The sequence below is a fragment of the Colletotrichum paranaense genome (assembly GCF_030867605.1).
Source record: "Colletotrichum paranaense strain IMI 384185 chromosome Unknown Scaffold_3.1, whole genome shotgun sequence".
Classification (NCBI taxonomy): Eukaryota; Fungi; Ascomycota; class Sordariomycetes; order Glomerellales; family Glomerellaceae; genus Colletotrichum; species Colletotrichum paranaense.
Genome location: NW_026848961.1, coordinates 1,854,077 through 2,074,688, shown reverse-complemented (window position 1 = coordinate 2,074,688; position 220,612 = coordinate 1,854,077). Strand labels below are relative to the sequence as shown.

The 220,612-nt window shown below is 52.5% G+C and overlaps 79 protein-coding genes across 79 annotated transcripts; 41 read left to right on the top strand and 38 right to left on the bottom strand.

Annotated features, from left to right (window-relative positions):
• Nucleotides 1-5,517: 5,517 nt before the first annotated feature.
• CPAR01_04251 (GMC oxidoreductase) lies at nt 5,518-7,820 on the top strand (the record flags this gene model as incomplete). The annotated part of the gene is made up of 8 exons (XM_060488532.1): nt 5,518-5,710; nt 5,769-5,802; nt 5,859-6,120; nt 6,196-6,322; nt 6,386-6,633; nt 6,691-6,904; nt 6,960-7,714; nt 7,788-7,820. The coding sequence occupies 8 exons, from the start codon at nt 5,518-5,520 to the stop codon at nt 7,818-7,820; spliced, it is 1,866 nt and encodes a 621-aa protein (XP_060352738.1).
• Nucleotides 7,821-8,358: 538 nt separating this feature from the next.
• On the bottom strand, nt 8,359-9,010 carry CPAR01_04250 (uncharacterized protein; the record flags this gene model as incomplete). The annotated part of the gene is made up of 2 exons (XM_060488531.1): nt 8,359-8,610; nt 8,669-9,010. 2 exons carry the CDS (start codon nt 9,008-9,010, stop codon nt 8,359-8,361), a joined length of 594 nt encoding a protein of 197 aa, XP_060352737.1.
• Nucleotides 9,011-10,381: 1,371 nt separating this feature from the next.
• Nucleotides 10,382-11,361, bottom strand: CPAR01_04249 (U-box domain-containing protein; the record flags this gene model as incomplete). The annotated part of the gene is made up of 3 exons (XM_060488530.1): nt 10,382-10,555; nt 10,606-11,155; nt 11,273-11,361. 3 exons carry the CDS (start codon nt 11,359-11,361, stop codon nt 10,382-10,384), a joined length of 813 nt encoding a protein of 270 aa, XP_060352736.1.
• Nucleotides 11,362-11,576: 215 nt separating this feature from the next.
• Nucleotides 11,577-11,990, top strand: CPAR01_04248 (uncharacterized protein; the record flags this gene model as incomplete). The annotated part of the gene is made up of 1 exon (XM_060488529.1): nt 11,577-11,990. A coding segment is annotated over one exon (414 nt), but the record flags the coding sequence as incomplete, so codon positions are not given.
• A 331-nt stretch (nt 11,991-12,321) lies between these two features.
• Nucleotides 12,322-13,638, bottom strand: CPAR01_04247 (uncharacterized protein; the record flags this gene model as incomplete). The annotated part of the gene is made up of 1 exon (XM_060488528.1): nt 12,322-13,638. The coding sequence occupies one exon, from the start codon at nt 13,636-13,638 to the stop codon at nt 12,322-12,324; it is 1,317 nt and encodes a 438-aa protein (XP_060352734.1).
• Nucleotides 13,639-15,974: 2,336 nt separating this feature from the next.
• On the top strand, nt 15,975-16,223 carry CPAR01_04246 (uncharacterized protein; the record flags this gene model as incomplete). The annotated part of the gene is made up of 1 exon (XM_060488527.1): nt 15,975-16,223. One exon carries the CDS (start codon nt 15,975-15,977, stop codon nt 16,221-16,223), a length of 249 nt encoding a protein of 82 aa, XP_060352733.1.
• Nucleotides 16,224-19,171: 2,948 nt separating this feature from the next.
• On the top strand, nt 19,172-20,548 carry CPAR01_04245 (uncharacterized protein; the record flags this gene model as incomplete). The annotated part of the gene is made up of 3 exons (XM_060488526.1): nt 19,172-19,275; nt 19,362-19,762; nt 20,034-20,548. The coding sequence occupies 3 exons, from the start codon at nt 19,172-19,174 to the stop codon at nt 20,546-20,548; spliced, it is 1,020 nt and encodes a 339-aa protein (XP_060352732.1).
• A 418-nt stretch (nt 20,549-20,966) lies between these two features.
• On the bottom strand, nt 20,967-23,377 carry CPAR01_04244 (DIE2/ALG10 family protein; the record flags this gene model as incomplete). The annotated part of the gene is made up of 5 exons (XM_060488525.1): nt 20,967-22,138; nt 22,191-22,328; nt 22,377-22,951; nt 23,006-23,094; nt 23,153-23,377. 5 exons carry the CDS (start codon nt 23,375-23,377, stop codon nt 20,967-20,969), a joined length of 2,199 nt encoding a protein of 732 aa, XP_060352731.1.
• A 581-nt stretch (nt 23,378-23,958) lies between these two features.
• Nucleotides 23,959-24,790, bottom strand: CPAR01_04243 (uncharacterized protein; the record flags this gene model as incomplete). The annotated part of the gene is made up of 6 exons (XM_060488524.1): nt 23,959-23,967; nt 24,026-24,082; nt 24,139-24,232; nt 24,443-24,496; nt 24,636-24,685; nt 24,779-24,790. 6 exons carry the CDS (start codon nt 24,788-24,790, stop codon nt 23,959-23,961), a joined length of 276 nt encoding a protein of 91 aa, XP_060352730.1.
• Nucleotides 24,791-25,095: 305 nt separating this feature from the next.
• On the top strand, nt 25,096-26,156 carry CPAR01_04242 (uncharacterized protein; the record flags this gene model as incomplete). Its single annotated transcript, XM_060488523.1, has 2 exons — nt 25,096-25,243; nt 25,300-26,156. The coding sequence occupies 2 exons, from the start codon at nt 25,096-25,098 to the stop codon at nt 26,154-26,156; spliced, it is 1,005 nt and encodes a 334-aa protein (XP_060352729.1).
• Nucleotides 26,157-26,475: 319 nt separating this feature from the next.
• On the bottom strand, nt 26,476-28,460 carry CPAR01_04241 (endomembrane protein 70; the record flags this gene model as incomplete). The annotated part of the gene is made up of 2 exons (XM_060488522.1): nt 26,476-26,543; nt 26,597-28,460. 2 exons carry the CDS (start codon nt 28,458-28,460, stop codon nt 26,476-26,478), a joined length of 1,932 nt encoding a protein of 643 aa, XP_060352728.1.
• Nucleotides 28,461-29,199: 739 nt separating this feature from the next.
• CPAR01_04240 (Sas10/Utp3/C1D family protein) lies at nt 29,200-30,294 on the top strand (the record flags this gene model as incomplete). Its single annotated transcript, XM_060488521.1, has 1 exon — nt 29,200-30,294. One exon carries the CDS (start codon nt 29,200-29,202, stop codon nt 30,292-30,294), a length of 1,095 nt encoding a protein of 364 aa, XP_060352727.1.
• Nucleotides 30,295-31,336: 1,042 nt separating this feature from the next.
• On the top strand, nt 31,337-33,143 carry CPAR01_04239 (monooxygenase; the record flags this gene model as incomplete). The annotated part of the gene is made up of 4 exons (XM_060488520.1): nt 31,337-31,690; nt 31,747-32,084; nt 32,135-32,719; nt 32,774-33,143. Coding segments are annotated over 4 exons (1,647 nt in total), but the record flags the coding sequence as incomplete, so codon positions are not given.
• Nucleotides 33,144-34,777: 1,634 nt separating this feature from the next.
• On the top strand, nt 34,778-41,178 carry CPAR01_04238 (uncharacterized protein; the record flags this gene model as incomplete). The annotated part of the gene is made up of 4 exons (XM_060488519.1): nt 34,778-35,245; nt 35,308-35,911; nt 35,974-40,460; nt 40,525-41,178. The coding sequence occupies 4 exons, from the start codon at nt 34,778-34,780 to the stop codon at nt 41,176-41,178; spliced, it is 6,213 nt and encodes a 2,070-aa protein (XP_060352725.1).
• A 290-nt stretch (nt 41,179-41,468) lies between these two features.
• Nucleotides 41,469-42,356, bottom strand: CPAR01_04237 (uncharacterized protein; the record flags this gene model as incomplete). Its single annotated transcript, XM_060488518.1, has 1 exon — nt 41,469-42,356. One exon carries the CDS (start codon nt 42,354-42,356, stop codon nt 41,469-41,471), a length of 888 nt encoding a protein of 295 aa, XP_060352724.1.
• A 1,165-nt stretch (nt 42,357-43,521) lies between these two features.
• Nucleotides 43,522-44,223, bottom strand: CPAR01_04236 (uncharacterized protein; the record flags this gene model as incomplete). The annotated part of the gene is made up of 2 exons (XM_060488517.1): nt 43,522-44,146; nt 44,216-44,223. 2 exons carry the CDS (start codon nt 44,221-44,223, stop codon nt 43,522-43,524), a joined length of 633 nt encoding a protein of 210 aa, XP_060352723.1.
• Nucleotides 44,224-45,012: 789 nt separating this feature from the next.
• CPAR01_04235 (uncharacterized protein) lies at nt 45,013-45,816 on the top strand (the record flags this gene model as incomplete). The annotated part of the gene is made up of 1 exon (XM_060488516.1): nt 45,013-45,816. One exon carries the CDS (start codon nt 45,013-45,015, stop codon nt 45,814-45,816), a length of 804 nt encoding a protein of 267 aa, XP_060352722.1.
• Nucleotides 45,817-46,435: 619 nt separating this feature from the next.
• Nucleotides 46,436-48,638, bottom strand: CPAR01_04234 (PhoD-like phosphatase; the record flags this gene model as incomplete). Its single annotated transcript, XM_060488515.1, has 6 exons — nt 46,436-47,325; nt 47,395-47,624; nt 47,686-47,857; nt 47,928-48,053; nt 48,101-48,137; nt 48,195-48,638. 6 exons carry the CDS (start codon nt 48,636-48,638, stop codon nt 46,436-46,438), a joined length of 1,899 nt encoding a protein of 632 aa, XP_060352721.1.
• A 1,228-nt stretch (nt 48,639-49,866) lies between these two features.
• CPAR01_04233 (glucans biosynthesis glucosyltransferase H) lies at nt 49,867-51,630 on the top strand (the record flags this gene model as incomplete). Its single annotated transcript, XM_060488514.1, has 1 exon — nt 49,867-51,630. One exon carries the CDS (start codon nt 49,867-49,869, stop codon nt 51,628-51,630), a length of 1,764 nt encoding a protein of 587 aa, XP_060352720.1.
• A 266-nt stretch (nt 51,631-51,896) lies between these two features.
• CPAR01_04232 (uncharacterized protein) lies at nt 51,897-53,837 on the bottom strand (the record flags this gene model as incomplete). The annotated part of the gene is made up of 5 exons (XM_060488513.1): nt 51,897-53,087; nt 53,143-53,222; nt 53,273-53,559; nt 53,627-53,649; nt 53,715-53,837. 5 exons carry the CDS (start codon nt 53,835-53,837, stop codon nt 51,897-51,899), a joined length of 1,704 nt encoding a protein of 567 aa, XP_060352719.1.
• A 4,294-nt stretch (nt 53,838-58,131) lies between these two features.
• On the top strand, nt 58,132-59,132 carry CPAR01_04231 (uncharacterized protein; the record flags this gene model as incomplete). Its single annotated transcript, XM_060488512.1, has 3 exons — nt 58,132-58,291; nt 58,355-58,395; nt 58,455-59,132. 3 exons carry the CDS (start codon nt 58,132-58,134, stop codon nt 59,130-59,132), a joined length of 879 nt encoding a protein of 292 aa, XP_060352718.1.
• A 1,496-nt stretch (nt 59,133-60,628) lies between these two features.
• On the top strand, nt 60,629-61,219 carry CPAR01_04230 (uncharacterized protein; the record flags this gene model as incomplete). The annotated part of the gene is made up of 1 exon (XM_060488511.1): nt 60,629-61,219. The coding sequence occupies one exon, from the start codon at nt 60,629-60,631 to the stop codon at nt 61,217-61,219; it is 591 nt and encodes a 196-aa protein (XP_060352717.1).
• Nucleotides 61,220-61,989: 770 nt separating this feature from the next.
• On the bottom strand, nt 61,990-63,005 carry CPAR01_04229 (short chain dehydrogenase; the record flags this gene model as incomplete). Its single annotated transcript, XM_060488510.1, has 3 exons — nt 61,990-62,190; nt 62,243-62,356; nt 62,427-63,005. The coding sequence occupies 3 exons, from the start codon at nt 63,003-63,005 to the stop codon at nt 61,990-61,992; spliced, it is 894 nt and encodes a 297-aa protein (XP_060352716.1).
• A 2,074-nt stretch (nt 63,006-65,079) lies between these two features.
• On the top strand, nt 65,080-67,416 carry CPAR01_04228 (transketolase; the record flags this gene model as incomplete). Its single annotated transcript, XM_060488509.1, has 3 exons — nt 65,080-66,378; nt 66,431-66,592; nt 66,679-67,416. 3 exons carry the CDS (start codon nt 65,080-65,082, stop codon nt 67,414-67,416), a joined length of 2,199 nt encoding a protein of 732 aa, XP_060352715.1.
• A 493-nt stretch (nt 67,417-67,909) lies between these two features.
• CPAR01_04227 (uncharacterized protein) lies at nt 67,910-68,149 on the bottom strand (the record flags this gene model as incomplete). The annotated part of the gene is made up of 1 exon (XM_060488508.1): nt 67,910-68,149. The coding sequence occupies one exon, from the start codon at nt 68,147-68,149 to the stop codon at nt 67,910-67,912; it is 240 nt and encodes a 79-aa protein (XP_060352714.1).
• A 1,067-nt stretch (nt 68,150-69,216) lies between these two features.
• CPAR01_04226 (uncharacterized protein) lies at nt 69,217-71,711 on the top strand (the record flags this gene model as incomplete). Its single annotated transcript, XM_060488507.1, has 2 exons — nt 69,217-71,482; nt 71,611-71,711. The coding sequence occupies 2 exons, from the start codon at nt 69,217-69,219 to the stop codon at nt 71,709-71,711; spliced, it is 2,367 nt and encodes a 788-aa protein (XP_060352713.1).
• A 2,254-nt stretch (nt 71,712-73,965) lies between these two features.
• Nucleotides 73,966-75,662, top strand: CPAR01_04225 (uncharacterized protein; the record flags this gene model as incomplete). The annotated part of the gene is made up of 3 exons (XM_060488506.1): nt 73,966-74,362; nt 74,422-74,909; nt 74,994-75,662. The coding sequence occupies 3 exons, from the start codon at nt 73,966-73,968 to the stop codon at nt 75,660-75,662; spliced, it is 1,554 nt and encodes a 517-aa protein (XP_060352712.1).
• A 216-nt stretch (nt 75,663-75,878) lies between these two features.
• Nucleotides 75,879-76,796, bottom strand: CPAR01_04224 (enoyl-CoA hydratase/isomerase; the record flags this gene model as incomplete). Its single annotated transcript, XM_060488505.1, has 1 exon — nt 75,879-76,796. The coding sequence occupies one exon, from the start codon at nt 76,794-76,796 to the stop codon at nt 75,879-75,881; it is 918 nt and encodes a 305-aa protein (XP_060352711.1).
• A 2,525-nt stretch (nt 76,797-79,321) lies between these two features.
• Nucleotides 79,322-80,613, top strand: CPAR01_04223 (uncharacterized protein; the record flags this gene model as incomplete). The annotated part of the gene is made up of 5 exons (XM_060488504.1): nt 79,322-79,715; nt 79,774-79,823; nt 79,879-80,285; nt 80,347-80,392; nt 80,461-80,613. 5 exons carry the CDS (start codon nt 79,322-79,324, stop codon nt 80,611-80,613), a joined length of 1,050 nt encoding a protein of 349 aa, XP_060352710.1.
• A 272-nt stretch (nt 80,614-80,885) lies between these two features.
• CPAR01_04222 (uncharacterized protein) lies at nt 80,886-82,747 on the bottom strand (the record flags this gene model as incomplete). Its single annotated transcript, XM_060488503.1, has 4 exons — nt 80,886-81,328; nt 81,381-81,605; nt 81,665-82,511; nt 82,586-82,747. The coding sequence occupies 4 exons, from the start codon at nt 82,745-82,747 to the stop codon at nt 80,886-80,888; spliced, it is 1,677 nt and encodes a 558-aa protein (XP_060352709.1).
• A 786-nt stretch (nt 82,748-83,533) lies between these two features.
• Nucleotides 83,534-84,658, top strand: CPAR01_04221 (uncharacterized protein; the record flags this gene model as incomplete). Its single annotated transcript, XM_060488502.1, has 1 exon — nt 83,534-84,658. The coding sequence occupies one exon, from the start codon at nt 83,534-83,536 to the stop codon at nt 84,656-84,658; it is 1,125 nt and encodes a 374-aa protein (XP_060352708.1).
• Nucleotides 84,659-84,949: 291 nt separating this feature from the next.
• Nucleotides 84,950-85,770, bottom strand: CPAR01_04220 (uncharacterized protein; the record flags this gene model as incomplete). The annotated part of the gene is made up of 2 exons (XM_060488501.1): nt 84,950-85,456; nt 85,537-85,770. Coding segments are annotated over 2 exons (741 nt in total), but the record flags the coding sequence as incomplete, so codon positions are not given.
• A 1,873-nt stretch (nt 85,771-87,643) lies between these two features.
• Nucleotides 87,644-95,473, top strand: CPAR01_04219 (uncharacterized protein; the record flags this gene model as incomplete). Its single annotated transcript, XM_060488500.1, has 3 exons — nt 87,644-87,911; nt 87,977-94,159; nt 94,215-95,473. The coding sequence occupies 3 exons, from the start codon at nt 87,644-87,646 to the stop codon at nt 95,471-95,473; spliced, it is 7,710 nt and encodes a 2,569-aa protein (XP_060352706.1).
• Nucleotides 95,474-96,723: 1,250 nt separating this feature from the next.
• Nucleotides 96,724-98,231, top strand: CPAR01_04218 (glycosyl hydrolase family 28; the record flags this gene model as incomplete). The annotated part of the gene is made up of 3 exons (XM_060488499.1): nt 96,724-97,220; nt 97,277-97,401; nt 97,456-98,231. The coding sequence occupies 3 exons, from the start codon at nt 96,724-96,726 to the stop codon at nt 98,229-98,231; spliced, it is 1,398 nt and encodes a 465-aa protein (XP_060352705.1).
• A 189-nt stretch (nt 98,232-98,420) lies between these two features.
• Nucleotides 98,421-99,047, bottom strand: CPAR01_04217 (infection structure specific protein; the record flags this gene model as incomplete). Its single annotated transcript, XM_060488498.1, has 1 exon — nt 98,421-99,047. One exon carries the CDS (start codon nt 99,045-99,047, stop codon nt 98,421-98,423), a length of 627 nt encoding a protein of 208 aa, XP_060352704.1.
• Nucleotides 99,048-100,371: 1,324 nt separating this feature from the next.
• Nucleotides 100,372-101,433, bottom strand: CPAR01_04216 (short-chain dehydrogenase; the record flags this gene model as incomplete). The annotated part of the gene is made up of 3 exons (XM_060488497.1): nt 100,372-100,547; nt 100,609-100,831; nt 100,888-101,433. 3 exons carry the CDS (start codon nt 101,431-101,433, stop codon nt 100,372-100,374), a joined length of 945 nt encoding a protein of 314 aa, XP_060352703.1.
• Nucleotides 101,434-102,123: 690 nt separating this feature from the next.
• Nucleotides 102,124-103,755, top strand: CPAR01_04215 (uncharacterized protein; the record flags this gene model as incomplete). Its single annotated transcript, XM_060488496.1, has 1 exon — nt 102,124-103,755. One exon carries the CDS (start codon nt 102,124-102,126, stop codon nt 103,753-103,755), a length of 1,632 nt encoding a protein of 543 aa, XP_060352702.1.
• A 423-nt stretch (nt 103,756-104,178) lies between these two features.
• On the bottom strand, nt 104,179-107,061 carry CPAR01_04214 (coatomer WD associated region; the record flags this gene model as incomplete). Its single annotated transcript, XM_060488495.1, has 5 exons — nt 104,179-105,205; nt 105,256-105,419; nt 105,467-105,882; nt 105,931-106,900; nt 107,044-107,061. The coding sequence occupies 5 exons, from the start codon at nt 107,059-107,061 to the stop codon at nt 104,179-104,181; spliced, it is 2,595 nt and encodes an 864-aa protein (XP_060352701.1).
• A 996-nt stretch (nt 107,062-108,057) lies between these two features.
• CPAR01_04213 (mannitol dehydrogenase domain-containing protein) lies at nt 108,058-109,245 on the bottom strand (the record flags this gene model as incomplete). Its single annotated transcript, XM_060488494.1, has 1 exon — nt 108,058-109,245. One exon carries the CDS (start codon nt 109,243-109,245, stop codon nt 108,058-108,060), a length of 1,188 nt encoding a protein of 395 aa, XP_060352700.1.
• Nucleotides 109,246-111,865: 2,620 nt separating this feature from the next.
• On the bottom strand, nt 111,866-112,192 carry CPAR01_04212 (uncharacterized protein; the record flags this gene model as incomplete). Its single annotated transcript, XM_060488493.1, has 1 exon — nt 111,866-112,192. The coding sequence occupies one exon, from the start codon at nt 112,190-112,192 to the stop codon at nt 111,866-111,868; it is 327 nt and encodes a 108-aa protein (XP_060352699.1).
• An 811-nt stretch (nt 112,193-113,003) lies between these two features.
• CPAR01_04211 (uncharacterized protein) lies at nt 113,004-113,648 on the top strand (the record flags this gene model as incomplete). The annotated part of the gene is made up of 1 exon (XM_060488492.1): nt 113,004-113,648. One exon carries the CDS (start codon nt 113,004-113,006, stop codon nt 113,646-113,648), a length of 645 nt encoding a protein of 214 aa, XP_060352698.1.
• Nucleotides 113,649-118,446: 4,798 nt separating this feature from the next.
• CPAR01_04210 (uncharacterized protein) lies at nt 118,447-119,124 on the bottom strand (the record flags this gene model as incomplete). Its single annotated transcript, XM_060488491.1, has 2 exons — nt 118,447-118,812; nt 118,903-119,124. 2 exons carry the CDS (start codon nt 119,122-119,124, stop codon nt 118,447-118,449), a joined length of 588 nt encoding a protein of 195 aa, XP_060352697.1.
• A 1,121-nt stretch (nt 119,125-120,245) lies between these two features.
• On the bottom strand, nt 120,246-120,410 carry CPAR01_04209 (uncharacterized protein; the record flags this gene model as incomplete). Its single annotated transcript, XM_060488490.1, has 1 exon — nt 120,246-120,410. One exon carries the CDS (start codon nt 120,408-120,410, stop codon nt 120,246-120,248), a length of 165 nt encoding a protein of 54 aa, XP_060352696.1.
• A 779-nt stretch (nt 120,411-121,189) lies between these two features.
• CPAR01_04208 (phosphoglucose isomerase) lies at nt 121,190-123,042 on the bottom strand (the record flags this gene model as incomplete). Its single annotated transcript, XM_060488489.1, has 4 exons — nt 121,190-121,710; nt 121,765-121,871; nt 121,931-122,500; nt 122,543-123,042. 4 exons carry the CDS (start codon nt 123,040-123,042, stop codon nt 121,190-121,192), a joined length of 1,698 nt encoding a protein of 565 aa, XP_060352695.1.
• A 2,174-nt stretch (nt 123,043-125,216) lies between these two features.
• On the bottom strand, nt 125,217-127,326 carry CPAR01_04207 (uncharacterized protein; the record flags this gene model as incomplete). Its single annotated transcript, XM_060488488.1, has 3 exons — nt 125,217-125,423; nt 125,515-127,079; nt 127,167-127,326. The coding sequence occupies 3 exons, from the start codon at nt 127,324-127,326 to the stop codon at nt 125,217-125,219; spliced, it is 1,932 nt and encodes a 643-aa protein (XP_060352694.1).
• A 34-nt stretch (nt 127,327-127,360) lies between these two features.
• Nucleotides 127,361-128,213, bottom strand: CPAR01_04206 (uncharacterized protein; the record flags this gene model as incomplete). The annotated part of the gene is made up of 2 exons (XM_060488487.1): nt 127,361-127,898; nt 127,954-128,213. Coding segments are annotated over 2 exons (798 nt in total), but the record flags the coding sequence as incomplete, so codon positions are not given.
• Nucleotides 128,214-130,789: 2,576 nt separating this feature from the next.
• Nucleotides 130,790-132,987, top strand: CPAR01_04205 (major facilitator superfamily transporter; the record flags this gene model as incomplete). Its single annotated transcript, XM_060488486.1, has 8 exons — nt 130,790-131,049; nt 131,106-131,239; nt 131,303-131,426; nt 131,482-131,688; nt 131,757-132,125; nt 132,182-132,543; nt 132,594-132,657; nt 132,729-132,987. 8 exons carry the CDS (start codon nt 130,790-130,792, stop codon nt 132,985-132,987), a joined length of 1,779 nt encoding a protein of 592 aa, XP_060352692.1.
• A 1,957-nt stretch (nt 132,988-134,944) lies between these two features.
• CPAR01_04204 (GMC oxidoreductase) lies at nt 134,945-137,497 on the top strand (the record flags this gene model as incomplete). Its single annotated transcript, XM_060488485.1, has 10 exons — nt 134,945-135,021; nt 135,093-135,318; nt 135,371-135,489; nt 135,553-135,600; nt 135,667-135,793; nt 135,862-135,998; nt 136,054-136,337; nt 136,391-137,106; nt 137,163-137,299; nt 137,359-137,497. 10 exons carry the CDS (start codon nt 134,945-134,947, stop codon nt 137,495-137,497), a joined length of 2,010 nt encoding a protein of 669 aa, XP_060352691.1.
• A 630-nt stretch (nt 137,498-138,127) lies between these two features.
• Nucleotides 138,128-139,553, top strand: CPAR01_04203 (FMN-dependent dehydrogenase; the record flags this gene model as incomplete). Its single annotated transcript, XM_060488484.1, has 3 exons — nt 138,128-138,242; nt 138,299-138,350; nt 138,401-139,553. 3 exons carry the CDS (start codon nt 138,128-138,130, stop codon nt 139,551-139,553), a joined length of 1,320 nt encoding a protein of 439 aa, XP_060352690.1.
• Nucleotides 139,554-139,708: 155 nt separating this feature from the next.
• On the bottom strand, nt 139,709-146,871 carry CPAR01_04202 (non-ribosomal peptide synthetase; the record flags this gene model as incomplete). Its single annotated transcript, XM_060488483.1, has 3 exons — nt 139,709-139,796; nt 139,880-146,406; nt 146,467-146,871. 3 exons carry the CDS (start codon nt 146,869-146,871, stop codon nt 139,709-139,711), a joined length of 7,020 nt encoding a protein of 2,339 aa, XP_060352689.1.
• Nucleotides 146,872-149,031: 2,160 nt separating this feature from the next.
• Nucleotides 149,032-150,807, top strand: CPAR01_04201 (MFS transporter; the record flags this gene model as incomplete). The annotated part of the gene is made up of 2 exons (XM_060488482.1): nt 149,032-149,415; nt 149,467-150,807. 2 exons carry the CDS (start codon nt 149,032-149,034, stop codon nt 150,805-150,807), a joined length of 1,725 nt encoding a protein of 574 aa, XP_060352688.1.
• Nucleotides 150,808-152,024: 1,217 nt separating this feature from the next.
• On the top strand, nt 152,025-153,221 carry CPAR01_04200 (uncharacterized protein; the record flags this gene model as incomplete). The annotated part of the gene is made up of 1 exon (XM_060488481.1): nt 152,025-153,221. One exon carries the CDS (start codon nt 152,025-152,027, stop codon nt 153,219-153,221), a length of 1,197 nt encoding a protein of 398 aa, XP_060352687.1.
• Nucleotides 153,222-154,440: 1,219 nt separating this feature from the next.
• Nucleotides 154,441-154,978, top strand: CPAR01_04199 (uncharacterized protein; the record flags this gene model as incomplete). The annotated part of the gene is made up of 2 exons (XM_060488480.1): nt 154,441-154,555; nt 154,626-154,978. 2 exons carry the CDS (start codon nt 154,441-154,443, stop codon nt 154,976-154,978), a joined length of 468 nt encoding a protein of 155 aa, XP_060352686.1.
• Nucleotides 154,979-155,768: 790 nt separating this feature from the next.
• On the top strand, nt 155,769-156,275 carry CPAR01_04198 (uncharacterized protein; the record flags this gene model as incomplete). Its single annotated transcript, XM_060488479.1, has 1 exon — nt 155,769-156,275. The coding sequence occupies one exon, from the start codon at nt 155,769-155,771 to the stop codon at nt 156,273-156,275; it is 507 nt and encodes a 168-aa protein (XP_060352685.1).
• A 1,483-nt stretch (nt 156,276-157,758) lies between these two features.
• CPAR01_04197 (polysaccharide lyase family 3) lies at nt 157,759-158,805 on the top strand (the record flags this gene model as incomplete). The annotated part of the gene is made up of 6 exons (XM_060488478.1): nt 157,759-157,770; nt 157,821-158,055; nt 158,147-158,301; nt 158,363-158,461; nt 158,514-158,567; nt 158,629-158,805. 6 exons carry the CDS (start codon nt 157,759-157,761, stop codon nt 158,803-158,805), a joined length of 732 nt encoding a protein of 243 aa, XP_060352684.1.
• Nucleotides 158,806-160,048: 1,243 nt separating this feature from the next.
• On the top strand, nt 160,049-161,434 carry CPAR01_04196 (uncharacterized protein; the record flags this gene model as incomplete). The annotated part of the gene is made up of 3 exons (XM_060488477.1): nt 160,049-160,549; nt 160,598-161,226; nt 161,284-161,434. The coding sequence occupies 3 exons, from the start codon at nt 160,049-160,051 to the stop codon at nt 161,432-161,434; spliced, it is 1,281 nt and encodes a 426-aa protein (XP_060352683.1).
• Nucleotides 161,435-161,921: 487 nt separating this feature from the next.
• On the top strand, nt 161,922-162,434 carry CPAR01_04195 (uncharacterized protein; the record flags this gene model as incomplete). The annotated part of the gene is made up of 1 exon (XM_060488476.1): nt 161,922-162,434. The coding sequence occupies one exon, from the start codon at nt 161,922-161,924 to the stop codon at nt 162,432-162,434; it is 513 nt and encodes a 170-aa protein (XP_060352682.1).
• A 468-nt stretch (nt 162,435-162,902) lies between these two features.
• On the bottom strand, nt 162,903-165,450 carry CPAR01_04194 (multicopper oxidase; the record flags this gene model as incomplete). Its single annotated transcript, XM_060488475.1, has 6 exons — nt 162,903-163,505; nt 163,594-164,353; nt 164,417-164,531; nt 164,666-164,919; nt 164,976-165,097; nt 165,295-165,450. The coding sequence occupies 6 exons, from the start codon at nt 165,448-165,450 to the stop codon at nt 162,903-162,905; spliced, it is 2,010 nt and encodes a 669-aa protein (XP_060352681.1).
• Nucleotides 165,451-166,503: 1,053 nt separating this feature from the next.
• CPAR01_04193 (major facilitator superfamily transporter) lies at nt 166,504-168,012 on the bottom strand (the record flags this gene model as incomplete). The annotated part of the gene is made up of 2 exons (XM_060488474.1): nt 166,504-167,016; nt 167,086-168,012. 2 exons carry the CDS (start codon nt 168,010-168,012, stop codon nt 166,504-166,506), a joined length of 1,440 nt encoding a protein of 479 aa, XP_060352680.1.
• Nucleotides 168,013-169,280: 1,268 nt separating this feature from the next.
• CPAR01_04192 (pyoverdine/dityrosine biosynthesis protein) lies at nt 169,281-171,025 on the top strand (the record flags this gene model as incomplete). The annotated part of the gene is made up of 3 exons (XM_060488473.1): nt 169,281-169,674; nt 169,733-170,113; nt 170,175-171,025. The coding sequence occupies 3 exons, from the start codon at nt 169,281-169,283 to the stop codon at nt 171,023-171,025; spliced, it is 1,626 nt and encodes a 541-aa protein (XP_060352679.1).
• Nucleotides 171,026-171,498: 473 nt separating this feature from the next.
• Nucleotides 171,499-174,278, bottom strand: CPAR01_04191 (dihydroorotate dehydrogenase; the record flags this gene model as incomplete). The annotated part of the gene is made up of 3 exons (XM_060488472.1): nt 171,499-173,063; nt 173,380-173,774; nt 173,884-174,278. The coding sequence occupies 3 exons, from the start codon at nt 174,276-174,278 to the stop codon at nt 171,499-171,501; spliced, it is 2,355 nt and encodes a 784-aa protein (XP_060352678.1).
• A 981-nt stretch (nt 174,279-175,259) lies between these two features.
• CPAR01_04190 (heterokaryon incompatibility protein) lies at nt 175,260-176,660 on the top strand (the record flags this gene model as incomplete). The annotated part of the gene is made up of 1 exon (XM_060488471.1): nt 175,260-176,660. The coding sequence occupies one exon, from the start codon at nt 175,260-175,262 to the stop codon at nt 176,658-176,660; it is 1,401 nt and encodes a 466-aa protein (XP_060352677.1).
• Nucleotides 176,661-178,013: 1,353 nt separating this feature from the next.
• On the bottom strand, nt 178,014-180,557 carry CPAR01_04189 (uncharacterized protein; the record flags this gene model as incomplete). Its single annotated transcript, XM_060488470.1, has 1 exon — nt 178,014-180,557. One exon carries the CDS (start codon nt 180,555-180,557, stop codon nt 178,014-178,016), a length of 2,544 nt encoding a protein of 847 aa, XP_060352676.1.
• A 624-nt stretch (nt 180,558-181,181) lies between these two features.
• CPAR01_04188 (uncharacterized protein) lies at nt 181,182-181,478 on the top strand (the record flags this gene model as incomplete). The annotated part of the gene is made up of 1 exon (XM_060488469.1): nt 181,182-181,478. The coding sequence occupies one exon, from the start codon at nt 181,182-181,184 to the stop codon at nt 181,476-181,478; it is 297 nt and encodes a 98-aa protein (XP_060352675.1).
• Nucleotides 181,479-181,942: 464 nt separating this feature from the next.
• Nucleotides 181,943-182,179, top strand: CPAR01_04187 (uncharacterized protein; the record flags this gene model as incomplete). Its single annotated transcript, XM_060488468.1, has 1 exon — nt 181,943-182,179. One exon carries the CDS (start codon nt 181,943-181,945, stop codon nt 182,177-182,179), a length of 237 nt encoding a protein of 78 aa, XP_060352674.1.
• Nucleotides 182,180-183,898: 1,719 nt separating this feature from the next.
• Nucleotides 183,899-184,231, bottom strand: CPAR01_04186 (uncharacterized protein; the record flags this gene model as incomplete). The annotated part of the gene is made up of 2 exons (XM_060488467.1): nt 183,899-184,003; nt 184,106-184,231. The coding sequence occupies 2 exons, from the start codon at nt 184,229-184,231 to the stop codon at nt 183,899-183,901; spliced, it is 231 nt and encodes a 76-aa protein (XP_060352673.1).
• Nucleotides 184,232-184,406: 175 nt separating this feature from the next.
• CPAR01_04185 (uncharacterized protein) lies at nt 184,407-185,740 on the bottom strand (the record flags this gene model as incomplete). Its single annotated transcript, XM_060488466.1, has 3 exons — nt 184,407-184,848; nt 184,925-185,281; nt 185,637-185,740. The coding sequence occupies 3 exons, from the start codon at nt 185,738-185,740 to the stop codon at nt 184,407-184,409; spliced, it is 903 nt and encodes a 300-aa protein (XP_060352672.1).
• A 2,515-nt stretch (nt 185,741-188,255) lies between these two features.
• On the top strand, nt 188,256-189,700 carry CPAR01_04184 (Nuf2 family protein; the record flags this gene model as incomplete). The annotated part of the gene is made up of 2 exons (XM_060488465.1): nt 188,256-189,530; nt 189,587-189,700. 2 exons carry the CDS (start codon nt 188,256-188,258, stop codon nt 189,698-189,700), a joined length of 1,389 nt encoding a protein of 462 aa, XP_060352671.1.
• Nucleotides 189,701-189,924: 224 nt separating this feature from the next.
• On the bottom strand, nt 189,925-190,593 carry CPAR01_04183 (uncharacterized protein; the record flags this gene model as incomplete). The annotated part of the gene is made up of 1 exon (XM_060488464.1): nt 189,925-190,593. The coding sequence occupies one exon, from the start codon at nt 190,591-190,593 to the stop codon at nt 189,925-189,927; it is 669 nt and encodes a 222-aa protein (XP_060352670.1).
• Nucleotides 190,594-191,946: 1,353 nt separating this feature from the next.
• CPAR01_04182 (uncharacterized protein) lies at nt 191,947-194,403 on the top strand (the record flags this gene model as incomplete). The annotated part of the gene is made up of 3 exons (XM_060488463.1): nt 191,947-191,986; nt 192,042-192,184; nt 192,253-194,403. 3 exons carry the CDS (start codon nt 191,947-191,949, stop codon nt 194,401-194,403), a joined length of 2,334 nt encoding a protein of 777 aa, XP_060352669.1.
• Nucleotides 194,404-195,987: 1,584 nt separating this feature from the next.
• Nucleotides 195,988-197,161, top strand: CPAR01_04181 (RTA1 like protein; the record flags this gene model as incomplete). Its single annotated transcript, XM_060488462.1, has 3 exons — nt 195,988-196,219; nt 196,363-196,861; nt 196,924-197,161. 3 exons carry the CDS (start codon nt 195,988-195,990, stop codon nt 197,159-197,161), a joined length of 969 nt encoding a protein of 322 aa, XP_060352668.1.
• Nucleotides 197,162-197,682: 521 nt separating this feature from the next.
• CPAR01_04180 (uncharacterized protein) lies at nt 197,683-197,889 on the top strand (the record flags this gene model as incomplete). The annotated part of the gene is made up of 1 exon (XM_060488461.1): nt 197,683-197,889. The coding sequence occupies one exon, from the start codon at nt 197,683-197,685 to the stop codon at nt 197,887-197,889; it is 207 nt and encodes a 68-aa protein (XP_060352667.1).
• Nucleotides 197,890-198,187: 298 nt separating this feature from the next.
• On the bottom strand, nt 198,188-199,474 carry CPAR01_04179 (3-hydroxyisobutyrate dehydrogenase; the record flags this gene model as incomplete). Its single annotated transcript, XM_060488460.1, has 3 exons — nt 198,188-198,910; nt 199,126-199,299; nt 199,361-199,474. 3 exons carry the CDS (start codon nt 199,472-199,474, stop codon nt 198,188-198,190), a joined length of 1,011 nt encoding a protein of 336 aa, XP_060352666.1.
• Nucleotides 199,475-200,989: 1,515 nt separating this feature from the next.
• Nucleotides 200,990-202,371, bottom strand: CPAR01_04178 (KilA-N domain-containing protein; the record flags this gene model as incomplete). The annotated part of the gene is made up of 3 exons (XM_060488459.1): nt 200,990-201,020; nt 201,082-202,243; nt 202,296-202,371. The coding sequence occupies 3 exons, from the start codon at nt 202,369-202,371 to the stop codon at nt 200,990-200,992; spliced, it is 1,269 nt and encodes a 422-aa protein (XP_060352665.1).
• Nucleotides 202,372-205,938: 3,567 nt separating this feature from the next.
• Nucleotides 205,939-207,504, top strand: CPAR01_04177 (RHO protein GDP dissociation inhibitor; the record flags this gene model as incomplete). Its single annotated transcript, XM_060488458.1, has 5 exons — nt 205,939-206,035; nt 206,087-206,190; nt 206,518-207,207; nt 207,267-207,315; nt 207,374-207,504. 5 exons carry the CDS (start codon nt 205,939-205,941, stop codon nt 207,502-207,504), a joined length of 1,071 nt encoding a protein of 356 aa, XP_060352664.1.
• Nucleotides 207,505-208,260: 756 nt separating this feature from the next.
• On the bottom strand, nt 208,261-209,345 carry CPAR01_04176 (calcineurin-like phosphoesterase; the record flags this gene model as incomplete). Its single annotated transcript, XM_060488457.1, has 3 exons — nt 208,261-208,721; nt 208,802-209,056; nt 209,114-209,345. Coding segments are annotated over 3 exons (948 nt in total), but the record flags the coding sequence as incomplete, so codon positions are not given.
• Nucleotides 209,346-212,153: 2,808 nt separating this feature from the next.
• On the top strand, nt 212,154-214,626 carry CPAR01_04175 (zinc knuckle; the record flags this gene model as incomplete). Its single annotated transcript, XM_060488456.1, has 2 exons — nt 212,154-212,515; nt 212,646-214,626. Coding segments are annotated over 2 exons (2,343 nt in total), but the record flags the coding sequence as incomplete, so codon positions are not given.
• A 1,049-nt stretch (nt 214,627-215,675) lies between these two features.
• CPAR01_04174 (cell surface protein) lies at nt 215,676-216,640 on the bottom strand (the record flags this gene model as incomplete). Its single annotated transcript, XM_060488455.1, has 2 exons — nt 215,676-216,448; nt 216,532-216,640. 2 exons carry the CDS (start codon nt 216,638-216,640, stop codon nt 215,676-215,678), a joined length of 882 nt encoding a protein of 293 aa, XP_060352661.1.
• Nucleotides 216,641-217,884: 1,244 nt separating this feature from the next.
• CPAR01_04173 (uncharacterized protein) lies at nt 217,885-218,356 on the bottom strand (the record flags this gene model as incomplete). Its single annotated transcript, XM_060488454.1, has 2 exons — nt 217,885-218,129; nt 218,215-218,356. Coding segments are annotated over 2 exons (387 nt in total), but the record flags the coding sequence as incomplete, so codon positions are not given.
• Between the last annotated feature and the right edge of the window lie 2,256 nt (nt 218,357-220,612).

The following is a 220,612-nucleotide window of genomic DNA, read 5'->3' as shown; positions in this document are numbered from 1 at the left end:
GATTTCGGTGTGGGCTGACGTCCTCGAGACAAAAAGACGGAACGAGCGAGTTCCAGATGCAAAAACTGCCAATTCTTCGCTGAAGTGTGATCGTGAACGGATTCAATCAAGAGGGCGGAACACAGTAGACAGTGGCTAGTCAAGTACAAATACCCATGCATGACTTATCATATCCGCCAATACTAAGGTACAGTAGGTTAGCTCGTCGTAATTCACGTACAGGTTCAGACGAGGATTGTCAAAAGTACAACAGAATAAGAATAGAAACCAGGGCTGGTGATCACTTACTTTATAATTCACAACCCTGCCCGGACTTGATTCACTTGACCAGCGCGCCCCTCAGTCAACCAGGACTCTGACTTCATAGGAGTATTTGTTCAATTAACCACTCACCCACCTCGCGTACAGCTTGACCTGACCTCGCCGACCTAGACGGGCGCTGCTGTGTTGGTGACAGGAACGAAGATTAGACCCCTTAAGTACCTAGTACCTGTGTTAAGTCATAGGCTGGTACGTCACGTGGACAGCCGTCTCAGTGGAAGGAGGGACGCAGCTGCGGGAAGGTGCTGGCTGGGCTATGTATACTCCCGGCCAAAAAGAGATCCGGCAGGTATATTTACCTTACTCTCTCTTAATGCACCTGCCCAAGCGTCATATATCTAGCAAGGCAGGTTGAGAATTTTACTAGGGGGATGATCTTGAGATAGCAAACTCTATCAAATTCCAGAACGCTGTGAGGTGAAATCGTGAACATGTAAAAGACCCCTCGATTCATTATTAAACTTTGGTGAATCAGCATTACCTGCTCGCTTTGATGTACACATATGGGTTAAGGTAGTAAGATGGCATATACCGACGAACAGATCAGTTGTAAGAGGACCCTAGTCAACATTTGATTTTGCCGTGCCCTCTAGCCAGATCATCTTTTTATGTTCAAAACTGTAAGTTCTGTCGTTCAATGATCTCTCTGCGCTAGTACAGCGGAAGTAGAACTATCATGATCTAAACTGCCAACTTACGATAGCCTCATACATCTTGCGGCAACCATAAGTCTTCCTCAGTTTCTCTGACATTCAAGATTACTAGACCAAGGTCCCAAGCCTCCCGATCACCGCGCTAGTGCTGTTTGGTGCTAGCGACCAAAAATGATAGAGAGGTGAATATGGCCGCCCGCACGAGCCTTGGTCGGGCATACTCCTATCTCAGTAAAGCCAACTTGAGCAATACACCTCCGCAGGCCGAAATCAGGCTTGGTGACATTCTCAAGTCGGCACTGGTTTTGTACCCTAGAGGCCGGCAGTCGTATCCCGACGATCAAGCTTCCGGGCGTCATAACTATCAGCGTTGCAGTCGCTAGGTGAAATTAAGTTGCGGAGAGCATCATGGCTACCGATTCTGTGACCATTGCGCGGCTCGCCTTCGACATGTTATCGTGATAAGACATACCAGCATCACGCTAGGTCAGAACTCGATATTTCTCTGACTGTAAGAGATGTCTGAGGGATAGTATCTTTGATGTTCCTTCAATTGAGAATTTGAGATTCCGGAAGGAATATGCCAAATGGCTCTGGATGCGTGGAAGGACAACTCAAGCTAGTTCATCCACCCCAAACTGATGGAAGTAACAGGATTCATCTTGAAGGCTGACCGGCAGAAGAAAAAGAACAGCTTCAAGTTTGCTAGCCGATGAAGCCCGAGGCAAGCCTTACCTCATTTTAACCGGCCAGAGTACGCCGCTAGAGTGCGGCGCACCACATCAGTAATCACATGCAGGCTATGCTTTCATGAGGTCCATAGGTTGGGCTGAATGCTGAAAGTCATGCCCCCTCCTTTGCTCTTTTATCTCTTATACATCACTTACACATCACGGCGAGCTCCTTTTTGGGAAAGTCTATGAACCTACGTGTAACCGATGGGCCCCGGCAGCCCCGCGGTTCCGGCAATGCTTCGGGTCCACTTGCGGCATCCGCTCGTAGGCCGAGCTCCGGCGCTTAGGTCCCATAATTCAAACTCTGAGAAAGATACTATTACGAGGGGCTAGAATTTGAGGTCATTCCTTAGGATCATGGAATTACAGTTGTACGGCTTCGTGTGTTCTAAGACTTTCCTAAATCTGACTAGCAGGAAACAGTACTCCCTTGTTCAATCAACATTGGAAACTTGAAGGGGCTTCTAACTGGGCAGAACATGCGGGGGCTGAGCAACTCTCAAACTGCTGCGCAATCCAATGTCCTTGCTGCGCAGGCCAAGTCTGTCGCAGAATACCCCTATTCTTTGTAGAAGGGGCTTTCTTGATGCCTTTGCCTAGAAAGTTGGCCAGTGGCTTCCTGTCTTTTGGGATGACCTGAACAAGATAATTCTCGGCAAAGCATTTTTTGCTACTTACCTAGACTCAAGACTCAAGAGATGCCATTGATTAACGAAGCGGAGACTTTCCTTACGTGGCCCCATTGCGCCTGTTAAATGGAGACAACATTAAATCCCGAACCCACCGGGCCACAGCCTGCAAGCTCCAGTTTCAAATGACATCAAATCCTCTGCCAACATGACAGCAGATTGTGGCAGTACGGAGTGCTCCATATATCAGCCATCAATACTTGACCTTGGCGAACCAGTGGGATTGCGTCCAGAACGGTGTCGGCCGATCCGGCAGTTGCGGCTCCTGCGAGGTCACGCTGCAAAAAGGGGAATGTTGCAGGAGACCCTCAATCAAGGCAACTAATGTCCGCGTCCGCGTCTCTTGGGAGCCTTGGCTTTCGACCGCGACAATAGAAGGTCGAGCTATGATAGTCCCTTGCATGCGATAGATTGAACCAGCTTCTCGGGTTGCCTCATATGTCGCGCTTGTTTTTATAGGCTTGATTTGTGATACTGCCCCAGTTATCGACTCCATTGGCCGCCTGATTTAGGGTTTAGAGGCTTCAGATGAACGAGTCTTGACAGGCATCTTCATGTCATGCATGCCAGAACACTGGATACTGAGTTGCCCGAGTAACCTGTTTGCAGTGATGCTTTGACCACCCTCGTCAGCTTCAGCCAGGTCGGCAGGTCGCCGACTTAGCTTGAGTGAAAGGTGAAACTCGCACCAAGTCGCACGTTTGGAAGTCAGTCATCTTGGTGACTGGAGCTTCGTAAGTTCATCCAAACTGTTTCTAGACTTCTATCGAGAAATCGAATTCTCATCACGAGGTTTTTAGAGACCGAACTAAAGTCTTAGAAAAGTCCATGTGTCAAACAACCTTCATTATAGTTTACCGTCCCGACCTGCAGGTCTAGAATGTATTTGGAAGAGTTGAAGCATCTTCTAACTCTTGTCCTATGATTCATCGCAAAACACTCTTGATATGTCTATGTAATCAAGCCAAATTCGAGTCTCAGCGAGATTGGTTTCCTCAACGAGACGAGCCTGCAAATCACCGTGTAATGTGGGACAGATGGGCCTGAACGGTCGTGGTATGCCGTAAACTTGACAGCAGTAGATGGAAGGTTAGGTCAGGTCGGCTTTGACGGCGCTGAATATTGGTCGACAAGCAAGCCTGGGCCGTTTTAATGCCTCGGCTCAAAACGTGGCAACTAACATAAGCGACAAAGTTTAGTCCCCCATACGTGCCGTTGGAAGCTCAAAGTGCTTTTTGGGGGCGTTGTAGAGTAGGTAGCTTGCGAATGACGCTTAGAACATTCCAAGCCAACGACTCGCTGTATTAGGCCAAGTGGATGTAACCCCTAGCTACGCAAATGACAGGGCTTGAGAGGAAGTTGTATTCGTACGTGCGAGGGGAGGGTGGCATGCAGCAAGACGATCTAGTGAAGGTTGCATAATCCCATCGACCACATCGCGGGGGTGGCCAACTTCACATGTGCTACCCGTTTTGTGGCGTCAATCACCGACTGTCATCTTGCGTCGAGACAGACAAGATGATCAGTAAACCGCGTTGTGAGCTAGTCGTTGTGAATCGCGAGAACACGCGGACCAATGCCCTAGCGCCATCGGTTTAGCGGATCGGTGCTGCGCCATGTCTCAAATGCGTCCATTTCACTAGGTAAGATAGAAGAAGACTAACCAGCCGTTGGACGAACAGACAGTCGTATATCCGCGATGGTGCTCACGTCTCAATGGGACTCGCATGTACCTATTGTCTCCTCGACCTTCTCTACAGATTCGATGTAGCGGGTTTCTTACAGATACTGGCGCGCCAATCGTAGAAGGTAACCTAAGCGAGAAGCCACCCACCTCTTCCAAGCCTCAATAGATGCCATTCATCTACTAAGAATACACACATGACTTGAACAAGGCAAGTTTAACTGCGAATAGTTTGCGATATGTCTTAGGAGCTGTGCTATCGAAACAGACGGCATTTGAGATTCGCTGGTGGCCGTGAGGCAGTGTCAAACACCAAAGAGGCAGGTTAGTAAATACAATGACTTACAAGTTGTGGAGTACAGAGTAGTGGGAAAGAAAAATGTCTCTTGCCGCTCGCGCCGGCACCCTGCCGACTCTGGGGACGTGTGTAAGGGAGGGACGGAATCGAGAGGGATGCTGGGATGCACAAGACTGGGGCTCCTTGCATCTGAATCGCGGAACCAGGGTTGTCTGGGGTGCCGCGCATCCTTTTTAGGGATTGTATTCGGCGATGGGACGAATCTGGATACCGGCGATCATCCCCGATCGCCATGGGCTACTGCAGCGTACATCAAGACCTTACGAGACAACCGAGGGCCACTTTACAGCCTCTTGGCTCAATCAACCCTAAAAGACTGTATCGTCGCCTTTGAGCTCAGCTGAGAATGTTGGTCAGCGTGACTAGACGAGCTACCGCGCGGGGCCAAATCGACGCTTTTGTTCGACGTTTCGACCAGTATGAACCTTAAATGATTCAGTAACCATGCATCGGCACATTTCTCGCAACCGCTTCCTAGCTGCAATCTCCGGATGACCTGTCCCAGAAACCGGTTCTACTCCACTTGGCCTGTCAACCACGTGTGGCAGCTACAGCTGTTGTTGCTGAGCAAGCAATCGCTAACACGCTGCAGATATTGCGCCACCCAAGACAGCTCAGATAGAGCCAGGGATGTTGTGTGCATTTATCCGACCCTGCCCTTGCCCCCCTCCTTTCCCCTGATGCTCTTCCCGTAACCCCTTGTCTTTCTTTTGTCCATTCTACTGGAGCAAGTACGGATCAGTAGGTGTTACTCGGTCTGGGCCAATATGTCGTCGTTTAACGCGAGCAGCGCTTGTCTCTCGGCTGCCTTGTTTCCCCTGACCGTTGTGGGGAAGAGAGTTCACAATCGGCAGGTAAGACCGGCAGCATCAATAGCAGGCAAATTCGAAGTCTTGGAGGGTCGTTATCAGACGAAGTAGTCCCATCTTTAGGGGCAAGTTAAATCATATATCGGGTCGTCCCGAGTCGAGATACAATTCTGCAACATCTTGCGTCTCTACTCACTCGTTATACCTTTGTACATACGCACAAACAATCGTTCCTTTGCTCTTTAAGTCCCACTCAGACACTAGTCACCATGGCGTACGTCGTGAAGATGGCTGTGGCTGTGGCAGCAATGCCGCTCCTCGGAGCGCTTGCTCGTCCGTCCTCTCCTTCAGTCTGTCTCAAGCGACAGAACGACACAAATTTGCTGCCGAGCTACGACTACATCGTTGTTGGCGCCGGTGCCAGTGGACTTACTGTTGCTAACCGCCTTTCGGAAGACCCTGGTAAGTGGCAGAACACTCTCAAGCGTCAATCAACGAATCAATAACTGACTTGGCATAGCCGTAACTGTTCTTGTTATCGAGGCTGGTGATCTGTGAGATTGCCCAAATGGACTAACAAAATTTTCATGTTCTGACGTATGACTTCTAGTGACGCGGGCGAGGATTACGTTAAGATCCCTGGATTAGCTGGCGGCGCCGTTGGAACCAAGTACGACTGGAACACGACCTACGCCGCAAACGACGCCCTTGGAGGCCGGTCTGTCTCGATTCCCCAGGGAAGAGTTGTTGGAGGTTCAACTAAGCTTAACCGCATGGTATTCGACCGGGGCTCAAAGTCTGATTACGATCGTTGGGAAAGCCTCGGAGCCACAGGATGGAACTGGGATTCTTTGCTTCCTTATTTCAAGAAGGTAAGTGCTTGTGTCCCCTAGTGAAAATCGTGAAGGTAAATCGTGTCGGTAATCTAACTCTATTTCACCCTACAGAACGAGAAGTTCACACCCCCGAAGGCCGACATCGTCTCTGAGTGGGGCGTCCAGGTTGATGATGCTGCTCACGGCACCGATGGGTTGATGCAGGTCACCTACTCGCCTTTTTTTTGGCCTACAACTAGTTACGTCTCTCCTACTCAAAACCATCGTAATCTCTAGGGACACGATCTAACCTCCTGAATAGAGTTCATGATCGACGCTGTTAAGGAGCTTGGGATCACCGTTGCGAAGGACCAGGCCAACGGTAGCCCGATTGGAGGTTACTTTTGCCCTCACAACCAGGACCCGACTTCCTCCACTCGTTCCTCCGCCAGAGAGGCTTACTACGATAACTTCACTGGACGCAAGAACCTCCACCTTCTCACCGGGCGCCAGGTTACCAAGGTTGTCACCAGCGGGTCAGGGGATGCCATTAAGGCTACGGGCGTTGAAGTGAGTTAAGGCTGCTCAGCCTTTCAAATGGAATCATCCAGCTAATGTTGTGTTCAGTTTGCCGCCAGCAAGGGAGCTCAGGCGCAGACTGCCACCGCTGCCAAGGAGGTCATCCTGGCTGCTGGAGCTCTGCACTCGCCCCAGATTCTTCAGGTTTCCGGCATTGGCGACCCGGCTCTGCACACCAGCATCAACGTCCCTACTGTTGTCGATCTCCCCGCCGTTGGCCAGAACCTCCACGACCACGTGATGTTGACTGTTGTCAACACCAGTATGAAATATCCAATCTGAGATTGTCCTGACGCCAGCTGACTTGAAAAAACTAGTTAACACCACTCTGCCCGTTGGCTCTCTGCTCCAAAGCAACGCCACCTTCGCCGCCGAAGCTAGAGCCCAGTACGACAGCCAGAAGAACGGCCCTCTCAGCTCTCCCACCGGCGACTTCCTCACTTTCCTCCCGCTGTCGACATACTCCAAGGCTGTCGATACCCTCAGCTCCGAGGCGTCCGCCCAGGATGGAACCACTTTCTTGCCTTCAGGCGCCCCCGCTGAGGTGGTCAAGGGATACCAGGCACAACAGAAGGTCCTCAACGAACGTCTCACCGCCACCGACTCTGCACTCCTCGAGTTGATTTGGGCCGATGGTGTTGTTGTTCTCGGTCTTCAGCACCCCTACTCCCGTGGCTCCCTCAAGGCTGCTTCCTCCAGCACTTTCGATGCTCCCACCGCCGACTCCGCGTTCCTGAAGAACCCCCTCGATGTTTCTTTCTTGGTCGAGGGTGTCAAGTTCGCTCGCACCATCGCCGGCACCGAAGCCGTCAAGCCCCTTCAGCCCTTCGAGGTCGTTCCTGGCGCTAACGTTACCACCGACGCTGCCATCACCGATTTCGTTCGCCAACAGAGTGGTACTTTGTTCCATCCCGTTGGTACCTGCAAGTTGGGCGCAAGAGAGGAGGGTGGTGTCGTTGATGCCAGCCTGAAGGTCTATGGCATCAGCGGACTCCGCGTTGTGGACGCCAGCATCATGCCTCTTGTTCCTGCCACTCACATTATGACTACAGTCTATGCTGTTGCTGAGAAGGTAAGCTCTACTTAACATCAATAAGCACTTCTTAGCCGTACCTGAGGTCGTTCGCTAACAATTCTGATTTTAGGCTGCCGACATCATCAAGGGCAAGACTGCATAGAGGGAATGACGATCATGAAGCACGCTTATTTTCAAGGGGCGGAATTCAGTTTACCCCGGCCCATATACATGCAACTCAAAATAGCATAGCAAGATTTAGCTCTTTTATGTCCGATACAAAACCACGGGTTTTATGAACCAGCCTCGATGTGATTTTCTTGAACGAACTTGTTGTTTCTCCTCTCAAGTCATGAATCTGGCTTGTGTGTTTCACCTCGCACTATCCGATGACGTTGAAACAACATGTAGATCTCGTTTACGATGACATGATTTCATTTCGAGAAGATGAGCTTAAATTCAACAAATATCTACGTAGCTTGATTTGTGGTGCACCTCCTGCGATGATTGCCGACATTAAAGCGCTGTATTCAACAAACTAAATAGGCTATAAGTATAGCTAAAAATCAAGATAACCATGTAGTTCTGAGCAAGCTTAGACGATGGACTTTGGGTCAGGCAAGAACGATGGAAGCATATTCTATACTTTAATCAACCAGAACGATTAAATCCAGTTCATTGACTCCTTGAGCAGGAGCATGTTAGTTGATATCGGCCCGCCTGACTTTCTTTATCGACTTGACAGACAATCGGCATCCCGCTACGAGAAGATCTTCGGCGCAATTAGCCCACCTCAAAGCGCTTATTCCATAACGTTCTTCAACTTTGAGCCAAGACCTGACCTGAAGAGGACAAGTGCCTTCGATCACAAGCTCTTCCGCAGACTCGGGGCGTTCTTCCTCGCTCTCTCTGATTCGCATTTTCTTCTGTTTGGCCTTACAATTTGAGGTGATCTCAGGCCATGGAACTTAGTGTAAGTCCTGTGTCCTCACTTGGCCGGGTTCGACCTACCATGCATATCTTGAGATCTCCAGTGCCTGAAACTTCGCTGATGACGAAAAAATGGCCATAGACTCGATGGGGTAGGCCATCAATGAATCCCTTGGGCAATGCTTCGGGGGCCTTCAAGATGCATCCCACATATTCAGGATTCAAGTCATTTTTTGGTTTGTTCTCGACTTTCACCCACTCCGAATTATGATCACTGCCCTTGTGTACGTTTGTGTTGGTAACCATAGCAGTAACATGTTGGCTCACGGATTGAGACGATGTTGTCGGTTGCGTTGTGCGATGCTCGTTCTTGGATAAAACGCCAAATCGATTAGATATCGGGATTATGTGTAGAGGTAGCATGGCTGACACAAACAAAGACTCTGTTTCAATATGGTGAAGCAAGTTATCGCTAATTGGCTGGCTACAATCTCAAATCGAGGTAGCAGTCGCGGTACGTGTCAATGTTCTAGTCTGGTCTAGATCAATGTGGTTTCGAAAACAGACTTTAAGAATATGTTGGGCGGAAAAAGTACCCGCGCGGCCTGGTGTGATTGTCTCCCAACCTTGGCGGCTTAGGCTACTTCCGTAACCCAGGGAATACGCAGGAAAGGTCTGGTGGCTATTGTCACTTGTGTATCTTATTGGACGGCGACAGGCCGTGGGCGGAAGACTGCATCACCTGATGCCAAACCGAGACGGCCAGTCTTTTGGTGCTCTAATCGGATGAGCGAGGTCAGAAGAAGCCAGAGTCTCGCTCAGTGTGGGTAAAACTTCTGTTTTCAAGATGTTGACTCCATCGAATTCTACTCTGGCACTATAAGAGAAGATAGAGAAAAAGAAAGTCTGAGAAGTCAAGCAAAAGAGAAGGCTGGCTGTGGTCGAGAAGATAGACATCGCATCTGTAGCGCCCCTTTACATGCTTCTCTCCCCCCTCCCCAAGTACATATCCGTGTTCGACCCGGACGCCTCACGATGATTCACACAATTGGCAAAACGGGCGTGCTAATCCAGTGCCATACTCTCACATGCCTACCTCTATATCGGGATATCTTGCTTTTTCGTAATAACGGCCTACGAGCTTGATTGATGTAGAGGAATGCAACTTGACCGCTGCATCACCCGCAGTACAGGCGTTTTACATGACAGAAGTCCAACCTTGAGAGCGGGATTATTGTCTCATCAAACCTAAAGAGTGAGTAACTTTCACAGAGGAGCTTTCAGTTCAAGCCTTGAATGCATGTAGCAGTCAATCAACGCAGCTAAATTGGCATTGACTATTTGTAGCGACGGACGATACTGGGGAGCACTACTCTTAATCTTGACGCGATGATCAAGGCTAGTCCAAAGATTTCATGCTAGTCGTTTCTGTTGAAGCATTCAGGGTTGAGTGGCCCGTAAGACGAATACCATCAACATCCTAGCAGCCAGAGCTCCGTTAGAAACTGCTTTTAGGTGCTGTCATGCGTTAAGACTAGTCTATCTACAAAAAATCACAGCATCTAAGCCAGGTTGCATTTTTGTTCCCTTCTAGACTTTGGGAGCGGGGTTGTGTATGTATTGATGGAGCTCCTGAGAAAAGCTTCCCCGAGGTCTATAGTCGCTGAGTAGCGATTGCGAAGTCGTATTCAACTCGGTATTCTTCGCGCCCAACGAGACCATGAACGCCGTGCTATGCAATTGATTGAAATCAGAGGGTGCCGCCAACATATTTGCAAGCTCAACTCCGTGAGACTACCAGTCCACTGCCCAGCCATTCTCCCCGAGGAACTCTTCACAGGCTTGTCTCAGGCCAAGATTAGGCCTCAACTCGGATGGCAGTAGGGGCTCGCGTGTGAGGGGATCGCTCGGGTGACGACGGAGATGCTCCATGATGGATGCCCTCTCGTAAGACTTTCCAGTCTTCGTCTGTGAGCGCGTTAGTAGGCAGCAAGCAAGCAGTAACTAGACTGACTCACAAGTACAGGATCGACCATAATGCCGAAGCTGATGTCATCGATGGCCCACTCCGGAACCTCACGTCTCTTCTCCTCGGCAGAGCGACTCTTCTCAAAGGTGCTTCTCAGTATCTCGATCTTTTGCTCCCATTCAGCCTCAATCTCTCTCTTTTCCCCGTCGTCCATTGCGTTCGTAAGGGCTTGTTCACGTTCTTTCTCCATCAGCTCAATGACTTCGTTTTCGAGGTGTCGTGCTTCCCGTGTTCGCCGCTTCTCCATCCAATCCCATCTATCCTTCTTCGCGCGCAACACCTGAGCGGTGATGGCCGCCAGTGACTTATCGCCGGTCTGTACGCAAAGCTGGTGGGCCTTTTGTGCATTCGTAAGGGCCGAATCGTAGTCCTTGAGGGCGAGCTGGGCTTGGGAGAGGTAGTAGTGGGCCTTGAGGTTGTCGGTTGTAAGTCCGAGACACGATTCACAGTCGGACACAACCGAATCCCATATCTCGAGCTTGAGGCGTGCCATTGCGCGGTTGGTGTATAGAGCGGGGTTCTTCGGGTCGGCAATGATGCTATAATAGACCAAGAATTAGCTTCTCAGTCGATATGATTGCCATGTCTAGCTGTCTGGAATACATAGCAGGTGGATCAGGCTGGGGCTGGCCCTGGATTCGTTAGGTGAAGCTTACGCCTTGGAATACAGGGCCTCCGCGCCAGCATAGTCGCCCTGCTGGAAGTGGCGATTGCCTTCTTCCTTGAGCTGTATTGACCTCGACATTATGCTGTTGTTCCCTTTGCAATGTGTAGTTGTGGTTCGGAGGGTACAGTCCCAGTCCAATATTGAAGGATTGGAACTAGCAAGCGGAGGAGACGGTTCAGCGGCGGGCTGGAAGAACAGGTATTCAGTCGTATTATAAAGATGCAGAGTAGACGCCGAATGCAACGGTGCAACCTTGGCGAGTCTCGCCGTCCAAGTAGAAATCAGCCCAAGAGATATCTGTCGAGGCTCAGAACACCGAGACAGAAGGCTGCGCAGAAGCCAAGGAGTGTGATCTTCAATGCGTACTGAGGCGTACGGACTGCAGTCGGGGAAATTGGTTCGGTGATGAGGAGACAGGTATTCGGCTCGGTCAATGGTGTGGAGGAGAAGCCGTTGGGCACACCGGCTGCTGCAGCTCAGCCTCGGGGCGTCAATATGGTGTGCCAGTCGAAGATTCACTTCCGACGCTGCTGCTGCTGCTGCAGTACTTGGTGGCTGCTGTCACCACTCCAGTGGACGTTGAACGCGGGACCCCCGCCAACCCGCGCCGATGGGTTGGACGTGGATTCCAAGGGTCGCTTTCTCCGCCGACCCCACCTTCGCCCGGTACTTGCGGCTGTCATTACCTTCTCGAATCTTCCGCTTAGAAATGGGTGGCTGAGCCTCGGCCGATGCTCGTCCGACCACGTGATGTGGCTTAACACTAACTTCGACGGCCGGAAGTGGGTATGCCCCTCCACGGGTGCGGAACGGGCTTCGGGAATCTTCAATCGGGACATGAGTAAACATTCCTTGCTTCTACCTATCGAGACACCAGTGATGTTTCAACCTCTATCAGTCCCAAATCCCCACATACTTTCTATTCAGAGGCGCATCAACCTAATCTCTCCAATGCGCAACGTGATTAAGTGCAAAAAGCCTATGGGCTGGAGGTACGAAGCCCAAGTTTGAGACGCACAACCTCAAGTTCCCTGGCAGTCATTCCTGGTCATCAAACTCAAGGTGAAGTGGCCAACGGAAAGAACCTAGTCCTTCCTTAATGCTCTTGATCTCCCCATCTTTGATGAATAACATGAAGAACAGCCACAGTCCTCTGGCAATTGTCACAGCAGCAACAACAATAGCTATCACTTGGCCGGTAGACACTGTTTGGCCGTCTTTCTGTTCGAATATCTTATTCGGGCCTCCAATCGTGATTTCTGCGGCGGCCATAGAAGCAACCATCAAGACCCCATAGACGATGTACATGAGCGATATGGTCGTGGGGTACGGGTCGAACCTCATGTCCTCTGAGTGTCCTCTAAGCCAACGTCGTATCTTTCCACTCCAATTCCGGCCCTGGGCATCGCGTCTTCCCAATGATGGATGAGTTATACCTTCCAGAGGATCATTACTCTTCTCGGCTTCGTGAAAAATTTGCGTATTAATCAGCGCATGGAAGCTGCTTTGGATGTAGACGACGAGTCGGAAGCTGTAATACAGCCAGAAAGCCGTCGCTTCATATCTGTACGTCGTCTCGCCCGTCTCGTAAGGAAAGTTCCGGAGTCTGCCCCACCAGAAAACCTGAAGGAGTTCGCATTTGTTGGCGTCCAAGGCTAGTTCTTCGTCGCTTTGATGATGGGTGTATTTCTCGACTAGGATTGGTATGAGCACCATGCTCACCGTTTGGCAGAAGATTACAATGACGACTTGCCACCTGGCTGCGAGAGTTTGTTTGGTGATGAGAAGGATCGACAGTGCACTGTTTTGAGAATCGAGAATCATGGCGCCTAGGATCGCACTTGCGGAGGTGAGAATTTTCCGGCCCTTTGCATCTCCTTCATCTCCTTTGAATTGTACCAGTTGAACAATAAGTGCCACAGCCAAGGAAAAGTGTGTGATGATGAGACCAGCACCGATTTCCTTAGCACCTGTGACCTTGGAGTGAAACGTTCCAGCCAAGGCAATGAAGAAGACGACAAACTCTTGCGCCCAAATAGCGATGCGTATGCCGTACCCTCCTATGTCTGCATCAATCTCAGCTAAAGCTTTGCTGTTGCATGAGGTGTTTGCCGTCTCGTTGGCGAACACATCTCCGTGTATATCCTTGTGAATTTGAAAGATGTTCGGGATCAGTATGAGCCCCAAAGTGCCGATGAATACCGGCGCGATCAAATACTGGAAGAGAACAAGCCATTTCTGGGTCATCTTCTTAGGAAAGAAGAGATGTAAAAAGGATTCTGTGACGAAATAGACGGTTTGGAAGGTGAGAAATATAGCCAGAATGGCCACTGTACCTGGCGTTGCGATACGCATCGTGTCGGTAGTGCTTAGAAGCAAGTATGCAGAGTTGTCGTACTTCAGTTTTAAATGTCCACTTTCCCAGAAATCTCGGCCACTGAAGTTCGATAAATATCTGAGGGAATTGCCCCCAAATTGCGGCTTAGAGCCTTACCGCAAAGCGCAAGGGAGGATTTGGAGAGATGCAGCTGACACACCCTCACGGATGGTCAACCCTACTTTTGGCAGTTGTAAAGTGAGACTTGTGTAAGGCAGACCAATTGGACCATTTGCCACAATTCAGAAGGATACACCGGTGAGACAAAAGTGCCACCCTGAGGACAGATTTTGTTGTCTGGGTGTAGCCTCGCAAGACTCATGCCACTGCCTCACTCTCCGTCTGCCTGCATGGCATCGGGAATTGACAAAACTCGGCTGTTTGGTTTTCATTCTTAAAAGGCCCCTGTTGAAAATTTAGAAAACCTAGCTCATGGTAAACACAAGAATAATACAAATAGAGAAGTGATCTCAATAGCTTTGAATGTCCTTAGAAGTTAGACTGTGACAAAGACCGATGACAATCGAGCCCTTCATTAAGTTGGAGAAAGTAGAAGACTGCAAGGCTAAAGTGCGTAGGAGCTCTAGATGATACTTAATCTTAGACTGTCATATCGTCTTTGTCTTTACCAAAGTCTTGCATTGACCGTCCATTCTAGATAAACACTTAGGGAATAGGAGCTTTGATAGTCTGTCTTATGGAACTTTAGCATCTGCTAGCAAAGTAGTCCGATCTTCAGCACTAAAGTTCCATTTTTTATATGACACAACCTAATCACTCAGTCAAAGCCAAAGGTACTCCCACACCATTGGATCCCTTCGAATTTGAATGCATGAGTTGCTTCGAGGCTAGGCTCAAACTCTTAATGAGTTGTGATGACTACTGACCCCCGATTGACTATATCTATTAGTCCTCCTGGTTGGCAACACTGCATAGCACCAATATAGGTTAAGCTCTACACTTGACGACTTATTTTGATCTGACAATTGAGGCTGGCATGGGTGATGTGGACCAACGACCTCACAACTATCATCTGCCACACTGAATACTGGTGCTTGAGTAGGCGATTGTCTTGGAGTAGTATCCCGGGGTCGGGGAGTCAAGCACTTTTGGTAGACTAAACTCTCAGGAAGAGAAGTTATCTGACCAACCTGCGAGTTGAATTCCGTACAAAAGGCAAGAGACCTCGGACCGCTCCAGGTCGAATTATAGAATTATGTTGCAATCGACAGCATTGTCCAGTGGGCAATATCACAACGGCTGAAATTGAAGCCCGTCTGGGCTCCGCCACCCATACTAGCTCAGCAAAGGCTTCAGAGTCACGATAAGTCATTCTCGGAGATTCCTGGTTCAGTTGATGTGATCTGTCATAGCGCTGAGCTGTCACGGCCCAAAAGAACCTGGTCCCCGAGTAAGTCTATGTCTTGACTTTTTAGAGTTGGACCCCTAGATATTACTTACGAGATCGAGTCCCTGCGTCCTGTGGGATAAACGCCTTATGCTAGCCTTCGATGGAATCTTCCACCTGTCAAAATCTCCTTAGTAGCCCACCGGGTCATTGACAGCTGCATGGCCATAGGGCCGTCCCGCCCGGGTCCCACATCCGTGATTATAGCCGATGGGATATCTCGACCCTGCATCGAAAGAGTTGATACATCACTTTGACAACGCGTCTTCTCTCGTTTCCTACTGTTTGATGGCGTGTGTAGACATTCTTCATCTCCACCAAGGGTCAAAGACCTTTTGGTCTTTGTCATTCTCCTAAGGCGATGGTGCATTTCTGACTGTCTGAGATAACACCCTTCACATTGTATCCCATCAATTTGAGCGAGAATTTACTGATCAAGTCGTACGATAGTCTGGATGTGATCATGTTGGCCAGTGGCTGCGTCTTGGCGGCATCTCAAGTTCCATCAGGCAGTTGACGAGGCCGACATTCCGTTCGAGGTGTCAAGGTCGTGAGGGGGCGCTTTCAAACCTCATTATCGGAACGACTGAATCTAGCAAGAACACGAGTCATTGTTGCGGAGGCCTACTCTCTGGTGCTCCATGAAGTGTGTCTGGATACTGATCTCGTACTGTCGTGGAGAGTCAGACTGAGCCTCACGCTGCCTTTGTGAAATCTATAAAGACGGACTCTTTCCATCCTAAGTCGAGAAGTTTCAGACATCAACACATCATCCTCTCATCTCACAATCCAAACAACCTTCAACAACTCAACACCAATTCTCCAATCAAGGAACCCCATCCAAACCATCAGTAAGCGGTTTCCTCTCATCATCCAAAAGCCCCAAAAACTAACTTGAGCACAGAAATGAAGACCTCCGCCATCATCGCCGTCGCCGCCCAGGCCGCCGCCGTCTTTGCCAACTGCAGCGTCCAGGTCCTCGACGCCAACAACTTTCAGATCGGCACCGCCTGCATCCCCAAGGGTGGCCAGGGCTCCATCCGCTACAACGGCGGCAACTACTTCATCACCGCCACCTCCAGCTGCGGCCTTGGCTTCATCAGCACCCAGACTCACCCTGCTGGCTGGCAGCTCAAGCTCCTCGGCAACTGCTAAGTTGCATATACCGAGTTACACAACAGGTAGTGCCGGGCTATGGCTTGGGGACGAATTTGGCACAGCTTTGATGGCTAAGGGATAAGCCAACGATTGGCGAGAAAAAGGGGAGGTTTAACAGAGAGTGGCAACACGAAGGATAGATAGTCCTTACTTGGGTAGACTACGACTCTCAATGCTCATCGAATTACCTGCCAGTATCTGCTTCTTCTTCCTTGAACACAAGTGAACATGTGTGGGTGAATGTGGGTCGAAAACCAACATCATTGGGGGTATTAAAAGTGAAACAGTGTCCTGACCGTTCTACGTGCTATGCATGAAGGACAATGTGACCATATGAGTAGTGAAGTAGGCTCAGTCGGTTTGACATTCACCAGTACGATTATGAGAACTACATGCCATAATTCCTCTTTTGAAGGTATCTTGCTGCTCCTGATATGCCAAGGACTCAACATGTTAACGCTTCTTCTTTGCGTCTCTGGATTTAGTGGAGTTGTCTAACAAATCCCTTCCCAATTTCATATTACCTAGTGTCTTGATAAATCGACTTTGCCTTCAAGCGAGGTAACATGTACCTAGGATTTTGCCGACCCTGGGCGAGAAGTCATATTCAGAAGCTCTGAGATGTTCACTATGTCTGAAACTATTCCTTTGGTTGTGTATCAAATTAAGGTAGGTATCACGAAACGGCAAAAGTTAGTTGATGAGGAACAATTGATTCCATATTCTTTCTCCCATTCGTTTCTATTACACCCTTCATTCCTAGAGAATTTCGAACAAGAGAGAAAAGAAATTGAAAACAGAGCGAATAAATTCAGAGAACAGCTGAGAATGGATGTACTGTCATTGTTCCTCAATTCCTTGATGGGTTATCGTCTTGCGAGGTTGGCATGTAATAGTCATTGGCTGGGGTCAGACCCCCCGAGAGTTGAAACCTCTGACATCTACACCATTCTTCAGGCGCTCTTTCTAGTGTTGACTTGATTCATGGAGAGGAGCCTCAAGCTGTGCGAATGAATCATTTCTCTAGACTAAGTCTTCTTCCGGTATCTTATTTGCCATGCCACTGAGCCGTAGATTTTTGAGGTGTTGTCACGTATTTTTAAAGTGCCGGGAGGTGGCTTAGTGTGTGGCTTGCATCCCGCCTGAACAACCCCGCAAAACCCCGCAAGTTTCCAAAGCATTTGAAGATGGTTATCGCTAGATAAGATGGGATCGGAAGAAACCTGGAGAGACACCGGATGAGACGCTCTAAGAGGGGAAGTCCCGGTAGGCCGGCGCTGACTCGGTCAAGAGAGGGGTTGAACGGAAACCCATCGGGCTTGGTATCACGGGAAGTATGGCAGAGGAAGTGCAAGGCGGGGGACGGTCGTACGATCGTGCTCACAATAAGGATTCTGTTTCCTGACATCGGGACCAACCGCCGTCTGAGATGGAATGGGTCTGAACATGGAGAATAGGCGACGAACGGCTGCAAGCTGAAGCTGAATCGAGGGGTAAAGTCGAGACCGACAAGGTCAGAGTAGGTGGGTGTTACAACAGGTCGGCGACTTCAGATGAGAAGACCAATGAAACCCTCCTCCCAAGGCGACGGGCCTCTTTTGGTTGTAAGGTTACAGTTTTGCTTTTGTTGCTGCGAACAAGAGAGCGTATCTTCACTCTGACGTCGCCTTGATGCTACAGTACCTGATATTCCGTACCAAAACTTGACCCAAGGGGCCAAGCATAGCGAGGGTAGTACACCTCGTGACGCTTGGCGAACGAGGTTACACCAGGCGCTGCGGTAGGAGAAAGGCTTTGCAGGTGTGCCGACTACGAATACGTTATAAGGACCTCAAGGTGAGAGGCAGCGCACCGTCCAAGACTAGGTAGCAGCGTCAAGGATTCCCGGAGCAAACATAGCGCGCCGCAAGCGATCTGTCATTCATGTTGACAAGCTGAGCTATCTCGGGGCGAGCGAACGGGTTCCTAAGGGGCACCCGATTAACCGAGTACCAATGTGTGCCAACCAAGGAGACCAGGTGCAAAGTGCAGAAATGTGGCTGCACGTGGAAATCCTGCGCAGCTGTGCCGCTGCGTAGTCTGCGTCTCTCCTGGCGTTTCGGTTCCAGATCTGCGTGACGCTGATGAGCCTTACCCAGGCCCCAGCGAATAGGACGGGGTCTGAATCAAACGGGCTTTGAATTATCAGATCATGTACAAACAGCAAGGAGCAGGCACCGAAGCATCTAAGTTCATGGTTTGTGATTTGTGTGGGGAAAGCTTTTCGACAAGAAAAACTAACGGTTTTGGAGGGAAAGGAATCAGGCTTTCGAGTGACAGATAGCGCCGGATGCTTTCGAGAAGCAAGCTTCCCATAGGTACCTACTGTGTAGATCCGGGGTGATGCTACCCAAGACGACCAAGACGCCAAGTTTGTCCAGTCAACTAAGTACTTCGTACGGATATGTCACGGCATCTTTCGGATAGAAGAAGATTGGGGATGTAGACAGACCCGAGGACTGAGAGAAATGACTGACGGATGGAAAGAGGTGAAGATTATTGACCTCGGATAAGATAAGATAAGCGGCGGATGTGAGTGGACGAAGGAAACGCCGGCCCTCGAGGAGGTCTTCATTCCTGCCCCGACTTTTCCAAGAAGCCGAGACCCCCCACAAGGTCGGCGTTGGTCGGTACATGTGGATACGTAGCTCTCTTCCCCTCACGCCGGGACAGGACCCGAGGGGAAAAGTCTCGAGACTCTGTACCCAAGTCTCGAAATGGACCTATGGCGCGCCGGTAATTACTCACAAGTGGACCCAAGCCCGTGCACGCCAGTCGGTCGCAAGGTCCAACTTCCGGATTCCGGGATTGGCCGAACGGGGGAAAGGGCAGTCCTGCGGCTCGACCTTACTATGTAGAGACTACAGACTGTAAGACTCGAATGCGTGAGTGTTCCCCCTTCACTCATGTGCCTCTCATCTGCCATCACCATTCCTTTTCCAGCCGACCCTTCCACTCGCCCCCTGGCTCTCCCACCCCTCCCACCCACATCCAGTTTGGCGGGCCACAAGTGAGTCGACGTCAGGATTTATCTCACACAAACCTGCATCTGATGCCTACTCGACCACCCTCCCCCACTGCGACTTGACTCGACAGCCAGAGCCAGAGACCAGGGCACACGCGAAGCACTCCGACGCACGCCGCTTTCTTCCCGACATACAGCACCATCCCGCAGCGAAGACTCAGTCAGCCAACTTCCCCATCCCATCCATCCCGCCCGTATCGCGCCTGTGCTGCAAGCCTGCACCTCTACGCCGATCACTCATCCGAGTCCACCCCAAGGCGCTTCCGCGATCGAAATACCGCGCGCAGGATCGAGACTGCCTCTTCACCCCGCCAAACACCATATATCACCCACGATAACGACCCTTCTGTTACCGTCACCCCTCGTTTCCCTGAGCGACGTTTCCACATACACACTGACGAGCCCACAAACAACGGAATCCCGATTTTGAGTGCCCCTCTCGCCTCGCTGCGGCTCCTCATTTCTCTTCCCCGTGCGAAACCGTGTTGCAGCGCAAGCTTGGACGTCTTGCCCCAGGATCGACCCGGCTCGGGCACGGATGACAGCATAAACCCCAGCAACCTAGAAGAATATCATACCGGAGAATAGGGGTCCCCAACCGAAGCGCTTGCTTCTTACCCTTTCGTCGGCGGAACCTCCCCGTTACGTCTTACGTCAAAACACGGCAATCTCCTCACTCTTCTGCAACGACACACGCACGACCGGGTGCGGCTTCGATCTGCATACTACGAATACAACCACAGTACGGCAAAGGCGACCGATGACATCGCGGTCCGACGCATCCACGATGCCTTCTCAACGACCTTTCTTCCTCTCCACCTTCTTCAACTCCTTTAGACAACAGTCTCCTTCGGCGACGGCGCTATCATCGCAGCAACCGAATAAGCATACCACGCAAACATCATCGTCATCGTATGCCACACAGTCCGCTGCTTCAGCGCCACGAGCCATTTCCTCGAATACGTCAACAAGTAGCGGCGGAAATAACGCCAACGCCAACTCGACGACCCGTTCGACATCGGGAGTCGTGAATCAATACCCACTTCACTCCCCGCGGGGTGGCATCCCCATTCCCGGTAGCGCCAACCGACGGCGCGGAAGCGACAGCAGCAGTGAAGGATTCCGCGATGTATTAGGTGCCGATAAATGGTACATCGGAGGGCGGACCGCTGGCGGCGAGGAAAAGTTCTTCAAGCTGGGCGTTGTCAGGAGGGTGCGCAGTAACGACGGCCTGAGTCTGGATCGACTGAGTTTATAGAAGTGAAGGACGGCGGCGACGGCGACGATGATGACGACGGATGACGGCGAAACGGGTGATCCTAAGAATGATCAGACATGAAGGCTTTTAAACATGAAATGGGTATATAGGCGGAACTTGGGAAATCGGCATCATCAATGAGCCCCCTTTAACGATACATTGATGGGAACATATCGAACAAATCCTCAGAATCATGAGGTCATTGGCGTCTTGGAAGGATTATGATCTTTCTTTTCTGAAACAAATAGCAACCTGAAAAAGGCTTAGAGCACACGTGAGAGTGCAAGAGAAAAGCATCAAGTTGAGCAAAACAAATGGACAGGTCACTTTCTACATTCCTTCTACCTCGGTTCTTGTCCACAAAACTGTATTGACTAGCCTCGAGGAGGTGATTCTTTTACGCAGGGCAGTGATCCATCTACCACATGAACCGCTGCATCCGACCATTTTCCAATACCCTGCCATCCTCTGCCCTCCATAGGTATGGCTTGGCGAGGAATATGTACATGGTGATCAAGTTGACAAGCACGAACCAGAGAGTCTCTAGCACAAGTCGCACGTCAAACTTCTTTCCGAACCTGACCAACGAGCCTAGGATGGGCAACTTCTCGGCCTTTGAGAGGACCGGATGTGTGGCAGCGTGGTCGTGGAGTCTCCACGCCGGGACGAGAATGCGCCAGAAGACCCAGGGGAGGATGAAGTAGCGCGGCTCGACGAGGGGCGCCGTCATTAGCGAGAGGGTCGTCGCGAGGAGGAGGAGGATTGCGGTCGATGAGGCGGTGGGCTCTGTGGTGTAGGATGTCTGGTCTGCGAGGGTGATGATGGCGTAGGGGTTGTGGCAGTCCTTGGGTTCTTTTCCTTCTGCGGCAGTGACGGCCTCGGAGTCGTCCAGAGGCTCTGTTGCAGAGGGCTTTTCTTCGCGGTAGGGGCTTGTGGTGCTAAAGGGGTTATTCTGCCATGGTCCGGGACGGAGCGCGGTGTACCGCCCTGAGCAATCTGCGGTGTGGTCCGAGAGGAAGCCGCCTTGGCCGCAGCCGGCGAGTGCGTCCCAGCATAACCACCGGGCGAGGGTGTAGGGGATGATGAGGTAGTAGCGGAACAGGCCCGGGCGGCGGATGGTGTAGCGGAAGATGTAGAACATGTAGTGTCTGTTATCTGCGAGGGTGAAGGGGTGAATGATGGTGTTGAATCTGACGACGAGCAGGGTCAGAAGGAGGAGGGCGGGCGTTAGGAGGAGGTGGTAGAGTTTGGAACCGATGACTTTCTGGAGGGTGATGAGGATGAGGGAGGTTGAGGGGGTGGTTGCTGAATTGAGTTGCTCGGTAGAGTCTTGAGTTTGGAGTTTCTGTTTCTTTGAAGAGCTGCATTGAGCAGGTCCGCTAAGATCGTGCTTGCGGCCGTGTGTGCTGCTATCGGAGTCTGCGCCCTTGACTGTGCTCGTCTTGAAGGTGGTACGGTAGAGACCGTGAGCGAAACGGAGGACCCCGATAGCGGAAGGTGGGAAGAGGGGGAAAGAAAAGAATGCGAAGAGAGGCCAGATGTAGAGCATTTGGGCGAGGTGGATTGTCGCGACATGGTTGGATTTATCGCCTGGCGACATGTTAGTCCTTGTATTCACTAGAGTTTTATGAAGAAAACACACCGAGCACGACGCCGCCGTTCCAGGCAACGAAGCCGGCGAAGAGGGCCATGATGGTAATGTGCGGATAGACCTTCTTTAGTATGCGAAGAGGATTAGCCAGAGCCGCGATGCCGATGCTCAGCGCGGAGAAGAATAAGTCTGGTCTTGTCAGTAGAATTCCTTCCAGCTGTGTTTCAGTAGACTCACCATCTGGCCACGCAGTGTTGAGAGGCGGATCATGGACATCCCCAACAGAGTATCTCCACCCGTAGAACTTCACAACCTCGCCGAGTGTCGTCATGCTGGGCTTAGCCACCGGATCAGGACGGAGGGCCTTGACAGCGGCGACAGCCTCCAAGCCGCCCATGTACACGACAACCCAAAAGACATTGGTCTGTCTCATGACAAGAGTCAAGACGCCGAGGACGATAGTGATCCAGTCACTCAAGAAAGAACTGCGCTCCTCACGGACGCGGTGGAGGTGGTGATAGTAGGCAATAAGGACTGACAGAGTCGAGACGACGTCGGTGTAGTACAGACCCGAGAAGAAGAAGAGAACAGGAAAGAGGGCAACGTTCCAGCCCAGGTGAATCGAGTGGAAGGAGAGCACTGCTGGGGGTGCTGGGGACTTGGCGTCGGGGCGGCGAGTCTCGAGGAGATGGCGGCAGTGAGTTGCGAGGATGCCGACGCCGAGAATGGCGATGATGTTGACGCCACGGAGATCGAGGACGGAGCAGTCGGGTCTCATCATCGCCTTAAGGTAGTATTTGGATAGAATGTACCTGGAGATTTGTTAGCTGGGTGTGGTGATGGGTCCAATGAGAATGGCGGCTTACAAGCCGGGAGGAGTGGTAATCTTGTCATCCCACTCGTCCCATCTTCCTTGACAGAACTTCTGGGCTTGAGGAATATGAAAGATCTCATCCTATTTTTTGTTAGTATGGTGGAATGTTATCGATCTTATATATGGAAACTGAGCTCACCAGGTATGGCTTGTCGACTTGGGCCATGACATTGCTGCACCAGATCCAGCCGAGGATGAAGATGATGATGTACGACACGCGCATGAGCACATCGTAAATCTTGTTTGTCTTGGGCCCCGAGGGGTCGGGATTGGGCATTTTGGGGGTGATGACCCATAGTAGAGAGTAGAGAACGACGACGGACAGGATGTTGAGTCCGTCAACGAAGGCTTCGACGGCCTTCATCTTCAATGTGAGCTGCCCAGAGGGCAGACGAGATTGAGGTGGCTGGCTGTGGGGTTATGTTGGTTCCGTTGGATGTAATCACTCAAGGTGTGGAAAGAGGCCAAGAAGGAATTGAACTGAAATGAGTGTCAGAAAACAAGGTGAATGTGGCTTCGCCTGGGGATACAATGAGTGTTGGGAGCAGTAGCAAATGATCTCTTACACAGACAAGTGAGGTGGAAGAAAGTGAACAGTTCATCATTTGGCGAAGATGCAGCAATTACGCGTCTTCGCACTGTTTGCGCACGGCCTTTCACTTAAGCTAGTCGCTGAAGAAAGGGGCAGTTCAGCTCCCTGACAAAACTACTTTTACCAATGTTGTGTTTTGAGATGATGCGTAGAAGATACATAGCACAGAATAGTTGGGTTGACTAAGTTCTCGAATCACTGCCTTATTCAAACACATCAACTAAAGTCAAAGAGTCTATTGTATCTTTTATACAAGCCCCGAAGGGTGGACATCCCTCCATCCCAACACCTCATTCAACCATGCTCACCACATTTTCAGCATTAGAAAAGCATAGCCAAGTTATGAAAGGCATTTAGAATGGCTGTTTGTCTAATGTTAGCATGTTGCCTTGGTGGTATTCGATCTTGAGGAAAGCTCACGTTGTCAGACGCAGGGGGAACCTCCTTGAGGAACTTGGGGCCAACAATGGGGATCTTCTATAGAGGGTGTTAGTTCTCAGGTGAGTCCACTTCGGAGACGCAGTCTGCCTTACAACAAGGATGTCGTTCTGAATTCTCGGGATGCCGGAGGTGTAGAAGAGGGCGGCAACACCGGCGGCAGCGCCGAAACCTGCAGCACGGGTTCCGCTAGCATCATAGGTTAGTTAATCCGTTCCGAATTTTCCAATTGTGTACAACTCTGTCTTATGGCGGTATCCGATAACTCCTCGTCGCCTCATGTCATCGTCTGTAACGTTCATGTCGGCGGAACAGTGGCAACGGCAATAAGAGTTTCTTGGGCCGAGAGTCGGAATCGTGATACTGAATGCCGTGCGAAGAGTCTAAGGGGCAACTCACAGCTTAACGACGGAGGCAATGGTCCAGCCACCAACGTTGGGGATTGTGTTGTACCTAGATCCAATCAGTCAGCCCACTGCTCTTTCGGTTCATTGCTCATCGCATGGAGTTTGTCTCGCGGTGTCGGGAATTCGGAGGCGCTTGAGCAGCCGTAGTCGAGAGGGATCGATCGTATGGGTATCGTAAGACGTACTTGGGGCCGAACTTGCTGCGGAAGGCAGGGTACAGAGTACCGACGCGGGCCTGCATTGCGATTTTGTCAATATTTTGTCATGTCTAAGTGGCCTCAGAAGTCTGAAGCAAGAGCGTGGAAGCTCAGGTAGCGGTTTGGCTTACGGGGGAAGGCATCTTGAATGTGGTGGTCGTGCGAACGAACTGTGGGGTGTTCAATTGCAGATGCAAAAGAGTGAGGTCGTGAAAGAATGGTGATGTTGCGCGAGTTTCTTAGCGGGAAAAGCCGGCCGGATTTCCAATGCGCCTCAGGCTACAGGCTGGGAGAGAACATTGAATCCCGGAGCCAATAGGCGTGCTGCCTCTGGTGGGCCCACAGTACGGTCTAGCGGAGCTCAACTCAGCCTTGCACCCAAATCCTCTCCTTCGCACCACCAGCTAGACCAGCGATCTCGGCCGATCGACAACTTTTGACCACAGCCATGGACAAGATTATTGACGTGCGCTTTGAGCGCGTTGAGAAAGCCCTTGCGGTTCTCATTGAGTCGGTATCCAAATATCATCCCCACGCCAAGCAGGCATTGGACCTCCACGAAGCAGACCATGACCTCACAAAAGGCCTCGACGAGGGTAAGCCTACCTCCGACACAAGCTGCCAGGCTCCCATGCTAATTCCACGATCACAGTTCAAATCCATCAAAACAACAATCTTCGCCTGCAGCAACTCCGAGCAACGACTACCTCCCTCGACACACAAATCAGAGAGACGCTCTCCAGTCTAGCAACAACACGGAAGGACATCACCACGACCCAAATCACCGTCCACCCCGAAGGACCCAACTACCCCGTGAAATATGACGAGCTCCTCAACTATGCCCGCCGTATCAGTAAAACCACTCTTCCGCCCGCAGCCCTCACAAACGGCGGCCTCACCGCCGGTGGAGGCTCTCCGGGCCCAGACCCGAACGCAAGCATGACCACCAACCCAAATACCCCCGGCGCAAACGGCCTCCAGAGCCAGCCCGTAAGCGCCGCTCCGACACCCAGCCAGAGCCAGACTCCAGGCCCCTCGGGCGGAGCAAACGGCAGCCCCGTCGGCGGATCGCAGGACCTCCTCTCAGGAACGCAGCAAACGACCGCGACCTCGCTACCCGACGGCCTGCGCAACCACCTCAACCCTCACTTCAACGCGACGTTCGTGCCCTGGCCGAGCGAGGGTATGATCCGCGGCGGCGCCATGGCCATGTATCAAAACCTCGCGGACTCGGGTACCGATCCCCGCGGCTACGATCCGCAGCAGATTGCCGAGGCGAAGCGGAAAGAGGAGGAGGAGCGCAAGGTCCGCGAGGAGCAGGAGAAGGCCGAGATTGAGAGGAAGAACCGGGAGTACGCGGAGAAGATGGAGAAGATTCGCCGCGAGCAGCAGGAGGCGTACCGGCGCGACAGTGTGGCTGCTGGCGCTGGTACCGGCGCCTCCTCGGCTGGCAAGAGCAAGCAGTTCCAGTTTACAAGTCTCATGGACGATGACGACGACGACGAGTAGCTAACGAGCCACTCTTTGGGGAATGTTGTACAACGTAATTCACACAAGACAAATCAAATGAAGAGAACTGTACATGCGCTGTTGTTTTACTCAAAGCTGGAGGCAGCTCGCTCCCGTCTACCAATCCCTGCCGTCTACCATTTAACAAGAACATCATTTTTTTTGAACCTCATGACCAACCACGCTCTGCTTCTAGGCCAAAGCGTGTCATCAGAACTACAATGCAACGCTCGGGGGACGAGAGTGAGTATTCGTACAGAAACGTTGATACAATAGCATGAACCTGTCGCCGCATGTTAACGCCCGAATGCAATGCCATTTAATCAATCTTGATGGAGGCGTAAATCTTCCTGACGAACCACCAACTTGCGAAGTAGCCAATGGACCCTGCGAAGCAACGTTAGTATGAGTCAAAGCTGAGAGGCGGCAGGCAAGCTTACCAGTAAGAATGAAGAACAAGAAGGAGATCAGAGCACTGTAGCCGACGTAGAGGACGGTACCCGCCAGGTTGCTCAAGTTCAGCTTGGTGAACAGGTACAAAAGGCAGTTGAGGAAGATGTAGCCACCACTCATACCCGCAGCAAGGAATGATCGCCACTGCCAGTTGTAGTTCTCGGCGCAGAGCAAGAAGTACACCATGAGAATGGTGACGGCAGCAGTTGTAACGATCATGAGACCGTACGAGAGGAACAGGAAGCCGAACATGTAATAGATACGGCTGAACCAGACGGAGCTCATGATGAAGTAGAGTTCGACAAAGATGGCACCAAAGGGCAGGAGACCGACAATGAGCATGCTGGGAATCGGTCTGAGATAGGAGGTGGCAGGAGGAATCTGGCGAGGAATTTGGTTGGTCTTGACAGGCGCCTCAATGGGAGATGCGCGGAAACCCATCCAGGATCCGGCGAACGACAGAGGCACCGACAGGATGAACCAGATGGCAATGATGACCAGCATGGTAGTGAAGGGCACGGCACCGGAAGACTGTTTCGCCCAGAGGAAGAGATCGAGGAAGAAGAAGGCACCAAATACGATGCTTGGCACCAGAATCGGAGTCAGCGCAATGTTCATCTTCCACTTCTCGCCCTGCAGCGATTTGTATGTTCTCGCCGAGATGTAACCGCCCACAAAGCCCAAGATGGTGTAAAGAAGCAGGATGATTGTTCCGAGGGATCCACGGTTAGAGGGCGACAAGAAGCCGAGAAGGGCGAAGCAGATGGTGAAGCCCGTCATGACAAAAAGCTGAACACCGTTTCCGAGCAGGACCGAGAGCAGAAGAGGGTTCGAAGGGTTGCGGAAGACGTCTCCGTGGACTAACTTCCATCCCGAATCCTCCTGTACGCCATCTTCTAGCGCCGAAGTACCAGAGAGGTCATCCAAGTTGATCTGGTCAAGGCGGTTGTACCTCGCGATATCCTTCTTCAGAGCTCTGACGAGAATAGACATTACGGTAAGGATCAGAATGATGACGATAATTGCGGTGTCAACGAGCCAGAACCAGTGGATCTTGGGATCGAATACGTGCAGGTACTTGTCCCAACGGGTAGCCCAAGCTGTCTTGGACTCGATCCAGAACACCGAGTACGAGAACTTGACCTCCTTCTCAGTGCCGTCTTCCTCGAAGATGATGGGCTCCATCTGGTTATTGCAGTCGAGCAGACCCGGGTAGGCACGCGAGCTCGGCTCGACAACGACACCGACGACGCGCAACTGCGACTGATCGCCGTTGACGGCGTGGTATTCAACGTTGATGTCGTAGTGATTGTTGAAGATGACGTTGCCGTTCTCGTCCTCGCCGCCCATCAAGAACCCAGGGTTGTAGAAAGTTGTGTTCGTAAAGTCATCGTAAATCTGCTGTCCGGCGGGCAGGCCGTCCACAAGCCAGTTCAAGCTGTAGCCCTGCTCGATGCGGCGCTTGACAAAACCGACGGCCGCCGGGGGGTATTTCTGGATGCAAAGCGGCTTGCACTTCTCGTCGTTCTTCATGCGCAGCTCGAATGGCGAGGTCATGATGCGATCTCCGAAGAGAATACTGCCCAGGCTCTCCGATACATACTCAGGACGGGGTTCGGGCTCGCAGAACTTGAAGCCAGGATGGTAGTAGTCGTAGGAAACAATTGAGTGCAATCGAGAATCGGAGGGAGCGGCGACCGGCTTGATGCTGTTCACGTAGAGAGGAACGACGTCGCCCTTCTTGTAGGAGGTAGGCGCAACACCTGGCAAGTAGAAGGCGGAAGCGAGCTGTGGGATAGCCAGCAAAGAGGCCACGAGCGCCGACGAAGGCGCCATGTCTCGTAGTTGCATCGTGTCGAGATGTTAGAGCTCTGCCCAAAAGTTGCGATCAGTCTTGGTACTTTGCGAATGAGAAGAGGGTGGCCAAAGGCAAAGTAGCGTGAAACATGAAACCGATGGGAATAGCTACCCCGATAGATGGATCGCGATTACGTACCCTTGGTTCTCGGTAAGGTCCAGGTAGCGCAAAGCGGCTTATAGCCCGTGGATCATCCGGGTTCCGTCTGCACCTGGATGATGGTGGTAAAAGCGGTTCGTCAAGAACACGACGAGCTCGCGGTGATGTTTGTGCAAGAAGCAGAGTTGCTCTATGGTGGACAGATGGCCAATTGCCTTTGTTGTGTCAGGTCCGGGAGCTTCGTATCTCATTTACAGGAGCTCCTACTGCCTCTCGAACAACTGTCCCAAATGTGGCTTAGTCACCATGCACCCCTGCAGCTCAGCTCCTGAAGTACATACACATAGGTACCTTCAATCACACCCGACTGGACCAGCCGGAACATTGTCTGTCCGGGGTCTTTCGGCTGCCCGGTACCTTGGGCCTGAGGAACCCAGCGTGGAAACATCCATACCTAGGTAAGGTACTTGGCGGAGACCGGTGGTCGGGGTCCACAAGGTCCGATGCACCGGTCCCCGCAATAGCGCAGATCGGTTTAGCAGTTGCAAAAAAAAAAAAATCCTGCACCGCGCTCTTGTTCCGTTGCGGTCTCAAGTTTTTCAACGAACAACATACAGCATCGCCAGATTCAAAATGGCGGCACCAAGCACCCTTCCAGCGCTGCTGGATTCTTTGACGCAGTCATTGACGACATCACTCGACGCGGCACCAAAAGGCTCCATTGCGCCGCCTCAAAATGGAATTTCACTTCTCGATACCAAGAATGAGCTTCTTGCTTCCTACCTGCAAAATCTGGTCTTCTTGATCCTTCTGAAGTTGCGCAACGCCAAGAAGCAATCCAGCGACGACGACAATGCCGGCGGAACTATGGAGACGGTTGTCAAGAAGCTGGTCGAACTCCGACTGTACCTCGAGAAGGGTGTCCGGCCCCTTGAAGACAAGCTGCGTTACCAGATCGAGAAGATTCTTCGCGCCGCGGACGACGCCGAACGGAACACCCAAGCAGTCAAGGCCGCGCAAGGTGCAGGCTCTGACGACTCCGACGACTCTGCTTCTGACGGAGAATCCGGCAGTGACGAAGAGGAGGAGGAGGAGATGAAGGCAGCCCACCTTCAAGCTCGGCCAGATGCCTTTGTCAGACCCGCCGCTGCCTCCTCTGCTGTTGCAACCGCGGCGAAGAATGGAGTCTACCGACCCCCGAGAATTGCGCCTACCATCATGCCCTCTGAGCGCAAAGAGAAGTCTGATCGCCGCCCACTCAAGTCTCACACCATGGACGAGTTCATCGAGCACGAGCTGTCGACTGCTCCCATCGCCGAGCCCAGTATCGGAACGACTATTGTCAATGGTGGTCGCAGGATGAAGACGGCCGCGGACCGCAAGACGGAAGACGAGCGTCGCGAATACGAAGAAGCCAACTTTACTCGCCTCCCCACGTCGAGCAAGAAGGCAAAGAAGGAGGAGGCTATGCGTACCGGCAACGGCAAGCGTATGCAATTCGGCGGAGAGGAGTGGAGAGACCTCGGCGAAGGCGTCGACCGAATCAACAGACTCACGGCCCGCAAGAGCGGTGGCGGCAGCAGCCGCGACATCCTCGACAAGAGCCGGAAGCGTGGCCGGGACACTGCGGACGGACCCAGGGGCAGTGGCCAAGTCGAGATGGGCGAGAGATTCCAGAAGAAGGCCAAGATGTTGGAGGCGGGCAGACGCGACAGAGGCAAGCGATAGACGGAGATACCCACGATATACACGGAGCAGCAGCAGCATTAGCAGCGGCCATCACAAAAAGCTGTGCCGAGGTTCTAGGAGCCAATTCATTCCCGGTTCGTTCAACTTTAAAAAAGGAATGAATCACCTCATTGTGTTCCTGTCTGTGTGTCATGTGTGTGAGATGCGCTTCAAGCGTGTTCCTGGATTTTTCAACTGTTTGGTGGTGCTGAACCAGGCTGGCAGCGCTAAGGCAGGCCGGGAAAAGGCGGAAGGGGATCCGATCGGCCACTGATCTCCAAAATCCCCGACGAGAAAAATGCCTCTTTAGCTCTAGACTGCCGCGACGGCCCAACCAGCTTCACTGACCAAGGCCTTGGTTCTCCCTTGGTTCTCGGACTATGCACCAAGGCCCTGCCATGTTGAGCCAGTCCGACCTTGATTCCCATGTCAATTTCTCTTCATCTTTACCCTTCACACAGACGCTGTATCTGTAAGGTATACTTCGTACACAGAGTTTCTGTCATGGCATTGGGTCGTCCTTTTATCCCGGAAGAAATACTGCGTGGTTTTCCCAACGACTGGACCGGATGACGGCCCAAGCCCCCCCCCCCCCCTGAATTGTCCCCGTATGTGTCCAATTAGGGAGACATCTGGCGAGACTGAGCCAAACCCTCGTCTTCACATGCTTCAATGCGGGCGTTTCAATGGGTTCCCTAGCGTTCTTGGTGACGTCAATTGTCGATAATCGGGTGGGCCTGTTCGCCGGTCGTCTCAGTCTCACCTCACCTTACAGGCTCACCTTGGCAGCAGCTACCTACTCACTGCCTACCAGCAGCAGCGGCAGCGGCAGTACTAGCACCAGGGGAAATGGGAAGGAGAGCTCACATGCCAGCTACCTGCCCAGAGCTCCCGAAGCTCCCTAGGCTCATCACTCATCCACAGATAGGTAGCAAAAGTAAGTAGTTCGGAAAGTACCTACTCCGTTTGACACACATAGGGTTTAATACAGCTTCGTGCCCTCTCCCTTCCTTCGCATCGTAGCTCATCGTGATCAACACCTTTTGCTTCACTCCAAACACACACCCAGCTGTACCAGCTGCTGTACACCTGCTCCCCAACACCACCGATTCCCTCCAAGGCTTGCGGCCTACTTGCCACGATGCCGTCCGAATCTCGTGTAGAGAATCCCTTCTTCCACCCCTTCCTCTTCGTCTTCCAGATATGGCAATGGTTCGCCGATAAAATCTTCTCGCCCACCCCTCCTGAGCCCAGCACTCGCCTCAGTCGACCCAAGGTTGCTGTCATTGGAGCTGGTATCACTGGTGTTACTTCCGCCGCGCACTGCATTGGCCATGGTTTTGATGTGGTCATCTTCGAGGCCGGTGGCCGCGAGAACCTCGGTGGTATCTGGAGTGTACGTTGCCCATTGAAGCCCAACACCCCCATGCTTGGTACTAACGAATCACACAGAAAGTGAACAACTCGTCCAGTCTTCAAATCCACTCCATGATGTTCCGCTTCCACCCCTCGGTCAAGTGGGAACGCGGGTATCCCGACAGACAGCAGATCCTAAGCCAGGTAAAGCAGCTTTGGCAGAAATATGGACTTGAGACACGCACCAAATTCAACACACCCGTGGAAAAGGTCTATCAGGATGAGAAGGGCAGATGGGTCGTCAACAATACTGCGAATGGCCACTTCGAAGGCGTTATCGCCGCTGTTGGTACCTGTGGAGAGCCCAAGATGCCCCAGCTCCCGGGGATGGAGAAGTTCAAGGGCAACATCTACCACTCCAGCCAGCTTACTGGGTATGTATGTTCCCCACCTTTGGCCCCAAGTTTGCTAACCAAATTCACAGCAAGAACGCCAAGGGCAAGAAGCTCGTCGTCATCGGAGGTGGTGCCAGCGCCGTTGAAGCTCTGGAGTTTGCTGTGGATGAGGAAGCTGAGAAGACTTCCATTCTGTCTCGCAGCGATAAGTGGATCATCCCTCGCAATCCCATCGTGAACATGCTTCTTGCTATGAACATCCTCGGTCAAGAGACTCGTCTCTCTTGGATCCCGGAGACGCTGCTTCGCAAATTTTTCTACCGAGACCTGCAAGACATCGCACCGTACGACAAGGGCATCTACATGGATACGCCAATGGTAAATAGCCATGTCATGGAGACCATCCGGTCCGGCCACGCCGAGTGGGTTCGCTGCGATATTGAGGGCTTCACGGCGGAAGGTGTGATTGTCAATAGACGCGCTCAAGGTGTACCCAAGGGCGGCCCTGGCAGAAGACAGGTCATCCCGGCCGATATCATCGTCATGGCCACTGGATTTAAGCGCCCGTCCCTGGAATTCTTGCCTGATGACTGCTTCAACGAGCCGTACTCGCCTCCCAACTGGTATATCCAGACTTTCCCTCCAAACCACCCGTCTATCTCAGCTATCAACTGGTAAGCATCTTGCTAACAGCTCCTGCGAATGAACTTGGCCCTAACAACTTACAGCACGTACGTTGCTGCTATCGGCACGGTCGGAAACTGGCACATCGGCATCTATACCAGAATCCTTCTGATGTTCCTCATTGACCCGTTGACAAGACCCCATCCCTTCTGGATGAAGGCCTGGATCGAAATGACCAAGCTTCTGAAATCCGCGTCGCCTACCGGTGCTTTCGACTTCTTCACTTATCTCGAGCTCATCTGGTGGTTCGCCTTCAGTGTTACCTTCAACCCATTCCGCTGGAAGTGGGCATTCTTCGTCTTTTTCGGATTGGGCTTCATGCTTCCTAAGCGCGTCGTTGAGGTTGAGAGTCGGATTCGCAACGGAATGGGTTTCCATGAGGATGTCGGACGCGATGTAGGACACAGCATTTAGAAAAATGCCAAGCGTGCTCCAATTCGCGACTGAGTAACAGCCGACAAGGAGCTCTTTGAAGTTAGTCCTCACATGGTCACCTGGGCGTTGGTGTTTCACAAAAGCCCTGGAGAGAGTCTGCAAGCAAAATGCATCGTGTACGATAACTGGCATGGATTAACGAGACTTTCGAAATGAGACATCGCTGCTAGCTTAGGTTCCTCATCATTCACTCCATACCAAACCAACCAAAGTTGTCTGCCACGCTGCGCATCCCACCAGTGTCCGTTGTGGAACATGTCTATCAGGACGAGGGCTCGATTGATCCCAAAACCGCGGAGCTCCTAGCACGTTGGGCCCTTGGGGATTCTGCAGCCGAGTCCTCAGCACTATGGGACGTTTTCGTGTCCCTCGGTTCGGGGGTTGAGCCACAAAAGTTAAAGAGAACCAATCGCTGACCACATCCTTAGACCTAGTTTCACGCAACGAAGCTCTTCCGCCCTGCGTGTGGATCATCGGTAGAGACACGCTCCCCGGACTTCCAGCTCGGGCTAGCATCGCATCCGGCAAGTCCGCTTCAGTCGGCCGTGAAAACGCCACATTTCCGTTTTGAGAAGCATCACATATCAGCAACTTTCAGCTCTGGTACAGGCATTCCAACTCTGCGGTGCTGAGTTTCAATAGTCACAACACCTGCAAGCCTCGTAGCTTTCTTTTCTGCCAATGGGTGCGATCTTCACGCGTTTGTGGAGATGATTCTAAACTTCATCCGCTCGCGGGTTAGCTCTGCAAAGGTTACACATCTCTAGCAGCCGGAGGCACCGACGACCCATCAGATAGAAGTGCCGGTTCGAACGGTCGCATCGCCAAACATCGCTCACTTCTGTAAGCGGGGAATGCCATTTTGAGAACCCGTCATCGAGGCCAGCCAGCCACAAAGGTGATAACGTTTTCACAGCACAACTATTTTCACATTAACATGCATTTCTGAAGCTCCTGCTGCATACACCAACCATCTGTTCGGGAAGAGGGGTTGTCCGTTCATCGAGACATGATTCGGATTATCAAACATCTCATTCCCCCTCCTTCAGCGCAGACTTGACTGTCTTAGGACACATCTTTCTTGCGTAACATCCCATTGGCTCTAGGAACGAAGCTCAGTCGGCAGACCGAGGTGAACTTTACCATGCCCTTGGTGCTATTCTGCGATGCGAGCATCTTGAGGGAATTGCGTTAAATTTCTTGGGCCACTCATGGTCAACCTGGGGACGCCCGTGTCTCACACGAGCAATATGATCTTCAGCCCTTGTAAAAACTCGGGATACCCGTTGACCTCATCCATGCTGGTGTACGAGAAGAAGACGCTTTTCGGGATCCCTTGATACTAGCCAAGCTGCTTATAAGTTGAAGCAATATTCCCATAAACTTGGGAAAGCTTCAGGACTGCCCATCTGAGAATGCTTGGATTCCGCAGAAACCCATTGAGTGTGTTTACTTTCCCCTCGTTCCACTGCCAACATTACCCCATGAATAATCCCCGCTGAAGTGTACGTCTTCAAACAGGTCGTAGGAAGCCCTCGAACTCCTCATCTATCTTGTCGGTCAGCTCAGACAGCCAGTCTATCGACGACGTACCAACAGTAGCAGACACAAAGATGTCCGTCTACGCAACTTCCAACCAGGGCTCTTTGGCCCGAAACTCCATCAAGCAGGAGTCCAGCGCCGTACACATTGACGAAGTTAACGTCAGCGACGCTTCAAGGTCGTCGTCTATCAGCTTGGACGCCTTGACCATGGTCGCCTCCAACGACGGCCACATGTCATACCGCGTCGTGCGTGTCATTGACACGGCCAGACGTATCCAGAAGAAGCTCGTCCGCGAGGTCGAGGAAGTCACCCACAATCACTTCCAGACCATCGATCTAGACGCTTACCTGGCATACATCTCCGATGAGCGTCTGACACACATGCCTCCCAAGGGCAGTCAGTGGGATCGCGTCTTGAAGTCGGCCGAGTTCTTCGGTCTTCAGCTGGACGAATACTCGCGCCACATCCAGTCCTTCATCGAGGGCTGCTCGCTTGTGCGCGACACAGCGTTGGCTACTTGCTACCTATTGCTTGAGGTAAATCAAATAGTCTTACAACTCCCCGGCTACGATGCCGACGCTGACACTTCCCCAACCAGCTCGGACACGATCAAGCACAGGCACTGGAGCCCACCTTCAATGCTCTGTATGAGCTTGGCTCAGTGCTCGGTCACGCCATCAGACTCAACGGCATGTTCACCGCAAGCGATGCCATCCGCTACGAGCTGAGTCGCATCTTTGATAGCATGCTCAAGCTCGTCGGTGATGTTACCCTCTACTATCGCTCCCGGATCAACAGCATCTACAGCGGTTCGGTGACGATTAACTTTGACGCCCAGTTCGGCTCACAGATCACCAGGATCTGGACCCAGCGAGAGAACCTCTTCAACCACATGTGGCAGTACAAACTCGGTTCCAAGAACCGCCGACTAGACATCACCACACTTCGTCGTCACTTGCTCCCTACACGGGAATCAGCAAAGTCTCATGTGTATGGGCGTGTTGCCGATCGCAAGTTGCGTGTCGATGGGACATGCGAGTGGCTTTCGCATGACTTGCATGACTTCCTCAGCAGTGATGACAAGATCTTTACTGTTACTGGCGGAGAGGGCTGCGGCAAAAGTATGCTTGCCGCATGGGTACGGGAGAGGCTGGAACGCCCGATCAACCGTGTCCAGTATGAGACTATCTCCTACACATTCTGTAAGTTCTCTCGGTGTTTATACGCTCCGCGAGTGATGCATGAGCTGATGTTTGGGCCCTAGCAACCGATATCCCTTCGGAGACAACCCCCATCGCCTTCCTCAAGAGCCTCTTGTCTCAGCTCCTCGAGATTAACGTTGGTGATGTCGCTCTCTTTGAGAAGCTCGAAGCCATCTTTGATCATGCTTCGCCCTACCACAACAGCGCAAAGCTAGAGAGTGACCTATGGGAGGCCCTCGACTCGAGCTTATCTTCAATTAACAGTAAGAAGGTCAATCTCAGCATCATCATCGACGGTCTCGATGAGGTCTCAGGTGGCGCTACCAAGGCAGGGGAGCTTCACAAGCGCCTCCACGCCAGCATAGGAAAGCTTCCCAGGACCCAAGCAGTGACATTCTCACGGCCCATCTCACACCTTGGCGGCAGCGGTTGCAAGCACGTAGTCGTCACCCCTGATCACGTTCGGGACGATATTGAGCTTTATCTCGCCAACAGACTTGGGCGAAGCTGCTGCTTTGTGGCACAGAGCGAACAGGCAAGAAGGGACTTGCTTTGCCAGCTTGCGGACCAGGCCAAGGGTTCGTTTCTATTTGCCTACCTTGCCAGAAGGCTTTTCTCCGCAGTCTCGGACTTTGGAGTCTTCAGAGGCATCATCGCTGGCTGCAAATCCGACGTCAAAGCCGTCATTGGAGAGTTGATGAAGAAGGTCAACCTCAAGGAGGAGTACGGCGAGAGCAAGACCTACAACCTATTGACGTTCATGGTCACCGCCCAGCGCCCGCTCACACTCGGTGAGATGACAGACCTCCTGGGAGTCTCGTTGTCGACACGCACTGTTTCTTCTGGTGCTGATGTCAAGGGGCCTGTAAGCAACACCCAAGGTCTTGTGGTGATCCGCCACGGTACTCTGCGGTTCAAGCACTCCACCATCAGGAAGTACGTCCAGAGCCTTTGCGGCTCAACCCTCATGTCTCTTCACGACTCCCACCGCCACCTCACCATGGCCCTCCTTCTCTTTGCCAAGACCAAGTTCAGCAATTATACTTGTGAGCCGTCGATGGAACTGGTTGCCGAGGAGACTTTCCATGAGTGCTTCCAAGCGTACCACATCGTCAGCTACATGGTGCGCCACTGGGTTTCCCATTTCCGCTCATCGTCACTTTGCGGCCAAAACGGCACCATCACCTTGACTTCCGAGTTCAAGGATGTTTTCCCCGACTCCATCTTCTTCACAATGCTGGAATGGCACTACTGGCAAACACAGTACGCCATCAAGGAGACCATTGAGATGCATAGCCTGAGTCTCCGGATCCGTTCTACTTGTTTCGGCGAGAAGAACCGATCATACCTCCAAAGTCTCATCATCCTCGGAAGCCTGCACCGGAGTCAGTCTGAGCATGCTTTCGCGGCCGAGTTCTTTTACAAGGCTTCGCATCTTGGGCAGACTATCCTTTACAAGTTCAGCCCTCTCGTGGTTTCATGCACGAACCTGTTCCTCACTTGCACCGAGACTCTCACCTTCACCAAGCGCACTCAAACGGTTACGCACCGTGAAGAGATGATCAAGTTCATGATTGAGATCTCCAAGAGCAAGCAGGGAGCCCGCAGTGATGCCGTCATCAAATGGTATGAGGCGCTCGCTAAACTCTACATCGATATCAAGGAAGAAGAGCTTGCGATGTCTATCTACAGCGAACTTCATATCATAATTACCGCCCGTTTCGGCAAGGGCTCGAAGAAGGAGGGGTCAATTGCCGAAGCCATCTCAGGCATGACCGTCGTTCTGAAGGCTAGCGACAAGAAGATCCACAACCATAGCCAGTGGCACTCGCTCTTGTTCGACACTGCGGACGATTTGTCGTTCACCGACGTCCGTCGCATCAAGATTCTCATCAGCCTAGCTGTGGAGTATGAGTCCAAGGGCCACCTAATTCAAGCTGAGAGGCTATACATCAGCCTCTGGCGGGGCATTCTCGAAGTCTGCCGTACTAGCAAGGTGACAATCGAGCTTCACATTCAGAAGATCAACATTGCCATCGAGTACATCAACTTCCTCAAGCGCGTCAAGCGAACGGAGGAGGCTTGCAACATCATGATTTGCGTCTGGGCCGAGTACGAGAACCAGTCCTTTGAGTCCGAGATTATCATGATTCGCCTTAGGGAACTTGGTATTCTTGCGAAGTCTTTCGGCATCCTCAGCGTATCCATGTCCATCCTCAAGAAAGTCTGGGGCTGGTTCAAGGAGAGGAAGACTGTCGAGAGCGAAGAGGCTCAATCCACTACCACCATCATCACGGAGGTCGTCGAGGAGATCACCGAGACCTATGTCGAGACCAAGACAACCACCACCGTCGTTGAGACCGTCACCAGGGAGATCTGGGAGACCAACTACCAACGGTGCCGTGGTCGCAAGGCCGATAGAAATTTCTTCAAGTCTTGCTTGGCGATGGTCAACCTCTATCTCAAGCTTGAGAATTGGGCCGAAGCCGAGGTTGTGATTCGCCAGTCTCTCGAAATCACTTGGAAGGGCGTCTTGTCAGTCGACTCCAAGTTGACCATCGAGGGCGAGTTCATCTCCGAGCGCATACTTGTCGCACAGCGTCTTGCTCTCTGCTATCATCGCCAAAGACAATTCGAGAAAGCGGATGCGATCTATCTCCGAATCTTTAACGCCTGTTTCTCGACCCTCAAGGCCGACAATGTGTTGATCTTCGAGGCGGCCGAGGCCCTGGTTCAGTTCTATGAAGACTTCCACCGTCACGAGAAGGTCATTGACATCTACGTCAAGCTCCTGCAGCATTACCGTAGACATTTGTCATCTGGTCACAGCCTGCAAGTCAGTATTCTCTACAAGCTCGCTGCCGTCTACCACAAACTTGGCCGCAGAGAAGCTTATGACTGCTACGGCGAAATCGTCACCATCTTCTCCAAGGACGGGTGCTGCCATGGAAGTGCACTAGATGCAGCCATCATCGTCCTGAACCACTACCACGCTGAGAAGCGCTGGGCTGAGCTGCAGAAGATTTGCGTCACGCTCTGGACCACGTTTGTTCATCACAATCGTGAGATCAAGTTCACGCAGGAGATCGTTGAGCTCATTTACGAGCGATACCGATATGTCCTTGAGTTCCACGCCAAGGTCGAGTTCTCGGTTCGCTACAAGCTCACGATTGAGTATCGCGAGACCGCGACCAAGGTCTTTGGCGCCAATGCTGCCATCGTCATCAAGGCTGTGATCGCTCTGGCGGAGTTGTGTGAGACTTCCGAGGAGCACTACCACGAGTCCATTACCATCTACGAGGAGGTTATCAAGAAGACTACGACCACCAACGTTATCTCAGAGACCACCGTCAGGACGATCAAGAAGCGTCTATCGAAGCTCTACGTGACTGTCATCACAACCAACAAGGTGACGACCACCACAACCATCGATCGTGCGATCGGAGTCAGTCTTGAGATATACGCCCAGCTGAAGATTGAGTTCGGCTGGTGGCACGAGAAGACTCTGTCCAAACTCAAGGAAGTCGTCTTGCTGTACAAGAAGATTGGTAACAAGGAGGCTCACTCCTCCATCGCCCAGCTTCTACAGGTCTCTATCATTGAGATCATCACTACTGTCAAGATCTCTATGAACCTCCATGCGTCAGCCAAGACGCTGGCGTCCATTTACCTGTCTGCGGGCATGGTCCACTATGGCCAGGATCTTCTCCGACAGCTGCGATACCTGCTTCTCTTCCCTGGATTCGAAGGCGGAGAGAAGGATGTCAACATCAAGATTTCCGGCCAGTCGAGCAAGGTGTACCTTGTATTCTTGATCTCGTTTGAGCAGGCTCTCAACGGAGATGCCAAGGTACGGTACAGCTTCTCAGAGCTGATGGCAGATGTGCTCCTCGAGACAGTTCTCTACGAGCAGTACATGTCTGTTATGGCTACGTGCACCGATTCGACAAGGATCGAGACGATCATTGAGCCAGCAGCCCGCCTCCGCTTCGTCTGGCAGTCCCGTGGCCGCAACGGTTTCGTGGATGTCCTTGACAAGAAGCTCTTCGCCCTGTTCACCTCGCGTTACTTCAAGTCTTCAAGCTCCCAAGACGACAGGAATGCCACATTCGCCTTCTACGTCGCGCTTCTCAACGAGATCGGCGGTGGCATTGCCGATAGGGGTACTGTCGACTTTGGTCTGGTGTCCTGCAAGGCCGCCTACACTGCTGTCAGAAGACTCATGGTTGAGGAGAAGGACTTTGTCAGAGCTCAGAAAGTCGCGCAATGTGGATTTGACTTTGCGCAATCCCAGCGATTCTATCACCAGCGCAACTGCTACGTTTGGGGCTTTCGTTTCGCCGAGGTCCTGGCTGGCATCCGCGTAGACACGTGGAAGTCTGCCGGCAATCAACAGCAGGATGAGCTGCTGTCTATCAGCCGCAACATCTTGCAACATGTGATGACGGTCTTGAGAGACGATAAGGTCGAGTTTACTAGCCTTCGCTTCGAGGACATTTCCGGACTTGTTCGCCTCCTTGGCGAGCAGAAGAACTGGGCAGAACTCGAGGTAAGTTTCATACAGTCTTCAACGACTCACAGCTTTGTGCTCTATACTAACTGTTCCTTTTCAGAGCCTTCTTACCTCGCTTTGGCGATCCAGAGAGGTCCAGCGCAACTGTGGCGTGTGGTCTCCTGATATCGTGCTGACAATCGGCTCCCTGTTGGTCAACGCGCACGAGCTTGCGGGTCACCTAGACCAAGCCATCACCCTCTGCGAAACTATATACTACAACGTTCGTCAGTCTCGTGGTGGCTTGGATTCTTCCGCATTCTACTTCTCGAACCGCCTAGCCTACCTCCTGCGCCACGCCAAGCGTCTTCGCGATGCTGGACGTGTGCACCTGGATGTTGTGTGCGATCTTGACGAGCACCTTTCCGCAAGTCAAGGCGCGGATAAGGATGAGCGTCTTCGTGCCGCGGCTGACATGCATCTCGACGGCATGCGACGATGTGGCTGGGCCACCCGCGGTGACGTGAGAAACACAAGTGAGATCCTCGAGAGACTGAGAGGATATGGTAAGCTCAACGTGCCGTCCATTGAGAATTGGTCGGCAGCGGATGAGAAGAAGGAGACGAGCCTTGTGTGGCCCGAGACGATCAAGTGGGATCTCGGTAAGCCCGAGACTGAGGTCCAGGCGCCGAAGAAGAGAGATTTGTTGTCTCCGGCCAAGGAGCGATGGAGTCGCTTGGGATTCAGGCGGCTCGGGTCCGAGGTGGCGCACTAAATTTGGAGTTGAGATCTTTTAGTTTGGATTATTCTGCGGGTATGTCGAGAGCATGAAGGAGTTTCTGGGGAAGTTTACACATCGATCAACACTGGATCACGTCACGTTTCTTTGAGTCATGTTTCCTTAGGTCTATTTAAATCAACGCTGTCTAAAACGCTAATACCGCAATTGATTTGATCAATATGTTTACTTATTTATACGCGGACGATGGCTGTAACGATTCTACATATTTCTGGACAACTGGATTCTGGGGCTAGTGTAAGGTAAACCATGGTCCATTCGATGCATCATACCCCAATATCCAGGTTTTGATCCAATATCCTCGTTTGAATGTATCGTTCCAAAGTCTTTCCAATACTCTCGGAGCCCTCGCGTTCGAATTCGAATTCATGAGCATACGAGCCGTCATTCTTCTCTGTTCCGTAACCCACTCCATGAACACCATCTTGTAGAGTCAGCCCCGCAGCCAAAAGCGTGCCCTCAAATTCCCAGAGGTTCAACTCCTTGGCAGTGTCGAATACTGGATTATCGGCGTTCATTTCTATGTGGGCCCTGAAAGCCTCCGTGTATCGATCGACCCAGTCGTCATAGGCCTTGTACCATGTCTTGGGATATCTCTCTAAGAGGTCGTCGTCTTCGACAGGCTCGCCGCAGAATTCGGGATTCGCGGGCCAGTTCCAGACGTACCACAGGAAATTTGTCCCAAAGTCCTCCCAAATGCAGTATTTATATCCTGGTAAAGAAGGCCCATACTCTGGTAGAGCTTCTGATTGGTGGCCTGGCTTCAAGGAATTCTCTTCATGAGCCTGCACCGATGTCGATTCTGTCTGTGACTGCTCGATTGAATTTTGCTCCTCCATTCGAGACAGAGGCTTGTCTCCGACCTGGGTGACTGGGACCTGTGGCTCGACATGCACTGTTTGTGGCTCGTTGACCGACTCCTGATCCTCCGTCTGGGATAGGGGTGCGGACATAGGTTGGATGGCTGATGGTTCCTCTGGCTTTACTTGCGCTGTCGTGTTGGCAAGGAGTAACTTCAGGTCCTCCTTCAGGCGGACTTCGAGAGAGTCGCCTGAGAGCTCAATGATAAGGCCATAGGGGGTAGTGATAGAAAAATGGATTTCAACTTTAGCAAGTGCCAGTAGTGCTTTAATAGATTTGAATGGAGGAGACATCGTAAAATATTAATGACTCGATGGAATTCTGAAGAAATGAGATGTTGATTAGCTTCAGCAAATGACTGATCTGTCGAGAGATAATCCACATTTTATTATCGTGAGAATAGGGGAATGAGGCCGCCCGTTGCTGTGCTAAAAGCGCCTTGCAGCAGTCAGAGCCCACAGGTGACACAGGTAGGTAAAGTAGGCAGCATTGTCATCCATGCTTATTATGACACTTTTTCCACTTGCAGGGGTGACGGCCAGAAGACCTAACCAACAGACCTAAACAACAGACCAAACCAACAGCGATTGAGATATCAAAACAACTGGAGTGGGCGCATCCCATTTTTAGGAATTTCCGAGCGCTTAGGGTAGAATACAGGGGCCATGGGCTTTCGGGTCCGCTCCCAGCGCCTGCGTGCGATGAAATGCCTGAAACCATAAGCACCAACTGACGAGGAACTAGCAGAGCATTGCTCACAACGGGCCCTTCCAGTCGGTCTACAAACCTACCTATACCGAAAGACGCCAGCGCTTACAGTAAATAGGTATCACGCCGTAACTAAAGCTCACCGTGTCTTGCACGCTTGAACATGCAAAGGTAAAGGGACCAATACCTCTTCCATACTTACTTTACTAGGTAGTTCGCGCTGTTTGCAGGTCTTATCCCGCCAACTACTAGATAGCATCAGTGTACCGTCTTCAGCCGTTCTCTAAGTCTATTTGGCATCGGTATTTGCCTCTACCATTATTACAGTAATATAGCTTTACTCCGGAGTTATTCATAGGCGAATCCAAGGAAAACATAGTCGGACTGTATGTTTGCGTACGCCGTCTAGCAGTTGATGGGAAGACCCGGTCTATGGAGCAAAGTCGTCAGTATTGAACGTGATCTTCAACGTAAAGCACTTGAGGCGCCTTCGCAACAGACACTGGTAAAGTTGGGAGAAAGAGAGGTAGTAGATGCCCGGCGACGGCGACAACGCGCGGATGGGACCGGGTTGAAGCTACACAAGGTCTCCTTTAGGTGCTGCTTCTAACCTGAGGTAAATCTAGTAACTACCTATGGTAGGTACTATGGTGTAAGGCACTAGATAATAAAAGCCTGCCGGTAACGCCTTGGCACATCCAGTGTGCCTTCGAGAGTCTTGTTTGCTAAATCGAAATTCCATGAACCGTCTCACTTGTCTCTGTTGAAAAACCTTCCCAGGTGGGAGGTTTTCGCCTTTGGCATAGCTGGCTCCTTGCGCTCCATTTCCTCCCCCTTTTTCGCCTCGTCAGTCCGCCTTCTATCCGGGCAATTCAGCGGATATCGGTACAAGTTTTCCACTGTACGATCGCTGACCTCGCCCGGGTCGCCCGGCTTAACCTTGAACTTCTTCGCGGGGTTAGCCCCTACAATATACCCATTGCTTCCGACTGTAACTGCAGTTTTCAACACACGGCCTTCAATGTATGTTGACATGATGTGACGATCGTCCCTTGAGCCCTGGGTGGTGATGCGTCTACCTGCCGTAGTCGCCGCCTCAACAAACATGGGTATCTTCTCTCGTTGAAGCTCCCTAGGGATGCCCTTGCCTTCCCACGAACCAATCTTGTCGTCGCTTCCAACCATATGTTGCAGGCCGGACTTGGGAGTTCCTTCTTCAATCCATAGGTTGGGCAGGGGTTTGTTTGCTCCTTTGGGCGCAGGAATCTCGCTTGTCATGGGCACGTTCCAGGCGTGAACGACTTGGTCGGGAGTCATCTTGCGATTGTCATCCTTCTGGACATCACGTATTATACGCTTAACGGACTCGGATTGTCTGTTGCCAGATCATGTTAGCAGCTGAGTTAAGTCTCTGGATGAGTCTTCCAATGAGAGCTGAACTCACTTGAACATCGTGAGCGGGTGAACTGAGAAATTGGCACCAACTCAATTGGCAAATCGTGGAAGGTTTAGTGGAAGAATAGAATGTGACTGAAATGATCGTGGTCGTTGTCTGACTAGGCGTCATGAACAAGAATTTAGCCGCGTAGAGACCAAGGTTTAAGTACATTTTCCACTTGGTTGCCATCCGCGTGTTATCTAGCCGGAACGGCTTTTTCATCTCCAGATTTAGAACTTGACGCCGACCTGTTCGTGTTGGTTTTGCAATTGACGCCAGGACCCTGCTGGTGGCCACGATACATGGCCTTGATCACAGTCACTGGCAGCTGGAAAATCGGCATGTTACTGGGCTGACTGAGCATGTTGGTAGAAGAGTAGCTGCGGGTGTCTGATCAAGGGTTTGCATCCCTGCAGGCGCTTGGTGGTCGCTTGCATGGTCTTGACGCATCAGATCACGTGTAAGCGCTTGGAGAATCGGCCGATGGTTGGAATGCCCTGAAGTCTATCTTTAAGCGCTTGGAAATTTCCCAAAGGTGAGGCGGCCTCCGCAGCTGGTTTGGGACCTTTGGAGGTTGTTGGTTGGGTCTCTTGTTCTGGCCTTGAGTCTTTTACCCCCTGTAAATGGAAAAAGTGAAATAATACTACCTCTGACTGTTCGCGATGACACAGCCACGGCCTCAGCCCCAAATTTCTAGATACTAATACGGCCAGTATTCCTCAGCCAGTTTGTTGCTCAGACGATCCACAACCCTTCATATTCAGAACTTCACCAAATCCGCACCTTTCCCTTTTCACCTTTCAATGGCTCCTTCCATCGCATCCATCAAGGCGTTATTAGCACTCGCCGAACACTCCAATTTTGATGTTCACTTTTCCATCACTACCCCCTATGGCCTTGTTCTTGAACTATCAGGCGACTCTCTTCAAGTTCGCTTGGCGGAGGACAAAGACCCGCTGTCTGCCACCCCTACGGCACCGGCCGAGTCCCAACTTCCAGTCACTCAGGCCATCTCCGAGCCCCTATCTAAGATAGAGGAGAAAGATTCCGTCCATGAGCCGCCAGCAGATACGCCTTTACTCCAAATACACAAAGAGGAACCCTTGGAGTCGGAAGATCAACTAGAATCTGAATCTCAATTGAACGAACGGCCAGAACCCCAGGAGAAGCACGGATCTTCCCTGCCAGGATACAAATACTCCATTTGGCCAGACTACGGAACCAATTTCATGTGGTACACCTATGGGTGGCCTGCAAACCCTGAAGGCGGCGATAATATCGACGACGACGACTTGAAAGAGAGATATCCCGAAGCGTGGTTTAACGCTTATACGGATTGGTGGAAGCAGTATACCGAAGCTTTCATAGCCCAGGGGCTTGATCAAGGTCACGATAATCCACTGTTCAAAACTGCCGAGGAAGAAAATGTTTGGAACATGGAAGGCGCGCTGTTGGCTGCATGGCTGGCACTGCAAGACGGTGTGCACGCGGTCAATTATGCGCCTGAGAATGTGGACCGTTACAAGTTCGATTTTGAGCGCGACAGCATCGGGAAGACTTTGGGAAACTTTCTTCAATCCATAAAGTTAGATCAAAGACCATTGTAGGAGGCTGCTGGGCCATGAAACTGCATTAACTTGGTTACCTTATGCAACCGCTCAGTATGTAAGATTATGTCAGTCATCATTGGAATGTGGTACATATACGTTCTGTTGCGAAGAAGAATATAGAAATCATGGATTCAGACGATGACCATAGAGATCATCCCTACCACAGAATGCAATAAATCAGTGAAAATCCTCCGCCGCATCAATACCGATCAACTTAGCCAAAGCCACAGCTGGATCTTAAGCTTTCCATAACACATGGACTATTGATTCAAATATATGAGTAAATGCGACAGTGAGCAGTTTTACATGTATATTCTTTATACCGCGGCAAAAAGATTCCAACACTAGATAGGTGTAGGTAGGGGCTTTCAAATTAGATTCGATATCTCAATGCCACCTTGTTTTTACGTAGGTAAGGCTCGCAGACGTAGTATTATTGGCTGTGACATGAACGCCTGCTCGAAAAGTACTGTCAACGTCGTCTGCAGCATTGCTATTGGGTTCTCTAACCCACATGGAACTACTTCTGTGTCTTTTCGGACTGGCCATGGGTATCTGCGCTGAGCACCACTCCGCTCTTGCGTGAACTAATAGATGTCTATTGAAATTGGTCTTCCTAGCCTAGCTTCGAACTCTCAAACACGGACCATTCTCCAGTGTTAGTGTCATTGGTCAAGTTAGTCTGCTTCGTGACGCCGCCTTTCAGGTTCCCAAACTCCACGCTGCCTCCACCAACGGGGCGCCGTAGCTTGTTCTCCCCAGCGAGGACCGTGAAATTTGCCAGCGCGATCTCGAGTCCGTTCCTCGTGGCGTAAGTGGGCAACCCAAAGAAGGTAGCGTTGACTGCGTCGTAGTCGATGGTCATCTCAAAGTAGCCGCGGTAGTAGTACTCCTGCCACTGCAGCTCTGGGTTCGCAGCGGTCATCCAAGCGCTTCTGTTAAGAGCTTTCTCCTGGGTGATATTTTGACCCGCCGATGAAGGCGAGGTGACGGCTGTGCCGGCGAACTCAACCCCGATGGAACCGGCCCCAGTCTCCGAATTGTAGTCCTTTTCGCCAAGCCAGACAAGGTCACTGACCCACGATGCATGACTATCGCCGGCCAAAAACACTGTGTTGTCGATGCTGTTATCGTAGAGCGTCTTGAGCGTCCGGTTTCGGTTAGCAGCGTAACCGTCCCACTGGTCGTAGTTGAACGGGTTCTTGGGTCCATTGGAGATGCTCTGGTTCATCTTGCTGAAGACTACCTGGTTACCAACGACACGCCATCGTGTTGTCGAGGCTGACTCTATAAGCTGACGGTAGAACCAGTTTTCTTGGCGAGAGCCCATCAGCGAGCGGCTGGTATCATCACTAATGGTATGAACGTAGCCTGTGTTCCAGTATAGGTCGGTGATGGAGCGATCGTAGTTGCGGGTGTCGAGCATGATTAGATTGAAGAGGTCGCCGAAATGGAAGCTACGCCAGATGCGCAGGTTGTCGTCCATATCAACCTGACGGAGGGGCACTTGTGGGAGCAGGCAATGTCAGCGTGGACAGCTGGGAGATTTTGTGTCGTGAGGCAGTTAGGACTCACTCCATTCAAAGTATGCGCGCACAGCATTCATCTTGCGCGCTTCCACAGATATGCCGTCGTCTTTGATAAATGACTGTTCGGTGTTGTTCATTGCTGCGGAGCCGTCTCGGTAGGGGTTGTCCATCACCTCGTGGTCATCCCAGACAGTTATCCAGGGGAACTTTTGATGGCTAGCGCGAAGGTCAGGGTCGCTGCGGTACTGGGCAAGGCGTCGTCGGTAATCGTAGAGCCTAAGGGTGACTTGAATCAGTCATGAATCGTTCAATAGATAGGCGTTAAGATTTAACGCACGTATGACATGAGCGATTGGGCTCGGGGACACGACCTATAGAGTTTCCCCATCCTAAGCCGCCGACGGGATACTCGCCGTTCCCATACTCGTAAATATAATCGCCGAGGTGGACGATATAGTCCACGGAGTCTTTCCGCTCGGGATTCCCGTAGGCATTGAAGAATCCGAATGCTAATGCAAACACATTAGCTTGGATAACATAGCTACATTGTTTTAACATGTAGTTCAGCGAATAGCTCACGGTAGTTGGCACAGCTATAGACAGCTAGCTTGATTGCCCGTCTCACTTTGGTACCTGACTCCGGCAGGGTTCGAGTTCTGCCGACAGGGGACTTGACATCGGAATCGCAGACATTGAACTGGTAATCTGCTTTGCGTTAGATCACGTCCTTCGGCCTAGGTTGCTGAACCAACAGTAAACCGTGAATGGCTTGAGAGCCTTTGCTTCGACCTGTGGTAGAGTAAGTGATTGAAGCTTTGGGCGTCTACGTAATACGCGTCAACTGACCTTGACGGTGAAGTCAACATCCGAACTCGTATAAGCCGTCCCTGACTTAATCGGTTGCCCATCCATGGATGCAGACCTCCCGATCTTCCAGTCAACGCAGATTGGCGACTTGCTTGCCTTGACGAAGACGTCGTTGTCATGAGCGTACATTGGAGCGGTGCCCTCAACAGTCACGTTGCTGCGGTCATTATCCAGGGTTGGTGCAACACGAGTCCAGAGGATAACGCTGTCGTCATACGGGTCGCCGGATGCTACGCCGTGTGTGAAATTCAGCTGCTCCGGTGTCCATGGCGAACTACCCTCAGATCGACTTGCTACTTTGCGAATAGAGATACCGAGGAACGGGTGGTGGAGTGAGGGAGAGCCATAATTAAGGTTACCCGCATATGTAGAGGTAGCTACGGCAGCTAAGCTGGCTGTGCAAAGAGACTTAAGAAAGTGCATCTCAAAAAGAATGAGTGACTAACAGTCGAGCCAAGATTGAAGAGCTCTTCAGAGTAATGGATTCCTGCAGTACGAAAAGGCCAATTGCCACCAGGTCACTTGTTTATTTCCTCTTCATGGCAAGGACTGAAAACAATCTTATAAGTCAATCGTGCACGTATTCAAGCATCGTGTCGGTATCCCACCGGAAGGGTGGGGGGGCATAGCCAGTAGATAACTAGGTAGCCGAAAGTCAATCGTAATTTGGGAACCTTAATACTCAGTGTCCAAGCGGCGAGGTCGGGCTCTTTGTGATGCCGAATGGTGCTCCTCGGGCTATGAAGCGGATCACTAAGTGATAGGCGGACTTGACTTAGTGCGAGATGACAGGTGTCAAAATACCAGGTAGAGGTAATTAGTAGTACACAAGAGATTGCCATCTTCATTCCAAGCTTCAGGTGAGTTACACTGGAAAAGCTTAACTGTATGGCTTGACAGCTCCAGCCCGGCCTTAGTTTTTGAAAGGTGTATACTGTACACTATGCTGGACCACTCCGTCGTGAAGGAAATATGGCCTCGGAGCGTTGATGATTTGTATATTCCCGTGACTGTTGATATGCTCAGAAGACTGCAGGATTCTCCAAGTTGATGTGAGCTTAGACGTTCACCCTTGGATACGCGGCGTTGGGAACTTGTTGATCCCGTTCACCTAGGTATGTTGGATCGTAGTGACTTCTTACAAGCAGCGTCCCGAGATGACCGAGTATCCATTGATGGAAGGTGATTGGTATCCACAAAGCAGATGAGTCTGAGCGTATATGGTACGGGTTGACAATCTATGCTGGATTCCGGTAATCCGAAGTCCCAGGCCTAGATACCGCACTTGGTCAGAAGTCTTGCCGGGAGTGGCTGTTCTCGCTCGCGGCGGCGCCGAACCCCCAGTCGGAAAGAGTCAGACAGCTGTTTTCTGTCTCCCATTTCCTCCTTTGCCATGGAAGCTATCTGGGTGCACAATTTGGCCTTTCCGATTTCAGACTTGTAAGACAAGATAACCGACAGTCGGAGTTCTGAACTTACTTCCATAAATGCCCGTGAATTCATTCTCGAGTCTTACGGGCCTTCGAACTGAAGTATTTGATTTCCTAGTTTCCATATTGGACCCAGCTGAGACTTGCAAAAGTTTTCAATAGCTATTGATACGGCATTAGGTCACGCACATCGGATCGACTCAACATACCTCAAACGCAAGATGTGTGTCGTGGCCTCAAATCGCGATGTTTGGATGTCAGTCTCCCAGCGCCGCTTTTTGGTTATAGCCCTTAACAGCATCACCATCCTCCCGTTCCTTTGGATCAACTTCATCGTATTCGTACGAAGCAAGCACACTCTGCTAGACACAGTCATTGTGCTTTGCGGAACTATCTGCATTCCATGGCCTATCGTCAGCTTCTGGAACTCTGCAATTGGCTTATGTATCATCTTGTTCGGCAACGCAGAGCGATCCGTCTACCCATATTTTCGACCTCGAGGACCTCTGTCGAAGCTTAGGTCTACGACAGCGCTCACGATTTTCATGCGTAACGAAGATCCAGGTCCAGTGCTCGACCGCCTCTACGCCATGTATGAGAGCCTTCAGCAAACCAATTGCCTCAAGCACTTTCGATTTGTGCTACTTAGCGACACCGACCACGTTGACGTAGCGCGATCGGAAGAGGGGGTATTTGCTCAGCATGCCGTATCTCTGAGCGAGGGTATGGCTAAGCCTCTGTTCTATCGACGCCGTGATAGAAACACCGGGTACAAGGCTGGCAACCTCAAAGACTACCTCGACAACCACTCCAAAGGAGACGACTTCTTTGTCACCCTTGACTCCGACAGCGCTATGAGCGGCGACATACTCATCCGACTGGTTTCTAGCATGGAAGAAAACACCCTCATCGGGTTATTGCAGACCATAGTCATTGGTATGCCTGCGGTCAGCGCGTTTACACGGCTCTTCCAGTTCGGCTTGCGTCATGGAGTGCGAACATACAACATGGGCTTCAGCTGGTGGGCTCACGACTGCGCGCTGTATTGGGGTCACAACGCTATAATCCGTACTGATGCCTTCCACAAGCATTGCATGCTGCCGAAACTCCCTGGAGAGCCGCCGCTGGGTGGTTACATCCTCAGTCACGATCTGCTGGAAGCAATGTTCATGCGCCGAGGCGGCTACGAGGTCCGGGTGCTGCCTATCGAGACGGAAAGCTACGAGACCAATCCGCCTACTTTTCTCGACTTCCTTCGTCGCGAATTACGCTGGTGTCAGGGGACTATGCAGTACTGGTTCATGCTGAGCGAACCTGGCATTCATCCAATCAGCCGCTTTCAGGTGTATCAGACCTTGACCACGTACATTGGGCAGGCTTGCTGCGTCTTAATGACCTTGGCATGCATCACGAAGGAAGTCATAGGAGAACCTAGTGTCATTCAAATGAGCCTCGTCTTTGGCTGGACTCCGCATCTTGCTCTCGCTGCTTTCGGCATATTCCCCAAACTTGCGGGTGTCTTCGAGGCGGTGACAACGTCTTCCAGGCGCTATGGTGGTAGTTTTCGCTGCATCCTCTCAACTTTTGTGGAGTTATTTCTGATGACCTTCATTGCACCGATCACAGCTCTGGCTGTTGCGGTATTCTTGTGTGGTCTACTCAAGGGCAAGTCCATCACATGGGATGGGCAGAACCGCGATCGGCTCGGTCTCAGCTGGCGTGACAGCTTCCGTGTTCTGTGGCCGCAGACCGTTCTCGGTTTTGGAGTTCTACTCGCTGTTCGAGAGACTGCTGAGCTGGCGTGGGCTGTTCCATCAGCCGTAGGTCTCTTGTTGGCGATACCCGTTGCTGTAATCACGGCGTCACCCGGTTTCGGGGATGCGATCACTTCTATGCGCCTCTTCGAGATACCGGAAGAGATTGAACTCCCGCTCTTGTTGTCTAAGCTCCTTCCAGCGGGGTTCAAAGCAAAGAAGAGGATTTAGGGAGTGAGGTAGCGGGTTGTTGGGGGACAACTGCTTCGGTGCTTTCTGTGCAAGGAGGCACAGTCTATCGGGTCTAAGGGCGAAAGATTCTCTCATCTCACTCATATCACGAAGTGTTTGCAAGGTATTTAGTTCAGTAGAAACATTTAGTATTCGTTGCTTCAATCATACGCTCAAGAAATCGCAATTTTGCACCCCCTTTTTGCACAACAATGGTATCATCCAAATCCAAACCACCGACCCCTGCTTAAACCCTTTACTCCTTTTCAAACATGCTTAGCTCCATCATCAATGCCCTTGGAGGGGCCAAGAACTCTCTCCTCGTCGTAGTCCTGGCTACTACCAGCGTCGTATGCGACGCGGATGTCATCAATCTCCTCTCCGACCTCCATCCACTTGTCGCTAGTAGCGGGGATAGGAGAGATCTTGCAGAGACCCCAATACACGCCACCAGAAACGATGAACCCAGCGAAGAAGTTGAGATTGTAGATGTATGTCGCGCCGACAGGGACATCGACGCCAATCGCACCGACGAATCCAACCACATTGGGCAAGATTCCGGCAATGTAGGCGGCGTACCCGCGCCAGTGGAAGCCGTAGGTGAAGAAGTACGGGCCGGTCTTGCGCGCATCGTACAACTCTCTGATTTCGAGGTACCCCTTTCTGACGACGTAGTAGTCAGAGCACATGACACCTGCGATGGAGCTCAGGAAGACGCTGTACGCCGAAAGGTAGGTAGTGAATTTGTTGGAATCTGTGAGCAGGGTGTACGGGCACATGGCCAGACCGATTGCGGCGCAAATGTATCCACCGCGACGAATGCTCAAGTACCGGGGCAGCAGAGCTGTCATATCGGTACCTGCGGAAACGGAGTTGGCGGCAATATTGGTTCCGAGTTGGGCAAGAGCAAACGCAAAAGCGATGACGAACACACCGAATCGCTGGGCGGAACCGCCATCGTCGATGAATCTCTCGAGGAGCTTGAGGGGGTCCCAAATCTCCTCACCGTAGATGACTGCCGAGGAAGAAGACACCATAATGCCGATGAATGAGGTGAAGGCAAAGCCGATGGGAATCGTGAAGAGCTGAGACCAGAGAGCATCGTTCGGCTTCTTGGAAAAACGGGAGAAATCGGGATCGTTGACGATGAGGGTTGCGAAGTTGGCGATGGACGACATGACGCCCTTGACGAATTCCCAGGCCAAGTCGCTGCCGTGAAGCTTTGCGGGCTGACGAACGATCGGACCGATGCCGCCGGCGCGGACAATGGCCCAGATCATGAAGGCGATTCCAGCGCATGGGACGATGTACGACTTGACTGTAAACAAGTGTCGGATCTTGTGAACGGGAAACCAGATGGCGGGCAACGACAGCACCCAGAAGAGGAAGAAAGACACCCAGTCAGCGGTGGTAGTGCCGGAAGATGCAGAGAAAGTGTTCGGAATCGTCTCTCGGTCCTGGTTTGCATCAGATTTGAAGCTTCTTAGGCATTCCAGAGGCATTGCTACTCACCCAAGACTTCCAGATGGAACGGATCATCAGGTAAACGCAGTGGCCGCCGATATAGGCCTGGACACCGTACCAAACACAAGCTGGGGTTGATCAGTGACGTTCAACATGAAGAAGAGAGCATCAGGCTTACCCATGGCAGCACGGTTAAAAACAGGCCACAAACTTCCCCAGATCCCGAAAGATGATCTGTTGACGACGGGGAAACCAATATGGTACACTGCACCGATGCGACCAGTCATGCAGATGAAGCATCCAGCAATGGCGTAGCCGATCCAGACACAGAGCCAAGACTGCCACCAAGAAAGACCACCCACAATCATGGAGGACGAAATCATCCATGTGTTGACGTTGAAGGAGTCAGCGACCCAGAAAGCGACGAAGTTCCAAGGTCCCCATTGCCGTCTCTCGGGTTCGACTCTGTCTGGAGGTCAGTCACCATGCTCTTGCAGGTGTCGCGTGCGCTTTTTGTAGTGGCATTACTCACGGTTTGAGATCATGGTTCGTCAGCTGTAAATTGAGAATGTTAGAACGATTCCGGATGGCTCAAGAATTTTTCGTCTGGCAGATCTTACCATCAGCTGAGCGCTGGTCAACCCAGGCTCTGATTTGACAGCGATCTTGTCCGCCAAGTAACCCAGTCTTGAGCCATGGGCCTTTTCCGGGCGAGCGGTAGTAGTTGCAGTATCCATGTCCATTTTGGCGACTCTCTCTGACGGAAATGGACTTTGGCAAGACGTATCGAGGGGTGAAGTCTGGGACAATGTGCTGACTTTCGGATGATTTCGATTCGGCGAGTTGTCGAAACACCAGTACACGGACCGGCACAGGTTGCGATGACGATATGCACGTGAGGACGAGATGGGGAACCGAAAGACTGGGCTGCAGGGTGACACGGGTCGTGATCTGCAGGATGACACCCCAAAAGAAGTGGCGATACCAAGGCAGTCAAGTCTGGTCGTTTGGTTGAGGGTGGGAAAACTCCAGCTGATCTCTCTCAGACAAAGAAGCGAGGTCGAGATGATGGAGGAGATGTTGACTGATATTTATTCACATGCTGGGCCGGTGTCGCTCTGGATATGGAGAGGCTGATAAAAGACCTCGCCAGTTCCACGAAAAGGAGTCGGCGGTACCTTGGTGTCAGTGATTATCGACTGATGGACCCGGAAATCGCTGCGACAAACCCCCACATGGGACAAGCGTGACAAGCTCTTCAAGGTCGTCGCCTCCATCTTTTCCATCCCGCTGGCGCTGGGCAAAGGAGGAGGAGACGATTGGGGAACCGGAATGCAGACGGGGGGGTGACAAGCCCAAGAACGCAAGACAAGACGACGCTACGAACCGCTTTCAGACAAGGGTGCTGCCGGTCTCGCCGTGATTGCAGCAAATTGAAATGCTCCCAAGTCGACAACGACGTCAAATCTGATCGAGTAAGAGGACGAAGCCCTGGCACCGGAAACCATAAAAACTCTGGTCCTTTGGACGCATTCCGCGGCTCTCATTGGTTCCTCCCAGAAGAGAAAATGTTCTTATCAGGGGCGTTGGAGGTGGCACCGCGTTAGTACGGCGACGAGGAACGGCTCCCGCTCATCAACAACGCACCATGATGCCTGTCCGGCATGGGACGGTGCGGCTATGTATGATAACTTAGCTCCTCTGACAGGGGTAGCTTATCATAGATGGCGCCCAAACCCCGCATGTTATCCATTACTCGATCTCATCGAGTCAACCACCAAAATGTGCGACTCGCGGCATGTTATCGATCGCCTCACGCAGCCTCAAGATACCAGACAACCAACATGATGAACTAGAGAAATTGCTTCGCATCGCTTGGCTCGTCTTCTTTCAGGATCTTTCTTCCCTGTCCTCGTCAGCGGTAAATTGACGTGGCAGTCTCACACCAGAGTCGCAAGGCCACAAGGCCAGCACCCTGCGAGAACCTGGAGAGAATATATCTTTCATTGGACCCAAATTGATGTCAAGGTCAATTACATGCTCGTGAACAAAAAAGAAAAAAAAGAAAAAAAAACTTCATCTAATAAATCATGACGTTGCCTCGCAAATGCCATCATTGTCCGCTTGTCTGGGCCTTGAACAGCTCGCGTGCTAATTAGCATTCCATATCTTCGGTATCACCTGGGGCTCGGAATCATTCCCAGACCAAACTTTTGCCCTGCAACCACCGGTACTTCTTGGTCGGCTGGTCCCTGATAAGACGATGGCTGGAATATCCTACCACATCAAGAGCGAGATAAGAACTAGGAGAAGCGAACCCTTGGCCCCACTCGCTTCACACGGCTGGGGGATCTTCACCACGTTCGATCAACACACCAACTCGTTTCCACTTATCTCCAGACGCTCCCAAGCTCACCCAATTTCTCCCAGACGGCAGACGCGACGGTAGAGTGGACAACAACTAGACACTCGAGACATCTCCCTATCTAAAGCCTGGACGAGCCCAAATAGGGTGCTTCTCACTCCCTAGGTGCTGGTCTTGGTTGCTAAATGCGAAATGTTTAGGCGCTGATTCCTGTATGTCGCTAACGAACCATGATAAGATGGTGGCCGCCGGCGCAGAATGCTGAATTTCTCACTCAATTCAGCCGCAGCTGCGACCGCAGGACTGGCATGTCACCAGGCCCTGGATCGCGTAGAGTCGTTACTCTGATGGCATTTTCTGATATTCTCCGATGAAATCCCACTGGACGGAGACAGACACCATCTTACATGTGATGTTGAAAGAGAGATCTATTCACCTTGGGGTCGGGTGGCGCGCTTCGTAACGAGCCGTCGGGAAGATTTGAGCATGGCCACCCTAACAAAAGTACTGAAGGGCGGCCACGCCGCCGGCCACAGCAAGGTTTCGGCTGCGGAGATGGCATTTCTAGCGCCACTATCTTCCTCGTGGCTGACGGCTGTGACAGTGGCTAGTGCACAGCAAGTTGATGTTCTGGATTCGTCTGGCAACCAACACCCCACGTTCTAGTTGTGTTCTGGATGAACCAACCATCTGGTCCTGCCAATTTCAACGACATGATTTCGTGGGAGAGAAGAGCTAGTTTCCGAGTCTCTTGATCACATGCTACGAAAAGCGAAGTTGGGTGTCTACTAGCAGGTCACATACACAGCCAAGCGTGGTCATTTACTTCCAACCTTTGGGTTACAAGCCATCAGTACACCAATAAAATCGTCTCATATTCGACCGACGGCCCTTCCGAAACGAACAAATTTGAAGAACACTGAACACAACTAAGATAGCTGAGAATTTCACCGATAAATCCGTGCATGACACGAGTGTAGTAGCCAAACTACCTTGTTCTGCAATGCCTCATTTTCACATATTGATCTTTCCTTTTTACGATGCACAGCTTGTATCAATTCATGACCCGGTATCTTTTACTTCAGGAGGCTTGCCAAAGAAAGATCGACCCAAACCCCACTCGTCGTATCCCCAACATTGGTTTTTTAGCGTGTTCCTCTACCGTGTCAGTTCCTTCAGCGTTGGTTCTCAAGCCTGATTACCAGTATGATATCACAAATTTCGCAAGCAGTAATGTTCGTGACGAATCGATTCTCCAGATGGTCATCATTGCCAAGATTTGATGCCAAATTCGCAACAGCCTGTACAGTCAACTATGGTTCACTTAAAGCTCAGTCTGTGAGTGCGAACGATAATGGTTCAACGCGCTGCCCAAGAGTCAACAGCAAGAAGTCCGCGATCAAGCTTCTAGAAGATCGAGTTTGACTACTTGTTACCACTTAAAACTAAGTATTTGAGCCTTGATCCAAGAAAGGGGGGAAACATGATTTCAGGTAGGACTAAGAAACCCGCGTCGTAGCGAGATTCAGAGATTCCACTCAGCTAACCTTGAGTACCTTGAATCAAGGAATCGGAACGCAAGCAAGTCGTTGAAAATTTATCAAAATCCTTCCAAGTTAACAACATTCATTGGTGAAACCTACTTCCGTCAAAGAAACGCCTCAAGACAGAAGTGAGTAAGCATTAGCACCGAACTCTTGAACGTCTGGCATAGTGGCCTCGGCATCCATTTCTTTCGGTTCATATTCAAAAGAATCGGGACATGTGAACTCAAGCTCTCGAGTCTCGTAATCTAAATGGTGTTTTTTCAAGTAGATCAAATGGGCGTTTGGGAAGTCGAACTGCCCTCTTTCACACATTGTTGATAGGTTGACACGTATCATGGCAATAATCAGGGTTTAGAAGTTCCCAAAGCAGGGAATGGCGTTACAGAGGGATGTTGAACGATGAAGAGTTGCCAAACCAGAGTCAAGCCCTGCGAGTCATCGGACTTCAAATTTATGTCAGTGGTATTTCTTCATTCGTGGCAAACATCATTAATATGTGGTGGCGGCTGCCTGGAAAGCCACACCCAGCCGTTCTCTAGAGGCCGTTTGCCTGCGCTAATTTCTGACCTGAAGTTTGGTTATCGTTGTCCCTCTTGCATTCCGAGGGGCTGGATTTCTGGAGTGGCTGATATTCTGTCCACTCACAAGGCGATATGAATATGCACAACATAGCGGTATCCCTTTCCAGCCCTCGGTAGGACACAATAAGAAACTTGCAGCGGTCATGGCATAGCTAAAGTAGACTTATCTCAGATTCTATCCAATCGATTTGATTCGAGGTTTGTGTCGCATGTCGCTGTTTTGCAGGGCTGACTTGAAAGAGAAGAGGGGTAGTCTCCCGTCCTCCCGTCATAGGCGACAGAGATACACGCCTGCGTATCCCTTGGTTTCCCCCAGCGGCTTGTTGAATATCAGAGCAGTCCCCACGATTTCCGTCTTCCGGAATTAGTCCATCTGTCTTCCTAGTTACACATATTCTACATACTGCTAGCGTTTAAAGTTGCTTTCTGTTCAACAGCATGGTTGTCGCGTGTCCCGGTGCAAGCCCTTGTCGGCCCATTTTTCGAAATATGCTCAGTGCCTTTCTCGTTGCCATACATGTGGCCTATGCTCAAGAATGCAACTATGCTGGCGGCTGGTCTCTTCGGTTTCCCAGCTCTTCCTGTCCCCAAGATGCCCCCTTTGAATGTGGAAAAGCCGGAGGACTCCAAGTTCGATGCTGTCCCTCGGGGCTGTCGTGTGCGGGCAACGGCAGCTACGATGGGAACTACTGCTGCCCAGGTTCGTGAACACATCTTGATACCTTTCTCACTTCGCATCATCTGCTGACGCTCTTTGTCTTTGTTAGACTCCACCGACTGCTCGTCCTCGGCATATACTCACCCCAAGGTACCTCGCGCCGTTCCCCAGTGCGATACACCGAGACGAGTATCGTACTAACAGCCCAGTGCCCTGATCCATCATGGAGTATGTGGGTAGCAAATGATACTGTCAATGATAAGCCAGATACTGGCGCATGGTGTTGCAAGCCAGACTACAAGGGCGTGTATCGGGACAACGGCACCGCCAACTACTTCTGCACGGCGACATCTATCTCCACCCTTCAGCTTAGCTACTACTGGGCGCATATTCTCACTACTACCACTTCGTGCTCTTTGACTGCAACGCCGGCTGGTCTGTCAACAGCTACGTCTACACTTTTGGCCTCAGTTACACCCAACGCAACATCTGTCGGGACCGGGACAGGCACAGCATCCAGCACAGGCACCCGGTCTGAGTCGACTGGCACAACATCTCCGGCCAGCGAAGAGCAGACCGGAATCCCAGTTGGAGTCAAAGTTGGAGCAGCAGTCGGATGCGTGGCGGGTGCCGCACTGATTGTCGCGGGGATCCTCTTCATTAGAAAAAGGAAGCAAAAGACGATAGAGGGAATTACGCTGACTGGGGACACGGAAGAGGGACGTGGCAAGCCCGAGGCCAAATACTTTCATAAGGGTACCCGCCGCCCTAGTGAGCTGGAGACAGTCGAGCGAACTGTCGAGCTTGATGGCGCTAGACCCAGGTATGAGCTTGACGCGACGAGGAAAGAAGATCAATATGACGTTGTGTCTCCGATGAGCATATGACCAGGCAACTAGAAGGTTTCATGCACAACGGAAAGATGATGAAGAACGAGACGTAATAATTCACATAGCCTTGGGTCAAGGTTATTTCGGATGCGGTATTGATGAGTAGGTATAGGCTTTTCATACAGTAATCAATACCCGCATTGCTGTCTTCTGGTGGAAGGGTTACCGCAGGCTTGGTCACAATTACGGATGAAAAACCGTCCGAGCTAGGTATTTGACAATCGATTTCCACATGCCCATGTAACAACTATGTCCATCCTGTGACTCAACATAATTCCTGGCATGGTAAAGCCGAGTTTCTACAGGTCTCCACAGAAGTTGACAATACGCGTGACTCATTTCATGGCGGCGAAATCGAGTCTGACATACCTTGTGAGCCTAAGTTCTCCCGCATCTATGCAAGTCCTTGTCTCCCAAGACTCCACGATGCGTGTGAGGCGTTTGACAGCAACCCTGATGACCAAAAGCAAAAGATTGATCAGTGGGAGGCTTGAACTCCCGGCCTTGGCATTACTCAACATTTCTGATGAAATATTAGTACCACGCTCTAACCAACTGAGCTAACCGACCAGCTGTTGTTGATATCGATATTGTGGAAGTGAAGCCCTAAACCCCACTGCAGCCAGCCCGCAACGCGGACATCGTGAGATTAGGGGATCCACTGTTGATGGAGTCAACCTTGAGCTTATCCGCTTCACTGGATGGAGACGGATGCTCTGATAGCTTGACTTGTCTCTGGAAATGTAGCGCCTGAGTTTTTGAGAGTTTTGTTATTTTGTGCATCTATGCCCAGGCTATTTCATTGAGTGCGGATGTCGTCAACAAAAGGATCCCCGCATGTCATCTTTTCTCCAAATCAGCTCCTCATATAGGCTTTTGGTTCGTATATCTAGGGATCAGGGACATGAATGCGGAAAGGATGTAATTCTTTACTACTCAGTAGCAACATGTCTGAGACAATTGCGCGCTTAATGGGACACTTCCAACGAGTTTAATGTTGGCCAAGGAAGGAAGTATTCATGTCATGTCGACTTTATCTGAGTCTCAGGTGGCGTGGTGTACCCCCAGAACGCCCATTCCCGTGGACTTGTTCCCGTCGACCCGTTCCAGTATACCTTGATATTCGAATGGCGTTTTAGGGTTTCAGGTTCCAACGGCTTTGCAGACTTCCCAGGGTCTTACATGGTCTTGACCATAACTTCCTGAGGCCAAGAAACCTTCATTCTATCTCCGATGGCATTGGTGGTAGCAGAGGTACCATGAGAATAGGTATAGAAACAAAGCCTTTCTCCCGTAATTGTTCACAGATTCTCTGATCAATCCCACTCTCTCTCCACTACGTCTCAGAAGCTCAGAACACACCATCCACTCATCTACTCGTTTTCAGATTCTCAGACAGCTCTACTCCAACGTCACGTCACACTTATATCAAGAACACCACCTCACTCTACCAACACCCACCAAACAGCTCAAATAACCCGAACGCCGTCATAATGCAGTTCTCATCTCTCCTCGTTCTCACCATCGCTGCCATGACCAACACAGTTTCAGCCAAAGGTGGCCCAGCCAAAATTTCCATCCCCCCCTCGGCTAATCCGGAACTCTGCCTGAAGCGCCTCGCCACCTTTCCCAACCGCCAAAATCAGCGTGCAGACTTCCTCGGCGGACGCTGCATCCAGGCTCGCACCTACAAGGGCAAGTTCGGCCCCTACAACGGTGACTTCTTTTTCGAGGCGTGCTGTACCGACAAGGATGGCAACTTTGGCGAGCCGACGTACGTCAACGTTGACGAGTGCGTCATCTTTGACCCCGTCAAGGGCGTTCTCGGGTGGAATAATCTCAATGAGAAGAAAATTCGCGATCACTGCGGCATGTGCACTGTCGGCAGCTCTCTTGTGCCAAAGGACGGGTTGCCTGCTGGCACCTACTTGACCTGCGACTGTAAGAAGGACAACGATGAGGTGATCCAGGCTAAGATCTGGCTGGGAATGGATCTTAATGAGTCCAGAAAGCCCAAGGATGAGTTTTGGATTAATGAAGGGGGCAAACTCACCTGCCACAGGCAACCGAAGCAGCAGAAGTAGGATGCTTACTGAGCTACTAGGGAGTTATCAGGATCGAGATAATTCTACTACGATAGAGTGGAAGGTGTATGATCTTCATCAACGGTACAACACTCCATGGATTAGGGCAGCAAGGATCTTCTCTACCAACACCACCGCCACTGTACGAGGCCTGCGTACAACATATACTGAAAATGGCGAAGACGGCGTTGAAGATTCAGGGCGATGAGAAGAAATGCGCCTGAGCAGGGTTGGAAACCTATTGCATCAAGTTACCTTGGTTAAAAGTAAAGCATTGGGAAGGTTGCTTGACCGATAGAGCTTGATTAATGGGGAAGTCCGAGCAAGCACAAACAACAGCCATAGGCCTTTAGAGATGGACTGCTGTAAACTACATTAGGCGTTTAAGGCGTTATGAGGGTGACACATCGTTTGCATTCTGCTAATACCCAATAAGAGCTCAATGCATCCTCAATAAGTGTCATCACTTGGTGAATGTGTTCATATTACTCATCGTACGTTGTGCTTGTGTCTGGTGTTTTCCTGTTTCTAGACTCAAGGCACGCATATAAGTCGGGAAACATGATAATATCGCTATTGATGCTCGCTCTGTTCGTACTCATTCTACACTTCTAGATTTGCGTTAACTCACGGCTGCGTGAACTTTCCAACGCGAGCTGCAATGAGGGGTGAGAGGTTTCCAATGTCGGAACCTCATCTAATGTCGTGAGACCAACGCCGTTTTATCCAAGACAACCTTTATCGAGCATTCTCACATGATGAGAGACAAATTAAGCAGAGGCGCAGTGTCCACCGTCGACACGGAGGTCTGCACCGGTCATGAAAGAGCTGCCTTCGGACAGGAGGAAGACAGCCGGGGCCTTGAAGTCCTCGGGTGTACCCAGGCGCTGGAGAAGGGCTCCCCTCATCCAAGTTGTCTCAACCTCAGGCTCGGCCTGCAAAAGCTGATCGGTCATTGCGGTCCGGATGTACTGTTGATGAATTAGTAACGAAACGCGGCGACGGTGGATGAGTGGAACTTACACCGGGCGACAGAGTGTTCACGCGGATACCGTATTGGCCCCATTCCTGAGCGACAGACCTGCACATCTGCTGAACGGCAGCCTTGCTGGTATTGTAGGCACTGCATGTCAATCCCTGGCGAGGAGTGTTAGTCCGGAAGCTCTGAGGATAACCAAACCTTCAAGATCGGGGTGTAGACACTTACTCTGTTCGCAATCTCTCCAGACATGCTCGAAATAAGCAAGATGCTGCCCTTGCTCTTGCGCTTCACCAACACGCGGGCGGCGTGCTTCGCCGTCACAAAGACACCCACGACGTTGACCTTTTGTATCCGCTCAAAGTCGGCAACGGGGTACTCGAGGGCGGGAATCTTCTGCTGGATGCCGGCGCAGGCGACGGCGCCCCAGAAGGGAGCACCGCGGCTGTCGGCGGCGTCTGCAATCTCCTCAAAGACCTTTTCCGTAGCTTCCTCGTCGGTGATGTCGCACTTGTGGTATGAGATGGAAAGGTTCTTGGAGGTGGCGAGCTTGGTGAGGTGCGCCCATTCGATGGGTGAGGGCTCTGGGAGGATATCGAGGCAGGCGGCGTGGCCTCCGGCTTCGAGGATGGCGAGGGCGAAGGTGATGCCCAGACCGCGACCGCCGCCGGTAATGACGATGGTCTTGTTGGAGAGAGAGAAGAGCTGAGGTGTTGCGACGGAAGAGGCGAGAGGATCCTTTGCTTCGGGGAGGGGGTGGACGGGCTCCGCGGGGAGGTCCATGTCGCTTACTGCTACGGGAGGCATAGTGAATGAAGTATTGGGTATCTTTAGTGAAAGGCGAACGAAGAAAGAGAATTACAATATGCGTGTTGCTACGAAGGCAGACTACGGCTCACGTATGAGGTTGAAAGTTGAATGGGGTAAAGGTATACTGAGTATGAGTAGAAAGAACTGGTGGTAGGAGACTCGAAACACGGGAAACATTGCGGTCACGGGTTGGTTATATGAGGGATACTGGACAGCCGGGGAGTACGGGGCGAACGGGAGAGGGACACGAACGGGCGTCGCTTGGAGTTGTGTGAAGCGTGCGAAGCTGCGAGATGCCGGCCGAGCCTCGACCATGGAAGGTCCCTTTGCGCCGGGGCCCCAGATTGAATGTTGTGCGTATTGAGAAATCACGAATTCTTGAGACGGCGTTCGGCATTGAGTCCGCGCAGAGAGACAAGATGGAGGGGCGTAATGGGAAGGGTGGTGGGAGGGCAAGTGGAAGCGCTTCTTGGCGGGACGCGGACGCCAGATTGGCAGATGGCGGGGTGAAGGGTGAACATGGGGGGCCGAGGAGAAGAGGTCGGCAAGCGTCCGAGTGGAGGGGCAGAGAGACGAAAGGAAACAGAACAAGCATGGCACAAAGGAAAGTTTAGAATTTGCTCAGGATTTCAGGGTCTCGACTGGACTGATGGGCCTGCGGCAGAGGTGAATCGTGATGGGTTCGTGGATAAGGTTTCGGCGGCCATGGTTGTATGTGAAGCCTCAGAGTCAAGAATAGTTCCAAGGAGATTTGCAAGATGCACGGGGCCCATCGGAGCCCAATGTTTCGATAAGGAGGCGGTTTGGGCCGCAGATGGAACGGTTCAAAGTTGAGAGAAGGCCGAAGCGATGGGACAACTATCTCAAGGGACGGCAATGGGAGCCGGCAGAGAGGACATTGTGGAAGCTCACAGCTTAGGTTGTGAGAACTGAGAACTGTTTGCATTCTTCCTTTGGTGGGGATCTAGAAAATGTTTATCAAGTCAGACTGGGTCGTCCAAACCAGCAAAGTCTCTGAGACTGTCGTGGATCGTCAACCAGGAAGAACTGCACGACTTGAACTCCGGAAACTCTGGAGGATGGACGGGGAAAACCGCGGGTATTTTGGCGGGGAAGAAGGACGAGACGGTGAGTGGTCAGGGCTGATTATGTAAGAGGCCCTCGTACTCTGCACCTTGAGGTACCTTAGTGCCTATGGCACGTGTCCAGTACGTACTGCAGCGGCGCTTCGAATCTCCAAGATCGTCGAGCACGGGCCAGGGCAAGGACAAACTAAAGACCCGCACTTTAACCGCTTCGTCCAATCATCAAACCCCCAGAGCTACTCAGTCGCCCGAGTGCTCGGCATTCTTCCCTCCTCTTTTTTTTTTTTTTTTTTTTTGGCGGTTATTCATTTTGCCCACCTCATCTTGTCTTCGGTTACTCGCAGCAAGTCGAACACATCAGTGTCGTGCAGAATTACTCATTTTCTGTTTCAATCTCAACTTTGTTGGGAAGCTTTCCATTGTCCGAGTATTTCGTTGCGCTTCTGCTAACCCTGAGACCAAAACGGGCACGCAATACACAGTCTCTAGAAGTCTAGCCACGCTTCCTCAGACTAAATTTCAGCTTCGTCAAGTGACACTGGAGCTGTTCTTCTGCCGAGTCCAATCTCACCCCAAAAGGGAAAACCTAAGCGCTACTTTCCTCATACTGCACTGCTTCGCATTGCTGGCCATCCCACTCTCCATCCTAAAGCGGTCATCTCAACCACGCAGAGGGGTCTCAAGTTGCACCGTTGCCCACGATTATATCTGTTGAAATGGCCGCAATGAAATGCCCTCCGTCTTTGTCTTTGCTATCTCATCATCTTTTTCCAGAATTGTTCTCTCACTCCCAAGCAAGAGAACCTCATTGATACCAAGTGCTTCTTTGCATCCTCCTTACGATTGCGTCACGTATTGCCCTTACTTTACGTTCACTATACCGAGCACAGTCGACCAAGAAACCCGACGGCCAACTGCTACTGCTACCCCTCATAACCACAAAACCGAGATACCCTCATCCCTTAATAACCCGTCGACACATCAAAATGGCTCCCAGTGCAGTTCCCTCAGAGCCCGTGGCTCAGGGCATCGTGGCCGCCAAATCTCTCAACGGCACCAACAGCCAGTTCCAGCTCACCGAGTCCGAGAAGAAGGAGGTCGATTTCGTTCTCCGCACATTCCGCTGTCTTATTGCCGATTTGTGTGAGCAGTTCAAGGGTGGCCACCCGGGCGGTGCCATGGGCATGGCAGCCATCGGCACATCTCTCTGGAAGTACGCCATGAAGTACTCGCCCAAGAACCCAAACTACTTTAACCGGGACCGTTTTGTCTTGTCAAACGGCCACACCTGTCTGTTCCAGTACAGCTTTCTGCACTTGACCGGCTACAAGAACATGACTATGGAACAGCTCAAGTCATACCACTCCGCCCGCACCGACTCAATCTGCCCCGGCCATCCCGAGATCGAGCATGAGGGTATCGAGGTGACGACCGGCCCGCTGGGCCAGGGTATCGCCAATGCTGTTGGTCTGGCTGTTGCTACCAAGCACCTCGCCGCTACCTACAACCGTCCCAACTTCCCCGTCGTCAACAACATGACATGGTGCATGATCGGAGACGCCTGTCTGCAGGAGGGCGTTGCCATGGAGGCGATCCAGCTCGCCGGCCACTGGAAGCTGAACAACCTCGTCGTCATGTACGACAATAACCAAATCACCTGCGACGGAAGCGTCGACCTCTGCAACACCGAGGACGTCAACACAAAGATGCGCGCCTGTGGCTGGAACGTCATTGAAATCGAGGACGGCAACTGGGACCTCGAGGCCATTGTCCGCGCCATGGACCAGGCTCGCAACAGCAAGGACAAGCCTACCTTCATCAACATTCACACCGTCATTGGAGTTGGCAGCGCCGTTGCTGGTGACGCCAAGGCTCACGGTGCCGCGTTTGGTGCTGCCGACGTCGCTAACATTAAGAAGACCTTTGGCATGGACCCTGAGAAGCACTTTGTTGTGTCGGACCAGGTCTATGACTACTTCCGTCAGGCCGTGTCCCGCGGTGAGAAGATCGAGGCCGAGTGGAACCAGCTGGTTGAGGGATACTCTCGTGAGCACCCGGAGCTCGCTGCTGAGTTCAAGAAGCGTGTTTCTGGAGAATGGGTCGACGACTGGCGCAAGTTTATCCCCGCCAAGGAGGACTTCCCTACGACTCCTACTCCTTCAAGAAAGTCCGCAGGTTTGGTCTGCAACCCCATCGCCGCTGGTGTGAACAACCTGATGGTCGGTACTGCGGACTTGTCTCCCTCGGTGAACATGATTTGGAAGGGCAAGGTTGACTTTCAGAACGTAAGTAGATGATGATGGTGCTACTCTCACGGATGATATTGACAATCCTTAGCCTGACTTGCGAACTTCATGCGGCATTAATGGCGACTACTCTGGCCGCTACATCCACTACGGCATCCGTGAGCATGCTATGGCTTCCATCTCCAACGGTCTGGCTGCCTTCAACAAGGGCACCATCCTCCCTGTCACCTCTAGTTTCTTCATGTTCTACATCGTAAGCTCCCTCTCCATCTCTCTCAAGCGCTCCTCTGAGAGTCTATCCATCATAACTTCCGAATGGGTTCTGACCTGTCTCATTAGTACGCCGCCCCTGGTGTGCGTATGGGTGCCCTTCAGCGCCTCCAACAGATTCACATCGCGACGCACGACTCGATCGGAACCGGCGAAGACGGCCCCACCCACCAGCCCATCGCCCTGCCGGCCCTCTACCGCGCGATGCCGAATCTCCTCTACATCCGACCCTGTGACAGCGAAGAGACGGCTGGCGCCTTTATCCTGGCCATGGAGGCCAAGGATGCCCCCACAATCATCTCCCTCTCCCGCCAGAACCTCGAGCAATACCCTCAATTCTCCTCGCGCGACGGCGTGCAAAAGGGCGCCTACGTCTTCCAGGAGGCCCAGGACGCCGACGTCACACTTATCGGCGTCGGCGCGGAAATGGTCTTTGCCGTCAGGACGGCCAAGCTACTCGCAGAGAAGCACGGCATCAAGGCCCGCATCGTCAGCTTCCCGTGCCAGCGCGTCTTTGACCAGCAGCCGATTGAGTATAAGCGCGAAGTGTTGCAGTACCGCTCCAAGGCGCCGCGCGTCGTTATCGAGGCCTACGCCGTCAATGGGTGGGAGCGCTACGCCGACGCCGGCTACTCGATGAGCACTTTCGGACACTCGCTTCCCGGCCCCGACGCGTACAAGTACTTTGGCTTTGATGAGGCTGTCATCGCGCCCGAGGTCGCCAAGCTTGTCGAGGAGGTTAGAGCAAACGGGGTCGACAGCCTCAGGGGCGAGTTCCGCGACCTTAACCCTGTTCACCACCACTAAGACGTCATCATCCATGAATCATCTATGAAAGCCCCTTTTTAGATGAGGTGGTTCTACTGTTCTTCTTTTGACGGAAAAGTTTTGGATAGGGCGGGTTCGGTAACGGAAATGGGGTCACTAGCGGCGTTCAGGGCAATGGGGGAGAATTCGGCAGGCAACGGAATTGCATAGAACACGGATTACCCTTGATTCTCGATCATAATTGAGTGCGAAAGAGTCACGAATTTGTTCGTTTTTGGAAGTATGAACGACGGGGAGGCTGCAGCAGGCCGTCAGCTGGTTGCATCCCGAGTCATTGGAGTGAACTGCTGTCGCATAGATGGCTCGCTGTGGGTGAGGTTTGATTGGGCTCATTTCGACCGGTTGACGTGGTGAAGATCGCACTTTGGGGTTGTATATCTTATTGCTGCTTTCTCAGGTGAGATTTGAATGAGAGCCGAGCCCTAACGTATGAGTTTACAGACATGCGCCTCAACTCACTCTCATCTGGTCTTCATGTCAATCTCACACACCTTACCCAAAACCGTAAAAGACAATTGTTTTGGAGCCCGAGAACACCGAGACCGGAGACGTCGCTTAACAAGATCTTACGCAAGTCCGAAGGCAGGATCTGGAACGAGGGTGAGAAAAGCTTGAGGGTTGCTGTCGGTTCCTTTTGCTGACAGGGTGTGGGGGTCTTGTGGAGTGCTACTCCAACAATTACCACAACACAAAGCCTCAAAGACGAACTCATCCTTCGCTCCCACGGCTAGCTAGACGGAGGGTCTAAGAAAGGATGGCGGGGTTGACGGGCGTAACGGGGAGCTCCCAAGAAGAGGAGTGCCACCCGTGACGAGGGCTGTTGGGGGCTTTTGGGGCTGCAAGACTGTGCAGAGTTTGTCCCAAGTCGGAGTCAACAAGGATCCCCCTTGCCATCCCCGGGCCAATCTTCTTAGCTCTACGGCAGACGGCTACGGATAGACAGGAGACGCCAGTTTAGCAGAGTCCGTCCGACACCGCTTACAGCTTCCCCCAGACTTTCTCCCCGCAGAATCTCTCCCTCATGTGTGTGTCTCTGTTTTTTTCGTCTGTCTGCCTCCCCGTGGCATTGTCATTGTCTGGGTGCCATAGCTCCCTCAGCCACGGCCGAATACGCAGCCGCCCTCACAAGTCTTCATCATAATCAACGGCAGAGCAGGGAGTCAGTTGCGATCACACTGCTGTGAAGAGGCTGCTGCCATTGGGCATCAACAAGTCGATCTGAAGTTCGTTGACTGCATGTTGCCAAGCGCCGGGGTACAGCGGATGTCTGGCTCTCGGCAGATGTGAATAGTAAACTTTGTTTGATATCACACGTCTTGCGGACCGGGGAGCTAACGCAATCCCGCAAGATACCCTTTTCTCTCCTACTACCCTTCACTACGTTCAACGGCTGTTCCAAGTCCGGGCTCCTGACCATTGGGGCTCGAGGGTTCACCGACGTGGTCCATATTATTTTACCTCTCCTTGCCTTATACACATTCCATTTCGACCTACTCACAGCCGCGCCCGCTCCTCCGTGGAAACGCATGTCGAAGCGCTTTTTGCTCCACGAACATCTCACATAACCTTTTTCACCCTTTCAACCAGTTTCCCTTTTCTTATCTCTTTCCAATTGTGGAGGGGGACATACCCCCGGCACTACCCGTTCTGCAGCGGATTTGTGTCAAGTTCCACCACACCGGAGAGTTGCCGCTGCGCTTACGGATTGCGAATTCGGATGCCCGAGTCCAGACGGTCTAGACCACGCCCACAGCTCGTGCCGATGAGCTCGACTCCATCATGGCCGCCGACGACGAGACGCAACGCCAGCCGTCTCCCGTCGTCGACGATGACAGGGGCCCACGTCCCCCGACCAACCCGGCCACGGCAGCGGCCGATGGACCTCCGCCGGCAAAGAAGAAGAGGACCCGGACCCGGACGGGCTGTCTCAACTGTCGCCGCAAGAAGCGCAAGTGCGACGAGGGCCGTCCGGCCTGCGGTGGGTGCTCAAGGCGGAAGGAGATTTGCGAATGGGGTATCAAGGTAACATTCCGGGCCGAGAACGCCCAGACGATATTGCAGGATCACCCGTCGATGAAGAAGGCTCGGCGGCCGCCACCTCGTCGTCACTTTGAGATACTCGACGTTACCAGCGAGGTCATCCGCGACTATCACCTACCGCCCGGCTTCCACGACTATGATTCAGATCGAGAGCTTGAACCGGATATATCACCCATCGAGAGCGGAATACACGGCCCGCAGCACGAAGACGATGACGCAAAGAACTTTGACAGTCCCGTATCCTACACCACCTCCACGGCCGGCGGCAACACTGCATCTGTTGCGGGATCGAGCACAGCAAAGAGGACATTATCTTCATCTGGCCCTAGCTCTGCACCGACGGACCACGTCTCCATCCCGGGCTATGGCTCCCTTCTGACACCCTCGACACGGCGGGAGGATGCGGCGAGTGACAAAGGACACTATCCTACAGGCGACCGCATGGACTTCCAGGCTTCACCCTCCTCAGCATCACAAGTCATCACCGACAGCGCTGTTGCAAATCTCATCTACCTAAGCCAGGGAGGCGCAGGCCAAGGAGCGCACGAGCTTCCCGTTTCCACTGTCACCGGTCTTCCAGTCACAACCTTAGCCATCGATCCTATGATGGATGCGCCGTTCGACTTTATGGACCAGATGTTCACGCCCGAAGGCTCCTACGAAGATGGTATCTTTTTGCCAGGCTCGGCATACCACGAGCTCCATTCTACGTTGCGAAACCATCTCATCCAAGAGGTTCGCTCCAATGGTCCTACGAGACCAGCATCACCGGCCTCTGGCCAGAACTCCAGACGAAGATCCATTGACGCCAGCTCCGGGCCTTCTTCGTCGAATGAGGCGGTCGAGACGGTTGGCGAGATATCTTCTGATCACGAGCCCCCTCGTCTTCCACTGGAGGAGGAGTGCGCGCTATGGAAGAACTGGGTGGACGAGATCTCTCCCTGGCTAGACAAATTCGACAATCAGCGTCACTTTCAGCATTCTCTCCCAACAATGGCCCGGTCACACGATCATTTGCGGTATTCTATGCTGGCTCTTTCAGCCCGACAAATGGAGCTCAAAGACAGGAGTCGGCCTACAGACCAGAGCCTGGCTCTTTATCAAGAAGCGATACACCTACTCTTACCCCAACTGCCGACGCGGACAACAGCCGTTATAGCCTCATGCGTTGTGCTCTGCGTTCTAGAAATGGCCAGCTGTTCCCCCAAAGCCTGGCGCAGACATCTCGACGGCTGCGCCAGTCTGATGGAGGCCGTAGGGATGAACGGTTTTGTGGGTGGCGTCGAGCAGGCGTTATTTTGGTGTTTTGTCAGAATGGACGTCTGCGGTGGCCTCATCTCGTCGGTCAAGACCTTGATACCCGTCAGCCATTGGGCATCACCTGTCGATCTCGAAACAGACGCTGGTTTGTTCCTCACCAACCCCGGCCACGATATGTGGGCCAATTACGCAGTCTATCTGTGTGCCCAGGTTCTCGACTTGCTTGCTCCACTAGCCAAGGCCAATCCAGGTGGACTATTCTTTGACGGGCCGAGAAATGACATGAGATATCGAGTACGGTGGATGAAGCTTTGGAGATATGTCGAAGACTGGCACAGCCGCCGGCCATCCGAGATGCAGCACATCATGTCGATACCCTCATCGGACGCGGAACCCTTCCCGAAGATCTTGTACAGCAACCCTGCCGCCATCTCAGGGAATCAATTATACCACACAGCGTCACTCTTGATGCTGCAGAACAGGCCAGCCTCTCTACGACTATCACCGAGGCCTCGCTCAGCGCTCTGGCACGCCAGGCAGATTTGCGGAATTTCAATGACTAATCATCACCACGGGGCGTGGACCAACAGCGTCCAGCCCCTATGGATTGCGGGACGTTGCATGAGCCATCCCGCGGAGCATCGTGCGATACTAGAGTTACTAGAAAAGATCGAGACAGAGAGCGGATGGGGCACCAAGTGGAGGGCAGATGACCTGAAGGAGTTTTGGGGTGACTTGGGAGACGGTTAGTATCCCGGTGACGAACGAGACAAAGACTTTTCTTACGTTACGTTATGTTTCTCTCTTTCTCTTTCTTCTACTTTGATGATTTAAAGATGGAATGAAGTGCTCTGACACAAAATCTCGTGTGAGCAGCTCTAGCCGCTCGGGAAGGCATTGGCGCAACGAGACCTCCACGTAACGCGTCAATATTCTGCGTCGGCTCTAGTATCGGATCAGCATCAAGTCTATGAAGAATACCTCCCGCGCATGGCATTACCGTTACTACTGATACCTCATGACTTCAAAGAAAAACCACGCGACTCAGTCAAGGACCCATTACAGTGGTTGACAGGCACGCGGTCTCCGAACTGCTGGAATCCGAGGCTAGCATCAAAAAACAAGCGCCGCGCCCCTCCTCCCCTCCCACCACCCCCGCGGGTTAACAATCTGACTTTGGGATCCAATCTGGTCCGAGGAAAGCTGCCCCACGGGACGAGATTGGCGGGTACAGATGTCGGGATAAGACGGTTTTTCCAAGGTCAAAGGCGTGGGTCATCATCTCCACACTTTCCCCTTCCCCCCTCCCACCCTCTTCCATCCCCAGGAAGTTGCCCGCGAGTAATACTGCTAATACTACGGAGACCAAGTACTCCGTAGCGGCTTACTGGCGGCAGGCGGAAGCCTACCCATGGTGCAGCGTTCATGCGGGTTTGCGGAGGAGTGACCAGGGACCAGCCGGGGTGAGACAAAAAGTACGAGGATGACCTCATTTCCCCGTCTCCTGCTAGGGATGGTTCGAGGGATGAAATAAGCGCGGTTGTTTTGGCTCGGTCCCGGTCCTCACAGTTACGCTACCCATGAGATGGCTGAGATGTACTTCCCTCGACAGGGGATGCGATCGGGACGGCAACCCGAGGCGCATTCGATACCTTGAGATGTGGCTGATCAGATGTGGTTTCACGCGTCCCGGCAGTTGAAAGGCCACCACGTTGATTGCTATAGCACCTATTTAGTTGGTGCTGCCACTGCGGCGTTCATCATCCCGCGGCAAGTAGACCTGTCCAACCACCAAGCCACAGGGATCTTGCTTAGACGAGGAAGTGGAATACTCGGTTCTGCTTGGACAGATTCGTATTGGCGACAAGATCGGAGAAAAGTCCGTCAAGGGTTTGGAGCCATGGAGTGTGTGGCAGGTCGAGCCGCAGGTCTTGTCCAGCGGCTCAGCGGCAACTTGCTTGCTTTCTTCCCGAACATGGCGCTACGAGTGGCCTTTCCTGGAATTAGATAATAATTATGGGAGGGCGTCGACGCCGGCCTGAAAAGACACGCGAAGGGAGTCTTATACCGCCATATTTGGTCGGCCGTTGTTGGCTTTACGCCTCGGAGAGAGCCGGAGCACCGAAGAGGCACAGGAAGAGGATTAACGGGTGAAATCCCACCGGTCACAGTGAAAAGGAAAAAAGAAAAAGAAAGAAAAAGCGCTTTCAACTTCCTTATCTTCCTGCAGAAGGCAGCTCCACGCATCTTTACGCCATGGCCCAAGCTCGGCGATTTTCACCCTTGTCCCTGTCCGTTTAGTCTCTTAAGACTCTAACCCCTCCAGCAATAGCCCCCCGGATTCGCAGACGGAACCTTGGCTTTTTCTCCCAGAGTCCCAAGTAATTGCGTAAAGCAAACAAGCCTATCCGGAGGTTGGGCGAGAAGGACGGTTCCGCCTGCATATAGGAAATGCATACAACGTTGTTCGTAGCCATATACTTCCTAGTCTCTAATACCGTTAGAACTGGGAGGCTGAGAGGGGAAAATTCTTTCGCGCCCGCATCCCGGAAACTCGCGAGCTTGGAGCAAATAGGACAACGGTACTCTGTTCAAAGTCTACCCCGTCGCGAGTCATTTGGACAGCCATTCTCACCCAACTATGCGCGTCCAACTGCCCGCAGAAACCGTAACCAGGCCAGGGACTGTATCCCAAGTACAACCCTCCTGGTCCTCTTCACCCCGTCAGCATGTTGTCTTTGCTTTGCCTTAATCAACCTCCGCGCTGGGGTCCCCGCATTGCGGTACTCTTTGTGGGGGGAGAGAGGGACTCTCCTCTCCCATCTTCAAGGTGGGAAAAGATGCAGCCGACTTGACACACTTGAGTCTCTACAAGGTTTTGCAGCAATCAAATGACGTTGCTTCAAACAACGGGAAGAAGAACAGACTGGCCAAGAAGAGATTGGAGCTAGCGGCTGCAGTGTACCCTTTTTCTCCTTCAACACCAAAGACTTTTTCCCTTTGCTTTGCGTGGCATGCTTGGATCGGTACATATAGAACCACATTCCCCATCCATCGTGGAAACAAGAGGGGTCCGTTCTTTGTCCACCTCCCTGGCCTCGAGTCATCTCGTCTCTTTTTTTCCCTTCTCAATCTCATCTCGCGATCCAGTCCCAATCGCGTGAGGTTATTTCCATCCTTTCAGCCGCATTTCCCTCATCGTCTCTCCAATCATATACCCCGTTCACCATGACCATCCTCGTCGGAAGGCCTCTCAACTGGGCCATCACGGCCACGGCCGGCTCCGGCTTCCTCCTCTTCGGCTATGACCAGGGCGTCATGTCCGGCCTGCTCACCGGCTACGCCTTCACCCGGACGTTCCCCGAAATCGACACTACCAACGGCGGCGGCGGCAGCTCCTCGCTGCAGGGCACCGTCGTGGCCATTTACGAGATTGGATGTTTCTTTGGTGCCATCTTCTGCCTCCTTGTCGGTGAAAGACTCGGACGCCGCAAGTGCATCATGCTGGGATGCGTCGTGCTGAGTATCGGTGCCGCGCTGCAGGCTTCTGCTTTTGGGATCCCGCAGATGATTGTGGGACGCATCGTTGCTGGACTTGGTAATGGCATGAATACTAGTACTATTCGTGAGTCACTTTTTCATGACTTCCTCATCACGGTTACAGGTGACGCTAATTCCCGGCAGCTGTGTGGCACTCGGAACTCATGAAGGCAGATAATCGCGGCAAGGGTCTTGCTATTGAACTAGCCATCAACATCTTTGGCGTCATGTCCGCTTACTGGGTGGACTACGGCATGAGCTACGTCTCCAACGACGCTCAGTTCCGCTTCCCTCTCGCCCTGCAGATCTTGTTCGCCCTGGTTACCTTCCTCGGAATCCTGGTGTTGCCTGAGTCGCCCAGATGGCTCATTGCCCACGACCGCCACGATGAGGCCAAGCACATCCTCTGGGCGGTGGAGAAGGACGCCACGTCCATTACCGAGAACGAGCCCAAGCTGGAGCGAAACCTGGCCGAGATTCAAGCTGCCATCAGAGAGGAGCGAGAGGCGGCCAATACTGGTAGCTTCAAGATGATGTTCAAGAACGGCGACCAAAAGTTCCTCTACCGGACCTTGTTGGGTATCGGTGGCCAGTTCATGCAACAACTGAGTGGTATCAACTTGATCACATATGTAAGCTTTCTCCTGTATTTACCCTCAAGTTTGGGCAGATGATATACCCAGCTTCACCTGAGCCGTGATGCTAACTTGTCCCAGTACGCCCCGGTCATCTTCCAGGAGTCTGTCGGCATGTCACACAACCTCTCCCTCCTGCTCGCAGGTTTCAACGGTGTCGCTTACTTCTTCTCTTCCCTCATCCCTATCTGGATCATCGACCGCCTCGGCCGCAGAAAGCTCATGCTGTTCGCCGCCGGCGGCCAATGCGCATGCATGGCAATCCTCGCGGGCACCGTCTCCAACGGCAGCGTCCCCGCCGGAATCGTCGCCATCGTCATGCTCTTTCTCTTCAACTTCTTCTTCGCCGTCGGCCTGCTCGCCATCCCGTGGCTGTTGCCTGCCGAATATGCGCCCTTGGCCATCCGTACCCGTGCTGCCGCCCTCGCGACCGCTTCGAACTGGATCTTTACCTTCCTCGTCGTCGAGATCACGCCCGTCAGTATCAAGAGCATTGGGTGGAGAACCTATGTCTACTTCTGCATCTTCAATGCCTTCTTCATCCCTCTCATCTACTTCTTCTACCCCGAGACGCAGAACCTCAGCTTGGAGCAGATCGACAGACTTTTCACGGGCGGCAAGGTGCAATTGTACTGGAAGTCGAGCATGGGCACGCCTGGCGAAGCGTCACACGCTCTCAATGAGAAAGATTCCGAGTCCGGCTCTGGAGATGTTCTCCGTGTGGAGAACAAGGAGGAGTTCACTCACTAGGTTAAGACCGCCGTAGGGAAGGGGGGAAAGTGTAATAAGTGATTGGGCCCATACCCGCCGGGCTGAAAAGGGCTTTGCAATTTGTTTTAGGAGGAGATCCATGATATCCCGCGGTCTGCGCACCGCCTAGCAGTAAAGGAGATGATGTTTCCGTGTGCAGAGAGCAAAAGTGAAATAATACATTTCCCTCAGATTGACCAAGCTACGCAGCTGTCCTTAAAGCTTACTATCCTTGTACACCGGCTTCCTCTTCTCGACGAAACTCTTGACGCCTTCAGTCATGTTTTCTCCCGCCTCCATCTTGCGATAAATCGTCTGGTCAATGAAACCCGTCGCCTCTATCGGACCCATCGGCTCCCACCCAGTCTTTAGGCCCTCTCTCGAGACGATGATTGAGTCCGGCGAGTTTCTCGCAATGGCCTCCGCGGCACCCAGCGCAGTCTCCATCAAGTCGTCGGGCTGCACAACCTTGTTCACAAGTCCCCAGGATACCATTTCCTCGGCAGTGTAGTCCGTTCTCCCAATCAGGGCCATCTCCGTGGCACGCTGGCGACCCACGGACTTGATCAGACGAGGGAGAGCGCCAGCGATGGCGATGACACCGATGGTCACCTCGGGAAGTCCAAACTTAGCCTTCGTGGACGCGTACACCAAGTCCGCATTGATAATCATCTCCATCCCGCCACCGAGACACAGACCATTGACAGCAGCAATAACAGGCTTCTTCCCACCGCGATTCGACAGTCCGCCAAAGCCGGCGGTGGATGGCCACTTTTCACCTGGCTTGGCGTCCGGGTGGTCGGCTGTCACCACCGGAGCTTGTGGGGCCGGGTCTGCGCTGACGGAAGACGGGTTGTTGGATTTGCCCGTGGTGTTACGGACGTTCCACTCTTTCAGGTCCGCGCCAGCGCAGAAGGCGCGGCCGGTGCCCGTTAGGACGGCACAGCGGAGGGTTGGCTCCGTGTCATACCACTCATAAAGCCGGGCGAGGGAGTAGTGAAGTTCCGAGTAGATTGAGTTCAGGTGGCGGGGCCGGTTGAGGGTGATTAACATGATATGCTTGCGGGGGAAGGAGACGGCGGCGTCCGGGCCGACGTCGGGAGGAGGGCTAGTGAAGTTGGGCGTGTGTGACATTGCAGAGGTGGAAATTGTGTGATGTTACCCGTACAAGGGGCTCCGTAAAGCTCGTGGATGAAGGTGGTTGAGGCGGAGGCGGAGTCGATGCTTAAGGGGGAGGAGAACGTTTCACCGGGGTTCAAGGTTGAGAAGAGAGGTTTTGGAGTTGTTGAGTTGTAGTCGATGTGTATCACGCACGATTGGTGTGATTAGGTGCCAACTTGTATGAATTTAGTCTTTGAGGGTTTTGTTGAATCTGATGAGATGTATAAAAAGAGTCCATGGAGAATGCGAGAGGCTAGCGAGGTTGGGGGATATCCGGGGTAAACATGATGTGTTACATCCATTTGCCTCGGCTCGCTTGAGTAATCGGGATTAGTTTCCGTGCGGGGTACACCGAGCTCGGTGTAGATCGGTGGAGCTTCGGTGGAAATGCTAATAAGTTGGGGTTTTGGTTATGGAGACGTGGGGAACAACTTATCCACCCCCGTTCCACGCTCAAGTCGAGTCTGGTCGAACAAACAGGCGCACGGCACTAGTTTGGCGGGTAGAAATCTTGGCTTTCAGGCTCACTTGATTGTTTTTGACCAGTGAGATTTCGTATAGATCACTCATTACCTTAGTAGATGATCAGCGTCCCATAATACCCTTGGTCGATAAAGATATTAGACTCCCTTACTTGTAGCCTATTGTGTTCATTAATATCGCGAAATGCTTCTTTTTTGATTGAGAATGAATAGCATTTGAACATATGGTATGTGACACCGATCATTTGCTTATACCCAGGCTCTGTTGCCATGAGACAGTGGTGTATTCTACTACCGGAAGACACCCGTGATTGAGGTGGCTTCCTGCATCTACAGACAGATCTAAACGGCAAGGCTCATTCTTCATATGAACCTCAGATACTGTTTGAACTACATATACTCTTGTGCATGTATTGAACACAAATTCATAGGGAGCTTGACACATCATTCAAACCATAGAACTGCTAGAGATTGGCTCAATGACTTGACTCCCAACATGGATGGGTAATTGACATATATTATTACCCTCGCCGGCTATCGGTTCTACTGTCTATAACACATCAATGTGTCATCTCAGGAACCTGTTTAGTCGCTCATGTTCCCCCGAGTCAAGTACCAGGGAGTGAAGCTGAGGCAGTTGTGGCTCAATCATCGCGGACGCCGATGACCGGCGATTTGAATCGGCCTGTTTCATCTCGGCGATGTCTGAATGGCACATTGTGACTAGCGCAGTGGCGAGCTACAAGGCCCGAACTGATTGAACATGCAAGCTCTGAGGAACAACACCCAGAGGGCGACGGTTTCATCGCAACTTGAGACTTCAGGTCATAAGATCAGCCAGTACAGATCTCTTGGGCCTGTATGTCAATCAACCTATTGACGAAGATGGACTTCAGATCGGATGGAACCTGATGGAACGAACTTTGGGTCCTCAGACGGCACTTCGCGAACTTGGATATTAGTGGAGTTGTCCTGTGTCTAGAAATCATTCGCACCACGCAATTCTCCACGTTGACTGCTGGACGGGCGTCCTTGTACGGAGAGCATCACCCGTTCTCAGAATAATTGGTGAATCAAGTCATCTTGCGTGGCCTGGCCCTGCCCAAACATGCATAAAGCAAAACTGTGGCAGGATTCGCGCGTATTTCTCTGGGCAGCATGCATGGCGGAGTGCTCGGAATGCCCGGCGGCCTGGGTGGGAGGCAACATATGAGCAAGTAATATCAACGACAGGTTGGTAATATGTGTAGGGCGGAGAGAGGATTTAGACTCATCGTCCGAAGATCCCGAATCCGACTCCATGGAACCATGACCCCGTACCTCCTAAGACGGTGAACATCATGTAACGAAACTTGAACTTCTTGGCCAAAACTCCCTGAATTGACTCGAGCACGTCGTCTCCTCGACCCCTGCCAAGCCACACCCCTGTTTAACAGGCGCCGAACCGTGAAGTCTCCGACTAAAAACTGCCCCAGACTCCTCCAACAGTTGCGTGCCCGATTAAAGTTTCTTTGGGGCCCTCTTTGGCCGAACTCCTTTTTCTTTTTGCCCAGCACACCATCTCTCGGACTTGGGCAAGTGTCAGCATTGTCGCAATGCGGCTCTAAATTTTGACTTTTACACCTAAAACATCAGACTTCGCTACAGAATCATGCCAAAACTTCCGAGTCAGAGAAGGGGAAACTTCGTCGCAAGTCTGCGGACAGATGCAGTCTGAAGTTTTGAACTCTATCTTCGGATGGCATGGGAACGATGGCGATGGTCTCTGGCAGCTCATTCTGATAGCATATATCATCATGAGAAACGCTTTGGATCCCGTGCAGATAGGAAAAGTAATCATCACTCTCTCTTCAATATCTTGGGTTCAACCTTCTTTTTCGCTTTCTTCTTTTGCAACTTACTTTCTTTTCGCGCAGTGCCGGCCATTGCTTTTCTCTGCATCCATTCGTTTGTGAACGCCAGGAAACTTAACTCTCACGTTCTCTAAAGTGTCTCGAGATCTAAACATAAATCAAAATGAAGCCCTCTTTCCTTACCCTCGTTGGTCTCTTGGCCGCCACTGTGGCTGCCAACCCCGTTCCCGCCATTGGTGGTGCTGTTCTAGCGCCCAGAGGCAATGGAGCCAACAATAATAACAACGGTGCCAACGCTGCCAAGGGCAAGCAGAATGGCAAAAAGAATGGAAACAACGGTGCTGCCGGAGGTGCGGCAAAGAACGGCACTGCTAATGCCGGCGGTGCTACCGCTGGCGGAGCCGCTGCGGGCGGCGCCGCTGCCGGTGGCGCTGGTGCAAAGGCCGGGAACACTTCTGCTCTTGTCTTACCTGATGGGCGTATCAAGGCAGACGCGACACCCGAGAACTTCAATGTCCTCGAGAGTGTGTTCAAGAGTGCTGTAGTCAAGGGCGATGGTAAGTTGTCTCTCGCTGCTACTTAATTGTGCTCGGATCAAAGCTAAGAATGGGTTAGGTCTTGTTTTCAGCGACATCATCACTTTCCCCGAAGGCCAGGCCTCACTTGTACGTATCAACTCCACTTGCCTAAAGATTCTTGATTGTTGCTTACAACTACTAGTTCGACAAAGCAACCAACACCAAGGCTTTTGCCATCAACATTGATGACAAGTCTGTCTTCGTCCCCAAGGGTGGTGAAGCTCAGGCGAACATTCGTCGTGCCGATCTGCTGCCTAGCATCAGATCTCAGCTCAATGATGTGGCCGTCACTGGCGTCCGAACGATGCACTTCTCTATTCAGCGCGACGCTACCAAGCCCCTCAACGTTACGCACGACTATCAGGTTTTCAACCTTGAGTCCAAGGATTTCTCCTTCCACCAGATTGATGTTCGCACTGGAGCCGACAACGGCAACGAGATCGCGGTCTTTGGTAACTCCAAGACAACTCCGGCTGCCAAGATCTTCTCGACACCGTTCGGCGAGGGCCAGTTCGAGAACTTTGCCATCAAAATGGACTTCAATGCCAAGTATGTGCTTCTTCACAGTATCCTCTCTAGTGAATGTTCATTGACTAAATGTGTTCCATAGCACCGTCCAAGTGTTCCACAGCACCGCCAATGATCCTTTGAAGCAGGTCACTGAGCCTGTCGCCAATGGCAAGTGGTACCTTACCCAATCATGGAGAGACTGCCAGGCTAACAGATTGCAGATCTCGCCGGTCTTGGCGAATACCACTTCTCTCTGCAGAAGAACCCCGTTGGAACTGCGACTCAGCCCACTGGCATCAAGGAGGCAATCATCTTTGGCGGCATCTTCATGGAAGACTCCACCTCCGGAACGGTTACCCTTCAGTAGTTGTTCTAGTTGTTCAACTCAACTTTTGCAGAAGGCAATATGTTATGGCCAGCATCAGGCGTCAAGAATCAAAAATCAATTTAGAGCTTGCCGCTTCGCCGCACTAGAATTGCCAACATGAATGATGATTTGTTCTTAGAACCAGACGAGATACTATGTAGCATTTCAAGCTCCCCCATGGTTTTTATCATCTATCTTCGCAGTTATTAACGTCGAAAGTCTTAATGGTCATCTGCGTAACGGCGTAGATCTTAAACATGCAGGTGAAAAAATCAGAAGACCTTTTCCCTGCGCATGAAAATACTGCACACCAAGCAAATTGCTCCAGCAGCAATGATTGGCACATAAGCCAATTGAATTGCTCGAGTGATGCCATGGATTGCCTCAGCTCTCACCTCGGGTGAGGCCGAGTCGATCAAGCCGCTACCCACGCCTGCGAGGGCGTCGGAGATCACGTCGGCAGAGACATCAGGGAACACTTGCGCCAGTGCACGTTGGCCATAGTTGACAAAAAGCGCTCCTGACATGCCCGTGCCGAGGACGATGCCGATCATTTGACCAACAGTCATGAACCCAACACTGTAAGGGATCTCGTTCGGTTGAACCTTCATCTGGGCAACGGCGAATCCAGCTTGGCAGAAACAGCCGACGCCTGTGCCTAGGATGATGGTGTATCCGTAAATCTTAGCATTTGAGGTGTGTTCATCGACGATGTCTGATTGCAAAGGTCAATAGACGTGCGTTGGAAGAATAGGGCCATGGCTTACAGAGAAGAACGCCGCCGATAAGTTCGAGAGCTGAACCGGCGATGTACCATGGGTAGTAGTATCCAGTACGTCCCATAAATTGCCCATTGAGTAGATTGAAGGCTACTAGAAATAAGATGAAAGGTAAGAGATGGACGGATGTCTCAACTGCCGAAATTCCGCGGGTAAACTGATAATACAGCGGCAGGTAGAAGATGCCAATGAAGCTTCCGAAAGTCGCAAGCACTGATAGTCTGGTATTAGTAATTGCGGGGATTGGGCAAACAGGACGGAGCGAAACGTACTCATTGTGAAGAAAAGGCAAATCATGGTTCGGCTCTTCCAGAAATGCATGGGAAACAGACGATTCTCTCGCGATGTGCCAATGAAGTAGACTTGCTGCAAGACGAAGAGAATAATCAAAACACCCGCTGCCACAAACAAGCCAATGCTTTCGCCCTCGTTCCAATCCCAAAGAACCCCGCCAAAGTTCATGGCCATGATAACGCAGAGCATAGCACCAATGGACAGAACGGTACCAACGTAATCGATTTGCGCCAAGCGTTGAGTGAGAGGCACGCCAGCTTGCGGTTTGAAGTCTGGAAGTAAAATGATGTAGATTGGTCCCACAACAGCACCGACCAGGAGGTTCAGATAGAAAGCCCAACGCCAAGTGGCTTTGCTCTCGCTGATGGCACCTCCAACCACGGGACCGAGAACAGTACCAATGCCCCAGATGAATCCGGTAAGACTCAGATATTTGGGACGTTCGACATTAGTGGTAGTCACTGACAACAGTGTGAGGAGTCCCATGTACATTCCGCAACCACCCGCACCCGCGATTGCGCGACCGACAATGAAGGAGTTGATGTCGGGAGCGGCGCCGCAGAGCGCGGAGGCGGCCATGAACACAGTCGTAGACCCAAGATATAACTTCTTAGCCGAAAAGGTTCCGTATGCTTTCGACCAGGGAAGAGTCGTGGCCGCTGAAGCCAATGCGAACGAAACACCAAGCCATGGAACGAGATCGACGCGGTGGTATGTCTGGACGACTTTTGCTTGGACATTGGCGACAACAGTGTTGTCTAAGGCGTAGAGGAATAATGCGGAGAGGAGGGCGCAAATTATGAGGAACCACTGAAGAACAAACACCTTAGCTCAGTTTTCACAATGCCTTCGGGGGACGGGAGGGGGCTGAGAGGGGCTGGCAGGATGATACAACATACCTTGACACCGTGAATAGTTCGTGGCGGATCAGCATCTTGAGCCCCGTTGAGTATCTGAGTGTCAACAGCTTTTTCCTTGTCTGACGGCTCTGATGATGGCGAAGGTGGTGTCAAGACGCCTTCGTGACTCGGTACGGCCTCCTTCTTTTCCAAATCAGCCATGTTGGATTGTGAATCCAGATAGAAGCCTCTAGAGACTTCGAAGTAGTTTCTTTGTGGTAAAGTCAAGAGAAGTAAGTAGAAGAGGGAGGACTGTGAGAGAAATTTTCTGGCAATTTGATTGAGATCAGCTTGTGACGTTTAGGCCTCTTCATGGCAGCTTCGTATATGTAACACGCCCGGAATTGACTACATCTACGATCTGTCTATCGACAGGATCGAAGCAAAACTTTGCAAGTAAACATAAACTCCACGGCGATTAGAAATCAGCTTGCCGAATAAGGAAGTGCCATTATTGCGAATCGAGAATACTACCTATGGCGAATCTCTCTTGCAACGGGTAGTGGGCCTGCCCCCCCGGTCCGGGCCGTCATAAGTAGGACCCGCGATGCGGCTTTGCCGCAGAAGACCCCTAGGATTTGCTGCAGTGCTAAACTTTAATCCTGCTGCACTGTGTAATAATATGTGGCTGTTGACAGGGCTAGAGACCAGATTTGTCGATGAGGTATAAGTCAAGGATGCTTTGCATCATCGCGCCCTGGAAACGTTTACGTGTTGCGGGAGACCCCCACGGAGTGAGGGTTGAAAAGCTTGTCAAAAGCAACGATGAGCATGCAACACATGTGACTTAGACTTCAAGATCATGTCATCGCTCTTTCCACATAGCCATAATACAAGGACAGATCCGTCGTTGCCAGACTCCAAGTTGCAAACAAGTCTTTCTGTTTTGGACCCCAAACTGATTTACACCATTTGTTTTGTCAAGATTTCGGACTCGAGCCAATCATCATGATCATCACGCAGTCTCAATCTATGGCTGACTCGCCGACGCCTGTCCGAATCCATTATTCCCAGGCAGAAGGTGCAGCTCAGGCTGTCGACCCTGGCAAAGTTCTCGTGTCTTTCCTCGTCTCTCCGATCAACCCACAAGATTTGCTGGTCATTGCAGGTCGATATCCCGTGAAACCATCTTACACCCACGATGGCGAGCCCGTTTTGGGTTACGATGGCGTCGCGCGAGTTGAGGTTGTAGGAGTCGAATCCTCGTCCTCGATGACCCCGACCTCAGCGCTACGGCCCGGCGATCTCGTCATCCCGCGTCGCCATGGTCTAGGAACTTGGCGAAGTCAGGCTATTCTCAACTCTGCCGATGTGATCCGCCTTTCACCTACGGAGGATCTCATCGGTGCATCGCTCCTTCGCATGGCGTTCTTGCCTGCCTACCTCCTTGTTGAGGATGTGAGAGCGCTGAAGCCTGGCGACTGGATTGTCCAAAACATAGGATCTGGGACCATCGCGCGACTGGTTTCTCAGTTTGCTCGCATCAAAGGTGTCTATACTGTCAGTATTGTACGCGACCGCAGTCTGGACGCTTTAGAGGCCCTGAAGTCCGACCTGCTGAAAGACGGGGTTGATGCCGTCCTAACCGAGTCTGATCTCCAAGCACGAGGTGCCGATGCGCATCCTGCTCTTGCCGACGCGGCGGGCCGCAATCGTGTGGCCCTAGCCATCGATGGCGTCTTCGGGGAGCCTGGAGAGCGACTCGCGTCTTTGCTCTCCCATGGAGGGACTTATGTGAACTATGGATCCCTTGGCGGGGCGGATGCGGTCTTGCGTCTTTCGCAGCGCCTCTTGTTCTGGTCTGAGGTCAAGTTCCGCAACTTTCGACTTTCAGAGCAGCTCATTCAGCGAACACCCGCGCAACTGGAGTCTCTCCTACTCTGGTTCCAGGATCTCCTGGCTCAGGGTGCACTGGTGACACCCAAGGTGCAAACTATCCAAGTTCCGATCTCAGCCGAGGGAAGAAACGACTTTGAGCAGAGCATCAATGCTGCCGTCTCTTCTGGCTTCGGAGCGGGAGTAGGGGATGCAAAGCGCGTACTGGGGTTTACCCATACTTTGGCGAGACACTGAGATTGGATGTGTAGATTAAGGTAGTGAATTTTGAACAAATCCACCCAGGTACCCATGCATTCAGCTCGGGACATGTGTGTACATGTTGGATGATTCCATCGGTTTGGAAAAGTGTGCAAGTCATTAGAGCCTGAAGTACTCTTACGTGACAAAACTTATACAGAATCTGTCCAACACGCTGATCAAGAGCAAAAGCAACCTTGGGAGTTCCATTAGCAATTTTCATTGAGATTCATTTTACTAAGTATCATGATGCATCTCTATTGCAGGCCCTCATCTCTACCCACAGTTTCAGTCTACATACTGCTTCTCCTTCTCAATGGTCTTGGCGTTGTATTTGCGCAATTGATTCTCCAACCCTGGGATCGGTTCATCAAAGTCAATGCGAGCACTGTTCATGAACCTGGCCAAGAAACTATAGATGCCCTGCACGTAGAAGATCTCCGTAATCTCCTCATCACTGAAAGTCTTCTTGGCTTCGACAATGGTATTCTCTTCAACTTTATTCTCGCGCCCGAGAGTAGTAACAATGCGACCCAGAAGGCGTTGACGCGCGGTGAAGAGACCCTCCGGCAAAGGCTCGTGGGCCTTGCGCAGAGCAGCGAACTGTTCTTCGGTGAAGCCGAAAATACGAGCAACGGGCTCGTTCACATCCCACTCGTAAGGAGCATTCAAGGTGGCTGCAGTGCGTAGAACGATGAGCTGCCAATCAGTGGAACGAATCTGTCGCTGCTCACTCCAAGCTGAGGACAAGAGGTTCATGAACGGTTTAAAGAACACATTGCTGTTTGCGAGAAGCTGTATTTACTGGCGTCAACATCGAGGTATTCCAAAGGTTCTGCTACACTATTGAGATATTTGTGGGGTCTCAATCGCACCTTGAAAACATTTCTCTCAAACGGAAGAGTTTGGAGAGCAGCCTTGATATCGGGCTGGGCTGTGCTCGAGTCAACGTAAGGCAGCAAGTGCTCGTTCGTGACGGTACGATCATCCCAAGAAGCCATATTCGCAGATGAAATACTGAAATCTTGTGAATAGTTGGAAGGATAGAAGACTAAGTTGACGAGTTGATTGTTGTAGAATGTAGAACATGGTGACGAACAAACTTTTAACTACCCGGTCTTTAAACGACGTTGAGAGCGTTGTCTTCCGTCATTATCATCAACACCATCTCATTCTCTCCCCATCTTGCATCATCCCACCAATGACGCCATGTGTTGAGCAGATGATGACCTGCTTGATATTCCCTCCTTGAACATGGTCATCTGTTAGAGTTTGAGTTGAAGCGATTCGATAATATGCGGCTCAAGCCTCCGGTTCATCTGATGTGGAGAACGAACAAGGAGGATAGCTACGGAGAACACAGTCAAACGAACACTGTGTGCGCGGGGGTTACATTTTGCTCTCGTTGAAGACTCCATCTGAATCGATTCAGGAACCGCAACCCTGTCAGCGAGACCATGTTTTTCCTGCCTCTTCAACCCATTCGGAATTATCGTAATATGGCGGCCCCTGTCACGTAACATCATTCCTCTTGTCACTAACGACGTCTCCCCGATCGACAAGCTATAAAGCAGACTCTCATGCACAGCATGGGTTGGAATCTTCAAGGGCCACGAGCGTCACGCCTGCCGCGCTTCCGTCCGGCACGTCGAATAGCATGCCAGTTTAGATGCTAGGATAGTTGGATGTATAACGAGATCTCTTGAACAGGATATGATGGGACGGGACATGACTCATATGATCAATCTGAGTATCATCCACGCATGCTCTTCCTCATGTTGATGTCTTCTTTCATAGCCTGAGGGGGACGGCTGAAACCAGCGGGTCTCGGTGTTCCCGCCATTCTGTTCGTCACTAATTGATGATTCTCACTTCCGATTGTCGTTAGAAGATTCCTTGTAATTGAATCTGGATGGAAGAAGGCATTTCTAGGCGCGATGGAGTCCAGAACGTCTCTCCTCGACGTTCCAATGAGCCATTTTCCAACCACCTCCACACCGAACGTGACTCTTGATGTAGCAACGAAAGTGCTGTCACGGCAGACAAGTTTGATCCCTCGCTGGAAATTTTCATTCTCTGCGCCGAGTACCTAAGGACACGGAATTTGAATCGGCCTTATCGGAAAGAAGTCAGCTGAAACTCCGCAAAGACTGACTCGAGGTGGAATCTTAAGTTGTCTAGACGCCTGAGGGTCACCTTGCGCGTCTTACAAAGTCTGGTTAATCTATCACGCGATGATGGTCACTCGCATCAAGAGTGGCACATCTACAAAGTTGCACGACCCTGGTCAGAAGTAGCACGGAGTTTCAGACGGGTCAATAGTTCCGATATTTCGACTCGTAAACGCATCCATGTCGGCGTATGGCCCGATTCGAGACAAGGTCGTAAAGTTGGCGTCGACGTTGAGGACGCAGGTCGAAGGGAGCACGCCATATCTTTACCATAAGGAGCTCAAAATGCGACTCGTGAGCTTTTCCTTCCAGCTTCTGGATCTTTGAGGCAACTTTTGTCTCTATATTCGCAATCGTCTAGAAAAGTGACGAGATGCGTTCTCCAGGCGGAAGTCGGACGATGTGGCGATGCTCGGGCTAGCCTGGGTGAAACTTGCTGCAGGCTGTGACACACAAAGCCCAAAATCGCTTCCGCGCGGGTACCTATGGGTTGATAGTGATGTAGAGAACCTGAGCCGTATGCTTGTGGAACTCCCATGCTATCACTGAGGAGAAATCCCATCGGAGGCAAGATTCACGGATGGGCAACGGGCGGTTGGTTGGAACGCTCCGGGGCTTGGTATAACAACGCGAATGCGTTGAATTGACTTGTTTTATTTATAAGCTGGATGCTTTGCTCGTAATGATGAAAGACAGTATTCTACAGAAATACAGTCAATCTTTTGCGTCTGAACTGCAGCATTTCCAATCTCATTATCTGCATTTTCCACCCTCTTAGACCTTTCGTTACCTCAAGTCTTTGACTGCTACAATGCAGTTAATCCGGCATATCGAAAAACATGAGGATTTCTTCCTCCCTAGCGCCGATGACCTTGCTTTCGGCATCCACGACAAGCTCTACGGTAAGGAGAGCTCTTTAGCCTTTTCAGAGGTTGAAGTCAGGTTTCCTGCAACGGAGATTCAGCAGGGAATTCTCACTGAAGATGTCCAATGGGCGGAAGTTGAACTTTTTGCTGGGAAGCCATCTTCCTTTGGTCTCGAGAACATCTTCAATGCTTGGAACTCTCTAGCCTCACACCGTAAGTCTCATATCTCTTGACATCCTTTCGACTACTAGCTCACTCTAAACTCTCCTTTTCATCAGATATCTGTCTGAGATCCTACATCACAAATGATACCGACTCAGGCCAACCGCAGGTCGTAGTTCTCCGCAGGGTCGAGGGCATCCGATGGGACCATCCTGACAAGAACCCGGATGAAGACAATCAGACTCCAGCTTATGTGACTGTTAAGAGCACTCGCCGGCGGGATGCCATCAGCCTGGTACTTCACTTTCATCGTGCTCTGATCGATACAACGTCTTTGCACATGATCAAGCTCGACTACGCTCTTCAAGTCCATGGGCTACCCAGCCTCGAGACTGCAGGATTTGCCACATATATACGATATCTCCACCATCAAAGACAGAATATTGGAGCTTCCAGGGCTTTTTGGACTGAAGCCCTGTCCGGCCTCATCCCCCGATCCGTATTCAGTGCTCACGCTGATGAATACACTCAAACTACCGCCAGAGGTAGACATGGTGTCAGCGCTGTTATCAATGGGCCAGATTTAGCGCAACTCAATGATCTTGAAGCTCACCACGGCTTGGGCTCTTGGCGTCAGACATTCTTTGAGGTCGTTTGGGCACATGTGATCAGCACTCATACCGGCTCTGACGATGTCACTTTCGGTACGGTTCGCCGGGACGATAGCTTCATCGGCTCAAACAACTGCGTTGGTTGTGTTGATCAAACATATCCTGTCCGCTTCCATGGCGAGAGCGATGGGGGCTTGGCTATCAGTGAAGCCTGCAAGACTCTCGACGGCTATCACAACCAAGCTGGTCGCCATGCCTTTGTAGGACTCGAAGAGATCCAGCGTCACGCCCCAAGCCTCGGTTTGGTCGAAACCGCTGTCAGTTATAGTCAAACGACGAACACGCCGTGCATTGCTCCCGGGCTTCGGAAATTCCCCGTCGTTCTATGTATCAGCGACAGCGAGGTATTGAGACTCACTCTTAAGTGCAAGTCCTACATCCCTCTTGAAGAGATTGAGGTTGTCCTGCAGCACTTCGTCGCTGGCATCGTCAGTGCCGCGTCCAAGTTGAAGAAGTCAGGCGAATGCAAGCTGTTAGCCTCTGATCTTGGATCTGAAGATGAGCAACGGTTCATCATGTCACAGTCCCTGTCAACACGCACTGCAGAGCCTACGACTATACCTCATCTGTTTGAAAAGACCGCCGCTGCCTTCCCTGAGAGAATCGCAGTTGAGTCGGAAAGCAGGGCACCTGTCACATTTTTCGAGCTCAATAGCCAAGCCAATTTGCTCGCGAGAAGACTCAAGCTGGAAAAGGGGTCCTTCGTACCCATTCTTGCCGAGAGGTCTGTGGAGCTTGTCATCGCAGTCCTGGCCGTGCTCAAATCCGGGGCGGCCTACACCATTCTCGATCCCAACACTCCCTCCAGCCGCCTCGAACACATCGTGGAGGATCTCAGAGCTGCCACTGTCTTAGCTGGCCATAAATTTGTCAATTTGCTCTCCAACGCCTTAGACATTGAGCACACACTCTCTTCTCCAGGAGACAATTTAGCAGCTTCTTCATCTGATGAGCTGGGTAATCTTAGCATCGACATCCACCCGGAAGACCGTTGCTATGTGATTTACACCTCTGGAAGCACAGGCAAGCCCAAAGGTGCCGTTCTCACACATCGTGCGGCTACGAGCGGCATGGCTTATCAGTCTCTGAACGGTCTTGAACGGTGGCTTCTATTCTACAACCCCAGCTTCAGCGCTGCTCAGCGTACCATCTTGGGAACGCTTATCCACGGAGCCACTTTGGTCCTTGCTAGTCAGGAATCTCTGAATAGTGACCTTGCCGGTGTCATCAAAATGTTCTCAGTTGACTCCCTTGGTATCACTCCGTCCGCTTTGTCGCTTTTACAGCCTGATGAGGTGCCTAGTCTCAAGCAAATCACCTTGGTTGGTGAGCAGATCTCGCGAGATCTTGTTGAGATCTGGTCAGCGCAGAAGGGCCTACGTCTGAGGAATACCTATGGGCTTAGTGAGTGTACCCAGCTCAACTTTGGAAAAGAGCTGCAACTGTCACTTGGAGGGACTTTCAACCACCGCTTAGTCGGCTCTCCGACCGATACTACAGATGCGTTTGTTCTAGCTCAAGATGAAGATCAAGATCAACTTGCGCCTCTCCTAATTGCGGGCGAGCTTTGTCTAGCTGGTCCACAGCTCGCTGAAGGCTACCACAACGAGACAGCGCTCACAGCACGCTCCTTTGTCGACAACCCATTTGGTACCGGCAGGCTCTATCGAACTGGTGACAAAGCCCGTCGACTTGCTGATGGTCAGATTGAGATCTTGGGGCGGGCTGATATGCAAGTCAAGATCAATGGCCAGAAGGTTGATCCCGCAGAAATTGATCGGCTATTGCGCTCTGTCGATGCCATTACCGCATCCGTCACTCTCGGCATCAGTCTGAATGATGGTCGCAAAGTCCTGGCTTCAGCTCTGGTTCTTTCAGGCGACATCACCTTTAGGAGCTCGGTGATTTCTGCCAGGGAGCTCTTACACCAGGGCTTGCCTGCCTATATGGTGCCCAGCATCTGGTTTCCTGTTGAGAAGATTCCCAAGAATGCCAATGGAAAGATTGACTATCCCTTCCTCCGCAACTCTGCCGAAAAGTTAGGGGCCTCTGGGTTTGCTAGGCTCATGGATATGGGCGACGGCGACGACGATGTGGTTAACGGAGCATCCAATAAGGCAGAGGCTGCCATCGCATCGGCTTGGTCAAGCGTTCTGAAGATCGAGCAATCAGTCATCAAACGATCGCACTCATTCACGGACTTGGGTGGGTCATCCATTGAAGCTATCAAGGCTGTCTCTGAGCTGCGCAAAGCTGGCTTCTCGGTCGAGCTGAGTGGGCTCCTTGAGGGAGCATCCCTTCAAATTGTGGCAGCTCAATCACAGGCATTCAGTGCCGGGGCCCAGGAAAAGCCCGAACCATTCTCCCTCATTGCCGACCTGGGTCTTGCTTCCAACTTACAACGTGACGTCGACATCGTTGACGCTTATCCTGCCACGCCATTCCAGGAGACTATGTTGTCAACTTTGAACAAGCCATCCGACCCATATACTTACTCACGGGCTTGGGACGTTGCCGCGGTCGACCTTCAGAAGTTGAGAGCGAGTTTTGACCAAGTCTTCCGTTCTCGGGACATCCTTCGGACGGTATTTCTTCCACACAAACGATCCTTCCTACAGACTATCCGCCATGATCTCTCACTCCCTTGGCATGAGTCTTCGGAGCTATTAGAGTCCTTCAATATGAAGGCCAAGTCTCGCCAGTGGGAAATGGATGCCCCTCTATGGAATGCCACAGTACTTTCTGGCCACGTCCTGGTGGTCACAATGCATCACTCGCTCTTCGACTACTGGTCTCACAAGTTTCTTTATGAAGATGTGGCAACAGTCTACCTGGGTAAATTCGCTCCAGTGCGGCCAGCCTTTAGCAACTTTGTCAAGCATTTGCACTCCCAAGACAGCGCCACCAGCCAGAGATTCTGGTCTGAATATCTTGAGGGATCGCAGACCACGAAGCTGAATCACTCCCCAGGCAAGGAGACCAGCAAGGTCGAAGTTGAACTTGGTTTCAGCATTAGCCAGCGATCTCGACAGCTCGGTTCCACGCTTGGTGCGGTTGTCTATGGTGCCTGGGCTATCTTGCTTTCCCACCACCTAAGGAGCGACGATGTCACATTTGCAACTACCGTCTCTGGAAGGGAGGTTCCTGTAGTTGAAATAAGTGAGATCGACGGTCCGACCATGACCTCGGTGCCACAACGCATCAAATCAGATCCCAACTCCACCATCAGAGATTACTTGAAGATGACTTTGTCAGGATTCGCGCAGCTCCTCAGACATTCACAACTTGGCCTTGTTGGCGCTTTGCGTGCTGGGAACCTTCCCAGCCAGGCCTTTGACACACTCGTCAACATTCTCGTCAGCCAGAGCGATGCGGGAGGTGTTTCTAAGCAAAACGCCGAAGAAGTCTTCCGTGTACATGGTCGTCGACCTCAATGGGCGTCTGGATCTGATACCACTGTTCTTGAAATAGAGGAAGCGACTGCTACAACCGTCATTCGTTTGGCCAGTACAATGGAACCTCGCAGGCTTCACTTCATTAAAGACTCGTTTATTCACATCATCAATGTCTTGCTGAGTCAACCAGACATGAAGCTCGCGTCGCTCTCAGTCATGGATGACGCAGAGACTGACTATGTCTCTAACACCCTCTCCAACCGCACAAGTCTTCGAGTCCCTGAGGCAGAACTTCTTCATAGTGCATTCGAGAGGGTCGCTACCAGCACTCCGGACACTATTGCCGTTGACTTTGACGGGAAAGAGATCGTGTCGTATGCATTGCTGGACAAGCTCTCGAATCGATTCGCTCACACTCTCATTGCTCATGGCGTCTCTTCCGGAGACCTGGTGCCTCTGATGCTTGAGAAGTCAGTCGACATGATGGTTGCCATTCTAGGCGTCATGAAGGCGGGAGGAGCGTATGTCCCTCTGAGTCCAGATAACCCGAACGAAAGGAACGGCTTTGTGGTTTCCGATACACGGGCCAAGCTCCTCGTGGCCCATCCGCAGCATGCTGAATTCGGAGCCTACGTCAAGCAACTCTACGGCATTGAGTCACTGGTCATGCCAAGTCATGAAACGCTTAGCACCGTCTCGAGCGATGGATCCGATGCCAACATTGCGCCGATAACACGCACGACACCCGACAATATTGCTTACATGATCTACACATCTGGCAGCACTGGTATGCCCAAAGGTGTCATGGTGCCTCACCGAGCGGCCGCGGCTGCAGTCACCAGCATGGCACAAGTGGAAGGCCGGTTTGAGGGCACCTGGCGGACTCTGCAGTTCGCCAACTACGTCTTCGACGCATCCGTTCAAGACTTCTTCAACACACTCAGCACTGGTGGAACACTCTGTATGGCGCCCACCGAAACTTTACTTTCCGACATTACTGGATGCATCAACCGAATGGATGTCAGGCAGGCAATCATCACGCCAACGGTCGCGAAGCTCTTCAGTCCAGAAGATGTGCCAGGCTTCGAGACTCTGATAGTGGGTGGTGAACCTCTGACGCCAGATGTTGTTGAGATTTGGAGCCCTGACTGCAAAATCTTGAACGTTTACGGTCCAACAGAGACATCCATGGTGGTGACGACCAAGAGCATCGAGCCGTCGTCAGATATTACCACTCATCGCATTGGCAACATTGGAGCTCCTTTCTCAACTGTCATGGCTTTCATCCTTAGCCCAGACGGTGAGGGTTTGGTCCCGTACGGCGCTGTTGGCGAGCTGTGCATCGCAGGGCCACAAGTGACCGACGGCTACATGAATAGGCTAGACTTAACAGAGGCCGCCTACGTCGAAAGCAACTCCCTTGGTGCGCGCATCTATCGTACAGGAGATCTAGCGCGCTGGCTTCCAGAGGGTGAGATCGAGTGTCTCGGAAGAAAAGACAATCAGGTCAAGGTCCATGGCCATCGCATCGAACTTGGAGAGGTCGAAAACTCCATCCGTCGTTCCGGACTCGTCAAGGATACAGTGGCATTGGCTGCTACCATCCAAGGCAAGACTCATCTTATCGCATTCTGCATATTTGACGAAGCTTCTGCAGCCGTTGGCCCAACTGGTGTTCAGGATCCGTCAACTTTCCGAGGCTCTCTTGCTGAACTGCGCGAGAATCTTGATTCACTGGCGACGTACATGGTTCCGAAGTTCGTTGTTCCCATGAACGCTTTCCCCAAGCTGCCCTCGCGCAAAGTCGACCGTAAGGCACTGAAAATGCTAGCTAACGAGCTCGACCGGGAGTATTTGGCGCAGTCCGTGCTAGAGACTCCTGGCGAAAATCACCAAGTTATCCCAGTCGAGACACCATCAGAAGAGATCCTCGAGCTCGTATGGGCTGAGATCTTCAGCATCCCTCAGAGTGAGATCGGACGTGAAGCGAACTTCTTTACGCTTGGGGGTGATTCGATTTCCGCCATCAGCCTCACGGGTCAGTTGCGAAGACTAGGCTACTCGCTAACGGTGCTTGATATCCTCAAGACCCCCAAATTGAAGGATATGGCCTCCACTCTGCGCAAGATAGAAGCACGCGGTGAGGTGGTTGAGCGCTCCTTCGAGATCCCTCCGTCAATCAAGGTAGCTGCCCAGGAAGTTGGGATAGCATGGGATACAGATGTCGATCATGGTAAGCTTCCTTTTGCACAATTTCCAGTCAGGCGGCCAGCTCACGACTATTCCAGTGTACCCATGCCCTCCCGGTCAAGCCGAGTTCCTCAAACAGGGCAGCCGAGAGTCGCAAATGTGGGCGCTGCAGACTGTCCGACGCATGACGGCGGACGTCGACCCGGATACGTGGATTGAAGCAACGACTCGACTTACTGAACTCAACGAAATCCTGCGGACGACTTGGATTGATATACCCGAAGCTGGCTGGGTCGGAGTTGTACTTCATGGCTCCGAGCTAAATGTTACCAAGGTGACCTTGGACTCCGAGTCAGAGTCCTCGAGCTTCATTGAAGAGTTTTGGCAGACTCGTTTTGAATTTGGTCGTCCCTTCGTCAAATACGCTGTCATAACCCATAGCGATGCATCTTGGGATCTTGTCATCAAGATGGATCACGCTGTTTACGACGGCACTTTGCTTCGCGTATTTGATGACCACTTTGGCGCCATTCTTCGGGGCGAAAGCGTACCGCCACCAGTAGAGTTCCGCGACTTCTCTCAGCATGTCTTTGCAGAAGACAAGACAGCCAGCCTTGGTTACTGGAAAGCAAAGATGGATGGGCTAGGGCCTTTTGATCAGCAGCTGCATGGCCGAGATCTTGCTACGGCCCCATCACCCAAAATCACTGCCAGCTTGCGAAGAGATATTGTGACGACAGACATCGACCAAGCAGCTTCTCGCCTTGGAGTCACTCCGAGCATCATCTTTCAAGGAGCGTTCTCCCTTTGGCTTGCTGCAGCGACCGAGGCTACGGATATTCGCTTTGACTATTTGCTGAGCGGTCGCAACGTAGCGCTGCCGGATCCTCAGTCAATCAACGGAACACTGGCCAACTTCTTGCCATTCCGAACGCCCGTTGGCCCGAAGGAGTTGGTGCACGACTTCCTTGCCAAATTACAAGACGACTTTTGGGATGTAACCGAGAACGGCCTCGTTGGCCTTGACGATATTTACGGCGTCGCTGGCCTATCTCGCGAGACACACGGTAACCGAATCTTGTTCCTCTCTCAACCATTTGAGCCGGCAGCGAAGGATGATCCGAATGGCCGCTACCGATGGCTTGTCATGGCGAAGTCGAAGGTGCGCATGTACCAGCCATACGCGCTGGTCGTCGAAGTGTCCAAGTCGCTGGGTGATCGCCACATACTGAAGGTCATGTATGACGACACCATCTTGGATCCGTCGGTGGCGGGAAGTATTGCGGATGGTATCGTTGCCTTGGTCGAGGTCCTGACTGATGCCACCAACGCGAATCTGGCACTTGAAGCGTTGTGACTAGGACCGAGGTCTTGCTGTAGGACGATAGAGGCTTTGCTTAGTACAGAATAAATGATCTCTGCCCAGTTTTAGCTCCAATTCCATACAACTCGGGGGATGATATTCTCGCAAGCTGTGATCATTGAGACCAATATCGCTGGACGACGCGTGAAGAGACGGTGTGTGGTCGTGGTTGAAGCCTTGGCGCTCACTTCGGCAATTACCTCCGGAAATCAAGACATGATATTCCTTGGCAAAAAGAAATGCCAAGTGGCCAAGTGGCCAAGACATCGACCAAGTTAACTGAAGCTTTGGGGCGTTGGGACCACGGACAGGAGTCCTTTCTTGGCCAACCCTCCACAGTTCCTCCACAATCCTCCATCCACATCACGACGCGGGGGGGGACTGACAAGGGAGCAAAATTTCCAACAAAGAGATGGATCACTGGGGGAGTTTGCGGCTTTGTGCGGGGGAATCTCGACTAACGACGCAAGTCGAATCCATCTGATTGTTGGCTACTTTTCTCCGTTGACCACGGCAGAAATTCCATCAATCAGTTGCTCGCGTAGACCAGACGGCGCAGTCGACCCTGGAAACCGACATGCAGGCAACCTGCACAATCTCCGAATCCACCTCAGCTAAAGCTCGTTGGCTCGCATCTTCCCCAACTTCTCCCCCTCGTCGCGATGGGGTTCGAGGCTGGTCAACCCTTCAAACCCCATGGGCGCACGGCTGGGGGAGCCTGGAGAGCCTGGGGCTACTGCGAGGCCGGCGAGAGACCCGGTGCGGCGGTCTGCTGATTACGCGGATGGACTGATGCGGGAGTACCAGGACGCTGAACGAGAGGAGAAACGAGGGCTTGATAGGTGGAATGGGTTGTGTTGTTTCTCCTTCGCGCAGTGCGTCCTGGTTATTTCCAGATGGCTGGGCGTAGCGAGACTAGCTTGCTATCGCCCCAACTAGCTGCTTATTCTACCCCTGCCATGTTACCCCGACTTTGGAGAGACGTCGAATATTTTCATAGCCGAAGAGCTGTTGATAGCCATGATGATCACTTAGGGTGTAGAGCAATTGGGAAAGAATTGTGACTTGGCGATGCAGGTCCATTGCCAAGCGGAACGAGTATATGAAGACGCTCGCGCTCTGGGAGTTGTTCTGGATGGCTGATCACCTCCCCCGAGCAGCCTCCTTACTTGGCAACTCACTTGGCAATCCCACTCAACCTCGTGTGTGTGTTTCCCTCTCACCACTCAATCCCACACGTAGCCATGAGAGTCTCTTCCATCTTCGCCGTCCTGGCGGCTGCCAGCAGCGCCCTTGCCTACTCGGCCGAGTTGATTCCGGCCGGCGTCCCTCGCAACGTGGACGAGTTCCGCGTTAAGCACCCTTATCAGAAGCGATCCAGGGGCTGCCGCAACACCTACACTCTGCGCGCCTCGGAGAACGACCTGGATGACGTCTCTGACGAGTTTGTCGAGGGCCTGAAGCTGGCCAACAACGGCGGCACTCTGCACCTCCCCGCAAACCAGACATTCATCATTGGCAAGCCGCTCGATCTGACGTGGCTCAATGATATCCACGTCCACTGGGAGGGTGAGATCAAGTTCACCAACGACACCCCGTACTGGCAGGCCAATGCCTTCCACCATCCGTTCCAGAACTCCATCATGTTCTGGAAGTGGGGAGGCAAGGACGTCAAGCTGTACGGCCAGGGTGTTCTAAACGGTAACGGCCAGAGATGGTGGAACGAGTTTGCCGGTCTTGAGTAAGCTTTCGACAGATCCTTGACTTGCTTTAAGCTTATCTCTAACAAACTTTTAGGATTCTAGACCCCACAAACGCCTACCTCCGGCCTATCCTGTTTTATGCGGAGAACGCGACCGGATTGTCCATTGAGGGCATCCACTTCAAGGACTCTCCTTGCTGGACTACCTTCATCGTGACTTGTAAGTGGTGCCGCCATTATTACTGCAAGATGCCCAGCGCTAACAGAATTTTAGCCAAGGACATCTCCTTCACCGACGTCATTGTCACCGCCGAGACCAACAACCACACTGCCGAGCCCAAGAACACCGACTTCTTCGACTCTCTGAACGTTGAAGATGTCCGCGTCAAGCGCGCCTGGGTGAACATTGGTGACGACTGCTTCTCCCCCAAGTCCAACGCCACCAACGTCCACGTCGACACCATGTACTGCAACGGCACCCACGGACAGTCCATCGGATCTCTTGGTCAGTACGCCGGCGAGAAGAGCTTCGTCAAGGACGTCGTCATTGAGAACGTCTGGATGCTCAACGGCCAGCACGGTGCCCGCCTCAAGACCTGGGCCGGCCCCAACATTGGCTACGGCTTTATCGACAACGTCACCTTCCGCAACTTCTGGCAGGCAAACAACGAGTACACGGCCTTCATTGACTCGTGCTACTTCAACATCAACGCCACCACCTGCGCTGCGTACCCCTCCCAGATGAACATCAGCAACATTCTGTTTGAGAACTTCTCTGGATACTCGAGCGGCAAGTACGGCCGTGCTGTCGCTAAGCTTACTTGCTCCACCAACCCGAACGCCGTCTGCGACAACATTCAGTTCAAGAACTTCAACATCACTACCCCGTGCGGTGGTGACCCCGTCATTCTCTGCGACGGTATCAAGGGAGACATTGGGACGCCCTGCGTTTCCGCCACTAGTGATGAGGGTAAGGCTGCCCTGGCGGCCAAGTGCACAACTGCCATGGCTGTAGCCACTCCATGGGAGGTCAGGCCCTTCAAGGGTTGATTAATGATCGGCTTACACTCGTCTCTAAATGCGAGTAGTGCCAGATGTCAGGAGTCAAGATGGTGACCAAGTCATATAGTGACGACATAGATTCTTGTACAAAATTAAAATTTACGTATACAATTTTGACAACCTCTGTAGTTCATGCCTAGTGTTTTCTTCCGCGTTGCAAGTATGTCCATAACCCTTTTACAAAAACGCGGCAACACCGACAAGACCAGCGGCAACGGCAGCGGCTGCGATCATGCCGGTCTGACGGGTTCCAACGTTGACGGGAACCTGCGTTGGGTTGTTACGGCCGCTTGTCGCACTGACACCGGCACCTGTGCCAGCGGCAGCTCCAGTCTTTGTCTCGCCGGTAGACTTGGGAAAATCGCCGCCAGCAGCCGTGGTCTTTGGTGCAGAAGAGCCAGACTCCGTGGCACCACTACCGAGTTCCGCCGTGCAGAGCGGGATCTCGGTCTCAAACTCGGAGAGAGTGGAGCAAACGGACACTGCCGACGCGATCGAGGCCGAGTTGGCGTCGACCCAGCTCAGAAGCTCCGAGGTATAGCTCGAGTACTCGGCGCTCAGCTCCGCAGGGACAGTGATGCTGCAAGGGTCGGTTTGAGGAGGAGCAGTCATCTCATAGGAGAGAATCTTGGGAGGAGGAGTGGGTGCGTTGGCGTAGACTGTGCCTAGGGCATTGAGACATGGGTCGGCGGAGAGCTCAGTCTGACGGGGAACGACATCGCGACGGATGCGGTCCGGTCTGACGTCGAAGACGGCGGTCGCTGAACCGGCCAGGACGGCGATCAGGGCGGTCTTGGTGTACATGTTGTGGGAAGTGAGTGTGAGATCTGGTAAAGACTGTGAGTTGAGATATACAAATGAGTACCAATGAATAGATTATATTGTTGGAAGAACGGAATGAAGTTGATGAGGACGTCGGGTTACCGAAACTGCGGCTTTCATCTCAATAAATATGAGAATGAATGAAGACGGATCGCATGCCCCTGGACACTACTTTGGTGTAGCTTAATTTCAAGCATGAAAATAAGGATTCCTGGCTTCAATCCGCTGCCACCGTCCACGGCCGTGCTCTCTACTTAGTGCACGCAAACGTCTAGAAAGCTCAATCATGGGGAAGACAAGCTTCATGAGAAGTGAGCTGGGTGCTGTCAAAGCGGCATGCCGATGACTGACGGCGTCATCCTGGCTTTTGAGAGGATCTTAGCCATGGCTTATGAAATGGCAACAAGCCCTTCAGCTAACCCGAAATACTAAAGGAGGATGACTTGCAGCTCATTCGAAGAAACGTTGGGCTAAAGAAGACTTGTTCAACCTGGCTCTAGTTTCGTTTCGGTGCAAGGCACTAAGATAGCCAAATCAGGGGAAATGGCGAAGCTAGTGCTAGAAGATGTTTTGCCTGGAGCTATTTTAGGTTGTTACACACTACTCAAGAGGCCTAGATGGGAGTCCAAGAAAGGAGATCGGTAATACCCGCCTCTTGTTTCTCAGAAAGGAGGCTTACTGGCAAACAGGCTCACTGTAGTTAGTCACGATGCTTCTCTAAATGAATCTCACTACTGTCACTTGAGGCCTAAAACGCATTCTAGACCGGTCGCAAACCTCGGAGTGCTTTACACTGGCAGGCAAGAGAAATTCAAAAGAAAAATAATGATCGAACTGTGTCTTGTTGTGCAGGTGAGTGATCTGTCACAGGAATGTGACTTGCGAAGTTCTACAGATGGGTTAGCGAGAGCCTCTATCCTCGTTAGCCGAGTAGCTACATGTTGGTGGCCCGTGAGTGTGACTCGATGCAACGAGAAGGGTCACGATTTGAGAAAAAAGTTGTCCACGCCACCATATCCAAGCAATGTTCCAGCCTTACGCCAACTGCTTCTCGGTAATCGAAGCTTTCCCAGAATGCCAACGACCTGGCAGTCCTCGGGGCCCCGTGGCATTCTTCGCGACTCCTTCAATCTTGCCCGTGCGCACGTGGACTGAAGCTATATGAGGATATTTCCGAATGGCATTGCAAACTTCTGGGGAGCATATCAAGCGATAGTATAACGTGAAGATTGAATGAAATTCAGTGTAGTCTGTCTTCATATGTCTATTGTTGCCCCTGTCTTGACCACGAACTCGAAAGGAAAACTTATTCCTGGAGTCCAACGACGCCGACCTTGAGGTAGTGATCGTTGTTCTGGATCTTCTCCCCAATCACGCCGCTCTTGAGCTCATCAATATCCCACTTGGCCCAGACAAAGCGGCCATGCAAGAAGCGCGCCTCCTCAGATGCGGCCCAGACGGCGAAATTTCCAGCCAAGTCAACTAGAAGCCAGACATGATTAGCAGGTGCACACCACTTTCTTTGATCTCGGACTACACATACCATGATCAAACGGATAGATGTCCTCGGGAATCCCAGCGTTCTTGAAAGCCGAGGTATGCACCACACCCGGGTGGAAGTTGAGAACCTGCATCTTCTCGGGAGGGGTATCCTTGGCAATCATCTGGATCAGCATCGTTCCTGCGTTCTTGCTCGCGCTGTAAGCAGGCCAAGGGCCCGATTTGGTAAAGTTGTGACTAGCTTCCGTAGATACGTTGACGAGGAACTGTAGCCATCCTGTCAGTTCTGACTTCCGTCACGCACTGTATCGAGCTTGCATACCTTCTGGCGACCTTCGCCATTCTTCTGCTTGTAGAACTTCTCAGAGAGATCCAGGAGTGAGCGGACGTTCATAGTGAAGGAGCTCCAGACCTCATCTCTCCCCAGAGACAAGATGGGCCCATGTTCCGAAACCTTGGCGGCATTGAGAACAAGGACATCAATGACGGTGCCGTCCTCTTCGAAGCCCTTCCAGAGCTTCTCGACGTCTGCGAGGTCATCTACGTCGATGGAGTATCCGTCGAACTGCACCTGGGGAAACTCCTTCTTGAGCTCCGAGACTGCCTCATCAACGAGGTTCCGGCGGCGGCCGAGAATAATGATGCGCTTGGCATGGGCCTGCGCGAAGCCCTTTGCGATGGCGAAGCCGATGCCAGCTGAGCCGCCAGTGATGAGGACTGTTCGTCCTGCCTGGGAGAGCTCTGGGCGGGAAGGGAAGATGGTTGGGTAGGGCTTTTTGTGCTCCTTCTTGGTGAAGGTCATTCCGGTCTCGTAGATGGAGGTGGAAGTCAGTGCTGCAAAAGCGGCGGCGCCAATATCGCTGTCCATGTTGAGAGTCGTGTTGAAGGTTTCTTTGATGTATCTGGAGGGGGTTCAAGGTGTTATTGGATTTGATGTGATGTCAAGATTGAAGAAGCTGATGATCTGGTTTAAGAATCTAAGGGATACATCATTTGGCAAAATCATCGCAGTCTTATATCGTTTCCCAGCACTGTTGGTAACACAAACACCAGCCCTTCATTCCCACCAATTCAATCAGCAAAGACGTGATCAATCGCTCAACGTTGTTGTAGATCCATCGTTTGTCATCATATTAGCCATCAAAAACTTTTTGGTGGTTAGAATCCGTTCAACTCCGACGTGCCCAATCGCTGCAGCCGGGAAGTCGAGTCCGCAAACCACCCGCATAGAATTCCCGCAAGTTTCCCGCAAGTCTTCCGCCGAAAACCCGCAAAACCCACACCGGCGCTGCGCGGTAGCCCCACTCCGTACATTGCTTACGGCGCCCCGAGCCCGCGCCTTGGTAGTTAGCGCTGACAAATGCCGTCATCCTCTCAACTCAAAGGTTCTCCTGCGCGGTTTCTGCTTCAGCAATCATGGTCTCGGATCTGTTGCGAGATCGTTGTGATGACAAACACGGCTTGATACAAACCAAGACACAGTTTGACGGCTGAGCACCTCATTTGATGTAACTCGAGCGAAGCGCCATTGTCGACCCAAGTAAGCAAGTATCGAGAAATGACTCGCCTCTCCAAGCAAAAGGCATGCATAGCATGCACAGAATCCAAACGCCGCTGCGATAAAGGCCTACCATCATGTTCCCGCTGCGACGACCGCGACGTAGACTGCCACTACCCCGTCACAAAACGACGCCGGCGACCCGAGACCTTCAAGCCGCTCCCGTTTTCTGACCCACCGGCACCGGCCCCGGCATCGTTTCAGCAGCAGCACTCCATCCAGGCAGCGATGCCAGATACGCTCCTCTTCGACGCATCTCCTCTGACAAACGGCATCTGGAGCATGCCCTGGTCTGACCTAGACTTCACCACCCCAAACCTCCCTCTCTCGCCAGCAACAGCCTTCTCCCTCCCGCCACCAAAACCCGCAACATTTCCGCAGCAGCAGCTACATCATGAACCATACATCACCAAACCAGACTACCCTCGCCTCAAGTCCTCCGTAGCCGCCTCCCTCGCAGGAAGCCAGTGGTTCCTCGCCCCCCAAACATGGAGGATAGACCACTGGCCTGCGCCCCCGCGCGATGCCTACCCTGTCTCCGTCCTGACCAACTTCACTCGCGGTCTGCAGGCCTGGGTCCGGCGGTGGGTGATGGACGGCCACAACCCCTTTATCCACCGCAGTCTTTACACCGAGGGGAATCACTTCCCATCGTGCGTCCAGGACGCTTTTGCCGCGGCGTCGGTGTACTTCCACAAGACGTCTTTGAATGAGGCGTTTGTCCATCGAATCTTGGATGAACGCGTCACGGCCCTGCTGGCAAGTCAGCCCGCGGTAGAGGGCAATGACTCCATGTCCGTCCCTTTACTCGAGACGAGAGATCATCTAGCTCGCGTGCATGCCCTCTACGTCTACACCATCATCCGCCTCTTCGACGGCTCAGTAAGCCTACGCGCCGCCGCCGAAGAACACCTGCCTACCCTAGATCTCTGGTCAAAACAACTATGGGAATCCGCCCAAAGAGACGCCGACACTCTCTACAGGAGCCAATGCCCCCCCTCAACATGGAAATGCCAAGCACAAAGGGATTCGGACCTAGCAGACCAAGTCACAGCAAACACCAACGCCGCCAACGCCGCCAGACCAGGGAGAAACAATAACAACGACAAGCCCAGCCACCCAAAAGAAGAAGTATTCAACCGCGACCTCTGGACCTGGAACCTCTGGGTCCTCTCCGAATCTGTCCGCCGCACCTGGATCATCGTCGTCTGCACCCTGGGCGTGTACAACGCCCTCAAGGGGAAATGGGGCGAGTGCTCAGGCGGCGCCCTCTTCACCGCCCGTGCGGGCCTCTGGGATGCGCCCTCGGCTCCGCGATGGGCGGCGCTCTGTCGAGAGACGTCCGGGAAGGGGGTCAGGACCGGACGAGGCAGAGGTGGTACCGGTGCCGGAGTTGATGCTGCTGCCGATCGTCCGGGGGCGGAGTGCAGCGAGGATGATGATGCCAACGGCTGCGGCGATCGGAATCTCTTTGTGCCTTCTCTTGATAGCGATGGGCTACTTCACAACACGGCCGCGGCGGATGTTGATGAGTTTGCGAGGCACTTGTTTACATGTATCTGGGGTCTCGACCGTGTTGAAGATTGGGCACTAAGAACGGCTTCAGAAGGGGAGGTGAACTTGGTTTATTGAGGTTGAACGCTGTGGTTTCGGGTAAGGCGGACTCAATGTGGCTAGGACTTATCTGCCATGCCCTTTGACAGAAGGCCATGGATGTCAACAGGTTTGAGATCATTACTGTGAACGACATGGGCGGTATTTTCGAAAACTATCATTCACGTCAGCGGGTGTGAGATATGCTCCTGACCACAGACTTCGAACCACGAATACTGGAATATCATTACTTCAAAGACTTCATGTTATAATATACTTTTACATACGGATCTACTGGCGAGACTGTAACGTCATGACACAAAAACATCTTCCATTTATTTGCAAGGCATGATCATTACCGTCAACGCCCGTCGAGGCAGGGCCATTCGACATCTAGGCCTTTTACGATCCCCGCACCGTCCCTAATCAAATTGCGTTTTGAGATACCGAGCACACGGCTACCTACTCCTCATCCTCTTCCGCCTCGGCCATCTCCTCGTCGGCGTCCTCATCGGCCTCTTCTGCCTCCTCTGCCTCCTCTGCCTCCTCGGCCCCTTCGGCCTCCTCAGTCGCGTCTGTTCCGTTGACCTTCGTGACCTCGGCAACTTGAGGCGCGGCGCCACCCTGCTTCTCGAGTTGAAGCCACTCGTCCCACTCGGGGAACAGGTCTTCGTCTTCTACCGGAGCACCGACCATCTTGGCGACGCGGCCCTTCTTCCCCTTTTCGAGGCTTTCCTTCCACTCCTTGACGACATCTGCCGTCAGACTAGGCTTGTATGTTTGCGAGAACAAGACAGCCTCCGCTAACCGTCCAGTCTTGGTAAGAATCTCCACGCAGCCAGCAACGTCGCCTAGCAGCCACTTGCAGCTAAATGCCACGTTGTGAGCGCCGGCCTCTTGCGCTTGATCAGAGAGTTTTGACAGGCCACTGCGGTCGGATGTGGAGGAGTAGAGAAGGAGCAACGAGCCAAGGTCCTTCGCATGTGTAAAGCACTCTTGCGCCACGGCGACCTGCCATCCGGCAAGGGCAGCGTCTCCGACTGTCTTCCACTTGTGCTCAACGTCTGCCTCTCTCGCCAACTCGAGAGCAGTATCCAACTGACCCAGTCCGAGAGCGAGGTCAAACTTGTGTTCGGGATCGGTAGCAACCTCCAGGGCAAGTTCCTTGTGACCCTGTCCCTCCAAGAATCGTGCGATCTTGTTGAGTTGGTCTGCAGGAATCGTGTGCAAGAGTTCTTGTGCAGTCTCCATATCATCACGAAGAACCAGAGTCTGGTACTCGAGCACAGGTAAGGACAAGGAAAAGGAGGTGACACCGACATCCTTATCAGCCAGGTAGATTCTTGAATCACGCTGGATGTAACCCAGGATGTACATGGACTGGTCGAAGTGGGATACCGTGTAAGTCTGGTCGCCCACAAGGTAGTTCAACCGGTTGGTGCTGTTGGTGTATAGGAAGCAATCCCCAACCCACTCTCCGGTGCGAACACTACTTGAGCATTAGCATCTAGTTGTTTGAGGCGTAGATAAACAGCTTACCTCTCGTTGATGTCCGTGATGACCTCAAAGGCGGCCTCGACACCATCTTCGTCAATCTGGTTGGTTTGGACACCCTCGACGTAGGCTTCGCGCGAGAAACGCAGGACGTAGAAGGTGTCTTCGCATGCGAGGGCAACCAATTCGCCGCTATCAGACCAGTACACCTATTCAAATTAGCACATGGACCGAAGCAGCGCAGCAAGAAACCAACCTCTCTCGGCTCGACCTCAATGCGTCTGACCAGACCACCGGTCTGCCAGTCAAAGAATGAGATACCCCCTTGGCCCTTGACACCAAGAAGGACACCTCCAGTCAAGCCTTCAGCCTGGAAACCGACATCGAGGCCACCCGCCTTCTCAACAAAGTTCTTATACACCTTGACGCTGGTTGCCGACTCTCGGATGGCGAAGTCGTTGGTGTTCTCCTTGGATGCCCAGACGAAGTCCAGCGCAGAGCCAAAGGCCTTGTTACGCCAAGCGAGAGCCGTGTAGATGATGTATTCTCCATCTCCGCAGACTGCGACAAATCTACCATTCGGGTTGTGTACAAGGGTCGAGGGGTACACTTCGCAGGTACCGAGCTCCTTGACAGGAAGGGAAATGGGCTCGTTGTCCTTGATCGAGGCATCTAGTGGTGTTAGCAAAAGGTGTGGGGTTCAAGCTCGACGCAACATACCTCCACCCTTGATAATTGCAGAGACGACTTCGTTGTGGCGGGCCCACACAAGCTTTCCTGACGCATCCATTGACACGGCTGGCTCCTCACGACCCAGCTTCACAACGACAGCACCATCGTCGAAACCAACAGCTACGCCTTGCTTGCCCTTCTGGTAGGAAACGCACCATGCGCGCTCCAGGCCATAGTTGAGAGACTGCTCGAATCGGTATGTATTTGCGTGCCATATCCTAATGGTGCCGTCTTCGGAACCGGAGATGATGACTGGCAGCTCAGGGTGATAGCATGCGAAAGAGACGTTGTTCGTGTGGCCCTCGAGGGTGGCGATCAGAGATTTGGTGGTGTAATCCCAGACCTTGACGGTGCGATCGTCGGATGTCGTCAGAAGATAGGGCTTGTCAGAGTGAGGGTAGTAGTCGACGTGGTTGACACCCTTGGCCTCGTGGGCCTCGAGAGTGAAGTTGGGCGTCGCCGAGCCGAGACTCCAGATCTTGACAGTACGGTCAAGGGATGCGGAAGCGAAGGTGTTGGTATCCTTGGGGTTGATGGCGAGGCCCATAACGTAATGGCCGTGGCCCTCAAAGACTTGGACGCACTTCCAGCCCTTCTCCCAATCCCAGAGCTTAATCGTCATGTCATCGGAGGCGGTCAGCACGAAAGGTTGTGTCGGGTGGATGGCGATGGCGCGAATGTAATCGGGATGGGCCTCGAAGGAGGTGATCTTCTCTGAGGTGTTGTAGTTGTATACACGAATCTGAAAGTCATCGGAACCGCAGACAATCCAGTTCTTTCTTGCGACGAATCGGCCGGCTCGGACAGGGACATCGGTGAGCTCGAAGGTCTTGACGATCTGCTGAGTCTCGTATGACCAGATGTAGACATGACCGCTGTACAAAGTCGTAAGAATCCATGGCTCTTGAGGGTGAAAGTCAATGCCCTTCACTCGCTCGCTGCGGGCGAACAATTGTCGCTGGAAAGAATAAGTCAGCTACCCAGAGCTATTCAGGGGACGACAGGTTGGCGAGAGCTATGCAGCTGCAGCTCTGGCTAACCCAATAGCTCTTGCTCGACCAATGCGCAGAGCTGAGGAATTCCATTCGGTCTGGTTCGTACCTTGACGTCGACCTTCATGTTGACGACCTATGCCTGAATACCAGCAAGGGAGAAAGTTGAAGGAAAGGTGATGGTGTCCTCGAGAAACGAAGTGGGGGAAGAGTGGTTCTTGCGCTGGATAGGACACCTAAAGGGGAATCATACGTGGCAGTCCGACTATTCGAGAAAAAGAGAGAGGATTAGCAGAGGCCGCTGGAAGCCGGTCGCGGAGGAAAGAGTCGGGGAGCCTCGTCAGCTTGTGTCGTGGGAATTGATGGCTTCCAGAGCTTTGGCAGGCGCAATTTTGGCCAAGTCGGTATTTCGAGCTTCAACAGATGTGTCCCTACCGTCGCCAGGTTCAGGAGCTGATTGGTGCCTTAATGATGTGGCTTTTGCCTAAGGCACATATCTTTGAGCCACGTAAACTGAGGTGCCCTTCAACTGCATCGCTTATCTTATCTGACAGCCAAAGCCACACCCACATCATCAGCCACAACTCAAGTAAGGTACCAGGTAAGTGGCCGCACACCAGTCTCTCACTTCCAGGCTGCGGTATATACCTTACTGAAGTAGATACCTGGTTTCTGAATCCCCTCAGAAGGCAGTCGGTAAGAATTTGCGGCGGCTCTTTTTCATATGGTGTTTACATACAATTTTGACATTTGGGATTTAAGCAGAGTCTGCCGGATTTACTTGATGTGCATTTATCATATGCAAGATCCATGGACAGCATCTTATGCACAACTCCCGATGTCGTATACACACCCTTCACCAGATTACTTTCATAAGTGATGCACGGAATCACAAATCGCGGTTCGCGAGGCAGACGGGTTCTCTTGTTTGAAAATAGTATTTGGATTTGTAGTTCAGATCTATTGATCTTGATCCTACCCTTTAACTCGGGGTTGCTCAGCAATTGCGCTAAAACTGCGCTCTCTTAGTATCCTCAAACTCCATGCTTGTCCCAGTGATATATGCTAAAACGCCGAAAAAATCATGCCCGTCAATCGTTACACATCAAAGCTTTCCGGTGAGTCATTCCTCACTGTCGGCCTGGACCTTGCGAACAACAGCAGCCAACATGGGATGAATCTTCTCCGAAGACTGGATGCCACAGATCTTGGTAACAGCCTCCTCGGGGGAATTCTCAGACATGAGCTTGGAGAGCTCCTTGCTCTCATCATCACCCTCAACGTCCTGGAAGCGGAACGCCATCTCAGCTGCGCGGAGCAGAGCAGTGCAGTCCTCACCCTTCTCGGCAAGCTCGGCCGCGGGGCCGACGAAGCGCTCCTTGCGGCTCAACTTGCGGAGGGGCGCGCGTCCGACACGCTCAACAGCGTCCTCCAAATGGGGGTTGCCGATACGGCGAATGATCTTGGCAGCATACTCACGCTGGGCCTTCTCGTCGATGCCGTGCTTGCTAATGATCAGGTTGCTGGTCTCCTCGAGAGCCTTACGAACCTCGGCCATGATGGCCTTGTCCTGAAGCGCATCGTAGACGGTGCGCTTACCGCGGTTGTAACCGTGGTAGGCAGCAGTAGCGTGGCCAGTGTTGACGGTGTAAAGCTTGCGCTCAATGAAAGGAGCGAGCTCATCGACCCAGTTGATACCCTCAATGCTGGGAATCTCCTCGAAGGGTGTACGCTCGACAACCCATTCGTAGAACTTCTCGAGGGTGACGTCGAGACCAGCATTGGGGTCCTGAGCAGGAACGATGCGGTCAATGGCGGAGTTGGCGTACCGTGCACGCTCGTGGTGGTCCTCCAAGCGGTGGGCAGCAGTGTTGCGAGGGTCCTTGATGTGCTCAGCAAGGGTGTCGGTGGCGCCAATAGCGTTCTCGCAGGCAATGACAGAGATGGGTGCCAGGTCGCTGGGACGCTTGTCAATACCCTTGGCGATGACAGGGGCGATAAACTTGAGGATGTTTGGGCCGACGGAGCACGTGACGACATCAGCCGTAGCAATCTCCTCGACCAACTCTGCCTCGTGTGTTCTTGAGTTGATGGCGCGGTAGTTTGTAATTGTGTTCTCGTTGGTACCCTCAGCACCGACCTCGATAACCCGGTATGAAGGGGTCTCGTTCAGCTTATCAATGAGAGCATCGGCGACGTCGGCGAAGACGACCTCGTAGCCGGAGTTGTGGAGAAAGCAGGCGACGAATCCACGGCCGATGTTGCCGGCGCCGAAGTGGACGGCCTTCTTAGTGAATTGTTGTGTTGACATGTTGGGCGTGTGTGTAAGGTGTGGGTGTTGGAAGGGTGGGGGTTTGTTGGATGTAGTTTGGAAATAGAGTAAAAGGCGATTGTTCGGAGCCTCGAAATGTTTTGGTTTACCAAGATCGCTCAAGATCGAGTATGTGAGTGGGATATTGAATGGAATGGTGAGAAGAAGAGCCAGTGATCAGAGGGGGGAACAGGTTGTCTTTATAATCTGAGCGTGTCGCCTTCACGAGAAGGACCACGACGATGTAATGGACGGCGAGTGTGTCTGGGAAGGCACCATGGGATGGCCTTGACGTGTGAAAGGCTCATTTACAGTGGGGGCATCGGCTGGAAGGGGAAAGCATGAAGGAGTGGAGGGGGACCCATGCAATACGTCGTCCATGACGGGACGTAAGGATGAGGAAAGGTTACCTCAGGTACTTCTGGGTGGTGCATCGCACATAAAGGTACATCGGGCGCCGGGAAGGCAGATACGTATCGCCCATGTACTCCTTTTTCCCGCGCTGAGATCATCACGTACCCGGAGTACTGGGTACATCTGGGCGGGCTCCCACCAAAAGACCTCAGAGAGTCTGTGTCAATGGTCAAGGACTGCCCCCCAGAGCAATGACATAACGCCGCATCCCCCTTCAACCCCAGCCATGCCATCATCCCCAGTATTTCCTGGCCTTGCAGCAAATAGACAAGCCAGCTTTCTTGCGTCCATCCCGTCACCTCGTCCACAAGGCTCCGCTTCATTGAAACGGAGTCGGCGCCGCCTTAGCTCTCTGGCTACCGCCCCTTGAGCCAACGAACATGCAGCATTTCGTCAACAAGTACGGAGGACATCCTACAGTCTCCACTGAGGGGTGATTGCAGAAGGGGGCGTGCCGTCAGAGGAAAACACTATGGAGAAAGTAACAATGGGCGCAGTCCAAAGTGATGCAACTGCTGAGAGGGGACAAGGGTACGGAGTGTGGTCCATGGAGGGGTCGCAGACTCGCTGCCCCTCCGCCAGGCTGGGTTGGACTTGGAATGGATGCCGATTGTGGATGAATGGGGGAAAGGCCTTGAGGCAGAGGAGAATCAAGAGGAGAAAGGATGTCCGTGGTTTGCATCCTTCGCCAATCATCATGAGCTCTTTGTCGGCTGCCTTTATCCCTCTGCCATTGTTGAGTGTTCACTTAATACCTGTTGGTTTCCAGATAGACGGCAGAGACATCTCGGCGTCAGCCACGCCGGCCTGATGACTGTGTCTACATCGCATGTGAGGAATCATCTTGTATTAGCACATGCCTTGCCTTCAGAGTTGCTCCTGGAAAGGTTCTCTGCTGTCTTCGCTTCTGGCTGGTGGGAAGTTATCCGCTCTCATGCCCGTCAGACAACGATAGAACAGGAAGCTCCACTGAATCTGGAAAGGACAGTAGAGTGACAGGTGATGGCAGCCCGGAGAGGCGAGTACCTAAGATACGCAGTAAGGCCCGAAACGGTCATCCGTGGCCCTTCACCAGCATCACATGTGCTTGGAAGTTCAAGCAATAGGTGTGCCTAGGCCTGCTTGTGGTGCTGAGTGTGTATGTCTGCAGGAATCACACACAATGAGGCTTTTTGGTGCCCTGGTGTTCCGGTGCCTTAGCATTCGTTGTATCGCTTTGCAATAGGGTAGCCGAGACATTGATGCTAGCTGGTCCTGAATACTAGGTACTGTTGCCTATCCACGGAGAATACCGTACGCCCGCTGTACTACGTATGGAACCGAACCCCCAGAATCCCTCCATCTCTTTAGAGGTTGTGGTGGATGGACGGGTACGTGGACAAATGGATGGATTTCCATGCCGGTTCCGTCCGGCCTGGAACCGCAGGGACCCTGAATTGTCAACAGCATGGTAGTCGACTCGGGACATGTGGCTGGCCGCGGCAACGATCGAATGTGCTTTAAAGATAATTGGTGTTGCCGTTGGCAATAGCTATGGACATCGAACATTGCGCGTGGACTTGGCCGATGCGGCAGGTGTATCGAGAAGTAACAACACCGGTGTATCCAGCATCCGAAAGGGTTGCCAAGGAGGGGTACGGAGTAGTTTGGAAGAGGCATTTCTTCCCTTGTCGTAACATCTCGGATCGCAAATCGAAATCGTGGATCAGTAACCTGCTACCGACAAGTCGCACTACGTTTTGCCAGGGGCTGGTGCCTCCATGGCCTGTTCCTGAATTTCGCCGCGCCGCCTCACGATGAATGGTCCAACGGCCCGCCGAGAGGGCCGAGGAACCGTGGAAATTGGAGAATGCATAGATTTGTTAGAGTGCATTCGCAGGATTCGTGGCAGATGAAAGGGCCAGGCTGCCACTCAGCGCAAGTAAGTTGGCTCAGCGCTATGCAATGCCACGTCCGATAATCAACCGGAGACTCGTCAGAGAGTTAGATGAAGGCGGCATTGCTTCGATCGTGAGAGTTGGATATAGATCAGTGGTCGAATCAGAAGACGGCATCTGGGGCCCCATCCTGGGTGGGCTTGGTCATTGATGGCCCCTCCTTCTGTCCTTTTGGCGTGCCCCGCGGCTTGTGCTGGCGAAATGTGCGAACTCAGACTCAGCCATGAAACGGGACGGATTACCGTGGAATCTGGAGCTTGAGGGATAAATTACGGCGGCGGCTGTTCTTCCTCGTCAGGCCTGTCCGCCTGGGAGACCCTTGCCTGGAATGCAGGCCACAAACGCGGGACTGCGATTCGTGGAGGTGTTGACATGGCGCCACTTTGGGGTTTGTCGTCGCCGCGCCCAGGCGATTGGGATCCGCAATTTCTCGCTTTGTTGACGCCGACGGTGACCAACAGGGCCAAGTGCAGCGGAGATTCGGAGAGATGGCCAGCGTGTTTGTAGGGACCTTCGTACGGTGGCGGCAACTCTGTCGGGTTTTGTGGTTTGCAGGCCGGAGGCTGTAGGGTGCCAGAAGGAGGACTGCGGCTCATCAGGACCAGTCATGGCTGGAGAATCCGAGAGCGATAAGACGACAAGAAGTGGAAATTCCGGGCCTCAGGCGGCGTTGATATGCTTGGACTGCTTTTGGCCCGAAGATATGGGGCTTCATCGGCCAATACGGTCCGCCTCGTGAAGGGTAGCCCCGTGGTGATGATTGGACCAGTTCGTATTGTACGGGAGGTGATGGATGGTGCATTTTGCGGACCAGAACCAGAACCGGCGATGCTTGGGCCCAAGGTTTGGAAGGAGAATGCGGTACGGCGGAGGCGCTAGGTACCTCTTTGCTCTCTCCCCGTGTCCCCGTGTATTCCTCAGGCTGTTGGAGCCCTCCACAGCCCACAGTTGCCGATGAACACCTGCAGGAAGGGTGCAACCTCTTGCGCGAGAAGGGACATCAAGACAAGACGCAGGCGGGACATTTGGGAAGTGAGATTCTGCCTGCGATCCCGAACGCGAGTCTGGATTTGTTGACCTTGGTGAGGATGATTCGTCAACGGGAGAAAGCTGGGTCCCAAGGGCTCAGCTTCGATTGCCCATCGCTTCTCGCTTGCTTTCCGCCCCTGCCTGTGTAGTAGGTAGGTATGCACGGCATGTAATGACTGTTCCCTATGATCCGGTTGTCTGCTTGGCGCCCTTGGTGATGCCTGGATGAAGTAATCGAGCTGAGCAGTCGATATGGATAGTCGAGTGGATTAGGCCGAGTTGAGCCCCGATAGTCGAATGTGGTTATGCTCATGTTGTGTCACCAAACTGGAGCACGTTGCGTGTGTGTTGAATGCCGTGGAATGACACTTCACGATGATGTCTTGCGGTTGTGGCTGTTTGAACCTGGGATTGCTTGAGAGGGTCCGTCGTGTAGAGGCGAGAGACATCCGGAATCTACTGGAACATGTACTTCTCCACGTTGTGTTAACCAGAAGATACCTCCACCCGGGCCCAGCATCGTGTTTCTGGTGGGGGTCGTCTCCGTTTCTGGTCTCCAAAGAAAACGGCCCTGCCCCCAGTATTCCTTCTCCTCAATGGCGCAACTATGAAATTACCTCTGTGTCTGGACTCGGGAAAGAACAGAAGACGGACGACATTGGGTCCCGTATGGAGATGGCACTTGCCCACTCGAGTCGACGAGCAAATCGGCGAATCATCGACAGATATCACAACTGCTCCTTCCTCGAGGTTCGAGAGTCTGAGGTACACCCTTCGGTACCTCCTTCTTCTCTTTGTACCTCGAGTAAGGTACCTGAAGAGGGTACTTACTCGGCTCTTGCCCCCCGCTCCTTGTTCCTTCCCTCTATCCTCTCAAACGGTGGGTCCCTTATCTGGGGAGACGCTTATCCGTCTTGCCCAAGGAAACCACGGCACTCCCGACACTTCCGTTTGCGGTCTGCGGTATCTGGCGCAGCTCTGGCCCGAAATCCCCCGCCCACGCCCGTCTCAAACTCTCGCTGATTCCGTCACTCCGCCGGCCTGGTGCCCACTGTCACCGACCATGTTTCCTATGTCTTCGGCATCGCAAGCCGCCAGATAACAGTGTTGCGACTCTCGCTTTTGTCCTAACCAGAGGTATCACATGGAGTTGGCATAAATCCAATCATCATTCCTTTGGCTGACTGTACAGGTAGGAAGCATCCTTCGGTCGCGTTGCAGACTGCGTCCGGCTAAGCAACCACCACATCCGATGCTGTGTACCGAACACACAAGATGCCGGCATACCCTCTATAATACTGGTGCATGCGCTCCTCCAACAGGATGCCGGTCCTCCTCTCTGTACTCGCGACACTATGCAAATTACCTGTCAACGTTACAGACTTTGGCTTCCCGGCGGGACCAGCCACAGGAGCACCCAATAGCTTTCGATGCTGTAGTGATACACTCCACGAAACGAGCAATATAGGTCAGGTTGCACTTGATTTACGCCTCTTTTCAGATGAGGCTCGAAGCAAGATATTCCTCTTCTCAGCAATGTTGAACAGCTAGCTTAGCCCTAGTAGTCTTCCAGTGGCTGCGTACTGTGTACAGCGAACCATCTCAACACCACAGGGCAGCGAGCGTCTGGCGGCCCGAGGCGCCCATATCACCTTTCATACACCTCCAGTTCTCGCTGCCAAATGACTTCCTCGGCTGGAGGCTGGTGTTGTCAACATCATTTTTCAACTGCTGTGCTCTGCTTCAGTCCCTCGTGGTCTCTACTAACGCAGCACGCCCGGGTTAACACACCACAGGTACGCCAACCCCGAACCACGGCGGCTGCCACTCTGCCACGGCGTTTCTCGCTATCCTTTTTCGGTCAGGTCCAGCAATTTGGGACAGTGAATGCGAAGCCTAGGAACAGGCACATTTCAATCGTCAAAGTGTATTGTCGTCATCGCTTGCTTTGGCTTCCAAGTTATGTGCCAACCACCCGGATACAGGTGCTAGAGACCATTGAGTTCGGATTCATGTCACAGAATGTGCCGGCCCATGGCTTCTCCCGCCCGATGGCCTCCGATTACATCGAGCCTCGATCGTCACCGTCATTGCCTTGACAGGCAGTCCCCATGCTGATCAGCGTAAGGGATCCCCCCTCTGCTCAAGTAGCCTCAGCGACCGCGGGGACTACAGCTCGGACGTCCGTCTGAGGACTCAAAATGCATGCTGCGTTTGTTGGGCGTTGTTGTGCATTGCATGGCGCCGCACGGCATGTCTGTCACCAACCGTCCCATGCGTCGACAGTGTAGCAAAAGAAACCTCGCAAACATCTTAAGGGACGGAATGACGTCGATGTATCGCTCCAGCAAATCGCATATGAACTTAACGGTCCAAGAAAGATTGAGTCTATACCACTTTGAACGTTTGGCTATGTATCACATTAGATACTATAGCAGTCGCGTTACAGCTTACCAGACGTTATCCTACCATCGTGTACTACTTCAACTGTGCGCTCAAGCAAATCGGCCAGCCAGTCGATGTACTCCATTTCGAAATAGGCCACCATTGCACAGCAAACCCGCGGGGCTCATCTGTGTCCTCCGAGAGAGCGTGCCTTGATAACGCCTGGAATTAATTACCCTACTGGATGGATTGGACGCCTCAATCCTGGTCCATCTCACGATGTTGCGCTAGTCACAACTTGAAAGTGCCAGTAGTCATTAAGGGAAACCCCAGTAATCCCACTATCACATACGTAGTGTACGTATCCGTACATACGAAAAGCAAAGTCTCTTGAGGACTCCATTGCGGCGGAGCCAGGCACATTCGCCAATTGGCTAGGGATTGAGGAGACTCCTTGAGAAAACGGCATGCAGACACTTTTACGTTTTCTGACTGGACAAGGAGTACAATCAGCAACCCAAGGAACTCAGTCCGACTGCGAATGTCCTCACTCTTTAGACTTGGGTCTTGGCATGCGTCATTGCTGGGGCTTTTCTATGCGTTCACGCCCGCCAGTCCATGTCAAGCCCGCGGACCCTTTTCCCACCAAGACGCTTCTTTGCAACATGACTGGCTACTGGCTTTGCCCGACATTCTGCACCAGGTAAACCTAGGCATCAAGGGTCTTGTTAGCCTTTTGCGAGTCGCAGGTACTTAGGATAAGGGCCCCTCAGGGTGTGCGATTAGCTCGGAGACCCTGGTCCTGGCTGGCGCCCGTTACAGCTTGTACTTTACACATTCACGATGCGCCAAGTTGAGGTTTGTCAGAAACTCAATGGACCCGTCATCCCTTCGACGATGGTCGGCTACGACAGATGGGGCTCTGGCGATTTAGTCGAGTTATCGCTCGCAAGAGCACGTCATTCCACCTCGCTAGCAAACAAACCCGGTGCTCAACTGTCGTGAGTCTTCTCAAATTTCGGACTCGATTGCCGGGCTTTTCTCCTTGGGCTTGAGTCGTAATTTGACCATGTTTTGCAACAGTTGCTCACCACATGCCGGATGTTAGCACCAAAGACGTTCAAGTTCCAACAGATCGATCGTCCAGCTTGGGAGGAGATATTCAGGACCAACTGCCTTTCCGGATCTCGAATCCCATCGCTACATCTGTACATCTCTCGGCTACAGCGTCTATCCCACAAGATAAACGGTGGTCATAGCAATGCTTGAGTCGTTGACGGCCCGCTAGTGAACAACCCCAGATGATCCCAAAGGTGGTGATGGATCAACGGATGGTCGTTGTGGATGGTCAGCTCCACGTGAGGATGAAGAGATCAAGCGATCCGCGAGATGAGACTGGTGTGGACTGAGCGTTTGGCGCGGCCACCATGGACGGTTGCGGCGGTTGGGCACATGCACCTGGATCGACCCCTATCTCACGCATCGCATTGTCGTTGGAAGTCCATGGCACGATGACACTATTCATAAAGGTCCACGTGCTGGTTTCTACCAGATTGCGACATTTTTTGTCAGCCTCACATCGTCCCGAGGCTTGCCACCGTTCAGAAGCAGATCAGGCCTTCAAAGCATTGCCGCGCACATCATCTCAGCTTCAGTCGTCCTCATGCAGGTAGGCACATGGAAAGGCACATGAGACTTCATGAAGATGGACTTTATCCGGCGACTTCATTTCCCAGGACGCAGGTCCATCACGTTGCCAAGCGCAACCATCCACTGCAAGGTTGGCTTGGACGGCCCGATACCAACAACAAACGCCAATCTCTCTCCTCCGGGCAGCGGGATATTTTCCAGCACAGGCAACTCTAAAATCTGGAAATAGCTCAACACACTCCCATCGTCGGCGGCCTCACCTGCCTTTCACCCGGCGGGAAATCCCACTGCACCTCAGCGCTTACCGCCCAGATGGACGTGGACTGACTCGGTTACCTTCTCACTTCTACCCCGTGAAATGCTACGGATGTTTATCGGTATTTTAGGTCACATATGTATGTTCTCCATGGGGTTGACTATGCACGTTGACCAAAAAAGACAGAAAAAGTCGCCCGGGCAGCACCGCATCACGTTCCCGAAGTGGGGCCGATTTTCTCCGATCCGCACAAAGTTTCAACATCGGTGTCTTCTGTTCAATGTTCTCATTTGGTCATTTCAACTGCCACTCGCTAGATGTATTCAGCTGCTTTCCGATATTTGCCCTCGGCCGACAAGGTGGGATTTGAGACATACCTAGGCTTTCTGATGCCACAAATATCGGCACCCATCTTTTCTATCAAGCTTGTGGCCGTTGATGCACAAACACCATATGGAACTTGGCTTGTGATAGTGCAAGACCTTTCAGCCTCTGGCTGCCTCCGGCTGCCCGGGTCCTTCGCCTTCACAGAATTTACTACCTTTTGCTGCACTGGGTTACTGGTTAAGGGTGTGCTAGAAGTTGACTGCGGCTAGCGCGCCTTTTGCAAAAAAGTAAATTCGAGCTGACATCAGCAATCTGTTGGTGCAATCCTGTAGAAGGGCGATTGACAGCTAGCCATCGGCGGCGGTCGGCTAGGCGGCAGGGCAAGACACCCTTGGCGGGACGGCATCCGTGGACCATCACGGTAGTAGGCCAAGAGGCGGAGAACGACCAGTCCGAAATATGTTCGGCACCGTCCTCAACATCGGCTTACCACGGGATCATTCGTGATCTGTCCATTCAAATGCGCTTCTAGTTCAGTCACAGCCAACGGCCCTAGACGATATCTTTGGGGACCCGATGTGTCAAGAATACGGTTGGCGGCGGTCTACCTCTCAAAAAACGCAGCTCGCTGTCGATCGATTCGCGTCGGGAGTTTACACGGTAGGACTCTATGCAGTTCAGAAAAAGCTGAGAACTGAGCGGTTCAATTCGCCGGTGGCGAGATGCAGCAGACGCGGTGCCTTTTTCGCTGACCCAACTTGCCAGCCAAGTCGCTGGTCAGAGCCATGTCCGCCATGCGCGCGTGTTATGCACCGACACCGCACCTCCCTCCCGTGCCTCTCTGGGCGGGTGCAGATGCGAAGACACGTCTTGAAGTCGAGTGAAAGCACATCTCCGCACTGCATTTGCCTCTGCGGGGAACAATCGGTACAGAAAGGTGCTCCCCGAGTCCCCAGACCAACCAGCGGAGCACTCCTTTTTGGTTTTGAGGAGAGGGAGGGAGGGGCTGCTATCTGTACCCGCAAAGATAGTGAAGGCGTTCGTGGAGCAGGGAGATAAACGTGTGCCCGACGAATTCTGTGCGGGTTCCCACTGCTGAGTAGACACACTTTTCTACGTAGAGAATCCGCCGTGGAGCATGCGCCGTCCGCTCTGGTTGCTTGCTCCATCGCCTATCCTTGCCCCGTCTGCTCGCAGCTAGGATTATGGGTCATCGGGGATTCGTATCGTGCTAGAAAACCCCCCAGCGTCTACAACACACACGCCGTTGTGGAGTTTCTCTACGGATACATGAGTAGGCGAAGAAGCGGCTACCTTAGCCGCTACGAATCGTCTGGGTTGAACGTTGATCCAGAGTCGAGATGGAGACCTCGCTGAGGGTCCATCCACATCGTGAACACCCTCACGGAGGGGCCCACGAGAAGATGCGGTCCAAAGAGGAGTCTGGACGTTCGAGACCTGACGATCGCAGTCTATTTCTCCATTGTGATTGATACCGCAGCCCAGTAGTCTGGAGGGGAGTATGAACTCCTTCATTGAGGCAAGTTCCCTGACGATCCCGTGGGAATTCTGGGTTCTCGTCAGATCATGGTCCTCTGAAGTTCTGAATCGCGATCGGTCATCTTTCCAAAAGGAGTCTCTTTATTGTTGTGACCTTACAGCCCTTAACCCGTGCAGGTGGACTAGCGATAGGGCCACAATCATGGCTTTCCAGTCGTGGGTTGAGCCCTGGGTTACAAGTTTGATATGCTCGTCTTCAACATCCGCATGGCACTCAGTCATCAACATTATAGCCACATCCCGAAGAAGAGTTTCCACAAAGTCCTCATCGTCGTAGACGATTGCGTTTTCCTTCATAATGGCACCTTCCGCTCCCCACATGGCGCCATGAGACGTCGTCGAGAGTACGCAGTATGTCTTGCGGGCTGGATGCCCACTTCCGACTTCGAGTATAATAAGTACCCGCAATCAATGAGTATATGGAACCCATAGCCATCTGGCGTTCTGGGACCGTCGTTTCTCTTGTACTCTGCGACGATCATCCCTTCCCATAAGTACACCTGCCGACACCGACTGAAAAGTGTCCGTGTAGACTCAGGGACAAGATCATGGCGTTTGGGTAAATCTTTCCAAGCGACGTCTTTTTAAAGATCGTACTATCTCCCATTTCGGTCCGCTGGTCTCATGTTCATTAGTGATGCAACTTGGGATGGAGGATAGTGAGAGCTTGTAAAGCGCTGCTTTACCGATCAAGGACGGCATCCCCTACTGTCCACTACTCACAACATCATGATGAGATGTGTGGTTGTTCAAGGGACCACCTCCAGAGTCTTAGTCCGACAATGCACGACTGCTGCGTGTGAAGTTCGACCTTCGCGTCTACCACATACTAATATCCAGTCGACTAGCCGTAGGTCTGATTCCATGTATCGAAAGCCTGATATCCCAGCCACGGCAGAGAGCTATAAACTGACGCGTTTAGGGCTAAGAAACTGTTGCGTTGCTCGTGAACAGCGCGTAAGTTGCGCCTCATACCGAGAAATCAGCGCATCCAGACGCGTCCGGGGCTCACTTCCGTGATCATATGGCTCTTCATCACCTCTGAATTTCTTGAAACGATTGAGATGTAGGCTTCTGAATTCTCCCTGGGCACTACTGAATCAGGCTCTGCAAGAAATATTCGCGCTTAGACTTGGCGGCAACTCGTGACGGGAGTGATACACTGTGCGTGAGATAGTTCGTCGACATTGATCAGACACTCTCTACTGATTCTTTGGTTCGCAAGTATATCAGAAAATGGGCAAGGAAATCAAGTCACTAGTAGGTTCGCAGCGGAGGAGAGAATGTGTCTTGTACTGTTTATGTCTCTGCCCGCTACGAGAACATATGAAAGGGCGCTATCTACTGACCAAAAAGTTAATGAAAGAGAGCCTTTCTCAAAGAGGAGTCCAAGTGACAGCAGATGAGTAGATTGTGGTCTCGATAAGAGGTTTGGAACAAGACTAGAGATTCCACCATGACCAAAGGCCAATCTCTTTTGACACATGAAAGCACGGATACAACGGAAAGAACCCAACACAGAACTCGGTATACCTCCAGCCCGAAGACTTCACTTTGAAATGGCAAGGGTTCCAGCCATCAATGGAACAACAATACGAGTCTGGCATTAGCCTCTTCACTGCAGCCCTGGCATTTTCCCTTCCATCCAACCCAGGACTTCATGTTCAGAAACTCAGCAAAGTCAGTATAAGCTCGAAGGGTCGACTCACCTCGTAAGTAAGCATTTGTGACAATTCCATGCCAGGTGCGTCTTGTAGAATAGATGCCTGTGGTTTGATATACGCTGACGAGATGATTCAGATCCTATGTCACACCCGACATGGATACTTCGAATGAACCGACGCCATACTCGCTACTCATATTCCGGAATGCTTCTAATTGCACTCCTGTTCCGTTCCTACATACTAGGTCAAGAGGATCTCGGTGCAATAAAACGCTTCCCCATGACTTATCCGCTGCTGAGTACTGAAACTTTGAGACGTTTATCATAAAACTAGGATCACCGAGGTCTCAGATACCAAATATTGGAAGCTGAATTCCTTCAATATTGAACCACGGAGTCAGAAAAGGCGGACATCGAATGTAAAATACCAATGTTCAAGGGGGAAAGTGCATGTCTTTCTTGCGTGGATGCTCCTTGTCCTCCCAAAAAAAGAAAATCTAGATTCGTCTTTACACCTTTGAGATATTCCTTTGCGTCGTGCATTCTATACACAGGAGAGTGCGAGTAGCAAGCAATATCACGAGTACAAAGTGGACTCAGGTGTAGACAAGATTTCTTCATTTTTGTAGGCTGCTGGCTTCATCGGGGCGTGAACCGCTCTTCACGCCACCCCTTCTCTTTCCAATTTTATAAATCTACCAAAGGACAAAGGAACATTATTCATTACAAGTTGGAGTACTTCTTGAAAGCGCCAATCAGACCGCCAGTGGAGGCGTCGTGGCCCTCACCGTTGCCGGCCTCGTCAAGCTCCTTGAGAATCTTCTTGGCCAGGACCTTGCCCAGCTCGACACCCCACTGGTCAAAGGCGTTGATGTCCCAGATGGCGGCCTCAGTGAAGGTAAGGTGCTCGTAGTAGACAATCAGAGCACCAAGCTCGGCGGGGCCAATGTGGCCACCGACCAAGATGCTGGTGGTGGGGCGGTTGCCGAGGAAGATCTTGTGGGGGACAAGCTCCTCGGGGGCACCCTCGGCGCGGACCTGGTCAGCGGTCTTGCCGACCATCAGGGCCTCAGCCTGGGCAAAGTAGTTGGAGGCGAGCATCTTCTGGTGGACACCGTCGCCAATGGGGTTGTGGCTCTTGGCGGCCAAAATGAAGTCGGCGGGGATCAGCTTGGTACCTTGGTGGACGAGCTGGAAGAAGGAGTGCTGGGCGTTGGTGCAGGGCTCGCCGAAGAGGATGGGACCTAGTCATGGTTGTTAGTCTTTAGGAGCATAGTCGTATCAAGGCATGTTCTTACCGGTGGTGTACTTGGCGGGAGTTCCGTCAGAGGTGATGGTCTTGCCATTGGACTCCATGGAAAGCTGCTGGAGGTAGGCAGGGAAGCGGTGCAGGTACTGGTCGAAGCTGTTTGCGACTGGTTAGAATCAAACAATCTATTGATGCTCGGCGTAGGAAACACTCACGGAGCAACCAGGTGGGTCTGGGCCTGGAAGAAGTCAGAGTACCAAACGCTCAGGAGACCTCCCAGAACGGGGATGTTTTCCGCAAGGGGAGTCTCGCGGAAGTGCTTGTCCATCTCGTGGGCACCGGCAAGGAACTTATGGAAGTTGTCGTAGCCGACGTAGATGGCGACACTGAGGCCAATGGCACTCCAGACGGAGTAGCGACCGCCAACCCAGCTCTCGAAGCCAAACATGTTCTTGGCGTCGATGCCGAACTTGGTGACCTCCTCCTCGTTGGTGGACAGAGCAACAAAGTGCTTGGCGATCTCGCCCTTGCCGTCCGTCTTCTCGAGGAACCACGACTTGGCCGTGTTGGCGTTGGTGGTGGTCTCCGCGGTGGTGAAGGTCTTGGAGGCGATGAGGAAGAGGGTGGTCTCGGGATCCGAGTTGGCGAGGGCCTCGGCCATGTGGGTACCGTCAATGTTGGAGACGAAGTGGAGGGTTTGGTCCTTGGCACCGTAGTGCTTGAGGGCCTCGGTGACCATGACGGGGCCGCTGCGAGGGATGTTAGTTCGAACGTCGGAGGCTTCTCTGTGTTCACAGGTAAGAGGGGGGGGAGCAGAAAAGACTCACAGATCGGAACCTCCGATACCGACGTTGACAATGGTGGTGAGCTTCTTGCCGGTGTAGCCCTTCCACTCGCCGCTGCGGACCTGCTCGGAGAACTCCTTCATGTGCTCGAGAACCTCGCGGACACCGCCCTTGTTGCCCATGACGTCGACACCGTCAACCTTCATGTCCCAGTCGCCGACGTTGCGGAGGGCGGAGTGGTAGACAGCGCGCTTCTCGGTGAAGTTGATTTTCTCGCCGGCGAACATGGCATCGCGCTTCTTCTCGAGGTTGGCCTGCTCGGCGAGCTTGACGAGGAGGTGGAGGGTCTCATCGTTGAGGAAGTTCTTTGAAAAGTCAAAGAGGATGTCGGTGCCCGAAGCCGAGTTCTTGAAGGTACGGCTGAACTTGGCGAAACGATCCGTGTCGGCTGCGAAGGCTTCCTTCAGGACAAAGTTCTTGCCGACGTTGTCGCGGTGAGCCTGGAGCTCGGCCCACGCGGGAAGGCTGGATGCTTGAGGCATTTTGGGCGGTATGGAGTGTAGTCGATAGAAGCTAGAGATTGGACGATGGTGATCTTTGGAGGAAGAGAACGTTAGCAACGGGATTCTATGGGCATGTGTGCAGGAGTGGTGATGGGAAGTGTACCTCTTGGGTATCGAATTGACCAAGTGAAGGTATATAGAGATCAGGCTAAAAACAAGAAAAGGAGGTATGTAAGAAGTCAGGTTAGGTAGAAGGTGTGTGTGTGTGTTGTCGTGGACTGACTATGACAGTGGGAGGAGCAGGACGGGGAGAGTTGCGGCGGTTCTACTGGGACCCAAGCAACCGTGGAAGTGAAAGTGGGATGGAATTGGATGGGTGCGGCGTTCAGAGCTTGAGAGCAGCCAATGGGAGGGCTCAACTCGAGGTGGCATGTCTGGCGTGGAGGGGTAATTGCGTACAAAAACACTGCTGGAACGCGGGGCATGGCACGCTGTATTTGCACCGAGTGACAGTGGAGGGCCTGGGAAGCGGAAGCAAAAGCACTGACCTTGGGGGGGAGGGGAAATGACGCCAGGTGAATTACCTAAGCGTACTAATGTACCTCAAATACCTAGCAGAGATTCTGCAAATGGAAGAGAGCTACCTAAGGTACACGGAAGCTCAGTAAGGCAAGTGCAGGGGATGAGGTAGACAGATGGGGGTATCAATGTTGGTAGGTTAGAGAAGATGGGAAAATGCAAGGCAGAGGGAGAGCAAAGAGGGAAAGGGACAAGAGCAAGAGGATAAGCAATGTGGGAGGGCTGCGCTTTAGAAGAAAATGGAACACGAGACGACGATACCTCTCACAAGTTCACCCTTCACTTACGGATATTGTCAAGGCCGTCGGATATCTCTCACGAGCTGCGGTAACTTACCTCGAGAGAAGTGGGCTGGGAACCGGGTCCCGTCGCTATTGTTGAGTGAATTGGTGAGGTCCTCGCCCAAGTTTCTCCGTCATCGTCCACCGTCATACCCCCTGCTCCGCCGTGCCCCCCGCCGGCGTCGCTGTGACAGCCCCGAAGCAGAACGAAGCTTACCTAAACACACGATGCCATGCTCCGTACCTCGCACTTCCCTCGTTTCGACGGTCTCCCAGCCATCCACTAACACCTATCGCCATCTTCCATCCACAATCTCAGCCAACCGTACCAATTGACGCTCCTCTTTCTTATCTGCTATATCCGACAGCCGATTACTCATGGCGGATGCATTGAAGCTACCTTAATAACCCCCCATCCAACCCCCCACCAACCAAGTCCCGCGGACAAGTTCATTTTTTTCGGCCCTTGAACTGGAGCCTTAGTGTACCTGCCTGCTCCCCGGGATAATGAGATATTTTGTCTTCGGGGCAATTCCGTCCGGGGAAATACTTGAGGCTGTTCGTGGAGCACATAAACTCGGCCTCCGACCCCCTGCGGCGACAAGATGTGCAACCTGGAAATCCATTGACTTCCTCAAGCAGCTCAGTTGAGGCTGGCATGCCGCAAAACATCGTGAACCTTGAGACGACAGGTCTTGAAGCGGTCACTCCGATATGGTGGGCCCTGCGCTGACTAACTCCCGCTACATCCCGTCCCGGTAGATCCGACGTCCGATCTCTTTTGTCAGACACCACCATTGACGTCCCGGCCCGATTCCGTCCTCTATCCCCAGGCGGGGATTTGTCAACATGTACAAATTCCAAGTTTGCAACTTACATTTCTTAGCATGTTAGCTTAGAGGCCTATGAGTTGGAGATGCCACCAAGGATTGAGGGTGCATCACTACCATGCCGAGCTGGACGGTGCAGAAAGAGATGCCCGTGAAGGATGATGCTGAGAGCTGATTCGTCTGTCTGTCTGCTCAATGATTTGTGCCTATCTACATTTCCTTTTCCCCAAAAGGCGTCATCATGCCCATTCCAAAACGCCGTACAAAGACGAAGATGCAAAGCTGTTTGTTGTCGAGTGCGCGTGCGCACTCAATGTGCCCCCGACCATTCCCTGTCGAGTTGCTTTGCTGTAAGCTTAGCTTAAGCTAAACCCTTGAATCACCAAGCCCACTCCACACAATATCATGCTTCGCTTTCTGTCTAGCCCTGCCCTGCTCTGCCCCTTTGCCGAGCCTGCTTCCTCCCCAATTCTATTCTTCAAGCATGCTCAACTCGTCCATTGACTCGTCGTGCTCAAGCCCCCTATCGGTTGTCCTGGATGCTGCCCACAAAGGAAGGGTCCTTGACACTGCCTCCGGCATCACCCAGGCCCGCAATAGGTCGGTTATAGCTGAAGCCCTGGAACTGGTTCTGCATCGTCTGCGAGAGCATCGGGCCCTCCACGTACGAATCCTGGGGTGCTTCTGACGTGAACTCGGGATCGAAGTTGGCTGTATCGAGAGCGTCCACCTGAGAGAAAACACGCGTTAGCGGAAGCTGCCATGGGAGCAAATCACATTTTTTCTTTTTTTGGCATTGCCATCATCATATCATTACTTACCACATTGGGCTTGAACGCAGGCTCGTACTTGCGCTGCAGAAGCTTGCGCCAGTCAATGGCGTGGAAGAAGGGATGGGCCTTAATCTCGGCCGATCCATTGGCACCGAGACGCTCCTTGGGGTCGCGGTTGAGGAGCTTGGTCAAGAGATCCTTGGCCGCGGGGGGCACGACGTCATGGCCGGGGAAGTGGAGAGGCTCCGAGAGGATCTTGCGATACATCTCGTTCGTGTTTTCGTCGTAGAAGGGGGGCAGTCCCGTCAACATCTCGTACAGGAGAACACCAAGGGTCCACCAGTCCACCGTCTTGTTGTAGCCCTGGCCCATGAGCAGCTCAGGCGCCAGGTACTCGGGCGTACCGCAGAATGTGTTGGTTCTGTCCTCGTCCTTCATGTCCAGCTTGCAAAGGCCAAAGTCGCAGAGGGCAATGTGTCCCTGGTAGTCGAGGAGAATGTTCTCGGGCTTGAGATCGCGGTAGATGACGTTGAAGCCGTGGAGGCACTCTAGAGCGCAGAGGAGTTCGGCAGTGTAGAAGCGCGAGCGGTTGACGTCGAATCTTTGCTCCTTTTGGAGGTGGTGGAAAAGCTCGCCTCCGTTGACAAAGGCCAAGACGAAGTAGAGCTTCTCAGGCGACTGGAAGGTAAACTTGAGAGGAACGATGAAGGGGTTGTTAATCTGCGCCAATACCGAGCGCTCGGCAAGGGTATGGGCAACCTCGGATCTGGAGATGATGTGTGCTTTTCGAATCGTCTTGAGGGCGTAGATTCTGTTCGTGTCCTTCTTGCGCACCTGCATGACCTTGCCAAAGCTACCCTTGCCCACCACCTTGAGCAGCTCAAAGTCCTCAATCTTGAGCTTTCCGGCGCGGTTCTCGACGTACTCGACACCGATCTTGACCTTTCCGGTTCCGTACTGCACATCCACCCATTCGACTCCGCTGTGGCCGAGGGCGCGCTCGCGAGCGGCAAAGTCAGCCGCAGCCTTCTCGCGATCCTTCTTGCTCAGCTTGGGGTCCTCGACGAACTGGTGCTTCTCCTCGAAGCGGGGGTTGATGCGGGCAACACCGAGGAAGATATCCTGGCTACGACCGGATCCGGGAGTAGCGAGGGGGTTGCGCATGTACAAGTGAATGACGAGTTCCGTCACGCGAGACACATCGAACTTGTACTGGGTGTTTCCTCCGGCCCAGAGGGGGTTCTCTGGTGTTCCCTCGACCGAGTTGACGAAGACCTGCATCTTGTCGAAATCCAGCAAGGCGTAGGGCATGTACTTGCCGGAAATGCGACCATGGTTGGTAGGAATTCCAGTAAAGCCACCGCCAGATGTCTGTGGCCGAGCCGCGCCATTGATGAAGGAGCCGACAGCTCCTCGTTGTGAAGAAGAGGGACGCACGGAGCCGGCGACGCTGAGGGCACCGCCTGTGGACAGCGAACCTTGGTGTGAGGAGGCGAATGCTGCTCTGTGTTGTTCGGGGAGGGAGAATCCGTGGCCCTCGTGGAGGGTGACGACGAGAATACCGGGCTTGGGAGGGTTGACGACTGGTACTTGCGCCATGGCCTCAGAGGCAGCTGTAGTAGTGGGTTAGTATCAAGACAACAAGAGTAATGGGTCGGTCGGTATGGGGATATTGGAGGTTCGTGGACGGGAAGACGTACCGATAGTGTTTTCGTTCGTGGGAGTGGCCGAGCCTGCAATGTTGGCCTGGGCCTTTTCGCTGCTGTCGGTAATGGTAGATGTAGAGGGGGATCGAGAGAAGGTGTTGGCCAAGGGACCCAAATGGGTCTCCTTGAGCTTCTTCGTCAACTTCCACGACATTTTGGCAGGAAGAAGGTACGAAGGAGGGGGGGATTTATTGCCGAGCGCGCAGATGGCGAATCGGACTAGTGACGATGAAAATGGGTGTTGAGAAGTCAAAGTCGGGGTGATTGATGGTGCGTGCGATCGAAGGTGAGGAGAGTGCCGTCGAGAGAATGCGAGGTGGTGAGGTGAGGTTTGGGTGAGCCTTCGGGGTGAGGCGAAGCGAGTCGAGGCGGGGCGAGGAATAAAGATTGTTGTTTGGTGTTTTTGGGGGTGCGGTAGATAATGCACAGGTAGGTACGGTACTAAAGAGTAAGGTACGGTACGGTACGAGCACGGGTACGGGTAGGAGAGGATTCAAAGAGAGAGGGTATGTATGTGTGAGTGAGAGAGAGAGGAGTGGTCGCTCTGGGGTCGTGATTTGTTGGTGGAGGTTCAAGGTTGGCGTACAAAGACGCTCGTTGGATCGTTGTGCTGGAGGAACCCCGCAAATTCCGCCCCCTCTCTTACTGCGTAGGCCTTTGGCTTCTTTTTTGGGGGTGGACGGACGGTACGTGTGTGGTGAGACAATCTGGCGCCGCTGGGCTGGGAGGTTTGGTTGGTTAGCTGGGTTCTGGTCGCTGTTGCTGCTGCGCTGCTTGGTACCTTGTGCTGGGGATATTGCTGACAAAAACGGGGTGACGGGGTGGCACAGTGGTGCAAGATTCCAAGTTCCAATAGAAATCCAGTGGCACTGTGGGTGGATGGCGGGGTGAGGAGTGTATGTCTGTAGGAAGAAGAAGAAAAACCCGCAGGACAGGGGCCGAAGAGGGAAGAGAATACTGCGAGATGCGAGGTGTGGAGGAGAGAAGATGAGGAAGTAGAAGAGAAAAAACCAGAAGGGATTCTGAATTCCTTACCTTGGTTCAGATGCTATCCTCAGCCGGGGAGATGTTACGGGCTGAGCTTGGGAGCTGAGCAGTACCGGGTACGAAGTTGGGTACGGAGTAAGGTAAGGTAGGTATAGAGTAGACGTTGCTGAGGAAGGGAGGGCGGGATGGAGCCCAGGGCAGAAAAGGAGAGGGAGGCACAGGCGACAGGAGGTACTTTCCTTACGGGTAGGAGCCGAGAAAGGTAGGAACGGAATACAAATTAGGTAGCTCCTGCCACAATTGTGTCTTAATTCACTTTAGGGGTTTTTTTTGGATGGGATTCAGGGGCTTCTTTTCAAAGAAAGACAGTTTGCTCTAACTTTACGAAAAGTAAGCACGGAGTACCTTAGGTAGTGCACTCGAGATGCGGAGTCTCATCCAGATTCACAAGCAGTAGCCAAGTTGGGACAGGATTCAGGAGGCACAGGAGGGATGGGAATAGGAGGTGCAACAAGACTCAGGACTCAGGAGGCGGTGCATTTGGGGCCCTGGGGAACTTGGAAGGCAAGAACCTAGGGGTCAACGAGAGGGGGGACAATGATGAAATCTCTCGAGTCCACGCCTGGGAAAGCCCGTTCTGACACTCACACGGTACGGGGAGAGCGATACAAGTACCCGGCAAGAGGCGAGACATTTTGACAAAGGCACAGGGAGTCAGAGACATGCTCTTCACACAGTAAAAGCCCACATGGCAGAGAGGGGCGGTGGACACGGGAGAAGGGGTACGAGACAGGTACAGTGTCCTCTCACTCGAGGACTGTGATTACCAAAGATTCAAGATGCTGACCAAAGCTGCACAGCAACAAGTTAACAATCCGTTTCCCGTACCTTAGCTCGTTACCCCCCAATTTGGCCACCAAATTGCCTCTCTTTTCCACCAGCCAACCATGTCTCTCAAACCCCCGGCTGCCTCTTGCTGAACCTGGGCAACTGGGCAACCGGGCTGATGGGTTGACGTCCAACCTCAATCAACTGCCAACTAAGCGAAAGTCAATCCAAGTTGGATATTGCGCCTGCATGTACATTGGGCATCGGGCACACCTGTATTGCAAGATATTCGACATAAGGTAGCTATGACTGTTCCAATGTTATCTACCAAGGCTGCTTTGGCCGGTATCACACATATGAACGTTGCACATTGCTGGGTGATGCACAACACCTACCAGGACATGGCGAATGAACAAACCGTACGGCATTCCATCCTTATATGCGTGTTGTGCACATGGACATATCGTTCATGATGGATATCCGACTGCCATACGGACTGAACTAATAAGGTATCATACGGAGCTACCTGATTCCCATGCACTTCGTCTGTTCATCAGCGGATCCAGGATTCAGTGGCTCGATAGTCCCTCAAATGCCCCTTGTGTATCCGTATAATATGTCTGCGTAAAAGCACCTGCCATCTGCAGCCCGGAGCCCCATCCCACCAGAGCCCAAGACTCGGACTAACAATTGACAAGTTGGGAGAGCCCGTTGCAATACGTGCACTAGAGGCGGGAGCCCTGCGTCGATCCGTTACAGCGCGGCGCACGTGAGCCAGGGGACCCCATCCACGGGAAGAAGTTGCACTGTGTTTGCGGCCCATTGTCAAATCAAAGCGGACTTGCAAGTGACACAGTATCAGAACGGACACCTATTTCCCTAGGGGCAACTGGGCAGCTGAACTTAGGTAGGTACTCGAGGAAAGCTTCCTTTGCATTATCCGAGTGTTGAGAAGATCGTCTTTCGAAGCTCGCACTCAAGAAGAGTTGCCTGTGATTGACTGCTCTTTGGCATTGTGGACGTTTCGTCAGCCTTACTACTCCTCTTCCGCGACGATCGACCCATGTTGATGCACAATTATGCCATATCAAGCTGGCGCATGATATGTCGAGTCTCGTCGCTCGCAGGTACGGGGTTTAAGGGGAACAATGCCGCCGGTGGGATGTGAAACTCACGACTACTTTTCATGTCACGTGCAAGCTCTACTGCACCCGACTCCTGAAACCGCGGAATCTGAACATCACCGGACTTCCCACGTGATCTCGTCCAATCTGCTTACATAACTCACACCTGGCTCCGAGATGGCATGAACCCACCCACAATCCCGGGAGGCTCCATTCCTTCCAGACTTGGGGTGGAAACAGCGAAAACGGGGCCTAACGGGTTGCCACATTCGATGCTTCACCGAACTCAGACGTGTTCGGTGAACTTTTTGCCCGTGATGCCATTGAGCCTCAAGTGAGCGCATCACCACAACACAGCAAGTCGAGATCAAATGGCAATGCTTGCCGGTCAAGACATTGTCGCCGACTCGTATCGGGGAATTAGCAGCTAACTAGCCAGGAAGGATTCAGCCCCTAGCCAGGCACGCCAGGCTGTCCTCTACGCCTCTGGCGCAAAGCACCGACTAGCCCGACATCTATCAGGCCATCATGCCATGTTGTCCCTAATCATTCCGCTGTCGTCGTATCAAAGGCCATGGGCGACGACCATGGCAAAGATCTACAGATATATCAACTCAGTGTCTACGACAAGTGTCGTTCCACTCCATCTATGCAGTACATAGAAAAACACATCACACAATGTCGACGGCATCATCAAAGGAAAATTCTCTCCCCTCCGACGTCGTAGTGGCCGAAGCTTCGGCCTCAAAAAGCGTCGTTGTCGAACATCCAAAGGCCGATGCAGATGCTGTCGCAAAGGCCGAAGATCATATAATCCCGCCTGCAATCCAGCCACTTCAATTGAGTGACGAACCCTCTCATGCTGCTCCTCACACAGAACCGGAGTTGATACCTCCCGTATATATCACAGGATGGAGGCTCTACGCCATCATATCCGGGTATGTAACGCTGGTTCCGTTTCGTCGGCCGCCTTGGCTAATACCTGAACCTCTAGATTGTGCATGTCGCTCTTCTTGTCCACGCTTGAGACCACCATCGTTAGCACGTCACTTGTCTCCATTACCAACGCTTTACACGGGTTTGAGCAGCGGGATTGGATCGTCACCTCGTATCTGCTTACTTACACTGGTAAGCCTGCACCTCAAGGTCTTCTTCTTGTTCATTGTGTTGCCGCCGTCTGACACTGGCCAGGATTTCTCATCATATTCGCCAAGTTCAGTGACGTGCTAGGCAGAAAATTCGTCGTTCTCCTGTCTTTGGCCATCTTCACGATATTTTCCATCGTGTGCGGTGTAATATCGTCCATGGTACAGCTGTAAGACAGCCCGAGCCGTTCGTCATCTGATATCGAAACTGACTTGGGAGGGCAGTATCATCTTCCGTGCCTTTCAGGGAGTCGGAGCGTCTGGCATATATGCCATGGTCAATGTGATTAACCCTGAACTGGTTCCGTCCGACAAATGGGGCAATATCGTCGCTGGCACCTCGCTTGTTCTCGTCTTCAGCTCCGTGCTAGGCCCAGTCCTAGGAGGCGTAATCAACGACCACTCGAGTTGGCGATGGGTCTTTTTACTCAAGTGTGTTTTCCCTTCCTCTTCCCCTCAATTGGACATATCGCAGGATTCGCACTTATCGTCCATGGTAGTGCGCCGACGGGCGCTTTTGCAACCGCTCTCCTCGCGTTCCTTTTGCCGTCCAATTTTCCGCACCAGGGCCGCGGGGTAAATCAGCCAAGCATGCGGGACAAGTTCAGCGGAGCCGTAATCGCCAGGCTAGACTTTGTAGGAGCCGCCGTGCTGCTCGCAGCATCAATCCTTCTCGTCTTTGGCTTCGAGGAGGCCGGCTCAAGATATCCGTGGAACAGCCCCATCGTCATTTCTACGATTGTTTGCGGAGGCAGTCTCTTTTTGGCCTTCATTGCATGTGAGTACGTGGTTGGCAAGCCAAAGTATCCACAAGAGCCCGTATTCCCTCTGCGGCTGTTGAAGGATCGACACTTTGTTGGCCTGTTTTTGTGAGTCTTCTCCAACTTTGCTGCAGCGCCGAGGCGTAGCTCACCAGTTGTGTCAGGACCGCCTTCTTCACCGGCCTGCCGTTCATGACCGCCTTGATCAACCTCCCGCAGCGCTTCCAAGCCGTCCACGGATTGACTCCCTTTGCTGCGGGCGTCCATACGCTCCCTCTCCTCCTCAGCTCTCCACTTGCCGCCGCAGTGTCTGGCCCGTTGACCACCAAGATAGACGTGCCGCCTTTCTATCTGTTGCTATTTGGGGCGTGCATGCAGATTCTGGGCGTGGGCCTCGCTAGCTCCGTAACTCCCGATAGATTGAGAGAATTGCTGGGGTTCGAAGCGATAATGGGCTTTGGCTTTGGTATGACACTGGTGACGGTCCTCATCTATGTCCCTTTCCTGGTTGACCGGCGGGACCTTGGTAAGCATCACCTTGCAGCTGTCATGCATTTACCTGACGAATAAACATAGCCGTTTCAATGGGAGCCGTAACACAGTTTCGGACATTGGGGGGCACCATTGGCTTGGCCGTGGGGTGAGTGCCTCTTCTCCATCAAACATGTCGTCTCACGTTGTTGCAAGTTGCTGATTCGTCTTCCTATGCAGGGCAACCATTCTCAACAACCACCTCGCATCCAGTCTCCCAAACTACCTCACCCCCTCAGAGATGCAATCCATTTCCGATTCGGTTCAATTCATAGACAGCCTACCAGCCCCCACACGGACTGCCGTTCGATCCGTGTTCAGCGAGGGTTACAACGAGCAGCTCCGTACCATGCTCTACTTTAGCGTCGCCGTTCTCGTCTCCTTGACACTCATGTGGGATCGAAACCTTAAACGGGCCCGTGACATGAAGGGGTATTGAAATTGCTCCGATGTTGGAACGTTCCAGTGCCCGTACACCATGGGGATATGAACATCGGCCAAGCTTTGGGACGGACCTGCCCTTAGGATTGGAAGGTTCAGACGCCGTGAACACCTCTTGGAGCTACACGCAAAACTTGGAGAAGTAATAGTCAGTCCAGCGGGGGAAGCTGATGCTTGATAAGAAGACCCAATTGGGGGCGGCGATGCACACAGGAGAGCTCGACGGATGCCCGGGGAACCGATGCAACGTGGGCCGGATCCTCGAAACACGCAGTAGGGAGTGCATGTAGACTGTAGTCTCAAGCAACGCCGGGAACATCTTCCGAGCGGCATTCTCCAAGACTCCACAACGGATAACCTCAAGGGGGAACGACAACACCAACTCTGCTCTCCTGCATGCGCCTGGCATACACCATCCACCGTCCTGCAGCAACGCATGGTTGGTGGCCCTTGAGAGGAAACGGCGACACGCTGCAGAGGCGATTCGCTGTCCTGCAACACTTTATGGCCGCCCGCAGCTATTTTGATTGCTTCAAACTGTCTGACATGCAATCAATGTCCCCGGGAACGTTGGAGAGGGGTGGAGAAATCGGCTGGGTAGAGCTGCAAAAGCCTCCAATCGTGAGTCTCGATCTAGCCAAGAGATGGCACAGCAAGCTTAGACTTCAGGTCTGCGACGATAATTCGGCGATATTTCGGTGAGTGAGCTTGACGTCAAGATCTCCTGACTCGTTCTTGCTATTCCTGAAGCTGCCTTTCTCCTCATCTGCAAAGCCTGGGTGTAGGGACTTGGCCTGCATCGAGTGGTTTTGGAGGAATATGACCAACGGGCTAGACTTCCCCCCCATCTCACCCCCAGACTTTGAATTGCGGGGTGCAGAAACGCGGGGGGCGCGGCAGTCGACCCTTGGACCGGATAATGACCGCTCCAAAGCCAGGACCACTTGGACCCGGGAATATCGGGCCCTGTTGTGTGTCCGATGCTACTATGCGGGGGACTAGGAGTGAGCTCCGGCCCCAAGCTATCCTTACCATGTTTGCTTGGAGCTCTCTCAAAGAGTGAGGCAAAACTAGAAGCTCCCAAAATGGGATATGCTGCACTGATTCGGGGTCCAAGGTTTGGAGTGCGGCTCAACTTGTATGGGAGACCAGGCATTGGGCTTCCTCAGACTCTCTTGGCAAGTCGGGCGTGCACTACTCCGCATGTCCCGCCAATTGCCTGCTCCCGTGGCAGCCGCGTTGAGCGAGAAAGAGACTATCATCGGGCATGCGGATGTCTGGGTGCTCACTTTCATTCTGGAGGGAACATCGGCAGTGAGTTCTCCTCCACCATTGATCTACCCAACAATTGGCAACGGCGTATCGATGGCACCGCATGAAGCTGTTGGTCCTGCGCCTTTGGTGTCGGTGAGTGCGGGGAAAGCTGGGAGGGCATGTTGATCGGAGAGCATAGCCATGCTGCCATGCATTGGCTTTGGGTGATACACTTTCACAGACGCGCGTCGGTGATAGGTCGCGAGCCAACAAACGACACCGGATGACACGGACTCTGCATGCTTTGGACCAAATCACATCGCGAGGGCCACGGATATCCTGGAGGGATAGTCCATGGCTTCCCCTCATCCTCGCCCTCCCTGCCGGATCTTTGGTTTGAGATCCTGGAGGGTCTGGAGTAAAGTCGGGGTCGAGAACCATCCTGTCAGGACGACGAGGGGTAGCAGCGAGCAGGAAGAAGCACAGATGACTTATGCATTGCTTCCTCCCATCTCTTCATATCTATTTAATGACCGCCCCGACGGGTTGGAATTCATCTAGAACGTCCTTCAACCTTTCGAACGCATTAGCAGTGTTGCAGTTGACCTGGCACGGTGTTCACGCCGCTTTGACAACTGCTGCTTGACCTCTTCTACTAAACCAAGTGCCCTCAAAACTTCTTTTGATATCCCACCGGAAACATGAGTGGAGCTATTCCGGACGAGTTTGACATTATTGTCTGTGGTGGTGGCAGCTGTGGTTGTGTCGTTGCTGGACGGTTTGTCTCATCTATTCAGATCTGACAATTTGTCAGTAGTGTTCTCCGAACAACACTAACATCCAACACAGACTTGCCAACTTGGACCACAATCTCAAGGTGCTTCTAATTGAGAATGGCGAGAGCAACCTCAACAACCCATGGGTGTTCCGCCCGGGTATCTACCCACGGAACATGAAGCTCGACTCAAAGACGGCTACGTTCTACGAGTCCAGGCCGTCCAAGCACCTCTCTGGACGCTCGGCCATTGTTCCCTGCGCCAATATTCTCGGCGGAGGCTCTTCGATCAACTTCATGGTCAGTATGATATTGTTGCTGAAGAAAGATGGCCCACTGACTTTTGTTACAGATGTACACCCGTGCATCCGCCTCCGACTACGATGATTTCCAGGCAAAGGGCTGGTCTACCAAGGAGCTCCTGCCTCTGATGAAGAAGCACGAGACATATCAGCGAGCTTCTCACAACAGGTAAGTTGCCATAGTGAGTAATTGAACGGCATTAGAATCTTTGACTGACATGCCATGCGTTAGGGACACTCACGGATTCGACGGACCTATTAAGGTTTCCTTCGGCAACTAGTAAGTTCAGCTCCCCGCAGAGTCGAACCGTAATGGAAGAATCCGAAACTAAACGTCGTTACACAGCACGTACCCCATCAAGGACGATTTCCTTCGTGCTGCTTCGTCCCAGGGTATCCCTGTCGTTGACGATCTCCAGGATCTGTCAACTGGTCATGGAGCTGAGCACTGGCTGAAGTGGATCAACCGAGATGTGAGCTTATTCTTTACCAGTAACAATGTCAAGGAATTCATGTATCAAGTACTAACAATGGCATTCAGACTGGACGTCGCAGTGACAGCGCTCACGCTTACATCCACGCAACCCGGGCCAAGCACTCCAACCTGTACCTTGCTTGCAACACCAAGGTTGACAAGGTCATCATTGAGAACGGCCGGGCTGTTGGTGTTCACACCATGTAAGTGATTCTGCCAACTGCTACTACTTACTTCAAATCTGATTGTGAATCATAGCCCGAGCAAGCCACTTGTCCCCAGCGAGGTTAAGGGACGCACGTTCAGGGCTCGCAAGCAGATTGTCATTTCCGGCGGCACTCTTTCTTCGCCTCTCATTCTCCAGCGCTCTGGTGTTGGTGACCCCGAGAAGCTTCGTCGCGCTGGTGTAGAGCCCATTGTCGACCTTCCCGGCGTTGGTCTCAACTTCCAGGACCACTACCTCACGTTCTCGACCTACCGCGCGAAGCCCGGTACCGAGAGTTTTGATGACTTTGTCCGCGGAGACCCGGAGACTCAGAAGCGTATGGTTTCAAATGCCCAACGTACAATGATTGCCAGACTAACATGAATTCAGGCGTCTTTGATGAGTGGAATATCAAGGGCACTGGTCCCCTCGCCACCAACGGCATTGAAGCAGGTGTTAAGATTCGCCCTACTCCCGAGGAACTCGCCGAGTTTGAGAAATGGCCTACTCCACACTTCAAGGACGGCTGGAAGTCGTACTTTGAGAACAAGCCCGACAAGCCAGTCATGCACTACTCAGTCATTGCTGGCTGGTTCGGTGACCACATGGTGATGCCCCCCGGAAACTTCTTCACCATGTTCCACTTCCTCGAGTACCCCTTCTCCCGTGGATCCACCCACATCAAGTCGCCCAACCCCTACGACGCGCCCGACTTCGATGCCGGCTTCATGAACGATGAGCGAGACATGGTCCCTATGGTCTGGGGTTACATCAAGTCCCGCGAGACAGCCCGCCGCATGGACGCTTACGCCGGAGAGGTTGCCAACATGCACCCCTTCTTCTCGTATGACTCGGAGGCGCGCGCGAGAGACATGGACCTCGAGACCACCAACAAGTATGCCCTGCCCGGTAACCTGAGCGCGGGTATCCAGCACGGTAGCTGGACGCAGCCGCTTAACGAGGCCGAAAGCAAGGCCGACAAGATCAAGACTCTCTCAGCTCACCGCGTTGATGCTCGTGATGAGCTCAAGTACTCTGATGAGGATATCAAGGCTGTTGAGGAGTGGGTTAAGCGCCACGTTGAGACCACCTGGCACAGTCTCGGAGTAAGTCTCTCAGGCCTTTCTGTGGTGTACGAATACTTGCTGACTACATGATTTAGACCTGCTCCATGGCTCCCAAGGAGGGCAACAGCATCGTCAAGCACGGTGTCTTGGACGAGCGTCTAAACGTCCACGGCGTCAAGGGCCTCAAGGTTGCCGATCTTTCCATCTGCCCCGACAACGTCGGTTGCAACACGTACGTCTTTGGGTCTCCGACTTTCATCAGAAATTCACAAGGCTAATGATTTCTTTCAGATATTCAACCGCTCTTCTCATCGGAGAGAAGGCTGCCATGCTCGTCGCCGAAGACTTGGGTTACTCTGGCGAGGCCCTCGAGATGAAGGTGCCCACATATCACGCGCCCGGCGAGTTTGTCCTTCAACATCGTCTCTAATTGGATGGCACTACCTTTGTTTGCCCCTACCTCCACAAAAATGGATGTATGTACGAGACCACAATACCTTGCGACCTCTATTGCTTTGTGTTATTTTTAGTTTGTCGATAGCCAATTTCAATACAGTCAAATATGCCTCGACGCACTCAGTGACGTACCAAGAACTAAAGTCTTCTTCAATGGATGGGTTTATTACAAGGTTTAGTAATATAGGCTGCCCTACAGTCGGATGTCGGCAACGATTTGTATTACTTCGGGAGTTTTTGAGACGGGTCTATCTTAGCTCGCATGGCATCAGTAAAACAGTTGTCTGAATCTATTGCCACAACGCAGATCTAATCTGTCATCTCATGTTTAGTGTGAGTCTACGCACGCTGGCAAGGACCGGCACGTACGGTCGGGTGAGTGGAAACTATTGCGTAGTTTGGCTGATGAGGTACCAGTTACGTCATGACTGGGCATGTCCTGATCTCAATCTCACGGTATTTACTATATGCTAGTCAATTTAAAAAAGGGAAGTTGACATGTTACATTTAAGACATCTGCCAAGAGTATACTTGGCATCTGTAAGTTGATTCGCAAGAAGCTTGTGTCTCTCATCCATTATCAAGCTCAACATTAGAAAACTCAATGTCAGACCCCAACTCTCCCCACATCAAATCGCGCGATACTCCATCTTGGGGCTTGTATCAGCGGGAGAACTTTTGGAAGCTAAATGAGGGCGAAGTTCCCCAATTTAACACTCGTGAGTCCCGTGGCAGAGACGCAATGCTCACCTTGGATCGAAACTGATCATACCAGACCCCGACAAACTTGAGGAGCTTGCCAAGCAGAAGTTGACTCAAAATGGATGGTATGGGCTCGCCGAGCAAATTCATTTCTTATTTTCTAATACAGATACAGGTACTATGCATCTTCAAACGCGGGCCTTTCACACACGCATCTCGCCAACCGGCAGGCATTCTTCCGGCACAAAATCGTCCCTCGTCAATTAGTCGACACCAACAAGCGTTCGACCCGGACCACCATCTTCGGTCACGAGGTTTCTGCCCCCTTCGGAATTGCTCCGATTGGCATCAACAAGATTTACCACCCGCAAGGCGAACTACCCGTGGCCAAAGTGGCCGGAGAGCTGGGCATCCCTTACAGCCTCTCAACAGCCGGATCGTGTGCGATTGAGGACGTCGCTCAAGCCAATGATGCTGGGCGCGCTTCAGCCATCGAAGCTCAGTCCGCAGACAAGTCCAAGATCCCAGAGGGCCCGCGTTTCTTCCAGCTTTATATGCCCCACGATGACGAGCTTACCCTCTCCTTGTTGACGAGGGCTCATGAGTCTGGCTTCACGGCATGCATTCTCACGACAGATACATGGCAGCTGGGATGGCGACATGACGACATCGCAACGTCAAATTATGCGTTTTACCGCGGTATCGGTGCTGACTTGGGCCTCACCGACCCCGTGTTCCGGAAACGCCTCGCGGCTAAAGGGATCGATCCCCAGAAAGAGCCGGAGAAGGCTGCCGCGATGTGGATCGACAGTATCTGGCACGGCCGCGCGTGGTCCTGGGATAAGGCCGTGTGGGCAAGGGAGCAATGGCAGAAGATCAGCGGTGGAAAGCCATTCTTGATCAAGGGCATTCAAAGGGCGGACGATGCGGAGAAGGCGGCGGATCTAGGATTCGAGGGTATCGTAGTGAGCAACCACGCTGGAAGGCAGGTTGACGGGGCCATTGCGAGTTTGGATGCGCTGGAGAAGATTGCGGAGAGGGTTGGAGACAGAATTGTTGTCACGTTTGATAGCGGTATTAGGGGTGCGGCGGACGTGGTGAAGGCGCTCGCGCTCGGTGCCAAGTTTGTTTTCCTTGGGAGATTGTGGATTTGGGGATTGAGCATCATGGGCGAGCATGGGGTGAGGCATGTGCTGAGGGGGCTGTTGGCGGATTTGGATATCTTGATGAATGTGGCGGGGATCCAAAAGGTGAAGGATATTGACAAGAGCTTGTTAGAGTCTTTGCCCAAGTCTTATGGATTGACCTCGGAGAAGAGCAAATTGTAACTTCAGTAATAGAAACGGAAAGAAAACATTGAAATCCTCGCCTTTCAATCTACAGGTCCAAATTCCAATTCTACTCGACCGGCACAACATCTGATGAAGGACTGGTTGTCCTCAACGGCGTAACCACCACTGACCCCACCAACTTCAACCCCTCCTCACCAAATCCTAGGCGCCTCTGATCGGTCGACGTTTGGTTCCACACTGGCGTTGTCGGCGTTCTTGAGAACACCATCGGCCTCGGGACTGACAGTGTAGGCTCACTTGAGCTATCTCCATCTACACTGCTTGTCCTACTTGTTTGCATGTATCCAATGGCGATTAGGTACCGCAAGCTCTTCCTAAGAGACAATTTCACCGAATCCTGATGTTTCAGCTGGTCATCAAGCGTCATTGTCCCTGAGGGCTGACCGAGTTTGCCGCCGGTATCTTCGACAAAATGGAGAACTGGCCACAACCTGTGGCTTGGCCCTTTGGCGTTGACCTCTTCGTGCAAGCTTCTCAACCACAGTTTGCAGTCCGTCGGCTCTATTATGTGGCCTGTTTCCTGTCTGACGATATTCCAGTACTCTCCCATGGTGAGACCGTTCAAGACCTTCTTAACAACATGATAAGCTCCGTTGCTTTGAGGGTAAAGACAACTGTCAAGAACCGTCTTAGCTACAAAATCAACGCCTGCAGCGGCAAGCCACAAGTCACGTTCGCTGTCATTGAACATCCCAATGTCCAATGCACTGGCGGTCAACCGCCAAAGGAAATCATCCGTGTTGGAGATGCCGTCAGAGGAGCTGCCCATAATCAAGCCAGGTTTGACAATCGTGGCCAAACAACCGAAGCCAGCATTGAGCAGTCGTTCAGCATATCGTGCGACTAGGATCTCGGCCACAAATTTGGTCTGACTATAGGCCGGATACGACTTCAGCTCCGCTGCGATTTGCCCGACATCGTCTGGAGAAGTGGACAAGTGACCGCCTGATACGTAAGTCAGGCGAACTGGACGAGATGCTGTCGCTTTTTTCAACGCTGTGAGAATGTTGACGGTGGAAAGGATATTGGCTGGCGTCAGCGCCTGAAAGTCGGCCATCCAGTTGACAACTGCCCCATTGTGGACAACCGCATCGATCAACTCACCACAGACGCTTGTGCCATCAAGTCTAGACCATGCAGCGTCTGAAAGACCGAGACGTGGGAGAGATAAATCGCCATGCCAGACTTCGATGCGATCAAAATATCCTTCTTGCCACCAACTGCTGCCACGAGCAAGAGACAAGAGCCGCTCAGTGGCGTGGGCGGAGTCTTGGCCTCTGACTAACACCACGGCCTTGTGATTCTGTGGTCGTTGCAAGATCTGAGCCAGCAATTGGTTCCCGAGAAATCCGGTGGCTCCTGTTAAGAGGATGATCTTGGGGGTATGTGATGTCTCAATCTCTGCATACGATCTTAGCAACGGTGACGCTGCGAGTGGTCGATCATTAACTTCAATCTCATGCATCAAGTCGATGGTGTTGTCATCATGCGACCCTTGCTGATCTTCAAAGACCAATTGAGAAATGTCTCTGATGGTCGCCGCGCTGTTCATGTACTCTTGAATCGGGATGCTGACATTGTAGGTTTTTCGAACGAATGTTGACAGTGAAATGACCTGGATAGAGTCCATACCAGCGTAGAAGGGGTTAAAGTTGTGACCACGCAAGGTTTCTGCTCTCTGAGAATCGCCAACCGATAGAAGCTCGGCAAGCTTGTTGCTGATACTCAAAGCAATGTGCTCGCTAGCCGCTAGCATGTCGGTGTCTTCCTCCACCATGCCACGTTCTGGATTCTCAGCAATGCACAGATTCGAAGCGTATTCTTTCAATGAGCGTCGATCGAGCTTCCCAGTCGGTGTGAAAGGAATGACCTCGACTGGGATCAAGTGCGAGGGAACCATGTAGGCAGGAAGCACGGAAGCCAGTTGCTGCGTCAAGCGACCAGAAATGCCCTCGATGATGTCTCTTTTCTCCGCAAAGCCGAAAACATTGTTTTCTAGCTGAATGAAAGCCACAAGTGACTTGCTTGAAGATCCAGAGAGGACGAGGGCGTCAACAGCTACAATGGAGCCCGGTGGTAATAGCTGTGTGAGTTGATGTTCCACTTCTCCGGGCTCAACTCTTTGTCCGCGCAGTTTTATCTGTGTGTCTTTCCGTCCAAGATAAGATACCGAGCCATCGGAACTCATAATTCCAAGGTCGCCTGTCTTGTACATTCTTCTGAGAGCAGTACCAGTCTCGAATTCAGTGATCCAAGCCGGATTCGTGATGAACGCCTTGGCTGTCTTATCTGGATCGCCTAGATATCCACGAGCAATACTCGGCCCTTCGATCAAAAGCTCACCGACAGTGCCGATTGGCGCCAGGATGTCATGATTACATGGATCGACGATCCAGGTAAGAGTGTTGGCTCCATGACCAATAGAATCTGTCTTGAACCCACCATTACTGATATCAGCGGTGGTACAGACACTGCCTTCGCAGGGTCCATAAGCATTGATGAGCTGCACAATCCCAGACCACGCCTCAATGCAATCCATAGTCATTGCCTCTCCACCCATACAAATAGTCTTGATGCTGGGGAGATCTTTCGGCTCAAGAGTTCGTGCGAAGGACGGAGTGAAGAAGGCCCAACTCGCCTGGGACCTCGAGATAAAACCAGCGAGGTCGTTCATCCTTTCTTCATCTGATGGTACACAAATGCAGGCTCCAAGAACGAAAGAATTGACAATTTCAATGATGCTGACGTCAAAGACATGAGCGGAAAATTGAAGGATCCTTGAGCTCTTGGACATATGCATCGCATTAGCATGAGCATTGGCAGCTGAACACAAGGTCTTGTGTTCCTGAATGACACCCTTGGGCTGTCCGGTGCTGCCAGACGTGAAGATGACAGTTGCGGCATTGCATGGTTGAACCTCATGGTTGGAAAAGGCGGCAATTCCAACTTCCTCAACCTTGGCGAAGAAGTTTGAGTCAACAACAACAGTGCAAACATCTAGCCCAGAGAACAGATATGCATTGCTACCAGAAGCAACGACCACGTTCGCCATTGTTTCGCGGACAATGAAGGCTTTACGGTCTCGTGGATGTGCAGGGTCGATGGGGACAATCGCGCCTCCCGCTTTGAGAATAGCAAGCATCGAGATGACGGTGTACATCGACTTTTCGAAGCAATATGGTACCATCGTTTCTGGTCCAACACCCAATTCCATCAAGACTCGAGCAAGCTGGGATGCCATTGTGTCAAGTTGAGAGTAGGTCAGAGAGCCATCCCATGCGAAAACGGCTTGAGCCTCGGGTTGATTGCGCACATGTTCTTCGAAGACTGCGTGAACGCACGTATCGACAATTTGGGGCGGAAGTTTGTTCCACTCCCTGATATCGGACAGATCCTTTTCGATGGGATTGCGAAAGAAATTATCCAGGACTTGGTTTTCGGAAGATGCCAGGAACTCAAGAGCGCTTGCGAAGTAGTCTACAAGGCGTTCCATCTCGGCAGCTTCGACAGACTGAGGATCGTAATTCACATTCAGAAAGACCTCGTTCTGCCCAAGATTGCACTCAAACATAATATCGTGAGATCTGAACTTGTCAAGGTCCTGAGGCCTACGATAGCTGATGAATGGACCATTTTTCATGGCCATATCAACCTCTGGCTGTACGATCATCATAGTTTGAAAGTCGCAGGCTGATCGGCATGAAGAATTGATGCGAGCGATATTCTGTATTCCCATCTGCTCGAAAGGGATCATGTTGATCGTGCTCATCTGTATGCTATCAAGCAAGTCGCGCACCGATGATGTGCCGTTACACCGAATCCTTAATGGGACAGTTGCGATGATTGGCCCGAGAATGGACTCGATATTGTCAAATGGGGCATTCCTCCCAGACGATGTAACACCAAAGACGACGTCGTCAGAGTTGCTAAAGCGGCTGATGACCAATGCCCAAGCAGCACGCAGCATAGTAGTTGCAGTGGCATCCGTACTTGATGGTGGCACAGGGACCTTTCGAAGAACAAAAGCTGGTATCTGATGCTCCAGGGCACCAAACACTGTTGATGGCTTCCTCGGGAACGATGCGAATTGTCCTCCCTTGAAGACTGAGCTCCAGTACCTCGATGCAGATTCCATATGCATGCCCTTGAAGTGTTTCATAAACGAGGCAAAGGAAGTTTCAGTTGGCTTCAGAGCACCATGGAAAGCATCCCGTACTGATTGAAGGGTGAGGCCAACGGCCTGGCCATCAGTCACAGCGTGGTGCACCGTCCATACCATGTGAGAAGCATCACCTCCTGCATTATAGACGATGCCGAACCGATTGAGCGGCACTCCAAAGGTTGAAGGTACGTCCAAGTCCACCGCGAGATACTCTTCGAGATTGAAGCTCTCATTCCAAGTCAAATTCTCTCGGACTATGACTTGGAGGATACCCGAAGAAATGGTGTCAACCAATCGAACGCGGAGTATTCCGTGAGCCCCAGCGACAGTCTCCCAAGCCATCTTCAACCTTGTAATATCGATGTCGGCGGTGACGTCAAGAACGTACTGTACCAAGTAAGAGTTGGAAGTTGAAGAAGATAGTGCCATGAGACCTTCCTGTAAAGGAGTACAAGGAAACACATCTTCGATGTCTCCTGCGCTAATGGCACATTCGCAGGAAATCTCATGAAGAAGTTCACTAAAGCCTTCCTTGTTGACAAGCTCGAACGGCCGTACCTCAAATGTCGTCTTCTTGAACTCAGTTGCAAGCAGGCAAAGATCTTGTAGAGAGGGACTCTTGAAGATCTGAGCGACACTCAGTTGCAACCCTTTTCTTCGAGCAGCAGTTACTAGGCTGATAGCCGCAAGCGAGTCTCCGCCAAGACGGAAGAAACTACTAGTAGCCACGATCGCGACAGGCTGAATCCCTAGCACCTCAGCCCAGAGGTCTCGCATGAGGCAGAGCTGTGGCGTCTCTTCGGCCTGCACGATAGCGTCGGTCTGGGCGAAGAGGTAAAATTGCTCGGCCGTCAAGGATGCGGCTTCACGTCGGAGTCTCTTGACGTCAGCCTTCCCATTTAGGCTCAACGGAAAGTCAAGGAGAGGGATGTAGATTGATGGACGCATCCATGATGGAAGCTTTTGAGATATCTCCTCTTCGACATTGGGGATTGCTTCTAGGAGTGGTGGGTGTCGTCGAGTCATGATATAGGTTGACGCAGTGTCTGGTCTTTGGTCAGATTCTCTCTGGAGACAAACGAAAGCGACGAGAACCTTAGACTGTGCCTTTGTGTCTTGGGTCGGTCGATTGAGCACATCCACGATGATATCCGGGGTGCGGAATGCAGCTCGGAGGTGGTACTCAACCTCTGAAGCCTCCAGACGTTGCCCAGATATCTTGAGTTGGGTATCCTTGCGGCCTTCGAAGTGAATCACACCATTCTCGTCGAAGCGACAGAGATCTCCGGTCTTGTAAAGTCTGGACCGGCGACCATGTTTGGCAAGCCAAGGCGGATCTCGAACAAAAGCTTGGTTTGGACCTTCGTTGTCCGGAAAGTTCAAGTAGCCTCTTGCAAGTTGAGGGCTTTCTAAAAGCAGCTCGCCGACTGCCCCAAGAGGTGACAGACGGTTAGGATCTTCAGGATCGGTAATCCAACAGAGTGTACCAACCCCGCGTCCGATCGCCCCTGCCTTGGAGGAGAGTGACAATGGGTGCATAATGGAAAAAACGGTGTTCTCGGTAGGGCCATACCCATTGACGAGATTGCGGCCTGCTGCCCATGTCTCGATAATGTCTTGGCCTAGAGATTCGCCGCCGACGACGACAGTCGTCAGTCCCGGAACCTCCAAAGGCTCCAGCAGACGAAGCACTGAAGGCGTAAAAAATGCCCAGTTTACCCTCTTCTCCTGAATGACAGCTGTGATGTTGTCTAGCCGCTCATCTGTGGATGGGATGACTATACAACCCCCGAAGGCAAGTGTAGTCAAAATTTCCGCAATCGATGCATCGAAAGTGTGGCGAGCATATTGGATAGTCCTAGTGTTAGGACTGAAGCCAGTTGCGTGCCCGTGGGCGACGACACTTGCAGCGCAAGCAGAGTGATCAATCATCACGCCTTTGGGCTCTCCTGTGCTTCCTGAGGTGAACATGACATACGCCAAGTTCCACGGCAAAATGGTGGAAGCGCTTTGCGAGATGGATGAAGGGGTCACTTGGAACCAAGAGCTACCCAAGCCAAGTACAATCTGGGAAAAGTGCAGCAGGTGCTGGGTATAGATCTCAGAACATAAAATAACTTTTGCCTGAATCTTTTCCAAAATGGACGAGGTTCGCTTGTCGGGTTGCGAGGGGTCCAGGGGAACGAATGCAGCGCCCGCTTTGAGAACTGCCACGGTAGCAACGATGTTCCAAAGGCTCTTGTCGAAGAATAGCGCAACGGTGGATTCAGGGCCGATACCACGCTGACGAAGCTCTTGGGCAACTCTGGAAGAAGCCGCATGTAGCTCGGCGTAAGACAATTGGCCGTCCCATGCATCTACAGCTGGGCTGAGGGGAGAATCATGTATGTGCTTGTCGATCATCTTGTCCACACTGATATCACTGATATTTGTATGGTCCGAGGAGCGCTCATTCCAGTCGAGACACTGTTGGTAATCGCGGTCATTCATGAGCTCAATCTCCGAAACTCTGGAGTAAGGGTCTGAGACGATGTTCTCCAGCACCTGCCGAAAGGTAGACAGAATGCATCTAGCTTGCCAGTCTGACAGACAAGACACGGCGTATTCGCACTTCAATAAGATGCCTCGAGTGAAGTGGTCCCACTTGGCAGTAAAGAGCATTTCTACCTGGATAAGTTTAGTATAGTACAGAAAACATAAGCAGGTAATGTGCAGACAGCAACTCACATTTTGACAGACTCCTTTCAGACTTGCCAGTGACGGTTGATTCTCAAACGTCTGAAGGTCTTCCTCAAGAGCAGAGACTGATAGCGCATGCCTGAAGATATCCTCGTCCACTGGCTGACTGATTTGCGGGGTGTCAAGTTCGGCTTGGAGTAAAGGTAAAATTCTGTCATTACCACTGATGCTCTTACTCCAAAGTTGCCAGGCCTTTTCTTTGCCCTGGAAAGCCAAGCAGATACGCTCGCTGGGCGAGAAAGCCTGTAAACATATTGCGCATGCAAGTCGAATGATCGAGGAGGCTGAGCATTGGGCTTGTTCTTTGAGACTTTGAAACTTGTGGTACTGGAAGAAAATCACCTCGACAGACCTCGAGGGTGGGCGGGAACCTAGATAGGTTGAAGCTGCCATTATTCAGGTCCTTTTCGTAGACAAGAGATTTAGATTGGTGAAAGAGAGAATGGGACTTGAACAGTACGCTGGTGCGATTTGGGAATCCCTGTGATAAACAAGTTGCAGACGCTTTACGAACCCAACATAAGCATTGTGGTAGATCAGTTCGAGGGCCGCCCATCTATCTCTTAAGACTTCCGCCTCCCAAATGGTCTTTGTTGACGCAATAAACATGAACATATCGACCATCGCTCAGGGGCACAGAGGAGACGCTCCTTCCGAGGTTCGACTGCGCCTCAGAGACGAAAATTTCTTCAACAGGCTGATTCCATCATCAGAGCATCTGAATTTGCCACGTCCCAGGGTAAGGGCCTGGTCACATACGCCCAACGCCCAGCGCCTTGGGGTGTTGGGAAAGTGGTTGCCTCACCTCCGTCCTATTGCAGGACAAGCTTCGTCACATCCTTCAAGATTCCTTCCTGATACTCTCTACAAATCTTGGTAAGTAGGCGACAGCCTCACCGGATTTGATATAGTCACAAAGCTAACCACATGAAATGAGGTCAGACTGTAGGCGATTCGTCAGCTTCGTGAATTCGTGATGGCCGGAACACCGCAGTCTAGGATTCGGACCCACGCCATATGAAGGTTTCGTGACACAAAGAGGATACTGAAAATTTGGAGACCAATCGAGACCATCGGGCACAGATGACAGGAACTTTTTTCCTCGAATGTGTACAACCTCTATCCTGTTTCAGGGGACGGTTAGGATGCTGATCCATCCGCGCCAATCTAGCCATATTCCTCGGGCGAGATATGTATTGACGACAGGCTAACGTACGAGAGAGGCTAGTCACGGAACAGGAAGTAAAAGTCAACCCTGTGAGACAGAATTTATCATCTTTGCAATTATCTGGTATTTGCTTAGGTTGAACAAACACAATGCATAGCTAAGCTCAACGGCCGGGACTATTAGTCACCAAAACAAGTTATCAAACTTGAAGTCGGCAAGGCTCACTTTGAAGCTCAGATGAGACGGCAATGCAGCCTTACCATGTCGGCAGTGATCGATTGCAGCTGCAACACGCAGTTCAAGAGTGGGGCATGTGCTTCTTTGAATGTTTGTCTAGGCTAGGAAGCGGGATTGGTTCTCTGATTTTGTGGACGTTTCAGTCCCTTTCTCACTGCTTATCAATTCTGGAATTAGCCGCGAAACCAGATGGGATCTCTCAACCGAAATAATTATATGGAGACGAGACTCATACTTTACGAGGCTATGCCTTCTCCGGAAGGTGAGGACTGGCCACACTTATGTGATTCGGAAGTCCGATCCTACCAATCAATTGAAAAAGCAACTCCCTCATCAAGGTGATGGATGCACTCGGATGTGCAGGTTTTCAAACGTTCTCAATGGACCCGGTTGAAGGATGAGACCGCTGGTAAGCAGCTTCCTTTTCCGGTATCTTTCTGTCTAGGGTGAACGCCTGACTGAGAGTATCTCTTCGTATCTAAATGGGCTGAACGAATATTGTGCCGCAAGGATTGACGCTAAGAGTTGTGCAACCCATGTCAACCCAATGATGACACAGAGGAGTTCACAGACCCAAGGCTATCCTCAGGCCTTGGAACTGCTACGTTTCGCCCTAAGATTCCGCAATAGGCGCTTCCCTTGGAAACCAAGCTTCCCCGGTGTCTATTCGAGGCATCTCAATCCTTTGTCTGTCGGGCATGTCTGGATCCAGGATGCTCGGCCGATGGGAGCGATGGAGCATCGTTGCTGATGGATTGGCCCCTCCGGTTCGTCCAGGTTACAGGTCTAGATCATCGAGGACGTCTTGCTAATCCGCGTACTTTCTGCGGGTTGGCATTCCCGTTAGCCGGGATGCTGGGCGTTGCAGCCTTTTGTGTAGGATCCATGGGCATGAGCATTAAGTCTGCTTCAGTCAGCTCTCAGGCTCTCAGTGGAAAGTTGCCACCTCGTTGTGGTTCGTAGAGTGGAAGCGGAAATGTGTTCTCTCTCGTTTAAGAATGTCTGACGGCTTGATACTCGGCTGTAGTTGCTCCCGACGCGATTTTCCTGCAAACTTCGCCTCGTACTCTCAAGCATTTTTCTATACATATACTCAAGAAACCCAGAATGGTTCTCTTAGAATCTTGAGTCTATTCATATGTCTCACCATGGCGCCACTACAATCAGAGAAGCCGGCAATGATTCAGATGGGCGCGAAAGATTCCCTTCCGTCAACCTCTAGCAGCTCGAACCGCGCTTCTGTTGCCGGAGAACGAGAAATCATCGTTGATGATAAAATAAACAATGTACTTTCGACTGTCGAGAAGCCTAGTTTAGAGGCCGAAGAAGCAGCCAACGCAGACGAGACCGATGATGCAGTCGTCGAGTATCCCGAAGGCCTCAGGCTGGTTTTGATCATTTTCGGACTGGCCATGGCTGTTTTCTTGGTCTTCCTTGACATGACACTCATTGCTACCGCTATTCCGGCTATCACGAACCAGTTTAACTCCCTGCAACATGTTGGATGGTATGGCTCTGCCTACATGCTCAGTGTAAGACCCAAACTTCCATGAATCGCATCATTCTCACTAACAAATACTAAGCTTTGCTCATTCCAACTGGTCTACGGAAAATGCTTTGAACTCTTTTCTCTCAAGTGGACCTTTATGGTGGCCATCGCATTTAGAGAAATCGGGCTGGCTGTCTGCGGAAGCGCCCCCAACTCGATTGCTTTCATTGTCGGACGAGCCATCACTGGGATTGGTTGCAGTGGCATCATAATCGGCGCCTGGGTGGTTCTCGCACACAGTGTACCCATTCGTCAACGTGCTGTCTACACTGGATTTCTTGGCGCATTCTCAGGTGTCGGCGGCATCATCGGGCCCCTCATTTCGGGGGCGTTGACGAACAGCCATCTCTCCTGGCGATGGGCGTTTTACGTCAGCATACCCATCGGAGTTGCGACGTTGGCATTGATCTTCTTCTGCTTTCGACCACCGCAGCAACCCGACCAAGGACAACCCCGGACTCTCAAGCAGAAGCTCATGGAGTTTGACATTCTTGGGCTCTCAATATTCTTTGCTTGCATGATATGCCTATTATTAGCCTTGCAGTGGGGTGGATCCCAGTTCGCTTGGAACAGCGCTCTGATGATTGGATTGTTGGTTGCCTTTGGTATTCTGCTCATCAGTTTTATTGGTGTTGAAATCTGGAAAGGAGACAACGCCGCATTGCCTCCTCGTCTCATGAAAATGCGGAATATCGCATTCGCTTGTTTCTACGCTGCATGTATCGATGCAGCCTACTACACAGCGGATATATGGCTGCCAATTTGGTTCCAGGCTATCAAGGGAGAGTCTGCCAGAGAATCCGGGATCAAGCTCGTTCCCTATGTTGGCGGAGAAGTTCTCGCCGCTCTAACCGCCGGCTACCTGGTCACTTACACAGGGTGGTACAACCCTTTCATGCTGATAGCGACCGTGTTGGGGTCATTCGGTCTTGGCTTGATGACGACTTTCGAGCTCGATACCGGCCCAAGTAAATGGGTCACTTTCCCCGTCATCGCCGGGGTGGGCATTGGGCTGGGATCCCAGCAGCCGATGATGGGTGTCCAATCAACCCTCGCGCTTCCTGATATACCTGCTGGTACAGCCGCCGTCACTTTGTTCCAGAATCTTGGGCCGGCTATCTTGATGTCTGTCGCGAACACCGTCTTTGCTAATGGCTTAACGAAGCATCTGCATGGCACAGGAGGACTTGATGGACAAACGATTGCGGATATGGGGGCCACTAATCTCAAAGATATGATATCGAAGGATCTACTCCCGGTTGTCATTGAAGCATACAACAAAGCTCTCAAAGAGACTTTTACTGTGCCGATGGCTGTCGCGGTCATCTCCATCATCGGGGTAGTAGGCATGAAGTGGGAAAAACTGCCTGGGTAGGCAAATAGTGCAATAACCTTCTCTAGCAACGTATACGAGATACTTGATCAATAAATACATGAAGTTTTTCTTTGCTTCACAGTAAGATGATCTACTTCAAGATCCTTGGATGCGAACAATACCTTTGGCCTCTGAAGATCACGCGAGAAATCCGATAATCAGCATGCAATACTTTGAGCGGATCAGATTCACCATTGACTAATCAAACAGACGTAGATACAACGAACTCGTAAGGTATGAGACTGAAGACTTTTTGCTGCTTAAAACATTTAAACTCTTCTGTAAACTAAGCTTCTATTAGGTTCGTCCAAGGTGCAGTGCTCCTTTCTTCTTTTCCCTGTGGCTAGATGACTAACATCAGTTTCGAATTCCGCCCTTTTTGATCTAGGTAGACTTTGGACGAAAAGCTTGACGCCAACTGTCTGTTCAAAATTAGGCCTCGCCGAGCAAGCATTTGTTTCCATATTCTGCAGAGGGTGGTAGTCTACCTAATGTGCTTAGCTACATGTATAAACGGGGTTAGGCGAGAGATTGAGTCTTGCATATGATGGGCCGCTCTGCAGCGTGGTGCCTGAATGCAGATTTTCGTACTCAAGCCTAATTTCAACCAATCTCAGTCGCACCCCTAGATGGTAATGGAGGATGTCAGATCTAGAGGATCAAATGGGACTTTGGTAGAGTGAGACGAAAGATATAACCAGAAAGAATTCTTCCTAGCGCCGAGTAGGATTAATAGTAAGACTTCCAATAGAACGCTGCCAACGTAGACCAACACAAATCTGACAGGTGAGATTCCTCTTTGGGAAAGATGAAGCACTTCGGCAGGGTTGTTCCGCGCATTAACTGCCGTTGGTTCAATACGCATGTCATTAAGCAAACATGTTTGCTACTCAGTCATCAGAACAGGAATGCTCCCCGGCAATATTGTCTCATGCGTGGTTGTTTCCTGCCTGGATCATTGGGCCATCGGTCGAAAGAGTACTAAGGTAGAAAACTTGCTTATCTTCTTCAGCGGCCCTTTCTTCCTTGTCGAAATGGATCACCCGTGCCCACATGCCCAGAAGAATATCACCCTTCTCCACAGTGTGGACTGTAGCCCTCAAGAGGTGACATGGTCTGGGGTATACAAGAAACGTATTTAAGATGTGTTCGGTCCAGCAGATTGGCAGAGATTCAAGGCTGAAGATCTTGACCTCAATATCATCGACACTGTTAACATGGCTCCCCTCTTCCGAGCTGACCAGATCGGCTCACTCATTCGGCCCGCCTTCCTGCTTGAGGAGAGGGGTTCCCTGGGCTTCTATGACAGCAAGTTATCTGAAGACCAGGCTGCTGCCACATCTGCTTCAATCAAGTACGCCGTTCAGGAGCAGCTGAAGCTCGAAGTCAGGCCCATCACCTCTGGCGAATATGAAAGAACCATCTTCTTCAGCGGCTTGTTTGAGAATCTTCAGGGAATGACAGTCAGAGACGATCTCAGGATTCCCCAAGACTTCCGACCCAACCTGCCTACCTTTATCGGACTTGCTAAGATGGGATACAATCACTTCTCCGCTGTGCCCGCCACGGGAAAGATCAAGTTCACAGATTCGGCTTACCTTCCTGCCTGGGAGATGATCAAGAAGGCAGTCCCTCAAGAACGCTGGAAGGACTGTAAGATGTCCATACCGTCCATCTCCTGGCAACACATGTACCTTGCAAACGGCACAGCGTTTGCCCTTGGCGTTTACGCTTCTGACAAGGACTATTTCCTCGACCTCGCGGCAGCATTTCGTTCAGAGATTCAAGCTCTTTATGATGCGGGTCTCAGATCTATACAGGTTGACGATCCAAATTTGACTTTCTTCGTCACAAAGGGCTTCAGGGAGGGTCTGAGGGGTGATGGCATCGACCCTGAGGCCCTGTTGGACCTCTACATTTGGGCACACAACCAGGTCTTGAGGGATTTACCACCTGACTTGCATGTGGGCATACATCTTTGTCGCGGCAACATGCCTGGCCAGCCTTCTTTCGCCAAAGGATCTTACGAAAGGATTGCCGCCAAGGTTTTCCCCAAACTCAACTACCACACGTTCTACCTAGAGTTTGATGATCCTCGAGTGTCTGGACACTTTGATCCGTTGAGATTTGTTCCGCAAGGGAAGAATGTAGTTCTTGGCCTTGTGTCGACAAAGGTTGCAGACCTTGAGAACAAGGAGGCATTGATCAAGAGGGTTTATGAGGCTGCTGAAGTCATGGCAAAGGCGCAAAGACGGGGCGTCTCGGAAGTTCTAGCAGACTCACTCGCTGTGAGCCCTCAGTGCGGCTTTGCTAGCTTCAGTATCAACCAAGGCGTAACTACTGAGGACAGAATGTGGAAAAAGCTTGTCCTTGTCAGAGATGTGGCGAGGTCTATTTGGAAAGATGCCGTTTAATGGGGGCGCCCGCTCCGAGTTAGTTCTAGAATTATATCGAATGCAGCCATTTTCCGACTTCATCTAAGTAACATTACTTGTAAACTGTATTTGGGTTTATTCCACCATGATTTTGACTGCGATAAACCTTAGCATGCAGCGTGAAAACTTCAGAGACGTTGAGAGCTCGACCCATCAGAGGATACTCGTAGCAGAACGTTTTGTACCGGCACAGGAAAGAAAATATTATGATGATAGCCTTGTAAACTCAGGTTCAAATGCTTTCGTGTCTGAATTCTCACTTGGCTTGTAGCACAGAAGAACGTTTCTGACCTAAAGTTTCGGGGCGTCGCTAAGTCCATAATGATTCTGGATCGGAGCCGGCGTTCCAAACAAGCGCCGAGGCCGAGATGGCAGGTGGGCCGGGGAACCAAGTCCCGGGCAACACCTTGGTTGATCGTCGTACCATGCATTTCATCCCTCATTTGGGGCATCTGCAGTCTTTCGTTGGAACAATTGGTTCTGAGATTCTCTGTATCATTGGGAGAACCGAAAGCGAGCAAGATGGGCCAGCACAAGGCAAAGCTGGTGGACCACACGGCAGATCATCGCCTTAAGAGGTCAAGCCTGCCCTCTTACTACGCAGTCCTTGTTTTGCTTGTCGAAAGCCAAATCTGGCTAACATATCGCTAAGTGTCTTGGCAATGTATAAATCGTCGATGTTATCAGGCGTTGAGAGGCGTCGTCTTGCTAGACTGACCGAGAGACCGAAGATGCGTCACATATCATTGAAGAAAAGCTGCTGGCCTGGGCCCTGGCCCTCGGTGTATGAGTTTGAGCACTGGAGCGATTGACTTGAGGTTGATTGGGCGTTTTCAATGAAGCAGGATGTCCTAATCTCCATTAACGTCGCAAGCGTGTCTAATGCCGAAATACCTACGTTTTCAGTAGAAGTTGAGCTTGAAATTGATGGAACGCCATGCACAAAGAGCAGCAAGAACAAACATTATGTAATCACAATGGATTGGCCGAGTTAAGGAACCCCACCATAGCTGCGCAACAACCTACAGGGATACTGACCTTACGGATACTTGCCCCGCGCGTGCATCGAAGCTCCCCACCAAAACTCAAAGCTGTCGCGATTAACTTCAAGAAAGTTCCGACGTCACTCTGCTATTTCTCGCGCCTCGCCGGAAGACGCCTTTCCATTTCCTCGAGGTTTCTTCGCCGACCACGAACAATGGCGACGATTGGAACTCTCCAGCGCATCAGTGCTGCCAAACTCTCCGCGCTACTCTTGGCAGAACAGGCTGCAGGCACTTCGTCTGTGGCCGTCGTGGACGTTCGCGACGATGGTTAGCCTTTTCCTTGACCTCAACTAATTAAACCGCTTGGTTGCACTGCTAACCTGTATTATTTTCATAGACTACCTCGGCGGTCATATAAAAGGCTGTATAAACATGCCCTCCAGAAGTCTCGATGCCACAATGCCCACCCTCATGCGCCGCCTCGAAGGCAAGAAGACGGTCGTATTCCACTGCGCTCTGTCGCAGCAACGCGGACCCAGTGCTGCCCTTCGATATCTCCGAGAGCGCGATCAGAATCTCGCCTCTAATACCACTACTACTGACTCGGCGGGGGACTCGGCATCTGCGGAGCCCCAGACAGTATACGTTCTCGATCGCGGATTCGTCGGCTGGCAGGAAAAGTACGGCGAGGACGAACGATTGACCGAGGGATATAGCAAGGAACTCTGGAAAGATGGCTACTGGATGTAAGCTTCTACAACCTAGACTTGATGCTTTCGAGTAACTGCGCTTCTGGCCAAAATATCGTAATGCCCGATGGCCCAATGGGTACGTGCTCGGCCTTTCGAGTGCGACTCCATATCCAATGGCTCGCAATGCCGTGTTACAGTTGCAACGTTGATGTTTACCCTGAATATCAAAACTCCAGCTCTTCTAAGCCAAGGGGCAACGTTGGCCGAGTCACGAGACTTGTTCAAGTTGTTTGGTTGAGTCATTCGGATAGGCTGGTAAATGTGCATTGAAAATTCGAATGTTCGATGTCAAAACGCGTGTATCTCACCTTTTGAGACATGTCATTTAATCGAATTTTCTCGCGGAAGAGCACGTCTCATTTCTCTGTATCCTACTCTCTACTTTATGTAGGAGATTTGCCACGTCATGGGACTCAGCCCAACTATTGTCAACTGAGGTCTCCCAGTGCTTTTGACCGCCTGGAAAGGAGGCTATCAAGGTGGCCTAGTGAACATACCTTATGTTGAAGCTCAGACGCCAGGCTTGTGCTTGTCGATCAAGATACCGGACATCAGTACCCGAAAACAGATGCATTCAACGGAGACACATTGATCTAAACTTATACCTGTCCAAATTCTATTCTGGCGTTGACCTCGATATCTACTCACTTGAAACTCTTCCACCGCATTGCCTCGAATCACTCTAGAAGCGTAAGGCCATTTTTGCAGTGCTCGCACTCAGATTTCATCAGACCAAGAAGACTTGAGTTCAGCTGTACTACAACACCGCTCAGAAAGAGGTAGTCGCCATGTATTCTTCTAGAGAAATAGCCTTCATTGTCATCGGAAGCTTCGCAATACTGACCTCGGTCTTGTGGACTGCACTTGTTGCTCATGCGACTGTCTTAAATGATCAGGAATCTCGATCAGAAAACAATAAGCTCTCAACTTCTGAGTTCGCCGCCGCCTGTTGCCTGATGTTCTTTGGGCTTCTCATCCTAACACCGCCGATACTGGCCTACAGCATTGTGGTCCTTTGTCTGGCAATTGCTGCTATTATCCCTGGTTTTCTCTTCAGAGCTTGCGTCGAACCTGTCTGTGGTCCTTTTGCTTGCAGCAAAACCGCAAATGTGGTCGACATCTTGGATATCGCCTTCTATCCTTGCCTTTATGTCCTCCAGTATTGGGAGGTCTATAGTATGTGGCTCGTCGGAGACGAATGGGAGGAACCAACGTCTGCAAAAGCTCCAACGCCGAAGATCAAGGGCTCAGAGAAGGCAATCGAAAGTCAAAGCGGCGAGCCAAGCTCCAGGTGATCGAGGTAAGTAGAACGGTCTTCTCCGACGGTGTCTTTGGCGCTAGGCTGACAACACTCAGGAAACAAGTCTTTCCGACACATATACAATCCGTTGTGGTGCGCCTATATCATGTCAAGAGTCTAAAAAGGGTACGATGAGATTCACCTCGACATTGGCAATCGAAGATCTTCTAAAGGCAGATCTTACAGACATGTCACCTTCCAGTATGAAGTCGTCTTGTCTTAAGGTATGAACGCGAAGTATCTAGATCAGTTTCAATTAGTTCAAGTATCGATATCTCCCTAGTCAATTGACTTCGAGTCTCCCAGTGACAATAGTAGTTTATCTTCTTTTCTTGTGGTAATCATCTAGGTGATGAGTGTCGCTCAATCCGCCTTGAGCCTGAACATTTCAGGTTTCCACATTGCGATGCAGCCAAGATGCCATGGTTTGCCCATCGCGGACGGAGCGGCATATGATTTATTTTTCCGTAATGCTGAAGGGATTTGCCTCTCCAGACCCTCACCAGTGTTGCTACCCCAAGGCGGATTTCGGCTTCGCCCCTGTCATCTAATTCGCCTTGGCTACCGTTCAAAGTCAAGCCAAGCAATTGGCATTCTCAATTCCCAGGCATTTCAGCTAGGTTTTAATCTGAATACTTGTCACGCGGTTGGTCTTTCTTAACTATAGTGTGCACTTATGGTGTCTGCGCGACATGTCCAACCATAATTCTACTCGTGAACCTAGTAGACGACTTGCATCACAGTTAGATAGGCTCAATGGGAATACCACATTACGGTTCGTAATTGTGAGCCGAAATTTGAGAGCAGAGTACGCAAAGCTCCATCATCATCCTCGTGTAAAGTATTTGGCTGACACAAAGAACTGCCACCTCAGCCAGATTCGAGGTGAATGAGTGTTGTATTTTCCCATCTTCACTCGGGAATTTGCATACTCGACATCAAATTCGTGAAGCCGCTTCCAGTTAAAGTATTTTCTCTAAATATTGATTCAATACTGTGTGCCATAGCCACTTCTAGCTACTTTGATTCCATGAATTGGCCGTATTAGATCCCAAAATGGAAGCAAACGCGGATCGTAGACCATCGAGCGGGCGTGTCTATTATGCTGTCTCATAGTTCGTGTCCTTCAATTGGTGGGACTATCAGTGAGCACCCAGTGTCAGAAAGCCAAGGGAATGAGTTGTTTTCAGTTCGGACCCCATTTCTGCGCCAACTACGGTGAATTTCGTGTCCCAAGGCTTCGAAAAAGGAAGCTCTGGAGATCGTCCAAGAACTCTGTCAGCTAAGAAGATTTTCCGCGACTCAAGGTCATTGTATATTAATGAACCAAGCATTCATACCACATGTGTGGATCATTCTTACCTGAGGCACGTTACATTGCTTGATGCAGGCCCCCTCATACAGCTCCCTCGCTAGGCGTCGAGACTAAATGTTTTCTGTGCCGAAATTCTTTATAAAATGTCCCTGCCGCAATCATCATGGGGACGAGAGTGCTACATCCCAATCCAGAATTCCTATATCTTCAAGATTTTCTCGTTAGTTTCATTCAACATTACTTAGAGCAATGCTCAGCAAGATCGGAGTCCTCACCGGCGCCTTGCTCGGGGCCCTTCCCATGATTTTGGCATGCTTGGGTTATGAGGGCGGTTTGCCCAAGCCCACGTCCAACAAACAAATATCTGCTCCCATCTATGTCAAATCTGGCGAGGTGTTTGACGGCGGTTGGGCCAAGTATGATAGAAGCCCCACCTCATGCAGAGAGCAGGTGGAAGGAGGTATGGTTGAGAAACTCCATCTTTCAACTCAGACTTCCTGCCCTACGTTGTGGCATCCGTAATCGTACTTACAATTGTGTAACGACCTTAGGTGAGAAAGACACGGCTTTTGTTTTGCAGAAGGGTGCCACTCTGCGAAATGTCATCATTGGAAAGACGGCCGGGGAGGGCGTGTACTGCTTGGGAGGGGGGTGCAACATCGAATTTGTCTGGTTTGAAGATGTTTGCGAGGACGCCATCTCCATCGTGAGTCTTCGACCTTTAGCCTTTGAACGTTCTGAACTTCTAAGCCACATGAATCCTTCAGAAGAATGACAAAGCTGGTGACGTTACCTGGATTGTTGGAGGAGGAGCCTACCATGCAGCCGACAAGATCATCCAGCATAATGGCTGTGGCCGTGTGAACGTGAGTTGTCACGTACCCATGCACATCCGCCGTTGACTAATTTTCAGAAAAGATCATCAACTTCTATGCAAATGATTACGGAAAAGTCTATCGCTCTTGCGGAACAGTGAGCCATCCCTCCTCCCGCCTCGTAAGAGTTTAGCAAAAAGCTCACCGCATGATAATAGTGCGAGAAGTGCGCCCGTGAAGTTTACATTGAGGGCGTGACTGCCCGTAATGGAGGTGAGGTTGCTGGAATCACCAAGGCCAATGGTGACAAGGCCACTCTAGTAAACGTCTGCACCGATGCCAAAACTCCTTGCCAGAACTACAGTGGTCCTGGCGTCAAGGACGGCCCTTGCTGAGTGAGGAATTGAGCCTCATTTTGTGCATGTTGTCTTACAATCAGCATCACTAGTATTACAGTGGAGGATCTTGAGGTTCTCCTTCCATTTCCAAAAACTGCGAGTCTCAATTGCAAAGGTGATGGTATACGAGATTACCTCATCCACTCATTGAAATCAGATCGTCTAAATCATCCAGATCAAAATCACAATCATCATCATCAGTGCAACGTGCATTTCTGCCTCCTTTAATACTGCACTGCCAGTCCCTAGAATCATAAGAGTATCTCGAGCTATTGATAATTACCCCAATCTACTATTTACCTCATGAATTGGGATGGCCAATTTTTTTTTACTTTGTGCATATGAACCCTTCTTGTCATGCTGTACTGGAACTAGCCCAGCACCCCGCTGATGTTCAATAGTAGATGAGCAAGCAGTTCTGTCATGCTGCACCTCCCTAGCGTTTTCACAGGTCGTTGTCTCGATGTGGTATTGGCTATGTAATTAGCTTCTAGGTGTAAGTCATTCTGAAGCCGTCATGTAGAGATCGACGGGACCAATCCACGTCAATTCCCACCATGTGACCATACTACCGTGTCCTTTGCTCCTAACGCCACGGCCAATGATAGGGGCTGTGATGACGAGGTTTATCTGATATAGATCAATCCCGTGAATTCCGGTAGATTCAATATCAACAGAATGCGGGGAAAATCAACTTAGATACGCCGTGTGGATAAGCGTTGCCGCTCCGAGTGGTTGGCATTACCGGGTAATGCTTAGCCGCAATAGCCACACCTCAGACTCACCGAGCGGGTAATGCCCAACCGCGATACACGTCTCTAGGAGGCCGATTCCAACGTCAGTAAAACGATAGAACAACCCTGCTGAAATTTGGCACCTCCGCGGAAGTGAGAATGTTGGTTAGTCCGATTGATCGGCGACGGAGAGCTGAAGATAGGGATGCCTCGAAAGATGGCACTTGTTGGAGTTTTGGTGTTCTAGATGGGAAGCATCAGCTCGAGCGTTCTTCTGTCTTCGATAGGCCTAATCAGTGCAGGATCTGTGAGGAGAAATGTTCACGATATATAAGAGCCAGCTGCCTCAAAGTCTAAGGGAGTTATTTACTCCAACGCATCATCACTACCGGAAGTCAAACTCCAGGAAACAATACCTTATCTATTAATTACTGCAAGTAGCTCTCCGTTCTTATTTTGAGAGTGATAAGAAGCTGACCAAGTCGTAGGATCGATTTACGCTTAAAATGGTCCAATTCAATCTAACCGAAGACCAAAAGGCTTTGCGCGCCAAAGGAGCCAAGGTTGCAAAAGAAGTCCTGACACACGCCTATGCAGACTACTCTAAGCACTCTGACCAACTCACGCGGTTCCGAGCAACTCGGCCATACTACGGCAAGTTAATAAAAGAGGGATTACTCAAGGCCTTTATCCCCAAGGCCGCAGGCGGTGACGCAGATACCCTCTTGGAGACTGCCTTCCTTCTGGAGGAGCTTTATGCAGTCGAGTCCAGCATTGTGATCCACCTAGTCGGCAGTGCTTTGGGATTGTTACCTCTGGTTCTTGGCGGCACATCCGAGCAGCAGGAGAGGTTCTTGAAGCCTTTCCTCTCCGGTGAAGGTGATCCCCTGGCAAGTCTGGCTCATTCCGAACCAGGTGGAACTGCGAATCACCTTGAACAAGGAGGGAAGGGTCTTGGAGTAACTGCCAGGAAAGAGGGCGATTTTTACATTGTCAATGGCGAAAAGGTAAGACATCTGTACAGTTCGGCCGAGCTAAGTCTAATTTTGCAATAGCTATGGACCACAAATAGTGCCGGCTGGGACGGCAAAGGAGCAGAACTTACGTGCCTGTGCGCACGGTATTCTGAGGACAGCCTCTCAGAGAAGTCCGGCGTCAACCCTGCAGACAATTTGATGGTACTTATGGTGACTCGAGAGATTGTGGCTCAAAACACCCCAGAGGCATTTCAACTGCTCAGCGAACCTGAGCTCTTCGGGCACATTGCTGTTACTGGTCCTCACACCCGATACACCAACTTCAAAGTGCCAGCTGATCACGTTCTTTTTGCCCCCGGCAAGGCCGGACCATACATCGAACAAGCCTTTGGCATCTCCGGAGCTCTTGTTGGGGCCATGGCAGTCGGTACCATGCGCGCCGCTTTCGAAAAGGCACTCAAATTCGCAAAGAACGACCATCGCGGCGGATCCATGCCCATTATCCAAAGACAGAGTCCTGCAGACCTGCTCATCGGTGCGAAAATAAAGATCGATACTTCCCGAATGCTCGTATGGAAAGCACTCGACAGCTTGGGCAACGGTCCAGGAGATGCGAAATCTCGCTTCGAGTCCTGCCTTACAGCCAAAATCTACAGCAGTGATTCAGCAGTCACCTGCGTCTGGGACTGCATGCAAGTGGTTGGCATGTAAGTTGACTTTCGGTCTTGGACTCAGTACTTAAATGCATGCTTACGAAAGACCAGGACCTCGTACGCTGAAAGCGCTGGCTTCTCGCGCCTTCTGGCAGATGCTGCTGTTTTCCCCTTGTTTGATGGTGGAAACGTTGGCATCAGGCGACGCCAGTTCCAAAAACTCATGTGTGAGGAGGAATACAAGCCGTGGGCAAATCTTTAGTCGCTCTGATGCGAAAGACACTAGTTTCTCGTATTCAATTGTATGTCCCTTCAAAGACTTCCCAGTTGAGGCCACCCAAACCATGAAAGCGGAGGGTGCTTAAGCTAGAAGTCTTGTGCATAGCACATCATAGCCGTCTCGGTTCGACCTATTAACAGTAATTAAATCATTCAAAGTGGAATGAATATCCGGCGGTCTGGATCCTGGATTGCAGCGTGATTTCTACCTGTTTATTAAGGTTCATCGGGAGGAATTTGTACTAGCAAGTACCGCAGCGACCGGCTCTCAATACGGGTACACTACCTTGTTGGCATGACGATATTGTTCTGGCTATCTCAAGTGTTCATTTGCATTCCGCTCTCGCAGTCTCCACTTTGCTCTGAATAAATCAGCCCTTGGCCAACCGCGATCTTGTGTAACCATCACGATCACGTTTTCAACACAATCCGATTTCTTCGACAACTTCTTCTTAACTTTGAACAAAGCCATGGATCCTCATCTGCAAGTCTTAGTCAACCACTTGGTGATGATGGGCACCGTGTTCTCTGCAGTCGTGTTGGCGGTGTCCTTCATGACGGCGGCTATCGACATGCGTGAAGATAGCATCACACCACAACCTCAATGTCCAACCAGACCGAAACCGCGACTTGTCTTCTGGCTCCTTCTCTCGATTATACAGTCAATCATCATGCTCTTATGGATGGCTGGCTGTGTGTTGTTTGTGCCAGTCGCGGTCGTGCAGATGGCTATCTATTGCCCCATTGCGGTCATAGGCTTCGTCATCCAACAGACAAGCGGGCATCATTATGCCGCAGGAGTAGCTTCTAACATTTGGGACGCTACTATAAGTTGTGGAGTCGCACCTACAACCCTGAGAAAGCGGTCCCTTGATGCGACTCTCTGGCTTTCCGATGGTTTCTGGTCAAGGCGACAGTGTGGGGATCCCGAAGCACAAGAGCTGATGAATAAATCGCCGTGCAGGAACGAGAACATGGAATGATATTTGTTGAAGGGACCTTAAGGTCTCTTCTTGCAGCATTCCAGCTTTCGAAACGGCGAACACAGGATGTAACTGCGTACTAGAAGGTTGTTGGGACAAGAACTTGCATGGCATCGAGTGCCAAGCTTTCCATCTACAGAAGTTTAGCAAGTCCAGCTGTTCTAAATGGGATGATACGTCGTGTTTTTCGTCATATGGTGGACGATATAAAGCTTTTTTACATACATTTAAGCCTGGGCACGCTCTTATTTGGTGTAATATAAGGTACTTTAGTCGAAGAAACCGCCTGGGTGTAGAAGTGTTATTCTTTGTCCATGATTGAAGTGATTATATTAGATACTTAATTAGGTTAAAATCTGAAGGAATCAATTGAACTCCCCGCTATGCAAATTCCACTATGTCCATGTCAAGTGACGCTCCCAAAGGCAAATTAATCACGGAACAATCTGTCAGCTACATATCCACTTTTTATCGAAGCCCACTATCGAAAGGTAGAGCATTCTCGCCGTGTAATTGTACGTAGTCATCCCAGGCCGCGCAAACCTCGCGAACATCATCAGGGATCTTGCTTTGTCGGACTGTCTTTGGCTTGACCAAAAAGTTGATGTAGAGACCAACACTGGCGTGCCACGCAGTATGGCAATGGAAGCTCCAGATTCCTGGATTCTTTGCTTCAAACTGCACAACAAGATTTCCGTTACGCCGGAGAAGTTCCGTGTCGGCGCGGGCCGGGTTCTTGGGATACTTCAGAGTGCCGTTGTAGAACCCATCCGATTCGCTCAGGATCTGGAAGTCACCGCCATGGATGTGCATCGGATGGACGGAGAAATGGTTGTTCAGCACAACACGAACATGGCGGACATCGTCAGGAATCGTGGCCAAGATGTGCTGGGGATCCTTAAGATACTCGGCGTGACCATCTACTGCCTCGATGTACAACGGGCGGCTCCAGTCGGCTTTGAATGTCACATTATTCATCAGCCACTGATGATTGCCGCTAGCGTTTGATCTGAAGTCGATGTCGTAGAGAAGTGTAAGATCAGGCTTAGGGACACGCTTCTTGTAAATTGGCTTTTTCAAGTGAAGATCAGGCTACCAAGACAGGTTGAATTAGCATGACGAGCTAGTTGGAAGGGAGATTAAAATAAGTAGCACTTACATCACCGCATGTTGCAGTGAAGCTTGGCAGAGGCGCAACAGTTTTGGTGGCTGGAACGACCGTGGTGGGCGTCTCGTCATAGTAGATAGTGCCCAGTGTCTCGTTAACTTTGGTGGCGGCACACTGAATTCTTGAGCGCATGTAGTAAGACCGCTTCGGGTCTCCATTACCCTTGACAAGAACATCAGCTCTCATGCCGACACCGAGGATGATGTACTCCACTTCGTAAGGCTCTACAGGCACGAAGTCCATTGTGGTCACAATGATCTTGTGGCCGTCTATGGAAAAGATTTGCATAGCCTCGACACTTGTGTTGATCAACCGGAGCTTATGAACTTTGCCAGACTTGAATCTCAAGGATGCGCGTGGAGCATTACTCTTGCAAGTCGTATTCGCGGGAGCAAGTGAGCAGTTGAAGTGATTCATTCCGTTGATCAACTGGTTATTCGACTGAGGGGCGTAGACGCTGGTATCGTTACTGGTTGATATGGCATCCGAGGCAATCTTCTCGTAAGGGTAGTGATAATAGTCGGAGAGTGTGACGGGGCCCAAGTCGAGATCGTATTCGACGTGAGAGGGGCCGTAGATAACCATAGGACCCCACAGACCTCCGCCATACTGCAGCGCATGATGGCCATGGTACCATGTCGATCCATACGTGCTGGCTTTCCAGCGATAGGTGAAACTCCCACCAGGTACAATGGGACATTGCGTGATACCGCTGACTCCATCCATGAGTCCAGTCCCTTGCTGGTGTATGCTTGTAAGGACTTTAGCACGAAGTAGCCAACGGCTGTGGGGACGTGATTTATTCTGGACTCACCCATGCCAATGCATCGCTGTGCCTTCCTCTGGACCCGTGATGTTGTTGTGGACGGTGATCTCCACAATGTCCCCCCAGTTCGCCTCAACGAGAGGCCCAGGGAACTGGCCGTTGACTGTGAGAAGTGTTTGTTCTGTAGGCAATGACTATGATCAGTCACTGGCTAGGGGTAGGCGAAAAATGCGATCTGCCTTGCTCGATCGAAATAGAGATCATCTGATGGTGAGGCTAAGGGTTGATGTAACGTACCAAATCCATCAGGTGCTAGGACAGCCCGTTGTATCGTCCACTCGTATTTTCGCACGACACCAGTGTCAGGCACATTCTCAGGATCAGATTCGCATGTGCGGTTACCCCACGGTGGGCTAGCTTTCTTCTCGCTCGATTTGGCTCCCAAATATCGGGGCAAACAGGTTGGGGTTGGCGTAGTTGTGGAGATACTCGCCGCAGTCCCAGACAAGGCATGCACTGTCTGTGAGATACCCGAAAGGAGGCCACACAAGCTTGGAGTATGTTAGCGCTGACGAAGAATAGGCTCGCGTGAGAAGATTTGAAATACCTCAAGGCCGCTGATACTGAAGGCTTCATCTTGTTGTCGAAACCAAAGCCAAAGGCAGTGATGGAAGGGTTGAAGTGACAGTCAAACGGACCGAAAAGTGCGACCCAGACGTCTGCGTACGACTTATAACTAATGCATCAGAACTGAAAACACTGCCATCTGACTGTGCATTTCATTTATTTGAGAAGGCCCTCACGGAATTCGTTGAACTGCCTAGCCGGCCGGCGACATTCGTGATCCCGGCGCATAGGGTTAGTTTGCCCCCAGACTTACGCCAAGGGCAGAGGGAAAATAGAATGTCGGGATCCCAGGGTCTTACGGTGCTTCCGAGGTGGCACGCTCGTGGCTTTCCCGTCGGGTTGGGCTGAGCGTTGAACGACTGGGCAAGACGTCGAGCTGCATGTGGCTTGAAGCTGAAATGCCAGCAATTGAGGAGTTGCCGCACGCGGCCAACGCCACAATACCTGACATACATGGTTGCCATGCCGCTAAAGCACGGATCCGCCGGCATACTTGTAGACAACTTGTTTGCAAAGGTTGCTTGGTTTGATACTATGGTACTCATCGCATGGAGCCAGGGTCTGCTGCTGTGCTTGTTTGCTGCCGACCTGCAATTTGCCTGATAATTTATTGGTGCCATTGAGTGATACCCCTTGCTGTGGCAAGTGTGCTAAGATATTCTCGAGTACGCCACCTGATTGTTTTATTTCTGGTCTCGGAAACTTATTAGCTCTGTGTCACGTTCGTCGAAGCGTGGCACCGCACTGCTGGTTCTAGGGCTGTGGAACGAGCTAGGCTGGCTAGATCAAGTTGAGTGAGTCGACTGACTGGGCTCGCAGCGGCTTCCGTCGAATAGGAATAGCCACTTTGACAAAGGATTTAAGGTACGAGCTAAAGGCTAGCTCGCTTAAACTGATCTAGCCAAAGATGTCAAGCCGCTTGCATCCTACATCGATTTCAGTAAAGGGCTGTCAAGTGTCGTTCAGATGAATTTCTACTTTCCGATTCTCTTCAGCGAATAGGGCGGTTTACTCAAAGACGCCATAGCAACTAGCCGATTGGCGCCAAGCTCGAAACGGCTTCAAAGACCCTCTGGCCCGAATTCTGGGTAAGCCACGATAGCTCTAGAGTGCGAGCTTCTCTGCCTGATATCCGGTGAGGGGGAAGCTTCCAAGATTGCCAAGAATGTGCCGCAATTTCCGGTCTTGGATGATGGGCTTTGCTATGAGCCGTGAATAACATGAACGCGATGTGAGGGAAGCCCGTCAGAAGATTCTGATGCCATAGATTCGATGCGGGAGTTCGCCAATAGATATGGTGGTAAGTGATATTTCATTCTTTGGCAATGTTGTATACTTCGAATTCTCACCCTTGTCCCCAATAATCTAATCCAGAATCAAACGCCCTACGCCAATCCCCCCCGAGACTGGGAAACGCCATCCGATGCTTTTGCTACAGCAAGCGCAGTTGCATCAGATAAAAATATGGTATCCTTGAAAAAAGATGAAAAGGAAGGTGAACGAGAGTCTTAAATCCGCCAAAAGTCCTTCTGTCCAACCTGCTTTATCTTCGCAAGTGCAACCAAAAGACCACCCAGCAGCATGGAAGCGCCAGCAAATAGTTGCGCATAGAGGAAATCGCCGTGATTCAGCCCAACAAGACTTCCGCCAATGGGTGGACCAGCGAGACAAGCAAAACTGACAATGGTGAAGACCATGCCGATGCGTACCCCGAGCTTTGACATGTCCGACGTGACCTCGCCCATTGATGCCGTGAAGAGCGTCTGCACTGCGTTGGCGGTGAAGGCGTATGCAATGACCCAGGCGTAGAGTCCAGCCATGGAGCTCACGGCGATCCAGGCAAAGACGTTGAGGCTACTCAAAAGCAGTGATATAACGAGTGTTCTGAGAGGTTTGATGCTCTTGTCAGCGAGGTATGGGGGCACAAGTCGACCAATTATGCCCACGGCCGACATGACGATGAGGACAGTCAAGGCTCCGCTGTCATCGAGGTCGAGCTTGTTGCGACTGAAAAGGGGGACCTGGTGAGGAAGATGTTAGTCTATCATTTCTGATGAAAATGGCAAGAGACAATCCGTGAAGATACGTACATAATAATATGCGAAGTAGACGCCCAACAAGGCGAAGAACATGCCAACGGTGAATAAGAGGTACGGCAGTTCTTTGAAGGCTGACAGTTCGAGCAAGGGACCACCCTTGCGGGTCGCAGCTTTAGGTCGCGCAATGAGGTAGATGACGATGCTGTCAGCAAGAACCAAGAAACCCATAGTGCGAAGCGTCCACTGGATTCCCGTTCTTGGGATCATCTCACGAGCGATGATGGTAAAGATGACGGCACCGATGGGAGCACCGCAGGAACTGATCCCGAGCGCTAGACCCCGCCTCTTTGTGAAGTATTGCGAGACCAGCCAGACGAGCGCGGTGAAGTGCATACCGTTGCCGATACCCGTGGCGATGCCTTGTGACAGCAAAAAGTGCCAGTATTTGCTGGAGAATGAGGCTCCAAAGATGCCTCCGACTTGGAAGACGATGCCGGTGATCAAGATAATTCTGAAGTGGCCGGCGTCGATGAGTCTGCCACTCAGGGTTCCTAGGAGGAAAAGGAGGAATATTTGCATCGAACCGATCCATGAGATGTCGGAGGTTGAACTGTCCGGTAAAATTTTGACGTATGAAGCCTGGAAAACACCAAAGGCAGTGATGAAACCGAAGCCGTCTAATACGAGCAGAAATGCGACGAGGACTTGGAGCCAGCCTTGGAAACCACCGTCTGGCCCGTCAAGAACGGGAGGAACTAGTTCAGCCTTTTCTTCGTCTGCCTGTAGTGATCGTTGTTGGCCTTCGGAAAGGCTCTGGCTTTGGGGTCGGACATGATGCTCGTCGTTGTTGGACATGATTATTTGGTTGTGGTTGTAGTTTGTGGTGTGGGCGTGGTGCTCGGAAGGTGCCAGTTGATGGTGCTCATCGTATGGCACGCTTTGGACGATGGGCAGAGTTGGGAGATCTTTCTCCATCATGGCGACCCGAAATGTGAGCAACGTGAAGCTAGTTGGTCCAGTAAAGTTACCGAAGAATGGGAAGCAATTCGAGGAATGAATGCCAAACTTTCGATTGTGGATCAACTAGAACAGAAAACGAGGGGTTATCATGTCGACAAAAGGAAATCGAGATGCTCAAGACACAGAATGCTATACCGAGCCATTGGTTCTTTTACGGCAAATCGAAAATAGCTACCCAAAGTTTCCGGATACGGCATGTAATTGAGTTTACCAGACCAGCGCCTCGCTCACGGCGCCGGCGATACCAGCTCAGCCTGGCTGACTGGGACACACAACAGAGATGACCGGAATGCGACGGGCGAACCAACAAGTTCAAGACACATTTGGTGATGGATCATTTTCCCAGCTTCCCGAACTTAAAATCGGATGGGCTTAGCTCGAGCACTTAGGCCAGGACTAATCCAGACGTGTCAATCCATTGGCTGCCCTGCTCTGGGACTAGTAGCCGACAGCCAAGTCAAGCCTCTTCAGCCAAACGACACGGTTAGGGCTAGGTTGTGTTACGTTCCAAAAGCCTCCAAACGTGGGAGGTGCCTCCACAAGATTCATGGATACCACCAAGTTCCCATCTGTTCTTGGCAATCATGAAAATCAGGGGACGCACGCGCGAGCAGTGGGTAAAGCTAAGGATTCGTGCCCATCATGCCGGTATAGCCGGTGGTGACCTAGTCTCATCGCCGACACGAGGTAAGACAATGTCTTTTGCCTCCAGCCTGGGACCATCAGGTGTGCTTATTTTGAGTCAAGTCAGGTAAAGGTAGTTAGACCATTGAGAAAGGCAACGCGTACCCTCGGCCGCTCTGCAGGTGCATGCAGACACGGCCACTCCCATGTAACGATGCATATCCATGGCCAGACTCCAGCCTTGGCTTGGGGTAGCTCAGCCTAGACGCCACGGTGCACTGCGATTCAAGCCCGGGCTTCGACAATGGGAAAGTTTCCGAGTAGCGTCCTGAATGCATGCGGAATACTACGAGATATCCAGATGGCATTCTCTGAGGAGGTCCCTACCTATTCCAGGTTAAAGTGAATCTCAAGTATAAGAAGAATCTCCAAGACCAGCCATGGTTGATATCGATTATCTACAACCCAGATCATCCTCTTCCTCTAATACGATCAAACAACATTTCCTTTCTTCCTTCTTAAGTTCATTGCCATCGTCTTCCGGTATTCACTTTCCCTATCTCTTCTCAATTCCTTCTCCCATACCTAAGCAAATCATCAAAATGGCCATCTCCGCAGCAGACCCCGTCCCCGTGTCTCCCACGGACGCCAAGAAGCCGGCAGCCCCCACCGGAAAACTCATGGCGAGACCGGTTCTACAGCTCCGTGCTCCGACCTACAGACGCCCGAGTCTTGGCTCGGAGCTCAAGAGCCCCCTCAGCTCCATCTCTCCCCTCAGTGTCTCAGACTTAAGAAGCCCCCTCAGCCCTCTCAGGCAGATGCGTGTCGAGTTCTCCGACCTTGAAATCGGTTCTCCCATTGACCCCGTCGACCTGCAGCCTCCTGAACAGACGTTGAGGAGCCCTGTCAGCGCAACGAAAAGTCCCTTCAGTGCTTTCCATAGCCCTTTGAGAAATGCCAGCATCGATGCTGTCATCGACGATGTCGTTGAAGGAGGTGAGCTACATCCATCATTGTTGCTTCGAGAGCCATCCAACTAACACCCTGGATATAGATGCCCCTACCATCACAGAGACACTTCCCACACCTCCCCTCGAGCAGTCTTCTGAGCAAGTCGCTCACAAGATTCTGGACGTTCTCCAAGCATTCGGAAGACACATCATCCCCGAGGGCCAGGAGAACCACGAGTGGCTTGGACGCAAGATGTTCCACGGTCGTGTTGAGGAGTACGTCAAGAAGGGAGAGTCGGTCAAGATGATTATCCCTGCCTTCCCATGGAAGAGCATAAACCGCACCGACAAGGTGACGGGTGTTCTCCCTGATCTAGGAGAGGACCTGGCCCTTGCAAGACTCAACGACCTCTGCGTTGAGATTGGCAAGGTCTATACCCATGGTGCCGAGGTTCACATTGCCACTGATGGTTTGGTCTTCAACGGTAAGCCCTTCCCTTCCTGGATAGCCATACTTGTGTGTCCGATATCTAACTCGCCGATTAGACGTCGTCGGCATCTCAGACGACGAGACCTGGGAGTACGGCGCCACTCTCATGGACATGGCAGCGCAAAAGGGCTACGACGGCATCAAGCTCCTCCGCGTCATGGACTTCCTCGGCCTCACCAACGAGAACGAGCCCCTCACCAAGGAAAAGTACATGGAGCTTGTCGACGAGAGCCGCAAGACCCTTGAGGCTCAATTTGGCGACCCGGACAAGGACGTCCGCGCCCTCATGGAGACGGACAACGACACGCTCATGACCTACCGCGGCTTCATCCGCTTCCTCGAGACGGATCTTCGCAACAGTCCCGTTGCGGCCCACGCCACCTCGGGTCACAAGTACCGCAAGGTTGTCAAGGAGGTCGCCATGAAGATGATGATGCGCGCCGAGTCCTTCACCAAGATCATCCTCGCCACCTGCCCCGACCACGTCCGCCTCTCCATCCACCCCTCCAGCGGCGCCGTCAAGCTCTCCATGCCGCTGCTGGTCGAGAAGCACAACCCCGACGGCTTCCCCCGTACCCCCTGGCACAGCTCCATCGCCGTCTCCCTAGACGGCGGGTACCGTTCTCTGCACGCCAAAGACGTCCGCGACACGCACGACTTGGTCATGAGAGACGGCCGTCCTTGGTGCTTCCGTGAGAGGTCTGAGCTCTTTGAGCTCGGCGAGGATGTCGAGATTGAGCACCTTTACCCCACTGGGATCGAGGTGCGCCCTCGCGAGGAGAAGAATGGTGAGGTCAAGCTCAACGAGGCAGCCCGCGAGAAGCTGGTGAAGCTTGCTCAGCTTCAGCCTGTAACCGTTGTCGGCTTTGAGAATGCGCCCGAGTTTGTCCTCGCGGGCCAGGAGTAGACATAGTACCCGGTCTCAGTCTAGCATTTAGAGGAGAATCGGCGGTTTGCATTGCTAGGGCATCATCAACGGCATCATCGTGGAAAGAGGTGGCAGGAGAATATGATTGTACGCAGGAAAGGGTAGCTTGATAGGCGCCGATTGCTGCCAGGTCACACGGAGTCGGGCGTTTTGCAGTTGCTTTTCTCCCTCCTTTACAACGCCGCAAAGGCAATCAAATTAAAATACATCAAAATTCTTCAAACTTGTGTTGCGGAGAGGAACTTACTATGCGCGATTCCATCAATTGTTTGGTTAAGATTTTGGTGGGTTGCGGTGGCTCAGTTCTCGGGGTAGTCTCCTCAAGAGTCGGCGGGGTGGATTTCTCGGGGTCCGCACATTTGATCTACTCGATTCATACGATGAGAGCAGATGTCAAGAGCCCGGATTATTCTGCACTGAGCAGTCAATCTTCTATTTGTTAAGTTGGTATTCTACGCCTGGTCCTTGATCTCCCGTTTTATCTTTGTAATTGTTCCCGGTCCACCGTACGTCAAGCCAGTGTACACCATGGCCACGCTGGCGCCCGCATTGAGGATCTTGAGCGCCTGCTCTCCATTTGTAATGCCGCCTGTCGCGAAGATGACCTTTCTCGGTGTATCCTTGCCCTCGATCAAATCGTGAAGCTTGCCGGAGAGGGAGCCGTCAACATCAGGAATAGCAGCCGCCTCCTCGGCCGAGCCGGTTTGGAGGGTCTGGGCATCGAGCTTCTTGCGATATCTTCCGACCAGATCCAGGGTTCTGCTGTACATGGCGGGTCCCGAGTAACCACCCGTCTCCTGCAGCGCCTTCTGCTCCTTGACAGTAAGCTTGACGCCTTGGGGAACGATGCCTGTGCGACGGTTGGTGGTGTTGCCCACGATGACACCGTCGACACCGCTGCTGCAGACAGCCTGGACGATACCCTCAATTTGGGCATCCTCCTCCTCGTCAGGGGAGACCTTGACCATGACCTTGGGGGCGACCTTGCGGTCGACCTTGCGAGCCTCCTGAACCACGGCACCCAACAGCCTCGTCAGAGGCTCGGTGGCCTGCAAGTCGCGGAGACCAGGGGTGTTTGGGCTGCTCACGTTGACCACCAGGATATCGGCATACCTGGCAAGACGTTGCACGCAGTAAACGTAGTCCTGAGCAACGGCATTGACATCTTTTTGGTCCGTCTCCTTGTTCTTGGCAATCTGCACAGCCAGCAATCTGCCGGGAAGCAAACTGCCAGCAGGGACACCAGCCTCGCCGTCCAGAACCTCCTGCTCCGTCGCGCCAACCTTGCGAGCGAACTTGCGCACGCGCTCCCTCAGGGTGATGGCCATGCTGTCGGCACCCCGCGAGTTGAGACCGTATCGATTGATCATGCCGTCGAGACTGGGAACGCGAAAGACACGCGGGCGAGGGTTGCCGTCCTGCGGGCGGGGCGTGCAGCCACCAACCTCAACGATGCCGGCACCGAGGGCGAAGAGGGCGTCCGGAATGTCGGCGTGCTTGTCGAGGCCGGCGCTGATACCGATGGGGTTGGACAGTTTCATTCCGTAGACTTCCGTCGCCAGAGCAGGGTGTTCGACGAGGGTTCTATCGCGTTCGCGGATGTGTAGGCCGAGATCGTAGAGAGTTTTCATCATGCCAGTGCCGGCGTGGTGAGCGTCCTCGGCGTCGCTCCATGCAAAGCGCATCAACATGGGTGACAATGCGTGGATAGAGGCCCTCGTATCGGTTACATAGAGATAGGAGACGTAGAGGGAACCGACGAGGGCAATGCTGTACAGGCCAGTTTTCAGACCCGAACCGGCCTGGGATTCCGTCGAGGAGCCGGTGCCAGTAGAAGCATGACGTCGGGGGATGTTGCTAGGGAGTCTGGGGCGGACGGTGGTAGGATTTCTGGCGGATCGGAGGGCGGACTGCACGCGGCAGGATCGCAGGCAGATGGACGCCATTGCAGAGAAGAGTTGCCGGTCCTGGCCAGCACTCAATGGCTCAGCGTTGGGTAGGTTTTGAGGGTTGTGATCTGGACGAGGTCAAGGGCCCGAAGGCGGAATGGGCGCGAAGTTTGGGGTGCACATTTGGCATCGCTCTAGCACGGAGGGTACAGTGTCAGTACAGTGGCGGCTAACACGGTACAAAGTCTAAGGTATTTTTTTCTAAGAATAAAATCGTATCATATCATGACGTTCTCCATGTCTGTATGGTCCGTCTCCGTCTAGCCCAACGCCGTCCGATGCACTACAAAAGAAAATGATGCTGCCAAAGAATGTCTAGGATATCTATGCTTTCCGCTCCTCTCCTCTACGTCGTCAAAGTTCAAGCCTCCATCTTTACCGAACTTTCGTGAGCAGCGATGGCCGGCACCGCATGCGATCTCTCTTGTACTTCCTCTGCCTCCTCGACGACCTCAGCCTGTCTGTTCAAGAAACTCAGATAGGTCTGCCATCCGACAGCAATCACGCCCGAGAAGACGCTGCGGTATTCCATCGGGATGAAAGAGAAGCTGAAGGCCGTCACGGCAGGCCACAGCTTGCACGAGTTAACAATACTCACGGGCACACATTGTCGGATGCGGTCGATGATTTGGTCGAAGTTGTCGCCAGCAAGGAACGCCTGCATGCCGAAGAAGTACGAGTTGAATATGGGTGTGAAGCACACCTGGTTCACCACGACCTTTGTGGCCAGCGAGAGGAGCCTCGAGGCATAGTTGAAGTTCTGGGAGAGGAAGATGAACCTGCCAAACACAATACTGCGTCAGTCGCTGTTCGAATAGACGGAAACCACACGGGAGCTGCGAGCACACGCACGAGCACGAGCACGAGAACGAGAACGACCGAACCTACCATTTATAACTGGGAATAGAAGAAATGGCGCCAATGATCAGGGAGCGCATCGTCCGTTCTGGGTTGTAGTCGTTGCCGCTCATGTTCTGGGCCGAGAGGTCGGCGCAAAAATAGATGACCAAGGAGCTGATGAACTGCGTCGTCAGAGGCCTCTTGCGCTGGGCTCGGGCATAACCCTCCCCGGCGCGGGTCAAGGGCCCGAGACGCTGCCATAACGGAATTGTGGTGATGGTGTTTGGCACGGGAATAGGATCCTCTGCCCTCTTCGGCTTGGGTACTTCGGAACTGGAGTTGGCGCGGCGCTGTTGCTGCTGTGCCAAGCGATTTCGCAATCCTTGGGCTCCGAGTGTTTGACGGCGCAAGAACACTCGGAACAGTGTTGTGGTCGTTGCCATGCTCGGTTCGGTTCGATTGTGAAGTACGGTAGGTGTTATTGAGGGATCATAGTCGAAGTTGTCGAGGGAGAGATTTGCAAGACGTCTCTCCGTCCAAAGTAATCTACTCTTGGTACTTTACCTACTGCGTAAGGAAGGGTATGCCGAGAAGTATGGCCGAGATGATGCCCCAAAGGCGTAGGGCGGCATGGACACACGCACACACTGTCACACACCCTCCCAGCACACTCATTTGGCAGTCACCCACATCCACCCACCCTGGACTTCCCGCCTGTGCCCGCCTGGACCCCTGAAGAGCAAACCGGGAAAGTGCGGCAGTGGCATTGCCGACGCCGATGGCGGCCCTTCCGTCGGGGTCCGGGCCCTGCAAGAGTGGGCCCTTTTGATGTTTCTCTTCTTGTTTCTGTTTGGTCTGTTGTTGCGTGCTTATACCTACTCTGTGCTTGTACCGGTACCTTACGTAAGGTCGACTTAGGCACGTGCAGCTGCCAGGGGTGACAGGCCCTCGCTTAACGCCTTGCATCGCCACCCGTCGCCATCCGCATGACCCTTACCGCCAGCTGGCGTCCGCCCTCAGCTGCCCCTCCCCCAGATGTCACTCGGGAGCTGGCGGGGCACCTGTGTCCACCTGCGCACCACACTTGACTTACACACCTCTAATCACCAAGCCGTATGCTCCCGTCTCGTGACAGTTTGCCTTCTTCTATTTGAGCTTCTCAAAAAAACACCAGGATTGCTATCGAATAATCTCTTCGCTTGTCACTAAGTCACTCAACAAGGCGTCGGTCGAACTCATCATGGTAGCACCCTAGACTGTGCCCAAGTCGTACAAGGCTGTTGGGCTGTAACACATCTCTCCCGCCGCCTCTACAGCACTTACCTTTGGTTGCCTTGCCTGGTCTGATTACTCCATACAGAATAACAAGGCTTCGGTACCAAGATCGAAGGGACGAGGAAGGCACCACAGACATCACCATCAATATGTGGCTTCTCGATACAACCACCTACGAACCGCGCATGTTCATCATCGGCAGTACTGTGCCCCCCTACGCCATCCTCTCCCATACTTGGGGATCCGATGAGGTGACCTTCCAAGACATCCAAAACCTGCCCCTGGCATCCAAGAAAGCCGGCTTCATCAAGATTCAGGGATGCTGCACTCAAGCACTGCGTCACAACATTGGATGGGCCTGGATCGACTCCTGCTGCATAGACAAAACCTCCTCCGCAGAGCTGTCCGAAGCCATCAACTCCATGTACACCTACTACCTCCTCGCCCGTGTCTGCTTTGTCTACCTCGCCGACGTACCGCCCCTATCCTCGTCCCCTTCCATGGACCGGCTCTCATCACTCGCTTCTTCCAAGTGGTTCACCCGCGGTTGGACACTCCAGGAGCTCATCGCGCCCCGGCGGACAATCTTCTACACCTCGGACTGGTCCCGTCTCGGAACCAAAGGCGTCCATACCGATGAACGCCCCTTCATCCAGGCCCTCTCCTCCATCACAGGAATCTTTGAATCTGTCCTCGCCAAAACTCGCCACCCGCGCGACTATTCCGTCGCAGAACGCATGTCCTGGGCAGCAAATCGCCAGACCACCCGCGCAGAAGACCTGGCCTACTGCCTCATGGGCCTCTTCGGCGTCAATATCCCCGTGTTGTACGGCGAAGGGCTCAAGCACGCGTTCCAACGTCTCCAACACGAGATCATACGGGCATCTCCCGACGAAACTATCTTCGCGTGGAGGGCGGATCCGCAGCAGCAGCTTGTGGACCCGTACACGGGCGAACGCCGATCCAGAACTGTGACGTCGGGCTTGCTCGCCGACTCGCCCGCCGATTTTGCCCACTCACACGACGTCCACCAGCGCGCGTTGCTCCCGCCGTCTCCGTTTCGGGAGTTCAGCATGACCAACATGGGCCTCTGCATCACTGCCAACCTTGTGCGTTTGACGCCTGCTACCGGCGGCGGGCCCCGTGGCAGTCCGGCTCCACAGACCGTGTTTGTGGTGCCTATCGGTGCGAGCGGCCGGTCAAACGAAACCTCGCCGCGTACCCGGGTTGGATTGTATTTGGAGCCGGTGCTCGTAGCGGCGAGTCGCGCAGGACACAAGACTTCGTACTTTCGCCGTATCATGTGCGATAAGTTTTGTTTTGCGTCGACTGGCGAGTTTCCGCAGGCCGAGCTTGCCAATATTTACATCCTCGAAGACGATCAGTTCGCCGAGATGCAATTCGCGGATAGGCCTCCTACTCCAAGACCAGGCTCAGCGTCAGGATCTGGCTCGGATGGGGGAGGAGGAAATTGGTCGCCGTCGATTGGGGCTAGGTTATCGCTCTCGCCCAGTCCGTCTCCCAGGCCTTTTCCAAAGAGTATTCTCTAATAAACGTATAGACGATGATAGTCATAATGGAAGGAAAGAGAAAGTCAGGAAAGAGAAAGTCAGGAAAGAGAAAGTCAGGAAAGAGAAACTTAGGAAAGAGAAACTTAGGAAAGAGAAACTTGGAATAGAGAAGTATAGCTTGAAGGAGGTACTTGTTCAAATGAGGTTGGGAAATAGTAGACAAAAACAATGCGTGGCTTTTGTAGAGATACCCCGGCTCTCTATACATAAGAGGGACCAGATACATGACGGAAAAGGAATTGCAAAAGGACACCAAGTCAAATTAGAGTGTTCAGAGCAAATACGTTCGTTTCAAGGTTTCTCATTCACCTGATACACCTACAGTGTACCACTACTCCAGAACACGAGTTACTCGGGTATCTCATCCAGGAAAACCCTCCTGCTGTTATGCCTTTACTACATACATGATTTCCTCCCCTTTGAGCCAAAATGGCAGCGCATCGCCGCGAATGCTCGCTCTTTTCCGATTTTTCCCGATCCTCCTCTGAATTCCCCTCCTTTCGTGCTGTTTTCCTCATCCCCGAATCTAGGTTGTTTTCCCGTCTCCTCGGAGAGAATCGCAGAGCATTCATCAAAGGAGTGCGCAGACGTGCTGTCACTGCCGGTCTAAGGGGTTGGTTGTTTGGCGCGCAACTGTGACCCTTCCACAGGGTCACATTGAAGAAACAAAAAAATCTCAAATCATCTCGCTTCCCCCTCCTACTCCTCCTCCCACATTCTCCTTCGGAAAAGGATTGTGGGGGAAAGTGGAAAGGTGGAAGGAGATGTGGTATCAAACGTTGTATTCCCGAGAACATGAAACGAAGAAACAAGTGCCACCGCACAAAAACGCGTACGTAGAGAACGCGTCGTCATCGTCGTCGGCGGAAAGAAGAAAGGTGCGGGTCGTTAAGGTCGTATCGTACATCAGATGAATCGAAGAGGAGCCTACGACTCTCGAGGCAAGTTCCGCGTCGGTCGGTGTTGGGTGTCGTTATAGGCGGCGAGGAGAAGAGTCGCATAGATTTTTGAGAGCGAGGGCGAAGATGTAGAAAGGAGTCGATGAAGCCAGCCAAGTTTGAGAGCATATCCGGATTTTTGTCGTTTTCCAAGTGTTTTTGTGGTTTTTGTCGTCAGTGGCAAGGAAATAGTATGTAATGAGTGAATATGGTCGGTGGATAGATCGAGTTGTAAAGAAATTGATAGCGAGCGTCGGGTGTCGATATATATTTCGACGTAGAAAGATGATAAGGAAATGTTGAGTGATTGTACGTCTCATAGGCTTGGCTGGCGATTCATCTTCCCCTGTTCATTAGCAAAACATCTTCAGTAATCCCCCGAAATACAATCTCATCAAAATACTGCGTCAGTGCTCCTCCTGTGGTCAACGCTTGAGCGGGGCGAAACCTCGAGCATCTTGGTGCTCCCGGCGCTCACATGCCTGGCGTTGCCCCTGCTGAGGCTCACGCTCGTGGCGCGTTGAAGCTGGGGCGTCTCGCCTTCTTCGGAGCCCTCGGGCGACGACATGCCGTCTTCTCCATATGACTTCAGCATGCCTTCGCGGCTCTTGACCCTCTGATGTTGCACGACGGTGGCGCGCTGCCTGTCGACCGACCCCCACTTCATATCCGCATCTTCCATCACCTCGTCCTCATCACTGCTGGGGAACGCGTCGCCGGTCGACTTGCGCGGGGTACGTTCTTCGTCGGCAAGCATTTCGCGGGACGGCGTGGCGAGGTTGGAGAGGTACTCATCGTCGGCGAGTTCTTCCTCCGTATCGTTGGGCGATGCAGAGTGGCTAACGTTCTGAGGCGGGAGGCGTTGCATGCTGCCGCGCATGCCCGACGAGCGGCGGGCGCCAACGCGGCCGGAGAGCCATGATCCTTCAGAGTCGATAGACGCAAGGGAAACAGGCTCGGGGGATGGCTGGATGCTGTGTCGCAGCGACGTGGGCGTCTGCCTCATCTTCTCCAGCTTCTCCATCTTCTCATCGACGCGTCGCAGGTCTGATGTCGGTGTGTCATGTCTCACGGCAGGCGTATCCTGCTGCGAAATCTCTCCCGACTTGGACTCTGAGACAACGGGCAGAGGCATTTCCACTTCCGGGGACCCTACACGCGAGTCGGGTGGGCTGAGGGGCAGTTCGGGCAAATCCTCCCTGAAGCGCGACCTGGTCCGCTTAGGAACGCCGTTGCTGACCTTGCGAGGAATGTAGTTGACAGGTGGGGGGATCGCTGGCATCGGCACTTGTACCGGCGCCGCGGCCGCCTCTTCCTGTTGCTGGGGCACATGCGTTGCCGACTGCGAGTAGATCTGCGCGGCGGCGGCTGATGCCTGCATTGTCTCGCGCGACGTATTCGAGAAGGAAGACGGTCCCGAATTTCTCCTGTTTCTCTTGCCCAGGCGGAAAAGCGCCGAGAAAGAGATGCGAGCGCGAGTATCCTTGCGGGAGATCTCGCCCTCATCCTGTCTTGACGAGTATTGCGAGATTGCGTGCTGGTCAGACTCTGTGGCATTGGGCGATCTTGATCTTGAAATCCTCCGCAGGAAGCTCCTCTTCAATCTCATGCTGGCCTTGGGCGTAAGTTTCGTGCTCGTCTTGCGCTCTGGGGCGGGCTGCGCAGGCAGCGTCGGCGAGGGCGGTGCCTCTGGCGGGATGCTGGTCGTCCGGTGAAAGTGTTGGATGGCCGCTGGTTCCGGCTCGATGTCCATCGTCTCGGGTTGCGGTTCCTGCTCCTGTTCATGCTCCTGCGTCTGCTCCTGCTCCGGCTCAGAGTCCTTGGTCGTTGAAATCTTTCTCGATTGCCGTGATGAACTCCATGACCGTCTCCTGGAAGAGGTAACCACTGCAGACGCTGCGTCGATCCCCAATCCGAGTTCGCGGCCGAGAACACCACGTTCCAAGTTGACCGGCGGCGGTGACCCGCTGTGACGGGCTTCTGCCACGGCCTCGCGCTGCTTCTCTGATCTCCGTGCCAGTCTCCTTTCTATCCGTTCCTGGTCTCTTTGGCGTTTCCTCTCTCGCCTCCTGTTATCCCTCTCCATCAGTTCTCTCAGGTCGGCGGCGTCCAAATCATCCGCAAAGCTATCGACCCTCTTGTGTGCCCTCACAACTGACTCGGGCACCCTCTCTGAAACTTTCCTCTTTTGCTGCTGTGTGCGCGATGGCGCCGAACCATGTCCGGGACCCCATCGTGGGTATACTGCGTATCGTAATGTTGGTCGGGGCGATAGTGCCTCGAGGGCAGAGACTCGGAACGAGTGTAGCTCCGTGTCGGATGACATGCTGGAGTGAATCGATATCGGTAATGAAACGTCCGACTGCGGGTTTTCGAAGCTCCTACGGAAGCCGAGGCCGGTCTTGAGTCTCTTGCTCTGCTTCCTAATGGGCCGCCCTGACGTCCAAGGATCGGCCGCCGGTCGTACCGGGGCGAAGTTTGCCATGGCCTTGATTTCCGCCTCACGATCCGTCTCTTCTCTCCTCCTCTTGCTGGTCTTGCGTCGAGAGGACCTCGACGGTTGGCCGTGGCGTGCATTATGTAGGGTTGGCGCCCGCTGCCACGCGGGATCCCCTTTTTCTTCTCCGTCATTTCGGTCGGCTGGGAAGAGCCCTGTCGACCGGCCAGGTCCTAGTGGAACCGAGCCTTTTTGCCCCGCGACACGGATGGAGTCATTGCGACCGGGGGAGAAGCTGTAGGTGCGTTCCCTTCTGGGCGCCGGTTGCTGCTTCTCGAGGCGCTGCTTCTTCGGCATGGCCGCCCTCGGCGCAGTGGCTTCGACCGCCGTGAGACGTCGTGCTTGTGAGGATGATGTTGGTGGTGCCTCGACATCTGAGAAGTTTGCGCCGCTTCGCGAGCGTTTGCGACCGCTCCTCCGGCGGAAGGGCCAAAGTGCCATTTTCCCATCAGCCAACGCGAGAAAAGCGTCGTGGTCAGTGGGCAGAGTACGTGTGTGATGATGAGTTATCGAAGAATACTGGGGTGTTTGTCAAAGGACCAATGTCTGAATGGTTGCATGATCGTTGGCGTATTATTCAATATCGATGAATAGTAGCATATGTGTGTCCGTAAAGTATCCGTACTCCGTAGTGTGTGATCAGTGAGGGTGAACGGGCGGTCTCGTTTAGATCTCAATGCTTCCTGCTGACCAGAATCGCCACCAGTTTCGCAATGGACGAGTAAAACGAGAGGTGTGCTGGGGTTGTCCCGAGCCAAAGGAAATGCGGAAGCTTGTCTGCTTAAAGAAGGATCCGGGATTGTGCAGCAAATATGGGATTGGGTCTTTGGAGGAGAGGGTATTGGCCGGGCTTGTTTAAAGCGAGTGGAGGGAGGAGAGACAAGAGACTAAGAGTGTGGTGTCCGTAGGTACGGGAGTGACGGAGCAATATGGATAGCAAAAGCAAGGTCGGTATCAGTACCTCTCCTTTTTTAGTTCGAGGATTAAAAAGAGGGACAAATAGTCATATGCAATCAATGTATTCGTAAAGTGGCAATAGCTGGGCTAGATATGATGGAATGACGAATGCGGGAACCCTCACAGATCCAGCAGGCTTCTCGCGAAAGAGACCAGACACGAGACGGGGCACGCCTGAGCAAGACTCACCTTCTCTCTTCCTTGGACTCTGCCCTGGGTCGACCTGACCTGGTGGTTGCTGCTGCTGTTGCTGCTGACCCTGCCTCTGCTTCTACCTCTTCTTCTTCTGCTGCTGCTGCTGCTGCTGCTGCTGCTGCTGCTGATGGGGACCCTGGCAAGGACTGGGGGAGAACTTGTTGCTTGGCTGGGCTGGCTGGCTGGCTGGCTGGCTGGCGCCGTTGCTAGTAGCTTTCTGCCGGCGCCGTTGCTGGAGCGGTACCTTGCGGTACCTTTCCGAACTAGGCCATCGAGTGGCAGGGTAAGGGAGCATAAGCCGGGACCTTTGGGGGACCACCAGATCAGACCAGGAGGGATGGGACGGCCAGGGCTGGTTGGTTTGGGCTGGAAGAAAAAGTCAAGGGTCGGTCAAGGACTCAAGGGTGAAGGGGTGGGAAGAGGGAGGGTGGAAGGGGTGTGGGTTGACCAGGACTCTCTGGACAAAGTGTGGTGTGTGCCCAAGGGTTGGAGGGTGCGTTGCGTTTTGTGTTTCTTCCTGCTTCCCCTAGCTTTTTAATGGACTAGCAACTGGTCAATTGGTTGATGAATACGCAGTACGGGTCCCAGGGACAACGTGCCATGTGTCTCTTCCGTTCTTTGAGGTCGAGTTGAGTTCGAGTTGTCGAGACTGATGGGACTGGATCTGTACAGAGATGGATCTCGCAGTCCTCATAACCAATGACAGTCTGGTGCGAAGATACAGACTGGAGGAGAGGAACCACAGGAGAACGTTGACGTGTGCTTCGCGTGGTTTTCCGGGAACCAGTGCTGTGCCTGTGTGTCTGTGTGAACGAGGGATAGATGGCCACCAGACGCCAGCGAAGTCTCCTGCCGGCAGGGGGAATGTCAATGTCGTCGATGGGATCAGGGACTGCCAGGACTGGGCCTGATCGTCGCGAGTTTTTTCTGCTTCGGTATCAACGGAGTGGACCCAACCAGCTTTCTAGCACACCACCTGCTGCTCGGCTCCAAGTGCTGCCCTGGTTTGCTGCTTGCCCTGGTCTTGTCCCGGTCTGGCTGGCCTGAGAAGGTCAAGAAGGACTGAGAGGTCTGTGAGAGAGCGTGTACTCGTAGAGAGGTCCAGCCAGGGCAGGACGCAAGATTCAAGAAAGGAGCCCTCAACGAATCCAGACAGTGATGCGATGCGATGCGATGCGATGCAGTGCGAGTCTGCCGTGGCGCTGGTTCCTGGCCTGACTGACTGCGAGCGGGCCACGGGTCCGGCTTTGCATGTTTCTGACTACGAAGTACTGGGATCTCTATGGACGACTCGCAGGTCTGACATCCAGCCCCTGGAGTTCCAATGTCTCACCGTCTGGAGGCCTTTCTGGTCTTCCCCCGGGCTTGTCTCATATGCCGTTGTCTTATTCTGTGGTTTTCGGTGGCTTGACAGCCAGAAGATGACTGGAATCGTGCTGGTCCGTAGTGTTGAGTGGCTGGCCATCTTTAGTTATCGATAGATCATAGCCGTAACGGTTCCAGCATGCCTCTCGATGCAGTAGTACAGTATCTATATGTGTTAAAGTTTCTGCTCGTTCTACCTCCAACGGTGGGCTCATGGGCCCGTCCCCCTGGCTGCCGCCGTGCCCTGCGCGATGTACCGCGAGAAGCCCGTATGTGCAAGTTTAAAAAGAGAAGGAAAAAGGTAAAAAGAAGGGATGTGGGAGGGGTTCAGTCAAGATACCCGCTGCACCTCTTCGCTATCGCTTCGTATCCGCGCCGAAGACCCGTCCGAGTCCCGTATTCCGCGGTTGCTCAGATCTTGCAGCGACATGTACCAATGCTCTGTACGAATACCTAGGTTTCGTTTACTTCTGCAATAAGTCAGACAGCAGGTGTGTTGCTGGCGGCTGCAAGTCGGCTCCATTGGAATGCTGCCGACTAGAGCTCCGGGAGGCGAGTGATAGATGGCAGCGTCTTCCACAAGTACGTAGGGTTCAGGTCTGAGAAGCCTGTTTGCACTGCAGTGGACGCAGTAGGGCTGTGCTAATTTCTCAGGACCGTTACTCGGTTGAACTATTTGACTTTGCGTGTGTCCATCCACCCACTTTGTGCCTACCCATCGCTCTTCCCAAGCCGTCAAGACGTTATGAAAAAGACGAGGGCTGAAAGGGGATTCGCCCAGGCCCTGAGTCATCCACTCGAAAGGGATAGATAGATCCGGGAGTTGGAATTCGAGACGGACTGGATCTATCTCAGCCTCAATTAAGAATCGCCGTCAATGGACATGCCCTTGCAGTGTTCCCATGGTGGTGTTCCCATGGTGGTGTTCCTTGCTGTGCCACATATTGGGAGTCTAGAATAACCAAGAATATTCAAATCCGCCGGCTCAATGACAAGGGCAGCCCACCAGTGTACTAAGAGAGGATTACATAAATCTGGAGAAGCCCTTGTTTCCGGACCCTCATCCCTCAGTGGGATTCCGAGAGGGAAACCGAAGGGGGGCAAACAGAGTTCATCGTCCCCTCTGGCCACAACTCTTTGCCGCATCGGCCACAGCACAGTAGCGCCCCGCAACCTGTTAAACCGTTGCGGTGCTCTTCATCAGATGATGTGGCTATTGGTGCCGTTTGTGCATCCATACTTGCAAAGTTACACGAACACTGTTGCTATGCGCCATCGCGCCCACCTTTCGCTGTCGGAGGGCGTTTTTTTTTTTCCAGGATTCGCGCCATCATCCTTCCCCAGATATTGCTCAGCCCGCTGCGTTGATTCTGAGAAATATTCTTTGGCGTTAGCCTCTTTCTAGCATATCCTATTATATGACCGTCATCTTGCCCTTTGCTTCTGTCCACTGAGCTATCACTTCAGCTCACAGACAGCTGCACAGGGCGAGGCGTGCGCGGGGCGTTGGCCTGAAGGTTGCTCCAGCCACTAGGGCGAGTTGACGGTGACACTGACATATGTTTGACGCCAATGACTACCGGCCGTCCCGCCGTCATTTTGCGGGCGGATGATCGACTGGGAAGGGCCTTAGAGCAATGAGAAAGCTAGACTCCTACTAGCAGCCCGGCCGACTGTCAATTCCTTCTCCTTGCGCACAAGCTTATTCTTTCACGTCTTCGAGGTCCTGGTAGACAAAGCGAACAAAGATGATGAGCCAAGACCAAAGTGGCCTTAGCCGTTGAGAACTTGAGGGGAACTTCTAGACACATCATCTGACCGCTCCAGCTCCCAGAATAGCGCCCGCCCTATCACCTCTTTCAGCCGCGTTGCTACGGGGGCGGCTGCGGTGTCTTTTGGCCACCCGCGAGAGCTTCGATCCCAGGCGAGAGACTGAGGAGACTGGACGTTGCGGCTTGCCGTTCGGTTCGACGGTTGCGCAACGTTCTGCCCTGCCGGCCGGTCCTTGACTCTCATCCCACAGTATGCGTGGCCTGTAGGGATCGTACTTGTTGGAAAACTTGAACGTGCCTGTTTGCGAGGCAACAGGGGCCATTTGCCCTTGAAGCAGGGATCGTCCTTCTCCTCTAAAGTACCGTTACCTGCGGAGCGGGACGCCAATACTTCTGTGATGGAGTAGCCAAGGCCATCGGGTGCCGTATCGAGCACAACGCCGCTTGAGGGCAGTTACATGAAGTCTGGCCCTCTTTTGTACGAGAGAAAGACTTGGCTCGATGGGAACCTGCAGGTACCTCGATTGGAAAACCCTCAATTCCTGCTCGTATTCGTCCTCAGCAGCCCTGGAGAAGCTGGCCAAAAGACGCTGCAACCCGTATTTGCTGCGGCCTGCCCACTGCCTCAGGGCCCGGCACTCGCCGCCCACGACGTAGCCTGGAAGGAGTTGGAACCAACACTCGCAGCTTGTAGGGTCTCTTTCCAGCCCCCGTCTAACGAGATCGTGAGCCATATCCATCTGCTTACTGGCTTTACGGTGTTGTGGACATTTGCTGCTGTCAATGCATCGCATGGAACCGTAGCCTGCCACGACTGCAAACATGTGAACTCCTGCACTCCGCCATACTGTAGCATGTCGTTCGCGCTGCCGATTTCTGCCCGAGCATGACTAGTGCAGTTGCTGTGAGAGAGTATTGATGCCCCGAAATATCAAAGAAAGTGCGTGTTCCTGTATAATGAGCACCTTGGCAGTCTCCGGGCGGCGGGCACCTATCCCTAACTTGCGATGCTGCGATATGCCCTGTATATCGAAAGTTTCGGTCATTATGTCATGGGAGCCGCTGCTGGCTCTTCATGTAGACATTCCATCCAGGATATGGCGTCGGCCCTGCTGAATCCAAGAGTCAGGACGTCGCAATGGCGCGCGGGCTGCAGATTGTGCGGCATAAGTCCAAGTGTCGCAACTTGCAACTGCTTCATCATCGGTACGTGTGGCTTCAAGGGCTTTACCTGCGTGCCTGCTTGAGGACTTGAGCCAGCGGCAGACCGGGGTGACGACTGCTAGCCGCCTTGGGGGCGATCCTTTTAAGATTGGCGTCCCATCTCAACGTCATTGCGCCGGGGTTCTGGTCTTATCGACCTGCCAGCCTGCCGTAGCGGCGTAGGGTAATTAGGTAGCTGCGGAGGAGTTCGTCATCCGTCAGCTTCCACCCGGGCTTGATTTCCAATTTCCATGTATCCGTCGGTGCTGTATCCGTATGCTTCTTGAGCTCGCTTCATCATCCATAGTTCTCAGGGGCGCATCATGCTGTGCAGATAGCCTGATACTTCGAAGCAGTGGTTGAGTGCCCTTCAGGCAGTTGCGTGAAAGATGCCAAACATAGGTTAATAAGGCCTCATTTCTTCTTAGTAGTCTGGCGTGCTGCAGGTGTCGGCTACATCGTTTCTTTCGCACCTGTCAGACTCGACACGTAGTGCAAGCTTCCCCCTGGATAATGCAAGTGCTGCAGGCACAGCAATGTAAAGCCAGCAGCGTGGTCATTGATGGGTCTCGATAATCCGTCTTCCGGTTTTGACAGGAGTCATTGCTCGACTTCCGCTTCTGCCATGCTCTTATCAGCCGAGCAGGATAACACGTCGGTAATACTGGCTTGATGCTGAGCACCTTCATGCGCACATAGGATCAGCTAGCGTGCGCCGATGGTCCCTTATCCTCGCCCTTGGATGCCTCGATGGACTCGTGGAGGGCGTAATATCCTTTCAATGTCACCAGTCGAGGCTTCGAGGGCGGGGTTGGTGTGTAGACTAGTTCTCCCTCGTCGACCTTGACGAATGAACCACCATTGTTCAGCCAGTATGGTCGCTCGCTCATTTGATCATTAACTGGTTGCAGCTCATGCAGGTAGGCTTGGTCTTGAGCATTAGGCACTACTCACAGCTCTTAAATGCCTACATTAGAGAGGGGATTGGCAGCATCTTCCTATCTGGCAATGAAAAATGGAGTGCTCACATAGCTGGCCAGTCAGGGAAGATTTGCACCAATAATGGTTGGTGAAAATAAATCCCTTTTCATCTGATGACATCCCCCCCCTGGCGCCTGGCGGTGACGCTAGACTGGGACTTCCCGAAAAGTAAATCCAAACTGTTTCACGCTCGGAGCCTCTGTCAATGGGAGTCTGTTGTTTCTAGCCAATGACAGCCCACGGCGAGGGGCGTTTCAGAAACGATATCGATGGGTAGACGGCAACAGGGCTCATTGCGAAATGAGACGGCTCCCTTTTTGTCCATAGAGTATTACGGATAGAATCCATTTGGCGAGGCGGAAATGAAGGTCAGTGTCCGTAGTTTGTCTGGCCAAAGTTATCGACCCAGAACTACCTGGACGCCATGTGGGAGAACGGCGGAAACTGGCTGGGGTTCAGCGCAGATCTCGGCTGGCGCGAAGTGTGAGGGTGTGTTCATCTGCTCATCTCTGCACCTTTTGGTTAGGGATTGGCAGCTTTCTGGCCAGGTTCGATTGGCCTCTCTGTCTCTGAGAACGCAGGCGAGGTCATCTGCTTCGAAGCGCAGGGGATGAGGACGGTTCTAGGCTCGCCTCTTGAACCGCTTGGTCCATATCCAGAATCCGATTTGGTACTCTCTCCGAATCTCTCATTTTGGTACGTAATGGCCCAGCAGTAGTGCTTTGTAGGCGCCGTGTAGGCCATGGCATGAGAGATTCACCACCGCAGTGGATTCCTGATAGTATTTCTTTCGAATATGACTGTATGACCCGGTGTCTTGATCGAGTTTGAGGCAGAGGATGATACTGGTGTGCGGCCAAGTCCCGGATTGATGAAGTTGCTTCGAAGTTGCTATTAGGCATAAGGTACCAGTGTTTCTCTCGAGTCAGTGCCGAGCAATGCGGCATGCGAAGCTTTGGGACAAGGTTTCCTGGAGCTCCGCGAAGTGAGAAGTGCTGAAATTGTTCTGTGACGTTGGCGAGTCGGCAGAGAAGTGACCAAACTCTGGAAGGTCGCGTTGGGTTTCTGGATGTCACCTAGGAGGGCATGAACCCAAGCCGCGCTAACGGAAAGCACCTGCCACGCCGAATCTAAGGTGCCCTGTAGATACGGAGTACACAGGCGAAAGAAAACCTCCCTTTGCACCTGCCTGCAAGCACTAGATCTCTCGTACCTTTTAAGATGCCTACAGGTATGCACTGTAAGGATATACAGCACCAATACGCATCGATGCGATAAGTAAAGGGGTACACATTGCACGGGGATGAAGTCGGTGGCAGATATGAGCGCCGCAGAGGAGCACAGGCTAGGTACACCGGCAATAAGTCAGACGACCGAAAGCACGTGGCTCTTAGTCATGTGACTCTTCGTTACGTAAGGTGAGGTACTCTAGTTACCTTAAGGTAGCCCCGAAGGTCTTTATCGATAAGAAGCGGGTTGTCGGAGCAACAAGCCCGATAAGCTGTTTACGGCAATCTTTTGATGCCAACCTAACCGCGACAACACCACGCCCAATATCTACAGACACACCTACGGAATCGAATTGACCTTTGTCTTGTCACATCGCATCCAAGCTCGACCAGCCAGTGTATCTCACCGCTCCAAGGAGCCCAAACGAATCACCAATATGTCGTACAATCCGCGGATGAGCATCATTCCCGCGACACAGACACAGTCGCGCAATACCCGCAAGAAAGAAGATGAAGCCGACGCGTTCATGCGCCTGCCGGACAAGGAGATTGTCGGCTGCATAACAGACATCGGAATCCCCTTCAACGTTGCCGACCTCCAGAAGCCGAACCCATTGCAGGTGCAGATGATTTTCGAATGGTTTGCCGAATTGCTCCTCAATGCGACCCGCGAGACCGTCGAGCCCGCCATGCGTGCTGCTGCTGAGGACATCTGCGGCGAATACTCCGACATCGTGCCCCCCGACACCCGCAACTTGATGGGCTTCTACGTTTCTCTGCGAGGTCTTCTAGCAGAGTGCGGCATCCAGGACTTCAGCTTCAACGACCTCTACAAGCCCACGCACGACCGTCTTGTCAAAATCTTTAGTTACCTGATCAACTTTGTGCGCTTCCGCGAATCTCAGACAAGCGTCATTGACGAGCACTTCAACAAGGCCGAAACGACGAAATCCCGCATAGAGAGCCTGTACTCGGAGAATCAGGACATGGAGTCGCGTCTTGTCGACATGAAGCGCAACCGCAAGGCAATGGAGGCACAGGTGCGCGAGAAGACGACCCGCAACGAGGAACTCAAGCAGCGGCTGCTGGAGCTGCGGCGTAACCAGGAGCGCGTGGCCGCTCGTCTTGAAGACGCAAAGGTCAAGAAGACTGAGCTCACGACAGCACTGGAGGAGAGGACAGCACAAAAGCTTACCGCTAAACAAGAGAGCGCAAAGCTTCGGCCCTACGTCATGCAGAGTCCTTCGGCGCTGCAGGCGACCCTGACAGAGCTAAGCAACGCGCTTAACAGCGAAAAGTCGCACATCGAGGCCCTCGATCGCCGCTCGCGCGCACTCCAGACATCGGCCGATTCCTTCTCGGTGGTCTCTACGGACGTAGCATCATGCATCAAGGTGTTGGACGAAATTGGCACCGAGCTGGCCAAGGAGGAGGACGAGAACCTGAAGAATGTCAAGCAACGCGATGCACTATCGGAGCGCGGTAACAACGTGCGAGAAGTCGAGCGTACGGAGGCATTGCTGCAGCGGCAATTGCTTAAGTGGAACGAGCGTACCGAGAAGCTCCGCGAGCAAAGTTCTGCCAAGGCCCAGGACGCCAAGGAGAAGATGGAGGAGCTTCGTGCTGTTCACCGTAAGCTCACCGAGGAGAGGACGGACAAGGGCAAGGATATTGAGAGGCGCCGTGTTCGCATTGAGCAAACTGAGAAAAAGGTACATTTACCCTTGATCTTCTGATATGGGACTGGATGCTAACAAAAGAAAAATAGATGTTGGACCTTAAGGAGAACATTGAAAACGAGATTCACAGTGCTTACGATGAGTTCCTCAAGATGGATTCTCACATCAAGCTATACATTACCGAGATGGAGCAGGCTCTCTAGATTATCATTGTTTTGGGTCGGTTATCTGTCACTTTGCCACGATGAAATGAGTTATAAGGATACCATGGGTTTGGCGTTTGAGGCAGGTTTGGATTCTGTAGATGTTGGAGAGGGGCAAAGACCTGGGTGTTACATGGTTGTGCCCAACGTATCGATACAATGAAGCTTTCGATCTCTTTCGACCCATATCGTTGCCTCGGTCGAGGTTCTGTGCAAGCCGAGTACTAAAGATCCCAGCGGCCAGTCTGGAAACGAAACCAGCGGCCCAATACTCGTCTCACCTCGACAGTTCTCCCCATCCAGACGCCCTCGCTCCTCCTTGAACTCCCGCTCAAAACCGGCGCATCATCCCGCAGCAGTGACGTAAAGTCTTCATGCCCTCCTGCGCCTCTAGGCTCAACGATGACGGGTTTGAATTTGGTGTCGGCCCGGCGAGCTGCCTCGATGAGCACCGCGGCCGAGCTACTGAGGCCTTGCGCGCTCCACTCGCTGCTATCGCGGTGGAGATCGAGAAACCCGTATACCAGGAGCAAAGGCGGGCGACTCTTCGAATTTGACGATGTGTGGTTTGGTGGAGGTGGTATCAAGGAGTCTGAAGTGCCAAAGGCGGACAAGAAGGCACGTAGATGTGTTACGCTGGGGATGAAGAGGATGCGGATGTGACGGGCAATTGCGGTCTGGAGGAGTGTTGCCGAGAGGAGAGGTAGTGGAGGCAGGTCTTCGGATTGCTCATGATTATGTTGGGAGATATTTTTGCGGCTGTCAGAGACGAGAGCTGAGATGAAGTCCTGTCGTTGATAGCAAATGAGGAGTGTCGTTGGATAGGGCTGGAATGTGACGATGTAATGAAGCAGCTCTGCTGGTGAGGCAGGCGAGAGCACTGTCGGGTTCATTGGTAAAGATTCTGAGAACAATCTGTTTCTTCTTGCTAAGTGATACTCTTAGAACCTCGAAAGTATTGTTGTTTTGGTTTGGGGGGTTTCTCTCATTAGATCAGTCCTTGACGAGGTAGGAGTGGGATGAAGGAAGAGTACGATTAGAGCCAATGAGTGCGCCGGGTCGAGGGACCCACTTTAGCCGCCTTTCTGTGAGAGACTCGATCTATGACTACTGCTCCAAGTGGTCGTATTAGTGATAGCACCATATCACCGTTTCTTTCATCAAGTGATTGGGCTTTCATTCCCTCTTATTGACACTGTAAAATTCTGACGTTTCGTAATGCTCGCTTCCGTTGAATGCTCTTGGTCATCTCATCACATGGGCTACAGACGGGCCCATCCCATGAACCTAGGCCATGCTTCGTCTTCATCTCAAGGATCATAGTAAACAATTTGAGATTGTCTTTCATGAGCTGTTTACAATCTGAGAGTCAAACCTGGCAGTGAACAGCATCATGTTTATCTCTTGGAGTCACATTTCTGCTGTCAGGTTCAGAACCAGGCTTGGGCATGTTTGACGAGAAGTTGGGTCAAATGGCCTACGACACGCAATGTGGCTGTGGAGATTAGGTATAGATGTATCACTCTTCTTCTGCTCTAACTTCATCTTTACTGCAATTCACTAGTAGGCTTTATAGAGTACTTAAATATAGGCGTTAGAAATTACTGGCCAGGATACTTTGCAATCGAGAGCAGTTCGATAATTCTGCTTCCTATGAGAGCTCATTCAAACTCCCTCGGGTCCCTCTACCCGCATCTATCGATACCTCTTCTTGAAATTGCGAACTTATGATTGAGGGAAAGAGTCTAAGAGATTGGGATTAAGCCTCTCTAGGGACTCAATAACCAAAGGGTCTTGTTTCTCGCTCCCCAGGAAGACACCCAAAAGCTACTATACTAATGGACGTTTCAAAAACCCTGGATGTGTTTCCTCCAAGCCTATCGAGGATCGGACTTACACTGAGAATACAATTCAACTTGTCAATCAATCACCAGATACTCACCAGAGACCAAGACAAGTTTCCAACCTTAAAGGGAAGTGAGTGAGCAGCGGATCGGTGTGGGGCAGGAATCGTCCGCCATGGTGGGGCTACCTTACCTATCGAGCCCCCGCCCTCTGCGGATACAGCAGCTAAAGGTACCTCAACCGTCCCGGCCTCTGTCCCTCGCCGACCACCTAGCTCAGTCAGCCTCTCGAGCACCCGATGAGACGTCATTTCTCTCCCTGCCACAACGACCCGATATCTCCAAGGCTTCGGAGACCAAAATCCGCCCGACTTCTTCAGCCCGACAGGCCTTTCGCCCGCCATGGAGTCCATTGCGCGGATATCCAGCCTGCTCGAGAGCGGTACGTTTCTTGCTCCTGTCGTCATGTCCCCTCGCTAACGTTTACCTCGTCCCAGCCCGAGAGCTCACCCTCGATGCCGCCTCAGCCACGCGCAGCTCCCGCAGCACCGGCCGCCCTCTCGACCGTACACAGATTAAGAAGCTACTGGACAGTCGAAATGAGCGCGAGGTGCTCGACGGCCTGCGCCGCGTCCTCTCGGTAGGCATCGCGCTCTTCCCAGCCAGCCTCCCCGTCCCTGCCTTGGCTAATCGACCCGTTCTGCATAGATGATGTACCGCGGCCAAAAGACGTTACCCTTCTTCTCCTCTGTTGTCAAGAATGTCGCCTCGCCGAACATCGAAATCAAGAAGCTTGTCTATATCTACCTCATTCATCATGCCGAACAAGAACCCGATCTGGCTCTGCTCTCCATCAATACCATTCAGAAATCCCTCTCCGATACGAACCCCCAAGTCCGCGCCCTTGCTCTCAAGACAATGTCTGGCATCCGAGTCCCAGTCATCAGTCAGATCGTATCTCTCGCAATCAAGAAGGGTGTGGCAGATATGAGTCCCTACGTACGCCGAGCTGCCGCCCTCTCCATCCCCAAATGCTACCGCCTCGATCCCACACAGTTGCCGCAACTCCTCGAATACCTAACTGCGCTCCTTGGCGACAAGCAGTACTTTGTCGCCGGTGCGGCAGTTTCGGCCTTCCTCGAGATATGTCCCGATCGAATCGATCTCATACATCCCCAGTACCGGGCGTTGGTCAAAAAGGTCGTAGACATGGACGAGTGGAGTCAGCTGGCGACGCTGAGAATGATGACATATTACGCAAGGAAATGCTTTCCCAGGCGGACACGCAGCGTTAAAAGTCAGGAAAAGGCTACCAACTTGGGCGACTTTTATGGAGAAACATCGCAGACTGGAGGCGAGGAGCAAGAGGTTGCCGTCGTGGACCCAGATCTCGCCTTGCTCCTCAACGGTATCAAACCGTTGCTACAGAGCCGCAATTCAGCTGTGGTCATCGCGGTTACGAGATGTTACGTCGATATTGGCACGCCGGAATACGTCAAGACAGCGATTGGCCCACTCGTTGCGCTCCTCAGGGGGCCACAAGACATCCAGCAAGTCGCCCTCTACAACATTGTCTCGGTGTGCCTGACGAGGCCAACCGACTTTGTCAAATATGCCAGCCACTTCCTTGTCAGAGCTACGGACCCTGCGCAAGTATGGGAGCTGAAACTGGAAATTCTGACACTCATCTTCCCTCACGCACCGCCACACATCAAGAGCCTCATTCTGAACGAACTCGAGCACTTTTCCGGCTCAACGAACAAAGCGCTGGTAAGAGAAGCAGTACGCGCTATTGGACGGTGCGCCCAGACGGACTCATCTGCGGCTCCCAGGTGTCTTCGTTTACTACTCGGACAGATCACGAGTCTTGATGGAACCTTGGCAGCGGAATCTCTGACGGTGATTCGGCACCTGATCCAGCAAGATCCCCAGGGGCATGTAGGCACAGTTGTTCGTTTGGCGAAGAACCTAGACTCGGCAACAGACCCTCAAGCAAGGGCAACCATCATTTGGCTTGTGGGGGAGTTCTCGGGCCTTGAAGGCGAAGACAATATTGCCGCAGATGTGATGCGGATTCTTCTCAAGGATTTCGCGAGTGAAGCAGAGGTAGCCAAGGGACAGATCCTTCTTCTCGCTGCCAAGGTCTACCTACATCACATAAACCGACAAAACGAGAACAAGGGCGAAGACGATGCGCCCGTACCAGTCCAGGACGACCACCCCGTGGCGAAACTCTGGGATTATGCGCTATTACTGGTCCGCTACGACACATCGTACGACCTCCGCGACCGAGCCCGGATGTACCGAGCCCTCCTTTCCGTGCCCCAACTAGCCACGTTAATGTTGTTGGCACCGAAGCCCGCGCCCCAAGCTCCCAGCCCATCAGAGACACGCAAGGGCTTCATGCTCGGCTCGTCAACGCTTGTGTTGGCCGGTGGAGGTGGCATTCACGGGTTACGTGGTTACGATGCTCTTCCCGAATGGGTTGCGGAGGGCTCAGAACCCGACAGGAGATTACGAGAGACAGAAGCAACATCGAGCTACGGTGAGGATAAAAACGTGCCGGCAAGTCAAATGCTCGACAGCGCAGTCAGGGCGGCGCCAACGAGGACCAACGGTCTCGGTGCCGTTGTGGGTGCCGGTGCTGCAAGCGGTGTTGGTGTCAAGACGCTCGATGACTGGCTTGCCGAGGAAGAGAAAGAGGAGCAACAGGCGGCCTTCCACATGGAGGAGGAAGAGGATGATGAGGACGACGAGGAAGAGGAGGAAGAAACAGACGATGAGGATGAAGAAGACGAGGATGATGACGAAGACGAGGAAGACGAAGAGGACGAGAGCAGCGACGACGACAGCGATTGACATGCACGTCGTCGCGTGCGAACCGGTAGCCAGAAGCTGCTCTCGTCGACCTGAAGCATATAATTAAATGACATACATTCTGGCACTTGGGCGCAAAGTTTCTATCGTGACAGTCATCAAACGCGTAGTTTTGCGGCAGGCTGGGCCAAATGCATGAACCGGTTCGCGGAGAAAACAGAAGACTACTAACTTGAAGGTATCGCATCCCAGAGCAACCGGTCTTATGGGGCAGAACTCGGCGACAGATTAGCGGAATGGGCAACGGGTGGTTTTCTTGACTGGCATGACAGCATTCCTCCTAAGCTTCGGAGAGATTGGTTGCCCCGAATCTCTGGGTCCAGTACTACGGGTGCCGGGTCGCAGTTGCACACACGAATACGTTTATAGTAGTCTCGATGGTTACCACGCGAGCGGCAGGCATACCTATCATCCAAGCGAACCGAGAGACCCGAGCCATCGCCTTCCGGATCCTCCTAGGCCTCTAACCCGCCGGTGTTTCTAGCGGGACTCGGGAGAAGCTCGAGTGATCCTTGTCGATATCTCGGTTAGGTGTTCGGGTGGCATCCTGTCAGCATCGCTTACCCCGTGTTATTCGGATAGGAAACACCCCGATGGGTGGATTCGGTGCAGACCCGAGCCAAGGCGCTAGATTGATGCTAAGATTCGGGCGTTGGTCTCCGTACCGTCTTTCGGAGTCTCCCCCGTTTGTTGCCTCAACTGTCTCTCCTCTTGACTCTGTCCGTGGTCTCTTACATATAGTGTTCGGGACAAAGGTTGTTGACTGCACTGGGGATCCGCAACTTGATCTCGAATCACTTTATTAATTCCTACTAGTGAAGTCTTAAGTCCTGATAAGATCCACCATGTCACAGAACGTCCGAGGGCCCAACAGAGAGACAACCAACATCCAATGGTCACCCCTCACACACACACAAAGTCCGTAAGCGGCAGGCGCACTGGTTTCCAATTCGAGCGGGCGAGCGGGTCCTCGGGTAGAAGACGAAGATCTTGGCTCTGTCCTTAGCGTTACCGTTTGCTGCCAACCCTTGTCGCTCTTTTCGCAGAAGATGCCATCTCGTTTCTCTCGTTTTGCTCGGTTTTCGCGTTACTAACGTATACGCTGACCAGTCATATGGCAGAGAAAACTGAGGAGAGGGTTGTCATGGATTTCTAGACCCTGAGATGGTGGTCTGTCTGCCTGTCAGTACGCAGATACTAAAGAGGCAGAGGCTGCTGTTCATGTTGTAACTGAAGCTCATATGTTTCGCATCCTTATATGTAGATGACAAACCTCGGCTGCGTTTCTTACTGTCATTTCTATTCGGCATCTACATCTTGGTTCAGTCCAAGTCTTTTTATTTCTTCCAAGGAATTTTCGACAGAACCATCGCCTCTTCAGGCTCGTGGCAACAATAACAGATACCAAGCGAGAGGAAAGAAACGAGGACTCGGACAATATACCATCCACTCAAATTTGCGATCGATCGCTCTGGTGACTTCGGGCACCTTAGGAAGATTCGTGTACATCCCGAGCCTCAACGAAGCCAGACGACTTTACTCAGCAGCACATCCAAATCGACCATCATGTCGGCCAACGACACCACGACACGGCGGCCTTTCCGCGAGTGTACCGAAGTCTCACAGCTTTGCCCCGTCGAGATGACAGTCTTGTCCTACTACCCCAACTTCGGCGCCAACATCTTCTTCGCCGTCGCTTTCGGTTTGATCGTGCTCGTGTCAGCAACCATTGGAACATGGAAGCGCACATGGACGTTCATGGCTCTTGTGACGGGCGGCTGTGTCCTCGAGACAGTTGGTATGGAGTTCCCTTCCTGCCTTGCCATTCCTCACACACGAACCCATTATCCCAACTTACAACTGGATGAACCATGCCTCCGTGCTCCTAGACCCGCAAGCACCATCAAGAATCCCCCTTTCTAACAACTGACATGACTCCAGGCTACGTCGGCCGCACCCTCCTCCACGAGAACCCCTGGAACAAGGACGCTTTCCAGATGCAAATCTGCACCATCATCCTCGGTCCGACCTTCATCTGCGCAGGAATCTATTTGACCTTGAAACACGTCTCCGCCAACCTCAACCCATCCCTCTCGCGCGTCCGCCCTCGTCTGTACCCGCTCATCTTCCTCCCCGCCGACCTCACCTGCCTCATCATCCAGGCTATCGGTGGCGGCTTGGCTGCTGCGGCGGGCCAGACGAATAAGAAGCTGCTAGACGGGGGCAACCAGGCCATCATTGCGGGTATTGTGCTGCAGGTCGTCGTGTTGATGCTGTTTGGGATCACTGGTGCGGACTACTGGATCCGCGTGAGGAAGTGGGCGCACGGGGCCGATACCAGCGCCGGCGATGTCTCGCTGTACCATGCCAAGAGGTTCAGGTCCTTTATCTACGCTGTGACGGTGGCGTATGCTTGTGTTATGATTCGTTGCATTTACCGGTAAGTTGGGCTGGTATACCACAAAAACAACAGAGGAAAAGGGTTGACTGATCTTGTTACAGTGTTGCCGAGATGGCCGGTGGATGGGGCAACCATATTATGCAGGACGAGGTTTCCTTCATGATCCTCGACGGCGGCCTAGTCTTGATCTGCGTCACGATGCTTACAGCCTTCCACCCGGGTTTATTCTTCCCGCAAATGGCGAACGCTCGCAAGGCATCTGTCGGAGAGAAGTCGGAGGCGACAACAACATCAACACCTGAAAATACCAAGATCGAGTCTGGGCGCGAGTCCGCATGAAGAGTCGAAAAAAGGACGTTAGAATAAAGAAGATGGTATTAGACGGATGAAGAAGGGATCATGGAAACACTGTTCTCGACAGATAGTCAGATCAATTGGGAACCGGCGCGAAGGCGCTAAGCCTCCTCTCGAAGCCTATTAGACTGAGGGTTTGCACTTTGTCAAAGAATTTGACACAATATTCAGTGAATTTCAACTCTGCCTTTCTGTGAGCTTTGTCGAGTATGTTCATATCGACAAACCAAGTCTACAAGATCTGTCTACCAGTGGATCGACAAAGAATTGATTGTTTATTGTTTAAGAAACAACGTTTGTTGATATTTAGAAAGTCCCCTCAACAATATTCACGGGTCACACCTAGACATTGACTTGACTTCTACACATAAGCTAAATGTTTTCCCTTAGATTTTCCACGGAAAACTGTCGATAACCTCATCTAGAATATCCTCCAACAGCCAGACATATTGTATGAGATAGGAAAGCAGTCTTTGTAAGTAATTCCCATGACAACTTTGCTCACAATGTGTGTCACAGACGTAATCCATTACATGTGCAGCATCTGCAACACCCGTCTAGGAAAACCACGTCGACGAGTCCTCGAGCATTGTTGCGCTGTCATCCTGAACGGCAAAACCGCCAACACTGCGGCGTCCTCTACGACACTGTCCCTGAACCGTCCGCTTCCGATCTGGCACTCCATCATTCGGGACTTGAGTTTGAAGTCTTGAAAACAGCGTTGGGCTACACTCTCATCGAGCCACAACACCGTCGTCCGAAGCCAAAGGCGATTCGATGCGACTTATGCGTAGACCATCTTGGGGAGAAAGAGGCTGAAGTGAGAGAGAAGTGGTGGAGGGCAGAGACAAAGGCACTGGCAGGTACCAGAAAGAACAAACGGCTAATCCCAGGACCTTCAACTGCGGGGTGGTCTGACATCTATCGATGAATGGTTTCATAGTTCTGGTAAGTGTAGTTTTCCCAAAGGCCCTAGAAATCTAACATCCTAGCTCGACGGATGACTGTTTTTCACTCCTTGCCTCCCAAGTACCGATAAACGACGGAAAAGTCCCGCCCTTTGCACTCTTCCTCGGCCTCAGCAGAAGCATACACCTCGGTTGCCTTGCCCGCCAACTCCAACTTGGCACCAGCCTCCCGCGCAGCAACGACGGCCAACCCAAGATCTTTGCGCATCAGCCCGATCCCGAACCCGCCCTTATAATCCCGTCCCGCGGGACTCCCCTCGACGACACCCTTGACGGGGTTATTCACCTCGCTAGGCCAGCACTTGCCCGTACTAACGTTGATCACGCCCGCGAGAACCTTGGGATCCAACCCCCACTTCATGCCCAGGTTCATCGCCTCAGCCGTGGCGATGTTGTTAATGGCCAGTAGGTAATTATTCGCCAGTTTCGCCGAGAGCCCCGTCCCCTGCGGTCCGCAGTGCAACACGCGCCTGCCCATACGCAGGAGCGTCGGCTCCACGGTGGGAAGATGCGTTGCGTCGCAGCCGAGCATGAAGGTGAGCGTGCCGGCCGTGGCACCGACGACGCCGCCGGACATTGGGGCGTCGACGAAAGTGCCCCGGTTGCTGGTTGAGGCCGAGACCGAGGCGGCGACCTCGCGGGACGAGGAGGGGTCAATGGTGGAGCAATCTATAAAGGTGCGTTTGCGGGAGGGCAGGTCTTTGAGGATGGAGGCGTAGACTGCTTTGACGTGGGATGGTTCGGGGAGAACGGTGATGACGGTGTCCTGGTGAGTCGTATTAGTATTCATGCCCTTGGTACAGAAATTGGAGCTTGAAGAAATACGGCATGAGACTCTCGAGGTCAGAAGACTTAGGAAGTTGCTTTACTCAGTGGACGGATGTAGGCCGCCTCATAGTTGGCAAAACAGTTTTAAGAATGCATCATACGAGCACAGATGGGCCATCTTGAAAGATGGAAAAACGAAACACGGTAACTTACAGCTTCAATTGACGCATCTCGTGCAGTGTCAACAACAGCAACCTTTGCGCCGCCGGCCTGAGACTGGTCCATCTCCTTTGCCAGGTTGGAGACGGCGTCTTTATTGATATCAAAGATGCGAATTTCATCTTTGGGACTCAACTTGGACTGAAGGTTCTTGGCCATTTGGTAACCCTGAAATGGAACGGTCAGCTTCATGAGGGGTTCAATGCCATTGAGTTTAGGAGGGCCATACCATTTGTCCTAAGCCGATGAAGCCATAACTCTCCAATCGTCGGTGCGTCGTCGCAAAGCCGCGCTGTTGTTGAACGAGTCTCGGCAGAGCTCGCAATGTGGAAGCTGCCCGCATTTTGTGAAATGTATTCCAATTTCAGATGAGGAAAAGCAACAGGTACTTGAGTGACAGTGAAAAGAAGGAGACAGAGCACACTCAAAACCGGAAAGATGTAAGTGTACAATGCTCTTGTTCAAAGTTGGATGAGAGACGGGCACTCCAGCCGATCGTAACCCCAGCTTTCCACTTCCACTTCACCCGCTTGCGCGCTGCGGGGGAGCAAGCCAACGGTTATCCGGGGAGCCGGCCATTGCCGGTGTTAGCCATGCCCGCTCGTGTCTACCCCGAATGATGCACGCGGGCGACCTTGGACCTTGGCCCTTGGCCCCTCACCCCGTCATCCGAGACCTGTGTCTCCCAACCCATGCATTGGTGCGTCTGCGGGAGCGGCCCTGATCGAATTGGAGAAGAAAAGAGTGGTTCCGCGCCCCTTGCAGATGATGCTAAGAATACCGCATGGTGCCGGGAGAGCGCACGCATATACTGACGTCGCTTGGGAAAAGGTCAAATCCGAACTTAGCCTTCCCCTCACGACAGAAAGGTGAGTGGGAGAAGAATTACTTTCCGCTTGTCAGACATCGTGAGAAATTTCTGATTTCTTATATGCCGTGGCATGTGGACCGAATGACATCAGTTTGACAAACATCATCTCCATTGCCGATGGAGACAGTTGAGACGACGATGGAGACTATAGGGATAAGTGGTGGAGATTTCGGCGAGGAACTGACTCTTCGCCAAGGGCCTTCCATGAAATAATGGGACGTGTGACTGAGTAATAGACGGTTGGGCCATTGTTTTCTACCAGCAGCGGCTGGGATAGCTTAGGGACAAGGGCCTCGTACGGCCAACTTGTAACATACAAGCCGGTCAACAACCCAAGCCTCGCATCATACCATGCACTAAGCTATGTAGGCGGGTACTACATTGAGGAAAGTTGTGGAGTGACTCGGACAAAAACCGGATGAGGCTCTGCTTGAGCGAAATGGAGCATCCGGGTAGCTGGCTTCACAAGCACAAAACGTATCATAGTCGTGATAGTTACATATTGCACACGTTCATTAGGGTCAACGACATAACACCCCTTAACTGCTTACGAGCGACATAATTGTCACGAAGATAGCGCCTCGAAGAAGCATCTCTTGCAACGCATGCACCGTATCCCATTCGACGCCGAAAAGCAGAGAAATACCTAAACAATACATCAACTACAATTGCCTCAATCCTGAACCACGGCCTTGCCCTCCCGCGTATCCCCCTATCGCCCGTGGAGACGATCTCAATGTACACTTATTTGATCCCACCCAATATTCCACAAGCAACGAGTGAAAAGAAAGCTGGCCCGAGTGCCCTCGGGCTCTATCTGGGTATGATGAGTAAGGCAATAAAACGATATAGAAAGGCTGCCGCCGAGTCCTCGGCCTGGAAAACGGGCTTGAGGCAGTCAGAATATCTGATATTCCACGACTGTATCAACCGTCTTCACTGTAACCTAGAGCCCCCCGAAATGCTCCCGACACGTCAAATGACGTCTCAGAAAGAACCAACAAAGTACGAGAATGCGCTGCAAATTTTGTTAGCCGATTTCAGTCCCAGATGGCAATGAGCAAATCAGAGATACATACCCAACGGCCAGTGACACGGCACTCAGACCAAACAAAGCCCGGTTCCGTACGCGGAGCTTCTTGACCTGCACCTCGGTGGTCTTGGCCTTCTTCGACCGCGGCTCCTCGACGACCTCCTTCTCCTCATCCTCATCGTCTCCTTTTGAAATCTCTTCGGCTCCACGCTTGCTCTTGGCCTTGGGACTGTCAACGCCTTCTGACTTGATGGCGGCCGCCTCGACCATTTGCTTCGCCTCCGCAATCATACGCGCAGTCTCCTCGGCAGATGGTGGCTCTGCGCTCAACAGAGGAAGCTCTAGTGACACGGCAGTGTGCTTAGTCTCGTTGCCGTCCTCATCCGTCTTGATAGCTTGGTCAACTATGACCTTGGCCTTGGGCTCTTCTTCCCTAGCCTCGAATACAAGCACTGGTTCCGTCTCGACAGTCTTGACAATGGTCTTGATCTCCGCTTCGGCGTCCTTGTCCTCTTCAATAACGCCGTTGACTTCCAGCTTAGTGGCAATTGTGGGCGTAGATTCTCTAGGCTCAACAGAGTCGGCCTTGGCCCGGCGCTTTCTGGGCGATCGGACAGGTCTAGGGAGTGTCGTGGCAGCGGCGGCCTTGGTAGGGCTTGCTGAGCGGCGAGATCGAGTGCTACGAGGGAGTGAAGTCGGGGTAGGAGGAGCAAGCTGAGGGTGAGCCTTGAGAAGCTCGTACTTGGGGGGCGCCGTAATCTTCTTAGGAGGGCTATCAGGGGTGTTGGAAACGGCAATAGTCGCGGGATCCAGTAGGGCGCGGATCCAAGGCCCAACGCCGTACTCCTCAGCCAGCGCCAATGCATGGTCTGGAGGAATCCAGACGTTGCCGGCAGTCTCCTCGGGACTGGTAGAAGCGAGTGACTTAATGTACTTGCGTTCGGCCTCTTCTTCGGCGGCCTCGGCGTAAGGGAAAGTGGCCTTGAACATTCCTGTCGCAGAAACAAAGCCGTCGTGGCTGCGTCGCATCAAGAAGTAGCTGTTAGGGCTGGACTTGAAGATGCCAGAGACGATACCCTTGGGCAAGGGAGCGCGGAGGTGGGCATAGTCGAATACACCGAGAGCAGCGCCTTCCCCTTCGGCCAGGTTGACCATCTTGGCCGTCAGCTGAGTCTGACCGAGTCGACGACGGGCTACGAGGTCATCGTCTGGAGTCTGGTTAGCAAGCACAAAGTGCTAGGCGCAGTCAATTGTTCGTACAACGGGGCACATCCTCAGTCATGAGGGTGTTGCGCTTTGCGGGCAGGTGCCGCTCGTGAGCTGTAGCAGAAGGCATTTCGGAAGTGTGGGACAAAGCGCGTAAAATTGGCGATTGAATTGGGTACGTTCAAAGGAAGTTTGCGATGCGCGCTGGCGGCAATCGAGGAGTGGTGTCTTCCAGGTCGCGTCGACGATGGGCTCGATCGGAGGAAGGGGCTAAATCGTCGCGTCAGCTTGAGGGCAGGTAGGAGCGCATAGATGGCGCGCAAAGAAGAGAATGATGGTGAGGTCTGTGGTAGGTGTCGCTTACCGAAGACTCGTTGGAGCTGACGGGAGCTGGCGATGGAGTTGGATCCTCGGAGCGCCAACGTGACGTGACGGGTCTGTCGCGTAAAAAAAAAAGGGTGCAGGGGTGGGTTGGCGATGCGGTTGATGAAGAAAAAAGATTATAATTGATTGTAGGCAATGGGAACAGCGATCCCGATAAGGGCACAGGCACAAAGGGCAAAGCTGTCTCAAAGGATGGATCGAGGGGAAGAAAGAAGATGTGGAGGGAATGTGTGTGAGAGAGTGAGGTGTGGTAGTGGTGGTGTGAAGGAAAGAGGGAGGGACGAGTCGCGGGATGAGAGAGAGAGAGGTGGTGGTGGTGACTTGTGAGGAGGAGAGGACGGGGGAGGAAATGGAAGGAAGAGAGGCGGCCCCGGGACGGGAAGAGCCTGAAGCTGGGCTACTTTTGCGCGCGCAAATTGGAGCAGTAGGTACCTCACCACTCGAGTCTCCAGCAGCGTGTCTCGTCCACCGGAGCGTGTGGCAGCAGCAGTAGTAGAGCAGTAGGTAAGAGAAAGAGAGCTTCACCTCAAACTTTGGGGGTCCTCCTGCTCATTGGGTAAGATTGGAGGGAGGGGTGGAACTGCGGGAAGCGTGACGGCGTGACCCTGACGCGGGAGAAGCCTGAAGGTCGAAGAGCACGTAAAAGGCACTATTGGAACGAAGTATGCGACATAGGTGAATACCTCTGTTGATCGAGACTATAACACTGGAAGAGATGTACCTGTCTATCGCGACTGCCACTTGCCGCATTTGACGACCAGCACTCCCGGCGCTTTCCCCGGAAATGCAGTTAGAACGGATAGATACATCCTGCCAGCTGCGCAAGGTCGGAAGAAAAGTCCCTGACTCCTGAGGAAGGAGGGAAGGAAGATTATCGATGCGAGGGTCCCTTCCTTCTTTGCCTTTACCCGTTGCGTGACCCATGTCGCTTCTTAAGCCAAGCCGAGAGAAAGTTGAGATTTTGACACTTTTCTGTCCCACTGAGCACACGTTTCCTCAGAGAAGCTCTTCAGTCTGCCCCCCCGGTCTGTCCCCAACAATTTTCGTCGCGAACGCGCAGAGCTTTGGACACCCTGGGCGCCGTTCGCAGTCTCCAGCCAAGCGGAGACAAACGAGCCACAGGCCACAGGATTCTAGGTTCTTCAAGCTCGAGAGGGTCCAGTGTCTCTTCTCCCATTTCACCAAGGTACGGAGTACTGAGTGGTCCGTACTGTGTCCGTACTTCTCCAGCATGCCATGCATGGATATCCCCCCTTTCAACTTGGTCGACTTCCTTTCCTTGCACCGAGATTGAAAGCGGCGGCAGCACCAGAGCAAGCAGCGCGGGGGGCCCTTACCCGGCTACGATTGTGCCTGGCAACGGGCGAACTGCAGCTATCCCGCCTTCAGCCCATCATTCGACCACGTTTCCCCCATCCCGTGCATTGCAGTATCTACCTACACAGTACAGTATTAGCTGCAGCAGCAGCAGTCTAATCGATAAGGGAAGAGTGCTCGCTCATGGAAGTCTTGGGTTTGGTTGACACAATAGGAGGTCCATCTTTTCTGTCGCTAGGTGCCTAAGACAGATGAGGCCGATGGCCAGCCTCTAGAGTTCCTCATCTCGCCTAGGCTGAACAGCAAGAAAGACGGATCCAGGAACCAAGTACAATAGGACACTGCTGCCAGAGCAACGACAGTGCCAGGCTTGCTGATATGGTACACGGCGTTCTTGTTGCTGGGATTTTGGATGGCTTACCGGCCAGAAACTACCTATTTAGAACTGCGCAACCGTGACAAGCTGGTACTTGGAAATGGGTGATGCTTCCTGCTCTTTAAGATGGCCTGAATGCTGATGGGATCGGCTTAGTCTTGGTACCCATTACATAAGCCGTTATGTGGATACTGCATAAATGCACGTTGCTCTTCTGTGCATAAATCCCTTGTGTCATAATAATGCAAACCAGCGACAAGACCCAATAAAGAGAAGCTCTGGCCTCCGGCAACGATGCCGCTGCCAGCAAGAAAGCTCTTCAACACTGGCGCACTACGTAGTGCGGATAGCTCATTCTCATGGATGGCCCGCATGAAGCATCTGCCACCTGTCAAGCGCGGACTTACTAGACGATATTCTCACATTGGGTAGTGCGAGTGCTTACCTGAGTGCCAAGGTATTCAAGCAAAGGGGCGCGGGATGAAGTAAGCGGGTGTTCATTCTGTACTTTATTCGCGGTCTCCCGTCTCGAGCAGTGGGGAGTACCGGATTCCTGAAGCTTGTCGATTGTGCCCCTCATCAGGAACCACTCCAGACCGCTCATCCAGCCGATACGCGCAATATCGTGGTTGATATGAATGGATGCTCTCCTCTTATCCTCCCATCCCGTATCGAGATTGGCTGCATAAGACACTTGGAGGGGCAGAAAGCTGCATAGCAACCTACTATGGTAGGTATTTGTATCTGGGTATCTAAGTACCTACACAGCTACTTGGCTCTCCTGCCCGGGGTACTTGGCTTGGGCAATGTGGTACGGTAAGGTCGCACGGCATGATAGTCGTCGAGGGGCGGCAGCGATTCCATTCAATGCGGTTGGATCTTTTGATCTTTGTTTCCTCATCAAAGCTATCGCAAAGCAGGCTCATCAGTCAGCACAGTTGCCTTTGCTCTGACTTCATAATTGCAAGGGGAGGAGATACATAGGATGGTAGGAGGGCTTTGGTGATTGTGCCTGGTTTCGTGTGTGAAGTTCCATCTTGTTCCAGATGTTGGCCAATCAATGCAGGTCCAGACCCAAAGATAATTCGACCAATGAAGTCTCTCGTCCCGTCCAGTCAAGGCCGGTCCTGAATCCATCAGAGCCCACTTTACAGCGCCCACAGTCCCCCAACTGGCCCTGACGCGGTGACGCTTCCCCCCAATGCCCCCCCCCTGCCTCGTCGATTTTTGGCTGGCACTGGCTGGGAAGAAAGCAGACCCAGACTCCCAGACCCAGCCCGACCTGAGCAGAATGAGGGGCAACGGGAAGCGGTGACCTTTGCCGTGCGCTGTTGCTTTGCGGCTTGCCTCGCCTTGACTGGCCGGGGACAAGGCCATGGCCTTACCTCAACTCCATTCGCCCTGACCTTACTACCATCCTACCTTACCTGATCCTCAACTTCTCTCCTCCAGAGTAAACATTGTCACAGCCTTCCAATTTACGGCATCATCACACACCTGTGCTACTTTCCTCCCAAAGCCTCCGATACACCCGCTCCCAAACCAAGCCTCCACAGCTCAAGCTTCAGCTCCAGCTCCAGCTCCAGCTCCCACATTTACCCCACCATCACCATCATCACCATGGCTTCCCACGAGCAAGAGGACACTATGCCCGAGGAGACTCAGGGCTACAAGCTCTCCCAGCCCAAGCAGAGTCTGGCTGAGTACCAGAAGATGGGTAAGTCTTTGACTCTGTATTGATTCTTGATCCCCATTGGGTTTCTTTCAGTTCTGGGTGCTGCTGTTTGGGGGCGAGACAGCTCCAGCTGGGTCCCTTCAGAAATGCCCCTCACACCTTTCTTCACCTTGCCTTGGGATCGGTGTGTGCAAGATGTGAGCCTCTTTCATCTCTGCACTCACCTCGGTGACAGGAGGTGGCATGCTCGACATCCATCTCATGGCACAGTTCACCAAAGAGCCAGCAGGAGAGGGAAGGCACCCAGTTGCTTGCACCTTCCTCACCCACGCCCACACCCATTTTCACACTCTCTCTCGCACTTCACTCACCTTCACCTTCACCCTTGCTGTCTTTCAACCACTTTTTTCATGATCACCATCACCGTTGCCATCACCAACCTCAATTTTCACTTTCTCCTTATTATCACTACGATATCAATACCACAGATACCTTACATGTAATACCCTCTCATTACCATGGAGGCGTTATATAAGGGTATGCGTCGCATGATGCAGAAGCGCAACCATAATAACGCCCTCGCCAACCGGAACTCCATTGAGGTTCCCCCTGTTCCTCTCTCGACTCCCTCGGGATCGCGTCCTCAGTCATTTAAGATGATGGAGGAGAGACATCTTCACCGAGCAAGAGCTCTATCACACCCTGTTCCTCCCAATCCTCCCAACTCACCCCGCCTCCAAGAAAACATGCTCACCCAAGATCTCAACCTGATTCGGGACTTTTATATGTCTCCCCTTGTCGTTAGGGCAGCACATGGTCTGGCTGTTCTTGAGCCCTTGGACCTGGAACAATACGAGATGAGAGACGACCGGCCGACTAACAGCACCACAGACGAGAACGATGAGTCTCTCCAGCGCTACAAAGAGTCTCTCGGCCTTGGCGGCGGCAAGGACCTCTCTGACGCTTCCGACCCCCGTGTCTGCATCATCCTCTCCCTGACCATGGAGTCTCCCGGTCGCGACCCCGTCACCATTGACCTGGCTGCTCCTGGCTCTGAGGCGACCCTCAAGGACAAGCCCTTCAAGATCAAGGAGGGCGCCAAGTTCACCATGGTTGCCAAGTTCAAGGTCCAGCACGAGATTCTCAGCGGTCTGCAGTACGTCCAGGTCGTCAAGCGCAAGGGAATCAAGGTCAGCAAGGACTCTGAGATGCTGGTAAGTCTTCCCTCCCCTCACTTTCATCTCATCACAGTGATGCTGACCGTTATCTATAGGGCAGCTACGCTCCCAACACCGACAAGCAGACCACTTACACCAAGCGCTGTAAGTTTCGCGCCTGAATCAGTGTTGGTTGATGTGGTAATACTGACCCTTTGCACAGTCCAAGAGGAGGACGCTCCCTCCGGCATGCTCGCCAGAGGTCACTACAACGCCATCTCCAGCTTCGTCGATGATGACAAGAAGACCCACCTGACCTTTGAGTGGTCTTTCGACATCGCTAAGGACTGGTAGAGTGGACGAGGCCCCGATGGTTGAATTACACTCTCGCCCTGTCATCTTCATCCTCATCGACCCGAAAAGCTGTCCTGTCTCTCTCGTCTTACAACTTCGTCTTCCGAGTTCGATCCCTTTCCCGGAAGGAGAACGCATGCATCAGCAGAATCGAACTCGATCGCGGGTAGGAGGACATATGTGGTGGAACTCGAGGCAGGCATGCAGGACCAACATCTCACTCGCTCACTCCCAACACGAAGAGAATTCAAGAAGGTCAAACTAGGTCGCGGCCAACACGCAGGAAACATGGGTGATGGGCGAGGCCGATGGAAATTCCCTTTTTGTTCTCTTGCTATACAACAACACACACTCACACAAATTTTGCTCTCAACCTCATACACTGGTTATTGCACATGAAGTCACGATTACAAAAAACAAAACAAAAATTGGACGGTTTAGATGGCAGATACTTTTTTCGTTCTGCTGGGCCATCATCTCTTGTGCCCAAGCTACAAAAAATACAGATCCCTTTGGATCCTCATCAAATGTTCGTCTATGGATCGTCCCGTGGCGTAAGGCGTAAGACGTGACACCTTTTCAATGTACTCTAATTGTGGTGGTCTCGTCCACCTCGCAATTCTGATAATGACCTTTCATAAGGACAGCTCGGTGATGCACCTGAATCGAGGCTCAGACCACACACCATTTTCTTGCTCTTGTATAAATCATCCCCTTCTAATATCGTCTAGGCATCGAATGCAGACTCCAGCCGCGTTACAGAAAGTAATCGGGAAGGGAGTTGCCATCTGCCTGCTTCTCTCCACCACCCAGCTGCATGTCTTTATGCTGGTCATTCTCTGGTGCTGCAGCAAAGACGTTGAAAAACCTCTCGCCGGTATCGCTGACCTCCAGAACACTAGCCATATTTCCACATCGGTAGCAGTAGTTAGGCGCACTCCATACTGTACTCAAGCGATCGTCGTATAAAACTTGGAAGCCCTCCTGGCATAGCTGGTGTGCTCTCAGAATGTGGTCCATATTGTTTACAGCCAAGAATTTCTTGACCACTTGTGCGCCAAAGGTATAGCCAGCTCCACGTGGACTGAGAGAGAACTCGTCGCGCTCGGGATCGGGATCAGACCAGACTAGGTCGGCCATGGGGCCTTCGTGAGGAATTTCGCGGAAACGGTCGATGATTACGATTTGGTCGATGGAGTGAATGGATGGGGAGAGGCCTGGAGCATACAAATTAGCAAACTGTCGATACGGGTAGGTAACGGCGTAGGTGCGCGCGTAGAGATGTAGGCTGTCTTACCGCCGTGGACGCAGAAGATCTTGTCGTTGATGACCACGCTCAAAGTCAGAAAGTCGAACATGTCGGTAAAGTAGTGCCATACGTTGGCGTTTCCGTATTTTCTTGAACATTCGGTATAGAAGCCATAGGACTGGGTGACGCCGCGAGACTCATGGTTGCCTCGAATCAAATGCACGCGATTGGGGTATCGAAGTTTCAAGCACACAAGCAAAGATATCGTTTCGACACTGAACATACCGCGGTCGACGTAGTCTCCTGTTGGGCAGCCAGTCAGTCAGGCTTTGTATTACCAACTTTTGATCCAAAGCGTACCCAGAAACAAGTAGTTGGTGTCTGGACACCAGCCACCAATCTTGAAGATCTCGATCAGGTCGTAGAATTGACCATGGATATCGCCGACGACGGTGACGGGGGCGCGAACGTGAACGACGTTGCTCTCGCGCATCAGCAGCTCTTTCGTTTTGGCGCAAATGGCCTCGATGACGGATTCGGCGAGAAGTTCCCTCTTATATAAGCGCGAGATGCACTCGTCGAGGTCGACGGAAGCTGTAGCAGCACATCGTGGTCAGGGAAACTGCACAACCTGGGGGACAAGAGCCATTCCTACCTGGGAGCCCGGGCATCTTTCACGTAGTGTTATGCGACAGCAGCTGTGAGGCCGGTGGTATCTAGTTGATTTTGGGGTGGAAAAGGTGTAGCAGGACTACAGCGAAGGGTTGTCGCAAAGGTCGGCGGTTCAAGAAGCAGGTCGTCGGAGACCACTTCTACTCAAGAGGCGGGCGATGTGTATTGGGGAGCTTCGTGGTTGTAGTAACATGATCGAGGACGACGTGTCTTTACATGCGAGCTGGAAGCGCGCGGCGGCAGAATGGACAAAGTGGACGAGTTGAAGCGCAGGCTGAATCGACGAAAGATGGGGGAGAAGAGGGGGGGGGTAAAATAGTGCACGCCTGTGTTGGGTGGGCTTTGAGTCGTCAAATAGGACTGGTGGCTCAAGATACCCAGTCGCTCATGGCACAAGAGAGGAAGAGAACGAAGGGAAGCCGTGGCGATGCCCTCGGAAAGAGAGCGTGGTGAGGTAAGCTACCTAAGGCAAGGTAAGGTAAGGGACCTTATTCTTCAGTCGCAGTTGAACATTCTTTTCTGGAATGGTATGGGTGGTAGCTCTGACGGCGGGCAGCGAGAGACGTCATGCTGCAATGGACAGACGACGTCCATCTCAAATTGGAAGCAGCCGGGGGATAAGCTCGGGCCCGGCTGAGAAATCCCATCCAAACATCAGACACTTCACCTGCTCACGTACCTGACCGCGTGCTTACCTAAGGCATAGTGACATGAAGGACGGGATGTGATTGGGCTTGGTCACATGCTACGGCCCCGCATTCAAACCTGGCAGTTGGCAGACACGGCAGGCTCAAGGCGCTTACGTACACATCAATAATTTAGGGGGTTCTTGTTCGCTACAAGCCCCTACCTCAGCAAAAACGCCGCAGAAGCGCTGGGACTGCACCACGGCGCAAGGTGATAAATGGGCAGGAGGGCCACTACTGGCCAAGGAAGCCCCAGACTTGCCAGGTCAGCAGGGGGGGGGGGGCGCGTCCATCAACGGCTGCCCTGGGCTCATATAAAGTCACCTTCCCACCCCTCCGTCAGGTTTGACATGCCGGGTGCGCCCTTTTCTTTTCCTCACCTCACGCAGTTGCGTCTGTACAAATCACCTGCACTACCATTCTGATGGTACTCGTCCCGTTTTCACCGGCCCGACGAGCTTCCCCGTTCATTGTCATTTCTTCCCGCCAGCGGCAGCTTTGGGTCTGCGATTTCCAGAGAGACAACAGAATCTTGGTTGCTATTGCGAGCCCCGGCAGTGGACTGTAGTTCGATACTTTATTTCCTTGGTTGTTTTCAGACGCTTCTATCATTCACACACTGAGAGATGCTGGGCTGCCGACCCCGTCCGTTCAGATCAATTCCTCACCGTCTCCAGGGTTCAAACAGCACCTGATATCCGGATCGTCATAGAAAAGCAGGCACACTCTCCCTTCACCTTGGTTTTCCCTCAAGTTCTCAGGCACCGATATCTCTCTGGTCTGCCAGCTGGTCTTCTTGGATGTCGCGCCCGTCCATCTACCTTGGTCTCCGTTTGAATCTAGAATACCTAGCCTTTCTTTCATTTTTTGTCTTGACCGTTTCATCTTGCTCCTGGTTGAACTCAGATGCCTTGCGCCTCCGTATGCGCGATGGAACAGCATCTAGATGGTCCCAGTTGAGGTATTCGTATCTCTACCTTTTTAAGCCTCGCTCGAACAGCTCCAAATTGCCCTTGAGCGTGGCATAGCATCATAGTCTGCCAATCTAGCCCAATGACAGCAGATGCGAGCTCCTCAACATCTGGCTCATGACAACCTCGAGACTTGAAGACAAACCAGTCCCAGATGTCCCATGAGATTTGTCATGCAGTCAGATATTGCCCCTCTAGATCCTAGTTTCTCAGATGATCTGGATGCACAAAGACAGTGCTTATTTGCTTCACTACTTATGCATGACATACCAGCAGTGTGTTCTTTGATGCTGCAGGCTGCACGTCAAAGTCTGCCCCCCTCAAGGCACAAGGCATGCATCCGTACGACATGCAGCAAATCAAGCTGCATTGTCTGTCAGCTACTTACTGCCTCTCAATGTTCTCGAGTCTAAGCCTGGCTGGACCGTGTCTCCTGCTGTCCTGTCCTGCCCTGAGGCGCCTGCCTTGCGAAAAAAGAAAGCATGCCCCATCCGGCCCGATGAATTTCCGGCCCCTTTCAGCCTTCTGCGCGGAAGGAGTTGCCGTGGGTGTTCAGCTGTGCCTCACTGGGCAGGTGCATTTGCCCCACTTTACGCCTGAGCCTGGGCGCGCAACCTCCGTCCTTTGGTCAACTTCGTCGCGCTTTCCCACAACCTCATCCCAGTTGCCCTCTCTGGAATGAGACAAAGCCCACGATAGTCGCCTGGTTCGGGCCTCGCCATCAAAATCCCTCACTTTGGAGGTTGGACTACGGCTTTCATTACCAACCCATCTCACCTTTCCCTCCATACTTCGGCCATCAGCAGGCGATGCGCCACTTCAGACTGCCTAGGCGCATTCACTAGAGACCTTTGAAGGCTTCGAGGCATCGTCACCTTGATCAATAGACTGCCTGCCATCTCGTGTCTCAGTCAAATCAAGAGACCATCTCATATCCGCCACTACCTGTTCTGGGTTCGCCCATTATCAAGCATCTCCTTCACCTGCTGTAAGCGCAGCCCGAACACCAAGGTTTGCGTCTCTGACTCTCCTTCTCCTTCTTTGCCGAGCACCTTCTGATATATCAAGTCTTCTCTTATCCAGCTCGTGTTGGGAACCTCATCCGAATCATTTCTGCTACTAGTATACGAATACTTTCACCCTTCTCTACTTCTTGTTTTCTTACCGGGCCACTCCCAGCTCATAGATGCTATCCAGTTTCTCGTTACCTTGGTTACGGTAACACTCCCTACACCCTCATTGATCTCCTCTTCCGGGCTTGGGCTTGGGCCAAAGCTGTACGTCGATCCAAGAGCCAAGACACGACCATCATCAACCATGGCCGACCACGCCCCAGGAATGGGGCCGTCCATGAAAGAGCCAAGCTGCATCAATTGTGGCGGCGTTGGCCATTGGGCTGTGGCTTGCCCGGAACCTGTCAGAGCGAAGCCCGCGTAAGTTTCGTGATGCAGAGTCTTGTCGGACGTGACAACAACTGTCCCTTGCTTCAAGTTTGAATCATGGCTGACTCGACCAAAGTGGACTGTCCCGGAAAAATATTTCGAGTGGCCATGATCATCATAGCCGGGGTGGTGAATATCAACCCGGCGGACGCCGGCCGGGTGCTGTTGTGACCAAGTACTCGGCCCCACCAAGCGGCAATCCGATCGTCACTCGCTACGCTCCGCCCCCGGGTCAACCCCATGCTCCTCCGTACCCCGGCCCCCTGCCTTCATATCCTTCATATCCTCCACCTCCGAATGGCTACCCTCCCCCGCCAACAGGGAACTACCCCGGCTATCCCCAATACTCCCCGCCGCCGCCGCCTCCCCCGGGTGCCCACCCACCACCTCCCGCTCCTCCTGCACCATACCATTATCCACCATCTGGCCAGTATGGCGCGCCTCCGCCTCCCGGTCCGTCTGGACTGCCGCCTCCTCCTTATCAACCACCACCACAATACGCTGGCAGTGCTCCTTACCCTCCTCCTCCTCCTCCATCTTACTCTTCTGGGCCTGGATATCATTCCGGTCTTCCACCTTCAGGCGGCCAGTACCCGCCCTCATATAATTCAACGCCTCCGGGAGGCTATCCTCAGCCGCACTATGGGTCTCAACCGCCCCCAACACCGAGTACTTACCCTCCCTCATGGGCGCCGCCACCTCCAGGATATGGTCACCCGCCTCCTTTGCCTGGCCCTCCACGTGCTACACCACCGGGGCTCCCGCCAATTCCTCCTCATAGGAATCAGCCGCCAAGAGACCGAAATGGGCGACATCGCCAAGGGCATAATAATCGAGATCGTTCTCGCCGAAATAAACAAGGCAATCAGTCGAAACGAGAACCTTCACAGCCTAGACCAAAGTCGGAAAATAAAGCCAGACCAGAGCCAACACTGCCACAGCTCGAAGCCGTATCAAAGGCCGTCGAGGCGCCATCAGTCGCGAGCAACACACCTAAAAGCGTAAACATCAACAGTGCTTCAGAACAGGAAGCTGATGAAGAGTACGATTGGGACTGGGAGGAAGAGATGATCTTCAAAGAACTAGAGAAAACCCACCAGCCAGACCCAATTGCTAAGCCGTTACCGGGGCCTGAGGAATACCACGATAATATTGTGTTGCCTCCGGCGTGGAACGCCACTTGGATTCAGTCTCGATTTGCAACAGAAGGCAACCTCATGGAATTTTCGCGGCCGATACGAGAAACCGAGTTCTTCGTCACGTTGCAGTACGATCCAGCATTCTGGAAGTGCCCTGAGGGAAGTGCTCCTCAACAACCCCCTGAGCCACGAGAGAGGCCCAGCACGTTCAAGTCCAGTCGCCTTCCAGGTTTTCCGTCTCTCCCTCCGAAACCTCCTACTCCAGAGAACCGTGAATACCGTCTGGTCAATAATCGAAAGCGGACTTTGGACGATTCAACATACAAGAACCCTCGAGCCAGGGCCGTCCCAGAAGGTGGCGAATGGGCGGATCATCGTCACAAGAGGCACAAGGTTGACTCGCTTCCCGGCTATAATGCCGCCTCACCGCACAATCGGAGATCTAGGGAGGACTCGAGACCGACGGATCGCTATCGTCACCAAAGACCAGAACGCACTGATTCCGATCCAAGCCAGACGCTTCTCTTGTCCTTGGACGAGTCTCAAGACGCTGGCCCATCAAGGCGATTTGAAGACGCGGGACTCCAGGATTCTGGTTACTACAGCTCTCAGAACGTTCGCAGACAGACATCGACCAACAATTTCCAGGAAAGGGGGGCATCACCGCCTATGCTTCATCGCGGAGCATCACGACCAGACAGTCGGCCACATAGTCGACAGGCGTCTCGGTCTCGATCTCGTTCTCGCCACTCCCGCCGCCGTGGATCTCACAGCAGCCATGATGAATCACGTCCAGCTTCCAGGCAATCTGTAGCGTCCTTTGGTTCTGATGCATCGGAACTATCTGCACTAGAGGCCGAGCTCCTCGGCATTGCTCCCAAGTCCAAGGGAGACCGAGATGGCAAGCCGGATGGAATGAAGATGCGTAAGCGCGTCACTAAAGTTGATTCGGCTTACAGGTAAGTTTTCTTTCAATGGCTATCGTTTTTTCTTTCTTTTTTTTCTTCTCACTAACCCGGCATCGAAGTCGCCGATGGTGATTTTCTCCTTAGCTTCCATCCACAGGGGCGCACTTTCATGATTCAGCAAAAGCATAACATCTGGGTGTATCATCAATGCTCTACCCGTAAACAACGCAGACAGTTTCTGCGCAATTGTTCGCATCGTTACACTCTAAATGGCAGCAGCCTAGAAATAGAGGCACCGCTATAATACATGACAGTCTGGCGGCATAGCATCAAAATCCGGCGTTGGGATAGAGTGAACCTGGCGGCCGAAGATTGGATCTTCGGCCTGGGGAAGGGCGTCATGTGGGTAGAATACTCGTTGAATGATTGACTATCATCTCGTTTCTTGCAATAGACACCTCCCGTCCATCTCTTTCTTTCTCAGTACATGTATGGCCGAGAGAGGCATGCGAATGGCCAGGCCAAAATCAAATTCACAAGAGAACCACAATGTTTCCTCCACCGCTATTGGTCAAAAGTGTTTAGTTTCCTGTCCGCCTGACACAAGTCCGGTGTCAAGTCATTGCAAGACCGAGCAGAAGGGATATGGCCTGTGCATCAGAAGTCTATTCAGCTTCGGACGAGGGCAGTGTTTGCCTCAAAGCGTTGCCTGATTAGTATCCTCGGGTCATTTTGTCTGTTCGACTTTAAGCATCTGCCTTGCCGGGTGATGGAAGTATCGGCGAAGAGGTCTGACTGTCAGGCTGACGAATAGTGATGTTTGTTGTGTTGACATTGTCACATAGGATCACATCACAGCGAGAGTGTAGAAGAGATTTTTCAAACTCCGATCGGCGTCAATTGCCTATGGAAAAATGACGACCTAATAAGAAAAATAGTATGTAGGAAATAAAGAACGGCCGTTTCCAAAAAGCTCTATACCCAAGTCTGGAATCCACCAAGCCTCAGAAGTCCCTGACTTCCTGCAGCGTCGATCGAGTCCTCCAAACTCCCAGGTTTGACACACCGAGAAGATCCTCATCAAAGAATCGCTGGACGAGCCGCTTATGCGCGGTTGTTGAGCTCCATGCGCTTCTTGAGACGGTAGGCGATGGCGCGCTTGCGGCCGGCGGCGGACTGGGTGAAAGCAGCGGAGCCACCGAAGGGGCCGGCACCAGCACCGTTGCGGACACGGACGACGCAGACGTTGGAGGCCATGCCGACCGTACCGTCGCAGGTCATGCCAGCGGGCATCTGGACCTTGATGGGGAAGTCGGTGTTGGTGGCAAGGGACAGACCCTGAACGCCGAGGCCCGGGACGTCAGTTGTGACCTGAGCGCTCTGGAATGCCTCCTCCTTGGTGCCGCCGGAGGTGCCGTCGACGTCGGCGGTCATAGGACCGGCGCCGTCCTGGTTGATCTGGCGGAAGGTCATGGAAATGGTGCCATCATCGGCGGCGGTGGGCATGCCCTGGGAGGCACCCATGCCAGCAGTGGCGGCGACGCGGGCCTCCGGGGGACCGTTCTGCTTGTTGCCCTTGTTCTTGCCACCGCCACCGAAGAGGCCGGCGAGACCCTGGCGAGCGTACAGCTCGGCGCGCTTCATGTTGGGGATGTTGTCCTCGACACCAGTGCCAGATGCGGCGCCGTTGTTCTTGGGGGCGGCAGCACCACCCATGAAGTTGTTGACCATCACGGAGGCGTCAACGGGGCCGTTGCCCTGAGTGCGGCCAAGAGGGCCAACCTCACCGGAGGCGATCTCGCGGTCACGGATGATGGCAGTGTCGGCCTGAGAGCCGCAGCCGTTGGAGGAGCAGTCACGGGGAGTTCCATCAGCGACTGAAAGGTGAGTAAGTTAGTTATTCATGTGTAGGTATGTGGAAGAGCAAACTATGTTGCTCAGGAAAGTGGTAAAAGCTTACTGGTGAGACCGGGCATGGTGACGCCGTTGGCGCCCTCGACGGACATCAGCGTGCCGTGAGCAGAGACGGTAGCAGCCAGGGCGGCGACGAGAAGCGATTGGGAGCGCATTTTGAATGAGAGATTCGAGCTTGAGGAAACTAGAGTGAATCGGAGTTGGTTTTAGAGATTAAGAGATCCTATTCGTGAAGAGCCACCGGGGCTGAGATAGGTAAGGAAAGTGGAAAGTGTGAAGAAGTGAAAGGCTTGCTTTGTTGATGCTGTGTGATGAGGTAGGGAAAAAGGTTAGATGTGATGGTGTGGACGGGACTGTTATATAGAAGGTCTCGACTGGACTTGCTTGGCATTCCATATCATAGTCAGGGGAGACGAATTTGACAAATTCCTTGGGTTGAGATGGGACGGATTTTGGGTGGGAGGTTCGGAATCAGATCGTTCCATGCTGGACCACCGTCGTAGCAAGCAAAGCAACGAAGCAGTGCGGTGTAGGCAGAGACAAGGCAAGGCCAGGCGGGTGGGCAAGCAAGCATGTAGACGATGAGGTTCCAGGGTCTGTTCTCAGCTGAACCTCACCTCCTTCTCCTCCTCCCATACACGCGCACTCATACGTACACAGAGGTACATTAGCGGCAAGGAGAGACATAGACTCGCCCTTGCCGGCCTACCTTGCATCCCCGATCAGACCTTGCACCCTGCAACCCTTCGTTAGTGTCAGTGTGTTCCCAATGGCTAGGACCTTGAAGCCGTCAGTTGAAGTCAACCTCAAGCATGGCTCGGTATCGCGTCGGCTCAAGCAGCATAGGGAAACAAGAGGAGGGGCGTGAGTGGGCTGGCCGGGGGCGTGTGAACCTCGGATTCTGTCCTTTGATTGACTTCCCAGCTGAACGCGAGGAAATTGGAATTGTGAAAACCCTTCACCGTGATTCAACCAGGTGAAGTTGGGACGACAAGACCACGGCGACGTCGGAGGCGGGTCACTGGACGGTAAGCGTGGACATGCGATACGAAGGAGGCTGGGGTTTAGAAGTTGAAGCATCACAAACGGATCGCCAAGAGGCAGCTCAGAGCAAATCGCATCTACGTTGCTGGAGTCGTCTTCCAGAAAGAGAGACGTGGAAGCGTCCCGAGAATCCACCCGCCCACATACAGATCCTGGGGGTGCTGCTAGGCTTGGATGGGTTGGGGCTACTGCGCCTCGTTGCCCTTGTTAAGGTAGTTGCTGCGCGCGTGCGTGTTTGGTGGTGTACGGCGTGTTTAGGAGACGGAATGATTTGAGTGGTGTGCAGTTTGGATATGCGGCGAGGGGCTCGCGATGTGGAGGATGCGCGAGGATGTGTCGATGTGCTGCCGGGTTGCTAGCTCGAGGCTCGAGGCTCGAGGGGGAGAGACATTGAGGGACGATGTGTGGGATCATTGGGATGTGAAGTTAGGTTCTCGGGTGCATGAAGCTTGGCGAATCTTTGCTCGCGAATCTGTTTCAGTGGAGGTCTTGGCGACGAATGGCCGTGCTGTGCCTTGAAGTTGATTTGAGTGACGATGTGAGAAGAACACAGCAACTCAGGGACTATGGAACTCTGCCAACTCAGGAACACGCGCGTAGCTTGTAGTCAGCAAGTCAGGTTTTAGGTGTAGGGGACGCACGAGAAGAGACAACCAGAGTTCCGATTGGTTCAAGAGTCAGAAACTTGATGCAGCCTTCTTACGGTAGCCAAGAAGTTTACGGTTTCGGTGATCGGACTGGCATGCTTGGGACCTAGGGAAGATCTGGAGTCGCCAGGCCAGAGGTGAAGGGGAGATCTTCTGTGGCCTACCGCTACGGAATGGAGTATCTAACGTGATGTTCGCAGGGACTCTCGATGCGCAACCGTTGAGCTCCGTCCGCTAAGCCTTCGAGGACCCGTTTATTTCCCCTGGCTAAAAGTCTTGGTAGGAAGGATTTGTATCGCCTCAGCCCTGAAGCAGGCCTCAAGAGTCTCCGAGTCCAGGCTCGGAAACGCTGGTCTACGTTTGGGAGTCAGGAAGTGCGGCCGTTGCCCTGGCCGTGTGTACGGGGAGAAGTACTTTTCTTTGGTTACGGAAGACATGCCATGGTTGGCGGTGATTGTGGTTTTACGCTTGATTAGCTGGCGCCGGATGCATCTCAAGACTGGTAGCCCTCTCCACATCCGGGGTAAGTAGGTAGTTAGAGAGACACGGTCTCGGGGTGTTCGAATAAGCCTAAGATGAGATCTGCTGATGCCGCTGCAGCCTAGGACAGCGATTTTGGAGTGTTCGTGTTCCTCCGGCGGGCGATCACCCGCGATGTGCGTCCGCGATATGCACCCGAGTGGTGCGAATGGAAGGTTTGCCTGTCGGCACCATGGTATGACTATCTGTTTCTATGAATCAAGGAGGGGTCTATGGTGAGCAGAAAACCTTGTGGTAATGAGGTTGCTGCGTGGTGACGAACAACGAGCGAAGCAATGCATGAGAGATCGACTCAAGATCCCGCCGTTGTAGCCTGCACTAACGCGAGGAGCAAACGATAGAACGCGGCCTGCAGCAATGGAAGCTTTCTAGCGGGCTTGGAGGGCTGTATGTCAACCAGAAGTGATGCAGACACGCTCTCTGTCTGTGGCTCCCCTTTCTGATGGGTGTTGTGTTGTGACAGACAGCTCAGTGTGGTTGTCAGTGCTCCCCCTTCCCCATAACGGTGAGTCTGACCTGAGGTGGCCGTGTGACCAAAGGAGAGCGGAAGAGCGTCCGAGTTACGTCAGACCGTGCGAGAGATACAGTTGTTTCTTCAACGTGGTGGCTAGGAGCTAGTGTGACTCTGCGAGTAAGAACGTAAGACAAGCATCATTCGCAAAGACACGGAGAAGCAGGCCCGGCCTGAGACTGACGCGAGCGTTTGTGTTCGGAGAATTACGGCGGGAAGAAGACTAGGAGACTATGTACGGAGTAGGGGGGCAGCAGATCTCATCACCTCAGCCAGGCGTGGGCGTGGCAGGGGTTGTAGGTGAATCAAGGATAGCAACGTACCGAGGCCCCCTGCTTGAAGCTTGAAACGGGAACCAAATTTAGAGGCAAAGCTTGGACTGTTTAAGCTCGTGGCGCTCGTGGCATCCGAGGCAGCGGACAGCCAACTAACGCCTCTCGAATCTTGATAGGCTCTCCAAGAGTCCTGCACATGGATGTACGTGTAATTATCTACATACTTACATACTTAGGTAAGGTAGCAGAAGCATGTTGATGCAAGTGTGTATGGAGTACCTACATCGAAGTGTAAGTGTAAGTGTCTGCACAACGTACACGTTTCCTCCGCGTCATCAAACAAATATGCTTAATTGTGCATGGCAGTAGTCTTGTCTCTGCTTGGGCCAGTCCTACTTTACCTAACCAAGTTGGTTGATTGCTTTCTTTCTGACCTTCGTTTTCGGCTTCCTTCCCGTGCCTGTGCTTGTTCCTGGTGGCTCTCTTATTCCCCGACCATACTCCATCATCCACGACTAATGCAGGCACAATGCTAAACCAATCTGTCATCCCGCAACTTTAACATAACCCGCCCTTGGCGCATCTTGTCTTCAGTCAGTTCAGCCTATTGACTTTTTCTCACAACTATACACGGGCTACTTCATGCCCTATGCTACCTTGCCATGGAACGATTGCTTGAACTTCTTTCCAAATCAATACGGTGCAACTGCCCGTTATAGTATCTCGCTTTCGTCCCTTTAGCCCCTGAGCCCCTCGGGATGGTTCGCTCCCATCCTCACTCTGTCTTCACCTTTCTGTGCCAAGACGGTTCTAGATTTAGCGCCACCTCTCCTTCGGCACAGCCATGGCGAAATGGCCCAAATGGTAGACAGCCCGCCACTTGACCCTCGTCACCCGTAGATGGGCTAGCCCTGCTCCCGGTGGCTGACATGACATGTGGCTCCCGTCCGCTCTGACATGCCACCAGCAGGGGCAACACGTCTCTCAGACCTCTTCTGTGACAACCTTGGTACACCTGGGCAGACGCTGCCGGTCAACGGCAAAATCAAACTTGGGATAGATGTCTGGGCCACTCGCCCTCCGCGACCTCTAGCGCGCTTCTCACGTCCG